We start from the raw sequence: 245,942 nt of genomic DNA, 5'->3' as shown, positions 1-245,942 counted from the left end.
TGGGGTTTGTACCCTACTCTGTGCTGATGCATGTAAAATAACCCCCAACCCAGATGGAGGTGATTTTTCTGTCATTTCTGAATATTTGTAACTGCTGTTAATATTTTCACAAGTAGAATCACAGAATATCCTCAGCCAGAAGGGACCCACAGGGACCATCCATACCAGCCTTTGCTGGGCTGTGTTCCCCTTGGCATGTGACAGTCCTGCTGAGGGGTGGCTGATCCAGCCCCGAAAGTTTGCTGGCATTTCTCTGGGCTCAGCACCTGGCACGGGCTGGCACCCTAAAGGGGTCCCTGGCACTGGCACCTGCCCAGTTCTGCCCTTGCTTCCTATGGAAAGGTGCCCTCCCTTCCCACGTGCTGTGCTAGTGCAGGCTGATGCTTTTCCTCCCGAGCACTCCAAATCCAGAAGCCCCGTCCTGATCCCAGTTTTCCCTCCTGGTCCCAGTTTTCCCTCCCATCCAGCACATCCCGTGATTCTCCTTGGCTTCTGTTCCTGGCTGCAGTGTGCTTCCTATAGGGAGGTACTGGGAAAATTCCCTCCACATCTGACCAAGCCAACAGTAGAGGGCAACAGAGGATGTATTGCCATCTATTTCCTCGTATTGCCTTGTATTTCCATGTATTTCCATGTATTGCCATGTATTTCCTTGCATTTCCTTGCACTTCCTTGCATTTCCTTGACTTTCCCACCTCTTACCCCTCTCTGGAACAAGACTGCTCTGGATACCAAGTGTTTTACCTCATCCTCGTTCCTTTCCTTTGGAAAGGGACTTTGGGAGGAGATTTTGGTGTCTTCAATTACTTTTTGAACGAGTGTGCAAGCCTCTTGTATATTTACCAAAATGAGGGATGTGTTACTCCTCTGCCTGCCACTGAAATCTGCACTTGGAAGTAGAATAAAATGCTGTTTCCAGTTAATTTAATGTCTGTCCCACCAGGCATTTCATGTAGCCCCTAAACTTTCCATGTTCCCCAGAACACCAAGCTTTAGTTCTAAGCTCGAGTCCCACAGCTGGATGGAGACTTGCCCTGTGAATTGTGAATATGGTCAGGCAAAGCTGGGCTTTCCCTGCTTTTTCCATCCAGATGTACATAAAAAATTAAAAAAGAAAGTGGATTCTGTGACTGTGCCTCATGTTCTGCTGCTTAGATGGTGTGAAAGATATACAAGGAATAAGAGACAATGCCTTTGTGGCCAGAGCACGTGGCTGGAGGCTCTAGAGATCAAAATTCAGTTCTTTTTTAGTCATAAGCTTCTTGCTAGACACCAGGTAAGTCACTTCATCTTCTGCAGCTCCACTTTCATTTCTGCATAAGGGGGTAAAAATAGCTGTTAGGGCAGCCTTTGCCTGTATTTCCTGTTTATGAAAGTCTCTTTCAGAGAGGGTGTTTTAATGGGCTTGTGCTGCACAAGCCTGGGCCTGAGAACGCTCACACTTATAAAATCCCTCATCTCCATCCATCCCACAAATCTCTTTTCCATCAGGTTGCATCCTGCTCGTGAATCTGAGGACCTGTTGGGGTTGTGTTCAGTTAAACAAAGCTTTTCTTATTTTCAGTGTATTTTGGCAGCAAAGCTCGATGTAGCTGTGGATGCTCTTCACGCCCAGTATGGCTTGAGCTGCCCCATGTCCTCGTACCTGTCAGCTCTGCTCACCTGTGCACAGCTGCAGGTGACAGGCACCAATGTCAGCTGTTGGTTGGCACGTCCCAGCATGGTGTGCTCCTAGGGAGGCCAGGTTGGGGCAGCAAAGACCTTGTTCCCCTTTTTCAAGGGGAAAATAGGGGAGCCGGTAGCTGCTCCCAAGGTGGGCAGCAGTGGCTGAATCAGATTAGATTCTGGTTTGCCAAAAGCCCCAAAATTTTCATGCTGGGGGAGCAGAGGCTGAGTTCCCTCCTGAGATGTTGAGGCCACGGCTGCACCCCTGAGAGGAATTTTGAAATCCTTTGGGGTTGGGTTCAGTTTGGGTTTTACGCAAGCACTGAGACACCAATCCCCTGTTCAAAGCCAGTGCTGCCTCAGCTCACTGAGCTCTGTTATCCCAACCTTCCTTCAGTGATTTCAGTCAGCAAAGTTTTCCACAGGTTTTTCTGGCACTCTTATCCCGGGTTTATCCACGTTCAGTAAGTGCTGAATCCCACCTGAGAAATGTTTCACAAGCAGATGAGTAACCAGCTAATGGATGATCCAGATATTTTTAGTGTGGAAAGCATGAAGAGCTTTCTATGACAGTGGGCTAAGGTACTGCTCATCAGGAGCCCATTCTCCCTGCCCCTGGGCCCTATGGGCTTCTAAGCTCTCCTCAATACTCCCATCAACTCATTTTCATTTTCTCATTTGATGGCCGAAAGCAGCATCAGCCAAGCTCTAATGAAGGGCAAGCAAAGCATTTCAGAGCAACAACTAAGCATCTCTCAAAGTGCTGCTGCAAGCCTGCTGCCTGGGGAATGTGAAGGACAAGCTGTTTTCCCACCCACGCCCGCGCCAGGGCCAGCTCAGACCGTGGGGAGCTGCTGGAATCCGTGTCCAGAGCCTGCCCAGCTGCCTTGTCCAGGCTCTGCAGCCAGGCTGTGTCCTGCACGCTGGGATTGCTCACTCCGAACACACTCTGGGGCAGCTGCTCCCAGAGCAAGGCGGTTTCACCTTGCTTTTCCCACCTGGAGCACTCTGTCCACTCTGGGACCCCACACACAAGGAAAACATGGATCTGTGGGGATCACTGCTCCCAGGGCTGGAGCCAGGCTGGGAGGGCTGGGGCTCTCCAGCCTGGAGAAGAGAAGGCTCCAAGGTCTCATTGGAGCCCCTCCCAGGGTATCCTACAGGGTATTGGGCTCATTGGAACAGGTTTTGAAGGAGAAAGCCCCACATCTTGTCTCCTCCAGGTTGTTCATGTCCACATACTTAGCCCTGAGAAAACCTGATGTGTTTTTTTGTGATAGAGACAAAGATAAGAAGTTGGCTTGACCAGAAGAAGCAGAAAAATAGAGGTTTTCCACTACCTTTCATTAAATTCATGTAAAATAAAGACATGGGCAGCTCTTGGGCAGTTGTCTGTGTGCTGCTCTGTTTGCTTCCTGTCCTTGTTCCCTGTCCCTGAAATCCAGTGGGAATGGTAAACAGAGACAAAACTTGTTCAAATCAAACAAATGCTCTGGGAAGGGCCATTTCCAAACACTGCTGTTCTCTCTTTGACGGGGAAAATGTGGAAGTTGCAATATCCTTCCCCATTGTTGGCCGGCTCTGTGTATCTGTTGATCTGCAGCAATAGGAAGCGAGGCAGAAAGACAGTTTGTATGTGGGCTGGAGACAGCTCCTGTGCTCTGTCTGAGCTGGAGCAGGGGGAGAAAACTGGCACCCCACGATGTGGGCAATGGTTGTTTAAACCCTGCACGCTGCAGAAGTTGGGGGATGAACCCCAAAGAAAGGACGAGTTTAGGAGCAGAGATTTCAGTGCCTGGAAGGTTATAAAGCCCATACCTGTCTGGAAATGGTCATGATTTGTTCCAGGGTAACATTTCAAAGATCCAGGCAGTGTCCTGCTCTATTGGGCTTTGCATTGTCCAACAATTCCAGCTGGGACTGATGAGCTGGGCAAGACAGGTTAGAAAGAGAAAGAAGTGGTTTTCCCAGCATCATCAGAAAATCAGGAGCAGAGCCCAGAGGTCCAGCTGATTCCCTGTGCAGCATCCCTGGAACAGCTGCCTCCTTGGCCCTGGCCACCCTGGAGGAGCAGGGCAGCCCGTGCCATGCCAGGAGCTCTGGGCTGGTGGGCTTGGGATGGTTTGTGCCCAAAGCATGAAAAGGATTTCTGAGGATGCTGAAACAGCTGCTTCTAAACTGCTGAGGCTGACTGAAAACCCCACCTCGGGTAATCCCTTCAAGTTAATTTGGTCTTTGTTCCTGCCCTGCAATTCAGGGATGAGCTGGCAGTGATGCTCTTGGCACTGGGCTCCCATCCCTGGCCAGCTCCACGAGCCATCCTGCCAGCAGAAAGCAGGAGGGACCAACCTGTCATTTTCTTCATGGCCATTGTGGTTTTGCCTAGAAAAATGTGCTGGTTCCTGAGCTGGTGACATTGAGGAATGAAGGCCTGAATTCTGCTTTTCCTGCTGCGCGTCAGAAATAGACCTGGAGAGACGATGACTCACCTGTAATTGAGAAAAACTGCGTGGCACCATTATGAGCTTCAACAGTTAAACCCCGATCCCAACCTGCCAGAAAGAACACACTGACAAAGCAGCAAAGGGCCAAGAGGCGCTGGGGACAGGATCCAGCAGCCGGGAATCCTTGGCTCTGTGGCTGCATCGTGTGTGAGGGGTGTGACACACCTGCCCCACAGGTACCCCGTGTGCTGTGGCAGTGACAGGGTCCCTGCCGGGGGAATGGGGCTGCAGGGGGTCGGGGAAGCTGTGTGGGGGCAGGAGAAGCCCCCAGAGCCCCCAGCCCCAGAGCCCCCAGCCCCAGAGCCCCCAGCCCCAGAGGCCGGCGCCAGCAGGGCGGGTGGCTCCTCCCGGCTGCGCCTTTCCCGTCCGGAGCAGAGATGATGTCAGGGTTGTCATGGCATCGGTAGCTATGGAACCGGGATCAGCATCGCTCAAAACCAGCTCGGGACACGGGCCTGGAGCCGCGGGGGGAACTCCCAACATCCGCACTGATCGGGGCTTTCCCTCTGAGCTGCTTCCTTTTCCTCCTTGCTGGTGTCCATGGGAGGGAGCAGGGATGGGGCTTGGCCTCCTCCTGTCCCACGGCAGCTCTGGGCGGCTCCTTCCGTGCATGAGGAAAGCGAGAGGTCAGCCCCATCCATTTTCACTTCCCTTTTCTTGCAGCAGCTCTGGATGTGCAACAGCAAAGAGCAAAACCAGCCAAACCTCACCCTCTGCTCTCAGCCACTGGCCCTGGTCTGAGAGCTCTCCCGGCTGCAGGGCCTCTGAGGGTCCCCAAAGGGTGACAGCCGCCCTTTCTGGGGGTCTGGACACAGAAGGGATTTATTTTAGGGTCAGTGCCCACAGCAGAGGTGAGCTGTGCAGCGTGGTGACCTCCCTGTGCTCTAGGCCATGGCATTGCCCTCCTGCCAACAGCCCAGCTGCTCACAGGGAGCCCTTGCCATTGCCTGGTGACACTGGCGTGCCATGGTGACCCGGGCAAGGACACCCCACCCCTGCTATCCCCAAAAGCAGCACCATGACCTAGGATGGTAATTCTTGGAACAGCACAGTGACCCTGGCAGTGGCAAGGTGTCCTGGCTGCTCCGTGGTGTCCCCAGCCATGGCACAGTGACACGGCCACAGCATGGCGACCGTGGCCACAGCACAGTGACACTGGCACAGCTGTGCCATGGTGGCAATGCCCTCAGCTGGGTGACAGTGCCTGTCTCACTGTCACAGTGCCCATGCCCACATCCCAGTGACAGTGCCTGTCCCACTGTCACAGTGCCCGTGCCCGCAGCTGGGTGACAGCGGCTGTCACAGTGTCACAGTGCCCACAGCTGGGTGACAGTGCCTGTCCCACTGTCACAGTGCCCGTGCCCACATCCCAGTGAGTGGCTGTCACAGTGTCACCTCTCCCATGCCCACAGCTCGGTGAGAGTGCCTGTCCCACTGGCACAGTGCCTGTGTCCACAGCCTGATGACAGTGCCTGTCACAGTGTCACAGTGCCCACAGCCCCATCCTGGTGACAGTGGCTGTCACAGCGTCACCTCTCCCGTGCCCACAGCTCAGTGACAGTGCCTGTCTCACTGTCACAGTGCCCACAGCCCCATCCCGGTGTCGGGGGCTCAGCTCGGGCTCTCAGCGCCGGGAGCGCGCCCCGCGCCGGCCGCGCGCACCTGCCCGTGCCCCTGTCCCCCCCCCTCACCCCACGGGTGGTTCCTCCCGCCGCCCGCACGCGGCGCTGCGGACGAGCCCACGAGGGAGGGGCGCGGGGGGGGCGGGCGGGCGCGCGGCCGGCGCGGGGCGCGCGCGGCGGGGCTCGGCTGGGCGCGGAGCGGGGGAAGATGGAAGGAGCGTCCTTCGGAGCGGGCCGGGCGGGGGCGGCCATCGACCCCGTGGATTTCCTCAAGCAGCCGCAGACCCTGCTCCGGGTCACCACCTGGGTAAGGCCGAACGGCCGCGGGAGCGCGGGGATGGGCAGCGGCGGTGCGGGGACAGCGCCCGGTGCGGGGACAGCGCCCGGTGCGGCGGGCAGTGCCCGGGTGATGGCAGTGCCCGGGTGATGGCAGTGCCTGGATGATGGCAGTCTCCGGGTGATGGGCACTGCCGGGGCCATGGGCAGCTCAGGTGCATCGCAGCCGGTGCATCGTTCCCGGTGCTTGGTGCGGCGCCGGTGTGGTGTCGCTGCCGGTGCTCGGTGAGCTGCCCGTGCCGGTACGGTGCCGGTGCGGCGGGCGCTGCCGGTGCCGGTTCTCGGTGCGCTGCCGGTGCCGCTGCCGGCGCTCGGTGCGCTCCCGGTGCCGGTTCTCGGTGCGCTGCCGGTGCCGCTCCCGGTGCCGCTGCCGGCGCTCGGTGCGCTCCCGGTGCCGGTGGCGGTGCCGGTGGCGGTGCCGGTGCGGCGGGCGCTGCCCGGCCCCGCGGGCACGGAGTTTCCCCGGGAACGGGGCCGGGATGCGCCGCTCCCCCGCTGCCGTGCGGTGCCGGAGGATGCGGCTCGGAGCCGCAGGCAGAGGACATTTTCCTGCCTTCCACGCTCCGTGCGTGCGTGTGTGTGACAGAAATCCGGGAGCCGGCCCTGCCCAGCTCCCCCGTGCTGCCCAGAGGATGTCGTGTTCGTTGGACGCTCCCATCTGTGAATTCCCGGTGTGAGCAGGAGGTGGAATGGGCAGTGCAGGGCTGAGGGAAGGCTGTGCTGGTCCCTGCCCAGGGTGCCCCCGGGGCCGTGGTGCCCCGATGCCCAGGGCTCAGCACAGCCCCCGATTTGCCTCCCCCAGCCTGGCTTTTGCTGAGATCTGCAGGTGTGCAGGGCCTTGGCAGGTCAGGAATGCCAGGTCCTTCCCAAAAACCCCGCTGTGGGAAGGATGTGCCATCTGCCCGGCTCTCACCTGGCTCCAGCGCTTGGCTGGGGGCTGTGGCTGAGCCTGGGGCTCGTCCTCGCCCATGTCACACCTGTGCTGGCCCTGTGTCACCGTGTCACCGAGGCAGGGGGCTCAGCAAGCCGTGCTGGGAGGTGCAGCCATGCCCAGCTGCCCCTGTTCCACCAGGCACCGAGGGGCTCTGCGGCCTGGGCTGCCCTGGGAGAGGCCCCAGCAGCAGCACATGAGCGATTCCAGCTGCAGTCACATGCTCAGAGCCGAACCACACGCTGCAGTGTGAGCCTGATGGGAGCTGCTGTCCTTCCCAGGCCTTGGAGGAGGCCCACAGCTCCACTGATGGGGGAAAACGGGGCCAGGGATGGATCTGGGGCATCCAGATCCATGGATGGGGTGTGGATCTTGGTGTGGGTCTTAGGGCATTTTGGGCAGGGTTGAGGCGCAGGGTAGAAGTTGTTTCCTAGAAGAAAACTTGGTCTGGATCCTCCTTGCTGGCAGTGCTGTAGGGTTTGGGTACAGTTAAATCAGTCTGGTGAGCTCAGCCCCCCCTAAAATCCTAAAATAAATGTGTCACCCTGCATCCAGAGGGCTCCCCGTCCTTGTTGGATGGAGGGGGTTGGACACTGCTGGGAAGCAGGACCAGAGTATGGAATGTAGGTACAAAATAAAAACCCCAGTTTAGGAGATATTCCTGTATATACTCAGTGGTTTATTGAGGGGTGAAGGACTGAATCCCATCACCACTTTCCTGGCTCTGTGCTCCCAGGAAATCAGTGACAAACGAGTGCTCACAGCCACAGAAATGCACCAGCTTAACTCCAAACAGGTGCAGGGCCAGCAGTGTGCACAAACTGGGATGAGCACGCTGCCATGCTGCCATCCCAGAAGCGTTTGCAGCGTTCAGAGCTGGCCAAAGCCCATGGAGCAAAAAGGGAGGTTTTGCCCTTTGCAGTGGGCTGGGGGAGGGTTTATCAGGGTCAGGGTTTATCCAGCCTGAGGGTTCAGAGCCCCAGTTTGGTGTCCCAGCCCAGTTTCCCGTGTGTAAAACCAGTTCAGCATCTGTGATCCTGCCCAGTGTGAGCTGGGGCTGCACTCTCAGCACAGCCCTGCTGCTGCTGTGCCCTGTGCCAGCCCAAACCCGTGCCAGCACAGAGAAACTGGGTGGGAGAGACACCCAAAGCTTTGCTGGGGTCCCTGCTGCCTTCCTGCCGCTGTCCTGGGCGGGTGGCAGCGCTGTGGCACGTGGTGGCACCGTGCTGGAGGCAGGGCAGGAGCTGGAGCCGATGCCCAGGTGCCATCCCTGATTGCCAGACCTTGCCAGGGCTCCCTGCCTGCCCTCCCAGGGGGACGAGCTGCACAGAGCAGCCACGGTGGGTGTTTGCTGGGCTCAGGGCAGCTTTGGGGTGGGATTTCTCACGTGGTTTTCCTTCCTGTGCCCCGGCGATGCAGCTCAGTGCCCTGGTTACCCTGAGCAGCAGGATCCCACAGCTGGATCCCACAGCCCTGCTCTGGGTGTGGGGTCAGCCTCTCCTGGGGAAGGAAGGGCTGCCAGCATGGGCTGGGTTAGGTGGGGGTGATGGAGAAACCCCACAGGATTGGGGCCAGCCCCAGTGCCCGAGGTGGGTGACCCCATCTGGTGTGGGTGATGGCCACTGCTGGGGCTTCCCAGCACCAAAGGAAGGTCCAGTTCTCTTTTCTGGAGCTCCAGAGGCTGCCTTGTGCTGGCAGACATGTGAGGGGCTGGCAGGTGAACAGTGACCAGCACAGAAATCCCCAAATGTCAGCGGTGCCCAAAGGGGATTCCTGCTTCTGCCTCCCCCTGAGAGAGCAATTCTGAGTATCTGAGGGGGAAAAACACCACTCCTGCCTCGAGCTGCGAAATCAAAAGCTGGAAAGAACCATTTAACAGTTCCTCATTCATCTGTTCCCTCTCTGTCTGATGCAGTTTGTCAGATGAAGATGTGATCGCTCTTGTGGTTTCCTTTTGAGACATTTTCTGCACAGCCAAACAGAGTCGATATTCACGAGGGCTGCCTGCAGAACCATGAGCTCCTGTCTCTGTCCCTGCCCGTGCCAGCCAGCCTTTCAAGTGGCCACTCAGCTCCCCAGGGCAACTGTTCGCTTAACACAGGCTTAGCTTTGCTTTTTAAAAGCACTTTTGGAAAATATTTTCAGCAATAAACTTTTTCGGTGATTCCTGTGATTCCATGCAGGGCAGCAGGAGAAGCTCAGTGCTGGGTCCCAACAGCGCATCCTCATCCTCCTGACTCACCCATCCCATCCCATCCCATCCCATCCCTTTATCCCATCCCATGGATCCCATTATCCCATCCCATCCCTTTATCCCATCCCATCCCATCCCATCCCTTTATCCCATCCCATCCCATCCCATCCCTTTATCCCATCCCATGGATCCCTTTATCCCATCCCATGGATCCCATTATCCCATCCCAGCCTCCCTGGGGCTCAGCAGAGGTGCAGGCGATGGGCTCTGGATGGTTCCTCAGGGGTTTCACTGACTCCTGAGCTCTCAGGGCTCTCAGGGAAGAGCCCCAAGGCTGCCCTGGCACTCCAGGAGCCCCAGCAGTGCTCAGAGCCATTACCATGATCTGAGCAGCCTCACACTCCAGTCCTGACCACTTTTCAGAAGGGTCATCAGATTTCTGCCTTAATTTTCTCTTTCTGCAGGCTGTGGATTAAAGGCAGAACTTAAACTCAACATTTTGGTAATGGAATTATGGGGGAGCTCTGCTGCATCTGAGCTTGGAATGGCTCTGAATTGTCATGCTCTGCCATCTCTGGTTTCAAGCCCTGCTGCTGTGCCATGTGCTCCGATTGCAGGGCGAGATTGGGAGCCTTGAATGAGTGCCGTGTCTCAGCCAGCATCCCTTACCACATCAGAAAAAGTAATTCAGGAAAAATCAGTCATGTGGCCATCAACAGACATCCTCCCAAGCTGGTTAGCCTGGTGGAGGTGGCCCTAAACCCATTACAGGCAGCATCAGCCCTTCTCTTGCTGTGGCAGAACCCATTCTCTTGGTGGCATCTCCATGGTGGGAGATCTGCAGGGCCTAAAGCTGAGCTTTGGTCTCACAGCCCCCAAAAATGGTGCAGACCAGTGCTGGAAACCCCTGTGAGGATAAACTGCAGGGGGAGCAGGGGCTGAGTGCCCCCCGTGCCAGGGGATCCGTGCCAGGGCATCTGTGCCAGGCCATCTGTGCCAGGGGATCCGTGCCAGGCCCGTGCACTGCCCAGGGCTTACAGGGAATTAGGGAAACACCCGCTGCTAAGCAGGATTTGGCCTCTGCTAATTTGACCTGAATTGTTTTCCTTTCCCATTTGGTGGGGACTCCTTCCCTCTGGGATGGGCAGGGAGCGGAGCAGGAGGGGTTTGGGGGACAGTGAGGGATCTCCAGGTGTTTGGGGGGCAGTGAGGGATCTCAGGAGGGGTTTGGGGGGCAGTGAGGGATCTCCAGGTGTTTGGGGGGCAGTGAGGGATCTCAGGAGGGGTTTGGGGGCAGTAAGGGATCTCCAGGTGTTTGGGGGCAGTGATGGATCTCAGGGGTTTGGGGGGCACTGAGGGATCTCAGGAGGTGTTTGGGGGGCACTGAGGGATCTCCAGAGCTTGGCCTGGCTCTCTGCACCGGTGGGAGATGAGCTCTGGGCTGTTCTCATGGATTCCATCTCCTCCATGCTGACAAGGATCTGTGTGTGTAACCAAAATCAGGCTCTGCAGTCTCCTGCCACCCCACACCTTCTGCTGGTGTTTTTTATAGGCCCCAAGTGCCGGAGCAGCTCGTGAGCAGTGGGAAATGCTCACCTTAAGATGGCTGACAGCTCCCACCGGAGCTCCCAGCTCCTGCTCCCCTGTGCCGATGCTGCTTGCTTCCCTTGCCTGCCTCTGCTCAGGCTGAGGGATCTCCTGAAGCACATGTTAGGGGATGGGCTGCACACAGCTGAAAGCAACAGGGAGAAAACTGTTTGTGTGCTGGGGTGCAGGCTGCTGGAGCTTCAGGGGGAATGGGGATCTGCAGAGCACAACCCCAGGAGAAAGGCAGGCAGGCTGGGCAGCAGCATCCTCCAGATGGCAAAATGGGCTGGAGGGAGGGCAGGCACAGCTCCAGCTCCATCCACACTGAGAGGTGTCTGCACCCGGGCACCCTGGGCTCCTTCTGATGGATCCAGCAGAATCCTGGAGCGGTTTGGGCTGGAAGGAGCCTTAAAGCCCATCCAGTGCCACCCCTGCCATGGCAGGGACACCTCCCACTGCCCAGCCTGGCCTTGGGCACTGCCAGGGATCCAGGGGCAGCCACAGCTGCTCTGGGCACCCTGTGCCAGGGCCTGCCCACCCTCTGAGCAGAGAGAGTGTCCCACTGTCCTGTGTCACTGTCCTGTGTCACTGTCCTATTGTCCTGTCCCACTGTCCCGTCCCAGTGTCCTGTCCCAATGTCTGTCCCATTTCCTGTCCCACTGTCCCACTGTTCTATCCCCCTGTCCTGTCCCACTGTCCTGTCCCATTGTCTGTCCCACTGCCCTGTGTCACAGAAATGCTGCCTGGCCTGCAGAGATGTCTCTTCTTGCTTAGAATCACACTTTTTAAACTTGCACCGGCTCAGCCACGAAAAGCAGAATTTGCTGCTGGTGGAGTTGGGTTGTTCAGATGGAAAATGAAGTGTCCTGTGAAGGCAAATCCTCTGAGATGCTGCTCAGGCCACCAAGCCTCGCTCACAGTGGAAAATCTGACCCTGTGTTTTCCCTTTCTGTCTCTGATGAGCTGCTTGGGGCTCTGAGCCGCTGTGGTTTGTGAAGGTGATGGGGAAATGCTCTTGTACTGTGGGAGCTTCAGAAAAAACACAGGGGGTTTATTTCCCTGCCCACATTTATTTCATCCACCCACGTTTTCCTAAAATAAAAGCACTTTTTCATCCAAACTTAGAAAGACAACACCAAATTTATTCTCATTAAAACGTTTCACCAGCACCAGTGGGTTTTTAAAGAAAAACCATAACATAACAATCCTGGGGTGAGGGAGAGGTAACCCATGGCAAGGCACGTTGTGACAGGAATATTCCAGGCAGTGCTGATGGTTTGAGCTCCTCTATCAAATGTGTGCACTTGGAATTTGTGGCTCCTTTGGCCTCCCAAGGAAAAGCTGCCTGTGCTGTGTTTTGTACATTAAAATGTGCTTGTGTCTCATGGTTTGAGCCACTTGGCTTGTCTGGCAGCAGGAAGGATGCTCTGCTTTCCAAAACCCTTTGGAACTGGAAATTAAGTGATAAAACATCATTTAAAATTTAAAAAAAATCACCATTGAGAGCCCCGGGTGTGCAAAGCTGGTGCAGGCACCCCACACCTGTGCTGGGCCATCCTGAATTGTGTTTATGGGATATTTATGGGAGCTCCCCCTCCTCACAGAGCTCTGGGCTGCAGCAGGTCCCCACAAGCCTGGAGCAGGCTGATAATCCTGGGGGGAATGAGTGGAGCCTCTCAGAGCAGCTGAGTTCAGGTTTGCTGCCCTGCCCCAGCAGTGATGGTGTGGAATCAGAGCTCCTCAATTATTCATGCTTTCCAGAATCACATTACTCCTTCCCAGGGCCTGCTCCATCCATGCTGCTGCTATTTCTGATGGTAAATAACAATTCTGCATTATTTATGAGCAGATTTTTACAACTGCCGATGTTACAGCTGCTGCCAAAGCCCTGGGAAAACGATTAGGGCTGTTTGTTGCTGTTTGTGCCTTACACACGGCCCCTCCTGGGTGAGGATGAGGAGGGTGGGGATGGTGGTGATGGGGAGGATGAGGATGGTGATGGTGGGGATGATGGTGATACGAGGATGAGGATGGTGGGGATGAAGGTGGTGACAATGATGGTGATGGTGATGATTATGATGAGGGTGATGATGGTCATGATGATGGGGATGAAGATGGTGATGATGATGATATGATGATGATGCTGCCATATTTTTAATAAATCACCAAGCGCTCCCCAAGCACAGCACCAGGAGGAGCAGGGTGCAGGTGCCACAGGGTGACGTGGGTGGCCCCTGAGGTGCCACAGGGTGACGTGGGTGGCCCCTGACTCGTGGCTGGAGCTCAGGACTGACCTGGGCCAGGGATGGGTGTGGGACAGGGCCCCAGGCCATGGCTGGACTCCCAGAGGAGGAAGAGGAGCAGATCTGTCCCAGTGCTATGTTAGAGGGTGGTTGGACCCTGGGGGAGGTTTGCCCACTGTGGGCTCTGCTCCATTCCCCCTGCTCTGTGACACAGCCACCCTGGGAGCTGCAGGAGGTGACACAGGTGACTGTGAGAGCCACCAGCTGGGCTTCACACAGTGTCACCTGTGTGACACTGGTGCTGGTTGTGCTGTCCCTGCAGGCACAGCCTCCTATCTCTGCCCTGCATGCCTGGGAGCAGCAGGGAGGCAGCAGCGCTGCTGGTGCTGGCAGGGATGAGATCAGAGGCTCCCAGTGTGAGGGAGATGTGCCACCTCCCCACACATGTCCCCTGTCCCCTCCAGCCGCCATCCAGCCCTTCCCTGGCTCAGCTGCTCAGCTGTCCCCTGTCCCTGGGGACACCAGGGGCTTTGTGGGGCCCAGAGAGCAGCACAGCACAGAGCCCCTGCAGGGATGTGGGTATCCTTTCCCTCCCCAGCGTGTCTGGAGAAGCAGGGCCTTGCCCCACTGTGCCCAGCAGGGCATTGGAAGGCAGGAGGAGGTTCCAGGATGGAACACCCAGGTGCAGCCTGGAGCCACCAACCAGAGCAGAGCCGGGATGTGTCTGACAAATGCCACGTTTGGGATGTGTCTGACAAATGCCACGTTTGGGATGTGTCTGACAAATGCCACGTTGCCATGGAGTCAGGGCTGGGATTTGAGGATGGGATTGTCACTGCTGTTGGGGAGCAGAGTTCAGTGCCAGCAGCCAGCTGTGCTCTGTGCCTGCTCCTGCAGATCTTCTCCATCGTGGTGTTCGGCTCCATCGTCAACGAGTGCTACGTGAACAAGGACAGCCAGCACCCCGAGCTGCTCTGCATCTTCAACGAGAATGAGAGTGCCTGCAGCTACGGCATCGCCGTGGGCGTCATCGCCTTCTTCGGCTGCATCTTCTTCTTCGTGCTGGACCTGCACTTCCAGCAGATCAGCAGCGTCAAGGACCGCAAACGGGCCGTGCTGCTGGACCTGGGCTTCTCAGGTACCCTGATCTGTCCTGCTTGGGTCTCCCTTCCCTTCCCTTCCCTTCCCTTCCCTTCCCTTCCCTTCCCTTCCCTTCCCTTCCCTTCCCTTCCCTTCCCTTCCCTTCCCTTCCCTTCCCTTCCCTTCCCTTCCCTTCCCTTCCCTTCCCTTCCCTTCCCTTCCCTTCCCTTCCCTTCCCTTCCCTTCCCTTCCCTTCCCTTCCCTTCCCTTCCCTTCCCGCTCCAAAGCTCATTTCCATGGTGCTGGAGCACCCAGCCCTTGTTAGATGAATTTTACAGCTCCTTCCTGAAATCCTGGATTCCAGCAGAAGGGGGATGTTGGGATCTATAAAATTAGAGGGTTTTGAGAAAGAAATCTCTCACCCTGGCAGCCTCTGCTCCCTGCCAGCCACGGGGCTGGCACTGCTCTCACACCCTGCCTCCTGTCCCTCTGTCCCTGCGGTGGATCCACCGGGAGGAGAAAGGAGAGAACCAGCCTGGAATCCTGGAATCCTGGAATGGTTTTTTGGGAGGGACATCAAAGCTCACCTTTAAAGGGACATGGGAAGGGACATTAAAGCTCCACCTTCCGCTAGACCAGGGTGCTCCAAAGCCAGTTAAACCCTTCCAATGTCCAATCCTCCCAGGGATCCAGGGGCAGCCAGAGCTGCTCTGGGCACCCTGTGCCTGTTCCACCCTCCCAGGGAAGAACTGATTCCTGAAATGCATCTGGGCAGTGTCTGGCTGGTGGCTCTGGGTGGCTCACAGCCTCAGGGCCACGCTGAAAGCAGCATTTGCAGCCTTCTCCTCCAGCTGCTGCTCCAGCTGTTCCCATGGACAGGGTGTGCAGGATTCCAGCCGCGATTAGGGTGGTAACACATCCCGGCTGTTTGCACTCCGTCTGCAGACCCCTAAATGCTCATTATCTCCTTAATTGATCATTATCTCCTTTAATTGATCATTATCTCCCGCGGTGCTTCCTGGCCCTCCTTTCCCGGGGTGCTGCAGGCAGAGGAGCTGGGGCTGCACATTCAGCCTCACCCACGGTGCCAGCTCAGCCCTCTCGGAGGGTTCTAAAATTCCTGTCCAAGCATCACCCGCACCTGGCTGCTGTTACTGGTTTATACTGGGAGGGACTGGGGGCTCAAAATGGGTTATGCTGGCTGCTGTTCTGGAGTGCTGGCCGTGTCCGACCCATCCCTGCCCTGGCAGCGCCCCCATCCCTGCCCGTGGCACTGGGGCCGTGCTGCTGCTGCTGCTGCCTAGGGCTGCCGGTCCCCGCAGCACAGAAGCTTCTGGAAGGCAGCAGGGCTGCCCAGCGCTCCTGCTGCAGGTGCTGGGGCTCCAGCATGGGCAGGGAAGGTCGGTGCTGCAGAGGCATTGGTGTGGCAGCTGCAGTTCCCAGCGCAGCCGTGCTGGCTCCGGGCTGGGCGTGATGTCATTTTAACCCCTGACAGCCCGGGGTGCCGCTGGGGACGCACGGTGGGCAGGGGAGCGGTGCCAGGGAGGACGAGCTGCGCTGGGTCCAGGGGTTCACACAGGAACAGCTTCCCCTCCACAAACCAGTGCCAGCTCCAGTGCCAGTCCCTTGTGCCAGCCCTCTGTCCCTGAGCCTGACCGGTGCCATCCCCGTGTCCTTGATGCCAGCCCCGTGTCCCCAGCCTTATTGCTGAGCCCAACCAGTGCCAGCCCCAGTGCCAGCTCTGTGTCCCCAGCCTTGTCCCTGACTACAACCAGTGCCAGCCCCATGTCCCTTGTGCCAGCCCTGTGTCCCAGAGCTTGTCCCTGAGCCTAAACAGTGCCAGCCCCATGTCCTTTATGCCAGCCCTGTGTCCCCAGCTCTGTCCCTGACTATAACCAGTGCCAGTCTCTTGTGCCACCCCCGTGTCCCAGCCCTGTCCCTGAGCCATCTCCTGCTGCTCCCACAGCGGGAATTATTAACCTTTGGGAGCTGCTCTTGTTTCACCTCAGGGTTTTTGACTCCCAAAGTTTCCCCAGTGTGATTCTGAGCAGTGGCTGAGGTACAAATGTAGGTTTTGGGGCTGGTTCCCATTGCAGGGAGGAGCTGCTGGCGAAGCCCCCCTGGAACAGCAGGAACAGAAAATATCCCTGAGTTACAGGGTGACCTTTGAGGAGAAAATCCCAGTAAATCTCTGCCCTTTAGTGCTGGCAAGCAGGCACCGTGCTGAAGGGAAGTGAAAATGCTCATGCAGAGATTTGGGTGGGTTTGGTGACAGGCTTGGCTGCATTTGGTGAAGGTTCTGTCATTTGGAAAAGGAAACCAAACCTTCACTCCCTGTGAGGGGAGGATTCCTTCCATGGCCAGAACTGGTGTTGGGAATTCCCAGGCCCAGCCATGCAGGAGGAGACAGGGAATGTGTCTGAAACTGCAGTGAGGGGCAAATTCTGAATTAAGGCCTTGAGCCCTGCACCCCCAGCACTTGGTGTGGATGCTCCCAGGCATTTTATGGCATGTTTAGGGAAAACTGGCAAGAGAAATGGGAATAAATGGGAATAAAGGGAGGTTTAAAGGAGAAATAAAGCCTGGCTGCTGACCCTGCTGTGTTGATGATCCTTGGGGGCTGCTGGGCAGCTCAGCACTCCCAACATCCATGTGTGCACTGACACCCAGAATCTGGGACATCAGCAATGATGGGGACCCTGAAAGCAGCACCATGGGAGGGTCCAGGTGCTGCAGAGCTGGAGCACACCCCTGCTGCTGGCCCTGTGTGCTCCTGGCTTTTCCTTGGCTGTGCCCTGAGCTGCTTGGCACTGGGCAGGGCTGGTGGCTGGGGATGGAATTAGGGCAGCTGCAGCCCTATCTTGCTCAGCCAGCTTTGCTTCCAGGCAGGAATAATCAAATAATCACCAGAGTGCTCCTGCTCAGCCCCACAGGCCCAGGGGGGTTCTCTGCAGGGATGAGCAGAGCTCTCACGTGTCCTGGAATCGCAGAATTACAGAATGGTTTGGGTTGGGAGGGGCATTAAAATCCATCTCATCCCACCCCTGCCATAGCAGGGACACCTCCCACTGTCCCAGGGACACCTCCCACTGCCCCAGGTGCTCCCAGCCCTGTCCAGCCTGGCTTGGGCACTGCCAGGGACGCAGGGGCAGCCACAGCTGCTCTGAGCCTCCCCACCCTCACAGGACAGAATTTCTCCTCCAGATCCAATATAAATCCACCCTCCCTTGTCCTGTTATTCAGTGCCCTTGTGCAAAGTCCCTCTCCAACGCGTCCGGGGGGGATGTGCTGTCCTAGGAATTCTTTCTGATAAAGAACTAGCGGCAAATGTCACACGAAATTCGTAAAAAATGAATATGTATGAACCTATTGTGAAATTGTATGCACATGTATCTGAGAGGGGGATAAAAAGGGACCTGAAGTCCCCAGAGGTACACGTCATTTTAGGTCATTTTAGGGGAACGATTCCCACACGCGTCCAGCGCTGTACTAAACATTCCAGCTTTACAACTTTCACAAAAGTTGTAGAGTTTTGATTATCTCCACCAAGCACGTGTTCCCCCGCAGGTTTCCTGGCCTTCCTGTGGTTTGTGGCCTTCTGCTTCCTGGCCAACCAGTGGCAGAGGACGACGCTGACGCGCGGCTTCGCGCAGGGCGCGGACGCGGCGCGGGCGGCCATCACCTTCTCCTTCTTCTCCATCATCATCTGGGTGAGGGGCTGGGGGGGCCACGGCAGAAATGAAACCTGCCCGAGGTGCTGGGGCGGGCTGGCTTTGCAGAAGTGATCCCTGGTGGGTGCAGAGGGGCTGCACTGGGGAGCCTGCACACGTGGAACTGGTGGTTTCCAACCTGGGGAGCTCGGCTCAGCCTCCTCTGCCTGGGGAACCCCAGGCTTCCCTTTCTCCCGGGGCTGGGAGGTTTTGTTCCTGTTGAAAACGTGTGGCCAGGCACGAGCTGCCTTCATTTCAGGGCCTCCTTGGAGGCAGGGAGTCTCCTGAGCAGATCTCTGCACTGAGCAGCTCCATGGGTGCCTGGGGGATTTGGGAGCTCTCAGCTCCTCCTGGGCCACACCAGCCTGTCCACCTGGAGAAGGGGCTTAGGAACCCCCCTTGATCCCATTTCCAGCTCCACCTGGGCAGGGGGACTCCAGCCAGAAGCTCACCTGGACCCCACATGCACCTCAGACAGAGCAATCCTAACTTTATACACATGACAGCAAGCCCTTGGCTGGCTACTAATACCTAGAGATGTTTGGTGTTTATCATAGCTAGACCCATGAGAACATCACTGAGGTTCTCACCAGCAGTCAAAAAACAACATGAAAGGCAGAACATAGGAAAACAGAATAAAGAAGAGAGAACATCACAATGGCACCTCAATGCATGGTGAACACCATAATTCTGGTTCAATCACCTGGGAGCCCTCTCAAAGACAAAGGGAAATCCCAGCATGTCTGGCATCAACCAGGAGAAATTGTAACAAACAAAGGTACCAAAGTCCTCAGGAATCTTATGTTCAAAATATCCATGAACAGTTTGGAAAAGGGCCGAACAGCAGTCTGGCAAAGATGAGGGTCAGCTATGAGGAAACACCAAAGGATCTCATAGAAGTCACTACAGAGCAGGAAAATGGCAGGTGAATTTCAGCGGAGATGTGTGCACCGGGGGGATCCCAGCCCAGAGCTGTGTGTGCAGAGGCAGGGATGGCTCTGGGTTATCCCCAGCTTCCCCAGGGCACAGAGCCCCGGGATGTGCCCTAATTCCACATTGCCTCCAAGGAACTGGGGCAAAGCCAGGGCAGGCTTTCCAGCACAAGCCCCGCTCCAGTTCTCCCCAGTTTAGCTGCTCCCTGCTTTGTGATTATCCCAATAAATCTCCTCTAATCCCAGCTCTTCCCCATCTCTGCCAGGGATGCTCCCCATCCCATCAGCATCTGCTCCCACCCTGGAGGGCCATGGGGACACTGCTGTCACCCTGTCCCATCCCGATGGTTGGGAAGCCATTCCCGGCCTCTGCAGGCGTTTTCAGCCTCCTCAGAACGTCATTTACAAACTAATTGAATTGTTAATGAGTCCTCCTGGAAGGAGAGGAGCTCGGGGCCCTCCCGGCTTTGCCGCCCACATCTCCCAACCTCAATTCCAGCAACCTGGAAAGGGGTGAAGGAGCCTCGGCAGAACTGACCTATTTTCCTGGGCTGGCTCTCGGCAGCTCCCCCTCCCCACAGCAGATGTGTTTATTTGGGCCAGCTGTGCCAGATGTGCACGGCCAGGGCCCCCCAGCCCGGGCAGAGCTCTGGGGGTCCCCCTGCCCCACAGAAACAGCTCTGGAGTGTTCCCGTGGGGTTTGGGGCTGGGGTGGCTCTGGGGTACAGCAAGGGTGGGGTGGCAGCATGTGGGGTGCTGCGTGGGCTCGGTGCTCTGCAGGGAATGGGCGATGTGGGGTGATGGGGATGCGGGATGCTGGGAGGATTTGGGGTGATGGGGGATGTGGGGTGCTGGGGGGATTAGGGATGATGGGGGAATGGGGTGATGGGGGAATGTGGGCTCTGGAGGGCTGTAGGGTCCCGGGGGGATTTGGGGTCCTGGTGGGATTTGAGGTCTTGTGGGTTTGGGGGGGTCCTTGGAGGACATGGGGTCCTGGGGAATGCGAGGTTCTGGGTTTGGGGAGCCCTGGGGTGACATGGGGTCCTGGTGGGATTTGAGGTCCTGGAGATTTGGGGACCCTGGGAGGACCTGGGGTCCTGGTGGGATGCGAGGTTTGGGGGATCCTGGGGGGACACGGGGTCCTGGGGTGATGCTGGTGAGACACGGGATGCTGGGGGGACACGGGGTCCTGGGGTGTGTTCTGGGGCGCAGTGGGGTCGCAGCCCTGCCCCGTGTGACGCTGTCCCTCTCTGTCCCTCTCCGTCCCTCTATCCCTCCCTGTCCCTCCCTGTCTCTCTCTGTCCCTCCCTGTCCCTCTGTCCCTCCGTCCGTGTGTCGCGGTGCCGCAGGTGGTGCTGGCGCTGCGGGCGCTGCAGCGGTACCGCCTGGGCACGGACATGTCGCTGTTCGCCACCGAGCAGTTCGGCGCCGAGCCCAGCGCCTCGTACCCCGGCTACCCGGGCGGCAGCGGCGTGGAGAGCTCCGAGACCTACCAGAGCCCGCCCTTCAGCGAGAGCTTAGAGGCCAACCCCAAAGGTTACCAAGTGCCAGCCTACTGAGGGGCCGCGGCGGGGCCGCCCCGCTGTCCCGCCCCGCTGTCCCCAGCCCCGTCCCCCTGCCGTGGCCGCTCAGTGCCGGGTCCCTTTATTAGCTCGTTGTGCAGTGAATTCTGTACAGTGGTATTGGTTCTTGTCTTACCTGTCCCAGGGTTTCTAAGAGCAGTGTTCCCTCTAAGCCGGGAGGAAGGAAGGTTGGTAGTGCACACCTGTGCGTGAGGAGGAGGAGGAAATGTCCCAAATGTCCCCTCCGAGCTCTGCTGGGAAAGCCCAGGATGCCTTTTCCTCTCAGCAAACAGCAGCTGAGGAATTCTTATCTCGTTCTTCCAGAGCTAACACAGAAGCCGTGGAGGGTGGGTAGAGCTGGCCCTGGCTGCTCCCAGTGTGGAGCTCCCAGCCCAGGTTCCAGGGAAGCGCCAAATCCACGGGGAAATCAGTGCTGTCTGTGTTGTTTCCTTTGTATATACTTGCTGTACAAAGCAAATATCCAAACAGGTGTTTCCCAACTTGGTTTAGAGGCACAGCAGGCCGGGGTTGGGGTCAGTATCCAGAGGGCTTCTATGCTTCAGCAGGTTCTGGTGGAGGATTTAAAAAGTTGCTGTTTGAAATGGAAACAAGCGGGAGCTGGTTGCTAACTGGGAATAGCCTGTGATCAGTGGGAATGTGGCACTTGGTGGTTCATTTCCTCGTGGGGGATTGGGAAATTCGTAAATTCCTAAGGAATTTTTGGTTGGCAGCGCTGTCGCATCCTCACCCTGGAGAGGTGAGGACCGAGATGAGGGGCTCAGACTCCACATCCAGGGCCATTAGGAGCAATATTGGACTTGTATTTTTATTCTGGGAGCAGCCACCATCTGCCAGCTGCAGCAGAACCCAGGTGGGGACACGTGTGTCACCCTGCAGCCTCCAGAAATGAGGGATTATTCAGGCAGGCACCTGGGAAGGCAGCACAGGCCATTGGAGTCCATCCACCCCGTGTGGGCTCACGCTGTGTTTGGTGTGGGGAGAGTCAGTGAAAAGCAGCCAGGAGGGAGGCTCAGGCTGGGGGATCAGCTGCAAAGAGCAAAGGAAAGGAGGGAATGTGTCAAACATCCATTGCCAGCTCTCCCTGCCCGTGTGGCAGCTGCTCCAGGCTGTGTCACCAAGGGCTGAAACCTGAATTCCCAGCCCGGGGGTGGCAGCTCCATCCCTGGGGGCTCCTCCAGAGCCACCACTGCCTTGAGACCTCGAGAGGAGCAAGAGCCACCCCTGTGCTGTCCCCTCCCTGCCACAGGGCCTGGTCACTGCCGTCCTGCTGCTGGGATCAGAGCGCTCATTAACGAGCAGCAGGTAAATGCACTAATTAACAGCCGGTCATGCCCAGGTCACTGCCCGTGGCGTTCCTTGCCTTGGCTCCAGGTCCTGGCTGTGCCCAGCCCCTCACAGGTGCCTGACCATGAACACCCAGCCCAGAGCAGCCTCAGCCTCGAGGGATTCCGGGATCTTTGTGGGTTTGTGGAGTCAGATTTGCTGGGAAAGAAAAGAAAATAAAAACCCCGAGGATTTTAATACAGGGTACGGTAGAACTGTAGCAATATTTTCCTTAGAGGGAACACTGAAACTTTAGCAGCACAAACAGTACTTGTGTTAATATTTTAGCAAAATTATAATCAATTTAAATGTTTAAATTGATTGTACGTGAGACAATGTTCGTTGGGTACAGTGTATTTTTTCTAACTATGATATAACCGTTGCAGAGTTTCCGTGTAACCGTACAGAGCTAAAGCTGTGTCTGCCTGCGGGACACGTCCCGTGTGCCCCCTGCTGAATATATCACGCTCTGAATGTCCCCCCAGGCCTGCATTGCCTTTCTTTGCCCCCACACGCACATCCCACCACGCTGTGGCCTCTGGAGCAGCAGCAGGGGCACGGGGATGGCACCAGCACCGCTCCTGGTGCTTCCCAAAGCTCGTTTCAGCTTCCCAGGGTTTCCTTTTCCTTGCTGTGCTGGGCAGGGCAGGAGGAAGGGCTGGGGGGCTTCTGGCAGCACAGGAGATGCTCCTGGATTAAAGCAGAGATGGAATAAATAACCCGATCCCTGGTTAAAGCAGAGATGGAATAAATAACCTGTCAGCCTCAGCACTCAACAGGCACCTGGAGGGAGGCGAGCCCTGCTCCTCTGCACCCACAGTGCCCGTGCCAGGCAGGGCAGGGTGGCACCTCTGCTGGGGTGGCACTGGGACAGGCAGGAGCCACAGCTGGAGCGTTTTTCCAGGGAATGGCACCGGGCTGGTGTCCCATGGGCTGTGCCAAGGCCGTGTCACCAGGCAGGATGGGACGGCCCCAAACTCCCTGACTGTGGTGGGAGCCTTCACCCAGTGTCCCCACAGTGTCCCCACAGTGTTGGGTGTCACCGTGCCCGGTGGCAGCCCTGGGTGTGCCCGTCAGGGTGTGCAGGGAGTGCTGTCACCAAACACACCCCAAAGGGGCTGTGGATGGAGAACCAGAGCCATGGCTGCAGTAACCCTGGGCTGCTGGGGGTTCAGGGATCTGGAACATCAATTTTCCTCTTTTCTCCTCTTTTTCTGCCAGCTGTGCAACAGCAGCACTCACCCCCTTGTAAGCACCCGGGCCACATCCTAGGAGGGTGCCAGGGCTGTCCCAGAATTGTCCCAAAAGCGCGCCAGGACTGTGCTGAGCGTGCCAGGGCTCTGCCATCCTCACAGGCTGTTTGTAGCCCTCTGTTCTCCCCAGAGCTCACAGAGGGCTCAGCTGTGCTCAGCCCAGCCCAAAAGCCTCTGCACGGTGTTAGCTCTAAATTTGGGTGTGAAGAGCAGAATTCCAGCGTTCTGCCCTTCCTGGAGCTGCACTCTGCCCCAGCCAGCCTCTTGCTCCAGGAGGCTCTGTCACAGCACCGCTGTTCCTCAGCACTGAGGTAACCCCATCGTGCACTGTGCATTCAGGCATATTAAAAGGTTTGGAGTTTTTGCCAACATTTCAAGCTGTTCCTAGCAAAGGTGGAAGCTTTGCTTTAGTGATGTTCAGTAAAAAACATCCTCCCCCTGCATTACCTGCTGTGTGTCAGGGGCTGGAGCGGAGCCTGAGAGCAAAGCCCTCCCTTTACAGGGCAGCATTTGGGATCTCACTGCTCTTGGGATGAGATTCCCACCAGTCCATGCCAAAACACCCAGTGGCCCCCAGCAGTGCTGTTTGTTCTCTGCCCATCAGGCCCTCCCAGGGCTGTCCTGTCCCTCCCTGGCACAGCGCTGGCTCCTGGCTCTGCCCTCTGTTCCCTGGGAATTGCCATCACTGTTCCATGCAATGGGAATTTCTCTCAATAAACACTGCCGTGCATTTCAGACCCCTCCCCAAGAGGTGGCTCTGGTCCCCCCGGTCCCATTCTCAGTCCCATTTTGTCCCCATGTCTGTCACAAGCCCCTCTCCCCCTCAGTGAGGCCCAGCCCTCGCTGCCTCAACTTGAAGCCCCAGTTCAGCTGCCTGGATTTTGTTGCAATACACTTCAAACCTCAGCTCCTTTCAGAGTTTTAATCTCCACAGCTCCCACCTGGGGGCTGCTGGTTCAGTTTCTTTGCCAATACCTCTGTCCGAGCAGACGCTTCCAGGAGTTGCAGTTGTCACTAACCTCTGTGCAGTGTAGTATAAAGTGGACTGTGTATGGAAATAAGTTTAAAATGTTTACAATTTTGTATATATTATATATATAAAAATATCTTTTGAGAGAACAATCTGTGATTCTGTATTTTCGGTGTCTGTGTAACCAACTGCAACTTATTTTCAATAAAGAGCTAAAAATGAATAGGAAAAAAAAAAAAGATTTGGTAATAACTTTATTGAATCAGGTCAGCACAAGGAACAAGGAAACTGCAACATCAGGCCCCAGAGATGCAGCAGCTCGAGGGAACTCCCAGCAGCACCTCCCAGGGAACTCAGAGCTGCTGATGGAGAAGGAACTGAAACCCAAGGGAAGACAAGATGCTCCTCCAGGGAAGACATTTCACTCCCTGAACTTTGCAAACCAAATGGGGACAGCTGCTGACTGGAAGTGGTGGCAGCACCCGGTTTCCTCAGGGACCAGGATCACCTCCAGGATCCTGAGTGAAGATCAGGGACTGCCAGGGGCTCGTGCACCCAAATCACCCTCCCCAGCCCCTTCTGGGCCAAACCCAACGTGCACAGGTGGTCACAACAGTCTTAAATATTCAAGAAAAGAAACCCAAAGCACTTTGCAGCCTGAGAGCAAGCAAAAATAACACATGTAAGGCAAGGAAGAGTGGCTGTGGGCAGGAGTAGCTCGTGGGTAATACTCTGAGCTCGATTCCATAGAAATGATGATGCTAGAAAAGCTGTGTTTTCATCACTACAAATTACATAACTTAATGTGAGCTTTGTTCCTACACTTCAGAAATAACTAAACCTGGATTTGGGAGAGAATCAGACACTGAACTACAGCCAGGGGGGACTCCTGGCACTCCATCAGCTCAGAGCTGCTGCTGGAGGAGTCACTTGACAGGAGGAAGAGATCACCCTCTTCCTCTGGGGTGGAATTTGGGGGTGCCAAGGAACAGGAGCAAAGCCAGCCCGGTGGTACCCAGGGAGGTGCAGGTGTCAGACTACTGTAAACAGATAAATGCACTTAAAGGCACTGCAGAAAACATGGTCAGTAATCAGCAGCATTTAATGTCCCAGGATGCTGTTGGGAGCTCCCACCAGTAATACATCCAAGAAATTAGAAACATGGCAGTCATTAAATAAAATTTCCGTGTGCTTTACGGAGAGTAAAGCCTTAATGCTGTTACTGTACATGCAGGGCTACAAAATCAGCTTCTTGAAAGAACTTTACAGAAAAAGTCAGAGGCAACTTCAAATCTTGCACAGATCGGCCCAATTCTCCAAGCAGCAGAACTGACTCTGCAGAAAGGGAAACTCTGCAGCCCAGTGTGTGCAGCTCCCCTGGTCACACAGCCCAGGGAGCAGCACTCTCTCTTGCACCTTTTACACCCCTGACTAGTGTGATCTTCACTGAAATAGCACAAAAAAAATCAGAATGTTATAAGGGAAGCCACCTCCATTCATTTCAGCGATCCATAAACTTCCCCCACCCCCAAACCAGAAAGAAACCCCCAAACCAGAAGCTTATTCCCCTAGTGAGTCCCCTGTCATTCTGCAGATCCAAAAGGATTCCCAGCTATTGCATGTTCCAGGAGGAAGGAGCCCTGCCTGTCCCCCTGCAGCTCAGCCTAACCCCAGCCCAGCTTTGGGAGCTCAGACAGAGGGTGGGGACGAGCTCTGGCACATTGCCCTGACCCCTGTGCCCAGGAGGGCTTCCCAAATCACCTGCTCCTCTCTGCCTCAAGGGCACCAGCCCCCAGCTACTGCCAAACCTCGTTCCAAAGTGCACAGCCACAGCCAGAGCCCGGCTGCTGGCCCTGGGCAGAGCTAACTGATGATCCTGCTGATTGCCTGCAGCGAGGGGAACTCCTCATCCTCCAGGTGCAAAGCTTTGTGGGTCACCACGTCCTGCTGGGTCAGCACCTGCCTGCACGTGGGGCAGATGCAGCAGTCGAGGTCGGCGGGGGAGTCCGTCTGCCAAACGTTCTTTTTGTTCTTTTTGGGTTTGTTGGAGCTTTGCTTCTCCTTGAGCCGGAAGTCGTTGTGGGCAGAGAGCAGTTCCTGCTGCTTGGCTGTGTCTGGCAGCAACACCAACAACTCCTTGAAAATCTTCTTGAAGTTTTCCCCCAGCAGCTCCCGGCAGCTTTTGTAATACTGAGCTGCAGAGATCAGCCCCTGCAGGGGACAGGGAAGGGCAAGAATCAGAGGAAAATGAGTATTTATCTATTAAAAATCCCACTGGAATTCAGAAAGGGAGGCTTTGGGAAGCCACTCACCTGCCTGAACTGCCCAGAATGAGTTTTAAATTTATTGAACTTGGACTCGTCGCTCTGAAGAAATTCTTTAATGGATTGTATGAGCTGGATGTTCCTCTGCTGGAAGTTCTCAGGTATCAAGTATGATCCATGACAGGATTTTGGCCTGTATTGGAAAAGACCAGAAGTGACCCTGACACTGGTTTGTGTCACACAAAGAGGTTCTGGGACATAAATCACAAGGCTGTTATGGTTTACAGCTGCACGTCCTTCCTCCACCCAGCTACACAAAAGCAGCACACAGCTGTCTTGTCAGGATAATAAAATATGGGATTTCCATATCAGATTCCAGCTTTACACAAACAGAATGTTTAAAATCCAAGTTTAACATGGCCCTGACGAGCTGCTCTGTGAGCTGGGTGCACTCAAAAGATCTGAGCAAAGACCTCACTATGAATAAACCAACAGATAATTCAGGTTCTGTATGAAACTGACACAAAGTTTTCCCTCCCCTTTTCCCAAAACCTCCTCTTTCTGTCCCAGAAGAAACCAGAGAGCAGATCCTGAAAGTCCAGAGCAGTGAAGGTCACCAGGAGAATAAACCTCAGCACCTTCCTGCTGGGACGCCCACAGAATTGATGAGAAGTACAGGAATATGTTGGAGCTGCAGATTCCCAAATAAATCCAGGATAGACCAAGGTCTGAGCAGCCAAAACATTGCGCAGGTTTGCAGTTCCTCAGACTTGTAACTACACAGAGCTGTTTTATGCAATTCTCCTGAATCCAACCCCCAGCACCCTGGGACTTCCCAATGGGAACCTCCCCTGGTTGATCCCTTAGAGTCACCCCCCGTGTGCTGTTTGAAGCCCTGTGACACCAGGGAGGTGTGAGGTGTCCCACAGCCCCTGGCAGGCCCCTGACTCACTCTTTCAGAGCTGTAGTGACGGGTTCAGAGATGGTGGAGGATGGGATGACAGCGAAGCCCGGGGGGGGTTTGCTGACAGGCACCGACAGGCCCGGAGGCGGAGGAGGGTTCTTCAACAGCACCACGGAGTTAAAGCCTGAGGGAAGCAGGGAGAGACAGGAATTAGAGCGCCCACAGACCCCTGGCTAAAACCCACACCAGAGCCTGACACACTCTGCAGAAGCACCAAGCAGAGTTTGCAGTGCAGACATCACTATATTGGAGAAAACCTAAAAAAAATCTTCAAGAAGCACTTGAGAGTGGCTGATGTTCCTCTACAGAGAAAGTGCTTTAATTATTCATTTACTTTCTCAATGGAAAATAATTTTGAAAGCCCACTCCAAGTCACAATGAGAAACACTTTTGCATTATTAAAGTGAACACAAACCACGGGAGGAGGCAGCAGACCCAGCCTGGCCTCTCCCAGCAGGGGCTGCACAAACAGCGGTGCTGGCGCCTCCCGAAGTGACCCCACTGCCATGAAAACCACTCCAGGTCACCTTTGTTCCTGTCTCCCTGCCTTCACAAGGTCGTGGCTAAAAGCACGGCAGGAAACCTCTGCCAGCACAGGAGGAAGTGAAGTGACAAGTGCCAGCAGCGACAGGACACAGCCAGATTCCCTTTGCCCGCAGCGGCTTCCAAGGCAGATCTTGGAGCACAGCACACGGATGTGTCAGCCTTGGGGACAGGGAAAAACCAGCTCTACATCCAGGAGCCACCCCCAGAGAGCAAACCCCTCCAGCTGTGGGGCAGAGGTGAGTCCCAGAGGACATTCCAGCCCCCCTGTGACACCTAGGCTGACTCTACCTGTCAGCTGGTGGCAGAACCACACAAGAGCCAGGAGCTTACACAACACATCCATGTGTTCTCTGGGCTCTCCCCAAGCAAAGCTGGCTGTGCTCAGCAGTGCTTCCCCATCCCTGGAAGTGTCCCAGGCCAGCCTGGAACAACCTACTCTAGTGTAAAGTGCCTCTGCCCACAGCAGGGAGTGGAATGAGATGATCTTTAAGATCCCTGCCACCCAAACCATTCCACGACTCTGAGCTTCATTCCCTGCTCACCTGGTGGTGGGGGCATCCTGGCTGATCCTGAGCTCCCAAGAGCTGGGAAGTCTTCCTGAGGTAAAGGGCATTTGTTAGTCCCTGGGGGCTTTTTAAGGCCGGGGGGCTCTTTGGGTGCAGCACAGCCAGCTGATGGTTTCTCCGAGTGCCCGTTGACAAGGGGGCCGTGGGCAGCAGGGAAGGCCCTGCAGGGCTGCTCGGCCTCCGGGGGCTTCTCTGTGCCTGGCCTGGGCAATGGTGGCTCCTGGGGCGGGCGTGGGGATGATGGGCTCTGCTTCTCAACCCCCATCTTCTTCTTCTTGCCCACTTTTGTAAAAGTTTGTGAGGTAGAAGCTGCCAGCAAGGATGAGACGTCGAACATGGTCGGGGTGTTGCGGATCTCCTGGGTGGTCAGGCCACCGCTGCCGTCCTCGTCGTCCGATTCACAGAGTTTATTGCTCTTCTTATTTCCTTTGGAGGTGTTCAAGGATGGTTTTTTGGCTGGCTGGTTGACACAGGGGTTGCACATGGCTTTGACTACGTTTTTACTGGAACCATTGTTCCACGCAGATGTGATGTGAGTTACTGTCCTATTGGTGGGCTTCACTTTGGACACCAGGGCTGGGAAATCCTCCTCCTGGAAGGCTGCTTTCCTGGCAGTGGCTGTGTACATCAGAGACAGCCCTGATGAGATGCTGGGAGCTGCAGAGGAGGACAAGCTTGGGAAATCTTCATCTTTAAGCTTAACCAGAGCTGGCTGGGCAGAGCTGTGGGGAAGGGAGAGGGTTGGAGTTACTGAGGCAGCAGAACCCCAAGGGACAGCACAAACCCACAGCTCTTCACACTCCCTCAGACTGTCACTTAGAGTGACACAACAGGAATTGGACCAGATGATCCTCAGGGGTCCCTTCCAGCTGAGGATATTCCATGGTTCTATTCCATGATTCTAAGATCAAGCCAGGAGCTGATGCTGCTCATGCTGGTGAGCAGCACAGAAACAGCTCCAGGCAGGAGGGGACGGGGCAGGGGAAACCTTGGAGGGATCAAATGATCTGGAAAATTATTTTCCCCAGATATGCAGAACACATCTATCAGCTTCTAAACGTGCTTTGTCCCTGCTACAGCCCTGCAGACTCACCCTGGGAGAGGTCCTGCAGCAGAGCCGATTGCTGGAAAGTCCTCCTGGCTGAGCACTCCGTTAGCAGCTGCTTCTTTTGGAACAGGGACAGAAAGAGCAAAGACATTGTTTTCAACCCAAACCCATTCATTCCAGAGCAGGGGCTATCAATGGCCATGACTGCAGCACCACCAAGGCCTATTTTCAGCAACTGGTGATGTCATTAACTGACATTCCAGAAGAACAATTTAAATCCATGCATCACTATTTCCTTCAATTAACTGTGCTGCCCATTATGTTGTGGCATTCAGGAAATCCATGATGCTTTAAATGAGTAAATCATGGCTAAGGCAGAACTTTCTGAGGGAACCTTCCAGACACTGAGATGCCCTGCAGCTGCAGGACCTGTCCAACACTCACCTGTGACATCATTTGAAGACTTTGGCACACGTTTGGAGCTGAGCACGTCGGGATCCCTCAAATCCTCCTTTCTCCCCCTGCTGCTGCTGCCTTCCTCCTTGTCCTCCACCCTCTTCTTCTCTTCCTGCCGTTTGGCTGCCACAGATGCTCTGACTGCTGCTGCAACATCCCTGTCTTCTTCTTCCCTGCAGGACAGGGCAGACTCACTTGGTCAAACAGCAAGGATCACAGAGCACTGCCTCGCTGCAGTGTCACCTCTGAGGTGCCAGCTCTGGTGACATCCCTGATCTTGTGCTGCCACCTGCTGAGAAACCCAAACCAGCCCCACCACTCCAATCCACCCTGGATTTCCAAGTTCCATGTGTGGGTATAACAATCCAGGCCAGAAGAAACCAGGCTGAACTGGGAGAGACAGTACCAGGGATGCAGGGGGCACCTGTCTCTCCCATTCATTTCCAAATGTATGGAATCATTCTTGGAGGCCACAGGAACTCCTTGAGGCATGGCTGGGCATGAACTCTCAACACATGCACAACCCACATGTGACACCAACAGAGGAGTGCTTTGGGATGGAGTTTTTTCCCCAGTGGAATCATCAGTAATGAACCAGCTGCCCGTCCAGCCAGAAAAAGAAGAAAATAAGATGTGCAGGATGTAAAATCATTCGGGTCTGGTGTGGATGAAGACACATAGAAATGAAAGTTTCATTTCAATACTTAACCCTCTTTCTTTTCCAAAGCACTCAGTCTGGCCACACAGAGATCTGTCAGTTCAATGAAAAGCATGGTCCTTAGAACAGGAATTTCATGACCACTCAGACCAAAAACTCCATTAAACCTGCACAGACTTGTCACCTACTTCAGAAAATCCTATTTAGAGAAGTTTGCATAAAAACAGCTGCTGGAATTAATTCAGGGTTCTGAGTTTATCTGACTCAAAAGTTGAGGGTTACATTGTTTGCTTCCTGAGCTGAAACCTCACACAAAATAACTCCATGATGACTGAGCACATAGCCAGGACACAGGCTTGGACTGGAAGCTGTCAGCTAAGGATTCACCACAGAGGCTTCCGAATTTTGTATCACTTCCTTCCTCCTAATCCACCAAAATACTGTGAATTGGTAAATAAAAGCCAAGACTAAACTGGAGTAAAACTCCCCACAAGGTTGTGCTACTCACCTCTTGTACCTCCAGCTGCCCCTCCTGTTCTGCTGGCTGCCTCGGCTGCTCAACCTGCTCGCCCTCCCTTGCCTGTTGAACCTGTCAACCTCCTCGTAGTCATCTCCACCTACAACACCTAAAACAGAGGGGAAGGATGATTACTCTCAGTTATTTCTCTAGTGTGGGCATCACACTGTGCCTGAAAAATGCAAAAACATATTGGTACAAATAAATTATCTTCATTTCTTTCTGATGACCAAGTCAGCAGTTCTAGAATTACCTGTCCTCATTAAACTCATACACAGGGAAAAAAATCCTATAACAATTCAGGAAGGGATGTCTGGATATCACTTGCTCCAGCCCTTTACTCAAAGCAAGGCCAGCTCTAAAACTACATCAGAGGGTTTTGTCTGGGCAAGTTCTGGTTATCCTCAAACTCTGCAACCTCTCAGCTGGAGAGACCTTCTCAAACTCTGCAACCTCTGAGGTTGGAGAGGCCTTCTCAAACTCTGCAACCCCTCAGGTTGGAGAGGCCTTCTCAAAGTCTACAAGCTCTTGGTCCTGTTCCAGGGCTTGTCTACCTTGTTTGGGAAGAATCTTCACACCTATGAAATATTCACCAGGCGTTCTTAGAGAATGAGACCCATAGATTGGTTTGGTTGGTGGAAGGACCTTAAAGAACATCTTGCTCCAGAGCAAGGACACCTTCCACCAGTCCAGGCTGCTCCAAGGCCTGTCCAGGGTGCTTCCAGGGCTGGAGCAGCCGCGGTGATGCCTGCCCACCCTGGTGGGGTGCCCATCCCTGCCCTGGGAGCTGGGCTGACCATCAGTCCTGCCCGTCCCTGCCCCTCAGCCCAGCTGACCGTCGGTCCTGCCCGTCCCAGCCCCTCAGCCCTGGCTGACCGTCGGTCCTGCCCGTCCCTGCCCATCCCTGCCCCTCAGCCCATCTGACCGTCGGTCCTGCCTGTCCCTGCCCCTCAGCCCAGCTGACCGTCAGTTCTGTCTGTCCCTGCCCCTCAGCCCATCTGACCGTCGGTCCTGCCTGTCCCTGCCCCTCAGCCCAGCTGACCGTCGGTCCTGCCTGTCCCTGCCCCTCAGCCCAGCTGACTGTCAGTCCTGTCTGTCCCTGCCCATCCCTGCCCCTCAGCCCAGCTGACCGTCGGTCCTGCCCGTCCCTACCCATCCCTGCCCCTCAGCCCAGCTGACCGTCGGTCCTGCCCGTCCCTGCCCGTCCCTGCCCCTCAGCCCAGCTGACCGTCAGTCCTGCCCGTCCCTGCCCCTCAGCCCGGCTGACCGTCGGTCCTGCGCGGGTGCCGGGGCGCGTAGGTGAACTGCAGGTCGATGTGGCGGTTCTGGCGCGCCTCGGCGCGGCTCTTGCTGTGGCAGGCGCTCTTGTGGGCCTTGTAGTCGATCTCGGTGCGGAAGGCGTGCGTGAACTGCTCCGTGCTGCAGCGGCCCTCCTCGCACAGGAAGTGCTTCTCCCTGAAGTGCTCCCGCAGGTACTCGTAGTCACTGCGGAGGGAAAGCACAGAGCTGAGCCTTCTCATTCTGACACAGTCATGCCTTCAGGTTGAGCTCTCCCACTTCCCAGATTCTTGGGAATTCCCTGCATTGGTACAGAACTCTGAACTCCACAGAAAGTGTCAGCAGTTCTCCTCACAGCTCAGGCACACAAAGCAATCCTTGTCCAGCCCCAGAACCAAGGACACCGAGAGCAGTCTGGAGGGTGGGACTGCACAACCTGAGCTGGAATTGGACAATGAACCCCAACATGGAAATGGACCAAAACTTATCAAAGTGTGAGAACTCCTGACCCATTGTCCATCTTGGGTGTAGCCACAGCCAGGCCCTTGCACTGCCCAAGGTGAATCCTTTGAGGCCTTTTAATAAATCCCTGCTTTATTCCTTTAGCTCTACCCAGCCTGTTCCAGGGAGACTCTCAAGGCATCAAGGGGAAGTGAGAACAAGCCCTGGTGGTTCATTTGTCCTTATCCCAGGGATGTTTTCCAGCTGACCCTGTTTCTGTATAGCCAACACATGATCCAGATGTTAACCCAAACCCACAGATGCCCAGCACATCCAGTTGTGCATACAACAAAAAAGTTACCTCTATTCCCCTTGCACACAAACCTTGGAGCAGCAGGACCAAGGAATCACAGAATTAAGGTTGGAAAAGGCCTTTAAGACCATCAGCCAGCACCACCACCATGTTCACCGCTAAGTTGTGTCCCCAGGTGCCACATTCACTTGGTTTTAAACATTTCCAGGGATGGAGACTCCACCATTTCCCTGGCTAATCTCTTCCAGTGCCTGACAACCCTTTCCATGAAGGAATTTTTCCCAATATCCAATCTAAACCTCCCCTGATGCAACTTAACACTTCCTCTCATCCTGTCCCGCATTAGAGGTAACACACCAGACAGCTGCTGTCAGGCTGCAAAATTAACTTTATTTAATGAAGAAAATTTTAAAGCATGAACTACACTCAAAGTGAATATTTTGGCTACTTATTTACAGAATTGCACCTAACCTGCTGCCACTCCTCCACTCTGCTTTCAAACACTACTTACCCCTAAATTCATAGCACACTCAAGGAATTCTACTTCATAATTTAAGCTAGAAAAGGGGAATTTAAGCCGGGAAAAGGACTCCTATCAGTAATGTTTGCTTGCCTGTAGTACTCCTGAGCCCCCTCAGAGTCACAGAAGTGGCAGAAGTAGTGGTCCCTGCGCAGGTGCTTGAGCAGCTCGTCGTTGTCCAGGTAGCGCTCGTCGCAGAACTTGCAGAGGGGGTGGCCCCGGTGGGAGGTGTCATCAGGGTCCCCATGGATCCGGTGCCGGGCCAGGTCCTTCCTGGAGTACCATTTCCTCTCGTAGGTGAAGATCTGGAGGGCAGGGATTGTGTTAATGCATTGGTATTTAGGGATTTGTATTTATAGATTTGTACTGTTTCCTATGGACACAGAACTAAACAGAACAAGCCAGGCTGTGTCCAACTTCTCCATCCGTAGAAGTGGAAGATTTGTTTCAAAAAGATGCAGTTTGACCACCAACACCTAAAATTTTTGGTGGACAGGAAGTAAAATTTAACTCATGGATTCAAATTAAATCTAACTTGCATTTCTCTGAACACTGGGAATGAATTTAATTCACTTTTTTCCCTTTGGAATCTTTTTATGCTGTAACAAATTTAAATTATAATCTCTGGAGTGGAAAAAGCCTAACTATGTATTTATCAACAAACAATATTTTGCATTCTCAAATTTAGAAACCCCAAGGGACCGGTTTTACCTTCCTCTCACAGTACCCACCCCAAATATCTGCACGCAGAGGATTCACTTCAGTGAACAACTCGTGTATCTTAAGCCAGCCCTCTGTCCCCACTGCCTTGTGAGCTGTTTTGGTAGGAAGGATTCTGGAGATGCCAAAAAGATCAACCCAGCCTTGAGAACAGAATATCCTTTATTTCTGGCCTAGATAAGGACTGGGAAATTGCTCTGGCAAAATGTTGGTTTGGCTTTGCCAAGGCTGATGGACTGAAGCTTTCATGAGTTTAGGAGTTTCTTTTGAGTGGGTATGAGTAAGATGGGACTTTTTTCTTTGAAATAAAAATCTCTACAGTATTCTGAAATTAAAAAGCAACAGTTTTAATGTTGTATGTGAGAGAAAATGGCAAACAAGTTCCCTCAGTGCTGAGGGAACCCTGGGCATGAAGCACCTCACCAGAGCTCAAAGGACACCAGAAACCAAAGGAAGTCCTGCCCTCGTTTCCCACTTCCCTTCAATCAGCTCCAGGAATTCCAAGACCACAGGAAAGACTCAGCTCAGTTCCCAAACTTATTAGGGTTCATTTAGGTCAACCTGTTCGCTCCTGGATCCCATCCCTTTTGGCAGCAAATTCCAGTTCACCTGGCACAAACCAACTGTGGCACCACCACCGTGGGGTTTAATTTAAAACCTGGAGAACCTCCAGGCCCTCTTCATTAATCAGTTTATGGAAGAAGAAAGGCTTAAAATAAAGCAACTGGCCTCAGTGCAGGAAGAGGGAACTTACATAAATCCTTGCTGTTCTGCCTTCCCACTTCCCAGGAACTCCTGGAGGTCATGGAGGGAAACTCCCTCCTTCCCACACATCCAAGCAGAGGCCCAGCTCACCTTTAGGTGTTTAACACAGAGTTTGCAGCAGAAGAGCTCGTGCTGCTTCCTCATGTGCTGTTCCAGATCTGCAAAGGTGTTGAAGGGCTTTGCATCCGGGCACAAGGGGCACTCGTGCTGCAGCAGCTTCCTGAGGGACGAGAGAGATTCCCAAAAATGACCCAACTCCCTCTCAGCACCCCCACACCTTCAGCAAAACACAAATGTTCCATCCCTGGCAGAAGGCTCCAGCTTTAAGGCTGCCCCTGCAATCTGCAGGGAGGGTTGTGACCTGCTTACTTCAAGAATTGCTTATTGCAAGAATTCTGCTGGATGGCAGGAACAGGATGGAACCAAACTACACCGAGGTTCCAACTGCTGGAGCAGAGCTGAGCAGCCATGAAGCAGGAACCACAGCAGAAACTCACTGCAAAACTGAGTAAACTGAAACAAACCCTTCCCCTGATGGGTCACATCCAATTCCAGTACACTTCCCACTGTCAGAAACTGAAGAATACAGTGGGGAGAGATAAATTGAAATTAAAGAATTGTATTAGGAAAGGAGGGGAAAAAAACCCATCCCAAAACCCCACCACACAGTGGCTCCCAGGAAGAGATGAGCACTGGTCTCACTGGGAGAACTCCCACTCCCTCATTCCCACAAGTATCAAGCCAAAACTGCAAATGTCCCAAAGTTACATTCTCAGCCCAAATCAGGGTGAAAATAATGCCCAATTCTCCAAGGAAAAAGCTCCGCTGTCTGTATGCATCTTTTACACTCTTCTTTCCATTATCTCAAGCCCTCCCAATTAGGATTGTTATGAAAAATATCTGTAGAACATGATGCTAATGCCACGTTTTTGTTCTGCACTGTTTTTTTCACTTCACCTTTTTTCCCTCCCATTCAGATTTAAGATCTTTGTGTGAAGACATTGTTACTCTTCATGCAATACTTGGCACACCTTGCTTTGGTTAGACCTTATTCAGCACAGCAGTAATTACAACAGTAATTAAGTCTTTATCAATTTCCACAGCAGCCACACAAGGAATGGGAAGGTTTTCAGCCATTCTGCTGCCGTTAAAGATGCCAAAAGGGATTTTTATCGAGAGAGCAAAGGCGTTGTGCTGGGGAATCCAACACTGCAGCCCCAGGAGCTGCTGAGTGCTCAGTGCCTGCTCCAGCTGTCACCTCGCCAAGCACACCTGCACAGGTGACTCAGAGCTGCCCAAATGCCAGGAGAGCAGAGCGGGGCACCCCGCCCTCCCGCAGGCACTTCCTGCCACGTCCCGTGCGCCACCACGTGCTGGGGACACCGCGGGGACATTCACCTGTACAGCGCGTACACCTCGGCATCCATGAAGTAAATGTCGTATTTCTTCTCATGCTGCAGCTGCTGCAGGGCAATGGAGGAGAAGGAGGGCAGCTTCCTCCCGAACACCACCTGTGGGAACAGCACCGGGGTGGGCATTGCAGCAGGCACGGCCTCGGGGAGCTGCCCACGCCCGCAGCCCTGTGCCAGCCCCAGCTGTCACCTCCCTCGGGCACTGTCCCCTGCTGCCAGCAGGGCCACGGGACATCTTATCAACCCGCCAGGGATTGGCGCAGCGTGGCCTGTGGAGTTTGAACGGGGTTAGGAAACGCTCCCGGTGTGTTTTGCTCGCACAGCTGTTCGCAGAGTAAATACCCCGCAGCAGCACAGCCCCTGCCACAGCCAATGCCCGCCAGGAGCCCTGCCCCCGGCTCCTCCCTGGGCATCGCACGGGCACCGGGAGTGTCCAGGTGACTCAGTGTCTAAGGCTGGCAGGGAAAAAGCACCGTTTCGTGTTCCCTTAACTCCCAGGAAAGCGAGGAGCTAAACACAGAGCACCTCCCGAATCACCTGTACCGCACACCCCTCTCAGGGCATCTCCTTGCTGCCAGCTGCCCCCCGGGCTCGGAGCACTGCAGCTCCCACTGCCAGCCCGGGAACTGCTGCTGGAGTCACCAGCCCCAGCCCAGACAGGCTGAGACATAGATACAGCAAGGAATTTCAGTTCTTACAGCAAAAGCTACATCAGAAATCTAGAAGTAGATTCCCAGAGCAGCTGTGGCTGCCCCTGGATCCCTGGCAGTGCCCAAGGCCAGGTTGGACACGGCTGGGAGCAGCCTGGGACAGTGAGAGGTGTCCCTGCCATGGCACTGGATGGGCTTTAGGTCCCTTGCATTCCAAACCATTCCAGGATTTTACGATTCCATGATCCCCCCTAAGAGCTGCAGCCTCCTGGAGCAGGGAGCAAAGGCTCCATTCTGTGCTGCCAGGGCGAGCCCCGCTGACTTCACACCATAAACATTCGCTCTAACTCCATTTTCTCCACGTTTTGTTTCCCACTGGCCCAGTCGGCGGCGGCACCCCCGGGAGCGGGGCACAGGGGGATAACCCGGGCGCTCCGTCCCCGTCGGTCCCACCCGGCCCATTCCCGGTGCGGCCCTGCCCGGAGCTGCCCCGCCCGGCCCGCGGGCCCCCCAGCCCCAGCCCCGGGCCCGGCCTCACCTGCCGCAGCTCCTCCCGGCACACGGCGCAGTACCGGACGCCGCAGAGCGCCCGCATTCGCACGGAGCAGCGGTAGCAGATGGGGTGCTCGCAGCGGCCCAGAGCCACCACGTCCAGCTCCCCGCAGCACAGCACACACGGCCCCTCCGCCGGGCCCGGCCCCGCGCCGGCCATGGCGGCCATGGCGGCCTCGGCCCCGCGCCGCCCCGCCCGCACCACTGAGCGCGGGCTAGAGCGCCGCCCCACCATAGAGACGCACGCTCACACAGCGCTCAGCGGCCATAGAGCTCCGCCCAGAGCGCCGCCGCGCTACCGGAACTGATTCCCCCCCCCAGGGCCACAGCGCCGCCATACTGATGTCACCGCGCGGTCCTCCAGCGGCCGGCCGTAGAGACGCAGCGCGGTGACCATAGAGATGCGCGGGGCGGAGCGGCCCCGGCTGCGCCGCTCTGGTTCCATCTCGGTGGTGGCTCTGAGACGGAGGAGGACCCCGGACGCGGTCGGCGGTCTCGGACGCGTTTGCGGTCTCGGGCACGTTTGCGGTCTGCAGCTCCTTCCTGGCTGTGGGGACATGGGGACTCGGACTCTGCACTTCAGTCTGAGGGACCCAGGGCCGCTCCTGCCACCTGTGGGAGTGGGGACATGAGGGACCCAAGGCTGCTCCTGGTATCTCAGTCTGTGGTGACGCGGGGCCCTGAGCCCATCCCCGTGCCCCGCTGCTGATGGATGTGGCATTTTCCCAGATCAAACGCCCCCTCTGGGGTGCCAGCAGATCCTCCATGGATTCATCCCATCGCCAGCTCCGCTGCTTGATTTCATTTTAAATTTTATAACCCAGCCATGCGTTTTCCCAAGTAAACCGGGGGCGACTGGGGAAATAAAAGCGTTAAAAACGTTCTTGGAGCACTGCAGACACTGGGGTTTGATATCCAGTACAGCAGGAACGCAAACGAGCTCAGTGTATGTAACACGAATAAATCTTTGTTTGCTGCGGGGGGTGAGTCCCACACACTTTCCCCTGTGCAGAGGCAGCCCAGGTGTGTAAAACGCCAATCACTTGTTTTTAGAATTTTAAAAGTTTAATAGTAATAAAATGGTTATAAAAATAGTAATATAATTAGAGTAATACAAATTTGGACAATTAGGATTAGGACAATATGAGACAATAAAAACAAAGAGTGACAGACAGTCCGGGTACCTTTTCTGGGCAGCACAAGCCCAAAAAAGGACCCACGTTAACAGAGGATTAACCCTTAAAAACAGCAGCCTATTGCATATTCATACACCTCATACATGATCCAAAACTGAAGGTGTTTCTGCTTAATGTCTACTTCCTCCCTTCATCTTGTAAATCAATTTTCTTGGCTACTCGAAGTCTGAGGAGGTAATAATTCTTTTCTTGAGATCTTGGTGTCTTGTTGCTGTTTTCTCTTTGAAGAATTTCTGTTATCCATTCCTTGAACTAGTTACAAAACGTATTTTTACATCACATAGTTTCTATTTTAATATTATGCTATAGCCTAAAAACTATACTTACCACACTACTTAAAAATATTAATACAGCGTTACTAAAAAATATTAATACAACATAACTTTCCAACATAACACATATAGTATTAATTTTAGTATTTGTGAAGAGCCAATCCGATAATATGCATTTCTCATAGATGGGAATTGCTGCTGCTTGGACAGGAGAGGGTGCTCCAGGAGCAGGGAAAAATGCTTCAACAGCAGCCATGTTCCTCTGGAAGTGGGGAAAAGGGAAAAAAAAAAAGAAAAATAAAGGATAGAAGCTTGTTTGGCGATAGCACAGAGGAACACACAGGAAGTTTTTTCAAAGGTTGCAGCCTCTCACCTCTTTTTCCCCACAGATCCCTGCTAAGTGACCAGCGTGGGATCACTGAGTCATAAAACCTTGGAATGCTTTGGGTTGGGAGGAACCTCAAAGCCCTCCCAGTGCCACCCCTGCCATGGCAGGGACACCTCCGACCGTCCCTGGGTGTTCTGTGCCCTGTCCAACCTTCCCAGGGATCCAGGGGCAGCCACAGCTTCCCTGGGAATTCCATCCCAGCCCCTTCACCATGATCACAGCCAGGAATTCCTTCCCATATCCATCTATCCCTGCCCTCTGGGATCCAGGGGCAGCCACAGGGAATTCCATCCCAGCCCCTTCACCACCCTCACAGCCAGGAATTCCTTCCCCATATCCATCTATCCCTGCCCTCTGGGATCCAGGGGCAGCCACAGCTTCCCTGGGAATTCCATCCCAGCCCCTTCACCACCCTCACAGCCAGAATTCCTTCCCCATATCCATCTATCCCTACCCTCTGGCAGTGGGAAGCCATTCCCCCTTGTCCTGTCACTCCATGATGAAATTCCTACTGAATTCCTAGGGTCTTCCTGGAAGGTCTGACTAGCACCTCTATGGTCCCTTTCTTTTCCCTGAATTCCTTGTCGTTTGAGTCAAAAAGTTGCTCTTCGTTTTCTTTGAGCCATAAACAATCATTTCAGGACAAAGCAACTCATCAAACAGATAATTAAAAAATCCCATGATGTTCACCAGCCTCGGTTAATGACATCTGTGCCATCAAATAAACTAAGTAATAGCTTTGTTAAGTGTTTGGGAGCAGATAATGAAGGATTTGAACGATTTGGATCGTTGGGTACAACAGGTAATATTTACTTTCTCCTAGAGAGCCCCATTTATCCCTCTCAACGTGGAGTGGGATAACACACGTCTTGCTAATCAAGGCTGAAGTGTGTTTGGGTGGGGCTGCGTGGAATAATTAGGAATGACTGGTGATGGTGGCTGTAATTACTCCAGGAAATGTTCCCCGAATTAATGACACTGTTGAAAATGTTTTTGTGCCCCAACTGCATCACCCAATTTTGGAGAGCAATTAGCATGAAATGAGCTGGAGGCTGCTGGCAGTGATGTGCTGCCCTGAGTGTCACTTGGCTGGGCAGTGACACCGTGGCTCGGGATCATAAACACACCTGGAAAGGGACATTACTCACTGCCAGGACAATGGGACAGGGACACTCAGCACGAGCTGGGACATTTCAGAGGCGGTGACATCACTTCCCACCAGCCCAGGAGCACCGAGGAGCTGATCCAGAGCCCTGATCCTGCACAGTGTGTCCACAGCAGGGTGGTTTGCCCCGAGGAGGGTGTGATGTTCCTGGTCCTGCCGTTCGCCAGGCAGGCAGCAGCTCCTCAGCTGGGGCATTTTCTGCTTTTGGGATGATATTTGTTATAATCAGTGGCTGGGGGGAAACCACTGAAGATTCCATGTCCCTTCATGGTGCAGGTGAACCTCCCCCAGCTCTGACAGCTCCTGCCAGGTCAGATCCCATCCTCAGCTCTCAGATCCAGGGAGCTCATTTGGCACAAAACCCATGTAAGGACATCATAGCATGGCCTGGGCTGGAAGGAACCTTACAGATCATCTGTGTTCCTTCCAGAGTTCCTTCTGGAGGCCAGATCCATCCCTGACCTGTACACCCTCCATGGGATGACCCATCCCAGCCCAGATCCTACTTGTGGCACGGTGCCGTTGCCAGAGTTGGGTGTCCTGAACTGCTGCCTCTTGCTCTTCCTCCACAGCATGGCAGGGAGCAGCTTGGAGCAGCTCTTCCATGGCACCACAGCCTCAGGCTGCACCAGGGAACCTTCAGGGATATTGGGAGAATTCCCTCATGGAACAGGCTGTGTTGGAATCCCCATCCCTGGCTGTGGCACGTGGGGACATGACTTTGTGGTGGCCTTGGCAGTGCTGGGAGCACGGTTGGACTCAGTGGTGTTGGAGCTCTGTTCCAGTCTCAGTGATTCTGTGATTCCATGGCTCCATATCCTGCTAACACAGCTCTGCTGCGACCATGGCTTTTCCAGCAGTTGGACACATCTTTCCACAGCTGTAAAATGCCAAAAAAACCCCTCTCTGTTCCATTTTGTCATCATCATACAAGATATTCCCACTCTCCTGGCATTCCCACCATCAGCAAGCAGCACAAAGAATTGCTAAAAAGCCAACACTGAAACCTTCAAACTTCACCAAATCCTGTTTCCAGCTCCTCACCCTTCTGGAGAGCCATCCTGCTGGTGCCTGTGAGTCATGTGTTGAGATTCATTTATTTTGTGGCGCAGAGAGGTTTTTATAAGCCTGTTTGAAAGGATTGAATCATTCTTTGCTGATGATTTAAAGATGCCGGTTTATTTCTCTGGTGATTGCAAATGAGAGTCAGATCTTAGCACTGAGTGTGACCCCAAAACATAAAGAAATAAAATTTTATAGAATTAACTTGGTTCTAAATATCTTAGTTGGTGCTTAGTTCAGTGTGTTGGCAGGCAGGTAATGTTTCCCTCCCAAGAAAAAGGGTTAATATTGACACTTGGGATAGTTGATTTCCATGCTTACTCACTAAATATCCCATAATAACTGCAGGGAAAGGCCTTCTCCAGTCATTTCATCAGCAATAAATACCCTTTGGAATAATTGATCAGTCTGGAGATGAGCACAACAAGCCCATTGCACTCAGCAGAGCCCCAGACCCAATATTTATTGTTCAGCTCTGAGATCCTGTCCAAGTGTAGAACCAAAGGTTGAGCCTTGGATTAATTTCCCATTCCCAGCCTGGTGCCGACACGGCTCATTTGTAGCCAAGGCTCTTAGTGCAGAACGGGGAAATTTGTCTTCATTTGATAAAGTTTCTGCTGAAAGTGATGATGTTCTCAGCGTTCTGTTTTAAGGAAAATGAGTCTCAGCCAGCCCCTGAGCAGTGGCTTCCCACAGGTACCTCACTGCATGGAATCCTGGCATGGTTTGGGGTGCAAGGGACCTTAAACCCATTCAGTCCAATCCCAGCACCTTCCACTGTCCCAGGCTGCTCCAAGCCCCATCCAGCCTGGCCTTGGACACTGCCAGGGACCCAGGGGCAGCCACAGCTGCTCTGGGCACCCTCCCCACGCTCTGAGTCAAGAATTCCTTCCCAAAATCCCATCTAACCCAGCCCTCTGGCAGGGGGAAGCCATTCCCTGTCCTGGCTCTCCAGGCCCTTGTCCAAAGCTGCACCAGGGGAGGTTCAGGTTGGATATTAGGGAAAATTTCTTCATGGAAGAAAGGTTGTCACACCCTGGCGGAGGCTGCCCAGGGCAGGGGTGGAGTCAGGGTCCCTGGGCTGCTCAGTAAATGTGTGGATGTGACACTTGGGGACACAGGGGTGAACGAGGAGGGGATGGACTGATGGCTGGACAAGGGGATCTTAGAGGACTTCTCCAACCTTAACCTGTGCAGATTTGCCTGAAGGCAGATTTATTCTCATCTACACCCCTCCGAGCCCTCTAGCCATCTCACACGTGTGTGCTGGAGAGCCTCAGCTAATTACAGTTCAGGAGAACAGGAGAGCTCTTGGGAGCGGTGTGCACTTTGGTTAGGAGATCTCAGGGCTGTCAAATGAAAGATTCATCTCCCAGCTCTTTCTCCTCACAGCAAACTCTGCAGAGCAGAGCCAAATGTACTCTGCACTTCACACATCTGGGTATTAACTCTCTGGTGGAGTTGGGAATTACTTCCAGGAGAAAGCCTGACTCGTGGACTGGAGGGAGCCGAGGGTCTGCTCACATTTCAGACATCAGCAGCCATGGCATCTTTCCTCCCTGCTCTTTTCCCTGCTTCTCTGAGTTTTTGTCTTTGCTGCTTTCCTGAGGCAGCACTGTCATCCCCCATGGTGGGGAATTTCTCGTCACGGTTCCTCCGTGGTGTTATTCACACCCAAACCACTCTGTGATGCTGCTGCTGCAGCCCTTGATGTGTTTGAAGACATCTTGTGCCAAGCGCGGGAGAGGCAAAATACAGGGCAGGATGGGTGATGGTGTCTCACAGTCCATCCTCTCACCCAGGAGGCCCCACCAGAGCTGGGCTCTCCAGCTGATGAGTCAGGCCAGGAGTGAAGGGTCACTCCTGCAGCTTGCAGGGTGATGGACAACTTCATTAAGCTGGAGGTGAGGACCCCTCGGTGGGTTTGGTGAGTCTGGACCTCTGTTTGGTTTTGGTCTCCCATCAGTGATTCAGTTATTCCCTCTCTGTACCTGGCTTTGAAGCAGAAATAATTCCACTGACTCACCTGGGGCTTAGCTATTGTCTGTAAAGGGCTTTGAAATCCTGAAGGATCAATGCCCTGAGAGTGTGGGTGATTGTGGTGTGAGCTCAGCACAGAATCCAAGAGAGGAAACCAATTCCCTTGGCTTGGAGCAGCAGCTCCGTGAAGCTCTGCACAAGCATCGCAAGCCTGTGGGGTTTTTTCCTTACCTTTGTGCTAATGGATCCATTGTTTCGTGTAAAGGTTTCTCCTGCTCCTGTTCTATCCTGTGTGACATTTACAGTACTCTTTGTTCCATTAGCAAAGTAATTTGAGATAGTTTATTATCCTTTGGAGACTTCACTGCCTTCTGTTTAACTTGCACGTGACTGGACCCTGAAGACAAAACCTCTTAAAATAGTGCGTGAGGCTAAAAATAGTGGGGAATAAGTTGCTTCTTAGGAGTCAAATAATTAATTTAGTGCACTTTAGCAAGATCTGCAACAGTAGGAAACACCCCTTGTTTCCTCTTTCTCTTCAGAGCCACCAAAGCCTGCTGCAGCTTTCTCAGGAGTCAAGGTGTGTTTTACCTCACAGCTTGAAGCCGTAATTTGTTTGTAGCAACTGCAGCTCCTTTATTTCAGCGGAACAGACAAATAGCATTTAATCACGTTCTGAATCACCGGGGGCAGGAATTGCTCCGTGATCCGAGTTTGTTACACAAGGACACACTCGAGATGTGAGAAAATGGCAAAGGTTGTTGTTGCTGGGGCTTTGTGGTGTGCTGCCAGCACAGCACCTGAGGCACAGGGGCTGTTTGGGTCCCCCTGGCTGAGTGCCTCATCCCAGCCCCACACAAACCCTGCTCTGATTGCCCTGGAGCTCAGCACTGGGATGGGTGCTGGAAAACACCAGGATTTACTGAGCACACGTGTGGGAATGTCCTTTTCTTGCCGTCAAGACTTTGCTCACTCCCAGGCTGAAGTAATGCAGGAGGCAGCAGGGATGTGAATGTGGGAAAGGAGGGGAAGTGCAGGAATTTGGGCAGGGCTGGGGAATCAGAGCAGCGACCTGGGCAGCAGGGTGTTCACACAAATGTGACAAAAATGTGACATTTCTGAGTGGGGCCTGCTGTCCCGGCTCGCTCAGCTGCTGAGCTTCCAGCCTTGTCTGGAAATCACCTCCTCACAGCAGCACTGGCTGTGCTCCACCTTGGGCACTGCCTGGCACTGCCTGGTATGGCATGGGCAGCAAAACTCATCCCTTCTCCAACCTCCAACTTCACTTTTGTGCCTCCAGCTGATTTCACAGCGGTGAAGCTGCTTTTGGCTGATTTGTGTCCATCTCTCCAAGGCCAGCCTGCACAGGAAGGCAGAGCTGGGCAGTGGCCAAGTGAAGGCCTTCGGATCAGCAGGCTCCAGGTTACTCAGGCCAAACTGCTGTTCCTTGGGTGGTCTTTGGCAATGTGCTGAATGCTGTGCCTCAGTTTCCCAGCCTGAAGGACAGGATGATCCCAATTAGCAGAGCTGGATGAGTTTGCAGAGTGCAGGAGGGCAGGCTCTGTTCCTCTTCATCTCAAGTGATGTCACCTCCATCCTCTGATACTCCCACAGGGACATGCTGGAGAGCCCAAATGGCCCAAAAATGTCATGAATAGAGCAGGCATTAATGCCCAAGAGTGCAGAGGCCCCATGGCAGGGCTGGCCTCTCCTATTGCTTTGTTTTCCTGCTCGCTGAGTTGCTAACCTTCCAATAAACACCAGAGTCATTATCATAAAAATGTGGAAAATGCTGTCATTAAACCCCACCGGTTTCGCTTTCAAGTGCCTCTTTCTGGGACATCAAATTCATTTAGCTCATTCTCCAAAGCCACAAATCCTGAGTGGCTGCAGTAATGTGTGTGGTGGGAGGTGAGAGCACAGCAGGAATGAAATCGGGTGGAGAGGCTCTTCTGAGAGCTGGGCTGCGTTTACTGCAGGGGTGAAGATGTGGTGCCTCCAGCTGCTCACCCCTCTCTCCCCTCACTGTGGGGTCCCTCTGGATGTTTTCCACAAGCCCCAGTTCGTGCTCTGGAGCTGTGGTGGAGATGGTGGGTGCAGTGCAGAAATTGGAGGTACCCTCTGGAGAACCTGAGCATCCAGCAGGATGGGGGTTGCAGCAGAGCCTTCCTCTTACAAAAAGAGGGATTTTGTTCCAAAATGAGAGAAGAAAACCTTAAATCCTTTCAGCAGCAGAGACATGTGGTAAATCCCTATGGTTAGGTTCCTCAGAGAAGCTGTGGCTGCCCCATCCCTGGAAGTGTTCAAGGTAAGGTTGGACAGGGCTTGGAGCAACCCAGGATGGTGGAAGGTGTCCCTGCCACAGCAGGGAGGGGACTGGATGGGCTTTAAGGTCACTTCCAACTCAAACCACTCCAGGATTCTGTGATTCAGTGATGATCCCATTCCCCTTCCCCTCAGCAAATGTGGAATGACATCATTAAAGGTTCATTGAGCACTGGGATGAACCCCAGCACTGGGAGCTGTGTCTGTGTGGTTGGGAAAATGTGATGCTGGAGCCAAAATCTGAGGGTTTAAATATGAACATAAAAATGGGATTTCCAAAAGGGCTTGGGGTCAGCTGGACCCTGCCCGAGGTCGATAAACACCTGCAGCTATGGAAATTACCCGAGAGGCTGAAATCTCTTATTCCTGTGAGTCTGTACAAGACTTCCATAGGAACCAGGACTTCTTCAAAAGTTTTTTATCTCCCAAAAATAAGCAGGATTTTGCTCCTCTGGGGGAGTTCCTGGCACAAGCCCACCCCAGAGCAGCTCGGTGCCATGTGCCCGCTGACGTGCTACGGTATTTGCAGAGCATCGACTTCTGTGAGGGGAAGAAGAATCCTAAAATTATCTTTACTTACTTAGAATATAAATAGCAGACAAATTGCTTATCAGCTGTTTCGTTGGAAAGATATTTAAAAATACTTGGGAGAGGAAACGTGCACTCTGCTGGAGATCCGGAGCCTTGCTGCATCCCAAGGCTCTCGGCCTTGCGGACAGAGCTGCTGGCTGTCAGCAGGGATCATTCCCGGGAGGAAAGAGTTCAGTTCATGGAGAGTTTATCAGGGTGACAAGTTACCCAAGTCACACCAAAAACACACAGAAAAGACACTTCAGGCAGATCTCTGGGAATGAGAAAATCTTCCTTTCCTGCCTGGGAAGGTTGAGCCCACGTTGGAGCGTGGCTGCAGTGAAACAGGAGCTGCTAAACCTGCCTTTGTTTGGGCACAGGGCAGGTGCAGGACGAGCCAAGAGGAGCATCAGGTGCTCCTGAATCGATCCTTCCCTCGTGGGGAGGAGGGAGTGTAATGGCTTTAGCTGGAGGGAGCAGAGCCCTGGAGGCAGCGTGTCCTGTGCCAGGTGACCGGGGATGCGCTGGGCTGCTCCGTGAGCTGGGCTGTACTGCTGCCATTCATTAATGGCTCCAGCAAACAGCAAAGTGCTGAGGCCTTCTAATGTCCAGAGCACTCAGGGGTGACCAAAATAGCCCATTCAGCCAGGATTGGCTCCCAGTGAGACGGGAGCAGCCACATCCTTACTGTAAACCTGGGCGCTTCCAAGAACTCAGGCCGTGCCTGGGTTGGACTCTGCTCTGGGTCATTACAGGAACGAGTTGTGCTCTGCACAGACGTAACTTCCAGCATCCTCTCACGAAAGGCTGGATCACCCTCCCACCGGCTGGGATTTGCATTCACTCCCAGCCTTCTCAGAAGAGGACAACCGAGAGGCTCCAGACTGACGCTGCCCATCCCACATGCCCTGATCCCTGCCGGGCCGAGGGGCTGGCTCCTACAGGAGCAGGATGTTGCTTGGCTCAGATCCCACACTCTGAGGGGTTCCCAGTGTGGTTCTGTCCCCAGTGTGAGCCTGGAAAAACGTTCCCCAGAGTGGAGGGGTGCAGAACACCAACAACTGCAGGCTGGGCTGTTAAAGTTTCCACTGGGGACTTGTGCTTGTTGGGTGGGAGAAGAGGAGGCTGGAGGGTGAAGGACTGGGGGATCCCAATGATGGGAAGCAGCCTGGATGGGATTCCTTTGGACTGTGTTAAAATGAAATCCACAAGGAGAAATTCCAACCTCTGCCCAGAGCAGCTGAGGCTGCCTCATCTCTGGAAGTATCCCAGGCCAGGTTGGACAGGGCTTGGAGCACGCTGAGTTACTGGAAGGTGTCCCTGCCCAGGGCAGGGAGTGGAATTGGATGGGCTTTAAGGTCCTTTCCAAACCAAACCATTCTGTAATTCTAAAATGCTGAGATTAAAATTAATCTTTGTGTGGCCTGAAAAAAACCCCAGAAATTATTTAGTCCTAGTTCAGCATATAAAGAACTTCCCTAATCAACAAGAGGAACTGGAATTGCTCTCTGCTGAGCATAAACTTGACCTGCTTGGTTTCATTAAGGAATCTGGAGGGGGGAATCAGCTGACTGCAAAGGCAGAATGGATGGTGATATCGTATTTAAGATCTGAGTGGCAGAAGAGGAGGGCAAGCAGCCTGGCAAACCCACTGCAAATGGCCCTGAGCACTTCACCGCAGGGACCACGAGGATGCTCACGGATGCTTGGGATGCTCCAGGCTCCGGGGGAATGCCCAGAGGATGCTCGAGGCCATGGGGACGGTGCTGAAGGCTACGGGGAGGCTGCTCACGGACGCTCGGGCTGCTCGGGGTTTCAGGGGGATGCTCAGAGGATGCTGGGGGCCATGGGGAGGATGAGAAGGCAACAAGGGGGATGCTCACGGGTCCGCGGGGTCCTGCGGGCTGCAGAGAGATGCTCGGGATGCTCGGAGGATACTCGGGGCCATGGGGAGGATGCTAAGGGGGATGTTAAATGGGGATGCTGACGGGTGCGCGGGATGCTGCGGGCTGCAGGGAGATGCTCGGGATGCTCAGAGGATGCCGGGGGCCATGGGGAGGATGCTAAGGGGGATGTTAAATGGGGATGCTGACGGGTGCGCGGGATGCTGCGGGCTGCAGAGAGATGCTCGGGATGCTCAGAGGATGCCGGGGGCCATGGGGAGGGTGCCGGCATCCCGGGGGGGGGCTCTGCCGGGGAGGGCGGCCGGGGGCTGCCGGGGCGGAGCCGCGGGGCCCCTCCCGACGGCGCTATAAACCGGCGGGGCGCGGGCGCGGGGCAGCCGTCGCTGGGGTGCCCGGGGCCGGGCACAGCCCTGCCCGCACCGTGCCCCGCGCCATGGCCAGGGGACAGCTGTCGGGGGGCGCCTGGGGGGCCCTGGTGCTGCTGGGGCTGATGCTGCCGGCCGCCCCGGCGGGCGCCTGGTACAAGCACGTCGCCAGCCCCCGGTACCACACGGTGGGTCGCGCCTCGGGGCTGCTCATGGGGGTCCGCCGCTCTCCCTACCTGTGGCGGCGGGAGCTGCCGGCCGAGCCCCCCCGGCACCCCTGGAGCCCCGCCGGGGACAGCCCCCCGGCAGCCCCGGGCCGTCCCGGCGGGGAGAGCCCCCCGGGCGCCGCCCCGGCCCCGCCGCCGCCGCCCGGCCCGGGGCGCCTCCTGCAGCGCCTGCTCCGGCGGGGATGGGGATGGGGCGGCCCCCGCCCGGCCCCCGCCCGGCCCCCGCCCGCGCCCCGCCAGCCTCAGGTAACGCCCGGGACACCGCGGGGATCCGGGGGATGCGGGGCGGTGGCCGGTCCGCGGTGCTGGGGATGCTCGAGGGGCGCACGGGATGGGAGCCCTGCGGTCACTCCGCGGTGCTGGGGATGCTCGAGGGGCGCACGGGATGGGAGCCCTGCGGTCACTCCGCGGTGCTGGGGATGCTCGAGGGGCGCACGGGATGGGAGCCCTGCGGTCACTCCGCGGTGCTGGGGATGCTCGAGGGGAGCACGGGATGGGGAATCCTGCGGTCACTCCGCGGTGCTCGGGATGCTCGAGGGGCGCGATCCACCCGCGGGATGGGGAGCCCTGCGGTCACTCCGGGACGCTCGAGGGGCGCACGGGATATGAAATCCTGCGGTCACTCCGCGGCTCCCGGGGTGCTGGGGGTCACCGGGTTGTGGGGAGTGTGGAGCCGTGCAGGGGTTTCAGCAGGAAATTGGGGTTCGAGGAAGCTTGGAGGGGTGTCACCAGGTAAGTGAGTGTTTGTAGGGGCTGTGCTTTGCCTTCAGGGCAGAAAAAGGTCTGGATGAGGTGTCCAAGGTCAGGTTGGACGGGGCTTGGAGGAACCTCGTGTAGTGGAAGTTGTCCTGCCCATGCAGGGGGCGGAATTGGGGGATCTTTAAGGTCCCTTCCAACCCAAACCATTCCAGGACTGTAGGATTTCTGTGTCCCCCATTAGGTGCATCACAAACCTGCACTCTGTGGGACCGAGCTGCCCGTGCCCGAGGGGTGTCCCTGGGGTATCCATGGGGTGTCCATGGGGTATCCATGGGGTATCCATCCATGGGGTGTCCCTGGGGTATCTATGGGGTGTCCATGGGGTATCCATGGGGCTGGGAGCCCGGTGATGCCGGGATGCTCCCAGCATGGCCTCCCCCTCTCAGGACCCTTCTCCTGCCCCTCGGGGCTCAGCCGGGCTGCGTGGGACTGCCTCGGGGCCGGCTCCAGCCTTTACATTTCTTTCCTCTTATGTAAAGCTGGAGCCAACATCCAGCTGAAATCCACCGAGGCTTTTAGCTGTTGGATCAGCCCCTGAAACATGTAGCTGTATTCCTCCCCCACTTCATTTTTTGGAGGAAATCTGGGATAAGAATCATTTTAGGAAGGCTCAGACAGGTCAGCCCAGCCCTGGATACGTTGTGCTGTCCTGGGCTCCACAGCTCTGACCTGGGTACACCCTTGATTAAATCCTTCTGATTTCCCAGCCAAATCCCCACTGGGAACCCTGTGGGCAGGTCCAAACCTGGAATTTGGTTCTGCGTGGGGTTTATCTGCGTGGGGTTTATCTGCGTGGGGTTGATCTGCATGCACGGTGGCAGAAAGGGAATCTGCAGGTCACATCTGAGCCTGTGGAGGAGGAGATTTAATGAATCTTGTGAATGGAGCTGTGCTTTAAGCACTGAAACGGGGTCCCACGTGGGGAGGGAGGTGGTGCTGGAGCTGGATACTCCAAAATAATCCAATTCCTCTTCTCCTTCCAGCTCTTCCCTCTTGAGGACCTGGCTCTGAGCCGCTGACAGAGTGGTGGAGATGCTTCCTGTGCCAGAGGAGCACTGGCTGCCCCAGCTGGGAGCTGCTCACCTGGCTGGCAGGGAAGGCTCTCCTCGCTGGATCTGCGGGCACTCTGACCTCTCTGAAACCACACAGACACTGACATCCCAAAACTCTGATTTCTCACAGCCGCTGCCCAGCTGCAGCGGTAAATCCATCTTGTCTCCAGGCCAGCCCTGCGCTATGAACTCGGGGAGAAAGAAACAGGGGAGATATTTATTTTTGTTTATTTTTTTTACATTTCTGTACTGGCTTGTTTGCAATCTTACAGAAACATGTACTGTTCGCTTCCTCGGAACCTGCCCTCATTAAAATGAGATGTGATCAAAGGAAACTTTGGCTTCCTGGTGCTCTTGCAGGGTCTTGGTGGGGATTTTTTGAGAGCAGAACCTGGTCCAGCTCTGCATGGGGCAGACACATCAGCAGTTGGGTCACTCCCAGATTTTTCTGGCATGATTTAACTCCTTGACACAATTTTTTCTGTAGTTTTACAGTAAATCTCTTACTGCCTGTTGAGGAGTCACTGCCAGGCCAAGTGCCAGCTCAGATGACAAAATTTTGGGATATTTCCTCAACTGGGCTGTACAAAGCTCTGTGAGCCCTCACTGCTCTGCTTGTGTTTTACGGTTTGATTTCTATATATTCCCACTGATGGAGATAAATGTCAATCCCCATTAAAACAGGGAGAAACCTCAGGGCTGGGCAGGAGAATGTGGGGAAGGGGCATTGGAGCGGGTGGCATCTGGGATTTAGGGAAAACTGAGGTTTAGGGGGCTGAGTCTGGCACTGCTGAGCTTTAACCTGCCAGCAGATTTTGCAGGAAATTTGACAAAAAGAAACATTTATTTCCACCACTTTTAGATGAACCCCCTGCTCCTGCCAAGGTTTGTGCTGCCTTTGGTTGGGGTCTGGAAGGAAAATCCCCTCCTGGGGCATGTCAATGCCAGGCCATACCCTCCCTGCCATGCTCCCCTCACCCCGGGGCTCTGTCACCCTTCACAGGCTCTCAGGGAGGATTTTGGGGCTGTAACCCATGAAGGATCATTCTCTCCCAGTTGTTTTCCCCACCAGTTTCTCCTCCATGTCCCCTCTCCTTCCCCCCTCCCACGATTTTCCAACTCCTGCCCTTGGATGCTGGAATGGGCCCGATGAGACACAATTGCTGCACTTGAATCCATCCTTGGCAGGAGCCAGCAGCCCCTGGAGTGGCCATGAGGCCAATTCCTCCAGGAAAAGAAGGGATAAAATGAGGCAGAACAGGTAAAGCTCTGCTTTGAACAGGAGGGTGCCCAGGAGGGTGAAGGGTGATGGGATTAGAGACCCTCATCTGTTGGCAGCAAACACTTGAACGTGCCACTTGCTGGAGCGAACCCATGAGACATTCAGCAAAGACCACAAACCCTTCACTCCTCACCTTGGAAAATCATTTTTCCTGTAGAGCTCGAGCTGATTCCCCACTGGGGCTGTAAAATCATTTCCTCTGTGCTGCTCTTTCTCTGGAGACATCTGGGCCTTCCCTGGGGGTCAATGAGCCAAATAAAAAGGAAGGAGGCTTAAAAAGGCATTTAATTACCCTCCCAGCTCAGGGCAGGACCCAGCCATCCCTAATGGATGTTAATCTGATCCTTTCACACGCTGATCCCGAGGGAGATCCCACATTCTTCCCCATCACATCCCCTCGCTCGGAGGGGCTGCGTGCCAAGATCCCATGGCTTGGGCCACAGGGACGCCCTGTCCAGGCCCCAGTGAATGCCCCAAAATGAAATGCAGCCACAGGGATGCCCAGGGGGAGTGCCAACATCTGGGATTTACAGCTGGGAGCAAAGTGAGGGGACAAAAGCTTTAGAGAGGAGCATGGAGAGGCCCAGAGCTGCAGCAGTGCATTGGCCCTGGCCCCATTCAGGGTCCTGGTCCTTCCCTGTTCCCCAGAGCAGCTGTGCAGGGACAACTGCAGCCAAGGAGGACAATTCCCAATGGCACTTTGGGATGGGGGTGCTCAGAATCATCCAGTGCCAGTGGCACCAACCATCCCTTCCCTCCCACCATGTCCTGGGGGCTGTGGGGAGGTGGACAGGAGGTGCCACCAGGAGTGCAGTGACAGCCGGTGCCTTCCCCAGGCCCTCTTGTGGTCACAGCAGCCACCATGGAGGTTGGGACCAGCCCTGCCACCACGTCCCCATCCCTGCACCCTTGCAGAGCAGGGAATTGCCCCCGCGGGTGCCACTTTGCCTGCGTGGCCCCAGCCAAGGCCACAGGTCCTGGAAGGGATGGATGTTCCGGCTCTCTGCTGTGCCCCTGCCCTGTGTGTGGATTTGGGCAGCCCAGGGATGAGGCTGCTCAGGGTGCCCATGCAGCACACCTGGGCTCTGGAGCTGTGCTGGGGAAGATGAGACAGGAAGGCCTTATAAATATGATTGTCTGACAAAAGATTTTGAGAATATAGAAACTATAAGCGAGATTGAAATGAAAGCAAGCTTTGAGATCCCTCAGTTACTGAACAACTGGAAAACAATGGTGTGGCCAGCTGAAGGTGATCCCCTTTTGATGGAACAACACCCTCTGCTTGCAGACAGGCCCAAGGGTCAGAGCAGACCCTACAGCTTGGCAGAAGGGGCCCAAAGAGGAGTTTGTAGGGTTTAAAATGTAACACAGTGTGGTAATGTAATGATTCTTACAGGCTGTATGTAAATGCTGTAGGATTTGTATATTGTACTAGATTGGTTAGTGAGAATTAGAATATTCAACACAGAAGAAGAGATATTGTATTGTAACAGGAACCTCACTCTCTTGCCCTTTTACTCTCTCACCCTGTCATCCTCTCTCCCCCTCTCTTCTCTCAGTCCTGCTCTGAGCTGTGGCTGGCAGCTCCCAGCAGGGCCCTGCACCCAGGCCCTGCGCAATAAACCCCAAATTCCACAACCTGGTTTCAGAGTTCTCTCGTCTCCATCCATCCCAACCATCCTACCCCCGTTGCTCCTACGGAGCTGGATGTGGCCCGGGTCCATGCCCAGGGCTGCCTTGGCCTTCCGTGGTCACAGAGGGCCTGGCAGTGCCCGCGGTGCCCGGTGCCAGCGGGCGCTCCGTCCCAGGCCCAGGGCGGTGAATCCCAGCGGCTGTGGCGGGCAGGAAGATGTCCCACCCCGAGCCGGGGCAGCTCCCTTTCCTTCCCGGCTCCCCGGCCTCTCCCAGGGGAGCAGCAGCAGCCAGGGGGGGTTTGGGAAGGGCAGAGGCCGGGCAGGAACCGGCGGGCCCGGGGGAGCTGCTGTGAGCTCACGCTGGGCTGGCCCGGGCACACACAATGGCCCCTGCGGGTACCAGGAGGAAGAAAACTCCCCAAGGAATTTCCTCCAGCGTCGGGCTTGCTCAGAAGCTGTTCCTCAGGGATGCAGGCCAGCACTGAGCACATCCCTGGCTCTGGATGGAAATCCCCTGCACAGAGCTGGCTGTCCTCATGGTCCCTGCAATGGCCCCAGACGGCCCTGTGGGCACCAGCCTCCTCAGGAGCCAGTCCCTCTGGAGTTCCATTATCCACGGGCCTTTCCCGTACCACCACACACATCCCAGCTCCTGCAGGGAAAGGCGTGTCCTGCCTGGCAGAGGCCGTGGGTGTCTGTCCCACGGGGACTCTGGGTGTGGGAGCAGCATCCCTGGAATCCCCAGGTGGAGGCTCAGGTGTGGCCAGCCCGGCTGGGCCCGTGGCCAGCTCATGCCTGCACAGCATCCAGCAGCACCAGCCCCACCAGCTCAGCTCAGCTCAGCTCAGCTCAGCACAGCTCAGTTCCCACAGCTCAGCTCCCACAGCTCTGCCACCTCCTGCACATAATAAAGGAGCTGCCAGCTTGTGCAAGATGGATCTCCCGGCTCTCAGCGGCGTGGCTGAACTTTCTGGACTTTCACAACCCACAAAACCAGTAATTAATCGTGCTAATGATCGGTTCTCCTTCTATCCCCATCAATCTAACCTGGGGAATGTTTACAGCTCAATAGTGCCACACACAGAGGCTCAGGGAAAATGAGATGGGGTTTTTTATGAGCTCTCCTCTCATTCCTGGTTCCTCGGGCAGCACAAATAAATCATCCCCTTTGAAATCGTCCCCTGGGAGCAGGCAGGCCCAGCAACCCCACGCTGAGTGATGGTGAAACAAGGGAGGAATGAGCACAGAGCATCCAGGCCAGTGGGAAATCCCAGGAGTTCATTTATTCCCAGTTAGAGCTGATCACTGCAGTGGCACGGGCTCTGCACTGCCAGCAGGGACCATCAGCACGAGGAGCAGCCCTGAGCTCCCTCCACAGCCAGCAGAAGGTGCTGGGAGTGCTGGAAGTGGAGCCTGCTGAGCTCCAGCTGTGGGGTGGAAAGCTGGAATGTGGATAAACACCAGCACTGAGGAGGAGGAGGAGGTTGAGCAGGAGGAAGAGCAGGAGCAGTGTCCAGCCCTGCCCTGGGCCAGCAAAGATCCCAGCCCTGAGCAGGATGAGCTCAAGGGAGTGACCAACATCCCGGGACATGGAAATGCCACCAGATCTGCCCAAAGCCACTCATGGAGCCATGAGTGAACCACAGGGCTCATGGCATCTCAGCAATGAGTGTGCAGAAGGACCCAAAGGCACCAGGAAAACCTCCCACCCCTCTGGAAGCTCTGGCACAGCCCAGCAGCTTCATCATCACCATCTTCCTCCTCAAAGAGCTCCTCAAACACCCTCCCACTGCCTCAGGGACAAACCTGACTGAACAGGCTTGGGGGGTCAGCTGAGGATTTCCAGTTTCTGAATGAGGATGGACTTTGTGGCTCCCCAAAATCCCCACTTGGAGCTGCCAGGGAGCCTGGAGGGTGACTCTGATTTCCGTAACTGGGAAAGTCTTCACCTGCATTTTAAATTAGTGTTGCAACAGCATCAGGCCTGAGGCAAAGGGAGCAGGACACAGGTGGGATTCTCTGTCACTGCTCAGCCACGTGCAGGGAGGGAATTGGAAGCAGATGTTGGCCAAAAAGAGCTCCAAACCCTTCCAAGCCACTGAGCTCACAGGTCCCTGGGCTGCCTCTGCCCCCAGTCTGGGCTTAGAGATCTGCCCAAATCAAAACACCCAGAAATTTAAATGGAAAACTTCTGCCTGAGCAGGATCTGCTGGATTTACCAAGGCTCTGCCATTCCAGGGTGCAGGAACCTGTCTGTGCTCTCTCATTGTGCTTTCAGTGAGACTTGGGAGGATGGGAAAAGGCAGGATGGGCAGAACCAAAGGGATTTTGTACCTTGTGAGGATGCACATTTGCACAATGTATTTTAATTTTCCTTCCAGCTCCTTCTCCATCAGCTGCAGGGAAAAAAGGCAGGATTTCCCTGAGATCCATGTTTGTGCCAAGGGATGCACAGGCTGTGTCCGAGGACAGGCAGGACAGCCCACAGGCTGTGTGCCAGGGGTACAACCACAGCTCCTAAAGCAGAGGGATCACAAAATAAATGTTTGATTTTAGGATCACAAGGTGCTCAGGCAAAGATCCAGTGCTGAGTCAGGGCTCTACCAAGTCCCCTACATTCTCTACAATAAACAGATGGGGTTTTTTGGGGGAAGGAATGCCTTTTGCAGACACTGAGGTTGAAAAAAATCAGTAAATCCAGAGCACACTTAAAAAAATGCTTGTACTTTAGAAAAGAGAGCTTTTTAAAAATTCAAATGGTTTTCCCCCTTTTCAAAATAATTTCCCTCTGTTTTATTATCTTTTTAAAGTTTTTCATGCTCCAAATGCTTTCAAAAAGATATTCAAAAGGGTTAAATATTCACTCTGACCACCCGAAAGATTTTCTCCCACCGTGTTTTTATTGCGCTGAATCAAAAGAAAAACTTTTTGGTTCAAATAAACTTGAAACAATTCCTTCTCCTCCCCCCTTCCCTCCAGCATTTTGGTTTAGCCAGTGAGTGGAAAAATCAATTATTCGCACTCCTCCAGCCCGATAAAAAGCTTCAGGACTCCACAAAGAGGCTCGAGGGAGCAGTTGTGTTGTACAGCAAATAAAACGGGCTCAGGCTCTCAGCTCTCCTGGGTCACCCGGGATCCTGCGCTGAGCTCGGCGCTGCTGCGGTGACACAGGCAGTGGAGAGGCAGAGCATTGTCACCGGGGGAACTAAAACATCCTCCTGGGGGGACATCACATCCTCCTGGGGGGACATCACATCCTCCTGGGGGGACATCACATCCTCATGGGGGGACATCAGATCCGGCTTTGGTGGGGACATCACATCTCCCTTGGTGGGACATCACATCCTCATGGGGGGACATCAGATCCTCCTTTGGGAACACCACATCCTCCTTCTGGTGGGACATCACATCCTCCGCCTGGTGGGACATCACATCTTCATGGTGGGACGCATGTCATCCTGGTGGGACATCACATTCTACTTTGGTGGGACATCACATCCAACTTTGGTAGGATATCACATCCTCCTGGTGAGACATCACACCCTTCTTTGGTGGGACATCAGATCCTCCTGGGGGGACATCACATCCAGCTTTGGTGGGACATCACGTCCAACTTTGGGGGGACATCAGATCCAGCTTTGGTGGGACATCACATTCTCATGGTGGGACACACACATCACATCTAGCTTTGGTGGGACATGAGATCCTCATGATGGGACATCACATCCAACTTTGGTGGGACATCACATTCTCCTTTGGTGGTTCATCAGATCCAGCTTTGGTGGGACATCACATTCTCGTGGCGGGACACACGTCATCCTAGTGGGACATCACATCCTCCTGGTGGGACCTCATGGCTGAGGTCCCTGAGGAGCTGAGGCTGCCCTGACCTGTCTGGAGCCAGGGCTGAGCCCGTTCCCACCCCACAGTGACAGACACCCCAAGGGACAGCCCCAGTGCCCCCAGCCAGCCCCTGCAGCTCCCAGAGCCACACTGCCTGCAGGGAATGAGGGGGGAAGGACTGGCATAATGGAGATAAATAATGCTGTGATGTTTCAAGATACAGTCTCCAAGCATGTTTTTGGTTCCAGGGTTTTTAAGGGTGAATTTATGCATAGCTGCAGTGGAAGTAGGATTTTTAAGCAAACTACACATTAAAAGTAAATCAATATTAATTTCTGGAGTCTTTTATTTCCAGCCTCCAGCTGGCTGCTGTGTTTGCTCAGCCCTGTAAAATCTGGTAGGAAAGCTGTTGAGGAAGGAGAAGCTGCAGAAGAAGGCCTGAGAACATGTGTCAAAGGAATGTGACACTCAGGGCCATCACTGTGACAGCTGCTCTGGGTCGTGTCCTCCTTGTAAAAGATTTCAAGGAAATGAAGCTGAGGAATGCAGAAAGGTGAAGATGGGGATCTCTGTGTTTCACTAAACAAACTCAGCCCAGGTGAAACCTGGGTGGCCTCCAAGGGTCAGCCCAGATGGAGCCGGAGCCTTTTCCCACCAGGAGTCATCGAATCCTGGAACGGTTTGGGTTGGAAAGGACCTTAAAGGACTTAAAGATCCGGTGCCACCCACCCAGTGCCACCCCTGCCCTGGGCAGGGACACCTTCCACTGTCCCAGGTTGCTCCAAGCCCCGTCCAACCTGGGGACACTTCCAGGGATCCAGGGGCAGCCACGGCTTCTGTGGGCACCTGTGCCACAGGGATCCACCAGATCGCCGCTGCTGGGAGGGTTTTGGCCTCGGGGCTCCATCAGCCGCTGGTGCCGGGGTCAGTGCCGGTTCCGGTGCCAATGCTGGTGCCGGGCATCCCCAATCCCGGGGCTCCATCAGCCGCTGGTGCCGGGGTCAGTGCCGGTTCCGCTGCTGGTGCCGATACCAGTGCTGGGCATCCCTAACCCCAGGGCTCCATCAGCTGCTGGTGTCGGTGCCGGTCCCGGTGTCGGTGCCGGTACCGGGCATCCCTAACTCCGGGGCTCCATCAGCTGCTGGTACCGGTGCCGGTGCCAGTCCCGGTGCCGATGCCGGTCCCGGTGTCGGTTCCAGCGCCGGTGCCGGTCCCGCCCCGTCCCTCGCTGCGGCTCCGCCCCGTCCCCTCCCGTCCCGCCGCCGTCCCCGCCCGCCGCGCTCCCGGTGCCGCGGGGCAGCCGCAGCATGGCCGAGCTGCGCATCGCCCCGGCCCCGAGCCCCGCCGCTGCCCCGCTCCCTCCGCCGGCCGCAGCCCCAGCCCCGGCCCCGGCCCCGGCGCCGGCCCCGGTCCCGATCCCGACCCGCCCCTCGGCGCCCGCCCCGAGCCGCCCATAAAAGCGGCCCCGCGCCCGCCCAGCTCCGCCGCCGCCGCCGCCGCTCCGCCGCCGGCCATGGCCAAGGACCAGCTGAAGCCGCGGCTGTGCCGAATGCTCAAGGGGGAGAGCGGCTACGGCTTCCACCTGCACGGCGAGAAGGGCAAGAGCGGCCAGTTCATCCGCAAAGTGGAGCCCGGCTCGCCCGCCGAGGCGGCGGGGCTGCGCGCCGGGGACCGCGTCGTGGAGGTGAACGGGCTCAACGTGGAGCAGGAGACGCATCACCAGGTGCGGCCCGGAGCGGGGGCACGGCCGGGGCACCCCGGGCCGAGCCGGGCTGTGCCCGCTCCAGCGGGGGTTTCACCCGAGATATCCCGAAATATCCCCGCCGGAGCATCCCCGGCCTGGCTGCGGTGGGGCGGCTGCGGCGGTGGGGCTGTTGCAGCTGTGGGTGGGTGTCCCGATGGGGTGGGTACCGCAGTGGGGTGGGTGTCCCGATGGGGTGGGTACCGCAGTGGGGTGGGTGCCCCGATGGGGTGGATGCCCCCCGAGATGCCAGGGCCGGGCTTTGCGTGGCCCGGGAGCCGCAGCTCCGTGCGGGGTCGCGGCGCCGGGCGCTGCAGTCGCGTCGAGGTGGGGAAGGCGAAGGAAGGTGTGTGTGGGGCTGGGCAGGGCTCTGCCGCGTTATGCAATCGGTGGTGGAAAGGAATGGGGAGACCCGGGCTTTATTTCCGGCTCTGCTGTGGGTTTTCTTGGCTGCTTTAGGCGAGCTGCGCCTGCCTGTGCAGCTCGGAGTGTAGGAAGATGCCTGAAAATCTCCAGATAGAGCTGTGCAGATGTTCAGTGGTTGGGCTGGCCAGGGAGCGATAGGGCTCGGAGGGGAGCCCTGGCTCTTTCTGACCACGCTGGGACCGGGCAGCTCCGAGGGTGCTGTTTCTGCTCCAACAGAAGCTGTTTGTTTCAGGCTCTGGCATTTTCTCCTTGTAAAACTGAAACTTACATTTGTCAAACAATTTAGTCTAAAAAAACCCAAGAAATGCGGAAAAAAGCAATGAGAACAAAAACAAACAAGCAGTGAGGTTCAAGCTGCTCCAGTCCTGCTGGACTCTTGGAGCCTGGCAGGGGCACAATTTGCCTCGTGGTTTGTGGGGCTCTGCAGGATTTGGTGTTTTAGTAACTTAAAACATCTGCTCAGCCCCGCTGCCAGCACTGCAGGGGACAGAAATGGGATGTGCCTGGACCCTGCAGAGTTTTGGGGGGCTCTGTGTCCCCAGACCTCACCCGAGGTGTGGATGTTGCTGTGCTGAAGGTGAAGCTGATCCTTCCAGGTGGCTCCAGTAAAGCCCCGTGTGCTCCTCTCCATGAGCCTGGTGGGGTTTGGTGGCGAACTGAGCTTGTTTTGATGCTCTGAGCCAGCCGTGTGAAAGTTGATGTTTGTCCTGAGAGCGGTTTCAAACCCCTTGAAGGAGGATCCCCATCTTTGATGTGGCTGGGCAGGAAGGAGGGCTGTGTTCCTGTGGTGCCTTGGAAGCCAGCAGAGCTCCCTGCTGGTGCTGGGCTGCTGGGGACGGGCGATAGCGGAGCCAGCTGCGCCTTTGAAACGTGCTGGGGCTTCCCAGTAGGTCAAGTGAAATGGGAGGGGGAAATTTCTCTTTCTTCCTTTTTTTTTTTTTTTTTGGTTGTTGTTTGTTTTTGTTGTTGCTGCTGGCGGCAGCATGGAGCGCTGGCACTGCCTGCTGCAGAGCAGTGATTGGAGCAGGGTGTCCCATCCAGGGTGTCCAGGAGCTCGGTGCCACTCTGGCTGCTGTGGCACTGGGATCTGTGACAGTGCCAGTGGTGGGAGACCTGCCTGCTCTGGGATCACCATTTTCCTGCCTCGATGCCACAAGAACCTCTTCATTCCCCCAAAGCACTGATGGGCCGTGGTGCGGGCGATGCCCTGGTGGGTCACACGATGGCTCTGAGCAGCCACTTCACTGTGGCCCTTCCTCTGCTCCTTGCCCAGCCTTGAACAAGTAACACTTCTCTGTGGCACAGGGGAGCCCGCAGCACACAAGGCCTCGCTGGTTGGGTGTAACTGTGTTTCCAGCTGAAGCTGGCAGCATTTTTGTCTTTGTTCTGTTTTTTTTTTTTTTCTTTGGCCATGCCCAAGGAGCGAAGGCAGTGCATGCTCTGTCTCAGGCTTGCATGCTGGGTTCCTCCGAACCGGGCAGAGCTGCAGCTCCTGGGCACAGAAAGGCTCCTGCTGCCCGGGGAGCCTGGCAGCATGGAGCAGGGCATGGGCACCTCTGTGGGAGCTGCTGGTGGCACCGTGAGTCCTTCCTGGGCGCTGCTGTTTGGCAAGGGTGGCGGGGCCGGCATTGCCGGGCTGGTGCTGCTGGCGCAGGGCTAAAGTCTGCCTGGGTGGGGCTGCGGAAATGGTGGGGCTGGCTCGGGTGCTCAGGAGGTCCCAGATGAGCAGGGCAGGCTGCATTGTCTCCAGAAGCTGCGGGACTCCAGCCTGGGAGCATGGCTCGCAAGCGGGTATGGCGCTGGGCAGGAGCTGCCTCCCACCTTTTTGCTCTGCCCCCAGGGACACCTGCTGCCTTGGGGGGCTCCTCGCAGCCCCTGCTGCCTTGGGGGGCTCCTCGCAGCCCCTTCTGCTCGTCCTGCTGGTAGGGAGGGGGCAAGGGGCTGCTCTGTGCTACTTTCCATCCCTGCTCAGCCCCCAGCGCTTGTGGGACCTTCACTCCATGGCTGCTGTTGCTGTTGGGGGGCTCGGCCATGGGGTGAGCCCAGCACTGCTCCATGCCAGCTTTGGACCCTTCTGCGGACCCTTGGAGTTTCTCTGCAGTCTGTGGGACCCCTGTGATCCCCTGTTCTGCCTGGAGAACCCGAACTGCAGGCTCTGGGGATGTCCCTGCAGGGCCAGCACCTTCCCCGTCCCCGTCTTTGCTGCCGTGCTTTGGCTGCTGCTGCTGCCAGGTCCCCTCTGGGAGAAGTGTCCCTGCACAGGCTCTGCTGGTGTCAGCAGCACTGTCTGATGGCAGATGTAAATGGATCTGAACGGGAGCAGATGGATTTTGTGGGCCTGGTGGATCAGCACCCTCCAGGCTGGTTCCAGGAGGGATCCTGGATCGCTGCTGTGCGGGTAGGGGCTGCAGTGGATGAGTTGGTTCAGCCCTGGCTGCAGCCTGTGCATTTCTTCCAGGCTGGTTTTTTTCTTGTTTGCAGATACCGGCTCTGTTGACCTTGAGTGGAGCTCGCGGGGAGTAAATAAATGCTGGTTAATTGCGTATTAGGCTCGTTTGTCGCTCTAACCTTGGCGTGTCTGGCTGCTGTGACCTAGATCAGAGCAGGAGCCCTGCAAGGAGCCCCGGGCTGCTTTTGGGGGTTCCCAGCATGTCTGGGGTGTTCAGGGCTGCCCCATGGCTGGGGATGGTGGCTGAGCAGCGCTTGGAGCAATGCCACCCCTCCTCCTCCTCGGGATGAAGGCCTGTGCAGGGAGGAGGTGCCCTGGCAGCTGCCAGCAGTGAGTCTGGAGCTGGTTTCCCTGTGGATGTTCTGGGTTTTCCCTGTTTCCATCCCGCTCTGGTGGGATTTAGCCCTGCCTGGCTGTGGGATCAGCTCCTCCTGGCTCTCTGCAGTGTCAGTGCCTGTCGGAGCCTCTGCCAGTCCCTGATCCTGCAAAGGAGCCGGGCACAGCAGGACAATGTCCCCATTCAGCCCTGCTGGAGCTGGATCCTGCCGGGGACGGGCTCATCTCCCGCTCCCAGCACTGGCTCCCCTCTTCTCTGCCGCTTCCCAGCACGGGCTGGGGATGGGTGCATGGATTGGGCTGTTTGCTTCCTAAATCTACCCCTAGCCTGCACAATGGTGTGGTGGGGACAGTCCAGCACCTGACTGCCCTCATTGGTGCTTGGAGCCTTCCTGTGCCCCCTGGCTCATGCCCTGCCCTGGGTATGGGAGTAGAAGGACACCCTGGATTGAGGAGATGAGGGCGTTTGCTTGGTGGGACGGAGGGTTGCTGATGCTCGAGGGGCAGTGCCAGCCTCTGGAAGCTCCTGACCGAGCAGGAGGCCATCCCAGGTGTCCGGGCAGGGTGATCCTGGCTGGCAGAGCTGCTGTATGGCTGCAGGACCTGGGCTGGAAGAGATCCCCGGGGATCTCCCAGAGCTGTGTCCTTGTCCTTTCTGCCCCATCACCTGTATCTGGGAGCACAGCCCTGTACCAAGAGCAGAGCTGCATTGCTCGGGGGGAGCTGATGGCCCTTGGGTGCCACCCCTGAACGTCCCCATGGCTCCATCTGAGCCGTCCCTGTCGTCCCCAGGTCGTGCAGCGCATCAAGGCCGTGGAGACGGAGACGCGGCTGCTGGTGGTGGACAAGGAGACGGACGAGTACCTGTGCAGCCTGCGGCTCACCTGCACCGAGGACATGGTGCACAACGGCATCGTGCTGGGCTCGGCAGTGCCCCCTGCCAAGGGCCTGCCCAGCGACAACGGCGAGCTCTGGAAGCCGCAGCTGGATCTGAGCGGGGGCGGCCTCCAGAGGCATTCCCACAGCTTCTCCTCCCACGGCAGCAGGAAGGTGAGGGGGCCTGTGGGGAGTGCATGGGACCCCTGGGATCTCCTTTCTCCTTGGGCACGGCTTGTCCCATCAGAGAAACCCTTCTGTGTGTGGGACTCGTCCTGGGGACCCCCAGTGTCCCTGTGGAATCTCTCACTCCAGGCAGTTTGGGGCTGTACATTCCCTTCCCTCCGGTGTCCCGAGGGTGTCTTGAGCTGCTGGGGGGCTCTGGGGGGCTGCCAGTCCTGGGGACAGTGACCCCACGGTGCCTCAGCCAAGGCTGGTGTCCCAGCCTGGGTCTCAGGCTGCCCAGAGCAGGGCTGTGGCCAAGCTGGAGCTCATGAATGAGCTTCTCTGCCTCCATTATTCGCCGGAGGGAGGGAACATCTGGGCTGAACGTGTTCGCAGCTTTTTGCTGAAATGGGAAGTTAATTGGCTCTTTTCAAGCGGCCTGGGTCTGGCCTGGGACTCGGCACTAAGTGCCTTTTATTGGTAAACTCCTTTCCAGAAGGGAAGGAATTCGGGGTGGAACAGGTCCAGTTTCCATGGCTGCGGGGCTGGAGCCGGCGCCGGCAGGAGCGGGGCTGATAGCGGGGCTGGCAGGAGCTGCTGGGTGCTCTGTGCCCTGCTCCACGGCCATCTGTGCCCTCCCGTCCCTGTCCCCTGTCCTGTCCTTGCTGCTCTGGGCTGCTCAACAGCCTCTGCAGCACGGAGCTGCTGGGATCCCCTCCTCCTCCTCCTCCTCCTCCTCCTCCTCTCTGGGGGCCCTGCAGGGGCTGCACTGCCCGCCTGGTCTCTGTCCCCTCGCACTGGGGATGAGTGCTGGCCCAGAGGTGGCCACTGGGCTGCCAGGAGGACATCCATGGGAAGGTTGGGAAGGTGCTGTGTCCTCAGGAACCCCCCCGTGCAGATAAGGGTGATGCTGGTGTGAGGCAGGAGAGGGGCTCCCACCCCTGGTGCTTCCCTCTGGAGCTGTTTGGAGCCTTGCAGAGAAGGCTCCCCCTTCCCTGGGCCAGCCCGGGAGGCTGGGCTTTATTTCCCTTTATTTTCCTTTATTCAGTGCCTGATTTGAAGCTGTGTGTGCGCGAGGGTGCTGCTGGCTGTGTTTCCCTGGGGCTGCAGCCCCCCGGGACAGGGACAGGAGCCATTCCCAGGGACAGGGTGGCTCTCACAGGGACATTTCCTGCCCCGTTCCCTGCGCTGGTCGTGCTCCAGCAGCGGGAGCTGACGGGAAGTCAGGCCGGGGAACAGGACGGTCCTTTCCGGCCTTTGGGCTGTGGCTCCTCCGAGGAGAGGGTGGGACAGGGAGAGCAGGGCTGGCAGGGGGAGGAGAGCCCCTGTTCCCCCCAGAGAGGCTGTTCCTGGGCACTCAGTGCTCGCTGTGCTGGACACAGGCCTGATATATGGGCTGGATACGGGGGAGCTGGCTCTAGGAGTGATTCCCCCCTTGTGGCGATGGGTTTGCTCCTGCTGAGCACCCTGGGGTGGTTTGTTCCTGCCCCAGCAGCTCTCAGGAGAGCTGGGCACTGCCAGCTGTGCTGCCAAGGTCGTTTCTCCATGCCAGAGCCGTGTGTGACTCTGGGGTGAGGCCAGGGGTGGCTGGAGCAGCAGGACCTGCATCCCGCTCCTGGGCCTTGCCATCCTGCTGGACTCAAGGTGGTGAAACCTGCCCCAGGCTCCTGCTCTGGCTGCTGTGTCCCCCTTGCCGGCTGCCAGAGCAGCAGAAGCGGTGCTGGACCCCGATTTCTGCCCTGCCCTGTGTACCTCCATGGGGCAGCTGGAGCCTGATCCTGACCCAGCAGCTCACAGGCACTGCAATGTGCAGCTCCTGGATACGGGAGATTGCTGCTGCTGCAGTGAGGCTGGGATACACCCAGGGATTGTTCCCCAGCCAGATTCAGGGCTTTTCTGAGCTTTCCTGGAGGTGTGCAGTGAAGGAGAGGAGGCAGCTCCTTCCCCCTGCAGACCCGTGGCCCCAAGCTGTCCCTGTGGGAGCTGGGGCTGCTGCTCCAGGGAGCTGCATTTTTGTCAGCAGCGTTTGTTTATAGAAAGCCTGGAGTTTTCCTGGATTTGAGGCTGGGGTTGTTCAGGGCAGCCTGAGGAGAGGAGCAGCTGAAACAGAACGAGGAGGGAAATCTGGTGGTGGTGATGGAGCAGGAGGGTGGGCACAGCCCTGCCACCCCCCAGAGCTGCCCTGGGTGTGGGGAGGTCACCGTGCACCCCGGCAGGGAGCTGTGCCCAGCACCTCGTGCTGCAGGAACCTCGGTGGTGCCATGAATAATTCAGCACGTATTTAAAATCCTGCCCGGGGAGCAGCTCGGCAGGGCTGGCAGCCAGCAGCTGTGCCCGTCACAGCCCTGCTGTCCCCAACACCGTGGCTGTGGTGGCACAGGGAGCCAGGGCTGCCCTGACCCGCAGCATTGTGCCCGTTCCTGTCTCTGCTGGGCTGGGGAGGCTTGTCCCACTCTGTCCCCTGGCAGGGCGCGTGTCCCCCATGCCAGGTTCCCAGGGCTCTGGCTGTGCCCTGCCTGGGGTGCACAGGTGGAGTTTGGGGGTCCCAGCGTGCCAGGGCTGCTCTGGGTGCTGGCTGTGAGCTGCTTTAATGGCAGAGGTGCCTTTGGGCCACGACAGGCTGTGATAAACCCCGGGGCTGGTGGTGTGTGAAAGGCAGGGGAGCTGCAGGGCTGCCAGCACCTCGCCTGGGTGCTGCTGCTCGTTCCAGAGGTGTCCTGGTGGCACCTTTGCAGGGCTGTGGCCCTGCTGTCCTATTCCTGCAGGGCACTGGGACCCCGTTATGGCCATTGGGGATGTCCTTGGGACTCGCTGCCTTCTCCAGGTGTGTTTGTAGGAGAAACAAGAACAGCAGCAAAGCCAGAGAGACGTTGGGGTGATGCAATTGCCTTCCTTCATGCTCTGGTCTGCAGGGGGTGGGTGTGAAAAGGGACCTTTACAATCCTTGTGAAGGATGAACTTCTCCAGGGTTTATCCTTTGGAGGACAGACCCACATCTTGGAGCTGCTGGATTCCAACCTGTTGAGTCTGGGGATTGAAATGGGAAGGAATTAGTGGCTGGTTGCTGATTGTGCTGTATTGGGGAGGGATGGGGCACCTTAGGGTCACTGCTGGCAGGAGCTGGGGGCAGCAGGATGGTGTCCCTGGGGTGACAGGGGGTGGTGGCAGCAGGATGGTGTCCCTGGGGTGACAGGGGGTGGGAGCAGCAGGATGGTGTCCCTGGGGTGACAGGGGGTGGTGGCAGCAGGATGGTGTCCCTGGGGTGACAAGGGGTGGTGGCAGGAGCTGGGGGCAGCAGGATGGTGTCCCTGGGGTGACAAGGGGTGGTGGCAGGAGCTGGGGGCAGCAGGATGGTGTCCCTGGGGTGACACAGGGGTTGGTGGCAGCTCCTGAGCCCCGCATGTGCCTGGGGACAGCTGTGCTGCTCTCTGAAGGACAAAGGACCAGGTGTGGGGTCAGTGCTGACCTCGAGGCAGTCAATATTTACCCTTCTCTCTGGGCCAGGAGTCAGAGCTTGTGTCTGTGGCAAACAAACCCCAGTGCTGTGATGTGTCCTGCCCCAGCTCTGTGAGGGGAATAACTCAGCACAGATGTCTTTGGAGCACTTTGCCAGCTCAGCTGAGGCCCAAAATTTAGGGCTTGTAGAATAACCACAGAGATGTAATAAAACCAAACATGAGCAGAAATGTCTGCAGCAATTATGCAATTTAAAAAAAAATAAATAAGTGGATGGTTTGAATTAAAGCGCTTCCCTGCAGCATCTTCCACTGCCCGCGGCAGGCTGGGCTCTGTGGGAGAGGTGGGAAGGATGGCACAGCTCAGCCCTGGCACAGCCCAGCCCTGGCACGGCCTGGTGAGGCTCCTGCTGGGCAGGGAGAGCTGTGGGGAGCCCTCTGTGTCCCAATGCATCCCTGCCCTTCCCACAGCAGCTGCTTTTGGGGATGCTGTGGGTCTGAGAGGGCAGAGATGAGGGGAAGCTGTGTTTGTGCCACCCTGGGGGCATCAGGGATGTGCCACTCTCGGGACTTTGCCCATTTTTGCTTTAAAAAAACACTTTGCAAAGCCAACTGTGCGCCTGCAGCGTGGAGCTGCCCCTGGCTGAGGACGTGGATGGGATGGATGAGGGAGGGAAGGTGCCTGGAGAGGCTCTGCCAGCCCCACAGTCCCTGCCATGGGCACCCCTGTGTCCCTGAGGGTTTGCCTTGGTGGGAGCTCAGCCAGATGGCACAGGGCTCCCTGTTTTTGGGATCTCCATCCCGAGCAGCAGCGGCAGCAGTCGGGCGGGGCTGTGGGGCCGCCCTGCTGACCCCGCTGCATTATTGATGTCCCCGGGCTGTGGCATCGCGTGTCACCGGCTGGGGGTGGGCTCGGGAGCGGCTCCAGCTCCGCAGCGGGGGCTGGGACACCTGGGGATGCTCGTCCTCGTCCCTGGGGATGCACATCCTCATCTTCATCCCTGGGACTGCCAGGGCCAGGCTGGACCCAACCTGGCATAATGGAGGTGTCTGAATGAGATGGACTGGGAGCTGCCTTCCTTTGTTAGGAAACTTAATCCACAAACACCCGAGGTTTGTGTCCAAAAAGGAGACAGAGGAGTCCTTTTACTTTACTTGAATGAAGGGAGAGGCCATGGGGCATTTCCCAGGATCTCCTGAGTTTTTGGAGGACTCAGCCTCCTTTTTATCCCAATTTCCAGCCACATTTCGCTTCTCTCTTTCCCCATTTCTTGAGAGGTTGAGACCTCCCAAAACGCCTGATACCAAAGATTTCCCTCTAATGTAGAACCCTCCCTTTTAATTTTTAGTTCTTACAGAATTAGGTGTTTTTCCCCATTGGCTGAGGTACTTGGGAGGTTCAGACTCCCCAATACACCTGATACTAAAGATTTCCCTCTAATGTAGAGCCCTCCCTTTTAATTTTTAATTCTTATGGAATTTAGGGGTTTTTCTTCCCCATTTCATCTTTCAGTGTCTAATGTCATTCATCAACAAACCGAAAGTTTATTTATAAAAGCAAATATCTTTTTCCATTCATCAATCAGTGGAATCCTTCCCATTGTTTCTTTTATCTCCCAGTGCTGGTTTTGTCCACCAGCAGACCCACAGCTGGTTTGTGAAGACAAATCCTCCCTTCCTCTCACCATCCCGGGATTCTGTGATGGTTTTGGGGTGCTGCTGCTGAGGGGGTCTGTGGGGTGGGGCAGCCCCGGCTCTGGTGCCTGTCCCTGTGCGCTGTCCCCCTTCCCTGTGGTGCAGGTTTTGGTGAGTTTGGGGCTGGCAGCGCAATTCCTGGAGCTGTGTTGGGATGAGCAGCGTGTGCTGGGCATCACTGCAGCACTCCAAGGAGGTGCTGGCAGAGATTTGAGCCCAATCCTGCTGGGAATGCTCTGACCAGGGTTAGTGTGGCAGGTCCCGTGTGCTGGGGCAGTGCTGGCAGGTTTTCCTCTTCTGGCCGTTGGTGTCAGAGCTGAAACACCTCCTGGGAATGGGGTGGGTGGTAATTACAGCTGTGGCTGCATGGAAATGGGAGCAGCTTCTTTGCTGCTCCTGCCCAGGGATTTGTTCTTGTTTTCTGCTCCTGCCCAGGGATTCATTCCCATTTTCTGCTCCTGCCCAGGGATTCATTCCCGTTTTCTGCTCCTGCCCAGGGATTCATTCCCGTTTTCTGCTCCTGCCGCAGGGGATGCGGCTGGAGGATCCCGGCAGGGCGAGCCCCGGCTCCCGCATCCTCCTGGTGCTGCGGGACGGGCATGGATGCCCAGAGCTTCCCTTTGCAGGGCTGGACAGGCACTCCCGCTCCAGCATGGCCCTGCAGAACGGGCTGGGGGCTGTTTCGGTGCTCTCCCCGCTCCAGGCTGCCCTGCACAGCGGGCCGGGGGCTATTTCTGTGCCGGGGCATTGCAGGAAGCCCCTCCCGGGGAGGAGAGCATCCACCCCGCAGCACGAACTTCCTCCCCGCGGTATTTTTAGCGAAACACAAAGCGGGCGGGAGGCAGATTAGCATCGGGAGGAGCCGTGCCCTGCCAAGAGCCTTTGTTCCCGGAGCCACGGGGGATGGTGGGGTCGCCCCGGGACCCCCCAGCTCCCGGGACAGGGGAGGATGCTGCCCCAGCCCGGAATGGGGATGCTCAGGGTGGTCCAGCCGGTGCTGATCCCTTCTGCATCCCCCAGTAATCAAAACCTTTCCCTCTGATATTGAGTGGGAGCTGCTGGAAGTGCAGCTCCATCCCTCCCCAGCCCCCTCGGCTCTCAGGATGGGCTCCAGCAGCTTTCCTTCAAACCCAGCCCCGCTCACCAGTGGGCTCCCGGCCAGCTGGGGACGGTTCTGTTCAATGGCAGAGCTATTAAATGGTTTAGAATAAATTAAAAAATCTTCTGGCAGCGGCGGGGCCTCGTGCGTGTGCCCTGGCAGCTGCACAGAGCCTCTGCTGTGCCTCTGCTCCATCCCTGGAGCTGCTCCAGCCTGCTCGGCCCTGGGGGCTCCACATGGCACAGGAAACCCTCAGACAATATCGGGCTTGGGCTGGGTTTTCTTTTGGATCCTCTGTTTATTCCTGAGAGCCGGTTGTGGAGAAGGGGATGATGTGCTGCTGGTTCCCAGCTGTTTGTGCAGGGCTGTCCCAGAGGGATAAATCGTCCCAGGGGTTTGGATATGGTCCTGGGGGATGCTGTGGCTGTGGGGGAGTCCCAGCTCCTCCTGCTCCCACCTGGGGCTGTGGGATTGCTGGTGGGCAGTGGAAACTGGGGGGGCAGAGGTGCCAGTGCTGCTGATTCCAGTGTGAGCCCCCAGGCTGGAGGGGGCCAAGGCTTCCACACACACCTGACTGCCTAAAGAGGTTCCAAAGAGCTCCCTTTAACCATTCCTTGGGTGCTCTCAGCCCTGGCAATGTGGCATCACCTCTGTGTGGGTCATTCCTGCCCTCCAGGCTGGGGGAATGATGCACCCAGCACTATGAATTGCTCAGGGTGCAGTGAAGGTCTGTTCTGAGCTGGTTTTGTCTCCCAGTCCTTTGCTCTGGATATGGAGATTTTACAGGCACTGCTGGTGGGGGACTCCAGGCTGGGATATGGGAGAGCAAAAATTAAACTTGCAATCAGTGGAGGCTTTCTGCAGATCCACAGGTCTCTATAAATAAGGAATTGAACCTCAAGCTGTTGACATAATTCTTTCTGGCAAGATCCATATTGTAATTTAATTTCATTACATTTTGCCTGGACTCCTGAATGTTTTGGTTCCATTGCTGTGCACGTTCAGACCACATCCAGACCTGGAGCTGGATTCTGTTGGCTCAGTGTCCCTCTTTTCCCACTAAAGCTTTGCAGGAGTTTGTTTCCAGGTACAATAAGCTGGTGTGGGATGTTTGTTTAGCGGTGAGCCTGTGAGAGCCAAATTTTGGTTGTTTTATGAGCACTGGGAAGGGGAGAAAGACAATTCCCTGCAGGTGCCAGTGCTGTGGAAGTGTGAGAGGCTGCTCAGTGGGCAGGGAGTTCTGGAATGGTTTCTGGAAGGGGCAGGTCAGTTAATCCACCCCCTTCCACCATCCCAGGGTGCTCCAAGCCCTGCCCAGCCTGGCCTTGGGCACTGCCAGGGGCAGCCACAGCTGTGCCAGGGCCTGCCCACCCTCACAGGGAACAATTCCCAATCTCCCATCCATCCCCGCCCTCTGGCACTGGGAGCCATTCCCTGGGTCCTGTCCCTCCATCCCTTGTCCCCTCTCCAGCTCTCCTGGAGCCCCTTCAGGCCCTGGGAGGGGCTCTGAGGTGTCTCTGGAGCCTTGTCCTCTCCAGGCTGCACAGTTTGGGCTGCCTGGCTGTGGTTCTTTCCCCTGGGAGGGTCTCCAGCCTGGCACTGAGCAGTCCCAGGGATGCTTGAGGGAGGAGCAGCAGTGCCTGGGTGCCCAGATGTGCGCCCAGATGTGCTCCAGGGCCTCTCCATCCCCGTGTGCTGGCAGTGGGGTCGCTGCCTGCCCAGGCAGAGCCTGCCCTGCTGCCCCTGGGCTGTTCTGTGATTAACCCCTCTCATGGCATTACAGGGGCTAATCCCCCTAAAGCCCCCAGCAGCACACAGGGGGCAGGGAGGGCTGATCCCCCTTGTCAGGCTGAGCTCCCAGCACCCCTGGGGACGTGGCCCTGGCACCTGGCTGAGCTGGCACTGCCTGGGCTGTGCCAGGGAATTCAATTCACTGCTGCTGGGCCCTGGGCAGGGGCTCTGCCCAGCCCTGGCACCTGCTCCTGCCCACCACACCAGCAGCCGAGGCCATCCCAGGTGAATCAGTTCACTCTGGCTGTTCATGGTTAGCAGGATTTAATTAAGACAGGCCCTAATTAGCTGTAAGCGGGTGAGCAGCCGGCTTTGCCTGGAAGGGCTCCCTGCCCCTGTTTGGCAGCTGGGCTGAGCCAGGGGGATGTGAGACCTTGCTTGGGGCTGGGCTGTGGGGATGAAGTCCCCTGGGAGGGGCTGGTGGGTTGTGCTGGGCACCCAAAGCCCTTTTTTGGGTTTGCCAGCACCGTTTTTGGGCTGTTCCCCCTTTCTGGGGGCTCTGTGTCCCCCTGGCACAGGCAGGGATGGCAGCGTGCCCAGCGCCCCAGCACTGGCCCTGGCACCCCCTGCAGCCCAGGCTTATCAGCAGGAGCAGCTGGTGCTGGCTCTGGGGTTATCTCAGAGATCCTCCCTGCCCCAGGAACCTGTGTGTGCTCTGCCCAGGGCTCCAGGGGCCAGCCCAGCCCTTATCTGCCCTGCCCTGCTCAGCTGGAGATAAGCTCAGCTCCCTGCCAAGGGGTATCCTCATCTTTAAGGAGCTTGGGTCAAAAAATGTCATTTTTGGAGCTTGGCAGAGGAGCCCTGATGGTCCTTGGTCCTGTCAGGTCCTGGGTTGATCCTGGGACCTGATCAGATGGGATCACTTGGGTTGATCCTGGGTTGATTGGAGTGTCCCAGCAGGGCTGGGGGATGCCTGGGGAGGTCATGGGAGGCTCAGCCCAGCAGATCCTGTGCAGGAGCTGTCATTTGGGGGTTTTTGGGACAGGGGAGCAGCTCAGTGTGGAGCTGAGGCTGGGAGCAAGGCCCCTCACCCCCCAATTCTGGAAAATGGCACCCTGGATGTTTGATTGCAGGGATTCTGAGCACAAAGGGCCCCTCTCACACTGGGTGACCCCAGGGGGGTGCCCTGAGCTGCCTTTGCTCTCTCTCACCAGGAATGCAGAGGATGTTTGGAGCCCTCCCCCTGCCCCATTTCCTGCAGCCAGCTGGGCTGCCCGGCCAAGACAAATATTGGGAGTAAACTCTTGAACTTCCCTGGCCCAGCACTCACAGAGCAGAGCCTGTTCTGGGGCAGGGGCCGGGCTGGGGGCGCACATGGGTCCCCCTGCCCCGTGCCCAGCGCACCCCTCACTGCCAGGGGGGCAGAGCAGGAGGGAAACCAGCCCCAGAGGGACAGCGGGATGGCTTGTGCCTCCTTTCCACCCTGCCTGTGCTTTGTGGGCTCTGCCAGGCTGAGTGCAGCACCCACGGCCTCTTCCTCTGGGCTCTGGGGGCTCCTGGGGGGACCAGGCTTTGTGTCCTTGCTGGAATGTGGTGCAGGACAGTTCTCCCCATTCTGTATGAGATGCCTGGCTAACAGCTGGCTTTCTGCAGGATTGCGCCCTGTCCCTAAAATTCAGCCTTCGGGGCAGGTCCTGGTGGGTTTGAGCAGAGGGTGCTGGCCCTGGTGGGGTTTGCTGTGAGGTCACCCCAGTGCCACAGCCCCGGCACGGGGAAAAGCAGCAGGACAGAGCCTGAGCAGCCTCAGTCTTTGGGAAAAAACCTTTCCTTTCCCAAAACCTCCCTGTCCCGGGGTTTTCCTGGGAGCCCAGAGCTGCAGGACTGGATTCCTGCTCTGACCCCGGGGCACTGCAGGACAGGAATGGGGCCAGCCTCCACCAGGGTTTGTGATTGCTCAAGGCCTGGCCTCCAAAACAGCTGGGGAGGCCAGAGGGGCTGGGCAGAGCCTGGAGGTGCCTGGTTCCAGCACAGACCTGGCTGAAAGCAGGGCTGGGCTGGGCTGGGAGCCGTGCCTGGCTCTGCCCTGTGCAGGGGGCTCTGGTTTGGGTGTGCCATTGAGGGGCACTGCTCTGGTTTGGGGTGTGCCATTGGGGTGGCAGGGCTCTGGTTTGGGGTGTCACAGAGGGGGACAGGAGCTCTGGTTTGGGATGTGCCATTGGGGTGGCAGGGCTCTGGTTTGGGGTGTGCCATTGGGGTGGCACTGCTCTGTTTGGGGTGTCACAGAGGGGATGGCACTGCTCTGTTTGGGGTGTCACAGAGGGGCTGGCACTGCTCTGTTTGGGGTGTGCCATTGGGGTGGCACTGCTCTGGTTTGAGGTGTCACAGAGGGGATGGCACTGCTCTGTTTGGGGTGTCACAGAGGGGATGGCACTGCTCTATTTAGGGTGTCACAGAGGGGATGGCACTGCTCTGTTTGGGGTGTCACAGAGGGGCTGGCACTGCTCTGTTTGGGGTGTCACAGAGGGGGTGGCAGGGCTCTGGTTTGAGGTGTCACAGAGGGGCTGGCACTGCTCCGTTTGGGGTGTCACAGAGGGGCTGGCACTGCTCTGTTTGGGGTGTGCCATTGGGGTGGCACTGCTCTGGTTTGAGGTGTCACAGAGGGGATGGCACTGCTCTGTTCGGGGTGTCACAGAGGGGATGGCACTGCTCTATTTAGGGTGTCACAGAGGGGATGGCACTGCTCTGTTCAGGGTGTCACAGGGTGGGACAGCAGCTCTGTGCTGCAGCACAGCCCCAGGGCAGGGAGGGAGGGAGGGAGCGCTGTGGGATTGGGGAATTTCGTTCCCAGCATCGTTCTCCATTCCCGTTGTGCAGACAGCCCCTCCTCTGGCCCGGGGGTTCATGCTGAGCGTGGGAAGGAGTTTTTCCCCTGCTCCAGCAGCTCCAGCCCTGCTTGCTGACCAAGGCTTTATTAATAATAAATCCAAGGATTTATTCCCATTTGCTCTTTCCCCTCCCACCCAGCAGAAAACAGATCCCTGTGGATCTGCTGAGATCCCTCTCAATGCAGGGCAGAGATTCCACATTTCTCCTCTTGGACAAAGTCCATCCTGCCAGGCCCCACATTTGTGCCCCGCATCAGCCTGGAGCTGCTCCCCGTGGAGCAGAGGAGCTCTGCGGTGCCCTGGCCGTGTGTTCCCTTGGCAGAGCCAGCTGGAAAAGCGTTCTGTGTCCATGCAGACACGTGCACGTGGCGCTTGCTGCCTCCTCCATCCTCCCTCCATCCCTCCCTGGGCTGGCCCAGCTGCTCCCTGCTCCAGCCAAGCCTCTGCTGCAGCTGCTGCAGCCCTGCCCGGGGCACAGCGTGGGTGCTCTGCTGCCTCAGCCTGCTCCTGCTCCAGCACAGGGGGGGAAAATGCTGATTCCCACAGCTGGGGCTGACACTGCCCAGGATGGGGACACATCCATCCCTGCTGGGGAATCAGCTGAGCCCTGTGGGTTTGCCAGGGGACAGGGACAGCTCCATCCCTGCTGTGCCATCAGGTGGACTCTGTGGGGCTGAGAGGGGACAGCTCCATCCCTGCTGCACCCTCTGAAACTGCCTGGCAGCTGTGGGGCTGCAGGGAATGGGGACAGGGACGTCCCTGCAGCTCCATCCCTGCCGCACCCTGTGGGGCTGGGCAGAGCCGGTGTCCCCACATCAAGGCTGTGCCCCTCGGGGGCCCTCCCTGGGGCTGTGCCCACGGGCACAGGAGGTGCCAGGCGGGAGTGGCCGTGCTGAGAGCCCCCTTTGTGCCCAGGGATTTCCCCAAAGCCGCGGGGATGTCGCAGAGGGGCAGATCCAGCTTAGCCCGGGGCACCGAGGGGAGGCTGAGCTGGGATTGCTCTGCCAGGAGGGGTCTGGAGAGGGGCCCTGTGGGGCTGGGAGGGCAGGGCTTTTCCCAGGGCTGGGCTGGCAGCGGTGCCCTGGCACAGCCTGGCAGTGCTGCCGCCATGGGCTGCACCTCCCCACCCTCCACATCCTCCACGTCCTTCCTGCCCCTGTTTTCTCCTGCCTGGCACTTCCCTGGGCTCGCGGGGCTCTGGCACAGCTCTGCCTCCCGCAGCACCTGGCAGTGAGCTGGGCACTGGGTGGGGGGCACAGGGAGCTGCAAACCTCCTCTTGCTGCTGCTCTGGTGGCACGGGGTGGGGAAGGGCCTCACTGACCTCTTGTGGTGACTTTTGCACCACCCTGGCACCCCCACTGTGCCCTCAGCTGTGCCCACAAGGGCTGCAAGGCTCAGGGAAGTGTCCAGGACCCTGCTGAGGCTGAGGATGGTGCCCACTGTGGGCATCGTCCTTCCCCTCCATGCAGGGAGCTGTGCTGTGAGTCTGGGTTTTCCATGGCATGGCTCATCATCCTCCTCCTCCTCTCAGGGACTGCCTAAAAAATCAGAGAAATCTCAGGAATATCCAAATTGCCAGGAATTATCCCAGGAATATCCAAATTATCCCAGGAATTATCCCGGGAATATCCGAATTAGCAGGAATTATCCCAGGAATACCCAAATTGCCCTATCAGCTGCAGCCTGGCCGTGTGTCCTGCTGAGGAGCCCAGGCTGGATGTGTTCCATTGCTAATTGGAGTCACTCCCTGCCATCCTCACCCGCTGCCTTTGTGCTGCCTGCTGGCTCAGGGCGTGTGGGATGCATCCAGAGGGAGGCAGGGAGGGATGGAGCATCCAGAGGGAGGCAGGGATGCATCCAGGGGGCACTGGGTGGGTGCTGGTGCAGCCCCTGGATGGGCAGGAGCAGAAAATGGGAATGAATCCCTGGGCAGGAGCACAAAATGGGAATGAATCCCTGGGCAGGAGCAGCAAATGGGAAGGAATCCCTGGGCAGGAGCACAAAATGGGAATGAATCCCCTGCGGCAGGAGCACAAAATGGGAATGAATCCCTGGGCAGGAGCAGAAAGTGGGAATGAATCCCTGGGCAGGAGCACAAAATGGGAATGAATCCCTGGGCAGGAGCAGAAAATGGGAATGAATCCCTGGGCAGGAGCACAAAATGGGAATGAATCCCTGGGCAGGAGCACAAAATGGGAATGAATCCCTGGGCAGGAGCAGAAAATGGGAATATTCCTGGCTGGTGCGCACCCCCTGCCTGGGGGTGTCTCTGGATGCTGGATCTGCCCATTCCCAGCCCTGGCCCTGCAGGAAGGGCAGGAACATCTGCTGGTGTTTGGTGGGGCTGGCGTCCCAGTCTCCCCTCCCCCCTCCGTTATTTATAGCATTTCACCAAACATCTGGAATTTGAGCCCGCTGAGACTGACTGCAGCTGGAGGAGGGGATGGGCGAGAGCGTGTGGCCAGCAGGAGGGAGGGCGAGATGGATGGAATGAGCCCTGAGCCCTCCCAGAAGTCCCATCTGGGGGTGGGGATGGACCCCAGGGCTCTGAGCAGTGCCCTCTGTCCCCTCAGGACGTCCCCAGCCCTGGTGGGTTCTGCAGTGAGGTTTGTTTTGGAGGGAGCAGAGGAGCCGTTCTGCCACTTTCTGACCCAAACCGCAGGGAAAGGAGAGGAAACGCCGCGGCTGCTGGCTGAAAGTGTGTCAACAATGTAAATGAGGCAGGAGTGCTCCTGCCTGGGCTCTCTGCAGCCCTGCCGAGCAGGGATGGAAAGGTTTGACCTGTCCTGGGTGATCCTGGAGTGCATCCAGGTGCTGCAGTGTGACCGTGCTCACGGGGGTCCCAGGGTGACGGGGGTTCAGAAGGCTGATTTATTATTGTATCATTTATGTTATATCAAAACTATACTGAAATAATAGAAGAAAGGATTTCATCAGAAGGCTGGCTAAGAATAGAAAAAGGAAGGAATGATAACAAAGGTTTGTGGCTCGGCTCTCTGTCCGAGCCAGCCGACTGTGATTGGCCATTAATTAGAAACAACCCCATGGGCCAATCCCAGATGCACCTGTTGCATCCCACAGCAGCAGATAATCAATGTTTGCATTTTGTTCCTGAGGCCTCTCAGCTCCCTAAAGAAAGGATTTTCCATAAAAGATGTCTGCGACAGTGCAGCTCCTGCAGGGGTGTTGGAGCTGTGGGCAGAGCCCCTGGGGTGGGCACAGGGAGCAGGGGAGGGGGTCCCAGGCAGGACTGAGCTGATTAGGAGCCCTGATCCTAATTCTTGTGATTATTGTGGCACACCAGGAGAGGAGCTTGGTGGAGTTCCAGCAAATCCCACTGCGGGCAGGAGCAGGGCTGGAGCTGCTGGGACACCCCAGGGACACCCTGCCCTGCCAGCCTGCAGGAGCCACCAGGACCCAGGGTGATGGTACCAGCCTGGCCTCGGCCTCTAGAGTAGCTCTGTGTGTGTCTGTGTCCCCCTCTTCCTCATCCTCTCCTGGAAGACCCGGTGTTCACACTGGCACTGGTGTGGAATTTTTTATTTTATTTTTTATTTATTTTATTTTTTATTTTATTTTTTTATTTTTTATTTTTTAATTTCATTTTATTTTTTATTTTATTTTTATTTTTTATTTTAATTTTTATTTTAATTATTTTATTTAATTTTATTATTTTATTTTATTTTTATTTTATTATTTTATTTTTTATTTTTTATTTATTTTTTATTTTAAATTTATTTTATTTTAAATTTATTTTATTTTATTATTTTATTTTTTATTTTATTTTTTATTTTTGATTTTATTTTTGTTTAGGAATAAACCCCTATTTTTTATTTTATTTTTATTAGGAATAAAGCCCCAAACCGTGGCTTTCAAAGCATTTTAGCCCTTTGTGGGGCAGAGGGGCTGAGGACAGTCGTGGCACCTGGCCACCAGTGTGGAGAGCCAGACCCTGGGTGTGGAGAGACCCTGGGTGCTCCTGCAGCTTTCTGGGCTGGCTCTGAAATGTCCATTTTATTTATTCCCGTCCCTGCCCAGGGTCAGGCTGGGCTGGTGTGAAGGTGCAGGTTGGTTTTTCCTTTGGGACAGTGGTGACACAGGGCTGTGGGGAGCAGGGACATCCCTGTGCTGGGCTGGCTCACAGTGGCACAGGAGGGTTCCTGGCACTGGGGTTTGTTGCTATAGGATCCAAAAGAAAATCAGTGTACGCTGCTGCTTTTGAGGTGAAGGAAAAGGGGAGTTTATTTTCTGACTTTAGCATTTATAGTTTTCTAAAAGTGACAGCGGATTGGAGGGTGACAATGACACCTCTCCAATGACACTGGTCCGACTAACAGTTTATCAACTTTCTCTTCTTCTATAAAGGAATGCAAAACAGTGAGTTATTTACAGAAAGTGTGTGAGAAAATTCTCTACACTTCAACATCAGAAGGCTGAGAAAATCTTAAAAATCCTTAAAATCTTGAAAGGGTGAGAGGTGTTGAGCTGGGAAGGGTTTTTGTAGGGCCAGGTGGATTTGGTTGGGTAACCAAAGCTTGGGGGCTGCTCTGCTGCCCCTCAAACCCAGGAGGGGAATTTGGCTCCTTTTGGGAGTGGATTCTGCTTTCCTGGAGGCTGCCACGTGCTAATTAATGATGTGGAACCCCTCGTTAATCAGGGCTGGTGACATTTGTGCAGGGGTGGCACAGAGCCAGGGCTGGGGCACCCAGGGGAGCCCCTGAGGGACCCCGGTTCCCATCAGCAGCGCTGAGAACTCCAAGGGGAAATCAAAAATCAGATGCTGCAAAGAGTTGCCGTGAGATTGTGAGAGCTGGCAACACCCAATCGGGTTTTTTGAATTTTTTTTCTGGAAGCGTTTCATTGTTATTTAATGTCTTGTTTGTGCTTTTTTAAATGGAGCGGCTTGAGCTGAGCTTCCGAAAGGTTTTCCTTGGAAAATGCAGCAGCTCCAGGGCTGGGTGTGAGTGCAGATCGCCATGCAGGGAGGATTTACCTGATTTACCTGCACAGACACCCCTGGGCATGGCACAGACAGGGATGGAGTGGGCCCTGCTTCAGGCACTCACTGGAAGGGCCTGGATTCCTGGAGAAAAATTCAAAAAATCTTCATTTTGCAGGGCTTTTTTTTTTGCAAAATCTTCATTTTGCAGGGTTTTTTTGGCAAGATCTTCATTTTGCAGGACTTTTTTTTTTTTGCGAAATCTTCATTTTGCAGGGCTTTTTTTTGGGCTAAATCTTCATTTTGCAGGGTTTTTTTGGGCAAAATCTTCATTTTGCATTTTTTTTGGCAAAATCTTCATTTTGCAGGATTTTTTTTTTTTTTTTGCAAAATCTTTATTTTGCAGAGTGGTTTTTTTTTTTTTTTTTGCAAAATCCTCGTTTTGCAGGGGGGTTTTTTTTGGCATAATCTTAATTTTGCAGGGGTTTTTTTGGTTGGTTTTTTTTTTTTTTTTTGTTTGGTTTGGGGTTTTTTGGGTTTTTTGTTTTTTTTTTTTTTTTTTTTTTTTTTGTTTGTTTGTTTGTTTTTGGCGTGTGGGCAATTTTTGGCTTTCTGAGACCAAGAAAACCCGGAGTCGAATTCAGTTTCTCTGCAGCTTGTGTCTGTAACTGGACCCCTTGCAGCACTGGCTGTGAGAGGGGCGCAGCCTCCCCCAGAGCCCCTCTCAGGCAGGACCCTGCGAAGCCCCCATGATAACCACACACCTCTTCCACAAAAACTCGGGTTTCACAGAGGCCAAATGCCCCGGGAAATGGGGAAATATGGAAATACCTCCCCAGAACACAGCCAGGGAAAGGAACACAAAAGGAAAATAAAGAGAGGAGCTGGCAGGAGAGGCTGTTCCAGAGCTGGGGGTGTGAGCAGGGGCTCAGCCCCTAATCCCAGAGAGGGGCTTTGCAGAGCTCAGCTCCAAAAGCTGTTTGCTCCAGCAGCCAAGGATTGCGTTAGCTGGGAGGTTTAAGAGCCCAGCAAAGCCCTGGATCATCTCTGCGGGTGGATAAGCAGTTTTCCCTGAGGATTTCTGCCCAGAACAGATGCTGAATTGGGATTATTTTTTTTTATATGTGTGTATTTAAAAATAAACGTCTTGGGTTCGTTCCAGTTAAGGGCCTTAAATTGAAGATTTTGCAGTGGGAGCAGCACAAGCCCACGCAGGACGTGGCACAAAGCAGCAGCTCCCAGCCTGGGGATCCTGCAGTGGAGCTGTTCCCTCCCTCTGGGGTTGGTTTAGTGAGTAATTTGATTTCACTGCTGATCCCTGGAGGAGGAGGAGGAGGGACTGACCCTGCCAGGGTGTCCCCAAGGGATCCCCACGCTGGGACAGCACCTCCAGCCCAGATTTTGGGGTGATTCTCAGTGATTTCTCTGTGTTTTCACACTGCTGCCGGAGCTCTGACCCTGCAGGGATGGAGCAGGAGGAAAATGGCATTAAAAGGTCCTTTTTGGACCCGAATAGGTGATGCCAGGTGGGTTTTGGTGATGCCAGCTGCACTTTGGTGACCCCAGAGGCGCTGCCCTCGTCCTGCACACAGAGCCCCGTGTGTCCTTTAAGGTCACTGCAGTTGAATCATTTCCTGTTTTCCTCAGAGCCTGAGGAGCTCCAGGCAGGCTGGAAATGTTTGCAGATAGGGTGAACTGCCTGCTCTGGGGCCATGGGAAAAGTGCATCAGGGTTCAGGGTGCACGGGGAGGGGATGGGGCTGCAGGGCTGCCCTGGTGTGAGCAGGCACAGGAGGGCCTTGGAGCCCCATCCTGGCTGGGCTGTCACTGAGACAATCCTTATTCCCCTTTATGAACCCATCTGGGGGTGAGATGCCAACGCCACCAGCTGGTTTTTAGTGAAGAACTCATTTGGTGAAGGAATCTCTGTAAAATTCAGGAGCAGTTTTGAGTGTGCCCCCGTGCCTGTGATGGGCACTGCTGGTGGTGACCCTCGTGTCAGAGCAGTTTCTGAGGAATTTGGTGGGTAAGGTGCCCCTCCTGTGCCAGAGGAAGGACACAATCCTGAGTGATGGGATCTGGGGAATTCTGCTCAAACAGGGAGATTGGATTTGGACGACTCTCAGTGGTTCCTTCCCTCCTGAGCCATCCTGTGTGCACAGGCTGCTCATTTTGCATCCCTGATTCTCCCTGGATGCTGGGCTTGGGCTGGTCCACATCTGGAGCCCTGGTCCACATCTGGAGCCCTGATCCACATCTGGCTGCCCCTGGACCCCTGGCAATGTCCCAGGCCAGGTTGGACAGGGACCTGGGACAGTGGGAGGTGTCCCTGCCATGGCAGGGGACTGAACATGGTGATCTTTTCCACTCCTTCTGGAATTCTGTGCAAATTCCATCCCCAGCACAGGGATCCCTGGTAGATCCCTCTGTGTGACCCCACTCTGTTCTCCTCTGTAAAACCCCTCCTTGAGGGGGTGAAGGAGTTGGGAGGTTTGGAGTTTCATGGTGCCTTTCAGCCAAGGGAGGAAGGAGGAGGAAATTGCTGCCTGGATTTTTAATTTGGAGGGAAAGGCTGGGAGAGATTTCCCTGGGAATGTGATCCCAGACCAATCCTCTCCGTGGGCAGGCAGGGAGCAGAGCTGCTCCTGCTGAGGAGGGTTAAAACTCATCCAGGGGGGAAGTTTTCCTTAAAGCCTGGGTGAAAATGAGCATGCTGGATCTCTGAGGTGCCTTTGGCAGGGATGTGGTGCCAGGAGCTGGAGCTGCTGGTGGGAATGTTGTGGGTCCTGAGGAGCTGCAGAAAACCAGGAGTTGTTTCTCCCTGACTGCCCTGAGGAGCCATAAAGCATTTTCCATGGCATGGGGAGAAGCACTGAGCTCCTCCTGTGCCCCTGTGCTGTTCATCCTGCCCAGCTCAGCCTTCCCCAGCTGCAGGGAGCTCTTGGATGTTGGGGTTCATCCCCTCCCAGCAAGGAGGGACTGGGATGGTGGCACCGGTGGGTGATGCTGGTGTCACCGAGACCAAGGGAGTGGCCCTGCCTTAAATACCTGACTGAGGTCAATCCCAGGTCTGGCCAAAGCACAGCTGGGCCTTGGTTCCTCCCTGCCCAGAGCCAGGGCTTGGCTGCTGCTGGGAGGGTCCCAGCCTATGGGTGGATGAATCTGAGCCACTCCTGCAGAAGGAAATGCATTTTTTGTTTTGTTTTCGTTTTTCTGGAGTGCTTTTGGACAATTGGGTTTCGAAAATAGACTCAATGAGAGGAAATCCATTTGTTAAGCTGTCCCCAGGCTGAGGACGGGGGGCAGATACGGCGCTTCCTCGGGGCTCTATTTACGGTCACATCTGCCTGGAGCCACCCCAAATCCATCCATTAACCCCTGTGCCCTGTCTCCCCTACCCTGTCCTCCATGAAGCAGGACCTGAACGGGCAGAAGGAGCTGTGCCCACGCCTGTGCCACCTGAAGAAAGGCCCCAATGGCTACGGCTTCAACCTGCACAGCGAGAAGTCGCGGCCGGGGCAGTTCATCCGCTCCGTGGATCCCGATTCCCCCGCGGCCAGGGCAGGGCTGCGGCCCCAGGACCGGCTGGTGGAGGTAACAGCGAGGGGGCAGCAGCAGGGTGGGACCCTGGGCGAGCTGGGACAGCCCCCAGCCCGTCACCTTCCCCAGCTGATCCCCCTGTCTTGCTCTGATTGGGGTGCCAGGGATGGCACGGCTCTGTGCTCGCTCCTCTCCTCCAAGTGGGAGCTCTGGGGAGGATTACAGAATAGAAATTTGGGGTTGTTCTTAGGCTGGAAAAGCCCTCCAAGACTGCTGAGTCCTGCCATCCCCCAGCTGTGTGTCCCCAAGGTGCTGTGCTGGCTCTGGCTGGCACAGGGAGGGTCGGGCAGGGGACAGTGGGCACAGGGCCAGGCTGGTGCTGCCCAGCTGAGCTGATGCCCTGCCAGGGAGTGCTTGGAAACATAGGGGAAGAGGCTTTGCAGAGATTTTAAGACACAAAATTATGGAAGATGGGGAAAAAGTGTTCTTGGAAGCATCTTGCTGGTTATCACGTGCTGGACAGCACTTCTTGCCAAGGCAGGGCTGGGAATTGCCCTCTCTTTGGCTTGTGTGTTGTGTTGTTCCTGGAGAAGGAGGTGCCCCCATCCACAGCTGCCTGTGTGGGCAGGCACAGCAGCCATCCCCCCTTTCCCCGTGGGAGCACATGGATATTCCCTGCTTGGGCTGAACCCCAAAACCACCCACAGGGACCTCACTGTGGCCTTCACAGCAGGAATGGGATTGGCACCCCTGCAAGAGTGTGAGCTGGGATAATCCTGCAGGCAGAGCTCTCTCCTGCTCTCCAGCCCCATGAGGAATTACTGCCCAGGCAGTGGGAGCTGTGCCTGTCCCCAGCAGCTGAAAGTTTAATGCTGGGACAGCGTGGGGCCGGGCACGGGTGGCACTCCGGGCTGGTGTCACATCCAGGGGTCCCGTTATTTATTGATGGGCTTGGCCCGGGGCCTGGCACACACAAAGCAGCTCGGGGTGAGCTCAGAAACCCGATCCCCTCCCTGCCTGCTCTTTGGGGCTGGGATAAATATTTGATGCCCCCAGCTCTGTGCCAGGGTGGGGGAGAGCAGCCCTGGCATGGATTGGGGTGAGCTGGAGTGGCAGGACAGGGATGGAGCAGGGCTGTGAGCTGGCAGCTGAGGCTGGCAGCGCCTGGCATGAGGGGCAGAGCCTGGAAGGGGTTGGAAGGGGTTTATTCTCACCCCAGCCTTGCAGCTGTGCCCTGGGGAGCAGGGGAGCCTGGTTCCCTGCAGAGGGGACCCCAAGTGTGGAGCCCAGGCTCTGCTCGTCCCTTTGGATGAGGAGCAGCTCTGGGTCATGCCGAGGCTGTCGGGCCCTTCCCGGTGGGACAAAGGGTGATTCATTCACCGAACAATGTCCTGAGTCACCATTGTCCCCTCCTGCAGGAACAATCAGGATCGGGTTCCCTGGAGGTCCTGGCTCTCACGCAGGGCAGGGCAGGGCAGGGCAGGGCAGGGCAGGGAGGGATGAATCCCTGCCCCAGGCACAGGGACTCGCCCATCAGGGGCACAGAAATCTCAGGTTTTTCCTCCAGAGCGCTGGAGGGTGGCACAGTGATGCCCCAGGACACGGGGGTGCCCCCAGCCCCCTGTGCCCACGGGGAGATTTGGGGCACATCCAAGGGAAAGGCTGGGCTTGGCAGCGCCAGAGGGGGCAGGCAGAGGGTTTTGGGGGCAGCCTGGGGTCTCTGGTTGCACACGGATGTGTTTGGGATGCAGCCAGAGGTGTGAGGTAACACAGAGGATGCTCTGGGGGGGTTTAGGAGAGGGAGAAGGGAAAAGCCTGTAGCCTCCCTGTCATCCCCACAGGAGGAGAGAAAGGAAAATGCCACAATGCCAGCAGGAGTAAAGAAAGGAATCCTTAGGGAAGGAGGGTTCTGGGAGGCAGGAGCAGCCCTGTGGGCCGGGTTTGGGCTGTGATGCCGTCCCTGCGCAGGTGAACGGGATAAACGTGGAGGGGCTGCGGCACTCGGAGGTGGTGTCCCACATCAAGGCCAGGGACAGCGAGGCCAGGCTGCTCGTGGTGGACCCCGAGACAGACGAGTACTTCAAGAAGCTGGGGGTGACCCCCACGGAGGAGCACAGCAAAGGTGAGACCTTCCCTTCCCTTGCCAGGGTGACTCACGGTGGGATCCCAGATCCCAGCACAGTCACATTTCCCTCCTGCCTCATCCCTCAGTGGTTTCCTGAGAACCACCCAGCTATTTATAAACTCTGAGAATACACCCTCCCCCTGCCAAAAAACACTCTGTGGCTTTTACACGGTGAATAATTAACTCTGGAACTCCGAGGCACTGAGGTGTGCTGGGCTTTGGGGTACTGGAGCGCGGGTACTTGCATGGATGTACCCAGCAAAAACTAACAGTAAGGGTAGGACTAAGTCTTTTGTCCTTGGGTGTGTGGACATCTTCAGTGTCATGATTTTTATCAGCTATGAGAACGTAAAATTTGGTGGGTTGATTATTGATCATCATCGCTGGGGGGACCCTTCAAAGCCAGGTTGGACAGGGCAGGGCTGTTCCAGTGCAAGGTGTCCCTGGGTGAGCTTTAAGCTCCCTTCCAACCCCAAGCACTCCACGATTCTGTGATTCTGTTGCTCTTTGCTCCAGTGAATGAGCCCAGGGGCACTGGAGAGTCCCTGTGCAGAGGGAAGGGCTCCACGCCGGCTGAGCAGGGCATGGCTGGGGCAGGAATCGTTCTCCTGGCTGGGGCAGGAATCGTTCTCCTGGCTGGGGCAGGAATCGTTCTCCTGGCTGCAGAAACCTGGCAGGGAAAGCTGCTCATCCCCTGCCCAGCCTGGCCGTGCCCTGCTCAATGCCCAGCTCTGTTTCCCAGTACAGCTGCTCCTTATCTGAGCCCCGGGATGCTCAATGGGCAGATTTGTCCCCAGAAATGGGTCAGGCACTGCTGGGGAGCCACAGGGTGTCAGATGCTGCAGGAGGAGCAGGACTGGCTGCTGGCACTGCCACAAAGGAGCCCTTGTTCCAGCAGGGCACAGGGGAGGGAGCCTGGGGGCTCCAGCATTCACAGGGAGCAGAGTTTGGCACCTGCCAGGTAACAAAGGGCTCTGGGAAATTCTGCTGTTTGCAGGGTGAGAGGAAATAATAATATATAATACATAATACATAATATATTATATATTATATATTATATATTATATATTATATATTATATATTATATATTATATATTATATATTATATATTATATATTATATTATTATTAACATTATTATTATTATTATCCTCTTGAACTGAGCTGCTTTGACCTCACACTGACACTTCCCAAGCCCTGCAGCTCACCCTGAGCACCTCAGCCTTTAACCAAATGAGAGGCTTTTAGATGAAGCATTTCTAGATGTGGCTAATTTGGTTTTGAAGTCCAATCCCACTTTTCTATTCCTTGTCATCTGAAGCTTTTTATTTAAATAATTTAAAATTTAGCTACTTATGATACCAGAGACATAAACAGCTGTGTGAGCTGACTCTTCTGATGCTCATTGCTCAGAGCTTATCCTGCTCTAAACACGAGTCCAGCATTCACTGCAATAAAATATTTAAGGATCCCAAAGCCACACAGAGGTTTTTGCACCAGCACACTCTCAAAAATCACAATTTAGGTTTATTTTTCTGCTTTGCCCCAGAAATTCCTGCAGTCTGCAGCGATGCAGCCCCCAGTCAGTCCCTAGGGAAAGCATCCATGCTTGACATGATTCAGTTATTAATCCTGTCCCAATTAACACATCTGTTAGTCTGGGACAGAGACACGGTAATGCCTGGGGCAGTGACTTGATCGTGGTGACTGGCAGCTTAAATGCATGAAATCGCCATTGTGTGGGCTATTGTTAGAGTAAATCATTGGAAGTGAGCAAAAAAAAAAAAAAAAAAAAAAAAATTAAATTCCAGAGTGCCTGGAGAGGGGATTGTGTGGCAGACACTGCTGTGGCAGCACCATCATGGGGATTTTGATGAAGGTTTTTGAGCTGGCTTTTAAGATTTTTGAATAAAGAATTTATGAAAAAAAAAAAACTAACGGTAAAAAAAGAGAAAAGGGCAGGATGGTGGCTCTATAAGGAGGTTACTTTTTCCTCCTCCTGGCAGGTGTTTTGATCAAAAGGGTGAAGTGGAGTGAATTCAGGGGATGTGGTTGTAGAAGGGCGCGGGAGGGGGGAAAGGCTTCTGTGTGGGCTGGGGAACAGCCCAGAGTGCAGGGACAGGGTGAGCTGGTGGCTGGGCAGGCAGGAAGGGGTGGGTGGGTGCCAGGTGCTGCTGCTCGGGGGGCTCACTGTGTGCTCTGTGTGTTTGCTGTGCCCAGGTGTGCCACCCCAGCCCATGACAAACGGATCTGCACAGACCCAGGTGAGTCCTCACCTGCCCCAGAGAGGGCAGGAGGGATCAGGGGCTGTCCCTGCTGATGCTCAGGTCCCCAGGGCTCGTTTAGCTCAGCCTTACTGCTGCCTGCTTTTAATTGCTGCCTGCTTTTAATTACTGCCCACTGCAGCTTCAATTCAGGGGTTGAACCGGGCCAGTTCCAGCCCCATTTAGTCCCAGGGGGAGAGGAGGAGGTGCAGTGTGCCAGTTCTGCTGGGGCTGGGGGGTTCCGTGGGGTTCCAGGGGCTGCCCTGTGTGCAGGGACCCCTCAGCAGCTCCATCCCATCCCCTCCCCTCCCCGGGGGTTTATTGTGTCCAGCTCTGCCTGGCTCACACCACACTGACATTTTCCTTTCCTCCAGCTGAACGGGGGATCCACATCTTCATCTCACAGCGACCTGCAGAGCCCTGGGAAGGAATCCGAGGTAAGAACCCCAAACCAGCACCTCCTGTCCCCTGCACACCTCGTGTCCCCTCCATCCCGCCCCACTGGGCTGTGCAGTGATGAGGTTCCAGTTTATCTCCCAGATTTGGGTTCATTGTACCCACCCAGGCTTTCCTCTCATCCCTCGCACTGGGGGGCTCCCTGGCAGCTCCTTGGGCACTGATTCCTGCTTGGATAGTTTGGGAGGTGAAGGGATGTCTGCAGGATTTGGGGTCTCAGCTAATTACACTGATGAGCCACAGCAAAGCTGGGAACCCATAAGGAACACAGCTGTGAGGCTCAAGAGCTGCTAGCAGGACAAAAGGCAGAATTGGCTTTATTTAATATTTTTAATTTATAATTTTTTTTTAGTTTGGAGCACAGAGAATTTATCACAGTGTTTAAATGAAGGGAGGAGTTGTTTTTGCTGCCAGGCTGGGCTGAAGGGGTTTCTGTGGTGTGGCTCAGCACTGGAAAGGGGCAAAACTTGTTGGGCAAGGTGAAGTGGCAACCAAAAGTCAACACAAGGCGTAGATTGGCATTCTCAGGCGTTAATAATTCAGCAGGTTTTTTTCCTGTTAAAATAAGAAGTGAGGATTTGCAGAGTGCTCAGAAATTTGTCTTCAGCACAATGTTCTGCTATAAATAGAGCAGAGCGTCCCTCCAGGTGCCCAGCAGCAATGTGCCAGCCCCAGGTGCTCAGGTGGCCTCTGAGCACCCAGAGCCTCTCGGGCAGCAGCTGTGCCAGGCGCCTGCAATCTGCCCCTGTCCCTGTGAATAATGCATGGCCTGCTGCAGTGCTGTGTCCTGGGAGACCCAGGCTGTGTCCTGTGCTCTGGGGAGCCTGTGTGTGTCCCCTGAGCCACCCTGGCTGTCACCGTGCTCACAGGGCTCTGAGCATTGGGGAAGAGATGAGGATCTGACCCCGTGTTTCAGAAGGCTGATTTATTATTTTATGATATATATTACATCAAAACTATACTAAAAGAATAGAAGATTTCATCAGAAGGCTGGCTAAGCTAAGAATAGAAAAGGAAGGAATGATAACACAGGCTTGTGGCTTGGCTCTCTGTCCAAGCCAGCTGACTGTGATTGGCCATTAATTAGAAACAACCCACATGAGACCAATCCCAGATGCACCTGTTGCATTCCACAGCAGCAGATAACCATTGTTTGCATTTTGTTCCTGAGGCCTCTCAGCTGCTCAGGAGGAGAAATCCTAAGGAGAGGATTTTCCATAAAAGATGTCTGCGACACCTCGGGCTGCTGCAGGGTCACTGCAGCCCCAGTCAGGGTCCCTGGGGTGGAGAGGGTGGAAAATGGGCTGTGCTGGTGCCCTCCTGCCATGGGGACACCCTGGGGCTGCTCAGGGCTGTCCTGGCTGTCCCTGGGGCTTTCCTGGGCTCGGTTTGGTTGGTTCAGCCCAGCAAGGCTGGCTCTGTTATTCAGAGAAAGTGAACCCCAGAAATATTCTTGGGAAGGTGTGCCTTGCTTTTGTCTGTGAGGAGAAATGTGGGGCTGCAGGTGTGGGGCACGGCTGGGGGGTTTGCAGTCCCAGGGATGCCCTGAGGGGCCGTGGGCACTGTGGCATGGGGCACAGCTGGGGGGTTTGCAGCCTTGGTGGTGCCCCGAGGGGCTGTGGGCACTGCAGTGCTGTGCCATGGGGTGATCCTGGGGGTTTGCAGCCTCAGTGGTGCCCCGAGGGGCCCTGGGCACTGCAGTGCCATGGCATGGGGCACAGCTGGTGATCCTGGGGGTTCCCAGCCTCTCTGGTGCCCCGAGGGGCCCTGGGCACTGCAGTGCCATGGCATGGGGCACAGCTGGTGATCCTGGGGGTTCCCAGCCTCCCTGGTGCCCCGAGGGGCCCTGGGCACAGCAGTGCCTGGCCGTGCTGGCAGCTGTGTCCCTTCCAGGACGGTGACACGGACAAGAAGGACCCGTTTGAGGAGAGTGGGCTGAGCCTGAGCCCCACAGCGGCCGAGGCCAAGGAGAAGGTGAGGGCCAAGCGAGTGAAGAAGCGAGCGCCGCAGATGGACTGGAACAAGAAACGGGAGATTTTCAGCAATTTCTGAGCCCTCCCTCCCGCCCAGCTCGGACCTTTCTGAGGTGCCTACACCTGTCCTTCGGTGTCCACGTGAGATGCTTTGTGCTCTGCTCTTCACTGGTTGCTTTTACAAGGCGTATTTTAAAGCCCTTTTTATTTTTATTTTTTATTATTATTATTGTTATTATTATTATTATTATTATTATTATTGTTACTCACCAGCGATTCTCATAAGAAAAATGTGACCAAAGCTCCTTTTCTTGCTTGCTCTGAGCCTGGCTCCGGCTGCCTGCCGTCCCTGTTCTATGAGAAAGGACTGGAAGAATTTTAACTCTTCTTTCTTACCTGCAGCATTTAGGCTTCTGTTACTTCTTTTTTTTGCTTTTTACGTGGGGTGTTTTGGCTTTGTGGGTGTCCCAGGCTGAGCCCCGTGGGATGCTCAGTGCCCCTGTGGAAGCATCTCATGGCTCCTGGTGGGGGTGCCAGGAACCCCCTCCCCAGCTCCCCAGCATCAGCTGCTCCCACCATGGGAAAATGGACTGTGGCTGGAAAGTGCTCGTTGGCTTTGCTGTTGAAGCAAAAATATTTGTTTTGTTGGGTTTTTTTTTTGTTGTTTTTTAATGAAGTCCATGTGTTTCCAGTTAGTTTAGGAGCCTCCCCCTCAGCAGCAGCTCCTGCCCAGGCAGTAAAAGCCCATTAAAAGCCCATTTTCATCCCAAGCATCTCTGCAGAGGGGAGAGGGTTTAAAAGCAAGCCCCAAACCCTGAGAGCACAGCTCTCCCCAGCTGCAGCCGTGGATGTGGCAGGAGAAGGAGGAGCAGCAGGGCCAGCCCTGCCCCACGGAGCACCAAGATGAGAACCACGAGATGCTACAAACCCCTCTGGACAGGCCTGGCAGTGGGGCTGAGCCCACATCTGCTGCCAGGAGGGAGCCCAGAGATGCAGCTGGGTTGGTGTCCCCAGCCTGGCAGTGTCACCGTGGGAAGGACACCCTCCAAAGGGATCCTCCACAGGACACCCTCCAAAGGAATCCTCCACAGGACACCCTCCAGAGCCCGGGGTGTCCCTGGGGCTGCAGGTGGAGCAGGCTCTGCAGTGATGGCGTGGGCAGCACCCCTGGCCTCCTCCAAACCCACTCTGGCCATTCAGAGTGTATCTAAAGCACTACAGATGAGTCCTTTGATCTCTTTATTGTTCCCTCTGGGTGTGTGGGTGAAGGTGGCCCAGCTGAGCTGAGGGAGCAGAGCTGGGTTACAGGGCAGGGGCTGCCCCACTGCTCCCCTGCCCCTGCAGGACCCCAGCCCTGCTCTGGGGAGGGACTGGGGGCACAGAGCCCCTGTTCCCAGCTGGGGTCAGTGATCAGTGGGTGAGGGCTGAGCACAGAGCTGTGCCCTGCCTCCCTCAGCCCCTCTGGGATGGAGCCCCTGGCTGGGCAGGGTGCTGTGGGTGTGGGAATGGCTGTGCACGGATTTCCCAAGGAATCCCCAAATTGTGGAGCTAAAGGTGCCTTATGCCATGCTCTGCTGTCCTCAGCAGGGGCTGGGGCTCAGCGCAGGGTGTTGGGCTGCCCTGGGCAGCAGCTGGTGCCCCTGGCCTTGTGCTGCTGGCAGGAGAGCGTGGAGAGCCTCAGGGGTGAAGGAGATGAGTTCTCTGTATGAAAGTGATCTTTGAGGATTGTCGATGGGCTGAACAGGTTGCAAATAATGGCTTTGGAGAGGAGCTGGTGCAGGTTTGGCTGTGGGTGACGAGACAGGACATGGGGGTGATGGGGATGTGGAGAGGCTGCCTCCCCTTGGGGCTCTGCCATTAGCCAGACACCTCTTCCCCATCCCACTTCAAGCTACCTGCTCTCTTTTTGACCCCCCAAAATACTGTTTTCTCTGTCTGGGTGATGTTTGGAAGGAGCCCCTCTTTCCCATGCTGTGCCCACATTGCCAAACCCCGGCAGTGCCCGGGCTGTGCAGGGCAGAGCAGCCCCAGGACACCCTGGTGCCCATCAGAGAGCACAGACCTGGTGTCAACGCCCCATTCCTCAGCCCAGACTGCTGGACTTGAGGGGAGAAAGGAAAAAAAAAAAACCTTGTGTAGTGTTGAATGTAGATCAAAAGAAATCAGGCGTGCAAATCCGTGTTGGTAAGATTGCAAATCTTAATCTGTCAGTGCAAGGAAACTGCTCCTGGTTGAAGCATTACTGCATTCCTGACATCTTGTTGTAGCTCGGTAGTAATTATTCAGTTCCTGTACATTTAACTTGGAAAAGAAAAATCAATAAAGTCTAAGGCTGGCAGCAGCATTGCAAACCCATATGTACGCTGTAATGTCAGTAAATAAACTTGGTTTGCCATGTACCCAGCACTTATCTGCTCCTTCCTCAGCTGCTCAGGGAGCCCTGGGCGGAACTGCAGCCCTCCAGCACATTGTAAACTTTGCTTCCTCTTCGGAGAGGAGCTGGAATTACCCTTTGAAGCTCCACAATGAAGTCAGCACTGCCCTTTCTTTGAAGAACAAAACGCTGGGGTGGTGCTGTCCCTGCCAGCTCCTGGGGACACAGCCTGGCTCCCGTGGCTGTGTGACCCTCGTGGCACACACAGAGTGGCACTGCTGATGCTGTGCATCACCCAGAACCCAGGGATTGCTCATCCAGCAGGGATTCCTCTGCTCCTGGCTTGGGAAGGCTCCAGCTGCACCTTGGGATCACCAAGGCTGGAAGAGATCTCCAGGGTCAAGTCCAACCTGTGCCCCATTCCCTGCCTTGTCCCCATCCCTACCCTTGTCCCCATCCCTACCCTTGTCCCCATCCCCAGAGCTCTGAGTGCACATCCAGCTCTGGACACCTCCAGGGATGGGAGCTCCACCACCACCCTCCTGTGCAGCCCCTTCCAGTGTTTAACAGCCTTTCCCATGAAGGAATTCCTGCTGCTGTGCACCCTGGATGTCCCCTGGCCCAGCTCCTGTCCTGTGGTAGGTCCTGTGGCAGGGCTGGGCAGGTTCTGCTCCCTGTTCTCAGCCTGGCGGGGTTGCCATGGCTCAGCCCTGCTCAGGTCACCCACGTTCTCCTCCCCTCAGCCAGTGCCACACAAATGCCAGCAAACTCGTGGGTGCAAAAAGCCCTCACCACCTTTATTAAACAGTATTTACAAGCAGCAGCAGCAGCTCCCTGAGGACAAAGCTTTTCCCTGCAGTGACTCAGAGTGGCACAGCTGGGCTGTGCTCAGCCATTCAGCCAGGCTGCAGCGTGCAGCTGCGTCCCAGCAGGATTGCTGCCTCTCCAAGCCCCTTTTCCCTCTGCAGAGCTGAGCCGTGGCCAGGGGCTGTTCCTGGAGCTGCTGAGCAGGCTCCTGTCCCTGCAGCCACACTGCCAGCCCTGTGCCAGGCCCAAGCAGCTCTGTGGCTCTGCCAAGGCTGGATGGTCCCTCAGGGTCTCTTGGCAGCAGGGCAGATGTCTTGGTTGAGGCACTGGCTGCAGCGAGGGCTCACAGGCAGGCAGGTCTGCTGCCCAAAGCCCACCAGGAGCCAGTTGATCTCCTTCCAGAGGTCCCTGCAGAGGGGGGACAAACAGCACCATTGCCATGCAGCTTGGAAGGGGTGAGAACAGCCTGTGGTGCTAATGGGATCCTTTTTCCCTTCTGCCTGTCCCTTCTGAAGGTGAGTCCCAACCCTGCCGGCCCTGCCAGATCCCTGCTGGAACAGCCCTCCCAACCCTTCCTGGTCCTGCTGGGCTGGGGGGAGCAGTGCCTGTGCTCAGGCACGTGCCAGGTGTGGGGCTGCCCCTCTGTGCCAGCTGTGTTTGATACTGAACAACAACCACCAGTGAGGCCAGCATCCAGCCCTGCTGCTCTGGCCACTGGGCTCAGCAAGGAACAGCGCCTGCCCTGGGTCATGGTAAACCTGGCAAGGCAAAAATGAGGGATCAAGAGCTGCACTGGTGGTGCCTGATCCATCTGATAACAACAGAGCCAGCACACAGGTGAGATATTGCTGCTGTGGCTTGGGCAGAGGGAAAACACTGCGAGCCTGAAAGGAGCAAGGAGCCAAAATGCAGCCCCAAGCAGGGCTGTGTGCAGACACGGGGCCTCACCTGGGCAGCCACTCCTCCAGTGCCACCCGAGTCTGCTCGGGGCTCTTGGTCTCCTTCTTCACCCACTGGAGCCTGTTGGAGATCCTGTGCACGTGGGTGTCCACAGCTGGGGAGGGAGAGCCAGAGTTCAGCTGGGGCAGGCACAGAGAGAGACAGAGCAGAGCCCCAGGTGTCTGTGACAGCCCCCAGGACAAGGGGACAGAGCAGAGCCCCAGGTGTCTGTCACAGCCCCCAGGCTGGCCCTGGGGCAGCAGAGCACCCAGCTGGGACAGAGCACAGGGCAGGGGGGGGCTCACTCCAAGAACAAACATTTTCTTCCCAGGCCTGCAGCCAAAAGCATTTGGGGTGGGTGTCTGTCTGTCCCTCCCCAGGCTCACACAGCCTCTCCCAAGGCTCCCCAGCCCCATGGAGCAGGCACAGGCCTGGCCCCTGCTCCCTCTGCACGTTCCCATCCTCCCAGAGTTTCAGCTGAGTTACGCAAACTGCGCTCTCTGCCCCTTCCTCTGCCCGCATGGAAAACACATTTCATAATACCCACCAGCAGAGAGGGCTTGGGAGGCTTAAAGCAGTGTTTATAATGTGCTTTGAGCTCAAAAGCTCTGCATGCAAAGTGTATTATTGTTAGATCAGCGGTGATAAACCTGTCTCTGGGGCTAATTGGGCAAAACCCAGGAAATCGCTGTAAACAGGAAGACTGAGCCTTGCCTCCCAAATCAAACCCGAGCACACAATTATTTGGAAAGCACTTGGCTGCTTTGGCTGCCTCTGGACTTCCCTCCCCCACAGCAGGAGAACGACAGACTCCAAGGGCTGCTGGATGCAGGGCAGGGGCCACAGCCTGTCCAGCTGATGGTCACCATTGGGGCTGCAGGCTCCAGCTCCCACCCAGCCGCTCCTCCTGCCTTTCCCAGGGCTCTCCCATCCTTCTGGAACACTCCTCTGTCCCCAGGGGCCCCAGGGCAGGACCTGCAGGTGATGGTCCAGCCCCATCTGGCACCAGCTCCCCAGGGCTGTGACTTCCCTTGGGGATGTCTGTTATCAGATGTGGGGAGGAACAGCAGCTGCTCACATCCTGCAGCTCCCTGGGTGAGTGCTGAGGGTCACATCACTCCCTTAGCCAGATACTGAACCAAAGGGGTGTTAGCAGGCTGCTGGGGCTGCAGTGCTGCCCCTCTGCCCGGGGATGGGCTGGGATTTAGGAGAGGGATGGGAGAAGCACAGGTTACCTATCCCAGCCACGCTGTCCCAGGCAATGTGCATGGCCAGATGGGCCATTTTGGGCCCAACTCCTGGCAGCTGCACCAGCTCCTCCACAGTGCTCGGGATGTCCCCTCCGTATTTCTGCTTCAGGATGGCCGTGGTCTGCTTGATGTACTTCACCTTGTTCTGCAAAGCCAAGGGGAGAGGCACGCAGTCCAAGCTGCCCTGCAACACAGGGAAAACAGACCCACAGCCCAGGAAAGCAACCATTCCTGAGTGTGTGTTACAGGTGAGGCCACACATGGGAGCTGTGGAGGAGACAGAGCCTCGGCTTCTACATGAAATGAAAATGCTGAGAGCTGGGAGCTCCAACCTCCTCCTGCACAGGCCCTGCAGCCAACAATCCCATCCTGCTGGCAATACAAAGTGCCAAAACTGGTGTCAAATCCAGCGTCTAGCCTGATTCCAGGGGAGAGAGGAGGGCATAGGGGCTCTGTGTCTGTGTGGCAATCCTGCACTCACCTGTCACTACAGGACATGAAATAATACAGTGTGGACACACTGCTCTTTTCAAGGCAAAAAGAGACTTAATTTTTGACTCTTAACATTTATAGACTTCTAAAAGTGATAGTGGATTGGAGGGTGAAAGTGCCACCTCTCCAATGACACTGGACAAATCAACAATCCATCAAATTTCTTCCATAAAAAAATAGAAAACAATACGTTATTTACATGAAATGTGAAAGAAAGTTCGTTACACGAATGTAACCATCAAAAAGCTTAGAAAACCCTAAAAGATCAGAACAGCACTGACCCTCCAGAAGCCCACGGGGTAGATGATGTGGCCCAGGCTCTCCTCATCCATCTGCAGCACGCTGTCCACGGTGAGGCCGCGCCGGCGCAGGCGCAGCATGGCAGCGCTCGTCACCTGGTCCTTGGTCTGGCTGGACAGCATCAGGGCCAGCAGCACCTGGTACCGCCTCACCTGGGGACACCGGGGACACAGGGGACACTGACACACCCTGGGGGGATCCAGCAGCTCTGCACCACCCTCAGGGCAGGGTGTGCTCCCACTCTTCAGCCCAGTCTGCCTCCAAGAGACTGGTAGGCTGCAACAGGAATAATCCATAACCAACAGGAATAATCCATAACCAACAGGAATAATCCATAACCAACAGGAATAATCCATAACCTTCTAATTCCACCACACAATAAAGGGAGAAAAGAAACACCTTCAAGCTCAGCTATCAGTACCTGTGAGAGGGCAGGGAGCAGCTCTGCCTGCTGGAATACTCCTAAGACAGTGCTGAGCCACAAAGGGCTGGACATAGCTTTCCCTGAGGATGGCATTCCCAGGAGAGCCACAGGATGCACAGGCACAAACAGCCAATGATTTTTCATGCAATGTCTGCTCTAAGCAGCTTTTGAAAATCCCAACCCTTTCCCAGCAGGCTGCAGTAGGAACTGGTGTCTGGCTCCAGTGAGCTCCTCAGGGAACCAAATCTGAACAACTGGGATGACAGAGACTGGGAGAAGGAGGACAAATCCCAGGAATTCCTCTGCTGCTGCCACGAAGGGTTTAGCCAGGCCATCACCTCCTATTTCCCAATTCTTTCTTCCCAGATGTGATTCCATCCCACCAGAGTGAGGAGGATGATGCAGCTAACCCACAATGACCCTGGATAACGTGGGACACAATTCTCGCTCCAGCTCTCCTGCAAAGTTTGCAAAACCAGGTGCACCAGGAAAAATCCCTGCATGTGTGGAAACAGGATAATGTCAGGGTACAGAGAAATGGTGTGAGGAGCCGAGGGTTACAACATCCACTTTTTCTTGGAAGCAGCAAGGCAGCTTCCCCAGGGAAGAGAAGCTATTTGCATGTGGTCCCACAGCTGCCAGCCCACGCGGCTGAGAGCGTGCGATGCTGCCTGGTCCGGGGTCACAACTCGTCCTTCTCCCCAGGGAGCAGCAAGGACAGCATTCCCTGTGCCAGGGCTGTCCAGCTGTGTCCTCCAGAGCCCTCCCTCAGAGCCCAGCACGTCCCACTGCTCCTCTGGATGATTCCCACTCCAGAGGCTCCTGCTGCTCCAAGCCCATGGGGTTGGATTAGTCAGTCTCCAGTCATTTCCAACCCTATCAATTCTGGGACTCTGTGATCCCCACATCCCCACTCCAGTGCCTCCCACTGCCCCTCCAAGCCTGCCCCACACATTCCTCTGCATTCCACAGCCACCTTGCTGGACACCTTCGCTGGACTCCTACAGAGATTTTTAAGGAAAATAAGAACATGGCTTCATGCCCTGCCAGCCTGCTCCATAAAGCAGCACTGCCCCTCACATTCATCACATCCTCTGGGACCAATCCCAGCCCTGATCCTGATCCAGTTTCTGTCCTGGAAACATCCCAAGTGGGACAGATCCAGGGGCAGCAGGAGGACGAGGGAGGCTGTATTCTCGTGTGCCTGCCAGAGCTGTCACCCATGGATGCTGTCACCCGTGGATGCTGTTCCCTGTGGGAATGCTGCTCCCTGTGGGAATGCTGTCACCCGTGGATGCTGCTCCCTGTGGGAATGCTGTCACCCATGGATGCTGTCCCCTGTGGGAATGCTGTCACCCGTGGATGCTGTTACCTGTGGATGCTGCTCCCTGCGGGAATGCTGTCACCCGTGGGAATGCTGTTCCCCATGCATGCTGCTTCTTGTGGGAATGCTGCTCCCTATGGGAATGCTGTTCCCTGTGGGAATGCTGTCACCCGTGGATGCTTTTCCCTGTGGGAATGCTGCTCCCTGTGGGAATGCTGTTCCCTGTGGATGCTGTTCCCTGTGGGAATGCTGTCACCCGTGGATGCTGTTCCCTGTGGGAATGCTGTTCCCTGTGGATGCTGTTCCCTGTGGGAATGCTGTCACCCATGGATGCTGTTCCCTGTGGGAATGCTGCTCCCTGTGGGAATGCTGTTCCCTGTGGGAATGCTGCTCCCTGTGGGAATGCTGCTCCCTGTGGGAATGCTGTCACCCGTGGATGCTGTTCCCTGTGGGAATGCTGCCCCCGTGGAATGCCTGGGTTACCTCTGGAGGCGCGCTGGTGTCGTAGCACCTGTGCACTCCCATCTCATCCACGGGAGCATCCCTGCCGCTCCTCATCTGGCGGATGCGCTGCAGCTGCTCCCGCCAGCGCGGCGGCTCCCAGCGCGGCTCGGCCCCCTCGCCCTGCCCTGCTTCATAGGCAATGGCCACGCTCTTCCTCCTCCTGCTCTGCCTCGGCACCGCGGGCGTGCCCCGGAGCTGGCTCCCTGCATGGATGGCAGAGATTCCAGGTTCAGGAGAGCTGCCTGCACAGAGCTTGGTGACAGCCCCATGTGCCACCAGTCGCCCAGGGGACCCTGAGCAGGGCGAGTTCCCTGCCCTGAGTCCCAACCCAAACACTGAGCATCCCCTGGCCCCAAGCAGAGCCAGCACAGCGTGAGGGAGGATGGAAGGACCTGTGAGACAAATGGCAACAGGTGACAGCAGTGGGGTCACATGTCACACCGTGGGGACAGTGTCCCAAACACAGGTGAGGCTGCTGGAGGTGCATCCCCAGCCCAAGACAACTACATCCCTCACTCCAAGGGGGACGTGACAAGGACACCCAGCCCCTGTCACAGCCATGCCGGGGCCTGGTGCAGCCCCAGCCACTCCCTGTATCCAGCACACCCCGATCCCCCCTTCCCGTACCAGCGATTCCCCCTCTCCCACACACCCCATGTCCCCAATCCCCTCTTCCCGTACCCCAGGAAGCCGTGATCCCTCCTTCATACTCTCCATTCCCTGTCCGTACACCCCATCCCCTATCCCCTGCCCGTACCCCCAGCCCCTACCTGTACCTCCATCCCCTATCCCGTATCCTATCCCCAGTCCCGTACCCCAATCTCCTGTCTCGTACCCCCATTCTCAGTCCCGTACCGCATCCCCTCCCCAGTACCCCATTCCCTGTCCCGCACCCTGATCTCCTGTCCCATACCCCATCCCTTATCTGTACCTCATCCCCTATCCCGTACACCATTCCCAGTCCCGTACCCCAGCCCCTGTCCCGTACGCCCATCCCCAGCCTGTACACCATCCCCTGTCCCGTACCCTGATCTCCTGTCCCATACCCCATCCCCTATCTGTACCCCCATCGCCTGCCCACACCCTGGTCCTCTGTCCGTACACACCATCCCCAGTCCCGTACCCCATCCCCTGCCCGTCCCCAGTCCCGTACCGCATCTCCTGCCCGTACCCCATTCCCAGGCCCCTACCCCATCCCCTGCCCGTCCCCTGTCCCGTACCCCGTCCCCTGTCCCGTACCCCATTCCCAGGCCCCTACCCCATCCCCTGCCCGTCCCCTGTCCCGTACCCCGTCCCCTGCCCGTACCCCATTCCCAGGCCCCTACCCCATCCCCTGCCCGTCCCCTGTCCCGTACCCCGTCCCCTGCCCGTACCCCATTCCCAGGCCCCTACCCCATCCCCTGCCCGTCCCCTGTCCCGTACCCCGTCCCCTGCCCGTACCCCATTCCCAGGCCCCTACCCCATCCCCTGCCCGTCCCCTGTCCCGTACCCCGTCCCCTGCCCGTACCCGCGCCGCCCCCGGCCGAGCGCAGCCGCCGCAGGCCGGGCCGGGCCGCGCTCATGGCGGCCCCGCGAACTACCGGGCCCGGGGCGCACCGCGGCTGCCGGAACGGGCGGGGCCAGCGCGGGGCGGGGCCGGCACCGGGCACCGGGCACCGGGCCCCGAGCGGAGCGGGCCGGGCCGGGCCGGGCCGGGCTCGGGGTGAGTGACGGGGGAGCCGGCCCCGGGAGGGGACCGCGCTTTGGGGGCCGCGCTGTGTCCCCGCTGCGTGTCCGGGGGCCGGGCTGTGACCCGCGGTGTGTTTGTTTGGGTATGGGACGTGACCCGCGGTGTGTTCGGGGGCTGGAGTGTGACCCCCGTTGTGTTTGTTGGGGTCTGGGCGTGACCCCCTTTGTGTTTGGGGTCTGGCATGTGACCCTCGGTCTGTTTGGGATCTGTAGTGTGGCCCCCGGTATGTGTGGGACGTGGAGTGTGACCCTCGTTGTGTTTGTTGGGGTCTGGGGTGTGACTCCCATTGTGTTCGGGGTCTGGGATGTGTCCCCCGTTGTGTGTCCCTAAGCGCTTATGGTATATCCTGGCTTGGGGTGGGTTGTGGCGTGTTTGGATTTGGGGTGGGATGTGGCGTGTCCCGGCTTGGGACGGGATGTGGCATGTTCGGGCTTGTTCAGGGGTCGTGGGGGACAATGTGCTATCGCCCGGAGTGGGTTAGGGTTGTGGGGGTCCCCAGGGAGGTGTACTCCAAGTGTCCCTGGGGGCAGAGGGCTGGGGGCTGCGTGTGTCCCCTGGTGACACTGGGCTGGGGTCCATGGTGTGTCCCCTGGTGACACTGGGCTGGGGTCTGTGCCGTGTCCCCTGGTCACACTGGGCTGGGTCCATGCCATGTGCCCCGGGATGCAGGGACAGGCTGTGTGGTGCATCCCCAGGAGCAGCAGGGATTGCTGTGCCAGGCTGTGGGAAGGCCATGGGATGTCCATGGGGCTCTGGGGTTGTACAGGGTGCTGTGCCCAGGGCCAGGGTCCCCAGGGGACAGTGGGTCGGGCAGGGAGAGGCAGTTTCTGCAGTTGTTGTTGTAATGCCATCCCTGTTCTTGCCCCATCTTTCCCTTGCCTGGCAGCACTTGGATGTTCCAGCACTCAGATTTGTGAGTCCTTCCTCACTTCCACATTGACAGCCCAGCACAGTGTGCTTGTCCTTTGCTTGGGGAACAAGTGTCCAGCTCACACCCTCCAAAAAGTGTGTGCACATGGACATGCTGCAGCAATCATCCTGTGTGCTGGGCTGGGTGTTCAGAGCTCCCAGTACAGGGTGTCCCAAAGGTCCCTGTTCCATGGGGGATGCAGGTGCTGAAGGCAGGAGCAGCACAAGCTCCTTGTGTTTCCTCAGTGTTGGGCTTCTCCCATGTTTGAAAAGGCTCGAGGCACCCAAGCTCTTTGAAGAAGCCTGGTGTGATGCTGTTATTGGGGTTTTCCTGCTGAAATATCCCTTACCAGAGCCCTGTTCTGTGTTTGCAGGGCCTCAGCGCTGGGCAGCCATGGCAAAGCCTCAGAGCAAGGATTCCGGGCTGAAGGAGAAGTTCAGGAACCTCCTGGGGCTGGGAACATCCCGGGGAAGCTCCAAGTCTTCAGAAGGCAAGCAGACAGAGTTCATCATCACTGCAGAAATACTCAAGGTGTGAGAACTGAGTGGAGTGAAGGTGGGGATAGTGCCTGGGGTGCCTCAGCTGAGGGGGTCCTGCTCCTTTCCTGTTTTTTTGGCACTCAGTTCCTCTCCATGATTCCCTCTCCTGATTCTCTAGTGAGCTGGATGTAGAACTCACCTACTTTGCAGCTCCAGCATTTGAGTTATTCCCTCTTTGAATGCTTTGGAGATATTTGTTGTGTTGGGTTACAGGCTATTTCCCTGACCCCTCAATTTTTTATGGTCTGAGCTTGATGAAGTTTCTGTGGTGGCAGTTTCCACAAGCTGGGAACTGTTTCTGTTTTATGGAAACCTTACAGTGCTGTGGAAATGAAAAATAAAATAATTGATTCCAGTAATTGGTACCACAAGTCTTTAAGCAGAATCGTTGGCACATGAGGAGGAAAATGCAAAAAAAAAGGGAGAAGGAGACCAGAATTCCTTCTCCCCTTGGAGAAATGGAAAAGTGTTTCTGGTAAGATAAACTGTTAGCTTATTTCTCCATTTCTTTCCAGGAACTGAGCATAGAGTGTGGATTGAGTAACAGGATACGAGCAATCAGTCAAATCTGTGAAGTGGCAAAAACCAAAAAAATTGAAGAGGTGAGTTCCAAAGTGTTCAGCCGCTCTCAGACTATCATAAGGGACTCCTGTTGTTTAGAAAGCTTTTTAGAATGGGTGATCCCAGAGGCTGCTTTGTGCTGTAAAAGGGAATTAGTCTGCCCAACACTCCAGCTCTGCAGCAGAGGGGATGAAGCTGTTGGGCTTCCTGCACCATCCTGGAAGGAGAATGCTGGGGATGTTCAGGACAGCTCATGGGAGATGATGTTTGGAGAGATTTCCTTATCTCCTGGCTTGTTAATAAGCATCCCCCACTTGGTTTTTAACTCATCTTGTAGCTGGGTGAAGGCTTCTGCACAAATATTCCCACTTGCATTGAGTGTGGAATGAGGAATTGCAGTTCCTGGGGTGTAGGGCTGGATTTGGGGTCTCCTGGGGTTGGTCTGAGTGTGTGACCAGGTGGGTGAGTGTCCCTCAGAGCAGAGAGCCCTGCACGTGGAACCCCTGGATCTTGGTCATGAATTGCCATCATTCATTGTGCCCTGCTGGCTGGAGCTCCTGGAGGAGCTGAGCTCCCCTGCCTCATGCTTTTGCCGTGGTTTTGGTGTTTGTTGTGCCCCCAGCACGCCGTGGAGGCCGTGTGGAAGGTGGTGGCTGACATGCTGCAGCCGGAGCGTCCCGCCGAGGCCAGGCACGCCGTGCTCCACCTGCTCAAGTCCATCGTCCAGGGACAGGTGACAGCAGCCCCACGGGGCAGGGGACACTGACCTGAACTGGGCTTTGTGCAGGGGGGAAAATGGGGGAAGCACCAGGGAGCTCTTCTCTACAAATGTTCATATTTGTCATTTTGGTTGCGTCTCATAAATGAGAAGAGGAAGCGTTTTAGTTTTAAGTCTTGGTTTGACCTCGCAGCAAAGCTTTTCATACAGCTCACAGAAAGCTGTTCTGGTTTGGGGTAACGCTCTTGAGAAAGAGGAAATACTTTGGGTTAAGTTCAGCATAATTCAGCAGATTTTATGTGGTCTTTGCCCAGACCTTCTAGTCCCAGTTTGCAGCTGGTTTTGATGTTTCAGGTATGCAAGGGGTTCTGTGTGAGACACTTCTAGCCTGGCCAAGTTCAGCACACAAGGAATTCTTCAGATTTCCCAACATGTTGCACAAACATGGGGCTGAATCAGCCCAAATTTGTCATTGTCAGTGTTCTGAGAAAGCAGGGGTGGGTGCTTATGAAGGGAGTAGGCATCGATTCAACAAAAAGCTGATTTAAAGCATGAAGGTTACTGAGGTGTACCTTGCTGATGTCCAGGCCTTAACCCCTTCCCTTTTTTCATTTCCAGGGTGAGAGGCTGGGCATCCTCAGAGCCCACTTTTTTAAGGTTATTAAGGATTACCCCTCCAATGAAGACGTGCACGAGCGGCTGGAAGTGTTCAAGGCTCTGACGGAGAACGGGCGCTACATCACCTACTTGGAGGAGGAGCTGGGTGAGCACTGTCCCAACTCCTCTTCAATCTGGGGGGCGAAATCCAGGCAGAGACACCCAGTGATAACACAAAAAGTAGTGGTGTCACTCCTGGGTAGAAGGTAACAGGGTTTTTTCCCTTTTTTAGCTGATTTTGTGCTACAGTGGATGGATGTTGGACTGACGTCTGAGTTCCTCCTGGTTCTGGTGAACCTGGTGAAATTCAATAGCTGCTACCTGGAAGACTACGTAGCTGACATGGTCCAGTAAGTTGGGTTTTTTAACCCCTACCTGCTTATTCCTGGTAAATTACAGAGAGAAAGTTACAGATCAATACACAGACAACTGGGATATTTTTGTCCCCATCTGGATCTGTTTCATCCTAGGTGATTTCTGACAAATATTTGATTTTCAGTTCTTGCGGTGTTCAGGTCTGTTTCAGCTTAACTAAATGTGCTTCTCCCGTTCCCATTCCATGGGGTGGGTCTGTTTGCATTGCTTAGTCTCACAAGGGTCTGTGCTGTTGCATTACCTGAGCTGCATTTAAGTCTCCCTTTGACTTTACAAAAGAGATTGCAGAGCTCAGTGTCCCTTGGGCTGTCACCACCATTGCCCCAGGAAGGGCAGTGAGGAGTTACATAGCATGGCAATTAACCTGACTGCTCTGGCTCTTTGTAATTTGCCTGAAATCATGTGGAGCAAACAATTATAATTAAATGTTCTTTCTTAACAGCAAGATCTGCCTCTTGTGCATTCAGACTTCATCATCTATGGACATAGAGGTCAGTGATCTGAGCTTCTTTTAGTACTGCAGAACTCTTTGAAGTTCTTTGTAACTTCTACAAACAAAATCAGATCATCAGACTCTGGGTTTATTCTCATCTTTCAAGAGAGCTGATGCAATATTATGTTATTTGTAAGCCAGTAAATCTCATACACCAATAATTTATTCCAAAGCAAACAGAGCATTAATCAATTTGATAAACGAATCGACAGTGCTTTTTAGAAAGGAAAAAACCCCCAAAATATCTTCATCCATTTTGACTTCCAGAAGATTTTCTGGGTGTGCCAGGTGTGGATTTGACCCAGCTGATTGACTTTTGTCTTTCCCAAAGATTTCCTTGCAAGTTCTGGATGCAGTTGTTTGCTACAACTGCCTGCCCTCGGAGAACCTGCCCGTGTTCATCATCACCCTGTGCCGCACCATCAACGTGAAGGAGCTCTGTGAGCCCTGCTGGAAGGTCAGGAACCCTGCTTGCTTTCATGAATTCACCCCTGGATGAGGTGCCAGACTGACCTGGGCACATTTGCCGCCAGTTTCAGCTTGGTTTGAAGAGTAATTAAAATTAAAACTTGTTGAAGTACTGAGGGATCAGCTTCTCGTTAGTGCAAGTTGTGTTATGTCCATGGGATTCTCCCCTGGTTTCAGCTGCTGTGGCAGGGAAAGGCAGGTCATGTTTACTCAGAAGCATGGCCATTTAATGCATGTTTAGGCACTGAGTGTTTGAACAGCTGGGGATTGAGGTGTTCTCTCTGCATTGCAGCTCATGCGCAACCTCCTGGGGACCCACCTGGGACACAGTGCCATCTACAACATGTGCAGGATCATGGAAGACAGGTAAGGGAGCAGCATCCTGAAATCCAGGGAACTCAGTAAGGGCCTGGTGAGATGGATGGGGAGTCACCAACCTCAGCGGGACGAGCTGAAGGTTCTGGTGCTTAGGAATAATTTCCCTTTCTAGTTATTCTGCTGAAGTGCTCATTTAGGGCATTTCTGAATTTAATTTCCCTCTGTTTAAAGTTGTGGTGAATGATTTGCTGCTTTTCATGTTTGTCCATTGCTGTGCAAGGCCCTGATGTGTAACAGCTGGGAATTCCTGTTGGGACAGGGCATATTCCTATTGACTTTGTATGCTGAAATAATTGTGGCATCTTGCCTCCCCCCTGTCCTTAGATCCTACATGGCAGATGCAGCCCTGCTGAGAGGAGCTGTGTTCTTTGTTGGGATGGCTCTGTGGGGGGCTCATCGCCTCAATTCCCTCAGGAACTCCCCCACTTCAGTGCTGCCTTCATTCCTCAAGGTAGGATGGGATGCTGGGGCAACTTCTGGATTACGTGGGAAAATTCAAACCAAAACCATGGGCCCCTACACCAAGGAGATCTTTGTAGGACTGGAGGACGAGAGGAAGAAATTTGGTGTGGGGTGAAGCAGTAAAACAAATAAAACAAGAGGATTTGTGTCTGTAGCTGAGGCCTTCTCCTTGCACATCTCTGGCCAGAAAAGCAAAGTCTGAATCCTTTCTAGCAAATACCTACATTGTGGGTACTTTACCTTAAAAAATAAAATACAAAGCAACAGCTTTCACTCTTCCCAGTGGGTGGTACAAAAAGTGAGGGAGGCTGTCTGCAGGGGCAGCCTTAGAGCTCTCAAAATTTCCTCATCTGGGTGCCTCAAGCAGGAATTACTGCCTTTAATCCCCTTGTCTGCCTGTAGGATGGGGCTGTGTGTGCCATCTGAGGCACAGCTGCTCGCAGGAGAGCAGAACTGCTTTGAGAAGGTGGTTCTGTGCTGTGTGTGCAGGGACCCAAATGGATTTATCTCAGGCCTCCAGGCTGATCCCCTAATTAACAAGGCTTGTTGCATTTGGGTGCAGAGGGTTTGAGGGCTCTGCTCCCCACCTGCTCACTGATGAAGGGCTTTGCTTGCAGGCCATGACCTGTCCCAACGCCGTCGTGTCCTACGAGATCGTTCTGTCCATCACACGCCTGATCAAGAAGTATGGCAAGGGGCTGCAGGCTGTCACCTGGGACATCCTGCTGGACATCATGGAGAGGCTGCTGCAGCAGCTGCAGGTGCGTGCTGGGCCTGCCTGCAGGTGCTTTCAGTGCCAGGGCTGTGCCGTAAATCCTTCTGCAAATTGATCTGTTTGTGCACTGGGGAAAGGGGAGCTGAGAAAGGCTTAGCCCGGTTCTCACTGCTGTGGTTCTCTGAGTTTTCTGTTTGTGTTTAAAATTAGCACTTTTTGGCAGGGTGGAACTCTTACAGGAATGGTTTTGTCTCTTTTCAGGTTCTGGAGAGCCAAGAACTGAAGTCCATTGTACACGATCTTCTGACCACAGTAGAGGAGCTCTGTGACCAGAATGATTTTCATGGCTCTGAAGAGAGATTTTTTGAGCTGGTGGAAAGATGTGCTGATCAGAGACCAGTAAGGCTTTATTATTGTCCTCCTTTTGGGTTTGTTCTGTTACAGCTGAAATTTGAGAGTCCTAAAATAGGAAATGGTCAGAAAACCCCAGCAAGGACTTCCATGAGCCTTATTCCATGGATGGGGATTGGGGAAATGGATTTATTATGTTTACTTATGCAATAAAAACATTGCTTGGTCTTTCCATGAAGGAATCTTCTGTGTTAAACCTGATAACATACAGAGCTCAGTCCATCCACCCTGCCAAAGATGGCTGGATCCACAACCTGCAGCTCCTAATGGAGAGATTCTTCAGGTAGGAAGTCATAACTTTGGGAACTTCTTAATTTAAGAAGCACTTTCAAGTGTTTCTTGCCACCTTGTCATGCTAGATAATTTTGTTTTCTGAAGTTCTAATGTTCTGAAGTTCTAAGTCAGTAAGTGGCTGCTGAGAAGTGTGGTAGTCCCAGGGCAGAGCACATGAAAGGACTTCTTTAATAGAAGAAAATCTTTCCACTGAGTTCTTTATGCTGCTTTTTTCTCCTTCTCTTTCATTCCATTCAATACTATTCCAATTAGCTTAGGCAGTTGTGTTCCACTCCACAGCACTTTGTAGTTCTGACACCAAACAAGATTTTCCTGTTAAGCATTAGGGTTGCATATGGTTATCCAGTATTCCAGTTATCTGGTTTTGAATTGGTGCTCCCTAAGGGATTCTGTGCTCTGAAACATCAACCCAGAGCAATAACAAACTTGTGTCTCCTCTGTGAAATGCTGCCAAAGAGCAGCTCTTCCTCAGTGCCATGTGTTTGCTTTTAAATTCGCTCACCAGAGCACTTGTTCTTCTGACATGTGCTTCCTAGTTTGGATTGGAAATGGGAAAGTGCAATTACAGGTCTGCAGAAGGAGTGAAAGCTGACCTGGGATTTGAATTTCCAATTGTTCTTGAATCTGATTTCAGGTGTAGAGACATTAACTCAGGGCTCAGCTGATCTCTCACAGTTACTGCTCCAACTCTGAAAAAGTTTCTTATTTTCCTTTAGTTTTACTTTTCCCCATTCCCTAAATACCAACAACTCTTATTTTATTAATTTTGGATTTGCTTTTCCTGTTTTAGGAACGAGAGCCGCAGTGCTGTTAGGATTAAGGTCCTGGATGTGCTGTCCTTTGTGCTGAGCATCAACAGACAGTTCTATGAGGTGTGTTTGCCTGGGGGCCAGGTGAGGTCTCAGGTGGTGGGAAAGCCTCTGGTAGAACATTGTACTGGGGGTTTCAGGTCCCCTCTGCCCGTGGGGAAGGCACAGCCCTGGGCTCTCAATCCCACACAGAGCTGTTTCTTTGGGATGCTTGTGAGGGGATTTGCCATTGTTTGTCCTTAGCTGGATACAGAAATGTGCAATTTGCAGTGGGAGCTGCAGGGTTCTGAGGACAAACCTTGTTGTGTCTTGGCTTCCCTGTTTTAAGGCTGTTAAATCCATGTCTGTTTTGTTTTGGAAGAATTGACAGTCGATGACAGAGTTTCAAAGCTGATTTAAAAGCTTTGTAAAAGGATGGGAACTGGACATATTGGGCAGTGACTGGTCTTGGTGCTTGCAGCTTAATTGCTGTCCAAGATGGAAACTCTGTGAGAGAGAAGTTGGGGATATCCAGGGATATCTTGATCTCCTCAGGATGTGCCCAGTGTCAGAGGGCAGGAAGGGGCAGAGATGCTCCTTGGGTTCCTTCAAGATTTGTGAAAACATGAAGCTGTTGGAGTTTCCTCTCTCTCTCAAAGAACAAAGGCCTAGAAATCCCTGTCTGTGTGAGCCTGGGCTGTCAGATCTCTAGGACAGACAACACCCAAAGCACTGAAAAGTTCAATAAAGTCACAAATATCTGGAGGGCTGGCAGACAGAAATAGCTGTGGGATGGAAGGGGAGGTGAAGGAATGAAGCAGTGGAGGAGCGAGCCTGCTGCCAGAATAGCTGAGTTCTTTTGTTTGCAATTGTTTCTCTAATGTGCTGAACATCTGACAGCTTGGGAGGGTCTGTCCTCTTGCAGGAGGAGCTGATAAACCTGGTGGTGATCTCCCAGCTGGCTCACATCCCAGAGGACAAAGACCACCAGGTCCGAAAATTGGCCACTCAGCTGCTGGTGGACCTGGCTGAAGGCTGCAACACTCACCACTTCAACAGCCTGCTGGACATCATTGAGAAGGTGAATTCAACCTCCAGGGCTGGCAGCTTTCCCAGCAGGGGTGACTTCCTGAGGCTCTGAGGCTTCCAGCATGGAAACAGAGAAAGGATGTGCTGCAGGTTTCAACCACGTGTTGCTTTTCTCTTTCAAAGGTGGCTGCACATTCTCTGTCATCTCCGTCTGAACTGGAAGAGAGGGACTTGCTGTCATATTCAGCTTCTCTGGAGGATGTCAAGACAGCAGTTCTTGGGCTCCTGATAATTCTTCAGGTAAATGCTGCAGAGCATTAAACACAGATTGTTCCTAATACTCTTCTGCAAGACTTGGCTTTTTAGATAACTCTTCTCCCACTCTAAATATTCTGACTTTTAACTATTTAATGTTTTAAGTCTTGTTTGGTGAGTGCTTTGATTTTGAGCGCTGTGAAACTGTTTGCTGAGTGTTGTATTTTCTTAACTCCCACTGCACAACCCAGCACATTTTCCTGTTTGGAGGGAGGATGTGGCCATAAATTAGCAGAAAGGAGGAGCTGATAACCTTGAATGGATTTAATAGATCTGTTGTGTTTGGGCAGCATGTCCTGGGCTGTGCTGAAGGGCAGGCTGTTCTCTGGAGCAGCTCTGGATCTTTGCAGATGTTCCTTCCAGAGCCATACAGCGAGGATGAAGCTTTTGCTGCATTTCTGCTGGAAGTGGCAGTGCAGCCCAGGGGTGTGACAGGGCTGTGTGTCTGTGTTTCTGTGCTGCAGACCAAGCTGTACAGTTTGCCCTCCAGCCACGCCACGCGCGTGTACGAGATGCTGATCCAGCACGTGCAGCGCCACTACAAGTTCTGCTACAGCCTGCCCGTGGCCAGCAGCATCAGGCTGCAGGTAGGAGCAGCCCCTGTGCCCCCAGAGCTGCACAACCCGCTGGGTTCCTGGGTAGAGGTGGGGACTGGGTGCTCTGGGGCTTGCAAGAAGTAGAATTAATGTTCCTTGGCTCACATGGGTGTAAATGCGATGTGATGCCAGCAGTGATGCCTCCTGCAGAACAAGCTGTGGCATCTCTTAAAAATCCTTCTGCACCAGGAAAAATATAATGTAGGGGTGGGAGAGTGTTGCAGTGGCTGAGGTTTGAGTGACTGCAGTGTGTTCCTTGTTGCAGGTGTTTGATTTCCTGCTGATGCTCCGAGCTGACTCCCTGCACCGCCTGGGCCTTGCCAACAAGGATGGAGCAGTGAGGTTCAGCCCCTACTGCCTCTGTGATTTTGTGTAGGTTTCTCATTGTGTTTAGCAAAAGAATCACATAGTGGTTTGGGTTGGGAGGGATCCTAGAGCTCATCCAGTGCCTCCCCTGCCATGGGCAGGGACACCTTCCACTGTCCCAGGCTGCTCCAAACCCCACCCAACCTGGCCTTGGACACTTCTTAATTTATTTTTATTTTTAAAATGTTGTTTTCCAAACTAAATTGTGTTTCCAGACTAAATTGTGTGCTGAGCTCAATGTTCCATCAGTAACAATCTGCAGTTTTTCTAAATCTTCCACATCCAAGACCAGTCTGTATTTACAGACTAGGATTGTCTGAACCAGTAAGGCATTGGTGAACTGTTCTTACAAATCACTTACCTGCAGAGCTCTCAATCTCAGACATGAAATTTAAGTTCCTGCTCACAAAGCTTCCCCCAAAAATGTGCAATTTTTTGCCTCATACCAGTTCCATGCTGAATTTGATTCAATGATTTGTACAAATCTGGCTAGTTTTAATTTTATGGCTTGTCTAAAGTTGTGTAACACACCCCAAAAGCTATCTTTCTAAATTAGATAGAAAAATCCTTTATTGATCAAATTGGCTGATTGCAGTGTGTCTGCTGAGCAATCCTGTGCTTTTTAAAATTGAAAATGCAGATTACATTGTTCAGTCTTTAACCTGACTCCCGAACAGGGTGGTGCTGTAGGTCACATGAATAAGCTGTAAAAATGACATGTATTTTTCTGTATTTTTCTCCCTTTCTGTGCTGCAGAGAGGCAGAGAAAAGGGCTTCTGAGAAAAAGCCCCCTGGCACCCTGTCCCCACCTTCAGGCAGCCCCAGTGTGCCTTCCCAGGGTGGCACCGTCCGGGTGGGACACCTGCCCTACTCCATGGTCTTTGGGGTCCTCCTGCAGTGTTTGAAGCAGGTATGTCCCCTCCTGGCATCCTTCTGTCCCCTCCTGGCATCCTTGTGTCCACTCCTGGCGTCTTTCTGTCCCCTCCTGGCACCAGCTGCCTGTCAAATTCCAGCCCAGAGATCTTAAATAAATCCTGTAAAGCAATTTCTGCTCCTCCTGCTCAAAATCTGGTGTGATTGTGCAGCTTCACAGCCACCAGTGGGAGCAGCAGTGCAGCTCTTCAGAAAATGAGCACAGCTTTCCCTGCACTGCTTCAGAGCAGGCAAGGGCAAAAGCTGAGCTTGTTAAACAAGATCCAAGAGGCCATCCTGCTTCTGAAAGGGCATTTGGAATTAAAACCTCTCCACTGCGAGTTTGTGAGGTGTTTTGAGGATTTGTGTATGTTTTATCAGCAATAAACTGTAAATAGGAATTGTTCCTGAGGGTGGCATTGGACACGGTTCTGTGCTGAGGGCTTGGCTTGCTCTGGGAGTTAATTGTTGCTGGTGCTTTGGAGAATTGGATTCTGGCTGTCAGATCTCAATATAATTCCTCTTCCAGTTTGTGGTGCCAATATTGCACCTCGAGCTGGGTGACAGACAGGGAGAAACTTGTGACTTCTTTTTCTGTATCAACCACGACAAGGCCTACATCTGCCTAGGAAATGACACATTGTCTGCAGTTTGATTGATCCTCCAAACTCAAGTGAAATCATGCAAAAATTTTCAAGCTTAACATTTCCTGTCTTTGCAGGAGACAGACTGGAAGGTGCTGAAGTTGGTTCTCAACAAATTACCCGAGTCCCTCCGCTATAAAGTGCTATTTTTAACTTCTCCTTGCAACATAGACCAGCTGGCCTCTGCACTGAGCTACATGGTAATGCCACTGAAGCACAGTCCCCAGCTCCTTGGCTTGCTTGGGAATTGCTTGGGGGGGATTTTTGAGTGTTTTTGTTTTTGTCTTCAGAATAATATTTTAAAGATTAGCAGGCTGGTTGTCAATCCTTACTCACCCTCTTGTTTATGAGGGTTGTTCTAGGTACAGAATAGGTAATAATTGTTTCTTTTAATGCATGTATATGGATATAGGTATACACAGGTCTTGGGGAGCTGTGGGCAGTGCCTTCTGCTGCCTTTCAGAGGGTGTTTTAGTGAGAGGTGCCCTGACTGGCTGTGTGATTTGTCAGCTCACAGACAAGAAGACCACGGACAGGCTCCACGGGACCCCCGAAGGCTTTTCCCGCACGGATCTGCACCTGGCTGTGGTCCCCGTGCTGACAGCACTGATATCTTACCACAACTACCTGGACAAAGCCAAGCAGGTGTGGGGACACGGGAGGCTGCAGGGAGGGCAGAGCCTGTACAGCATGGTTTAGCCTTGGAGCTGGTTAGGAGACAGGAGTGCAAGGTAACACTGCCTTTTGTTGGTGAAAAAACACTTTGGTGACTCCATGTAGGATTAACTGTGGGTTCACTCCTCACCTCTCCCCCCTCACAGGTCACTGAGTGATTCTACCCTCTTATAAACACAAAATTTCTGTTAAATCAGTAACTTTAAGTCTCAACTACCTACTTGATTTGAGTTCCCTGATAAGAGTTTGGCCTGGGGTATCTGCAGCGTTATTTAAAGCTCAGTGTTAGCACTTGGCTGTGTCACCCAGCCTTGCAGCAGGGGTACCTTGCAGCAGAGGTACCTTCAGGGTGTTCTGGGGTGCTGCCAGGAGTCAGGGGGTGCTGTCAGGGTGTTCTTTGGTGTGCTGAGTGTTTCCCTGCCCTGCCAGCGAGAGATCGTGTACTGCCTGGAGCACGGGCTCATCTACCGCTGTGCCAACCAGTGCGTGGTGGCACTGTCAGTCTGCAGCGTGGAGATGCCCGACATCATCATCAAGGCACTGCCCGTCCTCATTGTCAAACTCACCCACATTTCTGCCACGGCCAACATGGCAATCCCTCTGCTGGAATTTCTGTCAAGTAAGTCGTGATGTTCTTCTTTTCGGTGTCTGTAGTTGTGGATTCTGTGTGGAATGAGGGGATGTTGGTCATATGGAATGCACTGTGATGCCCTTGCTCAGGTTATAAATGTTGGATCACCTCATTTGTTACAAGTTTTCTGTATGAAGCTCTTGCTCTGAAGAGAGAAACACACTCTGTGTTGTGCAGCCATACAGAAATACCAGCTGCTTTCTTCTTGCATGATGTGATTTAACTTCCATGTCACTGATCATTCAGAAAAAACAAAAAATTTAGAAATTAAACTGAGTTAGGATGTTGAAGGGTTGTGTGGAAGGGCTGTGTTGAGGGCTCACCTGTGCTGGTTTTGCTGTTGGACTCTTGCAGCTCTGGCCAGGCTGCCTCACCTGTACCGGAACTTCGCGGCAGAGCAGTACGCCAGCGTCTTCGCCATCTCCCTGCCCTACACCAACCCCTCCAAGTAAGGCCACAGCAATGTGCTTCTGTCATCTGTGAAACTCAGAGCTTGGAAAGCCTTTTCTTGTAGTTCTTAGTTCAAGGTTATTCATAGGATATTGCTCATTCTGGTGTCACCAGGCTTTTCCTGAAGAAGGGATATTTCTGCCCTGTGAGGGTGGGGACGCCTTGGCACAGGTGCCCAGAGAAGCTGTGGCTGCCCCTGGGTCCCTGGAAATGTCCAAGGCCAGGCTGGACAGGGCTTGGAGCAACCTGGGACAGTGGAAGGTGGAACTGGATGATATCTAAGATCCCTTCCCACCCAAACCATTCTGTAATTTCCGTGATACAATTCTAGGTCATCATCACCTTGGACAAAAACCTGTTTTTCTTGAAGAGAATTTTTGAGGACTTTTTTTTCCTTTACACTCTGAGTAGGTGAAGGAGCAGTTCAGTGTGCCAGGCTGAGCAGGGCACACTGAGCTGGGGTGTCTCTGCTGCTGCAGGTTTAACCAGTACATCGTTTGCCTGGCCCACCACGTCATCGCCATGTGGTTCATCCGCTGCCGCCTGCCCTTCCGCAAGGACTTTGTCCCCTACATCACCAAGGTAATGGCACTGCTCAGCCCAGCAGCACTCAGGGGACCTGATCCAAACTGAGCTGAGATCTTTGAAGGTTCTCTTTGAAGCCTGCAGAATTCTGGTTTTCTTGTCAGCATCTCTGTGAGCTCTCGTGCTTTGAGCTGCAGATTTTGAGCTGCAGATTTTGGGCTGCAGATTTTGGGCTGCAGATTTTGGGCTGCAGATTTTGAGCTGCAGATTTTGAGCTGCAGATATTGAGTTGCAGATTTTGAGCTGCAGATTTTGAGCTGCAGATTTTGAGCCACACGTTGTTCATGTTGTCACCTCCTGTCCCTACACAGGGCCTGCGCTCCAACGTGCTCCTGTCCTTTGATGACACCCCAGAGAAGGACAGCTTCAGGGCTCGCAGCACCAGCCTCAATGAGAGGCCAAAGAGGTAAATTCTCTTGGAGCCCAGCAGGGTTTGGTGTTCTGCTCTGGTGCTCACGCCCTGCCCTGCGTGTCCCTGAGGGAGGCTGGGTACTGATCCCCGTCTGGCAGTGCAGTAAGCAAGCAAAGTAAACCTCTTTAGGTCAAAGACTAATGGGGTTGCTGAGAGGCTGGGATCCAGCCAGGCTGGCAGCCTGGTGGGGCAGCTGAGGCAGCACTGCCTGTCCTGCAGGCCTGTGCAGCCCTTTTGGTGCTCACTTCTGAAAATCAACACTTGTGTCAGGTTGGGATGTGTCAGTGCAGTGTTAGCAGAGATGAGAGAAGAGGGTGATACCAGAGATAACAGAATCCCATGTTCATGTGGATTGTGTGAGCTCCTTTTGATGATTGATCTGTAACGAGTCATTTTCAGATGATTGCCAGAGAAATGGTTGTGATCAACGACCTGGATAAATTAGAGAGCCAGTACTGTGTTTTTCCATGGTGTTCCCAGCCAGGTCAGTGCACCGGCTGGCACACAGCTGCTTTCTGTCCAATCCCTTTTTTATTTTTTGAATTTTTGAAGCCATCATGACAGTTTTAAGCAAAGCCTTCAGAAGTCAGAGCTGTTCTTGCCAGCAGTCATTCAAAGTAACATTTGCCAGGGGACAAAGATATTCCTTGGAAGGCATTCAGGATTTCTCCAGTGTCCTTTTACCTGCAGGGGTTACCTAAACTGGTTCACTTAACTTGCTTCAGTGTTGTGAGCAGTGAGCACATGGTGGCATCTGAGCCCTGGGGAAAGTGCCTCTACTTCAGCTGCAAGGCTGCAGCAGTCTTGCAATGCAGAAACACCATCCCTGCCCTACTGCTGCAGCTGTAAGCCTTGTGTTGTGTTTCATCTCTCCCATCTCCTCCTCTTTCATCCAGAAACTTGGAAGAGAAGGCTTTTGACACTCATCTCTCCAATTAGAATTCCAACTAATCTTTTTTTTTTTTTTTCTTATTTCCCCCTTAAAAAACCTGTTAAATTCTACCAGGTTGGAATACTACTGTCTCTAAAGGCTTTTGCTGGATCACTTTCCACAGAGATCTCTGCTGAGGAGTGTGGCTGTACTCAGGCAGTGCCCAAAGCACTGGAATGGCAGGATGCCACTGCCTCGGGGCCTGGCTGAGCATGGATTCTGGCCAGGGCACAGAGGAAAGGCCTGGAGCAGATTCCAGTTTCCTTCCTGAGAAGTTTCTGAGCTTGGTTTTCAGTCCTGAAGCCCAAAGAAGGTTTCCCAGCCATAGCTGAGGTGCTGGGTGTTCCAAGGGATAAGGATCCCAGCAGTTCCCAGGGCTGCTGGGTGTCTTGATGTTGGTGTAGGGGATGATGCCTGAACATGAGCCTGGGCTCTCTGCAGCAGTTGTGGCCAAAATTATCTGGGAAAGGTTGTTGGGAGAAGGACAAAGAAATTCTGATCCCTGCAGGTGGCAATCTGAGATGTAAGAACTCACTGAGATGAGGATGGCAGACAAATTGTGCTTAGAAAGAGCCAGAAGGGTTAAATTAGTGCCTGCATTTTATCCCTGGGGATGGGAGCTGCTGGACCAACTGTTCTGCCCAAATTAGCCCGAGCCTGGCGTGCATCTCAGTGACTAATTAAAGTGCCTCTTGGATCTTAATTGGATCTTAATTGCTGTCATCTCCCACGTGTTCCTGGCACTTGCCAGTGTGCACAGTAATTTCCTTTCTGTGCCAGCCCAGAGCCCAGGGGGTTCCCTGGAGCCCGGGCTGAGGCACAGGAGCATCCCCAGGGCTGTTTGCTGGCTCTGCAGTGTGGCAGGGTCTGGAACAGGGGCTCAGTGTCCCCAGGGCCTCGAGCTGGGCTAAAGGACACCTCTGGGAGGCCCTGGGTGTGCTGTGACTTGGGGGAGAGCTCAGCTTTGGGCCAGGCTTAGTGAGGACAGAGAAGGGTGTCATGGTCCCTGTCTCTTATTAAAAACTGCTGTGACCTAGTGCAGGTAAAGCATTTTAGGATCTGTGGAAGCCCTCAGGTATTGAGCCATGGTGAGTTGGGGCAACACAAGAGGGGGTTGAAGTGCACAAAACTCCTCAGCCTTGAGGAATTTGTGCCAGGGAGCCCTCAGGTGCCCTTGCCTTTGCTGAACAGCCCAGTATTCCAACTCTCATTTCAACCAGTTTTTTTCTTTTAACTTGTACTAATTTCATTTGTTTTGTAGCACATTTAAAATCTTGTTTTCAAAATGTGGTTTGTCTTTTTAAAGCTTTCAGCTCTGCTTGTTTGTATGTTTTAATTTTTGTTTCCCTTTTTTTTTTTTTTTGGCATTTGTTTTATTTTCCATCACCCTCCGGGATCCCCCAATATTGACCCTGTGACTGTGACCTTTCAACCTACATCCCTACAATGGTTTCCTCCCTTCTGTGACCTCTTTTGGGGCTTGGTGCTTCTCCACATAGTAGTTTAAGACTAGCCAAAAATGCAAAGCAAGGCTTGAATAACTCTCCTCCAGTGAAAGAGCTGAAAGAACCCTCTGCAGTTGATGCCTTCCGATCCCGCAGCATCAGTGTGTCTGAACATGTGGTCCGCAGGTAGAGGCACTTTGGATGGGGACAATCCAAGAGCAGCTGGGCCCTTGGAGGTTTTGCTGCCAGGGTGGGTGGAAGCAGGGTGGATTTGCATGTGGGATGCTTGCATGACTTGGTTATCCCATGAAAAGCTGGCCTCGGGCACAGGCGAGGGTTTTGGGAAAGCATCCTGAGGCTTCCCAAGGCCACGTCACACCCTGGGTGTCTGTGCTCACCTGGCCACGTTCTCTGGTGCTTTAGCAATCAAAGATTCTGTTTTCAAAGTAAAGGTAGTGAAGGGGAAAAAACCCCAAACAAACCCACACACAGAAAAAGGAAAAAGGTTGCATTCTGCACAAGTGAGAATCCTGGGTACAGCTCACTAAAACATGAGCCTCTCAAGCAGGGGTTTGACTCAGGAGAGGCTCTGGAAGCTCTGCAGAGTCATGGAGAGCCTTCCTTCCAGTCTAGTTCTGGCCTCAGTTTAGGATTTGTTCTTCTGAAGGAGCTGGTGAAGTCTCCTGGTCTCAGGAATGATGCCATGAAAAACCTGGATTTGTCTTTCCAGAGAGCAGTGAGGGCTGTGCTCAGCCCATATGAATTGTTGCTTTCACAGCTAAGGAAAACAAGATTTGATTTCAGAGATTGATTTGATTGACTGACAGGTTTTGATGGCAAGCATTGATCTGCTCCAATGAAAGATCTGAAATAATTGATGCCAGTTTTTAAAACATATTTCTGGATCACTTCTCTTGAGTGTTAAACTGCTGAACCTGAAGATTTGTACCTTAACCTGTAGGATTGCTGTCAGTGAAACTTGATTTGGTTTATTTTTTTTTATTTTTGGCTCTATGTAGTGTTTGGGGGAGAGAGGCTGAAGTGACTGAATTGCAATTCTAGTTCTGACACTTCATGTTATGGGAAAAATCTTTCCCTGGGAGGGTGAGGAAGCCTTGGCACAGGTGCCCAGAGCAGCTGTGGCTGCCCCTTGATCCCTGGCAGTGCCCAAGGCCAGGCTGGACAGGGCTTGGAGCCCCTGGGACAGTGAAGGTGTCCCTGCCATGGCAGAGGTGGCACTGCATGGGCTTTGAGGTCCCTTCCAACCCAAACCCTTCCAGGATTTTCTGATTTCCCCATTAATCATGAGGTGATTTTCTTCTCTTGCTTTTCCATGTAAAGGGTAGTAACAAAAAGTTCAGATAATTGCCCTTAATGAAGCCGAAGAAGTTGCCACGTGATAACAATTTTGGCTGTGCCTCAGCTTAGTTTGTATTACAATGGCATGAGGAATTGTCTTTATAAAATATTGCAGTCCAGCCTAAAACAGAAATGGTTTTAAACTGCTTTGCTGATTTGGCTGATTTGAAGGCAGACCTTCTCTCTATTCTTGTGCCAGTTTCCTGTTCAGAGTGCAATGTTTTTTCCTATTTCAAGTTAAATTAGGTTTTACGTAGCTATTGAATTTGGAGGGGAAAAAAACAATATACAGAAGAGATGCAACAGAGAAAACAGCAAAGCACAGGATTGTAAAGTGAAGTGTGGAGTGCCCCAGTTTCTGGCTCATGGGCAACCTGCTGCCTGGGAAGCTGGTGCTGGTCATGGGGTGCTTGCCCTCAGCATAGATTAGGAGCTCAAAGCTGCCACTCTCTCCTTGCTTGGTGCACTTGCCCATGGGCCACCAACGTCAGAGGGCGCTGGCACTGGGATCTCTCAGAGAAAACCCACTCGCTGCAAGGACAGCCTGGGAAGCACAGCACCAGGCTGACCCCAAAATCTGTTTCCCAAGGCCTGGGTGTGCTGGCTGGCACGTGCATGCACAACAGGGGCTGCATCCCACCGTCTGTGAGCATAGGGACGTGGTGCCATCTCATCGGGCACCTGGGGACTTTCTCTTCCAGCCGCATCCAAACCTCCATCACCAGCTCTAGCCTGGGCTCTGCAGATGAAAACTCCATGGCTCAGGCTGATGACAACTTGAAAAACCTGCACCTGGAGCTGACAGAGACGTGCCTGGACATGATGGCTCGATACGTCTTCTCCAACTTCACCGCTGTGCCCAAGAGGTCAGTCAGGGACACACGGGTGGGATTCAGGTTCATTTTTCACTTCATTGGTGGGAAAATGTTGGGATTGTGGCAGGCTCAGGCTCTGAAGCCTTTCCTCACTGATAAAATCTTGGCTAAAAAGGAGGAGATGAGGGAAGACTGGAGATGGGAAGGCTGTGGTGAGGTCTCAGAGCCCCTGAAGGGACTCCAGGAGAGCCAGAGAGGGACTGGGGCAAGGGGTGGAGGGACAGGACACAGGGAATGGGTTCGCACTGCCAGAGGGTAGGAATAGGTGGGATATTGGGAAGGAATTGTTCACTTTGAGGGTGGTGAGACCCTGGAATGGATTTCCCATAGGATGCCCCATTCTTATAAGTGTTCCAGGCTAGTTGAATAGGGTTTGGAGCAGCCTGGGATGGTGGAAAGTGTCCCTGCCATGGCGGGGGGTGTTACTGGGTGGACTTTAAGGTTCTTCCCAACCCAAACCATTCTGTGGTTCTGTCAAATCCACTGGAGCAGGGCTTTGCTCCCTGTCCTTGCAGGATAATCCCCGTGTGCTGCAGCAGCTCATCCATCATCCTGATGGATAACAGGGATGTGGGCAGCCAGGGGGGGTGGCACAAATGCTGTGTCAAGGAGAGCAGGCAGCACCTCCTGCATGGTTAATGGCACCAGCTCTGTTCTCTGCCTCCTGAGGAATCTTCATCCCAAATGTGCTTCCAGGTCTCCCGTGGGGGAGTTTCTGCTGGCTGGAGGAAGGACCAAGACCTGGCTGGTTGGTAACAAGCTGGTGACCATCACTACAAGTGTTGGAACAGGAACAAGGTCCCTGCTTGGCCTGGACTCTGGAGAATTCCAGAGCACCCCAGAATCAAGGTAGGTGTTGCTCCCATTTCTGGAAATCTCCACCTGACAAAGTCACCTAAACCACTGCTAAATCTTTGTAGCATAAGAGGAATGTTTTATTTGTCCAGCACGCCTGATTCCTCCCTCAACATCACCAGTATCTCCTTTCCTACAGCTCAGACCCTGTTTTGCAAGTGAGACAGACCAAGGAGGCTCCAGCCAAGCTGGAATCCCAGCCTGGGCAGCAGGTTTGCAGGAGCTCCCGCAACAGAGTCCGATCCATGTCGGGTGAGTTCCCATCCTGGGCTCTCTCCCTGCCACAGCTTGAAGGTCTGGGTGCCTCCTGTGTCTGAGCTAATTGGAGATTTGGAGCTGTCTGGTGTTTAATGAGGAGCAGGTAGCAGGAGCTGTTGGCTTCAGGTGTGGTGGGGCTCCTCCTGCTCCCCTCTCTTTGCAGGAGACCTTTGGTAATCACATAAACTGGTTTATAAAGAACACATGGAACATCAAATTCTCTTTGTGGTTTAGCCCCAGCTGGCTGCTGAGCCCCACCCAGGTGCTCACTTTGTCCCCTACAGGGAGATGGAGGAGAGAGTTGGAAGGGGAAAAGTAAGAAAATTTGTGAATTGAGAGAAGGGCAAGTTTAATAATTAAAATGAAATAGTAGTAACAATAATAATTGTAATGACAAGGGAAATAAAACCAGTATATTGTGTATGCAGCTGATAGAAGAGGTTAAAAGCCTCATTCCTGAGATACTTTTGGGGCTAACTAAGCATGTCTCTCCCTTGAACTGTGTCTGTCCTGCCAGGTGGTCATGCCTTACGTGTTGGTGCCTTAGACAGCTCAGCCTCCCACTTTCCCAGTGGCTCAACATCCCAAGGGACACAGGGCCCTGCTCCTGCTGCAGCCCGCCCAGACAAGGCCAGTCCTGCTCCACAGACTGCCCTGCAGAAGGAAAAGGCCAACTTGGCTGCCTACGTGCCCCTGCTGACCCAGGGCTGGGCAGAGATCCTGGTGCGCAGGCCCACAGGTGGGTACCTGAGTGTGGGCTGGATCCTGGGGAGAGACCAGAGCCTGGGGGAAGGAGAAAAATCCACATTTAGTTGTAAATGAATCTGTTTATGGCTTACTGCCTTTTGAAACTGTAGAACCATGGGATGGGTTCCATCCAGTGCCACCCCTGCCATGGCAGGGACACCGTCCACTGTCCCAGGGTGCTCCCAGCCCTGTCCAGCCTGGCCTGGGCACTGCCAGGGATGCAGGGGCAGCCACAAGTCTGGGCAGCTCAGTTGTGTTTGCTCTTAGGAAAGGAACAACAACCTGTTCAAGGTCAAAATGCTTGAACACCAATGTGTTCCACGAGATTAACAGGAATTGTCTGTTTCAAGTGAAAGCTGTTTCATGAGAAAATAACTGACCTGGTCTTAATTAGGACACCTGAGTGTTTTGGATGGCTTTGGGAATCTGCTGTAGCAGTGAGTTACCAGGGTGGGTTTTGAGGAGCTTGGGGTGAAGTGCAGAGCACTTGCAGTAGCAAATTAATTGAGTTATTCTGGTGAAGAACCCAGAACTTGCTCTGTTTGGATTTTTTACCTGCGTATTCCAGAACAATGTGAGCATTTCCAACAGGAGCTGGGAGAGCTGGAAGTACTGACCACTTCCTTGTGACTGTGTTCACAGGGGTCTATGTTAAGGATCTGACTCCATTTTTCAGAAGGCTTGATTTATTATTTTATTATATATATTACATTAAAACTATATTAAAAGAATAGAAGAAAAGGTTTCATCAGAAGGCTGGGTAAGCTAAGAATAGAAAGGAATGATAACAAAGGTTTGTGGCTCAGCTCTCTGTCTGAGCCAGCTGACTGTGATTGGCCATTAATTACAAATATCTAAGATGAGCTAATCAAAGGTCTACCTGTTGCATTCCACAGCAGCAGATAACCATTGTTTACATTTTGTTCCTGAGGCCTCCGGCTTCCCAGGAGGAAAAATCCTAAGGAAAGGATTTTCCATGAAAAGATGTCTGTGACACTTCCCCCCTTGTCTGGTGCAGGCAACACGAGCTGGCTGATGAGCCTGGAGAACCCGCTGAGCCCGTTCTCCTCAGACATCAACAACATGCCCCTGCAGGAGCTCTCCAACGCCCTGATGGCCGCAGAGCGCTTCAAGGAGCACCGGGAGACGGCTCTGTACAAATCCCTGTCCGTGCCCTCCTCCAGCCTGGCCACGGGCACGGCCAAGCCCTCGCTGCTGCAGCGCTCCAACACAGGTGGGGGCTGCGGGCAGGGCGGGCCAGCTCCGGGCTCTGCTGGGTCCCTGCGGGGCTGCCACAGCACCTGGGAGTGTCAGGGGGGCCAGCACTGAGAAAGGCAAGCGGTTCTTGTCCCTAGAAGGGAAAAATTCCCTTCCTCTTTGCTTCTGCTGGCGTGTGGGGGAGCAGGAGGCTGGGGAGTAACGGAGCTGCTCTGGAGGAGTCGCGTGGTTGGTGTGTTCCCCAAATGAAAATGAACAAAGTCATGGATCTGTTCCCTCTCCCACTTGTTTGGGGCTGATCTGGGCATCCCACTTGTGGATGGATCTTTCCATGCAGTGTTTCCATTTCCATTTGTCTTCAGTTTGGGAGTCTGTGTCGGGCACTTGGAGCTGCAGCTTCCTGGGGCATGGCCTGTCCCAGCCCTTGGCAGCCAGGAGGAGTGGGCTGCCTCTGGCTTTTACAGCAGAATGCAAATCCTCTTGGATTTACCCACCTCTGGAAAGGACTGTTCAGCCTGCAGTTGAACCACTTGAGTTTCATTTGCTGGCTTGATTTAACACAGTGGCCAAGGATTTTCACTCTATTTAATGTGGTGCTAGTTCCTCTTAAAAACTTGTTAATGTTGGGAGATTGGTGTTGACCAACAGCTGCAGTTTTTAAAGCTTTCTGCAGTCCCTGCTCGAGCTCTTACCAGTGATATCCAACACTGAGGCTCTGAGTACTGCAGGCACCATCAGAATTGAGCAGTGGTACCAGCAGACCAGGCTTTGCTGGGGAAAATGGGATGGATTGTCTGGAAATCTGGTTAAAATGCCAGTTTTCAGCTTTCTTTTAAGCAGGGCAGGGTGTGTTTTAGTGTTTTAGAACATGTAAACACAAAATTGGAGCCAAAATCAAATTATCACCTCTTACAAACAAACAAAAAAATTATTCTCCGTAAACACTTTTGTGACTCTAAAAATTTGTGGTATGTGGAGCTAAGTGGAGAGCTGAACCCATGCCACCTGAATGCCACTCCTGTGCCAGTCTTGGAGTCATTTGGGCCCCATCCTTGTTAACCAGACTTGCTGGAGCTGGCTGGGCAGTGACTGGAAGAAGTTTTGCAGTCCCACTGTCACATGCCTGTTCTGCCCCTTTAGAGGTTAAACCTCTGTGGGTCTCTACCCAGATTTTTCAGAGTCTTCTGTGGGTTTAAAAGTGACCTTGTGCAGGTCAGGAAGGGCTCAGCCTGGTTTCCTGTGTGTGCTGGGATATCAGGAAGGGATTTTCTGTTCTTAAACCTGACAAAATGCATTCTGCAAAGGGAGCAGTTGGAGCCTGCACTGTTGGATGTGTTTATTCCTCCTTATTCGTGTTGAGACCTCGTGCCCTTAAAGTATCCCTTTGGCATCTGGTGAGCTTATCCCAGCTTGTTCTTTCCTTTGTTTCATTTATTTATTTGTTTGTTTTAAACTAGGCTCTTGGTTACATTTTAAACTCTGTGCTTTTTAATTTTTTTATATTTTTTTCATATAGTCTCTCCTTCCTTTTGATGTAGCTGCTCACTTGATTTCCCTTTGCAGTGGCCTCTTTCTCTTCCATGTACCAGTCCAGTTGTCAAGGGAAGTTGCACAGGAGCATATCCTGGGCAGGTATATTTATATATCTTTAAGGAAAAAACCAACCAAACAGTATTGCCATAGAAGAACACCTCTGATTCATAGAAAATGTATCCCTCATTCCTCATTTTCCCCTTCCATGTCTCCTGTCTGTCCCCAGTCTCATCACTCTCAACAAATGGGATCTTGACTAGCATGAAGAAGTCCAAGCCAGATCCAACATTTGCAAGTGCAGACAGTTCCTCAAAGCAACTTTTAGCTGGGGTGGCTTGTGAGTCATGAGGCCAGTGTTAAATGACCTGTCAAAACGTGGCTGGGTTAATTAATCCTTCATTTGCAGCTTCATTTTCCAATTGGCTTTGTGTTGTGCCCAGTGGAAAAGCTCCCAGCTGTGAGGAGAGCAGCGTGTGCTGCAGGACAGGCTCCCCTTGGAGCTGCTCAGCCCACAGGGATCTGCCAGAATTGGGCACAGAAAGATAAAAGCAGCTGATAATATGTATAGATTTCATATATGGATAATGTTCAGCCAGCATGGAGCCTGGTTAAGAGCTTTTTAAATAAAAAAAGAAATATATTTCAGCAGAAAATCTGCTAAATTTTACCTTTCAGAAGCTCTACAATAACGTCAAATCTTTCTCCATTTCAGTAAAATTTATTTCATAATTAAATGAAGTGGAGATCAAATTACACACTTTATGAGCACAACACCTGCATTGCTTTGATAACCTGCAATGCTTTGTGATTTTAATTAGAGGGTTCAAATGTCTTTCTGCCTCTTTCCTTCACTGGAAAGCTCCCAGCAGAGCAGTGGGGTGTTCTGAGCTGCTGCTGGCTGCTGTCAGAGGCCTCTCAAAGCAACACAAAGCTGCTGCAGTTCAATATTTTTCTGTACTTCCCCCTGTTCCTGTTATTCTCTTCCCACCTAAGGAATAATTAGTGCTTGGGCTGTTTCAAAGCACCAGCAATCTTGGCAGTGGTGTAGGAGGGGAGCTTGGCAGCACTGGGTATCTGCAGGTGTGTTCTGGCTTGGACAGCTAACCAGATCAGCACGTTGTTTTGGTTCCTTTTGGTTTGTTTTGTATTTTTAGAAGGTTTGTGTGTGCAATGCTAACTCTTAATTGCTTCTTTGAAATAACTTTGGTCCTGCGAGCTGAAATCAATCCAGGAAAAGCTGCTTTAGTGATTTTTTTTTCTTTGTATATTTTTTTTTAATTTTGCTGATTTTCTTTATACTTTTTGTGTGTGCTAATTTTTTGGTTTTATTACTTTTATCGTTATTATTTTGGAAAACAAATCTTGGGCCTTTCAGATTGGTCTTCCAGTCCCTTGTGTGCATAATGGGAAGCCTCCTGTTCTCCAGCCTTTTCCTCAGGACAAAAAGCAAGGCCAGGAGGAGCCTTTGGTCAGACTCATCCCTGTGGTCAGTGCCTGGAGTAGATCCAAGGTTAAATCCTCCACGTAGGCAGGGCTTCCATGGAACTTTTTTGTCAGTGTGGTTCCACTCTCTGTGTGTGTGAGCAGATGCCACCGGTGCCCCTGTCACCCCTGCTCTCGTCCTTCCACACATGTTCAGGGCTGAATTGTTCTGCTTCTCCTGAGATGTTCTAGGAAAGCTGCCAAACTGCAAGGAAATGGCTCCTAGGAAAATTTCTGATCTCCTTGTAGGCCTCGAGGCTTGGGAGCGTTGCATTTCAGTACAAGGAAAGCTCCCTTTGAGAGCTGATGTCTCCAGTGAGCTTTTATCCCGTACTTTCCTACACCTCTGTAGTTCCTGTCTGTCCTGGTAACCCACGTCCAAGGTCCCGTTTCCTCATCCCATGCCCTGTTGTCCATCAGCAACAAATTGGAAAAAACAGCTGCGCTTCCTTGGCCCAAAAGGCAGGCTGTGAGGGAGAGGTGATTTATTCCCTGCAAAAAGGGCAGCCAGGAGCGAGTCTGACGTGCCAAGAGATGCCAGGGCACTCACTGGGCATGGCCTTCCGTTGAGATCCCTTAGGGAAAAGGCTGGTGCTTGAGAGGAGAGGAGAGGAGAGATGGGGGCCTGTCCCCGTGTCCCTCTCTCAGCTGCCGTGCCCGTGTCTCCCTAGAATCGGCCGTGGTGCTGGAGGAGGGCAGCCCGGGCATGGACATGGAGCTCAGGGAGGCCGAGTCCCCCGCCGAGTCCCCCGAGAGCGAGGACGCCGAGACCTCGTGTTCCGAGCACGTGCTGAGCGAGGAGAGGTTTGGAAAAGCGCAGGACTCGTACAGCAGGGTAAGGACAGGCCCAGGGTGAGACAGCCAGGGGGGGATTGGCCATGGGCTCCCTCATGGCGCCCTCAGGAACTGATCGCTGATGGCGCTGGGGGCGTTCAGGGGAAAATCCTCATTTATCAAGGACTCCCAAACACCTTTCCTTGGAAGTGTTGGTGTGCCTTGAGCCTTGCTGTTGTCATCTTTTATTCTGGCTGTCAGGAGAAGGAGGGAATCGGGCCCTGTGAGGGTGGGTGGGCAGGCCCTGGCACAGGTGCCCAGAGCAGCTGTGGCTGCCATGGATCCCTGGCAGTGCCCAAGGCCAGGTTGGACGTTGGGGCTTGGAGCAGCCATGGTGTGAAAAATGCCAATCACTTGTTTTTAAAATTTTAAAAGTTTAATAGTAGTAAAATGGTTGTAAAAATAGTAATACAATTAGAGTAATAATAATTTGGAGATTTTTAATTAGGAAAATATGAGGCAATAGAGACAAAGAGTTATGGACATCTGGGTACCTTTTTCTGGGCAGCACAAGCCCAAAAAAGGCTCCAGGTTAACAGAGGATTAACCCTTAAAAACAACAGCCTGTTGCATATTCATACACCTCATACATGATGCATAAATTCCATTCAAGTACAGGATTCTGTCTGGTCAGTGTCAGCTTCTTCCTCTAAATCCTAACAGTGCCTTCAAGGCGGGAAGAAGTTCGTTTCTTTTGAAAGAGGGCAATAAATTCTTTTTTGCTGAAAGATTGATATGTCCTGTGGCTGCTATCTCACTGCAAGTCCTTTCTTTTAAAAAAGTACTCTGCATAGCCTAGTTTCTATTTTAATATTTTGTTATAACCCAAAACTATATTTAACACACTATTTAAGAGAATCAATGCAGCATTACTTTCTAACACAACACGTATAATATTCAATTCAATATTTGCGAAATGCCAGTCATAAAATACGCATTTTTCAAAGAGCATTCAGGTCTATCCCAACGCAAACCGTTCGGGCGTTCTCTGATTGCATGAAAACTGTTAATATTTTCTCTCTTTTTTTTTTTTTTTTTGGTTTTTTTTTTTTTTTTTTTTTTTTTTTTTTTGTTTGTTTATTTTATTTTTTTTCCCCCCCAGTCCTCCTCCACGTCCAGCCAGGAGGAGAAGTCGCTGCGCTCGGAGGAGCTGTGTGAGGGCGGGATCCCCATCGGGCGTGAGGAGGGCCGCGCGCTGGAGGAGCTCTCCTTCCAGCCCTCACAGCCCCTCAGCAAGTCCAGCTCCTCGCCGGAGCTGCAGACGCTGCAGGAGGTGCTCAAGGACGCCAACGGGCGGGAGGTGCCGCGGAGGCTGAGCACGGAAGTGAAATCCAAATCCCAGTCGGGGAACCTGGAAGGGGAAGGCCTGGGCGGATGGCCGGGCCGGGCCGAGGACGGCCGGGCCGCCGGGCAGGGCGGCGGCACCGCGGGTGTCACCTCGCCCCGCTCGCCCTCGGGCCACCGGCCGCGGGGCTACACCATCTCCGACTCTGCCCCGTCCAGGAGGGGCAAGAGGATCGACAGAGACGCCTTCAAGGGCAGGGCAGCGGCGTCCAACACGGAGAAAGTCCCTGGGATAAACCCCAGGTGGGTGCAGAGCCCCTGATGCTCCATCACGGCTCCTTCGGGGGGCTGTACAGTATCCCATTAAATAATTAATCATTCAAATTCTCACCTCTTAAAATAAACAAATTATTCTCCATAAACACTTCTGTGACTAAAAATTTGTGGTATATGGAGCTAAGTAGCCCATGCCACCTGAATGCCACTCCTGTGCTAGTCTGAATAAAGCTCCTGCTTTATTCAGGAGCTGATACAGACCTGTTGAGCACACTACCATGAAATGAATTTAGGGATTAGGAGACAGAGCTCCAAAATGGTGAAAGAAATAGATGGGTAGTTTCCTCCTGTTCTTAATGTACTTAATTAGGGGCTGTGGTTTGACCATAGGTTACACAGAGTTAATTTTGCTGTGAATGATGTGGATTGCTAGTTTTGCATTTTGACAAATAGAATGTGCAAAATCCTAAGAAGAAAGAAAAGAAGGGTTGCAATAGAACCTGGGTATTGTTAGCTGTCCAGAATTGCATGATGAGACAATTTTCATCTGATTGAGGGCAGGTAAAATGCAAATGTCTGCACAATCATGTGTCTGAGAGCCTAGAAATGTCCCCAGAGCTGTGGAGGGCATTCCTGCTCCTCCATTCCCTGCCTTTGAGCAGGGAATTTGTGTGGCTGCTGCTGTTTGACGCAGCATTGTTCTTCTGACAGGGGTCTGTTGCAAACTGCAGGTAGTCCAGGCACTCAGAGTGTCTCTAAAAGATGAATAATACCCTGTTAGCATTTTAATTCCTCCCATTTTTTCTGCTGTACATAACGTTCTTACCTCCAACAGATCAAAACTGACATTATTTTTTATGGTAACAGACTTTTCCCTCCTTCTCTCCTCCAGCTTTGTGTTTTTACAGTTGTACCACTCCCCCTTCTTTGGTGATGAAAACAACAAACCCCTCTTGTTGCCAAATGAGGTAGGCAAGGAGTTGTATAAATCCTTAATTTTTTTAACCTCGTAATTTTCTTGGAATGCAGATGATAATTACAAATATCCAGCTCAGGTGCTGTAGTTTAAAGGTGTTTCCTACCAGCAGTGCCACAGGTGGGAGATCTCTGTATTGGGGTTGTGGAGGGGATTGTTTAAAGCTGGCAGAATGCTGGGATGGTTTTGGTTGGGAGGCACCTCTCAGGCTGCTCAGGTGGGGTCTCTGGTTTGGTTGCAGACGTTTGAGAGGTCGGTGCAGCTCCTGGATCAGATCCCATCCTATGACACACACAAGATTGCAGTGCTCTACGTTGGGGAGGGCCAGGTGAGTGTGTGTAGGGGTCTGGATCCTTGTGGGGTGTTAGGAACCACTCCAGCTGTGGGGTTTCCCTGCTCCAGCTGTGGGATGCGCCCTGCTCCTGCAGCAGCCTTCCTTTTCCTTAATTTCCTGTGCTAAAAATGAAACCCTTCTGTGGGGGCAGTCACCTGATCCCAGGAAGGGTCTCTGGTGCTGGTGCAGTGCTGCTGGCACTGAGTGTGACACGTGGCATGTCCCTGTGTCCCAGAGCAACAACGAGATCGCCATCCTGTCCAACGAGCACGGCTCCTACCGCTACACCGAGTTCCTCACGGGCCTGGGCAAGCTCATCGAGCTCAAGGACTGCCAGCCTGACAAGATCTACCTGGGTGGCCTGGACGTGTGTGGGGAGGATGGGCAGTTCACCTACTGCTGGCACGATGACATCATGCAAGGTGGGCTGGAGGGATGGTTTGTGTCTCCTCACCTTAACTGACCTGCATCCTCACTGTTCCTTCCCAGGAGAATGTGCTGGGCTCTGATCCCCTCCTGTTCTCTCTGGTAGCTCTGCAAGCCATGTGAGAAAGCTCAGGCCGAAACATACCTGCCTTACTGAACAAAAAAACATCACACCAGTTTATAATGGTCTGCTCTATAAAACACTGTGCTCTGTGAAAAGATCTGCTCTGTAAATCTGTGAAATTATCAGCTCTTTAAAGGCTGGCAGGGTTTGGTTTGCAGATTTAGCTGCTGTCCCCAGCTGCTGTAAAAGCTCTTCACTGAGGGTGGTGTCAGTTTTGCTGTGTTTCACTGAAGAGTATTTCAGAGCAGAGGGTGTCGCTGCAGTGTCACCCAGCTCCTGCAGCACCAAGCAGTGCAGAAATCATCCAGGATCCAGCAGGATATGGTGAACTTCCCAAATTTTTCAGCACAGCTCTTTGCTCATCACATGGAGTCCAGTTCCTCCTGGGGCTCTGCAGGGTCAGTTAGGGCAAGTTCTGGTTTAAGCTCTTTTGCCTCTTTCCTCCCTAACCAGGGTCTCCTCCCTGTGCTGCTGTGGTCCTTCCCACTGGCTGCTTCACTCCATGCTCCAGAGAGTGCTGGAGCATCCAGTGGGACTGGATTCAGCTGTCACAAACGGGGACAAACCTACTGAAGGAGCACAGTTTGTATTTTTATTATTGGCATGTAACCATTGCTGCTTTCCCAGCCCAGCCTAAGGATCTGTGTGTTCCCTCTCCAGCCATTTTCCACATTGCTACTCTGATGCCCACAAAGGATTTGGATAAATACCGCTGTGACAAGAAGAGGCACCTGGGGAATGATTTTGTTTCCATTGTTTACAACGATTCTGGAGAGGATTTCAAGCTGGGCACAATAAAGGTAGGGGATTTTCCTCGTGGGTGTGTTACAGCAGGAGCACAGGGTTGTACCCTCATGTGTGTGGGTGTTACCCTAAAAGCTGTGTGGGGATTATGGGGGGAGCTGTTGGCTGTGGTGGGTTCACTGCTGTGTGTTCATGGCATTCTCAAACCATGATGCTGCCAGGGAAATGTTTCTGACTGGTGCATTGGCTTCTCCTCAGGGGCAGTTCAATTTTGTGCATGTGATCATCACCCCCCTGGACTACGACTGTAACCTGGTGACGCTGCAGTGCCGGAAAGGTGGGAGTGAACCTCAGCCTTTGCTGTGCTGGGGGTTTGCGTTGTAAAAGTTAAAACTTCCAGGAGAAACTCTCTGGAACCAGTTTGCCCAGTTAGATCTGGGTTTGCCCTGCTCACGTACCCTCTCTGGATTGCTCATGCTGTGTTCAAGCCCAGGACCCAGTGCCAGCAGCAGAGCAGATCCCTCCCTCCAGCAGGTCTTTGGAATGCTGGAGGACATGGGGGGTTCAGCAGTGCTGGTGCAGGTGTTTTACCAAAGGTGTTTCTGGCCACACTTGGCTCATGTGAGAGCTCACAGGCTCTCCCCAAACCTTTATGGAGCAGCCAGGATTTGAGAGCCAGTTGTGTTAAACTGCAGAGCAGGTTCTGTTAGAGCGGGAGCTGTGGAGGTTGTGGGTACTTGGTTGATACAATTCCTCAGGTTTATTTGACTTAGATATTTAGTTACTGGCAACCTTTTGCTTCTTAACTGTCTTACAATATTTTTTTCTTATTCCTTTAAACTAAAGACATGGAGGGTCTGGTGGACACGAGTGTTGCCAAGATCATCTCTGACAAGAACCTGCCCTTTGTGGCCCGTCAGATGGCCCTGCATGCCAACGTGAGTACCCCCAGCTCCCTGAGCTTCTTGGCCCATCACCAGCTTCCAGGGAAACAGGCAGGGCCTGCTAAAGCAAAGAAACAACTTTTCCACTTGACCTTGAAGCCAGAGTTGGCACCTGAGCAGTCCTAACTCAGTGCTGATTGCAGTTGCTGTCAAACTGCTCTGAAAAATTTGATGAATTTTATTGTTGAGGTTACATTAATGTGGCTCCTCTCTTTCCCTGCTTCTCCCCACCCTTCCCATCCCAGATGGCTTCCCAGGTCCACCACAGCAGATCCAACCCCACGGACACCTACCCCTCCAAATGGATCGCGAGGCTGCGCCACATCAAGAGGCTGCGGCACCGGGTGAGTGCAGCTGCCCTGAGGGTGGGACTGGGCTGGACTGAGCCTCTGCCTGCAGCTGAGGCAGGTGAAACCAGCTGTCAGAGCTGGCAGAGTGACAGGGGGGCTGTGTGTACAGAGCTTAGAATCCAGCTGGTCATGGAATCACAGAGTTTGGGTTGGAAGGGACCTTAAGGATCATCCAGTTCAAGTGTGGCAATGTCAAACAGTTTCACTGGCAGTAAGGGCTTTGGGAAGCTTTATCCTGGAATCCCAGAATCACTGATATTGGAAAAGCCCTCCAAACCCATTGAGTCCAATGGATGTCCAATGCCCACCTTGTCCCCAGCCTAGAGATTGCCACCTCCAGGAATTCCTTGGGCACCTCCAGGGCTGAGGACTCCGAACCTCCCTGGGCAGCCCCTTCCAGTGCTTGACCACCCTTCCCATGGGGAAATTCCTCCTGGTGTCCCATACCTGGACACAGAGTGGCACTGCCACAGTGTCCTGGTAACCTGCCCTGCCCAGATGGAGATTTGGAAGAATTTTGGAGAGAATGGAGCTCACCTGCTCTCTGTTGCCTTTCAGCTCCGTGAAGAGACACAGTACCAGAGCCCTGGCCTTCCCCTGCAGCTGCACCCCTCTGCCCCCACAAAGCCCCCTCCCCAGATGCCCCAGGACCCCCCTCCCAGCTACGAGACGGGGCAGAGGAAGAGGCTGATCTCCTCCGTGGATGACTTCACTGAGTTTGTGTAGGGCCAGGCTCAGGGTGTCCCTGCAGGGACACTGGGGCCATGGAATTGTGTTCCCTGCCTGCTGATCCCTGCACCTGCATGGACACAGGGATTGGAGGCACAGCCTGGCTGCTCCTTGCATGTGGACTTGGCAGTGAACCTGCCAGGAGCTTTGAGTGCCCCTGAGGATGACACTGGATTCCCAGCAGAAGCTCCCAGAGGACCAACCCACTGTGTTTGGTTTGATTTGAGCTGTTTCAAAGCTTCTCTGCTGGGAAATTCCCTGCAGAACCTTTCCTTGGACTCCTTCCACAGCAGCTCCTGGTGGAAGCAGACAAAGGATGATCCTCTGCAGATCCTCATGTGAAGGTACAGGAATTGTGGCATTTTTGAGGACTTTATTGGGAATTAAATATGAAGTATTGAAAATCCAGTTGCTATTTCTGAGCACCCCAGAATCCCAGCTCCTCCCTGAATCTCAGGGCTGTCAACACTTGGACTCTTCAGGCTCTGACTCATTCTGCTGCCAGCTCTGGAAAGAGTTAATTTGCATTCTCTCTTGCTCAGAATGCTGCTTAAGTTCCCAAGATTTGTCTTCATTTTGGCCATCTGCAGAATTTCCCTGGCTGCAGGAATGCTGGGGTGTCTCACCCATCCCCATGCACCTGATAAATCCCTTTTTGACTGCTGCCAAGTCTTGGGCATCATCTCCCCACGAGTTTTGCCTCTTCCCTGACAGGGAGGCTCTCAGGGGAGGCTGAAGCAGCTCAGTTGGAGCTTCCAGGGCAGGTGGGCACAGCTGGAATGGGACTTGCAGCCCATCCTGAGGCAAGGAGGGCACCAGACACTACAGCACCCAACTGGGAGGCACCTCATAAGCTGGACTATACTGTGAGAACTTCATCTCCTGCTTGCTCCATGAGGGGGAAGCGTGGCTGTGGGAATGGCTGCCAGCAGGGAGATGAAGTGCAATGTGCACAAAGTGGGACTGTGAAGGGACAGGTGAGGGACAGAGGGACAGCCCTCACCTGTGCAGGTGTGTGGGAACACCAAGTGTCCGTTGTGTTTGAGTGTTTATGAGTCATACAGGAAATAAAATATTTGTCTGATCAGTGCGGTCTTGATATCCTGGGTAAGTTCCATATAAATCCTTCCTCCTATCGTGGTTTAGTTCCCAGCCTGGTTTGCTCATGGACCACCCCCTACCCCTCGCAGTGTTGGACACACGGATTCCTGGCTGTGTTCCAGTCCTGGACTGGGATATTCCCTTTGTGCTGGGGAGGGGACTCTGTCAGCTTTGTCCTTGTGCCACCCCCAGTACCACAGGTGAGCTCATTCATTAACACCAGCCCTGACAGGCTGGAGGATTTTAGGAAATGTCTTGTGCTGTGCAGGAGACCTTAATTAAAATTAAGCATGCAGAGAGAATGAGGGTGGGGTGGAGAGGAGCAGCTGGAGCAGGACAAAACCACCTGAGCCAGGTTTTAGCAGTCAAGTGTTTATTTGACTTTGTCATTTTGTAAGAAACATCCCCACAGTTACAAAATACACCATTTTTGTTTGCAGTGAAATGCTGACCAGACAGGCACTGTTGGCATTTTGGTCACAATCATTGTTCTTTTAAAAAAACAAAAATTAGAAAAAATAAGGCACTTACAGAAGTCCCTCCCTCTCCCTTGGAACGAATGGATGGGGGTCTCATTTTTCATTTAAGCAGCTCGATCCTGATACATCACTGTGAGATTCAAGGCAATAAATAAGACACCATCTCTCGGTGACTAGACACAAAAATATACATTCAGGGGGATTGATGGGCTTTGAGTCAAGGTTATTGCTGTGAGGGTGTAACTCCATGGCTGAATCCCCTTAGCTGGGACATGGAGGGGAGCCTGGGACCCTGCTGGAGCCGGCACAGGAGCTGCTGGAGCAGAAGTGAGAGTGCTGGAAGCTGTGGGTGCTGCCCACCACGCAGGGCTGGGCTTTTCCAGGGACTGTGGGGGCACAGCTGCTCCCCGTACTTCAGGGAAGTAGGGCAGTTGTCTGATCCCTTCCTGCTCCCCTGGCATCAGGAGGAGCACTTGGGAAAGGCACACACACCGAGTCACACCCACACACACACAGAGGGCAGGGAACAGGCACTTGGAACAAAAATCCAGATGGATTTGGGGAGCATCTTTGTTCCAGCTGCCCCTTAGCTCAGGAAGGGCTGCTCGGAAACATCTGGGACCTGCTGGCCCCTCCTGCTCCCAACCTCTTCTAATGAGGATACTCCGGCTGAGAACTGACCATCAGGAATTGAACTTTTTGGCTCTTCAAGACACTTCCAAGACCTGCTTGGTTTATTTGGGACGTTTCAATCACTGAATATTCCCACAGAGCCCGTGGGGTGGCTGAATCTACACCCCTGGTGCTCCATAGAGGTGAGACGGGCTGTGCCAGGGCAGGGCTGTGGGGAAAGGAGCTTTGGAGCTGGAGAGACTCCAGCGTGGGCTCTGGGGACATCCCAGCTCTCTGGGACACCTCACCACTGCTCCTCTTACTGCCTTGCTCTGGGAACATGGCACTGGCCCTGTCACCAAAAAGGAGTCATGGACATGAGCCTCGTGCTGTGCTGCCTGGGAAGGTAAAGGAACAAAAAACCCAAGGCAAATAGTGTTCTATCTGTGGCTTGAAAACCAGGGTTTTTTCTGAGCACAAAGCTGACCAGCACCTGGTCCCAGCCCTGGGCTCAGCCTCCTGCCTGCTGCAGGCACCTCCCTGTCCCACTCCTGCCTTCTGGGCCCCTCTCTGCCCTCTCTCCCCTTGTCCTGGTTACCAGGATTGCATTTCTCCCCTCTCTGCACTCCACTTCTCTGTGCTCCCTGCTCTCCAACACCTCCATGCTGACCGAGCACCACCTCATTTGTCTTCTCCTGCCCTCATCCCTCTGCAACCTTTCCACAACATCCGTCCTGCACAGCACCTGAGCTTTCCACAGGTAACTCAGACCTGTCCCAAAGGCACTTTAGAGCCGCCAGTGTCCCCTGCAGCCACCCTGACTCACACAGCCAGGGGAGCACAGGGACACTGGAATGAAATCTTCACAAGTATCCAACACAGCTGGGGGCTGGAGGGGAGGCTCAGGAGGGCATGGAGCAATGGAAGTGCTTTAGGAGCCCCCTCTCTCCACCTGGAAAAGTCTCCCTGCCCTGGGAAGGTGCTTCCAGGCCCACCAGCACCAGAGGCAGCTGAACCCAAGGCCCCTGCCCTGCAGCTCTGCCCCCTCATCCTTCCTTCCACCATCTCACTGTCCAAAGCATGGAGCAGGTTCTGGAACACACAGAGGAGCCCACTGGGGGCTCTTCCCCATCCACCTGTGGCCACTGCCCCGAGCCAGCCCAGGAGAGCACACACACCACACACACACAGACACCCAATCCTTATATACACGGGACATTCCCAGGAAGAAGCACTTAATACATCCTTTAAATAACTCTGACAATAGTGTTCTGTCTCCTATCTACATGTTTCAAACACGGTACCGATGCTATGAAAATATAGCAAACATACAAAAATATATACATTTAAAAACCAAACAAACCCCGTATAAATTACTTACAATAGCCATAAGGTGAAATGGGGCTAAGGAGGGCAAGGCAGCCCCTGGGGGGCTTCAGGCACCCCCAGGCTGAGATCTGGGGGGCCCCATGGCACAGGCCAGCTGTAGCCCAGCAGCTGTAGCCCAGCACATGGTGAATCCCAGCTGGCAGGGCTGAAGGGAGCCCAAAAAAACTCCCTCAGGGCTCCACCTGCCTCCTTTGTGCTCAGGGAAGGCGCTGGCACTGCTGCCCGAGCTGGGGCTGCGCTGCCCTCCTCCCTGCCCATTTCAGTTTATGATTTAAACAAACAAAATACTGCTTTTGTGATATATTATCCCATTCTTAGCTCGCACGTGTCACTGGTAGCCGAGGAAAGCCTTGTTTAAAGTGCTGGGCAGTACATAGGAACAAGTAAACCAAAAAAAAATACATATACTTAGGGCAATACATTCCTTGGGTTAGAGAAGCCAAGCAGCCAGCGGCGCCTGCACCCCGGGGCCACAGTGGGGGGACAGGGCAGGTGGGGACCTCAGTGACACCAGCACGTTGGGAACCCCACAATGGGAGTTTGGGAACCCCACACTCGGAGGTGGCTGAGGCAGCCCAGGGGTCTCTTGTCCCCAGCTCGCTGCAATGTCCTTTGTTTTAAATATTGGATTTCTTTAAATACAAATAATAGTACCAATTTCTGGAGGATAAAAGTAGCCAATACTGGAAATTAACTGCTCTGGGTGTAGATAGCATTTCTCTATATATCTATTTATGCTTAAAAAACAAGGAGGGTTAAATACCTTCTCGAAAGCTGTCGCTTTCCTCCACAGTGCGTCTGGTCGACAAAAATCCAAGACTTGGTTCAAACCTTCAAGGCCTGGGGCTCTCCTTTCCCTTTCCCACCTGGCACAGCCAGCAGGGAAGGGGGGGAGCTTTATCCCGTCCCCCTGTGCCCACCCCAGTCCCACCTGTGGCCGGTTGCAGCCGGGGCCGTTGAACACCCTGTGAGCCAGCAGGGACCTCCTGCACCTGCTCACGCCCCGGGGAAAGGCTCGGCCTTCTCCCCATCCATCTCTCCCCCTGGAACGCTCCCTGGGGCCGTTTCTGGAGGGCCGGTGGCCGTGCCAGCGGCGTGGCCGGAGCCCCCTGTGCCCGGCCGGCCCAGCCGCCGCGGCAGCTCCGGGCAGGCACAGCCCACCCAACAAAGCCCTGCCAGGGCATTGCTCCCGCACCCCGGTTACTTGACCGTGGGGTGCACCCGGTTCTTGGCCCGCAGGGGCCTTTTCCTCCTGGCCGTGCAGGGCTTGCCCGCCGTGCCCGCGGCCGCGCTGACCCCGCGGCTGGCCCGCAGCAGCCGCCCGGGCACGGGCACGGCCCCGGCACAGCGCGGCGACAGCGGCTCCGTGCCCGGCGCCTCCGGGGACGGGCCCTGCTCCGGGCCCCCCTCGGGCCCGCGGTGCCTCCTGCGGGCGCGGCGGCTGCGGGAGAACTCGAGCAGGTGCTCGATGCGGGACACGTCCTCCGTCACCTGGTTGACGCGGTCGAACTGCACCAGCAGCATCTCGAAGAGCGAGAGGAGCCGCTGGATGTCGGCGTCCACCTCCAGGCTGTCGCGGGCGCTCAGCACCAGGCTCAGCCCGTCCAGCTGGCTGGAGGACGTGGAGGTCCTGGAGCTGTCGGAGGCGGCGCTGGGAGTGGGGCCACGGAAGGACTTGGAGTCGCTGGAGTCTCGCGAGGGCAGCGGCTCCATCCCCTCGAACCTCACCTTGTGCCGGAACTGGGGGGGAGAGGAGAAAGGGCAGCGTTACGGCAGGAAGGGGGAACACTCCAAACAGCTCCAAGGCTGCTCCAGCCATTCCTGGTGTGACAGGCACGGGCTGGATCCCAGACAAAGCCACGTGGGACTGTGGGGCTGAGAATGGGCAGCTGATGCCTGTGCAGTTCCCATCTCTCTTGGGCCCCCAGGGGTGGCCACTGCTCCTACCCTTGCCTGCCAGAGAAACCCATCTGCAGGAAGGAGCCAGAGGCAGGAAAAGGCTAAGGATGGCGGGTGCTGCTCTGTGCCACCATGCCCCTTCTCCACAGAGCCCCCAGGCTGGCCTCACCTCCTTGGCTTTGCTGAAGCCCATCCACATCTTGAGCCTGCGCATGAACAGCTCGACCATCTCATAGTCCTGGGGCTCGAAGGCGGGCCGGTAGAGCTCGAAGTGCATCTCGCGGTAGCTGTGGATCAGCACCACCGCCAGCAGCCGCAGCACGACCCACGCCTCCAGCACCACGTAGGAGGTGCAGAAGAGGCAGCAGAGCCCCGAGGCCTCGGGCAGGCAGGGCCGCAGGCTGGCGCTGCCCCGCAGCAGGGCCAGCAGCAGCAGGAGGCTGCTGCCCACGCTGCGGAAGGACTCGGAGGAGGAGGAGAAGAGCTGTGGAGGGACAGAGGAGATGTGTGAGAAGGGAGCACAGCAAAGTGTTCTCCTGACCTTCAATATGCCCTCCCACCTGGGTCCTGAGGGGTGGCCCACAAATGGGCTGGGGCAGGGACAGCCCCTGGCCAAAGGTGCCAGCGGCAGGACGGGCACAGAGTGCCCAGGGGGCCCAGGGGCTTTGCTCATGTCATGCCAGGGAAAAGGGGCAGCAGGAGCACCAGCAACCCCTCTGTGAGGGAGGAGGACAGAGGTGCTTACCAGGAAGCCGAGCTGGGCGTAGGCCAGGAGGAGGAGGGCGAAGGCCACCCCTGCAGCCATCAGCTCCTTCACGGACTTCTGGAAGGTCTTCCCAAACACTGACCACTGCCGGACAAAGCGCAGCTGCTGGGCAGCCTGGGAGGGGAGAGGAGGCAGTTACAGACATACCCCCAGCCCAGGAAGGGTGAGAAACACGTGAGAAACCCAAACCCCAGCAGAGGGTTCCTTGCACAAACACCCCAGCCTGCAGGTTCCTTGCAGACAGAACCATCTGACTGAATTCCCCAAGGGAATCAAGGGCTCAGAGACTCAAAGTGCCCAGCACAGACACAAGTGGCCTCCCTGCCACCCCCTCCCCTGGCAGGGCTGTGCAGGGGTGACAAGCACAGCAGGGCCAAAGCACCCAGCACCCGGGTACGTGCAGCTCCCCCAGCCCGCTGTACCTGCACGGTCAGGAGGAAGAGGAGGGACGCGGCCAGGCTGCTGAAGACAGAGCTGAGGAAGGCCACCTGGTAGAAGTTGGTGAAGCCCCTGCGGTTGCTGAGGTACCTGAGCCACTGCTGGTCAGCCAGGGTAGCCTGGCTGAGGTGCACCAGCACCGTGCACGTGGTGAGCAGGATGAAGAGCCACTGGCTGTAGTTGCCCCACAGGGTGAAGTAGGCTCTGCCTTCCTTCTTGATGGCCAGACACTCTGACACCACGAAGTAAACTACAAACAGCATGAGGAACACCTGGAGGAAGAACAGAGAGGTCACCAGGAGAGGTGATAGAGACATGACCAGGAGAAGAGGAGTGGGGAAGGTAACAGGAGATGAGAGGACAAGCCCTGACTGCTGTACTGCACCCAGGACAGCAAAATCCCCCCAAACCAGGCCAAGTTCCACCACTGCATACCTGGGGCACCCCCTGCATCCTGCCCTGCCCTCCTCGCTCATCCAGCACCCCAATCCCTGCTGAAGGCCCCCAGTGCCCAGACCCAGTGGCCCTGTGGCAGGGTGGCAGCACCCAGGGGACGAGGGCTCTGCTGACACCCACCCAGGCAGGGTGACAGACGTGGGGACAGGCAGAGCAGCTCGAGCCCACAGTGCCCAGCTGGGTGAGGGTCCCCAGAGCCCCCCAGCAGAGGGCAGGGGGTGCAGGGGAGGCCCCACACTGACCATCATGAGCAGCTGCAGGGTGACCCCCGTGCTGAGGCGCAGCAGGGGGAAGGGGCTGATGGTGACAGCGGCGATGGCCTGGCCGGCGCCAGGGAACTCCAGGCGCAGGGTCAGGGCCACGTGCAGGTCCACGCTGGGGTTGTACTGCAGCAGCTCCACAAACACTGCCCGGCTCCTGCAGGGCACAGCACCAGCTCAGGGGCCACTCTTGGGGGGGACACGGGTCCTGTGGCCCTGTGACACCCCAGCAGCACTGCTGAGAGCCCAGGTGGCAGCAGGACACTCTCCCTGCCCTGCCTCACTCACATGTTGTCGATCCACGTGTGCTGCTGCAGGAACTCCAGCTGAGCCCGGCTCTCCTCCAGGGAAGGGCCCAGCTCCTGCACGTAGCCACTGCTGTCGTAGAAGGAGATGTAGCCCCAGTACCAGATCCTGCAGAGGAAGAGGAGCTGTGGGTGAGGCTGAAGGACACTGGCTGCTCTCCTGCGTGGCAGGCCAGGATGTGGTGTGCAGATGCAGACCCTGCCCCTCAGGATTTATTTCACAGGACAGATTACAGGGGTGCATTGATCCACCTCAGTGCTCCCAAGCCCAGAAGAGCCCCAAGCCCTGTGGTGGCCCACAGCTGCATGGAGATGATGGCTCTGGGGACAAACTAGAGAAGAAACCAAGTGTGATTTATGTCCTGCCCAGGGTGAAGGACAACCTGCTGTCACCCCTTGAGCAGAAATCTGGGCTGCTGGCTTCCCCTGCCCTGCCTGTGCCCTGGAAGGAGCAGAGTTGATCCCCCGTCCCTGGGCCCCAGAACAGCACAACGCAGCTGCTCAGGCCATTCAGAATTTCCGTGTCCATCCCCCCTTTGCCAGGCTCAGGGACTGAGGTGAGGGCTGGGAACAACTCAGGGCATTGTAAAGACCTTGGAGAGGTGTGCAAGGGTCCCTGGAGGAGGAGCAGGGCTGGGAGCAGGGCTGGCAGCAGACAGGGCAGCAGACAGGGCAGCCTTACCCTGCCAGGTCGGGCGCTGAGTGTGCCCACGCCGCCGTCCCGTTCCCGGCTGGGCTCTCCCAGCCCACACCATAGTCAGCAGTGGCAAAGCTGTGCTGGTCAGTGCAGCTCCTCTGGGCACTGCCCATGCCCTGCAGGATGTCCTGGGCACTCTGCTGGCACTCAGCTGCAATGAGACCACCCTGTGAGCCCAGCATGGAGCTCAGCTTCCCTCCCAACCCTTCCAAACCCATCCCCACCAGTGCCCCAGGGTGAGGGAATGGGCATGCACAAAGTCAGGGATTCAGGAAAGGATGGATATAAATAATAAAAATAGATGTCCAATTTAGGAGTCATGATACAGCCATGCCTCCAGGTCAGAGTGGATTAGCTGGGTACAAGTGGAGGAAAACAGAGACATCCCAACTGGCCTTGGGTAACCGGGGACCTGACCTCTGGATACATCACTGGCTTCAAACTGCCAGAGGGCAGGGTTAGATGGGATATTGGGAAGGAATCTTCCCTGGGAGGGTGGGCAGGCCTGGCACAGGGTGCCCAGAGCAGCTGTGGCTGCCCCTGGATCCCTGGCAGTGCCCAAGGCCAGGAAGTGTTAGGTGTCCCTGGATGGACTTTAAGGTCCCTCCCAGCCCAAACCATTCCATGATCCACTGTCCCAGTTCATGTGTGCAGAGCAGAACCACTGCCTGCCCAAGCTGTGCTCCTCCCTCAGCCCCACTGCACCCAGAGCTGTCCCTGCAGGACTGTCACCTGGCAGAGTGACAGCAGTGCCACCCTCCCTGCCCTGCCCTCCCTCCCTGGTACCTCCGTGCAGGCGCAGCTGCCGCAGCCGGGCCGTCCCCAGCGTGGTGCTGTGGCTCTCCTGGCCAGAGCCATTGTTGTACAGGTAAGGGAGGAACACCTGGGACATCCACACCCAGAACTGATCCGACCTGCAGGGGCAAGGTGTGACATTGCTGAGTCGAAGTTCCAGGGGCTTTAGGGCATGAACAAGCCACACTGATGTGCACTGAGAGCCCAGGGCTCTGCAGGGGCACAGCCTCAGCCCAGCGATCCCAGTGCCAGGCTAGGCTACTGGGAGCTCCCAGGGCTGTGGAAAATCAGCTGGGAATATTGATTCCAGTTAAACTCATGTGCAGAGTGAGGAAAGGCAGACTCTGGCCAAGATGCCATTTCTGGCTCTTGTGGCTGTAAATTCTGGAGACAGAGAAACTCTTGTGCTTTAGAGCAGCTCCAGAAAGATCAACATCAGCTCCCACAGCCCCTTCCCACTGGGGAAACCACTAAACCTCAGAGAAATGAAACCTCTCAATCCCCAGAGGCCCCTCTGCTCTCCAGGGGAGCAGCAGAACCACAGAGACAAACAGGAGCTGCTCACTGCTGCAGAGTGCCCAGCTCCCCATGGGCACCAAGGAACCTCCTAAGGGACAGAGTGTGGAGCACAAGCCCAGGAGCCGACCCCCCTGACCCCCCCAGGGGCCGGCAGCACCTCTTGATGAGCAGGAAGTCGTTGCTGCCCAGCTGCTGCTTGATGGAGCTCTGCAGGAGGAAGGCCCGGCTGGTGCGGGAGGCATCCCCGTAGTTGGTGAGCAGGACCACCAGCAAGAACATCATGTAGATGAGGAAATTCTGGGAAGCAAAGGGTAAAAATGGGATGGCATGGAAGGGCTGGATCCCCATCCTGCAGCAGAGCAGTGCTTTCAATGGCAATGCAACTGGATCAGACCCAGAGGCTGAGAAACTGAGGCTGGAGCTGGAGCCAAGCACTCAGAGCATCCCAGCATGACTGGGAGGGCCCACACTCAGATGTGTCTGAGCCCTGGGCACCAGGCAGCAGCAGATGTCCCACCTTGAGCATCCTGTGCAGCAGCTTGACCTTCCTGGCCTCCTCCTTGGCCTGGAAGAGGGCAAATCCCTGCGGGGGCCGGACCTTGCTGATCCTCTCGGACACGTGCTCCACGCAGGGCTGCTCCACCAAGGTGTCATCCTCCTCTGGGTGCAGCCTCTTGGCAACCAGGGAGAAATAGAGGGCTTCCAGCAGCACCTGGGGCACAGGGAGAGAGCTGAGCCTGCAGGGAGCTGGGCCACCAGCAGCAGCTCCCTTGGCACAGCCAGCACGGCACAGCTCCTACCCGAACCTGCAAAACCAAGTGCCACCAGCCCTGCCACCAGCCCTGCCACCAGCCCTGCCTCTGGTGTCCACATCCCACCCTTCCTGAGGGATGCAGGGATGGGAGAGACCATTCAGTGCCCACTCTGACCCCATTTCTTTGTGCAAGGCCTTGTCAGGCATTGGAAGGGGCTGTGGTGGATTCACCATGCCTGGAAGTGCTCAAAACCCACATGGATGTGGCACTTGGGGACATGGGTTAGTGGTGAACACGGGGGTGGTGCTTGAAGGCCCTGGTAACTTTAAAGGGCTTTTCAAACCTCATCAATTCCATGACTGCGATCAGCAGCTGGACAAGTTAATCCCACACTCAGGTCAGTGCACTCGTGCCACGCTCACCTTCAGGGGCTCCCAGACCAGGAACGATGCCAGAAAGCTGAATATCCCTGAGATGAGCCACATGAGGGCCACGCTGGAGGAGAAGCCCACCCCGATCCACACGGAGACGCCCGCGGCGGCGGCCAGGAGCAGGAGGCTGATGCCATGAGCCAGCAGGGAGCACCAGGGAGGGAGCAGGCGCTTCCTGAACGTCTGCTCTGCAACTGGGGGCAGCAGGAGGAGCAGGGAGAGCGGTGTGAGCATCACTGCGAAGGGCCCGTGGGCACAGGAGGGGCTGGGCTCAGCGCTCATCCCAGCACAGAGCTGCCACCAGCCCGGGAGGGTTTGGAGGGACCAGCCCACGCATTCTGCAGGGAGCAGAGCAGAGCTCCCCAGGGACACCGCAGGCACTGGCACAGCACGGTGCTGGCCCAGGCCTCACTGAGATCCAGGCTCCAAGAGAAGCTGACAGGAGCAGTGATATCCCAGGCAGGGAGCAGCCCTTCCCAAGGCTCTTTTTGTGTTTTATTTCCCATTTACCCCACAGAGCTGTAGTGCGGAATGGGCCCTGTCCCCTCACACCCCAGGGCACACCCTGGTACCTGTCCAGGTGGACTTGGCTGATCTGCTCACTTCCCTGGCAGGAGGTGCCACGCTCTGCCCTTTGTCGTTCAGCCTCTGCATCATGACAGCCTCCACCTTCTCCCCAAACACGCTGGACCTGCCAGGCACAGGGGGAACTGCTGAGAGCTGTGTCTCTGCTGGCCCTGTGCTGAGCAGGCTGGCACCAGGGGGGCTGAATGCCAGCGCCAGCACCAGGGCTGGGACATCACACACGTCCCAGGGCACAAACACTGCTGTGCGTCTCATGGACAGGGCCTGACTGTCCCTCCCCGCCCCTGGCTGGCCACTCTGCAGTGCCTGGGGGCTGCCAGCCCTGGGGGTGCTGGTCAGGGTGCCCAGCAGGGTATCCTGGGCTTGGTAACACTACAGGGATTTGGGGAGAATTCCCTTCTCCCTCCCATCAGTGCCACGAAGGGAGCCCTCATCCCAGCACTGTGCCCAACACTGCTGGAGACACAGCTGTGGCCTTAGGGGAGGCTCCAGGTGGCTCCTGGAAGGGTGGCAGTGAGTTGTGGCTGTGGGGGCTGCAGGAGCCATGGCCAGCAGGGACAGAGTGACCCGTGAGAGCATCCCAAAGGCAGCTCAGCTCAGCCCCCATGTGGCTCTGCTCCCCAGACACTCACAGGCCTGAGATCAGATCTGTTTCTGCCCTCATGTACGGCCCCAGGTCCTGGGAGATGCCGCTGGCTCCATCTGCCAGGATCTGGCGGATCAGATCCTCATCTGGGAAGAGAGAGCACAGACAGGGTTTAGCTCAGTCCCCAGCACCACCCCAGGGCATGGCTCAGCACCTGCTGGAGCTGGGGACGAGGAAGAGGAGGAGGAGGGTCACAGCCATGTCCTTCCCCCAGGACAGCCCTCCCCTGCTCCCTGTCCTCCAGCTCCTGTCCATCCCAGCTCGCCCACAGAGCTGGGCAGACAGAGCTGCTTCAGAAGGCCAAGTTCTCATCCACAGCCTCAGGGCCACCCTGTGGCTTTGAAACCAGTGAGGCAGTGCTGGCTGCTCGCAGCATTCCCATGGGTACACACCTCTCCTGGCTCCCACTCTGCTGCCCAGTAGGATTTCTGTTTTTCCAGACTAAAAGCAGACACAACCCTCTGCCCTGCCCTCTGGGGTGCAGCCAGTGCTGATGCAGCAGCTCTGCCCGGGCCAGGGGCTCACCTGAGGCTGAGAAGTAGCGGGGCTGGCCCTGGTGGTGGATGCCCAGGGACAGGGTGTCCTCCTCGGGGGCCAGGGGCGCCTCCAGCCCCAGGTGGCGGCTGGCCCGGCCTCTCTTCAGCCTCTGGATGGTGTTGCCCATGATGGAGGGGTCACTCAGCAGGTCTGGCCAGCTGAGCAGGGCCTCGCTGGAGGGCCAGGGCACCAGGCTGTGGGGAAATGGGAATGGGAACAGTCAGGAATGAGGGGAGCAGAGGAAAGGAACCTGGTGGGACTGCAGAAACAGCTGTGGGAGCCAAGCCCAACCCAGCCCAGCAAAGCACAGACTGGAGCCCTGCTTGCTCCATCTCCAGAAACCCACTCACCTCTTGGAGTCCTCCAGGAACAGATCTGTTTTGGTTTGCTCAGAGAAGGCCTGTGGGGAACAGGAAGGTTTCAGGAGCAGGACACAGGTGTGTGCCTGGTCAAAGCAGTGGCTGGGAACACCAGGGGTCACTGAGCTGCTCCTAGCCCTCCAGGAGCCCGCCCAGCTGCGGGGAGGGAAGCACTCACCTCTGCCTGGAGCCCGGGGAAGGTGGGGAAGGAGCTGTCAAGGATTGAGGAGTCCAGGTAGTTGTCGATCTCCAGGGACTGCTGGTCTGAGTGGGTCACGGTGTGGCTGATGGAGACCTGCAGGGCACACAGGGGGCACAGAGGTGACACTGCCACTGAGACCAGCCACATGCCATCTCCTCTGCCCCCCAGACACCTGCAACCACACGTGCCACAGCCAGGGCCACCCAGGCTGTCCCAGCTACAAGCCCCGAGTCTGAGAGCTTTCCCTGTGCGCTCTCAGCAGCATCAGCCCCATGAGCTGCTCACCAGCCCCCAAGCAGCTGGCTGCAATACTTAATGGGGCTGCTAATTGTGCTTAACTAGTCGGTAAATAAATCCCCAGCTAATTCCTGCCCAGCTGAGCTTTGCCCAGGGCAGGCATCAGAGAGGCTCCACTGAGCAGCTCCTGGCTCCTGCCTCGGGCATTTGGGTGCCTAAACAGCTTCTAAAATCTGTCTTTTGGTGCCTGGGCACTGACAGAGGCCAGCAGTGATCTGAGCTCAGGGGACAGAGGCCAGGGAAGGGTCTGGCCCTGGAGCAGCACAACCAGGCAAGTGCAGAGCTCAGCTGGAGGAGAAAGGCCCCAGGAAAGGCAGAATTCAACCTGGTGCCTCCCACCCACCTGAGCAGCCTGCAGCCATCCCCCCTCCTTACCTTGCCACGAGCCATCCGGAACAGAAAGAGAATGACCAGGTAGAGAGGGTACACCACCACGCTGGACACCAGGCCCACAGCCACCGTGTCCACACTGACAGGGAGCAGGCTGGACACGGCCACGTTGCTGCAGGGAGGGAGCACAGACAGGGTCAGCAGCAGCCCTGGGGCTGCCCGGCAAGCAAACAGCAGACAACAGTGCACAACCAGGAATTCCAGATGTGCACAGAAGGAAACGGGCCTGGAAACCAAAATCAGGCTGGTTTGGGTCATCCATCATCCATGTCCTGGTCCCAGAGTGCTCAGAATGGAGAGGGCACACCCAAGCAAGGAAGCTCTTCCCAGCAGATGGAAAATGTGTCCTGCCCCAAGGGGACAGGCAGGGTGGGACTGGCTGGGGACACACCTGAGATGGACACTGCCCACCACGCAATGCACACACCTGAGATGGACACTGCCCACCACGCAATGCACACCCCTGAGGTGGACACTGCCCACCACACCCTGCACACACCTGAGATGGACACTGCCCACCACACCCTGCACACACCTGAGGTGGACACTGCCCACCACACCCTGCACACACCTGAGGTGGACACTGCCCACCACGCAATGCACACACCTGAGATGGACACTGCCCACCACGCCGTACCACACGGCGTTGGCGCAGAGGAAGAGGAAGATGAGGAGGCAGCAGCAGGTGGCCCTCTGGACGCGGGTGAAGCGGGAGCGGGGCGGGCGGTCCCACAGGGACAGCCACACGTGCTTCTCAAAGAAGCCACGCTGCAGCTCCGCCACGAAGATCCGCCAGAAGCTCCTCAGCTCGCTCTCACCTGGGGACAGAGGGACACGCTCAGGGTGGCTGAGCTGGCCACATCCATCCCAGAAGCTCCAGAGTACCCACACTCCATCCACAGGGCTCCAGGTCTGAGGATGAGGGGCTGGAAAAGCTGCCCAGCAGAAAAGGATCTGGGGGTGATGGGCTGAACATGAGCTCAGCTGTGTCCAGGTGGGCAAGAGGCCAATGGCACCTGGCTCGCACCCCAGGGCAGTGCCTGTCCCTCGTGCAGGGCATTGCTGAGGAACCTCCAGTCCCAGGGTCAGTTCTGGGAACCTCACAAGAGGAAAGACCTGGAGGGGCTGGAGCATGTGCAGAGCTGGGGAAGGGGCTGGAGCACCAGGAACAGCTGAGGGAGCTGGAAAGGGGCTCAGCCTGGAGAAAAGGAGGGGCCCAGGCAGCAGGGGTGAGATGAAGCCAGGGTGTGTGGGGCACTCACTGGCAGCAAACACCTCCCTCTCCACCAGGCCATCGTTGTCCTCGCTCTCCACTGACAGCCAGTCGTTCACCAGAAAGAAATAGCTCTTGCTGCTCTGCAGGTCCCGCACGATGACGTGCTGCAGGTACCACGAGGGGCTCAGGCCTGAATGGGGGCACACAAAGGAAATACTGCATGGCACACATTCCCTGAGTAAGCCCGTGAAGCTATAAGCACTGTCACAGGGACAGTGACATGACTATCATTGGTGGGCACCGCACAGCACCCACGAGGGAAGCGTGGCACAGCCACCTCACGCTCACCCTGAGGTGACATTTATGGTCACAGTGCACAGCACAGTGCATCCTCTGTGCCTGGGGTGGCACCTGGCCAGTCAGTGAGGAGTCCCCCCAGAGTGTGCCCCCAGTCCAGGGGCCAGCTCCCCCAGTGCAGGCCCCTCCGTGTCCAACCTTTGTTGTCGTGCCAGATGCGGATGCGGCAGACGCTGCCCAGGCTGCGCTCCGTGGCGATCTGGAACACGTCCAGGCTGTTGCGGTGGAAGGCGTTGTCCCCATCCAGGTGTCTGTGGCCACTCTTGTTGTCCACCCCGTAGAGGGCGATGCCCACGTGGGCCGTGGTACCTGCAGGGAAGGAAGGCGCTCCCTCAGGGAAGCCCACCCGAGGTGCAGCTGCTCCCCAGCCCTGCCTGTGACAGCTCTATCTACAAACCAGACCCTGAAGGGAAGCTAAACTTGGTGCCTGCCTGCTGTTGGGAAGGATTCAGAACAAAGTGATGGGTCCTGGAGGACAGCAAAAGGAGCCGTGCAAAGGGCCAGCTGGGCAGGAGAGGGTCAGAAGTGAGGAACAACCTCTGCCTCTGCAACCACAGCCCAGTCAAGGAGGACAGGATGGGGGGATTTCTCTCCTGGGTGGTTCCTTCCAGCAGCAATTGCTTGTCCCACCACAATGGCCAGTGGTGGAGCAGCCTGGGCTAGTGGAAGGTGTCCCATGTGAGGAGTTTGGAACCAGAAGGTTTTTGAGGAACCTTCCAACCCAAACCATTCTCTTGACCTGCCCCATCATCACACAATAAACCCTGGGAATGCTGTGGGGAGCCCTGGCCTGAAGCTGCAGCTCTCGGTCCTGCAGGGAGTGTGACGTGCTGAGATGGGATCTCAGGTGAGCTACAGGTGTCCCTTTGGGAAGCAGACACAGGAGCAGGCTGTGGGCTCACCTGAGCCTCTGCCCCAGCCCGTTTTCACCAGGATCTCGTATTTGTACATCCCGTTCTTGCCGCAGAAGGGGATCACCCCCACGCGGTGCAGGTCGATCATGTCCAGCTTGTGCACGATCAGCGCGGCCACCGAGTAGGTGACAAAGCACACGGCGCACGTCAGCAGCACGATGTAGTTCAGCCCTGGGCCTGGAGCCTGCACAAGAGAGAAGTGTTGAAAGGCCAGCCCAGGAGGATCCCGTTCCCATTCCCATTCCCTGCCTCCTTCCTGGCCATGGCCCCACTCACAGCCGCGGCCCCGCAGCTGCCAGGAGCTCCCTGCTCCTGCTCACGTCACAGGGACACAGCCAGGCAGGGCTGGATGCCCCTGGGAAGCAGGGAGCAGCTGGCAGGTGCAGCTCCCTGGGATCAAACAGTGCTGGGTGACAGCTGGGAGGAACCTTTGGCATCTCCCCAGGATGGGAGCACAGCGTGAGGTGTCCAGGCCGGGGACTAAAGCCATCTGCAAAGGTCTGTTTCCAGCCAGGATTCCCAACCAGGGGACACAGCTTCTCCTGAGCTGTGCCCATCTGCACCTCCCAAAGGCTCCCAGATGCCTGTGCTGGTGCCAGCTTGGACGTGAAACCAACAGGAGCCTATGGCTTTGCTCCAGGTGACAACAACCTGTCCTATGTGTGACAGCACTGCACTGCCTCTGCTTTGCTGTACTCACGGGAAAGATGAACTGGACAGAGTTTGGGGGCACAAACAGGCTGGCCCCAAAGGCTGTGAGGTGCTGGGTCAAGCACACGGCCTGGTCTGGCCTGGTCTCCTCCAGGGGGACAATTCCTTCTGTCTTCCAGCGCTTCTCCTGCTCGCTGAAGTACTGGCACAGGGACGTGTACAGCCCCAGGGTCACCTCCACTGCCGACCAGCTGAAGTGGTTGGTGATGTTCAGGTAGTATTTCTGGATGGGGTCATCCGTTCTGGGGAAAGGAAAGAGCAAGGAGATTACTCCCCTGCCTCCTGAAGGGACACCAGCCCCATTCTGGTGGAGGTGTGACCACATAAAGCTTCCAGCCACAGGGGCAGGGATGCACTCAGAGAGGAGGAAAAGCCCAGTGAACGTGGTGTAATTCACACCCTTTGGCTGTGCAGGTACTCAGGGGCTCCACAGACCACCTGAGCACCCCTCACACGCATCCACAGCACAGCCTGAGGCTGACAGGGAGGCTGCTCCCACCTGGGTGAGGTGAAGAAGGTGTAGAGCTTGTGGTCACTTCCAGCCAGGGCGTCCAGGCTGATTCTCTTGGAGGCAGAGCAGTTGTGCTCGTTGGGCTCGGGCTCGTGATGGAGATAGGCCATGATGAAGGGCTCGGGCTCACTGGCCAGGTAATGCTCTGTGGGGAGGGGAAGGAACAGAAAGGGTGTTTCTGGCAGGCTCAGCCACAGGTCTGGGGCTCAGGGAAGAAGGAATGTAGAGAGCTGTGGGAGATGGTATTCCAGACTGTGCTCCCTCAGTGTGCACCTCAGGGGATCCCTGAGCACTGGGTACCACTGGGCCTGCACCCCAATGCCTTCCAGGGCTAATGTGGCTCAGCAGAAGGGCTGGGAAAAGCAAAAGGCTTCTCAGGGCCAGAACCCACGAGCAAGGATGACACTGGGCATGGAGATTTTCCAGGACACCAGAACCTCGACCATGCAGAGTGAAACGTGCTGCTGGCACCCAGCATCCTTCCCACACTGGTTATCCCTCACACCCAGCCCTCCCCTCCCTCAGGAAGGACCAACAAAGAGATGGATTTGTCTGCCCTACCATTGAGGACTCTGTAGGTGAGCTGAAAGTGCAGTCCTGCTTCCCTGTTGTTGCTCTCCATGATCACAATCAGGTTCACGGACGATCTTGCCTCGATGACCTCAGTGCCAGCCACGAGATTGTCGGGCTCTGTGCTGTTTGAGACCATCACAGTGATGGCTTTCTCAGAGTCCAGGCTCCCGATGGGGATCTGCACCCCGTTGTGTGTCTGGAACTCCATGGAGGCCACCTTGGTGGACACGGTGTAGTTGCTGATGTAGCCAAAGGGGAAGGGATTGGAGTCCACCTGGAACATGACTTGGATGACATCCGTCAGGTTGGAAAGGGTGGAGTTGAAGGCCTGGGGGATGGAGAACTGGCAGTTTGGTGTGTTTTCGTAGCACAGCAGGTTAAAGGGGTCAGACCTCTTGCCTGTGGCCTTAATTTCTCCTCCCACCAGCTCGAGGGGCTCTTCGTTCAGCACCCGGGATTTCATCAGGATCCGCATCAGGCTGGAGGACAGGTTGTAGGCTTTGGGAGCCAGCAGCAAATTGTGGGAATCAGCCAGCAGCTCCTGGGGCTTGGATTCTTGTGAAACTGTATTGACAAGGTGGATCAGGTCACCTGCCAGGAGAGACATGAAGAGGAGGTGGTAAATGGCCTGGATAACTGCTACAGTCAGAAGCCCTGACACCTTTCCAAAGCAATCAGACAAGGCTTTCCTTGCTGTCTTCTCACTGTTCCTCTGCACATGACCTTCCTCACTGGAGTGTTCATAGCCCAGAGCTAAAAGCAAAGCTGTCAGCAGCTCCTGCAGCCTCTCTAATCTACCAGGTTTGGTGAGGAATACTTAATCACCACACGCTTGATTTCCCTCCTGTGTAATGAAGAGAACCACAGCTCAGGAAAGAGGGAGGGAATGGATAAAACAAACATATGTTCCCAAGCTTCTTCACTATAAAGTGCACAACGCTCAGAAGGGAGTGCAGAGGTAACCAGGGGTGCAGAGAAGGTGTCTCTGCTTCCCCCAGGTCACCCAGGTGGGAATTTCCACACAGTGCTCCCAGATGCCCCAGTGAGGTCTGACAGCCTCCTTGGACTCCAACCAGGAAGACAGGCATCTGGAAGCCATAGCTGTTACTCATTGTTTACTAAAAAGAGAATCCCCTGGAGTATTAGTGAGCTTATTAGGAGTATTAGTGGGTTATATTAACAACTGTCAGATGGAAATGTCCACAGAGCAGCTGCCAAAGCCAGGACAGCCCTGGGAAAAGCGCAGGGAGCAGAGAGGGCTGGGATGCCACACTCCAAATGGCAGATGCCACTTCCTAAAAATCTGTGCCAAAGCCCAGATGGCAGAGGAGGGAGCCTGAGAGCTCCCTCAGGCTGCTCCTACCCTGTCCCTGTCCCCACCAGAGGCCAAGGCTCACCTGTGATGTTGAGGATGTTGTCGGCAATGCCGGTCGGGGTCACCGTGCCCTGCGTGGTCTCCCCCTGCAGAATGGTCATCATGGTCTCCAGCTTGTTCAGGGTCCTTGTCAGGCACGACTTGCACACCAGCTCCTTGCTCACCACCTGCAAAGGGACCAGGGTGTGACAGGGCAGGAGCAGCCCAGGGAAGGGAGTGGCTCTGCCCTCAGGAGAGCTTTCCCTCTGGGCAGGGGCCAGCAGAGGCTGCCCTCTCACACTGACACTGTCAGCAACCTGTTGGTGGTCCCAAGACTCTTCCACCTGCCCCCCACGACACTCCAAAGTGCCAGTGTACAGGCAGGCAGAGGATGCTTTTCGGTTGGGAAGAGGAATAAAGGGAGGAAATTGCTGCCCAGAGAAGCTTTGGCTGCTCCATCCCTGGAAATGTTCAAGGCCAGGTTGGACAGGGCTTGGAGCACCCTGATCCTTCCAACCCAAGCCACTGCAGGATTCTGTGATTCTAAATTCATGTTTTCCCTGGTGTGCACACCTCCTCTCTGGGACCACACACAGCAACCAAGCAGGAGGAGCTGCATGGGATTCCTCCATCCCCTCCACGACCTCCAGTGGAAGCAGGATTTAGCCACAACCAAATCCATTTCAGTGTCCAAATCCTCCTGAAGGCTGTGGGAGGAATCCTGCCACTCAGGCATGATGGATGTCCCTCCCTCTGCTCCCAGATGTGTCCAAGAAACAGAATGTTCCAGCCATGGCCTGGAGCTCCCTGCACTCTCCAGGGCTGGATGGGAGGGACTGAGGAACACATGGAAGCTGTTACAACCCCCTTCCTCGCTCTTATTCATCTTTTTTCTTTTAATCATCACAGGATTCAGCCGTGATTCACCATATGTTTTGGTGAAGAATCAAAACAGCATCTGCAGGTCTTGAATTCCCCCTTTTCTGCTTTATTTGTAAGCTCTGAGAAGCCAGGACAGGCTGTGTGAATTGGAGTCAGGAATCAGGGAGGTGGGGATGACACTGGGTTATGGGGAGGAACCACCCAAGGGCAGCTCCTACTCAGGGAGGAGAAATAACCAAAAAGTCCAAGATTCCTTTTTTATCCCTCCAGGAGAAACTAATTCTGATTTTTCTTCTCCCTTGTAGGTAAAATCAAGAATGTACCAGCCCTGATGGACACTTGTGCAGGAATGTGTGAGCTCCACTTGTCCCAGCCACCTGGGAATTTCTGGAGTTCTGTTTTCCTAAGCTTTTCATTCCAGCCCAGAGCACAGAGTAATGCTGGAATGTCAGCTTTCCCCGTGGAATAAAAATTCTATTTCTAGCCCTAAGCTCCCACAGCAAAACCAAGTCACGAGGCAGGAGGAGGTGGGAGAGGCAGAAACAAACTGCTCCAGCACAGAATGGGATGTGCTCAACCCCAAACCCGGGCACCCACAGAAAGAAGGGATTTATGAGGTTTGCAGGCTCAGAAGTGGGGAGGGAGCAGCTCAGGACTCTCTGTTCAGAAGAAATTCTGTATTTCTTCTGAAATATAGAGTCAGATTCACGTCTCTTCCCTCATCCTAAGACCCCTGTGACCACCGTCACAGTACCGGGCAGTGACACCTGTCCCTGTGTGTGTGGGCAGAGCCAGGTGAGCACAGCAGCCCTGAGGAGCTGCAGCAGAGGTGGGGTGGCCGTACCGTGCACTGGGCCAGGGCAGCTGAGATCTGCTGGATGTCATCCACCGTGTTGACCTTGAGCGCGTTGAGCGTCTCCGTGATGGTGTTGCGGGTCCAGGTGCGCAGCTCCAGCTCCTGCCCAGCCTCGGGCTCCAGCAGCTCCGACCGCTCGTACTGGGGGTGGAAACAGCAGCAGGAGGTGAGCAGGGAGGAGAGGATATAACACAGTGAGTGCTGGGGAAGATGGAACAGGAAAGCCTTATCAATATGATTGCCTGGCAAAAGATTTTGAGAATATGGAAACTATAAGTGAGATTGAAATGAAAGCAAGCCTTGAGATACCTCAGTTACTGAACAACTGGAAAACAATGGTGTGGCCAGCTGAAGGTAATCCCCTTTTGATGGAACAACACCCTCTGCTTGCAGACAGGCCCAAGGGTCAGAGCAGACCCTACAGCTTGGCAGAAGGGGCCCAAAGAGGAGTTTTTAGGGTTTAAAATGTAACACAGTGTGGTAATGTAGTGATTCTTACAGGCTGTATGTAAATGCTGTAGGATTTGTATATTGTACTAGATTGGTTAGTGAGAATGACAACATTCAGCACAGAAGATTTATTGTATTGGAACGGGAACTTCACGCTCTTACCCCTTTTACTCCCTTATGCTTTTGCTCTCTTACCTTCTCATCCTCTCTCCCCCTCTCTTCTCTGGGCCTGCTCTGAGATGTGGCAGCTCCCAGCAGGGCCCTGCACCCAGGCCCTGTGCAATAAACCCCAAATCCCAGCAGGGCCCTGCACCCAGGCCCTTTGCCATAAACCCCAAATCCCAGCAGGGCCCTGCACCCAGGCCCTTTGCCATAAACCCCAAATCCCAGCAGGGCCCTGCACCCAGGCCCTTTGCAATAAACCCCAAATTCCACGACCTGGCTGCAGAGATCTCTCATCTCCATCCGTCCCAACCATCCTACCCCCCGATGCTCCTGCAGTGAGGAGTGGTTTCAGAGGCTGCTGAGCTGAGCTGGAGTCGCCTGTTCCCTGCACTCCACATCTCCTGCCTCTGCTTCTCCCCAAAGGGATCTATCTAACGAGCTGGTTTTCCAGCAGAACTTCCTCACTATCACTTCTGCTCTCCAAGCAATTATCTGAACAGCCTGGCACTCAGCAGCTCACTAGAACCTGCAGTGCAGTCCTTATCCAGCTAAGCAGGGTGCCTGTGCCCAGGGGGACCATCCCTGCCTGGCTTCCAGGTGTACTGCAGCCTCTTCCTGGGCAGGGAAACAGGAATATAGCCCCGAATTCCTGCCCTGCCTATAGAGATCGTTGTACAAAACCTGGCCCAAAAATTCTCCTGGTGATTGCAAAGATCTCTGGAGGCCCCTCTTGGGCAGAACGAGCTGTGTTACCTCATTTAAGATGGTGATGAGGGCCAGGGAGTACTCGATGACCTGCTGAGGGTCCCCTTGTTTCACCAAGCCCTGGAGCACGGTGTCAGTCTGGTTGTAGAGCCAGTGGGAGAGGCTGGGGAAGCCCTCGGGGAGGCCGATTTCCATGGAGCTGCAGGGAAAGAGGATCTGGGTGAAGTGCAGGCTGGGCTGGGAAGGGACAGGAGGGGAGGCAGGGGGGTGACCCACAAAGGCAGCACTGCTGCTGCTGCTGCCCTGGTGCCCCATCTGCATGAGAAACACCATGGACCTGCAGCCTGGCTCCTGTCTGACCCAGCCCTGGGACTGCATGACCCCAGGAGTCTTTCCCACTTAACAATTCCATGAATCTATGAAAGCAGTGCGAAAACCTCCCTGTCAAGAAATGATCCACAAAGATTTTCTGTGTGCACTTCTGCTGAGCCTCCCCTCCCTCTCCTGCCAACAGCCTCTTCCAGGAGGCCACCCCTTTGTCACAGACATCTTTTATGAAAAATCCTTTCCTTAGGATTCTTCCTCCTGAGAAGCTGAGAAGCCTCAGGAACAAAATGTAAACAATGGTTATCTGCTGCTGTGGAATGCAAAAGGTGGATCTTTGGCTCATGTGGTTGTTTCTAATTAATGGCCAACCACATTGAGCTAGCTCGGACAGAGAGACCGAGCCACAAGCCTTTGTTATCATTCTTTCTTTTTCTATTCTTAGCTAGCCTTCTGATGAAATCTTTTCTTCTATGCTTTTAGTATAGATTTAATATAATATATATCATAAAATAATAAATCAAGCCTTCTGACACATCAGAAGAGAAGTCAGATCCTCGTCTCTTCCCTCATCCTCAGACCCCTGTGATCACTGTCACAACCCTTCACCCAGGACAGGGATCCCCTTCACCTGGGACGGGGGATCTGAGGTCGGGCACGGGCTGAGGGCCAGCCCAGCCCGCCCAGCCGTCCCTTACCGGTTGACGGCCACCACGGTGGCTCCCAGCTGGTCCTGCACCAGCACGGCCACGGACACCTGGAAGCCGCTCTCGTGGAAGCCGGGGGGCAGGAAGGCGCCGTGCTCGGCGCGGCTGCCCTTGTACACGCACAGCTCCTGCCAGTGCCCGGGCCGGCGGCGCGACGCCAGCAGCGTGAACACCAGCGGGGCCTGCGCGTCCTCCGTGTCCCGCCAGCCTGCGGGGGAAACCGGGGAGCTGTGACAGGGCCTGGGGAGCTGCAGGCACTGCCCCTGCCCCGCCAGCCTGCAGGGAACACAGGGAGCTGTGACAGGGACCTGGGGAGCTGCAGGCACTGCCCCAGAGGAGCTGGCACTGCCCCTGCTCCTGCTCCTGCTTCTGCTCCTGCTCCTGCCCATGCCCCTGCTCCTGTTCCTACTCCTGTCCTTGCTCCTGCCCCTGCCCTGCTCCTGCTCCTGCCCCTGTCCCAGCTCCTGCCTCTCACAGCTTGAAGGGTCCCATCCTGCTCAGCCCCGCAGCACAAACAGGGTTTGGAGCGACCCAGACCGGCACTGCCACTGCGTCTGTCACTTCAGCTTAAAAACAATCACTAAGAGCTGAAATCCCCACCATTCCAAGGAGGAACTGATTCCAGGGTTATTCTGGATAGCTCAAAACACACCAAAGTTAGAACCCCAAACCCTGAACACGTTTCTGCTGCTCCCCCAGTCTGGTGCCCAGCCCTTGGAGGCAGCAGGGCTCATCCCCTCCCAGCGTGGCTTCCCGGCACTGTGCACAAACAGCTCTAATCTCCACCACGGATCATTTGGGGAAATCTGGTTTCCAGAGGCACTTAGTCCTTGGCCCAAGGCTACGGGACATCGGCCAGGCCACTTTTCCAACGCCGGGCTCGCTGCTGCTGTCTCTGCAGCTGGTTGGGAAGGTGGCTCTGGTGGGAACATCCAGCCCACACAGCAGAGACAGCCCCACTGCTTCATCTTCTGACTCTTCCCACATACTGTGACTCAGTTTTGGGCACCATCTTCATTCTCCTGCACTGAAATACCCAGTCCCTTCCACAAGAACTGGCCTGGCCTGGATACCATCATTCACTTACGTGGGTTAGGAATTTTTAAACTGCCTGCCTGCTCTGGGGAGCTCCACAATTGGGGCACACAAAGCTGCTCATGGTCCAAACCACTGCTGAGCCCAGCCCTGGCCAGCAGCACCCCGGGGCAGCAGTTTGGGGTGAAGGGAACCTCTGTGGCAGGGGCAGGCGGTGCTGAGGAGCAGGGGCTCTCACCTGCACACTCGAAGTGCACCTTGGTCTCCAGCGCCCGCAGGGGCCCCTCGGGGGACAGGCGGCAGGAGCCCCCCACGGGGGGCTGGTTGGGCAGCAGGTCGATGGAGGCAAAGCCCTCCTCCCCCGTGGTGAGGTCTGTGATGTGCAGGGTGAAGGTGTAGCCCTCGCCATCCCGCAGGGCTCCTGGCCTCAGCACCAGATTCATGCCCGTGTCGCCGGTGGAAGTGGTTGTTCTGTCCAGGATGAGGGACTTGTTCTTGAAGCTGTGAGCTGCCCACCTCTGCAGGGGGAAAGACACCAGAGGTTCGGTTTGAAGCTCAAGTCATGTCCTTAAAATGTTTTCAGATTGAGTCTTTTATAAAAAGTAACAGATTTCTAGTGGGAGCGTCTGCCAAATTTGCAGTTGATAATTCAGCTTTAGTCTTGTGTGCTACAGCAACAAGAACTGGAACCTTTCCAAAATGTCTGGTGGGAATATTTCCACTGTGAGATCTACTTTAGTTTCTGGAATTACATCACCCTCCAACAGAATATTTCATAATACAGAGTACAAAACACAGGAAATAAATGAAGGGCTGGTGGAGTCTCCACGGGATACCGTGTTTTATGTGCTTCAAGCTGAACGTGGCCTGGGTGGTTACTGTTAATAGCACAAACCTACAATTGTGATAACAGGAGAAACAGTGAGATAACCAAGCAGAAAATGCCAAGCAAGGACATGCTGGGCTTTCTGGGAGCAACAGGACTTCCAGTTCTGAGACTGCTTCACTCCACAGGCTGCAGGGGAAGCTGGAATTAGAGGAGGGCACAAGAGGGGAGACTGAACCACCTTTGCTTGAACCATCAGAATAACGGGCAAAATGCCAATCAGCAGGGAGAAAAACTACTTTACAGATCTCTTATAGGAAAAAAAAAGTGGCTTTTGTGTGGAAAGACCTGGTCACTCATGGCTTTGGCTTAGAATGACTCCACAAGGACTCAGCCAGGCCCACCTGCTGCTGCCTGTGGCCAGAGATTGCTTCCCCTCCTTGTCTCCACAGCAATTTAGGTCCAGGACCTCACTTCTCTTTCCCTCTCCACCTCTGCCTACCCCTTCTCCCAGAGCCCCCAGAGGTGAAGCAAAGCCTTGTGACTTTACCCCAAGCTTGGAGTCGTTGTGACAGTTCTGGCAGGTGCCCTCCAGGTACACGTAGGAGCTCTTGCTGACCTCGTAGACAGACTGAGCCTTGCAGGAAACGCACTCCAGGGACACAATGGGGACTCCTCCCCTCTTGATGAACACCTGGGAAGGCAAGAGGCTCCATCAGAAGGTCTGACACCAAAGCACACACACCTAACAGGTAAGGACACACCCCAGCACCTGGTGCTGCAGGGACGAATTGCTCTGCACCAGCCCAGTCTGTGCTAAGGAACAGCAGGAAGGGATTCCCAAAGGATCTGGGGTCAGATTTAAGCTGCATCTCCGCTCTCACACTGCCCAGTTCCATGAGTGGTTTGCCAGGGCCACCCAACACCAAGTTGGGCCGATCTAGGTTATTCTGGATTTATTTATTTACACTTTTAAACAACATAAATGACTTCTGAAATGGCCCTCTGGTCCCTGGTGCTGAATTCCCAGCAAACCCTGCTTGTGCTGCCAGGTGGGGATGGAAGGACCACCTTTTCCAGGGAGCAGCACGTTGTTCCAGGCTTCCAGCTGGAATCCGACTGCACATCTCCAGACATCCACCACACCTTCCTGGCAGAGCACTCGAGGAGCTCCAGAGGCACCGGTGGCTCAGACACAACAGCAGCTGAACTCTGACTCCTGCGCTCTGTCTAAATTCTTTTAATCCCTGAGGAAATGGGCTTGTCCAGCACTGGACTGAGCCCTCTGCCCTGGCATAATGAGTGTTATGAATTCAAAGACAGTAATGAAGACCTTGTTTAACATGGCAGACCCTTAAAAGGGGATGAATATTCCCCAGCCCTGCGCTGGAGCCCTGCTCATCCCGCCAGTATCTGCACATTTCCTGCGACACTGGGAGCGTTGTTTTGTGCTCCTGCATGGAAACCAGATAGTACGGAATGTCCTTGAAAGACTATCAATTTCATTTTTTTCTTTTCATCCCGCAGCTCTGGTTTCAAACCCGGGCTGTAAGAGTTTCCACTTCCAGCCTGAGTCCATCTCCAGTTGCCAACTGCACCACGATGGATGTTCCCGACAGAACTGAGCGGGTGAGCTCAGCCCTGGGATTTGTGGGACACAAACAACGTGCCCTGAAAAAACCCTCCCCTAAAAGAGCTTGGAAGGTGAGAAGAGAGGAATTATTGACAGTAAAACTGAGCCCTGGCTCTTAGGAAGCTCTCTGGGTAAAATGAGGGCAGAGCCTGTAGCATGTGAAGAGCTGGGAATGCTGAAGAGTGGGATAGGAAGTTTCCTTTGTCTATAGAAATTTCCTTGGGAAAGGGACTAATTCTTCCCTGTGAGGGTGGGCAGGCCCTGGCACAGGTGCCCAGAGCAGCTGTGGCGGCCCCTGGATCCCTGACAGTGTCCAAGACCAGGCTGGACAGGGCTTGGAGCACCCTGAGACAGTGGAAAGTGTCCCTGCCATGGCAATGGGTGATCTTTAGGGTCCTTCCACCCCAACCATCCCAGACTCTGTGCCTCAAAGGTGGCTGTCCCACACAGAGAAGGTGACAGCTGACTGTGGTACGTACCGTTTGGTTGGTGGCCTCGGGACTCATCCCTTCCTTCCTGACGGTGAGGTCGAATGTGTACTCCACATCTGCCTCTAATAGAGCTTTGGAAATTGTGACAATTCCTTCCTTGGCACTGAAATTCAGAGAGCACCCTGCAGCCGAGCTCTGCTTGCAAGGAGAAAAGAACTTTCAAACCCTCCTTGGTAAGGGTGCACATCGGGTTAGTCCACAGCCAAAACATTCAGGTCCACACAGAGTCACTGTCACAGACCTTGCTGTGCAGTGCCACCACTAGGGTGGGAGAAACAGGGCGTGTGTGGACAATAAAACACATTATCCTACTCTTCAGGTTAGTAAACAGTAGTTGGAATACTCCTGTATTTCATCTGAGTTTCACATTTGTAGTTTACAGCAATTAATTCTTCATTAAATACCTTACAAACATTGCCAAGCAACACAAAAAGCTCACATTAAACCAAAAAGTCCAACCCCCACACACTTCACATTTGAGACAAAGATAGAAAACATGACATTGTACAAGCAAAAGAGTTCCACATTCAATCAAAAATGCTGCTGAGGTGGATTCCCATGGGGATTTGCCAGGCAGGTCTCCCTTGCCCTTCCATCAGTGCAGGGTCAGATCACTGCAGCACGAGGACAGTGACCTGCTAGTGACCACAAGCTATGGTCACTCAACCTCTCCAAAGTCTAACTTTGTCCCCTGATGGCATTAGAGACATTTAACTGTTAATGGGAGAGGAACCAGAGCCCTGAGCTCCCAGGCTGCATCAGCAGCTCCGTAACACTCTCAGTGCACAGAAACAGCATCAGTGACAGCGGGGACCAGAGGAAAATGCCATGGAAGCAGCAATGCCCATGTCTCCCTCTCAGAGCCAGCCCTTCTGCCCTGCCCAGGGGCACTGCACTGCACCACACCTCACACCAATTTCTGTATCATCATCCTGAGCTGGGAACTGAAGGTTTGCAACCCTCCTGCCAGAGCAGCTCTGTTAGAGATGCTCACAAAAGCTTCCCGCGACACCATTTCACCCCAGACATGTTTGTGGAGGAGCTGGAGCTCCTAAATGGTCACTGTGGCTGGGCAAGGCTGCTCTTACCTTGGAGGAGGATGTGCAGGACCACTCATACAACAAGGGGGTCTGTTCCCCATCATCCAGGTTCGGGTCGTAGGATTTCTCCCCATCCAGGATTAAGTCCTGGGTGTTGGACCATACACGGTACGAGCCCCCATCAATGATTGGGACCAGCTTGCTCGGGATCACAGTCACGTTGGCAAAGATGCTTTTGGACAGCGGGGTGTCTCCAAAGGAGACAATAAACATGAAGCAGTAGTTCCCAACTTCCAGGCCGAGCTTTGGGATGACCAGCTGGGGCCTGTTCACGTCGACGTTGGGCAGCCGGATCCTGCTGGAGTCATCCAGGTTCATGCAGCTGGGTGCTCGGTAGATCTCCCACAGGTGCTCTGTCTGGTACTTGAAGCACCCTCGGAGGTCAATCTGTGCCTCCAGGTAGTTCCTCTGGGATCTCTTCATAACCACCTGTGGTGGCAGGGCCAGCTCCACCTCAGGCTCCTCGCACTCCAGGACTTTGACGGTGACAGTGAGCTGGGCTATGAAGAAGCTGATGAGATTGGTGGCATTCACCTCCACCAGGTAATCCCCAGGGCTCAGGTAGGAATAGTTGGCCACTGCAACCCTGGTGGTTTGAGTAGAAGAGCCATCCCCAAAGCTCCACAAGAACTCAACGCTCCTGCTGCTGGGCAGCACCACGGCTTCAAACAGCGCCGTCCTGTTGACAAAGGCATTGGTGGCACTGAGGGACACCTGCACTATGGGGTCCTGCACCTGGATGGTTCTGGTGATGTTGACACTTCCCAGATCATTGAAGGCAGTGAGGTGGATCTCCAGCAGCCCTGCAGCTTCTGGAGCATAGGACACTCTGTCTCCTGACGCAGCAACCACGGAGCGGCCTCGCTCCTTCCACAGGCAGAACTGCCAGGAGAAGGACACGCGGGAGCCGCTGCCCACGCGGGCACTGAAGCTCTTCTCCGTGCCCGTGGCAATGCCCTCCTCGCAGCAGTTCAGCAGCCTGACGCCCTGGATGGGCTCCAGGACAGAGATGAGCACCTGGGCGTGGGCGATGCTGATCTGGTTCTGCACGGTCACGGTCACCAGGTAATCGCCACTCTTGGTGAACTCGTGGCTGTACCTGGAGCTGTTGAGCACCACAGAGTAGTCGCCACTAATGCTCACCAGGTAGTTCACAGAGGTACCTGACAGCATCCTGATCTCAAAGGTGACCTGCTCTCCTGGCTCCACCACCTTCTTGCTGGCGACGACTTCCAGACCTTGAATCCTGTCCAGCACGGAGATGTTCCTGCTGGCCAGAGCCCAGCTGATGTCGTTGGAGGCATTCAGGTGGACCGTGTACCACCCCGCCGTGGGGAAGGCGACTGCCACGGACTGGCCACTCAGTGTGCCATTTGGCACCTCCCACAGCCAGGTCACTTCAGTGCCCCTCTGCAGCTCCCCCTCAAACACCACCGTGGAGCCTGAGGAGACATACCTACAGTCCAGCTCTGCTGTCCCTATACTCAGCCCCTCGATGGCCTCCTCCACACACACAGAAACAGTGGCATTGGTTGAATTCAGCTTGTTTTCTGCTCCCACAATGACCTCAATCATCCCAGGGCTTTGGAAGGAGTGTATAATAAAGGGTTCAGAGGTGACAGGAGAGGAGCCATCCTCCAGGTACCACACGTACATGACGCCAGTGCCACTGGTTATGGTGGCACTGATGTTCACAGAGGCATTAACAGCAGCTGGGTTGGGGAAGGCATAGGGCTTTAGGACACCGAGGCTTTCAATGAACTCCAGTGTCCTGTTAGCAGTGGCACAGCCCAGCATGTTGGTGGCCTTCAGGTAGACAGTGTAGTTCCCAGCTTCCAGGATGCTCAAGGGGAAGGTTTTCCCAGTGAAGTTCTGCACAGCACTGCCATCCCTTTGGACCACCCAGCTGTAGGAGATGTTTGTGCCCTCTCTCACCACGGCCTGCAAATGCAGTGTTTTGTTGGTTGGGAAATACAAGTCCTCCACCAGGTCGGTGCTGGCCACCTGCAGGCCCTCAATCTGCTCCAGGACGCAGACAAAGATGCTGTCCTGCAGTGAGCTGATCTTGTTCTCGGCCGTGACAATGACGTTGAAGGTGCCCACAGAGCGGAAGGTGTAGGAAATGGTGGAGGAGCCCTGGATGGGAGTACAGCGGTCACAGAGGATCCACGAGTAGCGGATGGCAGTGCCAGCCACCAGGGTGGCCACAAAGCTCACCGAGCCATTCAGTGGCACCACCGTCCTGCTGGCATTCACGGTCAGGCCAAAGAGCCGCCGCTTCACCGTGACATCAATGGTGGTCTCGTTGGAGCTCACGTCGTTCTGCCCCATCACTGTAATGCTGTAGCGCCCTGTGCTGTTGTAGGAGTGGGTGGCCACCTGCCCAGGCTGGACAGTGCCATCCCCAAAGTCCCAGCAGTAACTCACTTTGGTTCCATTCATGCTGGCAGAGAACAGGTAGATCTGGTTCAGCTCCAGAACATCCGTCCCGTTATACTCAATCTTTGCTACCCCAACCGGCTCCTGGACCTCCACAAAGGCCGTGTCATTGTTGAAAGAGACATTGTTGGAGACGGTCACTGTGACCAGGAAGACCCCTGTGCTCTTGTAGGTGTAGGTCACCTCAGTGCCACTGGACCTGGTGGACTCGTTGTTGCCGAAATCCCAGCGGTAGCGGTACTGGTAGGGAGGCACAGCACTGACCTGGAAGGAGGTCTCTTCCCTGAGCCTCACAAAGCGTTTGGAGGGCAGGAGGGTGACGTTGAGGATCTCTGGCTCCACACAGACACTGGTGAAGTAGTTAGCCTTGTTAAAGCTGCTGGAGAGGGTCAGGGTGAGCAGGAACGTCCCACTCCGGGTGAAGTTGTGCATCACCACAGGGTCCCCGCTGACTGTGACATTGGAGGAGCCATCCCCAAAAGTCCAGTCAAAGATGTACTCCTCAGGATTTCCCGTCACGTAGGCGGTGAGCTGCACGTCGGGGTGCTCCAGGATGCAAGAAGTAGGCTCTATTTTGAGTATTTCCAGGACAAATATCCGGACAGGAACCGCCTGGGAGACGGAGTTCACAGGATTCACGGCTGTCACGTTCACGGTGCAGTTGATGTCCTTTATGTACACGTGTTCCACCACTGGCACCTGACTCCTCAGCACTGTCCCGTCGCCCATGTCGAATATCCAAGTGATGCTGTCCCCAGTGTGCACGGAGGCGTTGACGGTGACAGGTGCCCCCTGCTCTGCAGCCTCGTCAGCAGAAACACGCAGCCCCGTTATCTCCTCGAACACCTGGTAGCACTCCACGGTGCCCACGCTGCTCACGGTGTTGTTGGCTGTCACGGTGACGTTGTACACCCCTCGGCGGGGGTAGCTGTGGGCGGCTGTGGGCTGGGGCTCTGTGAGCAGCGAGGAGCTGTCCCCAAAGTCCCAGGTGTACACCACGCCGTACGGGGACGGCAGGGTGGTGGCTCGGAAGGTGACCGGCCGGCCCACCACCAGAACATCCTGCTCTGCCTCCACCTGCACGGCAACCAGGGGGCTGTGAACCTGCACTGCGCTCAGGTGGGTGAGGTTCTCGTACTGGTTGGACACAACAACCATCAGGGCGTATTCTCCTGCGTTGGGAGAGAGCAGAACGAGGGCAGGGTGAGGACATGCCTGACAACAGTGCTGTCATGGGGTGGGGAGTGTGACAGGGGCTGCAGGGGACACTCTGCTCCTGTGCTGTGCACACTCTGGGCTGTCCTGCTCCAGCCCACGACCAGCAGGAATTACACCAGGTCGTGTGTATGGGGACCAGCATCAAGAAAGGAACCAGTCCAACAGGTAGAGATAAAAGATTTTCTTACTGCTCACCCACAGAACTGACCCCTCCTGCTGCCCACCCATCCCACCAGCCTGGGGGTTGCCTGCCCCTCATCCTTCTGCTGAGACTGCCCAAAAAGGGGCTGAGTGTGGTGGACCTGCTGCTTACAGCATGGCCAAACTTCCCTGGGAAACAGGGTTAGAGAGGATGGCAACTGCTGGAGACACTGAGTCACTCTGGCTGTCTGCTCAGGAATCAGGCAATGATTTACAAGCCCTGAGTGTTTTGGAAGTGTCTTGTACACACCCCTCAGACCAAAAATGCCTGAGCCCCTTCTTCCCCAAAGAGCCTTGCTGAGCATACCTGGGTCTTGGTAGATGTGTGAAACGTTGTGCTCAATGACAACCTCATGGACACTGGGATCAGGAACAAGGAAAGACTTGTTGTAGGGAGGTTTGAACAGGTATGTCTCCTGGACACCATCTCCAAAATCCCACCTGGAAAAACAAGCAAACCACGTTACACTGCACAACAGGAGAATCCAAGAAATCCCAGAGCAATCCTGGCTTGTCTTTCAGGTCAGGACTGGGTTGTCCAAAAAAACCACAGGAAACAGAATGCCAAGTACCAAGCAGCTGTGCTGAGAGGAGGAGGAGGAGGAGGAAGAACCCAAATTAAAGCAGTGTCGTAACACTTTAAATGGAAACGATTTCAGCCTGAATTACAGGTGTGTGACTGACCCCCACTCACAGAGATTTCACATAACTAAACAGCAGCTGAGAGGGACCAGCTGGCCCTGGGAAGAGAAACTGTGCAGGAAAGGTTAGATGTGCACAGAAGGATCCTAATTTTGGGCAAGCAGCACAGGACTCACAGGAACAGAGCCTCCACAGCCGAGTCCACGTGAACGCGGGCGCTGAACTCCACGCTGCTGTTCTGGGGCACCACGGGCAGGGCCCCCACCACGGTCAGGTTCCTCATCCTGTTCATCATCTCCACCGTCACGTTGTAGTTGACTGTGAAGTTGCTGACATGGTTGGAGGCGGTGAGCTGGGGAGGACAAGGGACAAAGAACGGGTTTGGGGTCCCCTTGCTGCCCTCAGAGTGGGGTTTGCTAGATTGAAGTGAGCAGGTCAGGGCAGAGAGAGTGGCCACGTATTCAGCTCTACAGCCAGTCTGAGGAAGGGCTGGTGCTACAGCAAGAGGACAAGGAGAGGAGCTTCTCATCCTTTGCCTCTGAACGTGCCAGCTGCCCCTTTGCCTGCTCCAATGTGCCCTGCAGCTCCAGCTGCTGAGCACAGGCACCTGCTGCCACCAAGGGGACAGGAGCCACCCAATTTCCTCAGGAGAGTGGCAGAAAATGGCTTCAAGCACAGAGCAGGGAGGGGAGAGGCTCATAAAACCAAGCACAGCAAGGGCAGCTCCAGGATCCTGGTGTGGTGGGCACAGAGAGGGACAGAGGCTGGGCAAAGGAGGGAAAGAGACACAAGAAGAGACATGACAGAAATAGAGCAGAATCCTCATGGTTTTCTAGGCATGTAACACCGACAGAGCAGCCTCACCTTCTCACCTGCAGCAGGACTGAGCTGGTTTGAGTGGCTCAAACCCACTGGGACAGACCTCCTACCCCAGCAGGGAGGAGCAGCCCGTGCCTGGGCTGCTGTGGATGTGCTGCACTGAACCCAGAGCCCCCCAGGCCAACAGCACCTTGGCAGCTCTGCAGGTGAAAGCAGCCCAGGCCCTCAGCACAGTGCTGCACCCAGCAAATTAGTGCTGCCCTCAGCAAATTAGTGCTGCACCCAGCAAATTAGTGCAAGCATGGCCTCAGGGCTGGGCTGGTGTCTGTTCAGGAGGCCAAGGGACACCCTGAGAGCAGACCCAGCACCTTGCACCAGAGCAGGGCAGGACACACAAAGTGCTGGCCAGAGCTCAGCTCCTGCCCCACAACACACAGCTCCCCTGGCCCAGGCTCTGCTCCCTCCTTCAGGGGCCGTGGCAAAGCCAGCACTGCAGTCTGCACCAGGAGAAACAGAGCAGGACAGAGAACACAGCAGCTCGTGGGAGAAGCTCTGGCCTGCCTATGGAAGTCTCATGATGCACCCTGCCTCTGCCAGGCTCTGAATCCAGATTTCCTGCCTGCCAGAGCAGGGGCTCCCTGCTCATTCCTGCTGGGGAAACACAGACACTCCATGAACAGAAAGGGGAACTTGGAGAAAAGAGGAGAAAGCACAGAGGAGGAGCACAGCACAGCAATGTAGGAGTACAAGAAACTATTTGCATTTGCAAGAGCAGCTCCATGAGAAACAGCAAATGAGCACAGTGAAAACCTCAATTCAACTCTGCCTTCTCTCCCTGCTGCTTTTCCTGAGGAGTTTGTGGGATGGGATGGAAAGCCAGGGGTGAAATGGTGTCATGGGAAAGGCCTTGGCTTACCGAGAGCTTGTACACAGCTGGGCTTTGGTAGATAACGTTGAAGACAACATTGTAAAAAGTGAAAGATGGCTTATCATCTACTGTCCATCGGAAAGTCACATCTGAGCCAGCCTCCATCACAGGGATGTAGCTCTGAAAGGCACGAGAACATTTCACACTAGTGCAAGAGAAAAGCATGCCCAGCACTTCCCAGAGACCTCCAGCTGAACTGGAGAGGGAGCAGAGCCAGACTGGGAGGCTCCCACAGCTGAAGTGCCCTCAGGGCATGGCACAGAGGTGACAGATCATCTGTGGCTCTGCTGCTGATGGAGAAATGCAGACCCTGACTCCATTAATCCCCAGCAGAGCTGGGAGCAGACCCCACACTCCCTGCTCCCACAGCCCAGCACTCTGCTCTTGTGATCAGGTCCCTGTTGCTGACTAAAAAACCTTCTAAAATCTCTGCAGAAAGAGTCTGGCTTTAGCTACACCTGTAAGCTGAGCCTCTGACCCTCGTCCAGGGATGGTGCCTGACCCAAGGACTGAAGGGGCTGGACGGGGCAGGTCCCTCCTCACTCCAGCAGTGCCTCCTGAGCAGCCTGTGGCAGCAGGAAGGGTGAGACCAAGAGGTGCAGGCACAGCATCTGCCAGAAGCAGCCAGAGCTTGTACAGAGCATTTGGGGCAGTTACTGAGCAGCTTCCCAGGCTGTAGCTCTGGGGATGGGGGACTGGAAAAAAAAAGACTGCAAACTCCAAGACTTGGAGGGGTGGAACATCTCTACAGCTTCAGCCAGCTGCTGTAAGGATTAAGCAGAGCAAATCTGAACACCTCAAGGAACAACTATCTGGACAAGGCAAAACAAAGTAGGCACTGGCCTCTCCTAAGGTCCCTAGTGTCCCGGGGCACTGGACAGGCAGTGACCCCTCTCAGGAGGCCCTGCCTTGCCTCAGGGGCTCCAGGGGGACAGGTGAGCTGAGCTGCCCTCCTGCTGGACAGCACCAGTGCAGGTGCCACATGCTGTGCCTGCAGCAGCGCCCGGCCTGGCAGCTTAGCAGCAAGCAGTGCCCCCTGCCCCGAGGCAAACACACCCTGGCAGCTCCAGGGGAGAATAAACCCCCCAGGGGAGGGACAAACACCCCAGGGGAGGGACAAACGCCCCCAGGGCAGGGAAGGGTCCAGAGCAGCAGCAAACCAGCACTCACCACCCTCGTGTTCAGCAGCACTCTGCTCTCGGGGTCGGGGGTGGCCCTCAGCCCGCGGATGGGCTCCTCCACCTTGACGGTGACCGTGATGTTCTGCGAGCTCACGGCGTTCTCTGCCACCAGCACGTGGGTGCTGAGGCCCTCGCCGAGGCCGCCCAGCTGCAGCACAGCAAACCAGGTGTCGTTGTTCTCCCTGGCGCAGAGCGCGGCCACGGCCGCGGGGCAGGTGGCCACGAAGGGCACGCTGCTGCGGCTGTCCCCCAGGCAGCTGGCCGTGGCGTTGGTCCCCGAGGACAGCCTGAGCAGCAGCCAGGTGTGGTTGGTGGGCAGGTACACCCTGGAGCCCTGCGGGGCCGGGTGCAGCACGCGCAGGCCGGACACGCGCGAGGCCACGCGGAAGGAGCAGGACAGGTTGGCACGGAAGAGCCCGTTGTCCACGCTGGCACGGAGCCTGTAGTGCCCGGGCTGCTCCAGCCCCGCGTTCCCGGGGCTCAGCACCGGCACCAGCTGCTCCTCAGCGTAGCGCACACGCACGGAGCATGCCGCGCTGCCAGCCCTGGGGGCACCCATGGGGCTGGGGGACGGCCCCAGGGCCCACCCCGAGGAGTTCCTGCTGGCCACGGAGCTGGCACTGCGCTGGCACTGCAGGAACGAGCCCGGGGCTGCGCTGTGCCGGATGCTGAAAACGTCCCCAGGCCTGACAAAGATGTTCTCATTGCTGAATGGGACCTGCAGAGAGAGAGGAGAGGGTTTGGGTTAATGGCTCACGTTAAGAGCAGTCAGCAGCCAGCTCCTGCCCGGGCACAGTGCTGGGTTTCCTGCCAGGTGGGACCAACAGAAAAGGTGCAGATCCCAACATAGCACAGGGAAACCTGTCACCATCCAACCCTCCTTGGCCTCTCTGAATCAAATGTGCCTGCAGGGAAATCAGCTTTATGCTCCATCTCCACTGTGCTAATGCCATGGGAATAGCCTGTAGAATCTGCACAGCCTTGACATGGAAACATTGAATGGTTTGGATGGGAAGGGACCTCAAAACCCATCCTAGACCTCAAAACCCATCCTGTTCCACCCCCTGAATAGGCAGGGACACCCTCCAGCACCCCAGGCACAGCAGGGCACTGCAGGGAGCCCACAGCCCCTGTGCCAATGGGCACATTCTTTCAATCCAATGGACTCGGATTGAGTGGCTCCATCTGCCACAGGGGAACAACCCAAACTCACCCAAACCCCCAGGAGAAACCTGCCTCACCCACCCACTGGTCCCAGCAGTAACCACTGACCTGGTACTGGGAAGAGGGCCCAGCTGGCACCATAAAGAGGAACTCCTTGACCAGCTGATAGCTGGGCTGGCTGGTGTTGGGCTGCAGGGATCCAGGGGCAGGGCTGCTGCCAAAGGAGCTGTTGGCACACTCGGTCCCATTGCAGCAGCTGTTGTGGGATGAGCACAGGTTTGTCAAAGGACACCACTGGAAACCAGGAGGACACTCCAGCAGGGTCCAGTTCCCATCATCCTGAGCACTGGGGAATGGTTCTGTGGCATTGTTTTCCTCCTGGTAGTCTGGAAGAAGTGAAAGAGAAATCAGTGATAGCCGCTCTGGTGAGTAACACTACTAATGCACTCCTCTCCTCATAATTCACCCTTTTTTCCATTTTGGTGATGGCTCCACTCTTAGCAAAAGCTGCAACTGCAGCACATCCTGCTGCTACATAAATGTCCTCTTTTACTGGAAAAATCCACCAAGATCATTAAACCCAAAGTTGTCTCTTTTCCAATGAGAACGTACCAATTTGCAATCTGAAAGGATCAGTGCTACAGCGAAAGCCGGTCCAAGTGAAAGCAAGAGCTGGCCTTGACATTGAAAACACATTAAGCAACTTTTCTGAAGTTAATGTTTCTATGTCAAAGTATCAGCCTGTCAGTGTCAGAAAAGATCCTTTAGTAACCAGCCAACCCCACGGCTACAACAAACATTCTGCTGCAGAATTAATTGTTGCCAAAACTGTGACTGTTGAGCTGTTGTACAAGGAATAAAAGGCTTTTTAGATTATCTCATCCATCAGGAAGAAATGGGCTCAGGAAAATGTTCTTCCTTGTTAACCCGTGGGGCCAGATGGACCAGAACACATTCCCCATTTGACATGTGTCTTCACAAAGCAAAAAGTACAGCTCAGAAGATTAATGAGCTTCTCCACATGGTCCTCACACTCTCCTCATGCATGGAGAGAGGTTTCTCCCTGTTATTTTCTCCAGGATAACCACTGCCCCAAGGCTGTGGGTCCCACACTTCGATCTCCTCCAGAAACAGAACCAAACTTCTGAGACTTTAGGGGTCAGAGGAGCAGAGGGGCCACAAGGCCAGCCCAAATTTGATGGTGTAACCTCCACCAGCCCCACAGGAGCTGAGGAGCATCCTCACCTTCTCCATCCAGCAGTCTGTGCAGCTGGAACCTCACTTGGACGGGCTGGTGCAGCTCCTGTGCCGCGAACTCCAGGGCAGTGAGGAAGCCGTGGTGCCTGAAGGGCAGCTCTGGGAACTCCAGCACCTGCAGAACACGCACAGCTCTCACCTGCCCGCGCCCCCAGGGCTCCCCGGGCAGCCCAGGAGGAGCAGAGCCCCCTCACCTCCTCAGCCTGCCACGGCTCTGCTGCCACGGCCTCGCTCACGTTCCTCAGGGCCTCCCGTGGGGCCAGCGCGGCGTCCCCCTCAAAGAAGTTCTCGGCGTTCAGGAGAACTCCTGTTTGCAAAGGAGATTTGGGACAAAGCTGTGAGGCTCAGCAGGGCCTGAGGCCATTCCCTCCACCCTGTCAAGCTGCAGAGGGCTTGGACCACTCAGCAGAGCAGCAGCTCCATAATCCTGTACCCTCCTTCTCCTTACAGGTATCTTGATTTCTCTCTCATCCAGCACAAATAACGTTTTCACTTGCAGCGTTCAGCAATTTTGACTTCTAGGAACTGTGCAAGTAATTCTCCCTTCCAATAACTCATTATTTGCCTGGAATTTCTGAGCACCAGGTGCACCTTCTCATCCTCCCTGTGCCCCTGCACTTCTTGGGCAATGTGGCCACAACCAACTGCTTTCCAAACACTGCTGGCTCTCTGGGGACTGGCCAGCTGCTGCTGCCCCTCTGGCCATGGCTTTTCCTTCTTAAATAAACCTTCTCCCCTGTTTCATGTCCATCCTACTTCTCTTTCTTACTTGTGTGGAAGATTTGGAAAGCTGAATAACCACAAACCTCCACAGCACATCACAGCTCACCTAATCAACTTCTGAGCCACCCCAACATCTCCCAAAATACACAATGGGGGACACCAAGCCACCAAGGCAGCAGCACGGCCTCAGATCCTGGCAGCAGCAGAGATTGCTTAAGTAAGAGCGAGAAGCTATTTCCAATGCTTTGCCTCAGAACTTTGCTCCCCTCTCTGCTTCTGCTCATGGCAAAGACTGGAGCAAGCCAAACTCTTCCTTTTGGAACTTTGCTCCCCTGTCTCCTTCTGCTCATGGCAAAGATGGGAGTAAGCCAAACTCTTCATTTTGGGCTGAAGTTGAGTTTCCAGAAGTTGGGTTTGGGACTATTGCTGCAAGTCACACTCGCTTTGTGGTGATGCTCTGGAGGAGCCTCTCCGCGCACCCCTCTTTATCCTTCTTTATCCCTCTATATCCCCCTTTTTCCCTCTTTTTGCACGCCAGAGGCAGGGAGGGGAGCCCTGGCCAGCCCTGGGGGCAGCAGCAGAGCCCACCTGGTGGCTTGTACTCGCAGACATAGCTGTGCTTGGCCATGCACAGGTCGGTGTTGCACTGGCCCGTGGGGCCCATGCGCACGCAGTGGTCGGCGTTGGAGGGATGGGGCTCTCCAGGCAGCCAGTTCTGACAGCTCTCCAGATTGAATCCTTCCCCTCTCTGCTGTGCTCCAGGGCTTGCAAAATCATTGAATCCGATCCAGACATCCAGGCTCCTGCAAAAAAGGAAAAAAAAAAAAAAAAGAGAGAAGGGGGAGGGTGGATTTCAGGAAATCATGAGTATTAGAAAGAGCTGGGACAGCTGCCATCTATGGTTCTCTCTAAAAATATTAACAAAATAACGGCAGCTCCATCGGGGTGCCATGGGCTGTGTTTCATGGAGCCTTTTAATTACTGAAGGGTTTCAGTATATCCACTGTACTAGCAGGACCTCAGGAACTGCCCCTCTGCTGCACAGCATTACTCTCCTCCAGCCTTCCCCAAGAGCCTGATGAGGGTGGGCAGGTCCTGGCACAGGTGCCCAGAGCAGCTGTGGATGCCCCTGCATCCCTGGAAGCGTCCAAGGCCAGGTTGGACAGGGCCTGGAACAAGCTGGGACAGTGGGAGGTGTCCCTGCCCATGGAAAGGGGTGGAACTGGATGAGTTTTAAGATCCCTCCCAACCCAAACCATTCCATGATTCCATGGCTCAGGTTGACTTGCTCTCTGTCAGCAAATGTCCCTGCCAGACTCTGCCCTGAGTCACCACCCCAGAGGGATGATGTGGTCACACAGAGCTGCCTGGGACAGCTGAATCCCTCAGGACATTTGTGCTTTTCCTGTGCACACCTGGGGGATTCACCACCAGCCCATTCTCCCCTGCAGGTGGGGCTGGCCCCAGTTGAAGATTAAAGCTCAGCAGGTCTAGGAGCTCTCCTGGATGCAGCTCCTGGGCATTATGAGCTCCTCAGGCACCATGGAAAGCAGCAGGCAGAGGGGACAAGCAGAGCTGGAGCACTGCAGGCAGCTGAACCCCTCACACACTGCCAGGCTCCTTTAGACATGAAATGTCCCTGCCCCATCTGGAAACTGGCTCAATCCCAGCACAGACCCAGTGGAAAGTGCTGAAAGGTCTCTCATGGCCACAAAGAGCCTGGAGAGCCGTTTCTAATCTCAGCCAGCAGAAAGGGAAGCATTTGTTCCATATTAACTCCTATTAACTTCTCCATATTAACACCCTGCGCCCTCCCGAGCTCTCAGCTCCTCCACGCTCCCTCCTGCAGGTGGAAATCAATCCAGCCCTGCCCCTGCCTGCCCCAGAGTGCTCCCAGGGTGGTACCAAGGCAGACTGGGGAGATAACTGGTGCTAACTGGTGCCTCTCCACCCCCAGGCTCAGGCCAGATGAAATGATTCATGAGGTCATGCTGAAAAACTATGACAAAAATAACTTGTTCCATGAATCAGTAGTTTTCACTGCAAATGAGATTAAAAAATAAATAAGGGCTGTGTTCTGCTCCTGAACCACTGGCAGGGAATGAGGGAGAGCAGGGTAGGAAACTGCCTGCCTGCTGCCATCAGGAAAACTCAGCGGAGATTTTCCTCTTCTAATTCCAGCTATGATCTAACTGCAAGTCATTAGGAAAAAAAGAAAAATAAAATCAAAAAGTAAGAAAGAAAGGAATAACTAAAAGACAAGCTGCTGGCTGGCTCCCACTCTGCCCCACTGCCCAGCCCATTGCACTGCAGGGGAAACAGGAGGACTCTGAATAATCTTTCTATAAAGCAAGATGTGAGCTCTCCTCTGCCTGTGGGGAAGGACTGAGCTGCCCTGCTGGGGCAGGAGGAGCAGAACAAGCCTGGGGAGGCTTGGGAGGGCTCTCAGTGCTGCCCAGAGAGTGGGGTGCCCTGCATGGTCCCATCCTCTGCTTCTGCAGGCAGGGAGGGACCAGCCCAGCACATGGGGAGGGCAGTCCACTCCAGCAGCAAGGCAGAGGAGACCTGCCCAGTGCCCTAAAAGAGGGAAACAGTCTCCTGCTTCTGCCATCTTCCCATCAGAAACTGTGGAAGAAGCTGCATGTTCCAAAAGCCTGCAGCTCGGCCCATTCGCCTTTTATCAGCAGGGAAATCACATCCTGGAGCTGCCTCCCCCATGTTTATCTGCATGGATTAATAAAATAAACACATGGGCTGGAGGGGGCTGGGGAGCAGAGGCTGTGGGGCAGCAGCTGGGGAACAGCCTGGTGGTTCCAGCAGCTCCACACGCGATTGCTGCACATCCCAGGGGCCACGGCCAGGTCATTGTCACATCCCAGCTCATGCCACATCCCAGCAGCCATGGCCAGCTCAATGTGACATCCGAGCTCCTTGTCACATCCCAGCAGCCATGGCCAGCTCCCTGCCACATCCCATGGCCAGCTCCTCACCCACTGAGGGACAGGCTCCCTCCCCAGAGCAGAGAACACGTCTGCAATGTGAGTTTGCAGCCCCGTGTGAGGGAACAGGGCAGGGGCACAGTTTGGGAAGAAGGAGCTGCCAGCCCTGGAGCCGGAGCGCTCACAGCCCACGTCACACGCAGCTGCTGCGCTCCATGTGCTTTCTGGGATGTGTTTGTGAGGAGCCCATCTCGCACAGCTGCAGCTGGGAGCGCTGACAAGGGCTGTGAGAGCTCTGCTGGTTGTGCTCCCTCCCCCGGAATGGCTGGCTGGAGAAAGGGCGCTCCGAGGGGTGGGTTTAATCACAGGCTGACACTTGCAGCACTCCCTGTTTATAAAGGCCAGTGCTGAGGTGGAACAGATGCTGCTGGAGAGGAGCACTGCTGCTTCCCAGGGCGAGACACAGAAGGGGAAAGGGTCTGGGCTTTGGCTGCAGCCGTGTCTAAGGGCACAGCATCCCTTTTCACATTTCAGAGGCACCCACAGGCACAAACACAGGGCACACAAAGCCCTCCAATCCCTCAATTCCCAGCTGTGATTCTTCCCATTCCTCTTCTTCCCTCCAGAGCCTTTAAGAAAAGAATCCAAGTCCAGAAGGGCTCGAGCTCTGCTCATTCCCCCTCTGTGTTCAGCAGCCTCACCCCCTCCATCTCCTCATACCCAGACCCCTCTGCCCTCAGGAAGCCAAACCCCGTGCCCAGGTGATGCCAGCCCTTGCCCTGCTCACTCACCTGATGACATGAGCAACCAGGAAGCTCTGGATGTCGGGGCTGCTGACAAAGGCCAGGTCCCCGTCGCCCAGCTCCTGGCAGTGCCGCTGCGCCTCCAGCCACTCCGCCTTCTCCACCACCAGCTGGTAGCAGTGGTTGTTCCCCGGGAAAACCAGCCCCTCAGGGGGGCACATGGGGTGAACTGCTGCAGAAAGGACACAGGGGTGATGTCCTCTCTGTGGGCCACGCAGCAATGGAATGTGCCAGCCCTGGAGCCAACACATCCCACCACTGCTGTTAAAGCACAGAACACAGCTCAGCCAGGGACACAGCACACCCAGAGGAGCCAGCCCTCACTGGGACTGCAGGCAGAGGGGACCCAGGAGGCAGTGCCACTGTTCCAGACTGCAAGGCAGGATTCTGTCACCATCTGTATGGCAGATTATCTTTGGTCAAGTGGGCAGTTTGCCTTATCTCTCTGAGTGACCACATTCACACCTCCCTCGGGAGGGGACATAGCTGATAACAGCTATTGAATGTCACTGCATGGCTGATAAGAACTACAGCATCCCACTGGGAGATGTGAGCCCAGAGGGAAGAGCCAAGCATTGCTACCCAGATATAATCCAGAGGTTTTGGGACACCAGCACGCCTTTCTCCATGGGATTCCACAGAGGAACAGCAGCTGCCTCTTCTCCCACTGGATCTTCAGAGGAAGAATCCATCCTTCCCTACAGGATCCTTGCTCCAACAGAACCAGCCCTGACACTGCAGGAGGGCTGAGCCACAATTCCAATGGGACTGCCACCAACACCCTGACCCACAGGGTGTCAGGTTGGGTTCTGACTCTGGCAGTGTTGTTCTAGGGTACTGCACTGTTTATTTTATCCTTTTATTTTCTTCCCTATTAAAGAACTGTTATTTCCTGCTCCCATATCTTTGCCTGAGAGCCCCTTAATTTAAAATTCATAGCAATTCAGAAAGGTGGGGAGGGATTCCATTTTCCATTTCAGGGGAGGCTCCTGCCTTCCTTAGCAGCCTCCTGTCTTTCCAAACCAAGACAGCCACCTGCCCCAGCCCCCCAGGAGCCCTGCTCACCCCTGGCCAGCTCTCCAGGCCCCGCAGTGATCCCGTAGAGCACAGCCAGCCCCGTGCCTCCTCTGTTGCGGATCCGGATGTCCAGGCTCTCGTTGGCCACCACCAGGGAAGGACACAGCAGCTCCAGCTGCTGGGGTGGAGCCACCACCTCCACCTCTGCCTGCTCCTGCAGGAGCCTGGAGCCCAGCAGGAGCGTGGCAGTGACGTTGTAGCGGCCGGGTAAGGCGTAGCTGTGCGCGGCTGAGTGCGCAGTGGTGTTGAGAACCTCGCTGCGGTCCCCAAAGTCCCACAGTAAAGTGCTGGCAGCGATGGGAATACTGACATTGAGGAGCACGGGCTGCTGCAGGCTGTAGCGGGGCTGCAGGCCCGTGAGAGACACAGGCAGCTGGGCCTGGAAGGGCGAGGGGACGAGCGAGGGGCCACCACAGCCCTGCCCAGACACATGCTCAGTGCAAAACGGCAAACAGCCGGAGGAAGAGTTCGTTCCGTGGGCAGTTCCACACAAACACTGCCCCTGGGGGCTGAAAGCCCCGTACTCCTGGTCCTGGGAGTAACACAGGGCACTGCAGGTCTCCTCAGTGAGGTTCCCAGGGTGCACAGACGTGAAGAGGATGACAAGCTCAGCTTCTTCGGTGTAGTTTCCTGTCAGGCACGTGATGTACTGAGCTCCTGCAGGACAGAACAGAAGATCCTCTTGCAAAACAGACTCTGGGATGCCATGGATTGGTGAGACCCTCCAAGAGAACCACCCCACACTCCTGGGAATGGAATTCTCCTGCTCAGCTCCTACTCTAAGTGTTTCCTTTTTGAGACTTGCCTGGGAAGTGTTTAATCCCCCAGCAACAGTTTCCAAACTCTTTATGCTAATTAGTGATGACAGAAATAACAAGCCAGTCACACAGATTTATGGAGCAGCAGCACTCAGTAAATAAAACGGGGCTTTGGAGAGCCTGACACTCCCATGGGACATGGAGCCACTGAGTCTGGCACTCAGAGGAGCCCACAGGACTTGTTTCCAAGTGAGACCATGACAAAAGGATGTCCTTTGGTGGCTTGGTCAGTGCAGAACGTTTCACCATGTGCTGCCTGGGACCTCCAGCAGCAAACCCAAAACCAAACACCCTTGGGCAGTGGCACAGTGGGGAGACACTGATGGACCCTCCACCAGACACCTTCCTCCATGGGGAGAGCCAACAATCTCCCTCCTTTCAGGAAAATGTGGAACTGCAGAGGAGGCAATGCCAGGCCCAGGGATGCCCATGGGAAGGATGCACGGGAACAACACGAGCTGGGACAGGGAGCAGGGACACACATGGACACAGAGCCAGTCCCAGAGGAACAGCTCAGTCCCCTGGCCTGCAGGGCTGGGACATTTCCCTGCCACAAACACCCAGGCAGGGCCTCTCTCTCCCTCGCCCTCTGCCCACGTGGCCCGGCCACGTCTGCGCTGCTGTTGCTACAACATCTCCCCCAAACATCCCAACAGCTCCAGCCCCTGTGATCCTCCCAGATCAAACCCATCCAGCTGTCCAGCTTCCTCCACGGCCTTCCTGCAAATGCTGAGCCACTTCTCCTCAGAGCAGTCCCCGGAGAGGAGCACGGCACGGGAGCTGCTCTGATTCCACCACCAGCCTGGCCATTCCTCATCCCCTGCCGGTCACTGAGAGCTGGCAGGGGCTGGCAGGCTGTCCCAGCCTACTCCCATTACACTGAATTACCCAGAAGGCAGCCTCACATTATTGTTTCCACACTGGCTTGAAGAAGTGCAAGAGGGAACAACTAATTATCAAGAGCAGCAACAGCGCCAAGTGTTTTTCCCTTTGATAATTCCTGCAAGATGCTGCAAGCTTTGCTGGGGGAAGAGGAATGATCACCACCTGGATTTCGGTCCTGGGGAACACCGTGCCTCAGCAGGCAGCCCAGCTGGCTCCCACCAGCCTCAGCTGGGTCCTTCAGCCTCGGCCCTGCATCCTCCTGCCACACAGCTCTGGGTCCTCATCCCTGCATCCTCCTGTCACACAGCCCCAAATTAAAGGAGATGCCTGCTGCCTGCCACAGGGAGCCCTTGCTCTCCCTCCCTCTCTCTTATTCTGGAATAACCGAGCATCCAGGCAGGATTAGTTTCTTTAAGGCTATCCATTTCCCAGAGAATCACTGCCTGACATTTCTCCTGGCCAAGCAGTCAGTAAAATGCCCCTGGAGCAGTGGCTGTAGGTCAGGGCAGTGTTCATTCCTTCCCAAAGTGGAGCCCTGCCAGTTCAGCCTGTCCCAGGTGCCATCACCTCCCATGAGGTTCCAGTGCTGGGGGTCAGCCTGTTCAAACCCTGGACAATGACAGCCTGGGGCTGCAGGTCACAGAGCCACTCCTGTGGTGTCTGCTCTGTGCTCAGGGCCAAGCTCAGCCCTGCTGTGGCTGCCCTGGTCCTTGGGGCACAGCCTGTGTGACCGACACCTGATTCATTAGATCAGATCTGGTCACTGAAGGTGTGAGGAGGCCCCAGGTGCCCCCGAGCCCCCCAGTCCCACTGAGCCAGCCCCATCCCAGCCCCTCCTTACCACAGGAGGCATTGAGGACCAGCACATCGAACAGGGACAGGTTGGCCACCTCGGGGGGGTGGGCACATCTCGTGTCTGATGCCTCAAGGACTCTCACTCTCCTGTCTTCCAGCCAGCGGGGCAGCCAGGACAGCTTGCAGTCACAAACAAATGGATTCCAACTTAAGTTTCTGTCAGAGGGAGATCAGAACAAGTTAGGGATTAATGTGACATGTGCTAAGCCTTAATTACAGCAGTGTGCCGAGCCCTCCCTGCTCCCATCTGTGCCACTCCACTGAAAGGCTTTGGAATAACTGGGAGAGGAGTTAATGAATAGGGAATCAAGCAATAATTAACGTGATTTTTCTAGAGGCTAGAATTAGGCAAGTACTCCAAGTACTTTTTTAACTCTACAAATAATTGTTGCAATTAGAAGCAAATGACAGACACAATCATATATCTAAAAAAATCTGCCATGCAAGAGCCCCAGGGTATGAGAGCAGCCTCTCCTGCTCAGGGAGACTATTTACAGCCCCATTAAAAAAATAGCTAAGAGAATAAAATTCATCTGTCAAAAAAAGAAATGCAAAGTCAATGATAATCTTTCCATGTGGCAGCTCAATGAAAAGAGGGAAACTTTAATTGCAGCTAAGCTTGATCCAAGTTAGAGCCTCTGGCTCTCAGCTGTGAGCAGGACAGAGCTGGAGCTGTGTGTGCAGCTGATGCCAGCAGGGGTTGAAAGCAGCACCCTGGGGCTGAAAGCAGCACTGTGCCACCAGGCTGAGCAGGGACAGCTCCCTGGGACTCAGCCCTGGGGTCTGTGTCCTTCCAGAGCCACTGGGGAGCCAAAGTGCAAAGCTGAGGATGCCCCTTGTGTCCTGTCCTCAGGGACAGCGTGGGGCTGAGCTTTTCTCTCTCTTGCCAGGAGGGCTTGCACAGGGTTAATCCTAATCCTGGGGTTAATCCTAGTCCTGGCTCATCCAGAGGCAGAACTGCCACTTGTGCTGTGACTTCAGGGATCCCTCCCAGAGATGTGTGGCTTCCTCTCACCTCCCTTCACTTAGCATCAAAAGACCTCAATTAAACAACAAAACTCAAATCACTTAAGGACAACCTCCTAAGTGACTTGGACAGCCCAGTCAGGACCTACCATGCTGCAGGAACCACTGGGTGCTCCAGGCCCAAGGTGTGACCACGCCAGCAGGACAGTGTGCCCATGGGCAGAGACAAGAACCTCAGCAGAGCTGGTGTGGGAGAGGAGCCAGGAAGAGAAGAAGGCAGCAGCAGAGGTTGGAGATACCAGGAGACAGAGGCAGAGGCAAGGAGGAGGTCAGGACTGGAGGACAACAGGACCCAACAGCTTGGGAAAAGAACTGGAGACACCCCAAAAGCAGCTGCTGGGGTGGGCACCTGCCCAATATCTTTCCAAGCCAGCACAGCCCACACCACAGCAGGAAAGGAAGGGATGTTTCAAGGAAAGGTCTAAGTAAAGAACTGGGAAACAAAGGAGATGAACTTACATTTCACTTAAATTAAATAAATTATCAAATATTCCATCTTCTAATGTAGAAATCTGGTTGTGGCTTATATCTCTGTAAAAGAGAGAAAAGTTCATCATGTTACAAGCAATTTCCTCATCAGTGCAGCTTTTCCCCGTGAGGGTGGGCAGGCCCTGGCACAGGGTGCCCAGAGCAGCTGTGGCTGCCCCTGGATCCCTGGCACTGCCCAAGGCCAGCCTGGATGGGGCTTGGAGCACCCTGGGATAGTGGAAGTTGAACTTTAAGGGCTTTAAGGTCCCTTCCAGTACCAAGAGACATCTTGTGAGAATTCTCCTTCTCTGGCCTTGAGCTCCTCTCCATCCAGCAGCGCAGAGGGTCAAACCCTGCCCAGCTCCAAATGCCAATAATTCCCAAATCCCTGGAGTGAGCAGCTCAAGGCCTCGGGGAAGGAGCCCATGGACAGGGGCACGTGGGGCTGGGGAGATGAGGTGGAGCAAGAACAAAGCGAACCAGTGCAACACGAGCCAGACCCAGCTCAGCCGTGCTGGGGGGCACTGGGGGGACTGGGGGGAACAGCAAGTACTTACAGCTTTGCCAGAGAAGTCAGGCTTCTGAATAGCTCAACATCTAAACCACTGATCCTGCTATTGGAAAGATTCCTAGGGAAAGAAAAAAAGAAAAATCCATTTTCAGCCTTCGTTCAAGCCCGTTTTGTCACACCTCCACGAGCAGACCTCAGAAGAGCCTCTCTCCAAACCCCAGCCAGAATCCTGACTGGAAACGGGATGTGTTCAAGGCAGAGCATTTTTCCCAGCCAAAGAAAACACCTTTCCCAAAACCATAAAGCATTTGCTGCTCACATAACCTGTAAAGAGAGACCAGGAGCCTCAGGATGTGCCCCCAGTCTGCAGCACACCTGGAGCAGTTACACCATGCCACACGTGGTACCGAATGTGATGCATCCTCTCAAAAGACATTCAAGTCTAATCTATGCTCAAAGAAGTCATTAAGAAGTACTTTAGACTCAAGCAGTAATTAACTCAGAGACAAATTTATTATGAACTTCCAAGTGTGTTTCTCGTGCCAAAACCCTGATCAGTAATTACACAATTGATGCGTCAACTGCGTTTTAAGCAACTTTTTGTCTCTCTTTGGAAAAGCTTAAAATGGAAGAAAAAGCAGCAATAAAGAATATTTTCCATTTGAAATCAGGACAGACTGTCATTCTAAAAGAACACTGCTTAAAAAATCTCCCAGTAACACCAAGAGCCTTCAGCTCATCCAAACCAATGTCCCTGTCCAGCCCAGCTCTCTCCTCACCCATCATCTTCCTCCCCACATTTAAAAGTCACTCACAGAAATGAAAGTTTCGCTCATCATCTCCACTTGTTCCCAATAAGCATCACCATTCGTTTTCAGAAAAACTCCTTTGGCCTAAACTTCCTTTCAGCAGCACCAAAACCCTTCCTCCAAGCCCATGAATGGTTCTGACCCTTCATGGATTCCTGGCTGAGCTCCCCGGCGAGCACAGGGCTGGACACACTTTGCCATCTCCTTCCTCACCTTTTTCCTACAAACACCTCCTCTCGCTTCTCCTGGCTGTCTCAGCTGTTATTCCTACCCCTTAATCAATTATTTCTTGGTTTGATCTGACATTTAAACTTCATTTATCCAAATGAAAAGAATTCTGCCAAACTGGCAGGAAAATGACGTGCGATTCCAGGAAACTGGGGATAAGTGACAGGGATGGATGGCTCTTTGAAAGGTTTATTTTCCCTGGTTTTGCTGTCTGGGACTTATTTGCCAAGCTGAGGCTGGATTCAGAGGAGTTCACCAGCAACTCCAATACAGAAGCCCAAGAAATGTGCAAAACACCAGCTCAGTAAATACATTAGAAAAGGACATTAATAGAAATATTAGATTATGCCAGTGATTGGAGCACAGAGCACCCCTGGCTGAGCCCCACTCTGCACAGGGACAGCAAAGCCACCCCAAACCTGCTTCCAGCTCCCACTGAAGATGACACAGAGACAGCTGGGACTGGACCCAGGTGCTCCAGCCAGGACAGACCCTCCTTGGGGACACCTCAGCTCCATCTCCCCTGAGCATTTCTGTACCCTGAACCCCTCTGGCCCTGCTGCACCCATGTGGGGAAGGACCCGATCCCAACAGCCACCCTACAGGGAGAGCAGTGCAAATACTCCCCTTCTCCTCTGAAATACCTGGAAATCACCCATTTGGTTTTCAGGCAGCACCTCAAGTCCAAGGAAAAGAAATGGGAGTTCCAGCTCAGATGCCTTCCTGCTCCTCGCCCAGACAAGCAAAACCTCCAAAATAAACCATTTAGCTGCTGCAAAAACAGGGCTCTGCCATGTCCCAGAGCCTCCTCCAAGGTGCTCCTTGGCTGCAGGGGAGTGTGGGGCAAGGGGAGCTGGGGAAGGTGCCAGACACTGGGATCCTGTTTGGGGAGGCAGCACTGCTGTGGCTCACAGCTGGAGAGGGCTCCTGTGCCTTGCTGTCCTTTATCTGCTGATAAAGGAGATGTCAGATGGCATCCTGCACATCCTCCATTCCCTGCTGGCATCAGGTGTGGTGAGCTGATCAGTGATGATCGGTGATGAGCTGATCAGTGATGATCGGTGATGAGCTGAGCTCATCACCCCAGACCTGCACTGCCCCTTCCCAGGGCAGGTAACGCTCCTCAAACCTTTGCCTTCAGAGCTGACAGCCCCAATCTGCTCAACCTTCAGGGCAAACAGCCCCCTCCAACACCTGCAACTTTTCCAGGTTCCTGGGTGGTTGCTGAGGAAAAACAGTTTTGTGTCTATTTTAGCCCTGCCTGTCACTTGATTTTCATCTCCAGTAAGTTTTACCAACATTTTCTTCAAGACCACTCTGAGCCAGAGCCCAGCGTGCAGAGATCTCCCAGGGGAGAGCTGGGCTCAGCTCCATTGGCTGAACCCCTGGAGGCTGCAATTAACCCAAACCCTGACATTCTGTCACTCCAGCTCAGGTGCTGCCCAGGGATCCCCAGCTCCTGTCTCCAGATCCTGCTGAGCCCCATCCAGGCCAGGCTGGCACCCCCTGGTACCCACAAACCAGGGCACCTCCTTGCTGTTTCCTTGCCCTCACGATGCCATGAGGAACTGCTATAAACCCCCTCAGTTTTCATCTCCCTGACCTGCTGGGTACAGAGGGAAGCAGAGCTGCTGTGGCAGCACAGCTGGGAGGATGTGGAATGGTGGTGGAGCCACCTCCAGCCAGGAGCTGCCCTCTCCCCCTGCTCCCTCTGCACCAGGCATGGAAAATGATCCATCATTGCCTCCCTGGCATGGCAGAGGTGCCTGGCCTGCAGAGAAAAACACAAACCAGGAAACCCTGAGCAATGAAAGGCAAGGCAAGGCTGTGGGACGCAGCTCCCAAACTGCCACGACTGTGTTTTCCCAGCCCACTGCCAGGCCAGAGGAAATTCAGAGCAGGTTCAAGGCAGAGCTGGAGCCAGCAGCAAACAAGGCTCTCCATTGACATTCCCTGCACACACAGCCTGACGCCCCCCTCACGAGGAGAGGGAAAAATGTCCTTTCCTGTGGCTTGGGGGGCTTGGGGAACACGCTGCGCCTCCTGGAAAGGGCAGCCACGAGTCACAGCTGCTCAAATGGAGCCATGCAATGTCACTCTGTGGGACATGGGGCACCAGAACTCACCAAGCCACAGCACAGGGCACAAACTGTGTCACTGAGAGCTCCCCACACTGCCACGCTCCACTCCCAGCCCAGCTAAGGCAGAGATTCAAACGCTCTGGAAAAGGGAGGTGCTTTAGTGAGGAAGGTGAAGCTTTGGGAAATAAGGGAATATTCAGTAATGAGGGCGTCAGCCTGAGCCTTGGGAGCCTTCAGCTCCATCCCAGCCCTGCCAGGACTCGCTGTGTGATGCCGGTGCATCCCTGAGCTGTCACAGCCACACAGAGAGGGTGAGGGTGGATCCAGCACACACAGCACCAGCCAGACTGCTGCCCATGGAATTGGGGAATTCTGGGGGAAAAGCCCCAAGAACTGGCTCCTTTCTCAGCTGCTGCAGTGCCAATGGAAGAGGGAGGGAATGAGAGGACTGAGGGCAGCAGGAGGGCTCAGTGGCACCCCTCCATCCCTCAGTGACGCCCAGCAGCCCCTCAGTGCCAGCCCAGGGGCTGTGGCCAGGCTGGGTCTGGGCACTGCTGTTTGCTCCCTCCTTCCACGGAACACAGAATGCTCAGCAGAGCACGGGCGGCCCCGCTGCCAAGGCTGATGTCATGCTCTCATTATGTCATTTGTGGGCTCTGCCTCCATCTCACCAAAAGGGAGGGAGGCAGAGGCAGGGCAGAGCTTCCCCAGCCCCTCTGGTGCAGGGAGCCCTGCCAGAACAGTAATGGGAAAAGCATCCAGAGACGGAGAACGTCTGAGTGAGAGGAGCCCATGGCTGGGGCAGAGCAGGGAGAGCAGCCCCAGGGCTGAGAGCTCAGCAGGGCCAAGGCTCCAGGTCTGAGAGACACTGAGGCAAAGTGGAAAATTTTCCAGGGTAGAAATCCATTTTGATTTAGGTGAAATGTACATTTTTGAGTTAAGTCTGTAGTTTGAAACATAGCTATGTAGCCTGACTGCAAGGCCTAGGCTCAGGGATTCAGTGAAGGACAGAGATAAGGGGAGAGAGACAGAGACTGCTGTGACAGCAGGTCAACCTGACCCAGGAATTCTTTCTGATAAAGAAGAACTAGCGGCAAATGTCACCTGAAATTCGTAAAAATGAATATGTATGAACCTACTGTGAAACTGTATGCATGTGTATCTGAGAGGGGGATAAAAAGGGACCTGAAGCCCCCAGAGGTACACACGTCTTTTAAGGAGAGCAATCTCCGCATGCGTCTGGCACTGCAATAATAAACATACCGGCTTTACAACTTTCACAAAGTTGTGGAGTTTTTGGCTATATCTCCACAAAACATCGCCAGCAGGGCTGAGGCTCCTGAGGGGCAGCAAAGCCCCAGAGGGCACAGGGAACACAGCTCCCAGCACTGCTCCCATTTCTTACCCCACCATGCAGCTGTGGCTGCCCCTGCATCCCTGCAGTGCCCAGGCCAGGCTGGGGCACCCTGGCACAGTGGGAGGTGTCCCTGCCATGGCAGGGCTAGCACTGGGTGGGCTCTGAGGTCCCTCTGAACCCAAACCACTGCAGGATCCTGCGACAAGCCAGGCCGCCACTGTTCCACACCCTGTGAGCAGTGAGAACAAGGACAGGGACACGTGGGATGGCTGGTGAGGCACAGCAAAGCCCAGAGCTTCCAGAGCCTTCCATGGCCTGCCAGATCTGCCCAGAGATGCCCTGCAGAGCCCCAGGGCCGCCTCCAGGTTTCCATGGCAAGCACTTGCCTGTCTGCAGGAACAAAAGGCAGCACAGAGCTGATCCTGCCTGACACACAGAACAGACTTTCCAGAAAAGAGCAGGAAAAACTCTGTGTGCTTTTGCCTGCCCGAGCCAGGAAAAATTACAGGTTTTTGCTGATCAGATTCCTTTTTTCCCTTCGTCTTTTGGCTTGCACCTCTCCAAGGAAGCACTGCAGAGGCAGCAGCACTGGTGTGCAGAGGTGATGAGAGAGATTATTTCCACAAATGGCTCTGGAAATCTGGAAAACCAGGGATTTTCCTGTGTGCTGGGCACAGGGAGCAATGCTGTGCTCCTGCAGTAGGGACAGGGACACCCTCACACCTCTCCTGCACCAGGAGCTCTCTGCTTTTCAACACAGGCGGGAGGGAAATGGCACATGGAGATATTCACCCACAGTTACTGGTTTCATGCTGAAACGGGTTTTCCAAGGCAAAAGGATTCCAGGTCCACCACACATCACCCCAAGAGCTGCAGCCCAGCACTGTCACAGACATCTTTTCATGAAAAATCCTTTCCTGAGGGTTTTTCCTCCTGACAAGCTGAGAGGCCTCAGGAACAAAATGTAAACATTGATTATCTGCTGCTGTGGAATGCAACAGGTGCATCTGGGATTGGCCCGTGTTGGTTTGTTTGTAATTAATGGCCAATCACAGTCAGCTGGCTCGGACTGTCTCGGACAGAGCCTTTGTTATCATTCTTTCTGATTCTATGGTTTTCTGATGAAACCTTTTCTTCTATTCTTTTACTATAGTTTTAATGTAATATGTATCATAAAATAATCAATCAGCCTTCTGAAACATGGAGTCAGATCCTCATCTCTTCCCTCATCCAAAACCCCTGTGAACACGGTCACACATCACCAAGAGGGGCCTTTCCCTCCTCTCCCCAAGGCTGTCACAGCACCAGGACAATTTATTTGTGCATTTTGAATTTACGAGTTTCAAACGCTGGCCCAAGTCCTCGGCTCTCTCTAAGGAATTTGCCCCAAAAAACTTTTTCGCAAGAATTCATCTAAAAATGGAATGGTTTTCTCCCTACAGCAAAATCCTGATTGCTGATAGGAAATGCGAGGCGAGATGAGCATCTCTGCCATGTTCTGCTCACCCTGTGCTCTCCTGAAGAGAGCAGACCCTCCCAATGCCCCCTCTCAGGGCAGGAGCAGAGCCAGGGGTCTCTCCAGCTCCTGCAGGACCACGAGCAGGTCACTCCATCACCGTGAGCAGGGCATGAAGCAACGCTGCTCCCTCAGCTCACAGCCCTGCCTCACCCTGCTCCAGCCTCTCCCTGAGCACCAGCACAACAAAAACCCTTGGATCTGCAGGAATAAACCAAGGCTGGGGCCTCAGGCTCTTCACAGCTCAGGAAAGGGGCTGTGAGAGCCTGACACAGCCAGGGCATCCCCAGCACAGCCAGGGTGTCCCAGACATGACCAGAGCATCGCAATCACAGCTATGGCACCACTGCCAGGGTGTCCCAGCCTTGGCCAGGGCGTCCCAGCCACAGCCAGGGCATCCCAGCCACAGCCAGGGCATGCCAATCACACTCAGAACACCCTCACAATAGCCAGGGCACCCCTGTCATGGTCAGGGCGTCCCAGCCATGGATGGAGCATTCCCAGCACGGCCAGGCAGCCCCAGCAGGGTCAGCAGAAGGGCTCCCTGCAGGTGGGAGCTGTCTGCAGAGCAGCTGTGCTCCAGGAGCAGCTCTTCAGAGCCCTGCGGGCAGCAGCTCCCCGCAGACCTTCCCAAATAAGGCTGTGGAGCCTGGATGGAGCCTGGAACACAGGGATGTGTGGCCTCAGGCAGGACGTCAGGCTCTGGCAGCGCTGTCCTGCAGCCATGGCACCCTGTGCTCCATCCCTCTCCCTGCCCGGGGCGATCCCAAAGCCAGGACCTGCAGCTCAGCTCCTTCCAAGTCATCCCCACCCTGAGCTGATCCACGCCTGCATCCCCAACACCCAAACACAGAGCCAAAGGTGAGGGGGGCACTGGGGCATCAGCAGCTCAGCTCCTTCCAAGTCATCCTCACCCTGAGCTGAGCCATCCCTGCCTCCCCAACAGTCAAACAAGGGAGCCAAAGGCAAGAGGGGCACTGGGGCATCACCAGGAGAGCTTGGGGAGGCCAGGAAGGGGACAGGGAGGGGGATACAGGGATGGCACCAACCTGAGAGGTCCCTGCCACTCTCTGAGCCACCAGGAGCTGGCACTGCCTGGGCTGGCACCAGCCCTGCTCCTGCCCTCTCTGCCCAGGGCTGACCTCAGGTGGCACAAAGCAAGGAGAGAGCTCTGCACAGCCAGCCCTGTGCCAGCAGGGCCAGGAGGGGAAGAGCAGAGAGCTCCAGAACCCAAACACTGCAATCAAGCCGCTGTCCGCAATTAGCGCCGCACGCAAACGAGCTGTCTGCAGCTCCAGCCAGGGAAATGTCAGCCCTGCAAACACTCATCTGCCTCATGGAAACTCTGCAGAGCAACCAGAGATGTGATAAACCCAACTATCTTCCCAGCACACGTGGCACAGCTCGAGCAGATGCTACTGCAGCCCAAAGCCAAGTGCTTTCCATGCAGGTCACACTTCTTCCCCCAAAATTCATCTGTGCCCTGTGTGCCAGCTCACAGCAACCCCAGTGCCCAGCTCTGCCCTCCTGAGAACCCAGCACGTCTCCAAATCAGCCTTTGGGAGCCCAGGAACATCTGATTTCACCATAAAAAGGGAGCCCTCTGGAAGCTGTAATTTAGGGATTACACAGCTGAGCCACTCAGTGCTTCATCTTCCTTACACAAAGTGAAGAGTTTTCAATAAATGTTTAGGTATTGCTGATATTAACTCACCACTGGGACAGGGAATGGCGTAGATAATTTTTGCATCCTGGTTTTTTATGACTCAATTTGTATTTCTTTTGTAAGTGAGGCTTTTCTATTGGAATAATTCCTTTTCCTTGGACAGCTCTCCTCTAGGGATGTGAGAAACAGTAAAACCCCAATTCTATCCAGCCCTAGCACTGTAAATTCTGCAGTGCACAGGAAAGGAGCCACAGGCAGGGCTCACAGGATGCAGAGGGCTGGGGATGATGCTGGACTGGTCACAGGGATGTGACACTGAGCTGGAGCCAGGGGACATGGAGAACTCCAGGAACCTTCTCCAAAGCACACATCCCATCTGCAAACACTGCTAAAGTCTGAATGCTTCCTTGGAAACCCCCTGGGGTATCTGTGTTTTGTACCCCAAAAGGAACAGGGGAGCAATTTGGGCATCACTGATACAGAATGAGATTCACAAACCAGGCTTGACCCTCCAAAACCCAGGGAGACCTGCAAAACCCTTCCTGCCACTTCTGAGCTGGGCTCAGAGCACAACCCAGCTGAGGGAATGTGAGACTGATAAGGCAGCCTCAGATCAAAAGGCATTTCTTCAAACAGCTGGGAAATAACTCTGCCATTCCTCACACAGAGCAGTCAGTGGTTGTCAGGCACCAGCAGCACAAACAAAGGGAAAACAAAGCACAGGCAGCAAAACACAGCCCTCACAGGGATCAGGGATTCTGGAATGGTTTAGGTGGGAAGGGACCTTCAGGATTACCCAGTTCCACCTCCTGCACCTTCCACCAGCCCAGGGTGCTCCAAGCCCTGGAGCTCAGAAAGGATTGAGGCTTTAGGAGAAACAGCAGCAAAGCCTCTCATGGCAGGTACAGCAGACACACATCCAGAAACACAGGAATGTCTCATGAAACACAGAGAAACAGCAGCAAATGTTGTTTTACCAACAACATTTCATTTAAGAGGCTCCCCATTTCAGGCTCTCACCAACATCCTTCAGCTCCAGCATGGGATGTTCCCTAAACACTGATGGGGAAAAGGACAAGAAGGAAAACCCACTGAGGTCCTGGCAGAGCACTGTGAGCAAAGGAAACCAACTCTGAGCAGGGTTTTGCAGCACAGCCTGTGCTGGAGAGCTGATGAGCCTCCTGATTTATTTTCTTCCTCCCAGAGGGAAAACTCACGGATTTGGGGCCGTCAGATTAGTGCTTGATATGTTTAAAAATAGCCCAAAGTAAACTCTGGTGCTGCTGTGTGAGGCTGAGCACAGCCCTGGGTTCACAGCCACTGCCTGCGACAGAAAACCCCCAGAGCAGCAGGGCTGGGAGCAAAAAAAGCAAAAAGTGCAGCACGTTCAGACCCCAACCACAGCCACAGCACAGCCCAGGGGTGCTTTCCACCCATGGCTCATCCCAACAGCTCAAATATTGCAAATCATCGGGTTCCACACAGGTTCCACACTCCTGTTCCTGCCCAAGCCCCAGCAGGCACCCCCAGCCTTCCAGAGGATGCTCCCATCCCACATAAACACTGAGAATCACTGGAAGGTTTGGGCTGCAGCAAACTGATCTCGTGGGAAGTGTCCCTCCCCATGGCAGGGGGCTGGAACTGGATGGCCTGGAGGTGTTTTCCAACCCAAACAATCCTTTGGGTCAAGTCTGTCCTTCTATGAAACATCCTGGAGCCAATGTTTAATCCCTTTAACATCTGTAGTGTTGCCTTTTTTCATTCCAATGTCACAAATACATGTGACATTGAGTCAAAACTCAAAAACTTGACTCAGAATTCAAATTCTGACTTCTTGCAGAAATCAGATGTGTATTACATCAACGTCAGCATCTTCTGCTCCTCCATCTGCAAAGTTACTTAAAAGGAAGAGGTTTGGGAGATCTTTTTTCCATAAGTGGATTTTCCACATTGACTGCCACTAATTACACTGTGCCCTTTAATTTTTAGCTGATGCCATGCTAGGCACAGCATTGTTTCTCCCTGGGACAGAAAATCAGGACATTGGGCTAATGAGTGTTTGTACCATCCCATTTACCTTCTGTTAACACTGGCACCATGTTTGTTTTGATCCAGTCCCTGGGAATCTCCCTGAGGCCCTAAAATCCATTAAAAGTGAGCCTTAATAGCCCAGAGGACTCTTCAGCCAGATCTTTTAAAATTCTTGGATGCAAAATCTCTGAACTTGCTGGTTTAAGAAGGTCTAACATTAATAGCAGCTGTTTAACATCCTCCCCGGTTACTGTTGGAGTGGAAAGTGTTTCATCATCCTCATATGATACAAATACATCACCTGGCTTTTTCCCAAATAGAAAACAGAAATATTTACTGAGCAGTGCTGCCTTTTCTGTATCTTCATTGATAACTTGACCATGCTCATCTATTAACAGACCAGTATCATCTATCTCCTTTAATTCCCAATATAATTGAAAAACTCTTTACTCTTCCCAACTTTGCTGGACAGAGACTTTGCTTTAAGATTCTTTTGCTTATCAGTGTTCAATGGGCCTGAGCTGAGCCCATGCTCATCACAACCAACATTTCTCTTTTCTATCTTGTTTATCTATTTTCTCTAAGAGCTTCCACTGCTTATTCAGGCTCTCACAATGCCAGAGGCAGAGTTTTGAGCATCCACAGCTTCTCTGGGCAATATGTGCCCTGGAAGTGTTCCAGCACCCTCACAGGAAGAATTTCTCCCCAGAATCCCACCTAACCCTCCCTGTGCTGGTGTGAAGCCATTCCCCTTGTCCTGGCCCTCCCACGTCCCTCTGCAGCTTTCCCTGTGTCCATCACTGACCCTTTAAGGGCTCCTCTTTAAGGACCTGATGCCCCAATGCTTTGTTCTCCCCTTCTTTGCACTGAAGATGATAAGGAAAGAGAAAATTAGAGAAGTAAAAAATATTAATGCTCTGCTGTATCATCCTATTAAAAGAGGACCAGCCCTACCACATATCCCTCAGGGATGGTTACAGCCTTAATTTGAAGCTCCTTAATTTGAAGCTGTTCCATAAAAAGCAATTTTCAGCCTTCTCCGCTCTCCATGCAATCTATTTTTTTGTGCAATTAAACCCCATCTTCCCATTTTCTCTAATTCTGGCACATCCACAGCAGCTGCTTTGTCCTTGACATGCACAACCCTTGAATACCTGTGGGAGGTTAATGATGGAACCCCAGAATGGTTTGGGTTGGAAGGGACCTTAAAGCCCATCCAGCTCCAATCCCAACGCCTTCCCCACTATCCCAGGGTGCTCCAAGCCTTGTGCAACCTAACCTTGGACACTGCCAAGGATGGGCAACCTGTGCCAGGGTCTCACCACCCTCTGAGTCAAGGATTTATTCCCAATATCCCACCTAACCCTGCCCTGTTCCAGTTCAGAACCAACAGAACCCAGAATGGTTTGGGTTGGAAGCGACCACATCATCCCAAACCACCTCATCTGCACCCAGCCAGCCACAGCTTGCACAACCCCTCCAGAAGTCAGGAATCTGTGGGACCGTGTAGGACCCTCCGAGAGACCCCTCTGTGACCACCCCAGCCCAGAACCTCCCTGGGCTCCAGCAGAGCCTGGGTTTCCATGCCCAGGGCCGGGCACCTCCATGGGCGCTGTGTGTGCGAGTGTTTGTTTGGGATTTTGTGAATAGGGCTGCTCAGCACGCTGAGTCCTCCCCGCAGGGCTGATGTGTTAGAGCCCATTGGCTCCCTATTCCCCGAAGGAAACATCTGCACATTCCAGACACATTCTGTAACGGGAGTGAAACCCATCCTTGAAGTGAAATTTTACAGCCTCCACAGCGCAAAGTAACGATCGCTGGCAAGGGCCAGTGGAAAAGTCATGTTTAAAATATTATTACAGGGAAGCGGCTGCCAGAGCCTCAAATTAATCACTTGAACGTGTCTCTGGTGCGTTATGTAACGCTGGGCCAGCTCCTGCCTGGAGCTCTGCTCTGGCCACATCCCTCTGTCCATCCTGCTCTGGCCACTTCCCACTGTCCAGCTCTGCTCCAGCCACATCCCTCTGTCCAGTTCTGGTCCAGTCCCATCCCACTGTCCAGCTCTGCTCTGGCCACATCCCCCTGTCCATCCTGCTCTGATCAGATCCCTCTGTCCAGCTCCCCTGCCCTCCCCCAGAGCCAGGACAGAGCCAGGCTCCCACTGCTGACATCCCCTTGGGGACCACATTTCTTCCAGGTGACCAACCTTTTCTTGTGCTAAGGGAAATCCCAGGAGAGACAAGACCAGGGGTGTTTCTCCATCCCCTCTGAAAAGCAGCAATTTGTCACAGCAGCAAGAGGAGCTGCTTCCCACTGTGGCCCTACAGGCTTGCTGGTTAAACTGGTTTGCTGGTTAAACTGGTTTGTGGTGGCCCACCTGGCGTGGCCACGGGGCAGGTGACAGAACAGGGACGGTGTCCCCTCCTCGTGCAGTGATCACTAGCTGGCAGGATGCAAATGTGATAACAATGCAACTGATGCACAAAATAAAATTTTAAAAAGCCTCTGAAGGAAAGCAGGAGCACCAAGAGCAGTGGATGCAGAGCCAGCTCCAGGGGAGGGAGGAAGGAAAGGCACCAGGGAGAATCCTGCAGGCCCTCAGGAGGGATGTTCCCCCCCCAGAAACAAGCACAGAACTCTCTGCCCACCAGGCTGAAGGCACCACACATGAGGCAGAAACGTTGCAGGTGAGGATGTCTCCATCTCTGCTGTTCCAGCCCTTCCAGGTGCAAGCCATGCCCAATTCCAGGGGCAGGGAGGTGCTCTGGTGACAGGTAGCTCTGAGTCCTGGGTGGTCTCTGTGCAGAAGTCCCTCCTGAAGCTTGAGGTAACAGCGTTTCCAGGAATCCAAGGGAGAAAGGGCTTCCAAGTTTAGCTGTAAACATCTCTCTAGCACAAAGGCTCCATAACTCAAAGTCAGGCCCACAAATCCCTACTGGAACAGAAACACTCGAGGAATTCCTTAAGCAGCAGCTCTGGTGGATGCTCAGGGCTGTAAATCAGAGGGCAGGGCAGAGCCCAGAGCCAGGGACAGACAGAGCACAGGGACCTGGCCTGGAGATGCCACAGGACAGGCTTCCCCTAATCCCTGATTCGAGCTCCCCCAGCCTTTTTCAAACGTGGTTGTTTGGGTTGGAGGGCTCTGCTCTCAATGTTTTTGCAGCATGTTCAGTATAGAACCTTAAATATCTTCCTTCTGAAAACAAAACCCAATTAGAACCCAATATAGAGCTGCTGGTTCCCGTACAAAAGCCATTTGCATGTTTCTGGCATTAATAACGTGTGTGGTTGGGCTGCTTCCTTTCAGCATTAGGAAGTCTTCTGTGATGCAGTCAGAATATTTCTGCTTCAAGAACGCTGATGTTCAGAGGCCCAGGGTAGGTACAGAGGAAAGGAGCAGCTTGCCTGGGCCTCAGCTGCCCCTCTAGAGATCTTCAGAACAGGTCTGGGAGACAGAAAACCATTTGATCCCTGTAAAGCTCACAGAATCCTGGAATGGCTTGGGTGGGAAAGGAACTCAAAGCCCATCCAATTCCACCCCCTGCCATGGCAGGGACACGTTCCACTAACCCAGAGTGCTCCAAGCACCATCCAGCCTGGCCTTGGGCACTTCCACACCTTCACAGGGAGGAATTTCACCCCAATATCCCACCTAAATCTGCTCCTCAGAGTGCTCTAAAGTCAGAGCACGTGCAGGTGATGCACATTTCTGGTTCTCTCTCAGCTGGAGTGTCCCAGGCCAGGCTGGATGGGGCCTGACCAACCTGCTCTAGTGGAAGGTGTCCCTCAATGAGATGGTCTTTAAGGTCCAGCCCAAAGCACTCCATTGTTCTGTGATTTTTCTCTGAGGAATCAGAGGAAGGATAATTCCATTCACTTCAGACTGCAATCCTGTCAGGGATCTGTCAAAGGGAGGATCACCACAGTGCCTGTTCCCTTCTCTCACAGCACCAACGCCTCTAATCCTTTTATAAGAACATCAGTATGGGGAATAAACTGTCTAGAGGGGAAAAAAGAGAAAGGTCTTGCAACTCTGCTAATCTCCTTAATGATTTAATACCTGCAAATACTGCTGGGAGGGATCCCTTTCCTGATCCCATTAAACACTGCTGTACAGAACACCTCACACACTCCAGTCTGTCAGCTCCAGGGACGTCTGCCCTGGTGGGTCTCTCGTGGTTCATGTGCCCTTTCTTGGTGAGTTTTTCACTGTGTGATGTGTGGAGACTTTAGGTATTGGACTTATCTATAGCAGTAAACACCTGGAGTTCAGGTGAATCAACCCAGGGCCTGTGCTGGGGAACTTTGGACATTTTTCCTACAGTAAAACAGATTGATTTTGTTGTTGTTGTTTCGATTCATGCTGGTTAAAACAGAAGCCCAAGGCTGATGCTTCACTTCAGGCTCAGGTAACTGTCTTGGACCGTGCCAGTTTAACGATTAAATCCCAAATCACTCTTCCCTATTCTGCAGAAAGCCACCAGGGTGATTGTGCAAGAGGCTGTTCACGGCACACACAAACCACCAGCAAATCTGCTTTGTTTAAAAGGGAAAGAAGAGCAAGGAAACACCGAGGCAAGGCCAAGACAAACAGAATGGCACAGACAGGGTGCCCCGAGGAGCCAGGGCACGCAGAGTGCTCTGTGCCCTGCTCCCAGCCCTGCAGGGATTCCAGAGCAGGATGGGATCGGCAGGACACCAAAGCCTGCTCCCTCCTCAGCTCCACACACACGCTGCAAGCTCTGGGTAAACATCCCTGGCAAACTTTGGCCACCACAGCAGCGTCCAGAAGGATGACACTCATAAATCAGCAGGAGGAGAATCTGCCCTCTCTCTCAGCCCCAGCACTGAGGATTTGCAGCAGACACTGAGTTAAGCTGCATCTCTGGTCTGATGCTAAACCACCTTCTTGCCAAGGCTAAAAATTGCTGCATGGCGTGATCACAAACCGAGGCAGAAGAGAGAAATAATAAATTTCATTCCCATATAATAACAACAAGCTAGGTTTCCATAGCACCCCTCTTCCTGTCAGATCCAAGAGGACATTGCTGCCTTGGCTCTGTGCACAGGGGTTGTGTAACCCACACAGGCACAAGGACTGAACCTCCACGGTGCTGCCGATCCATGGGCTGCTCTGCAGGGACACCTTCCACTGCACCAGGTGCTCAGAGCCCCATTCCACCCGGCCTTGGACACCTCCAGGGGTGGGAAGAGAGAAGGAAAGGCACCAGAAGCAAGGTCACCACCTTTTGTCCATGCTCAGCCTGGGCTGGAACTGCAGAAAGGGCTCTGTGCTCCGGATGGTGCTCCCATGTAACACAAAAAGGCAAATCATAGAATCACCACGCTTAGACCTCTAAGTCACCACTCAGAGGCCTGAGCATGGATTTCACATCTTTTTATCACATTCAGAATCATCAGACATTAAAACATTTTTGTGAAGCAACCTGGAGCCCCAGCTCCTACATTCAGCCGAATTTGAGCAAATAAGAATTTGCATTTGTTTCTTGTGTGCTGGGCTGCTTTTTTTTAATTTCCTGCTGTGTGAAACAGGAGGAGCAATAAAATCCAACCCTTGGAAACAAATGACAACTGTTTAATGGAGTAAAAAGAAATCCCAACACCATCCTGGGCTGTTTATGCCACAGCTACTCCACGCACAGCTGCGCACACAGGTACAAGAACGGGCTCCAAGTCCAGACTTCCTCACTTTTATGGGTTTAAATTGGATCCCACTCAGTGTTTAAGGCCATTGTTGAGCTGCTAACACATTCTGCAGCATGACTAACACCAACTGGGTTATTTTTCACTCACATGTGACAAATTCCTGTACCTGGTCCCATGGTACGTGGCTCTACATCACTCATCCTTACCCCAAAAACAATTAGAAAATACACTCAGTTTTGTCCTAAAAGAAGTGGTGGGTTCCCTTGTCTCCTGGAATCATGACAAAAATTATAATCTCTATTTTTTCCTTCCCTTCTATTTTGTTGGAATCTATTATTGCTCTGTATCTCCTCAGTGAGACACAGATGCTCCCAGGTGTCTCCTACATGGGAGCCACAAAAGGCATCAGCATTGGGCCTTCTTTTGTTTCATTTTAATCTCAAGATTTATGAGAGGTAATTGACTCATGTTTGGGCTGCCAGAGCTGGACTTTTGTAAGAAATTGCATCCTTGCTATTTTATTAATTAAGATACCTTCTCTCACTTTTGTCTGAGTTGTTGGGGATTGACTACTGTGAGAAAAATACAGATATTTCCTGGGTGTCAGGCAGTGAAAGTGCAGACACTTCCTCCTCCAGGGCCTGGCCCAGGCACCCAAAGAGAAAGGTGAAAATATATCAAATATATCAAATATCCCAGCACTGCTCAGATCATCCAAGCGTCTCCTCTCAGAGGGGAACTCCACCCTCAGCACAAGGCAAGAAATCCTGCACACACCAGGGCTACTGTGAGCTGCTAAGTGTGGTTTTGCTCCACATAGCCCCATTTCCTTTCCAGCAGCAGCACCAGAAAAAACACTGAGGAGAGAGCTTGTAGCCGAGGAATTCAGTGGATGATTAACTCCATCCTACCTATTAACCACTGCCTCCTTTCCCTCCTGGCAGCCCCAGAGCTGGGCAGCAGAGCTGGGCCAGCACCTGATCCCCCTGAGTGCTGCGCAGGGTCTCAGGTGATGTGCTGGCTCTGCCTCTGAGCTGCAACCCGTAAGGGCACTAATGATTAATCCAGAACCCCAGCACGGGCCCAGGATGGAACCTAGGTCCCCTTGTGCCACCAAACGGTCCCCTCTGGCTCCCCTTGTGCCACCAAATGGTCCCCCTGAGTGCTGTGCAGGGTCTCAGGTGATGTGCTGGCTCTGGCTCTCAGCTACAACCCATTAAGGGCACTAATGACTAATCCAGAACCCCGGCACGGGCCCAGGATGGAACCTTGTGCCACCAAACGGGTGCTGCTGCCTGCAGGTGACCACAGAGGGACCTGCAGGGACACGGGAGCAGGGCCAGCTCCTCACAGGGATGCAGGGAGCAGCTGCTGCTACTCCCCCTCCACACCAATCCACACCTCAGCCGTGCTGTGCCCTCCTTGGGGCCAGGATGGGACGGGGGATGCAGCTCCAGCACCCTGAGGATGCTCCAGGGCCAGCTGGGTCCATGAGCAGCCCCAGCCCATCACCTCACAGCACAGGACCCCACATCACAGCGGCCCCACGTGCCAGCCCACGTGTTTGTCACACGCTGTGCACCTCAGCAGAGGCAGGGCTGGGACACAAACTGCCTGTGTGACCCCAGGCACCTCCCCTGCCCTGGCCATGGGGCTCCTGCAGCCTCACCCGGCTGGAGAACAGGAAGGGGAGGCTCAGGGTGGACAGCAGCAGGAGTTTCCTCATTAAAGGGCTGACAGGCAGTGGAAGGGGCTGCCCAGGGAGGTGGTGGGGTCACCATCCCCAGAGGTCTCCAAGGAAAGGCTGAGGACATGATTTGTGGTGGCCTTGGGGGAATGGTTGGACCCAGGGATCTTGGAGGGTTTTTCCAGCCTTAACAATTCTGTTATTCCATGACTCTCCTGCCACACAGCCTGTGAGGCAGCCAGAATTAGGACTCCAAGAAGTGCACAGGTGGGTTTGCAGGCAGGAGGAGGATGGGAGCCCTCCCTGCCATCCCAAACTCCATGGGAACACTGAAATGCAGCCACACTCCCCTCAGGAGCTGCTCCCTGCACTGCACACAGCTCTGACCCCCCAGCTGGGGCTTGATGGCTCTGTTTGGGAAACTGATGGCTCTGCCCTGAACAAAAAGTACAACTTGGGCAGAAAACTAATCTTTGCTTCTTTTCCAGATGCCTTAAAAGCAAAATTGATGTTCTCCAGCCATGGGAACACAGTAGGACCCTGCTGCTCCAGGACCTGCCACTGGGGATGCTCCCCCAGCACAAGGCTGTGCTTGGTGCAGAGGATGAGGAGGAAGAGGCTGAAGGCCAAGCAGGGGTGGGAAGGCAGGACCAAGGGTCCCAGTGATCCTGTTAAAGTGAGCCCACATCTCCATTTTGGTGCCCTGATGCTCACCTTGCTCAGGCTGGAGATTCACCTTCCCAAGAGCTGCTGGGGATGTTTCACTGGAGGATGAGCAGAGCACCAGGCAAGCAGGAATGACAAAGCCAGGGCAGCCAAGCACTGAAGCACTCCAGGAGCACCAATTCCCATCAACAACCAGGGCAATACTCAGTGGAGCCTCAGCCCACGGCTCAGTCAGGAGAGGGATGCAGAGGAACCCTGAGAGCCCAGCCCGCAGCAGCAGCAGGGTCAGGCTGCAAACAAAAGCAGGAATCCTGCTCCAGCCCTTAGACAACACTGCCCCCAGTAGCTCGGCTCCCTGCCAAGCCAAGGTATGCACTGAGCACCCAGGGCACACACAGGAGCCCCCACGGCTGCTGCAGGGCAAGCAGGAGAGGGAACAGCAGCTCCAGGAGCTGCTCCGGGGAACGGGGGAACTGTGCTCAGTGTGCACAGGGAGCTGAAGGGGCTGATCAGAGCACCCACCTGTGAGAGGAGCATCCATCCTCAAAGGGGGAGCGGGCACAGGTTGGACTCACTGAGATCAGAGGTGTTTCCAACCTAAATGACCCCGGGATTCTGTGAAAAGATCCTCTGATGATTCTGGAATGTCCTTCCCAAGCAGCCAGAGCGGAGCTAGCTCAGGGGAAGCTGTGGGTCCTGCAGGAATGGGTGTTGGGAGAGGAATTCCCAAACTCTCCTGTGTTGGGAGAGGAATTCCCAAACTCTCCCATGTTGGGAGAGGAATTCCCAAACTCTCCCATGTTGGGAGAGGAATTCCCAAACTCTCCCATGTTGGGAGAGGAATTCCCAAATTCTCCCAGCTCCCTCTGAAGTGATAGGCTCAAGCTAAAGACCTGGATGTGCCTGGCTAATCCACAGGAACACAGAGCACAACAGTGGGCTCTGCTGGCTTGCTTGAGAGATCTGATGGCCAGCTGTAATTAACCCTTTAACTGCTGCAAAGACACTGATCCAGAGGGAAATGTTCCCACTGGCTGCACAGCACAGGGCACTACACACAAAGCGCAGCAAACCCAAGTTAATGCCACTTAAATCTGTGGCTGTGGCAGATGCAATCTGTGCATGTAACCAGAAATTCAACTCCCCAAGGCCAGTGGCACTGCTACCTTGCCAGGTCACTGTGCTGCAGGCACTGGGAAGGCACAGAGCTCTCCAAGGAATGGTTCAGATCTTTCCAGGGAATGGTTCAGAGCTTCCCAAGCAATGGTTAATTACTGGATGCAGGGAGGGACAGGAGGGAGCACACAGAGGGCTCTGGAGCTCGGGGTCTGGCTGCTGGGCTACTGAAGTTATTGTGTTGTACAAAACCCAGATCCAGGAGCCAGGGATGCTCCTGGCAGTCCCTGCAGAAAGTAGGGTGTGTCCTCCCTCTCAATTAAACCTTGGCAATTGTCTTGTGTCAGCGCAGCAGAACCTCGAGTGCCACCCAGACAGCTCCAGCTTTGTCTCCAGGGCGCTGGTTGATCTGTGCTGTGCCCTGCACAGCTCTCCTGCACACAGAAGCAGCTTTCCTTTAATTTTCCTTCAATAAAGCCCTTCCTCACTGCTGAAGGAACACAACCCACCACAGATACCAGCTACAGTGAATTTTCTTAACACAACCCAGAGACCAACAAAGCCTAACCCTTGGCTTCTTCCAGCTTTTGTTTTCCCACCTCAGTTTTGTCTACAGTAATTTTTTTAAGACTTCTGATCCAGCCTTTGCACCGATCCATGCAATCAGGGGTGGCACAGCTCAGCCTATAAAGCCACTGACTTCATGTTTTCCCTCTGCAGGAGTAAAAATGTTCCCACACTCCAATAGGAACCTTTGCTCTGCACAGATTTAATTCATTACTTATGAATCTCTGGCCAACGCCACTTTCCTCATGGCAGTGGCTCTCTGTTTGCAGTTGTGTCCAGAGGCTGGCAGGACAGGGAATCTCCTTTTTGCTGTGTAGTGAAGGAGCTCAGAAGGGATCCTGACTAATGGCTCCACCAACTCTTGCTTGTGTTAGCAGTCCTGTTCCAGAAAATCACCCAGGTAGCAGCAGCAGGCTGTCCTGCACAACTGCTGCACAGAGCATGGCTGGGAGCCAGGATATTTTCCAATGGAAACTCTTCTCCCAGGGAATCACTCTGCAGCATATTTCAGATGAGAGCTGTGTTTGGCTTTAGGGAATGGGAGAATATTTCATTTCAGCTGTGAGGGCAGCTCTGGGACACAGATCCCTGCGGAGTCACTGTGCATCACTGGGGAGGCTGGGATGGCAGCAGCTCTGCCAGCCTCAAAGGCAAGTGCCCATGCTCCAAGCTGATGCTTTTGCAGGATTGCCTGGACCAGGTCTCAGGTAAGAGCTGCCCTTTTGCTATGCCTGAACCAATCCAGGAGACCCCAGAGCTGGTACAGCAATAGGAAACATGGAAGGTGCCACTTGATTGCTCTTTCCCTATCCAAACTCCTCCTTTGCAAGCTCACTCTTTCCACAAAGCTCTCCAAACCTTTTTTTTTTTCATCTGGGGAGGGGTGAAACCCAACTCTGCTGAGTACCACACTGCCTGCACAGGCTCTGCCAGAGCTCAGAGCCTTTCACCAGGTCCCCTGTGCCAGGATGGGCATCCTGCTCCTGGAAATGTGGCATTTGGGAGCACCGGCAGCAGAGGCAGGAATGAACAGCTGGATTTTTCCAAACCACACGTGCAAAGGCTGCATTCAAGCCCTAACACACACACCCAGCCAGCTGCGAGGCGAGCGGGTGAGCACAGAGGTACAAAAATACAAAAAATACCAAAATACCAAAAGAGGCACTTCTGGAGTGCCTCTTCAAGCAGCATTTTTGTGCTACAAAAATACACATACAAAAAAAAAAAAGAAAAAGAAAAAGAAAAAGATCACGGTTTTTTGGGGGTTTTTTTTGCAGGTCCCAAAGGGATCCACGCGCTCCCAGCACGGTTTTAGGGACGAAGGGATCACCCCCAGCTCACCACCCTGGGGCTGTCACTGCAGGAACGTCCCAGGACAGCACACAGACGCTGTCACCAACCTGCCCCAAACCCAAAGCCGCAGCTCCAGCCCGGCCTCACTCCATCCCTGGCCGAGGCGTGGTTTGAGAGAGAAACGCTCAGCTCGGGCCAACACGGCCCGGCCGGGCTCCGCTTTCCCAGGCTTAGCTGTTCCGCAGGGCTCAGCCCGCACCCCGGGCCCGCTCCGCGGAGCGCCACTCCCACGGCTCGGCCGGGAACCGCTTAACCCGTTCCAGCAGGAACAGCACCCGTTCCAGGAGCCCTTAACCCGTTCCAGCCGGAACAGAACCCGTTCCAGCCAGGAACAGCACCCGTTCCAGGAGCCCTTAACCCGTTCCAGCCGGAACAGAACCCGTTCCAGCCAGGAACAGAACCCGTTCCAGGAGCCCCTTAACCCGTTCCAGCAGGAACAGCACCCGTTCCAGGAGCCCCTTAACCCATTCCAGCCAGGACAGAACCCGTTCCAGGAGCCCCTTAACCCATGCCAGGAGGAACAGAACCCATTCCAGCAGGAGCAGAACCCATTCCAGCAGGAACGGAATTCCCCGGCAGCCCAGTTAACCCATTCCAGCAGGAGCAGAGCCCATTCCAGGAGCCCACTTAACCCATTCCAACAGGAACAGAACTCATTCCAGCAGGAACAGAACCCCGAGCAGCCCACTTAACCCATTCCAACAGGAACAGAAACCCATTCCAGCAGGAACAGAACCCCGAGCAGCCCAGTTAACCCATTCCAGGAGGAACAGAACCCATTCCAGCAGGAGCAGAATACCTGAGCAGCCCAGTTAACCCATTCCAGGAGGAACAGAACCCATTCCAGCAGGAACAGAACCCATTCCAAGAGCCCCTTAACCCATTCCAGGAGCCCACTTAACCCATTCCAGCAGAAACAGAACCCATTCCAGCAGCCCAGTTAACCCATTTCAGCAGGAACAGAGCCCATTCCCAGCAGCCCGTTTAACTCATTCCCAGGAGACCAATTAACCCATTCCAAAAGGAACAGAACCCCGAGCAGCCTGCTTAACCCATTCCAGGAGGATCAGAACCCATTCCCACCAGGACCAGAGACCATTCCCAGCAGGAGCAGAACCCCCAAGCCCTGTCCCAGGGCTCCACAGCATCCCTGCCAATCCCCCAGGCCAGGGGCAGGACAGAGAGGAGCCACTGCCTGTCCCTGCAGGGAAAACTCTCCCTTGCCTCTGGATGCTGGTGCTGTCCCTGCCAGAGGAGCCCGGAGCAGCCACAGGGATCCTGAGGGAGCCAGGGCTGAGGGGCTGCCAGGGATGTTGCAATGGAGCTGGGAAGAGGCCATGGCTGGGGATCTGCAAGCACCACAGAACCAGGGGATCACCCAATGCTCTGGGCTGGGAGGGACCTCAAAGCCATCCAGTGCCACCCCTGCCATGGCAGGGACACCTTCCACTGCCCCAGGGCACTTCAAGCCCTGTCCAACACGGCCTGGGTAATTTCCAGCTTCTCCAGGCAACCTCACAAGGAACAATTTCCTCCCAATATCCCGTCCAACCATTCCCTCTGGCAGTGTGAAACCATTCCCCCCTGTCCTGGCACTCCATGCCCTCGTCACAAGTCCCTCTCCAGCTCTCCTGGAGCTCTCTGAAGGACCAGGAGCTCTGTCCAAGGAGGTGAGCACAGGCTCTGGGAAGGCTACAAACCCACCCTGGATATGTCCCTTCCAAACCAGGGTTAGACCCTCTGACTCCATCACAGACACACAAACTGCATGATACAGAGCCCAGAGTGCTTCTCCACACAAGGAGCTGTCTGCACAGGCTGGCGCAAAATGAGCTGCCAGCTGTCACCAGGAGAAACAAGGCCATGGTGTGGTGGCCAGGGACAATTTTGGATGAATAGGAACAAGCTGGTGGAGTCATGGCTCGGATCCAGACCCCGTGTCACTCCAGGCTGCCCTGCTGGAACAAGCTGCTGCAGGCTGGGGCTGCTGGGACAGCCAGCACAGCCCATGGTCCCCCAGAGCATCTGCCAGCACTGCTGCAGTGAGAAATGGGGATCCCCCCAGCTCCCAGAGGCACCCACGGCCTGCAGGAACGGCAGGGCCACGCTCCAGCACCCAGCAATGCCGTAGGTGGGAGATCTGCTACCACAGAGTGAATGAACATCCAGTCCTGTCACAACCCAGCCCATCACACTGCCTCAGCACGGGCTGCTAATTGAATTCAACATGACAGCAGGTTAAACACAGTCACACAGGACCATATGCCACGTCTGAAACTTCTCTGCCGAGCTCAGCTCAGAGAGGTTCCTCCAAGGCCTGATGCCAGGAAGGAGAGGAGATTTACCTGCTCCTAACCTGAGGGCAACTATTTTGCTGTTAATGCAGCAGAAACAGCTGGCTGAGGAATTGGTTTAATTATGTGTTTTGCTTATCTGCACATCATCAAAAAGGATGTGATCTTTCAAGGGAAAGGGAAGAGCTGGAAAGCTGAGGAAGTTCAGCCTGCAGAGGAGAAGGCTGCACGGAGAGCTCACAGCACCTTCCAGTATCTAAAGGGCCACAGGGAGGCCAGAGAGGGACCTGTAGTGACAGGACAGGTGGGAATGGGTTCACACCAAAGAGGAAAAACTGAGGTTTGATATATGGAAAAAATTCCTCCTTGTGAGGGTGGGCAGGCCCTGGCACAGGGTGCCCAGAGCAGCTGTGGCTGCCCCTGGATCCCTGGAAATGCCCAAGGCCAGGCTGGACATTGGGGCTTGGAGCAACGTGGTCCAAAGGAAGGTATCCCTTCCAACAGCAGAGGAGTGAAGGAGATGCTCTTTAAGGTCCTTTCCCACCCCAACTGTTTCAGGATTCTGTGATTCTATGACAAAATCTCTTTATTGGTCACGGTTCCTATAAATACACTGCAAATGCTACAGCTTGCATGTTTCTGATGCTCTTCCTGATGACAGCTATCCTTTAAATAAACGTGAATGGCAGCAATCACATGAGTTTTGCTTTTTGTGCCCTTTGCAAAGCAAAAAAACTAACATTATGTTTCAATTGACATTTTTAGTTTTGGCAAACAGAGATGCCAACTTCGCTTCAGCGTCTACGTAAAGAGCAGGGATTCGATATGGAAAACAGGCTCATTCTTTACTGCAAAGGAAGGCAGAGAAATGAGGGCTGGACAGGTCTGGTGGGACACCACCACCCTCTTTTGGGGCAGGGCAGTGACCTTCAGCACAGCTCATCTGTGCGGCTGAAGGGGAGCGTGGCCGGCAGCTCCGCAGCCACCGCGGCTTTCCAGCCTTGGAGCCACATTTCAGCAAGGGCTGGAGAGACGGGAGGGATGGCGGGGAGGGAGAAGAGGCTGGTTTGATGTGGGGGGAGAAAAGGGTGGGCTGGTGAGCAGCAGCAGCCATTCCTCTGAACAGCAACAGCACCGTGAGCACAGCCGGGAGCGGAGCTGCCAACTTTCCACTGGGGAAGAGACGGGAAATTTTCCCTCTGAGCCTGACAGAGACTGCCTAAAATCCTGCTGTTGGCCGTGGAGGGACTAACTCACAAGTGCTGTGTCCCCCAAAATCCATTCTATTGCCCACACTGCTCCATGCATTTTCCTCACATCAAGAGCAAGATGCAGGCAGCTCCCAGCCCGCTCCACCCTGGCACTGGAATGCACGGCTTTGCTCCCGAGCTGTCCTTCTTCCCCTGCTCACTTTGCTACTCACTTACTACAACTCAGACAAATGTTTGGGGACATGTGGAGTAAATAAAACACAAAATCAAGCTGAACTGCAACAATCAATCAAAGGACAACAAAGCTTGGAGGAACGGGGAAAGGATGACGCCGAGCCGCGTTGTGGAAACCACAGCGTGGAAAACATGGCATGACAAGAGATAAAACAAGGAATCCCATTAAAACGGGATAAAAGGCAGAGAAGCACTAACAAACCATATGAGTTCTACCTTCTGAGTGAGTGGTTTTCTTTCAAATCCACTCTTTGTGAGAGCAGAATGAAAGCAGTTGAGTGAGACATAGAGAGACCTGCCGGGGGCTTGCCAGCAGGAGAAGAGCAGGAGCAGCCCTCACTTTCACTCCAACCAGGAAAAGGCAACACACAGAAAGAGACCACCAGGAAACTTCAAAATGTCAGGAAACACAGGGAAAAATCAGTGTAAACAGTGCACAGGAAAAAAACCACACCAGGTGTCAGAGGAAACCCAGAGAGTTCCACCAGCACTAGTCCTGCCTCATGGGGCTCCAAGAGGTTTAATTACAGTTCTTTAACACGTGGGGGTTTGTCACTTCTGGGGTTTGCAGGCTTGGCTACACCACACTACAGATCACAAAACTGAGACATGTTGATGCTGCTCGGGATTATTCAATTGCAACTTTTGCCACAGAGCAGGAGCGCCTTCAAATCCGCCTCTCCGGTGGATGCCTGTTCTTCCTGAGCTGGACATTTCTCTTAATACACTCTGAAACACCACTAAGAAAAAGTTTTCATTTTTAAAAAGTTTCTCAGTGGTGGGAGCAGCACTGAGAGTTCTCTGGAGCTTTAGGAAGGAGCACAATAAACAGCCCAGCCCTCTCTAACAGCGGAGCCCGTTCTGCTCCGACACCACCCCAGAATCGCCTCCTTGTTCACACTCACACTATAGAACGAGCTGCTCATGGGGCTGGTCCCTTCCACAGGCTGAAAGAATCTCGCTGGCAAAATATTTATCTAGCACCTCATTTGGGCCTTTTTCCCCTTTCCAAAATCTCTCACAAAAGAGAAACGCAGCCTTGTTTTCGCTGGGATATGGCTCCCTACAAGAATGACATTCCAGGCTGTCTCCGTTTTTTCTAGGAACGGCAGTAGAGCTATTTTGCTTTTGTGGCCTGGACATTACTGTACAGACACTCCACTGCCTGTGGGTTTACCTGAATTAGATTTTAATTTAAACTGGAAATTTTTGTCCCCTCATGGCTTTTGAAGACACCCCAAGCCTTGAAAAGGCTTTTCCTGCCTCATGTAATAATATCAAAATCTACCAATCGCTGCTGACCCTTGAAATTTAAAATTCCAGACTGCAGGTTCCTGAATCACAGGATCTGTTTATTTTAAGGTTTATTTAGGTGAAGTCACCGGCTGGGCAGTGCAACCCCAGGGCTCACTGCCAAATCCACAAAAAACCCCACTGGGTTTTGGATGGGAGTTCTGATCCCCACTTCTGCAGGAGCCTGGCAACAGCAGAGCTCCTCTGATCCCAGCTTCTCCTTCTCACCTATCCACAAACACTACTCCATCCTAATGAGGGGAAAATAAAGGAAGTTTCCACTCTCATCCTTTTAGATCGAGATTCTAATTTCCACTTCAAACCCGCCACGACACCGAAGAGGTGTCAGAAGAAATCAGTATTTGCAAGGGAAAGTCGGAAAGCCTCGATGAGATTTATTTCCACTCCAGGAACGAAATAAGCGATGAAAGCTCAAGAAACAGCTCAGGCTCAAATAAACGTGAACAAAATCCAGTAGCGCTGAGAGCAGAGCACTTGAACAGAGATGGATCAGAGCATTCCTGGGATGCAGGAGCTCAGAAGTGCAAACTCTGCCACTCCAAGCCTCGCTCCCCCAGTCCAGATCCGCGTGTTGCGCACTGCGGATTATTTGGGAAAACAGCCCTTGCTCCTGGTTCCAGGCAGACTTTGCGTTACACTTCAAGAACCTGACTGTGGCCATGGGAAGGGGCCAATATCCCCGCTCGCTCTGCCTGGAGACCGCTTCCAGCGAGGTATGTGCTGTCTGCGAGCAGCAGAGCCCATTTCCTTAGTGATTCCTTGGATGGGACACTTCCCCGTGCTCCTGGTAACAGCGCGGCCGCGGTTGGCATTGATTTCCTCAAGGCTGCCCCGTCTAAAACGTCAGAATACAAGAGGAATTCATTTCCTAGGCCTCCCTGCCACAGCCAGAAATTCGGAATCGCAGTTGCTGAGCGCTGCTGCGAGCAAATGGCTGGGAATTCTGGCGTTGGGAATTTTCAGAACTCGGCCTTCCTAAAGGCTGCTTTCATTCCAGAATAATTAATTTTTTAAAAAGGGGTTGTTGAGATATTAAAAAATAATTTTTCCTCTAATGAGAGAATATATAAACGTTATTTATCTGTCGGTGTTCAACAAGGGGAATGTGAAATTATTAGGAAAAACCACTTGCATAACCTCATGGAGCCATGAGCAGAGTCCCAACAGAAATCAATCTGTAAACTCTTCATGGTTTTAACAAGAGTGGGTGCACCTGCATTCTCTGCCATCGCCAGGAGGCCAAACAGTGCAGTAAACCTGAAAGAAACCCACTTCAGCCCAGCCCTCAGAACAGGACCAGCACACATTTCCAGCCAGCACACACACAGTGATGAGCTGCCTGACAGGGATGACTCCACAGCCTGAATTCCAAACTCGAGCTCTGTGCCCTACACAAACACTTCTGCAATCAGAACACGGTGCCACAAACACCATCCATCGCTCTGGAGCACTTCCCCTTCCCATGGCTTTGTTCACCTGCAAGAGCTTTACGTCCCACTTCCATCTGTCACTGCACAATACCCAAAACATTCTGGGAGCTTTTACAACTCAGCGCCTCTGAACAACAATAACATAGTCTCAAACACTTACTACCAACATTAATAACCACAGAAACACTTTGTAATAGCCCCAAATCCTCAAAAAGCCGAGTGAAGGACTGATCATCACAGCCTTCAGGAGGCTGCTCCACAGTGAGCAGCGAGCAGCCTGGGGAGCTGCAGAGCCCCATCTCAAAGCAACAACAGATAACAGAAATCCAGAACCTCCTTAATAAAAACCAGTCTTTTCCAGTTAGGGACTTTCTGCAACAAACAATGGCTGGTTTGTTTGCAGAAGTCTAAATATATCTAGCAAGAAAAGAGCTGGAAAACACCTTGGCTGCTGGATTTAGAGATGTGCACGTTTTCCTGAAGTCAATCCAGACACAGCCTGCGAAACCTACAATGTATGTTTACTGTGGTACTCCACAACCTCTGCAGTATCTCTGTGTTGACACTAAAAGTGGAAGCTTAGCTAAGAATATCCAAATAGAGAAGCAGACCCTTCAAGCAGCGAAATACCACCAGAAATTAGTTCATGTGAGATCTGTGCACCACACCAGGCCCCACGTCATCTTTCTTATATGAATCACTCGATGCTTTTGTCTCGTCAAGAACTGAAAAGCTGCTCCCTATGGAAAACCAAACTTTTCCCCTGCGTCTGTTTCTTGCGTCAGGCAGCGAGCTGATTTCAGTGACAGAGCACATGGACCATTGCAGTGCCACTCACGAACGCGCCTCACTGACCTACCCACAACAACCAGACACGAACACATCTGTCATCCCAGCCACGGAGAAAGGCTTGTTACGTGTGAGCTGCGTCTTTCGGGGTGGCTTTAAAACGCGTGTAACCCCCCAATTTATTCAAACACTCGCTCCCGCACACCCTCCTCCCGTTATTCCCCAAGAACTTCCCGAACACGAACCCCCCCAACCCAAACTGCCCGCACGGAATCCCCCGAACCAAACTCCCGAACACGGAGCCTCCCGAACCAAACTCCCCACGTGGAACCCCCCAAACCAAACTCCGGCTCGGAGCCCCCTAACCAAACTCCCGAACATGGAACCTCCCGAACCAAACTCCGACACAGAACCCCCCAAACCAAACTCCGGCATGGAACCAAACTCCGGCTCGGAGCCCCCCGAACCAAACTCCCTGCACAGAACCCCCCGAACCAAACTGCCGACCACCGAACTCCCCGCACGGAACCCCGCAAACCAAACTCCCGACCACCGAACTCCCCGCTCCGTACACCCGGCAGGCCACGCGGTTGCCCACGTCCCGGCGCGGGCCTATCCCCAGCTCCCCGGCCGTGCCCGGTACTCACAGCGCGGTGGCGGCGGGGGGCACGGCGGCCCCCGGGCTCTCCCCGACGCGGGCCGAGCAGTTGAGGGCGCAGGCGGGCGCGGCGCAGGCACAGCCCGGGGCGCAGGGCCGGCAGGCGGGGGCCGGGGTCGCGGCGAGCCCCCCGCACAGCAGCGAGCAGAGCAGGCACCAGCCCGGCAGCGGCAGCCGCGGGGCGCCATGTTTGCGCGGTGCTCCGGCGGCTCCATTTCCCAAAGGCATCTCTCCCTACGGGCATGGCATGGCCCCGGCGCGCCGCCGCCGCCCCGGCCGCCCGCCCCGCCGCGCTCCGCCGCCGCCTCAGCGCCCGCCCGCCATGGCCCGGCCCGCTGGGGCCCCGCTCGCCGCGCTGACAGCCCCGGCCCGGCCCGGCGCCGCTCGGCTCTGCCGCTGCTGCTCCGCCCGGCCGCGGCCGCCCCCGCTCCGCCTCCCGGCCGGCGGAAACACGGCGCCGCTCCAGCCCGGGCCGCCCCCGCTCCGGCCCGGACCGCGGGCACCGCGCGGCTCCCGGGGCACCGGGACTGCGAGCGGGGCCGGCAGCAGGAGGGTCCCCTGGGAAAGGGGTGTCCCGGGGGGCAGGCGGGATCTGGGGGACCGGGGTGTCCTGGGAACAGCGGGATCCCGTGGGGAAGGGGTGTCCTTGAACAGGGGGATCCCGTGGGGAAGGGGTGTCCTGAGGGCAGGGGGATCCCGTGGGGAAGGGGTGTCCCAGGAACGGGGGATCCCGTGGGGAAGGGGTGTCCTGAGGGCAGGGGGATGGCGCGGGACAAAGCTGTTCCGGGAGAACGGGGATCCCGGGGAACATGAGCATCCCCGGGAACAAAGGGTTATCCCCGTGGGGGCAGCCCAGACAGCGGGCAGGGCACAGAATGCGGCGGGGAATTGTGTCCCAGTGCCCGGGCACACAGGGCGGTGTGCCCACCTGAGCCCTCCCTAGGCTGTGCTGTGGGATGCAGTAGGGGCTGCAAGGTGTGTGTCACACCCCCAGGTAACACAGCAGGTAACTCGGGTGCCTCGGAGAGAGAGGAAGAACGAGGCAGGTACTTTGCAGTGCTTTTTTTTTTTTTTTTTTTTTTTTAGCATCAAACACAACAAATCTGTCAGGTTTCAATGTCACTTTCACCCTGCAATGGCCCCGGGCACTGACTGTTCCTCAGACCTGGTGAGATCAATCCATCATCCCACAACATCTCCCAGGGAACTGAAATGTTTCTGATTTGAAAATATAACTAAAATAAAATCTCCATTCAACCAAAGGAAGCCTCATTGCAGAGGGCATCTCCCCAAACCCAGCCCCACTTGGAGAGGGTGGAACAGCAGTGACAGCTGATTATTGCACCCTGATTTGTTGGTGTTTCACCTGTTTACTCAGGACAGAGAAGGGTTAGCCAGGGAGATGGTTTGGGTTTGAATCATGTAGGATTTTTGAAGGCATTTGAGATTTTGGGTATATGGGATTCTCTAGGGAACAAGGGACTGACCCTTCAGCACTGCAGTGCATCTACTGTGGGCTGTGAATCCCACCCAGGATCATTTAAGTTGGAAAAGACTCCAACTCTGGCTCTGCCCTGTGGGATTGACCCAGGATGGTCCTGATCCAACAGAATCCATCAGCACCTGCGTGGTTTTAGCTTTGGGATCGCCCTGCTGAGGCTCTGGCTTCCTGTATGCAAACTCTGAACAAACCTGAAATGCAAAGCCTGACAGCATCCAGCCCCCCTCCTTGGCATGGTGCTTAACGTATGTGAGAATTTGCTTTCCAAAAACATTTTGTGCCTTGAATGTTGGGCTTGAAATGTACTTGAAAGACACATCATCCCTTGCATGATGTATTGTGCCCAAAATAGCTCCATGGTTACTATTTCCTCATGTGAGTACGATATATTTATTTCCGCTCCCTCAATTGTAAATTGCTTTTTGTAGGGTTCTTTTCCCTTTCTTTTGTACTGATGCCCATATTCTTTCAGATAACAGCAAGGAGAAAATATCCTGTGTGTGGATTGTAATCAGTAGATTAGCTGGCTAATGGAATCCAGCTGATGGAATGAAGTTAAGGGCTCTCCCCCAAAAGCCAGGGCTGCCAAGCAGTAATGAGGGCAGCGAGCAAGGAAATACTTGAGTGAGTGTGCAAGGAGAGAGAAAACCTTGACACAGCAGCGAGAAAATCATTTGTTCACATCAAATCACGATTTTTCATCTTGGAGGAAAGTCTTGCCGCTGAGCTGGGATGGGTTTTAAGACAGCAGCTGGGGAAAATGATGGAAGTGGAAAATGCACTCTGGGCTTGGGAGGCTGGGAAGGGCTCGTGGTGGGGAAGGGATTCTGCTGGATCCTCCCCCTGGCGGGAACAGGAGAGTTTCCCAACACTGTTTGCTTGAAGCAGAATCCAAACCCCAGTGAGGAGGCTGCTCATTCTGCCCGTCCTGCATGCAGGCACCCAGCACATCCCAGACACACCGTGCTCAGCAAAACGTGACAGAGCTGTGGCCGACCAGGAATGCCCCTGCTGCCTCCAGATGCCAAAACCACTGCAGATGGCTTTGGACAGCCCTGGAGCCCTGTGGCACCCCCTCTCCAGCACAGGAAACACAGGGAAAAACTCCTACAGCGCCAGGTGCAGGTCCATGAGCAGCCACGCAGGCACCTTCTTGTCCAGGTGTGTTCATTGCCCATGGAGGGGAAACTCTGCACAGCTGGAAATTGCATCGGAGCCAGGACAGGGAGCCTTCTGCCCCCACTAGCACCCATCCACTGTACCTCGTGGAGGTGCCAATACCCATGAGAGCTGCAGGATGCACCAGCTTCTTTATTTTTGAGCCTGTTTTGTAACAAAAAATCAAAAACAGTTGTTACAGTATGTGTTAGCCAAGTCAGCTGAATTAAGCTAACATTTTATTTATAAACTATTTTCTTAAATACATTTTAGTGTATTTTCTCTTCCACCCTACCAGTTCCTTGAGAAACATAATCACTCTGATCAGTAGGAGTCGGAAAAGACCAACCATTGAGGAGTTGGAGTCCAACCATTCCCCTGCCGAGCCCAACGCTAACCCGTGTCCCCAGTGCCACATCCGTGGATTTGTCACATCCCCGGGGATGGGGCAGTGACACCCCCCGAGTGACCCCCACAGGGACCATCTCCGTCACCCAGTCCTGACTCCTTCATATTCCTTCTCCTTTTCCCGTCTCGCTGCTCCAGTGTTCCCCCGATGGCAGCAGCAGCCCCGGCAGCTCCCGGTGCCGGTGCCGGTCCGCGGGCCCCGGGCGCCCTCTAGCACCGCGTCCCGGATAGAGACCGGGAACGGGCCCGGAACGAGCCCGGGACCGCGGAATCACAGAATCCCGTGGGTCCGAAAAGCCCTCTGAGACCAGCCAGTCCAGCTGCTCCCCCAGCAGAGCCAACGCCACCTCTAACGCGTGTCCCCAAGTGCCATCTCTAACATGTGCCCCCAGTGCCACCTCTAACCCGTGTCCCCAAGTGCCACCTCTAACGTGTGCCCCCAGTGCCACCTCTAACCCGTGTCCCCAAGTGCCACCTCTAACGTGTGTCCCCAAGTGCCACCTCTAACATGTGCCCCCAGTGCCGACTCTAACCCGTGTCCCCAAGTGCCACATCCACATTTTAAAGGACAAAGGGATTTTAAAGGACAAGGGGAGCGGCTTCCCGCTGACAGAGAGCGAGGAGAGATCAGGAATTAGGAACCGATTGCTCTTCAGAGCTCTGAGTGCCTGAAGTGCCTGCCTGCGGCTGCCCGTGCTGCTCGCGCACTGTCATTTTGAAATAAAAACTAATTGCCCGAGCTCACCGGATTTTTGCTAAGAGGAAATGTCCGGCCTTCCTTGGGAAACAGTAACAACAGCCTTGAACTCGGAGCTCCACAGTCATGGTCATCACCCAGATTGTTAATTACCCGGAGTGGCTCACACTCAGGTTGGGAATGTCACCTCAGGTTGGGAATGTCACCTCAGGTGCGCCAGAGCAGAAAGACAAAAGCTGCTGGAGCCCACCCGTGTCTCATCAGCCATCTGCCGCCAATTAGCGCTGATGAACGTCTGGGCACGCTGCGGGCACTCATTTGCGTGTGCCCAGCTCCTCCCTGGCTGGCTCAGGAGCCGGCTTTGCCCTTCCCTCCCCGGGATGTGCCCACAGCACAGCAGTCACACATCCATCTCCATCCCTGGGTCCCTCGGGAGCCTCTCCCCAGCTGGCCCTAGAGGGTGACTCGTTCTCCAGAGCTTTCCGAGCCTCTGCACATTTCCGTGCTGCTCATTAGCACTGTTTATTGTTTTACAAGGGCCCAGAGCACTGCTCACATCCCAGGGCTGGCCCGTGGGAGCTCTTGGGCTCCGTGGTGCCAAACTAATTTCCAAAGATGAGGGTTTTCAGGGATTTGTTTGTTCCAGCTCCTTGGGCTGTGCTGTGATGGCTCCAGGCAGTGCCAGGCTCGGTGCCACTGGCTGCTGTGAATCGCTGTGGGATGGAAATGGCCAAGTGTGCAGGGATAACCGAGGCACCTGTGACATTTACACCCTTGCTTTGAAACCACAACCACAGCCTAGCCCTTCCCTGGCTCAGGATGTGTTTGTGTACAGCTACAAAATACCTCAGATATTTCCAAGCTGACATATTATACTCCTAAAATATTTGATGCCGCTGAGGCACATCAGAAAAGCATCTAAAATATACAAAATAGCCTGGAAATATCTCATATTAGGGAGGCTGGCACTTGCCCTGCCCTCCCTCTGTTCCAAAGGCCTTTTGAACATCCAACCCTTCATCCTGCCTCAAAGTCCTCGTGGGTGACTGCCCTGCACTGGTCCCTCTGCTCCTGAAGCCTTGGCTCGTGTCAGTCCTGGCACAAGGAAAACTCATGGCCTGGCCTCAGCCCAGTGCCAGCTGTTAGGACCTGGCACAGCCACCTATTTATGCATGGGAGGGGGCAGTGGGGGCCAGGGCAGCCCCAAAGTTCCTTAGGGATGCCCATGGGGCCATGGCAGGCATTAGAGAAAAGCTCTGCTCCAGAGGAGGGCACTGAGCTCCCATCCATCCTCCTGCTGCCAGTGTGGGTCCTCCTCTAGAACACTGTTGGGTTGGCATTTTCATTGCCTTGGAGAGGGAGAAGGGGCTAAAGGGGCACTTTGGTGGGGGAAGGAGGGGGCTCAGGCTCTCCACATGCTGAAAGCTCCATCTCTGCCCAGCTCCACGGTGTCCAAACCCTCCTGAGGAGCTGGATGCTGCTCTTATGGATTTGAACACCAAGAAATGAAGAGTTAGGAAAAGGCTGGGCTCTCCAAACCTCCCCAGGGAAAACATGACAGGGGCTGGAGGGAGCCACAGGTGGGAGCTGCCCCTCAGGATGGGCCCGAGGAGTGAAGGAGCCGCAGATGGAACCAGAGGGGCTCTGAAGAGGAGAGGTGGAAAATGAAATATCCAGACAAAGGAAAGGGGCTGCGATTGTAAGATTGGGCTTGGCAGCATAAGAAAGGGAAGAGACAAAAGCAGTCTCCGAGCAAAACGCTGGAATTTAACTTTCACAGCTGCAGAAGGAAAACAATGACTTCCCACACAAAACTCACTGATGGGCTGCGCTGATGAGGAGATGGCTGAGGAATTTCAATTAAAAGCCAGCGACACTGACAAAGGGATGAGATTGAAGCGTTCAGAGGTGAGTGAGCGATGGGAGGGAGAACAATGACTGGCGAGGGAGGGAACGGTGCCTGCTCGGGGCTGCGTGGGCTGCGCCCTTCCCAAGGCAGCAGAGTCCGTGCCCGCCCTGCCAGGGGCTGGGATCCAACTCCAGCTGTGCCCTGCCAGGGGCTGGGATCCAGCTCCAGATGTGCCCTGGCGGGGGCTGGGATCCAGCTCCAGATGTGCCCTGGCAGGGGCTGGGATCCAGCTCCAGATGTGCCCTGGCGGGGGCTGGGATCCTGCTCCAGATGTGCTCTGCCAGGGGCTGGGATCCTGCTCCAGCTGTGCCCTGCCAGGGGCTGGGATCCAGCTCCAGCTGTGCCCTGCCGGGGGCTGGGATCCTGCTCCAGCTGTGCCCTGCCAGGGGCTGGGATCCTGCTCCAGATGTGCCCTGCCGGGGGCTGGGATCCTGCTCCAGCTGGACACTCTCCAGCTCCTCCATGTCATGGAAGGTCCCAAAATTGCCCCCAGGATTTGAGGCAAAGCTTCACCAGCACCTGCAGCGACAGAGAAGCCCCCAAGGCCTGGCTGGTGGCACTGCAGCAGGTGACAGCAGAGGCACCACGAGCAGCACATGGGAAGAGCCTGCAGCATCCCCCCTGCACTCACCATGCAAGGAAGATGAATATCTCCCAAGCTGGCACAGCTGACATGGTGCCTGGTGGGAAAAGCTCGTCCTTGCAGGCTGCCTGCTGGAGCAGCTCTGCTCCCTCTGAGCTGGCACCAGGACCTGGCACCGGGAGGGCAGCAGGATGGGCAGGCTGCTGGGACAGGCAGGGATGGATGGATGGATGGATGGATGGATGGATGGATGGATGGATGGATGGATGGATGGATAGAGCCTGGCCAGGCCCAGGGCATGGAGCAGCCAAGGCTGGGGAGTGTGGGGGCAGCCGTGGCACGAGCCAGCTTTGGATCAGCCCTGAGCAGCAGCAGGAGGCAGGGAGGGAAGGGAAGGGAGGGAGGAAAGGCCTCACACCGAAATATCTCCCTGGCTCTGAGCACGGCACGGAACTTCTGGCACACTGAGCCCTGCCAGGTTCCGTGCCAAAGCAAACAGGCAGATTGGGAGCCCTGAGGCGCAGTGTTTGTGCAGAGCAGCTGGGCAGAGCACAGCACCGAGCCCCGGGTGGGCTCCTGGTGTCTCCAGCCCTGTGCGCAGCTCTGCTCCCTGGCTGAGCCAAGGGCAGGTGCCATCCCCGCGGCTGCTGGCACAGGTGGCACTGGTGGCACCATCTGCCTCTCCGTGCTCGCATCGGTGCAGCAGCACAAGGGCCCTCTTGGGCTGACCACGGTGACGGGGACAAGCTGTTTTTCTGCCTCTAAGAACAAATTTACATATATGTAGATGGCTCGGAGCGCCGGCCCCGCTCCGAGCCGCGCCAGATGCCGCAGCCCCGCTTCCCCTAAGGCAGCCGTATCTCCAGGCGCCTGTTGTTCCATTACGCTATTTTTAGCAAACATATCCCCCTTAGTTCAGCTGCCGTTATCTGATTAGTTCCTGTAACTATCTGAGGAGCAACATCTCCAGGCGTGACTGCGGTTCCGAGCAGGCTGGCTCTGTGCACACGCCTTTCCTCCAGGAGGGGAACCTGCCGGGGATGCTCCTCCTGCCGCGGGGCTCCGAGCTCTGCCGGGCTCAATTTGGGGCTGGGGGCAGCGGGAGCAGCCCGGGGGCAGCCGGGGAGGGCACGGCCCTGGCACAGACGGGGTTACTTGGAGCGCTGCCGCCGATGGGGAGCCGCGTCCTCTCCTCCGGCGTTGCCCCGGTGCGGCGGCGATGAACAGCTGGCTTTGTTTGCTCCGGAGATTTCCATCAGCCTCGCCCGGGGATGGCAGCCGGGCAAAGTCCTGGCGTGCCCCGGAGGTGCCAGGGCAGGGTGTACCCCCTCCACCCGGCGGGTTGTGCCAGGAAAAGCGGCACCACGGCCGCGGCTCAGGGACCGGTGGAAAACCTGCAGCCCGCAGATGGTTCCAGCACTGCACTTTGTTCCCGGGCCTCGGCCTCTATTGACTGCAGCTGTCCTGGAAAATCAGATTATAGTGCAGAACCGTGGCATGCAGTCTGCTCTGCCGAGGCAGCTCTTCCATCTCCCGGCTGGATCCCGGGATGCAGGGAGTGGGATGATGCGCCTCCACCGTGACAGCTTTTCCTCCAGCCTCAGCTGTGTCGGAGGAGCGCTGCAGACCCGGAGCTCCTCAGCATTCATCCCCTGGAGCCTGTGACAGCCGTGCCCGTGCCCAAGACTCGGGTGGCAGCAGGGGATGTCACCCTGGAGCCGTGTACGGGAGCTCCTAACCTGGCCCATCTCCCTCGTCCATGGTTAAATCCATCAGAACCCTGCTGCCCGCTCCTCCTCCTCCCCACGGGGTGCTCCAGGGATTAACCATAAATGCTCCCAGAGGGAAAATCCCGTCCATGCCCACAGTGAGAATGACCCTTCAGCACCACCACAGTTATCAGCCGAGCTCTGCTGCTGGCCCCGGGCTCTCTGGGACGCTGATCCCTGCCCTGTCAGCTGTCACTCCCTGTGCCAGCGCTGCCACTGACTCCATCTTCACCATGTGCCTGCCTGGCTTCTCCTGGCAGGGATTTACTCCTGGCTCCCGCTTCCCTGTGCCTATCCAGGCCTCCCTTCCCAGCCAGGCTGCGCCTGTCCCGGCCCCCATTCCCAACCAGGCTGTGCCGGTGCTGCCGAACATGTCAGGCAGCCGACGGCATTGATTGCAGCCGGGAGACCGCCCGTGCCTCAGACGGCATTCGGGAGCAGAGAGAGAAACCAGTTGCTGAGACACACTGGGGGAACCCGGGTTCCCGATCCCGCAGCCCACGCTCCATCCCCCCGTGGTCTGGACGCCGTTCCACCCTTGCACCCCCGAGGGATGCTGCCGGTGGCTGAGGGTCTGCCCGAGTGACCTTCCCACACGGTGCCGGCAAACCGAGAGGGACGGACCGGCTGCGGGACGGACCCTAAACCGGGCTGTGGGACGGACCCTAAACCGGGCTGCGGGACGGACCCTAAACCGGGCTGTGGGACGGACCCTAAACCGGGCTGTGGGACGGACCCTAAACCGGGCTGTGGGACGGACCCCAATCCGAGCTGCGGAGCTGCACCCCCGCCCCACTGCGCACCCCGCCCGCGGGGCTGCCGTGTGCGGCGTGGGGCACCCCACGCTGCTCCCCGGGGTGCGGGTGCCACCCTCCATTCGCCGTTCCCTTCGCTCCTGCAGACCCACCCGAGGCAGCTCCCGGTGCCCCCACGGTAACGCGCCTCTGGGCCGGGGCGTGCAGGGGCACCACGGGGAGCGGGCATCGCGGGGAGCGGTGGCCCCGTCCTCGCCTCCCTTCACGCAAAAACAAACCCCCTCGCACCCCGTTCTCGCCGTGCCCGCTCCCCCCGGTGCCCCCCGGTGCCCCCCGGTGCCCCCGCTCCCCCCGTTCCTCCCGGTGCCGGCGCTGCGGGGCGCGGAGGGGCGGGGCCATCGCTCAGACCACGCCCCCTCCCACTCTCCGCGCTCTCCCATTGGCGGAGGGGCGGCGCGGGGCGGGGCCGGGCGGGGCGGCGGCGGCGGCTCCCGCGCCCCCCCAGCGCCCGGCGCGGCCGCGGCGCCGGCCCCGGGATGTCGCGCAAGAAGGCGGCTCGCAGCAAGGGCGGCGGTGCCGCGCCCTCCGCCGCGCTGCCCCCCGCCGGACAGGGCTCCGGCCGCGCCGCCGCCGCCCCCCGGGGCAGCTCCGCCAACGCCGCCGCCGCCGCCGCCGCCGAGCTGCCCCGCAACGGCGGCGCGGCGGCGGCCGGGCGGCCCTCGCTGAGCAGCAGCGGGGAGTTCTACGACCTCGCCTTCAAGGTGCGGGAGCGGAGAGGGCAGCGGGGAGGGTTGTGGGAGTGCGGGGTCAGGCGGGTGCGGGGCCGGGGGTGGCGTCGCCGAAGTTCCCGGGGGCCAGGACCGGGCGGGCATCCCTGCATCCGTGCATCGCTGCATCCCTTCATCCCTGCATCCCCTTCTCCCTTCATCCCTGCTTGCCTGCATCCCTGCATCCCTGCTTTCCCCTCTCCCTGCCCTCATCCCGCCCTCCGCTGCCGCCCGGTCGGGGTCTCGCTCGGCGGGGGCTGCGCCCGCAGAGCCCCCGGAGCGGGGCTGGGGCTGCGGGACTTGTGCAAGTGACGGCCAAAGGCTGCTCCGGGGAGTTGCCGTAAGCCCCCGATCCTGTGAACCTACAGGAAAGCGGGGCTGTGAGCACGGTGATGGTGGCACCCCCGAGGGGCACCGAATGTGCTCCGGCTGCCGCTCAGATGTCCCCAGCCTGCCGGGCTCGGTGGCTTCTCCTCGCTGCTCAGAGCCTGGCGAGCGATATATCACCCTCACAGCGCAAATGAATCTGCTTCCTCCCCACCTCTCCCCTGAGACCTGATGGAAACCCAGCTCGGAGCCCATTTGATTATTTTCGGGCTCACACAGCGATTTTGGGGCTCATTTAGTGATTTGGGCTGGGGGCAGGACTCGGTGAACCCCCCGTGTGTTTGTGACGTGACCTCCGTGCCGAGCCCGGGGCACCGAGCCTGGAGAGAGCGGCTTTGCTGGGGCAGGTCCTGCCCGGTGTGGTGGGGAGAGCTTGTGCCTGTGGTGTTGTGGTTTGGGGGTTTGGGATGTGGGCTTGGAGGTGTTCAGGTTTGGGGTGTGGGGATGGAGGTGTTCGGGTTTGGGGTTGAAGGTGTTCAGGTTTGGGGTGTGGGGTTGGAGAGGGACATTCCAGAAATGTGCTTGTTTGCTTTGGTAGGTGCTTGGTCCTGATACAGCTGCATTAATGGTTCAACAGCTTCCCTAAAATGGAGCCACCTCTGTGTTTGCACTGGTCCTTGGCTCCTGGAGCTCACCCCTGCCTGCCCAGGCTGGGGCTTTCCCTAGGGATGGTCCCCATGGCACAGGGATGAGCCAAATGTGTCTCAGATAAGCCCAAACACGCCGGGTACAGAAAGCATCTGCTGATGGTCTGGCTGGTTTTCACCCAGTGGCAGACAGAAATTGCTTTGTGTCCAGTAAAAGCCTGGTTTATTAAACTTTCTCCTTCCCTTCCCCTCTCCTGAGGCTCCCAATCTGTGCCAAGTCCTGGGCACAGGGCTGGCTCCTGGCCCTGGGAGCTCTCTGTGCCCGATGAGGCTTTGGTGCTGCTGAGTGGGGAGAAGCTGCTGTTGAGAGTCACCGATTACAAAAAGATGTCTGGAAAATTTTTTAAAAAATCAATATTTTGTACTAAAATGACTTTTTTCCTCCCTTCCCTTGGCTTCACACTGGTACCCCTGTGGGCTCTGGCTGCCCTCACCCAGCTCAGTGCCTGGTGCTCCTGTGGGACACCAGTGTGGGGCTCTGCTGGGGCTGTGGGGCACCGTGGGCACATCCTGCCCTCCTTGGCAGTGCCAAAGTGAGCTGCACCCGGGGCTGCTGCCGCCTCTGCACAGGGCTGGTGGCATTTGCCACCTCTGGCAGCCCTGGGAGGGTTGGGTGTGACCCGGGGCAGTCCCTGCCATAAAGCCATTTAAATCCTGTCACGGGTTAATGGCTCCTGGAAGGCTGATGGCAGAGGGAAGGAGCCTGGGGTTTTGGGGAGCTGCATTTGGAAGCAGCCTCAGCTCTGCTGTGGTTGCTTTGTGGCAAGGACCTGCTTGCCCTGTCTGTGCCCAGGGCAGCTGCTGGGTGGGGAAACTGAGGCAGGTGGGGAAACTGAGGGAGGCGGCACCGGGAGCTGCTCCCTTGGCATCCACGGGGGGCTGGCAGGGTGGCCGCGGGCATGTGTGGGTGCCACTGAAGCGAGGGCAGAGTGCTGGAGCTGGCACTCATGGCTGGGGACCCCCAAGGGCAGTGTCACCCTCCTGGGGTGCCCCACATGGGGTGGGCTGTTCTGTGGGGGGCAGCTCTTGGTTTCCAGGGGCTTTGTGCCCCCATGAAGGACCTGTTAAGTGCCTGTCAGGGCAGGGGAAGGTGTCTCCAGTTTGGTGACACGGTGCAGGGCCTGAATAATCCCCTCGTGTGCCTTCCCCACGCTCCCCTGGCTCTGAGGACATCGCTCTTGGACGTGCTTCTTCCCCCCGTGCACCGCTGCCCAGTGCTGTGATGGGGCAGGGTGATGGCTGTGTTGGGGTGCCTTCCCAGCCCTGCAGCCTCACAGCCATCCCTCCCTCCCTGCAGGTGATGCTGGTGGGGGACTCGGGGGTGGGCAAGACCTGCCTGCTGGTGCGCTTCAAGGACGGCGCCTTCCTGGCCGGCAGCTTCATCTCCACCGTGGGCATCGACTTCAGGGTGAGTGGAGGGGCCCGTGAGGGTCTGGCAGGTGGGTGGTGGGACGTGCAGGGGGGTAACAAGCACTGAACCTCTGCAGCTGTGTCAGCTCCAGCAGCAGCAGCTGCTTTGTTACGGCTTTGCCAGGGATGGGGCAGCCTCTCCTCTGCTCAGGATCCTGGGGATAATTCCTGTAACAACTGAGGCCTGACATCTGCCATGGAAATATTTCCCTAAGGCAGTTCCAGTGGGTTTTAACAGTTGTTTGTGTTTTTTTCTTGGAACAGCAGAACCAAAACTGATAAAAAGCAGAGTGTCCTGGAAGAATCCCCTGAGCACAGCTCTGGGGTGCTGCTGTGGGGCTGTGCTGTGCTGAGGGGTCTCTGAGGTCTCTGCTTGGTTGGGAGCAATGGGAGCATCTCCTGATGCCAGGAGAGCCATGTGGGCAGTGGTTGGAGCTGTGCAGCTCCAGTGAGGACAACGGGGACTGCTCCACACAGGGAATAAGAAGAATTCTTATGGGGGAAGAAAGGGGATCACATCACAATTCCTGCAGTGCCCCAGTGTGCCAGGGCATCCCTTGCCAGGCAGGAGCATCTGAGTGCGCACCAGGGCCCCTGTAACCTTCCCTTGGCCGTGTTCCCTGTCAGTCCCGTGCTGGGGGGGCTGCCTGGGCTCTCTGTGGCTCCCTCAGCCCTGTCCAAGGGGATCCCCCCCCGTGGGGTGGGACAGCAGAGCCCCAGCAACGGTGACTTGGCAGAGGTGGCACCAAAGAGCCTTTCCAGCAGCTGTGCAGGGCACGAGGCAGGGCTGGCACCAAAGCAGCGCGCCTGGCTTGCCAGGATCTGCCGCTCCCTGGCCCTCACCAGTCCCCCAACCATCTGCTACCCCCAAAGTGTGAGCCTGTCACCTCCTGGGCTGTCTGGGCAGTGCTGCTCTCCCTGCCCTGCTCCCGGCTGTGCCATCTCTCTCTCTGATGGATTTGGCTCCATTTGGGGGCTCTGCTGTGAGGAGCTGCTGGTGATGCCACCACACACCAGCGTTGTGCCTTCCCAGCTGCCTTTTCCCAGCAGGATCTCAGATCTTGGCTTTTATGGGAGATGAGTGTCTCCTGTAACCTGCTGCTTGCCTGGGGTGTGGGTAATAACCCTGTGGAAGGGTGAAGGACAGCTCAGAAAGCTTTGAAGGAAGGCATGGGCCATGCCTGGCGAGGCTGGGGGTGCTGCAGGTGAAATGGGTGAATTGGGGTCTGTAATTGCATACAGAGGTAATTACACAGTGTTCAGGTGTCCTTCAAATAAAAGGGTTTTATTACTGATCGAAGTGATTGATACAGAGGGCAGCCATAAAACCCTGTGACTTATTGATTAGAGTGCTGAAATGACTGTTACTGAGGAGCAATCAAATTAGGGTTAATTTACTTCTCTAATAGAGCTGCTAGAGCTCCGTGTCTCTGAAATGGGCAGATTATACAGTGGGGGAGATCATGCGGATGCCCTAAAACTCATTATTATCGTCCTTGCAAGGCATTCATAATTTTGGGGGGACATGGAAATAGTTTTTTGATGTGCCTCTGCATTCCCAGCAGGATAATCCTGTTTGGTAATTGTGGGCACCGTGATGCAGGTGATGCTCTGGGGTGGCAACACCGGAGGCTTCTGCTGGGTTTAATTTGTGTCTTTTTAATCACAGAACTGCCACATCCCAGCTCCTTCTCCCTGCAGCCCCGAGTTTGGCAGGGTTTGTGGCTGCAGCACTGAGGTGGTGGCAGTGGGAAGGTGTCACTGGGGCTCTCTGTGTTCTCTTGGCCCCTGTGCAGGGTGCTGAGCGAGCTCAGGGGGTTATTGGGGGTTTTTGGCAGGGTTTTTGACAGGGATTGTGGCACTCTCCGAGCGTGGCTGGCACCAGGGAGCTCCCCAAGGCCAGCGTGTGTGCCAGCTGTGCTCCTGCGCACGCCCGGCCTTGCCGGGCCCTGCCACGTCCCTGGGGCCATCCTGGCTCAGCACAGCACGGGCACGGAGCTGCCCAGCTCCCCACACTGCCCTGGGCACCATCTGCACTGTTCTGATGCCACCTGGTCCCTGCCATTGCTCTGGGGCACCCCAGGCCAGCCCAGCTCCCTCCTCTCCCATCCTCTGCTCCCACTGGGCTCTGGGATCATTGCTGGTGTTCAAGGATGGCACCCAGAGCTGTGGCTAATGGCTTACACAGGCCAGAGCCAGTGTAAATGAATAGAAATCCATTTCAAATGAATCTGGCATTCCTATTCCTAATGGCCCCTGAGGTTTGTTCCCTCCCACTGTTTTATGTGAGGGAGAGCCTCCCGCGACCGACGTGTTTGTTTATTATCATCGCTTAAACAAAGAGGGATGCTGATCTGAATGTGTTTGGAAAACAAAGCACTGATGCTGGGGAAATAAAGATGATTGCAATATTAACAAAGGCATCAAAATGGCACCTGTTGGCTTTGAGCTTTGGAGGTGCTGCGTCCTCAGTGTTCTGTTCCAGGAAAATGTGGTTTGCTGGGGGAGCATCCTTAGCTCCTGGGGGTGATTCCAGCCTTCCCAGTTCAGATGGGACAGGGCCAGGCTGAGGGTGCAGCGATGGGTGGGTGCCGTGGAGGCAGAGCCCTGGGCAAGGGGACCTGCTCTGGCAGGGCTTTGGCTGAGCAGGAACCTCTGTCTGAGGAGAAACCTCTGCCTGAGCAGAAACCTCTGAGCAGAAACCCCTGTCTGAGGAGAAACCTCTGAGCAGAAACCCCTGTCTGAGGAGAAAGCTCTGTCTGAGCAGGAACCTCTGAGCAGAAACCCCTGTCTGAGGAGAAACCTCTGAGCAGAAACCCCTGTCTGAGGAGAAAGCTCTGTATGAGCAGGAACCTCTGAGCAGAAACCCCTGTCTGAGGAGAAAGCTCTGTCTGAGGAGAAAGCTCTGTATGAGCAGAAACCCCTGTCTGAGGAGAAAGCTCTGTATGAGCAGGAACCTCTGAGCAGAAACCCCTGTCTGAGGAGAACGCTCTGTCTGAGCAGGAACCCCTGTCTGAGGAGAAAGCTCTGTCTGAGCAGGAACCTCTAAGCAGGTACCTCTGTCTGAGGAGAAAGCTCTGTCTGAGGAGAAAGCTCTGTATGAGCAGAAACCCCTGTCTGAGCTCCCGAGCTGTCCCCCAGGCTGGGGGACAAACCCCTCTCTGCCTTCAGCATCTGGATCACAGGTGACACCCTCAAGGTGTCGTTGCCAGATAATGAGGGGGTCAATTACTGCCCCCCATGAGCTGTGCCATGGCACCGGGGAATCCTGGCAGGTTTCTCCCCACAGATCCCCGCAGGTGAGGGCACAGCAGCTCGGGGCAGGCTGTGGGTGCTCTCCTGGCTTCGCGCACTGGGGCTCCAGGGAGAAGCGGCTCCTGGAAAGGAGCAGGTGTGGTGCTCAGGGGTGTGAATCCCGATTTTCTCAGTGCCACGGCGGGAGCTGCCTCTCCTTGTGATTTTGGCAACGCTTCAGAAACCTCGACAGAAACTCAAGCTGTGCAGCCGGGGGGACTCGAGTCCTGCGGTGACAGCTGAGTGATGGGAGTGTCGCCAAAGTGAGGAGCCAAGGGGCCACCTGAAACCCCCCGTGTCCCTGTCCCCAGTGACACCCGGGCTCTGGGGGGCTGCCCCATCCTCGCAGCCCCGAGCTCTGCAGGCTGGGCAAGGGAAGAGTTTTGTGCTAATTGGACCTGAAAGGAGAAGAACATAAAAGAAACAAATTAAGGACGCACTCTTCTCCCTGGGAAGAGGTGCTAATGAGCTCCTTTGCGTTCGCAGGGGTGATGGTTCCTGTGTTAATCAGGGGATGAAACCGCTGGGAAGGTTTTTGGTGGGGTTCAGAGCAGGGTGGGCTGCTCTCGGTGCTGTCCCGGGTGTGCAGGGGTGTCAGTGCTGTGCAGCACAGCAGCACCGTCCTGGCCCCTGGGCACATCTCCAGCTGCCAGGGCAGGCGGTGGCACAGGGCACAGGGGACATTCCCTTTGAAGGCCCAGCTTTGATGTGCACAGGTTCTCAGGGCTTTGGGGGGTTCAGCTGCTGCCCAGCCCCCTCGGGAGGCTCCGTGCTCTGCCCCAGCCTTGGCTGTGCCGTGGTTAACGTGGGAGTGCTCTCAATAAAATAAAACAAAACCTGTCCCGGTGGCCCTGAGCTCTGAGGACTCCTGATTACACCCAGCCCTGTGCGGCTCAGGGCTGGAATCAGCGGTGCTAATGTGTTTTTTTTGGGTTTTTTTGGTTTTTTTTTTTGTTTTTTTTTTTTTTTTTTTTTTTTTTAATATGGGAGGTTTGTGGCATCTCTGGTTGTTTTTTTTGTTTTTTGTTGTGTTTGTGTGTGCCCCTTCCATGGGCTGCCCTCTGCTCCTGCAGCGAGCTGAGCTTTGATGAGCTGAGCTTTGCAGGAGGATGGGAATATTTTCCCCAGCTCTGTGGGGTGTGCAGAGGAGCAGTGACCACGGTTTGGGTCCACCCAGACTGGTCCTGGGGGTGCTGGGAGAGTGCTGTGGGTGCCTTGAGCATCTGCTGGTCCCCAGTGGGCACCCAAATCCCTGCCCTTGGGGCATGCTCTGCTCCCCAGCAGGTGCCCAAATCCCTGCACACATCCCTGCCCCATCTCTGCCCAAATCCCTGCCCCATCCCTGCCCCATCCCTGCCCCATCCCTGCCCACATCCCTGCCCAAATCCCTGCCCAAATCCCTGCCCACATCCCTGCCCCATCCCTGCCCCATCCCTGCCCACATCCCTGCCCACATCCCTGCCCACATCCCTGCCCACATCCTTGCCCAAATCCCTGCCCAAATCCCTGCCCAAATCCCTGCCCCATCCCTGCCCCATCCCTGCCCAAATCCCTGCCCCATCCCTGCCCCATCCCTGCCCAAATCCCTGCCCAAATCCCTGCCCCATCCCTGCCCACATCCCTGCCCAAATCCCTGCCCAAATCCCTGCCCCATCCCTGCCCAAATCCCTGCCCCATCCCTGCCCCATCCCTGCCCCATCCCTGCCCCATCCCTGCCCAAATCCCTGCCCAAATCCCTGCCCACATCCCTGCCCAAATCCCTGCCCACATCCCTGCCCAAATCCCTGCCCCATCCCTGCCCCATCCCTGCCCAATCCCTGCCCCATCCCTGCCCAAATCCCTGCCCACATCCCTGCCCAAATCCCTGCCCACATCCCTGCCCCATCCCTGCCCCATCCCTGCCCCATCCCTGCCCCATCCCTGCCCCATCCCTGCCCTCCCAGCCTTTGGAGGGCTGGAGCAGCCTGGAGCCTCCTGGAAGCCCGGGCTGGCTTTTATCTCAGCGCTTGGCACGGAGCATTAGCAGGGCTCATTTTCTGGTGGATCAATCTGGAAAAAGTGGGAGGGGAGCTGCTTAGGCCAGAAGAAAGAAATGGAAATAAATTAATTTCAATGTCTTTCTGTGCAAAATGAGCCCTGGATGTTGGAGGGAGGGAACAGGGCAGAGTGTTTGGGGTGGGTTTGGGTTGGTCTCCAGGGCTGGAGCTCTGCAGGGAAGAGTTTTTTCTTTTCCTGGGAGAAACATCTTGGTGCTGCCAAGTTGTTTGGATCAAATTCCCTTCATGGGGCCATACCAGTGGGAACAGAGGTGCAACCAGGATGGGGAAGGTGGGGCAGGAGCAGGCAGGGGATGCCTGTGCTCCCACCTTGAGTATTCCCGTGGCAAATGCTTGGAACTGGATGCCCTTTGAGGTCCCTTCCAACCCAAACCATTCCATGTTTCTGTGTGTTCCCAGCAGCTCTTTGTCTGAAAATCAGTTTGCTCTGCAGCTCCTATTGCTGGATGAATTTTAATAGCAGCCAGTAGCTGATTTCATATTTTTGCATTTCTCACTGTGTGGAGAGCTGGGCTCATTTTGCCCAGAGCAGATTTCCATCCCCGTGAGTGCTCAAGGACGAGCTGGATGGGGTTTGGAGCAGTCTGCTCTGGTGGAAGGTGTTGGACCTGGATGCTCTTTGAGATCCAACCCAAACCATTCCAGGAGTGTCTGATGGTTCCTGCCATGCTTCCCACCTTCTGCCTGGTTCCAGGGTATGGATATGGTGCTGCCACCCTGCTTGGGGACCAGCTGTGCCCAAATGCAGCACGGGGAGGCAGATCCTGGCAGGTTTGTGCCCCTTGTGTGTGGCTCTGAGGGTGCTGCTCCCACACAGCTGCTGGTGCCCATTCCCCACTCCCAGGACGGGCTCTCAGGGCAGTAAATGCCCATTTCCCTGGGAACCCAGCCCTGCTTTCCTTGCAGGGCTGGCAGAGGGACACTCAGAGTTCTGCAGCCTGTCGTTGCATGCAGGGCTCAGTTGCCAGGGGATGCTGCTGGTGCCCGCGGTGCCCGTGCCCGCTGCTGGCAGCTCCCGGGGTTCATCCATCCTCCTGTGCCTCCTGCTCCTGGAAAATAAACCCATAACCCGCCCCAGCTCTGCAGCACAGCAGGGAGATGCAAACCCTGTGTGCAGGCGGGGATCCCAGGCACAAGGGACTCCAATCCTGCCCCGGGGAAGGCACAGAGAGGAGATGAATGCCTTCAAAGCAAAAAGTGCCTGAGCAGCTGGGGTGGCAGCCAGCCCCAGAGCCTGCTGAAGAAAACTCTTCCCCAGCTTAATCCTCTTTGCAGCATGGTGGGAAGGTGCCTCCTCCGCCTCCTTGGTGTCAGAAATACCACCCAGAATAGTTTGGGTGTGGAATTTTTGATCCATCCCAGCTGCCAGGATGGTGCTGGGCATGTGGGGTTTGCAGGATGCTTCTGGAAGGGCACCAGTGTGTCCAGGCCCCTGCAGCCCTGGTGCTCGGTGTGCTCCTGGTGCCTGTTGGTAGCCGGTGTCCCTGTGGCTCTGTCCTGGCCTGGGCTGGGTGGAGTGATGGATTTCATCAGCTCAGGGGCAGAGAGAGGGCCTGGGCTGCTCAGGAGCTGCAGTGCAGGACACAGGCAAGGAAAACACAAACCTGGGAGCTGCTGGTGCAAGGAGGGAGCTCGTAAAGGTGCTCACACAACCTGCCTCTGTATCCTCCTGGCCAGAGCTGTGTGGGAGCCCAGAACCCCTGCAGAGGATGGGAACCATGGGGAACTCTGTCACAGACATTTGTATGAAATATCCTTTCCTTGGGGTTTTTCCTCCTGAGAAGCCAAGAGGCCTCAGGAACAAAATGCAAACAATGGTTATCTGCTGCTGTGGAATGCAACAGGTGCATCTGGGATTGGTCTCATGTGGTTGTTTGTAATTAATGGCCAATCACAGTCAGCTGGCTCAGACAGAGAGCCCGAGCTACAAACCTTTGTTACCATTCTTTGCTATTCTATTCTTAGCCAGCCTTCTGATGAAACCTTGTCTTCTATTCTTTCAGTACAGTTTTAATGTAATATATATCATAAAATAATCAATCAGGCTTCTGAAACACGGAGTCAGATCCTCATCTCTTCCCTCATCCAAGAACCCCTGTGAGCACGGTCACAAAACTCAGCTGGGAAATTCAATTCCCAGCCCTGCACGGTGTGTCTGGGTCAGATCCCTGCCCTGCTCCAGCCCTGCAGGGTCCTGTGCAGCAGCAGCTCGGGCTGGGAGGGCTGTGGGCACACGGCTGGGCTGTGCTGGCTCCTGCCTGGCTGCTGCCAGGTGGGGAATTGGCTCTGGAGGGGCCAATTTGGGCACTGGAGCATCCCCTGCCATGGCCCCGAGCCAGGCTGGATCCTCTGCCGGTGCCAGGCCTGACAGGGAGCGTTTCAAACTCTCTAAAACGTTCAAATGGGGCCAGAGCAAGCCTAAATGCTTTCAATATTTAATGGAATACATTTGGCTTAATTTCACTTTCATCTTTTATTTGTGATAAAATATTGAACTCAGCTGTGCAGAACTGGGTTGTTCTTTGAAAGCAGAGGGAAGGCGCCCAGGAAAGGGGGCACGGGTGGGGTTTGGGTGTCTCTGACCCCCCCTCTGCCCCTGGGATGGGCATTTGGGGCGTCCCTGCCCTGTGGCTCAGCTCCTGTGCTCCCCTTGGGCCCTTGCTGCCTCTGTGCTGAGCTGCTGCCTCGTTTTGTTAATTAATTATCGCTCCCAGCAGGGTTTGGGTTATTCCAGGGTGGATGTTGATATCTGTGTGGGGAAGGGTGAGGTGCCAGTCCTGGGTTTGGCACTGCTGCAGTGGCAGGAGCTGGCTCTGGCTGAGCTCACCAGCTGTTCTCTGTGTGTTGTTCTTCCCTGAAAAGCACCTTTCCCTTTTTCCCTTTTTCCCTTTTCCCTTTTCCCTTTTCCCCAAAGAGCCCCTTCCCTGAGACCTGGGCCACGGGGTCAGTCCTATCCATGGGTGATGGTGGCACTGAGCATCACCAAGCTCAAAGGCAAGGCAGTAATTGAATATGCCAAAGCTTGGAACAGTGAGCACCAGCAGAGCACCCTCCTTGGGAAAAACTGGGAAAAAAAAATGGGGAAAAAAATGGGAAAAAATTGGGAAAAACTGAGAAAAAGCAGCCCCATAAGAGCTGTGTTTGAGATGGAGGGAGCTGCAGTTGGTGTGTCCCTGTCCTTGGATGGTGGTGGGGCACACAGTTCCTGTGGCAATGGGAGATTGAGGGCTTTGCCTGCAGAGCCTTTGGAAGCAGAACAGTTTGTGGTTGGCACCAGGGGCAGCTCCTGGCTCCATCCCAGGGTGCTGGAGCTGCCCTGGCCCAGGGGCCCAGAGGAGCCCTGCAGCTCACAGGTCTTTATTTGTCTCCCAGGGACACCGAGCATTTTTATTGTGCCTCAGCGCCCAGTCACTGCCCTGGGGCACTGGTGAATCTCTCGGAAACAGCAGCAAATAATTCATCTTTATGCCTCCCCTGGGAAAAAGTGTTTCTCCCTGATCACAACTAATGTGAGTTGGGAGCTCGTGGTGCTTCAGCTTCACAGGGTGATGTCCCCTGCCCTGGGCTGTGGCTGTCCCAGGGTGCTGTGGGGGTCTCAGTGGTGCCTCTGAGCCTGAGGAAGGTGCTGGTGAGGCTGGGCTGGGTCAGTTCTACCCACAGGAGGTCAGCAGGCAGGAAGGGCCATCTCCTAGGGACCACAAAACCATTGGCACATCTCTGAGGTGTGACTGGTCCTGCTGGGAACACCTGCACGGGGTTTGTTCCATTTTGTGTGGGGATTTTCCATTTTGTTTATGGAAAGTAGGGGTCAGATTCCACAAAGCCATGGCACCCACGGAGCCATGGCACCCACAAAGCCATGGCACCACCTCGCCAGCCCTGGTGCCATCTGCCTGTGTCTCGGGCTGTTTTCCCCCCGCCTGCCAAGGCTCGCTGTTCCAGGCTCGGTGACACGCGGGGGAAATGGAGCCTTTGGCTTTTCCAGCTTTGCCTGTGCAGCATCACCACGGCAACGATGCCAGCCAAGGCTGTGTGCCATTAACGCTGTTACTGGGGGAGAGCCCTGGCTGTGATGTGTGCTGGGCTGGGGAGGGGCTGCGGGTCCTGCCCCACCTGTGCCAGGCTCAGGAGGAGCTGCGGGTCCTGCCCCACCTGTGCCAGGCTGGGGAGGGGCTGCGGGTCCTGCCCCACCTGTGCCAGGCTCGGGAGGGGCTGCGGGTCCTGCCCCACCTGTGCCAGGCTGGTGGGATGTGAGCCCCCGTGCCCATGGGGTGCCCTCCCTGCCCAGAGCCGTGCCCAGCCAGTGCTGAGGAGCTGGGGGGGGGTCCTGCTCTGCGGGGCTGCTCCCCAGACCCCTTTGCACTGGGGTGACACGTCCAGGTGGCCTCTGGCAGGGCCGGGTGGCTCTGGGGCTCAGCCCTTCATTGACTGCACCTATCAATGTGCGTGAATTAATGGCAGAAGCGCTCACAGTGCCCAAAATAACTTGGTTCCCAAGCAAGCGTTAATGCCTGGCAGATGTGATGTGTTTTCCCTCCTGGGTAACACGCGTGGGGTCAGAGTGTTCCTGCCGTGCTGGGCGTGCTGGGGGAGCACAGCAGCTCTGGGAGGGCTGATTCCCCAGGGACCAGCCCCATAGATCAGTGCAGAGCTGGGAATCCTCCCACGGGGACCTGGCTGCTCCAGCTGCAGCCCCTGGCTGAGCCTGGCCTTCCCAAACGTGCGACAAAAAAAGAAAAAAATCAACGTGTTTTGGTTCAGTGTTGTTTGTGAAGGGTTGGCAGTGTTGGAGCAGCTTCCCAGGAGTGTGATCTGCACTGCCCAGAGCCCCAGCACCCACGGTGAGGGATCTGGGCTGCTTTGCCTCCCTGGGTGATTTCCCAGCACAGCCCTGGCTTGCAGCTCCAGAGCCCCACATGGGGACAGCGAATGTGGGGCTGGATTGGCCAGGCTGGTTGGGCTGCCTGGGGTGGTTGTGGTGTGGAAGGGATGAGCTGAGTGTGCTGCAGTTCCTCAGCACCTCTGCATCACCCGGGGCTCTCAGTGGTGCCCAGACCCGGGGGAGAGCCTGCTCCAGCAGAGCAGAAAATGGGAGAGCTGGGACTGCTGCCAGGCAGGAGGAAAAGCTCTGCAAAGATCAAAGCTCTGAGTGCACGGTGCCTGTGCTGTGCCTTCTGCCTCGTGCCACCTGTGGGGCACCCGAGTGGCCGCCCTGGCGCTGGCACAGGAGTGTGGGCAGGGCTCTGCCTGCTCAGCCCCCGTGTCCCCATCTCTGTCCCCGTGTCCCCAACTCAGCCTCATGTTCCCAGCTTTGTCCCCCTCTCTCCAGTTCTGTCCCGTGTCCCCAGCTCTGTCCCAGGGCCATTTCAGGATTCTCCTTGCATAAGGTGGCCAGGCAGCACCATGGGTGAGGAGGGTCCTGCCCTGCACAGGGGGCTGGGACCTGCTGCACTCCAGCCCTGACTGTCCCTATTGCCACTGCACCGGCTGTCCCTATTGTCACTGCACTCCAGCCCTGACTGTCCCTATTGCCACTGCACCGGCTGTCCCTATTGTCACTGCACTCCAGCCCTGACTGTCCCTATTGCCACTGCACTGGCTGTCCCTATTGTCACTGCACTCCAGCCCTGACTGTCCCTATTGCCACTGCACTGGCTGTCCCTATTGTCACTGCACTCCAGCCCTGACTGTCCCTATTGCCACTGCACTGGCTGTCCCTATTGTCACTTCACCCTGCAGAGAGGGGCTGTGGGACCAGGGGCACTGGGACCTGATGGGAGCCAGCCCTGGAGGCTGACTGCACTCGTACAGACATAGAAAATCTCAGCAGAGCTGTTAGTCCCTCTCTTTTCCTTGAATGCTTCGAAGAATCTGGGCTCAGGTTTGCTGCTCAGCACTTTTTGGGAGCTGTCTGCCTTGGCTGTGGGTGAAGGATGGCAGTGTTTGGGATGAAAAGCTGCAGATTCCTTTGTCAGGTCTTTGGGGATTTCATCTCCTTCAGGGATGAGAAGTGCTGTTTAATAATGCTGTTTGCAGTGCTGTCTGCAGGCGCTGCTGTGCTGCTGCTGGGTGCTGACAGAGTGTTTGCTGCTGCATGTGCAGCCCTGCTTTTCCTTTAATTGGATCGTGGAGTCTTCTCAGAAACTTCAGGGGAGTTTTGAGCCCAGGGCTGGCTGCAGTCACCGAGGCAGATCCTGGAACTGTTTAGGTTTGAAGAGACCTTTAAGGTCAGACAAGTGCTGCTAGGCTTTATTTCTCCCCAGATAAACGACTCCCTGCCTAACAGGACCTGATGAGCCATTTTTCATCTCTGTGCCACTGACAGGGCCGTGTTTGCTGCAGATGAGAAATGATAGAGCAATAAATGCTCCATGGAGATCCCTGCTCAGCTTTGCAGCGTGCCATGGCCTTGATGAGCAAAACGAAGATAAATATGTCGAGTGCCACGTTCCTTATTCCCAGCATTGGCACAGACCTGCCTGAGCCATCTCTGCCCCCTTTGTTCCCAAGGCTTCCTGGCTTAGAAATAAGCAGAGATATTTTTTTAAAAAATCCCTTATTTTATAAAGAATGGGAGAAAGAGATGGAGGGGGTGAGTGGTGCAGGGCAGGGTGGTGGGGGAGCTGTGCAGACCATCCAGGGTGGGGAGGATCCATCCCTGTGCTGGAGCTGCAGGTTTGGGCTCAGTTCCCTGCTGGCTGCTGCTTTCTGGTGCTCTGGTCCCCAGGATGGCTGCAGCAAATCCTGCCCTGAGGAATTTTGGGGGTGTTTCTGTCTGGCTGCCTTGGGTGGGGCTCAGGCTCACTCCCACTCTCAAAGCCTCACACAGCCCCATCTCCATCCTGCTGGGATGAGCCTGAGTGTCAGAGCTCAGTGCATCCCTCTGGGTGTCCAGAGTTGCCCAGGACCCCGTTGTGGGGATGAGAGCACCTGGGGATTTGATTGTGACCCCTGGAGCAAGTTACCAGCTTTGTATGAGGACCTGAAAGTCACAGAAGTTTAAATAGTATAATAACAAAATAATCACAGGGTGAAAATGTAGATTTTGGGATTTTTGGTACGGGGGTTATGGGGGCAAAATGGAAGAAACTGGGCATGTCTTCTTCTTCTTCTTCTTCTTCTTCTTCTTCTTCTTCTTCTGCAGTGCTGGTGGCACTTTGGGATTGGTTTAGAGCAGAAGTGCACTGTCTAACACAGGTGATAGGCATTGGGAATTAAATGTAAATATGTTATACGTAGTTTGCTGTATAAAAGGACAACACAGAGTGCCTGTGGCTGCCCTGCTGAGCAGATCTCAGCTGGGCAGAGAGAAAATTTTATATATAATAATTAATAAACAACCTCAAGACTGAAAAGTAAAGAGTCCAGACTCGTTCTTCAGCTGTGTGGGCTGAAGCAGAGACGCCCTGCACATCTGGGGCAGCAATTATCAACCAAAAGCCGAGACCTGAGCAGCCCCGTTGGGCTTGAGAGCACCAAACCTCATCTGCCTGAGCCTCCCTCAAGGATCCTTTCCTGGATCACCCCAGACTTTGCTGTTCCATGGGCTGGCAGGGAGCACAGCCCTCGCGCGGGACCGTGAATGCTGCAGGCAATGCTGGGAAGCAGAGCAGGGCTGGATTTAGAGCGTATCATCCTAAGCAGATCCTCTTACCTCTAATCTGTCCCTAAGACAGGATTCTCTTCTTGCCAGAAACCCCTTTTATTTGCAGACTGATGTGACTAGAAGATGATAAGTCAGTAAATGTTCAGCGTGCCTGCTCCAACGAGGGCCTGGGCTCTTATCTGGGCAGGGCTGGCAGCCAGGGAGATGGTAATTGGGATTTAATGCAGCGAGCAGGCTCTGCACAAGGGCTGGTGCTGCTCACATCCCTCTCTGGGCGCTGTGGGGACCCAGCTGGGCACCGGGGCTGGGGGGCACCCATGTAGGGCCAGGCTTGGGGCTGCTCCAGGCTGGATGTGGCAGAGGGGACAGGAGAGGTGACACGTCCAAGGGGCTGTGGGGCGGCTCTGGGGCCAGGCCTTGGCTTCTCCAGGCTGGATGAGGCAGGGGGGACAGGAGGGGTGACACCTCCACGGGGCTGTGCCTGGAGAGATGCTGAGCCACCAGGAACAGCTCCCTGGCCGGCAAAACCAACCTCAGGGTTTTAACGAGCAGATTTAATGCAGTGTCCTGCTGTTTTGGGCAGATTTCCATATCGATCCCTGATCTATTTTTGCAGCCGCCGTTGGAGGTGGTTATTTGTGTGTCTGCTCTATCACAGCTCAGCCCATTTCCTCCTGGCACAGAGTGTTTGTGCTTGCAGGGGCTCCCTGGGCTTTGCCAGGGGGGAATTTGGCTCCTGGTGTGGCCTTGGCGTGGGGCTGGGGTGCTCCAGTGTCACAGACACGTTTTATGGAAAATCCTTTTCTCGGGATTGTTCCTGCTGAGAAGCTGAGAGGCCTCAGGAACAAAATGCAAACAATGGTTATCTGCTGCTGTGGAATGCAACAGGTGCATCTGGGATTGGTCTCATGTGGTTGTTTGTAATTAATGGCCAATCACAGTCAGCTGGCTCAGACTCTGTCCGAGCCACAAACCTTTGTTATCATTCCTTCTTTCTATTCTTTCTATTCTTAGCCAGCCTTCTGATGAAATCCTTTCTTCTATTCTTTTAGTATAGTTTTAATGTAATATATATCTTACAATAATCAATCAGCCTTGTGAACCATGGAGTCAGAGCCTCGTCCCTTGCCTCCCCTCCCACCCCGTGAACACGGTCACCCTGCAGCCCCCCTGCAGCCACTCCTGCACTCCGGATCTCTCCTGGCTCCCTGCAATAAAGGACAGCCCAATCTGTCCCTCGCTCCCAGCTGGCCTGGCCCGCTGACACCACAACCTAATGACATTTCTGGGTGGCTGCACTGTCAGTCGCACAGCTCATTAGTGGTGCTAATTAACTCTGTGCTGCCCCAGCTCCCGTGCCTGCTTTGATCTATAGTCACTAATGCCATTTATCCCCGTTCTGACAGGAATTTACCCCCCCTCGGCTGCAGGAGATGCCTCCAAGGCCCAATAACAACATTAGAGGGGCTCCTTTCCCGTGGTAAAAGTGGGGTGCACTGCTGGGCAGCACCACAGCAGCCAGCACAGTCACAGGAGCCAGGGTAGGGGTCCCCGGGCTGGAGCCTGAGTGCTGCCCCTGAGCACTCCCCATTTGTGCACTTAATTGCAGAGCAGATTGACCCGTGTATCCAATTTAACTTTAAAGGCTTTAATTAATGAGTCCATGCGCGTGAGAGCTGCGAGAGGCCGGGCTGTGGGTGGTGCTGAGCCTGGGCTGTGCTGCAGCTTCAGTGCCAGGGGCTCGGGCACTGGGGACGTGCCAGCCGCTCCTGCTGGGGCTCACGGGCACTGTGGGGCCCTGTGATGGCATCTGCCCATCCTGGGGCACTGTGATGGCATCTGCCCGTCCTATGGGTGCCCTGTGATGGCATCTGCCCATCCTGTGGGGGCACTGTGATGGCATCTGCCCATCCTATGGGTGCCCTGTGATGGCATCTGCCCATCCTGTGGGTGCCCTGTGATGGCATCTGCCCATCCTGTGGATGCCCTGTGATGGCATCTGCACATCCTATGGGCACTGTGGGACCCTGTGATGGCATCTGCCCATCCTGTGGATGCCCTGTGATGGCATCTGCACATCCTGTGGGCACCCGTGATGGCATCTGCCCATCCTGTGGGTGCCGTGTGATGGCATCTGCCCGTCCTATGGGCACTGTGGGACCCTGTGATGGCATCTGCCCATCCTGTGGGACCCTGTGATGGCATCTGCCCGTCCTATGGGCACTGTGGGCACCCGTGATGGCATCTGCCCATCCTGTGGGTGCCCTGTGACCCAGGCTGTGGCTTTGCCCAGGGCTGGCAGTGCTGGCTCTGTGTGGCAGCACTGTCTGTGCACGTCTCAGCAGCAGCACAGTTTCACCGCACTGCCTTCCCCTCCCTCCCTTGTGCTGCTCACTCGTGGCTGAGGACGGTGCCAGGGCTGCAGCCAGAGGGGCCTCGCTGTGTGATAACGCTGCTCCTAATTGAGGACCATCTGCACTTGGTAATTTAATTTTTCCTGCATCTGCAAGGTTCCAACTCTGTTTATCTGATGTTCTGATGATTATTTAACTTCAGTGCATCGTGTTTGTCCACCCTGGGCACTGCAGGCATTCCACTGCTGCCCCTGCTAGATGAGATTTCAGAAATATTTGCACTGCCTCGGGAAAAAGGACACAAAACTGAAATTGGGAAGGGTGAGAGCAGAGCTGAGGTGCAGGGGTGGTTTTGCTGCCCAAATTGTGGCAGGAGGCTGCTGGGAGCTCTGACAAACAGTGAGATGAGCAGGAGCCCTGAGCAGCACAGCCCTCCCTCCCAGCAGGGCTGGCAGCACATTTCACATCCCAGTGCCTTGACACACCACAGCTTTTGTCTTTGGATGCTTAGCAGGAGCTCAGCCCCCAGCTGTGCCTTGGAAGGGCTGACAGGAGGGAATTGAGGCATCTCCTTAAAAAAAAAATAAAAATTGGAGGCTGGAAAGTCACTTAGCTGTGGTGTGGGGAGACCTGGGCATCTGGTTCATCTGAACTTCTTGGACACTTCCAGGGACGGAGCAGCCACAACTTCCTTGGGATGAGGCAGGGATACCAGCACCAGTGATGCTCTGGCTGTGTCTGCTGCCTTCAGGAGCCCTTCTACAGCTTCTCACCCTGGAACCCTGCTCTGTTCCACGCCCAATCCTCAGAAAATCAATTTTTCCCCCAGCAGCACCTGGATCCCTGTGCGGAGTTTAATTAGGCCTAAGCATTTACCTCCCTAAATTATAGGTCAGCAATAATTAGTGTGACTGCTGTTGCTGCTGGCTCCGTGTTAATTAACTCCTGAAGGGGAGGTCAGAGCATGTGGGGCATCTCTGGAGCTTCAGCCCTTTTGGCTGCTCCCCAGGTGCTTCAAGGTGGCTTTGGCCTGGGTGATGCATGCTCAGGGCTGGGGCCATGGTGTCTGTCCTGGCACCCGTGGTGTCCTGCCAGCCTTTGGGCACGGCCACGCTGGGGGCACGGCCACGTCCCCGGGCACAGCCACACTGCTGGGAGCTGGAGGTGCTGAGTGTGGCCATGGGGATGTGACACTCATTGTGTCCTTGTCCTTGTCACCATCCATCACACCAAGTGTCCTCATGCCAAGAGCTGGGGCCGATGGTGGAACACAGAGCCTTTGCCTTCCTCTGCAGTCCCTGGCAGGGTCCCTGGCAGGTGCTATTGGCAGCTGGGAATGGTGTTTGGAGTGGCACTGTGCTGGTGCAGAGCCTGTGGGATGCATGAACCTGCAGGATGAACCTGCGGGTCCTGCACCTGCACAGAGGAGCATGGAGGGTTTTGGAGAGCAAGGTGAGCTCAGAGAGTGGATCTCCTGCAGAGCATAAACCTGCCCCTGCATAAAGCTCAGCTGTGGCTCAGGTTAGGACAGGGCTGTTCCCCATCCTCTGGGACGAGGTGGAAGTGCAGCTCAGCACTGTTTGTGGTTCTGCCCTGGGGATGGCTCTGTCCCTGCCCACCTGGGAGCCCTAGCCAGACGCACCAAGGTCCAGGGAGCGCTTTGTGGCAGTGGGAACGCTGGGTTTGAGGCGCTTCAGGAGCCCTGGTGTCACATCCTGGGGAGGCTCAGCTCCACATGTGGGGAGCCCTAAACCCCCGGCCGGCTCCCCGAGCCCCAGCTTTTCCCTGAGTCCCTCCCTGCTCCCCCACCCCAGTCCCTGGTGCCTATTTTTACAGCTCCTGGGCTGTGAATCACTTCTCTCCCCCATCTCAGTCGCTGCCTTTGAAGGTATTTATAACCCTGGGCCGTCTCCCTGCGCTGCCTGAGCAGAGGAGGATTCGGCGCTCCGGCTCCGCCTGCCCTCTCCTCCTCTCCACATCCTCGTGGAGACGTGCAGGAGATGAGATGCTCCCTCTGTCCTCCTTGAAACTATCAATGAAGAGCCTCCCCAGGCCCTGAAGGGGTGTGGAATGTGCGGGGACAGGGCTTGGCATGGATCCCTGGGGGTCTGGTGGCACTGGAGTGGCTGGTGGCGTGCCCAGTGCCAGGGTGTGTGTGAGCCAGCAGAGCCCAGCTGGGGTCACAGCAGCCTTGGCCATCCCATGCCGTGGGAGATGGGAGATGGGAGATGGGAGCATCCCAAAGCAGCTCCAGAGCAATTAGAGGAAATGGGATTTAAATGATCAGCAGAGCAGCCACCAGCTGCCTCGTCCCACTGCTGTGCTGTTCCCTGCCCGTGGTCCCAGCACATCCCACTGATCGCTGTGCTAATTTCTGTGGATCTGGCAAGCAAATTAATCTCTTCTCTGCTCCTTCCCCTGGGACCCTCGTCTGTAGGCTTGCATTCCTTTCATGTTTGGAGAGGCTGGTGCAGATTGCAGGGATGGTGGCTGCTCTGGGACATGGTCAGGATCCATCTCCTGCCCTCCCTGTCTGGCACAGCCACCCTCAGGGGCTCCCACACAGCTCCCAGCTCTGCCAGGGCATCCTTCCACACAAAATATCCCCTTGGCTTTGGGGAAAACCCATTGTGGAGGCACACTTCCCCCTCTGCTCCTTGGTTCCACCTTTCCTGAAACCAAGCAAAACAGGAGGGGAAAACATCCTAAGAGAGAAACCAGGAGAAGAACAGGTCCAAGAGGCAGGAGCAGGAATTATTTTTAATTTGCTGGCTGTGTGTGAAGTGGTTTTCTCTGTCTTTTGAAGACTATTAAAGTGGGATGCTGGTGCTCATTAATTTATGGGCAGCAGTCTCCAGCCTGAGCTGGGTGTGGCATTGCCAGGGTTTAGGTACCCAAATAGATGCAACTTTTGCTGATGCAGGGAGAGATCCTCTGGCTGGGCCCTGGTGAAAATGGCTCTGCAGGTGCTGGGACCAGTGGATGGGGGTTTAAGAAGCAGGAGAGGGGATCAGCCCGAGGGTTTGGGGGAACACTGGCTGGGATGGGGGCTGGCTGTGTCTCCCTTGGCATCGTGCAGCTGCACTCACCCCTCACCACCCTCTCCATTCTCTTTCAGAACAAGGTGCTGACGGTGGATGGGGTGAAGGTGAAGCTGCAGGTATGTCCCCATGTCCCTGGAAACATGTCCCTTGCTGCCCTGGGAGTTCAGAGATGGCCAAAGCACCTCAGAGGACAAAGCAGAGGAGCATCCCCAAAATGGGGCCCCACCTCTATCCTTTGTGCTCGTGTCTCCTGCCCTGGGTCAGCCTTACAGACCCTTCTGGCTGCTCTGGCAGGAGCCTGCACAGGGCTGGGGCTGTTCGGGCCACAGTGATGCCATCCCAGCCCTGCAGCCAGAGCTGCTCCAGCCCCCTTAGTTCCTCTGAGCCCTTTGCCTGCAGCTCGGTAACACAGATCCCCCAGGCAGCAGCGTGCTCTCTGCAAACCTCCTGCTGCATTAAGGACTGATAAATCACATTAGCAGCTCCCCATGCATCCATCTGCTCCATGGATTTTCCAATTAATGGCCGTGTTGGGAGCCCTTGGCCACGCCGTGTCCCCACACCGAGGAGCGGGAAGGCGCTGCCTCCGTATTTATTGCTCTGCTCATTTTTCCTATTGATATCCCCGGGAGCAAAAGCTGGAGAAGCTTCCTGGGGTTGCACCATTCTGTTTGGGCTGGTTTGGGTGGGTTCTGCTCAGGTCTGATCCCTCTGCTCCCGTCTGCCCTCCAGATCTGGGACACGGCCGGGCAGGAGCGCTTCCGCAGCGTCACCCACGCCTACTACCGGGATGCGCACGGTAAGCACGGCCACCCTGCTCCTGCTCTGGGTAAGCACGGCCACCTCTGCTCCAGCTCTGGGTAAGCACGGCCACCTCTGATCCTGCTCTGGGTAAGCACGGCCACCCTGCTCCTGCTCTGGGTAAGCACGGCCACCCTGCTCCTGCTCTGGGTAAGCACGGCCACCCTGCTCCTGCTCTGGGTAAGCACGGCCACCTCTGATCCTGCTCTGGGTAAGCACGGCCACCTCTGATCCTGCTCTGGGTAAGCACGGCCACCCTGCTCCTGCTCTGGGTAAGCACGGCCACCTCTGCTCCAGCTCTGGGTAAGCACGGCCACCTCTGCTCCTGGGGATCCTGCTCTGGGTAAGCACGGCCACCCTGCTCCTGGGGAGCTCCTGGGGAGCCCCTGCTCCTGCTCTGGGTAAGCACGGCCACCTCTGATCCTGCTCTGGGTAAGCACGGCCACCTCTGCCCCTGGGGATCCAGCTCTGGGTAAGCACGGCCACCTCTGATCCTGGGGAGCTCCTGGGGAGCCCCTGCTCCTGCTCTGGGTAAGCACGGCCACCTCTGCCCCTGGGGATCCTGCTCTGGGTAAGCACGGCCACCTCTGCTCCTTGGGAGCCCGTCCTCAAGCTGCCCCTGCCAGGTGAGGCCAGGTAAGCCAGGAATCACTGGAGTGTTTTCCATGGGAAGCAGCGACCATGGATGGAGCAGGCTCTGCTGTCGCAGACACATTTTATGAAAAATCCTTTCCTCAGGATTTTTTCTCCTGAGAAGCCGAGAGGCCTCAGGAACAAAATGCAAACAGTGCTTATCTGCTGCTATGGAATGCAACAGGTGCATCTGGGATTGGTCTCATGTAGTTGTTTGTAATTAATGGCCAATCACAGCCAGCTGTATCGGACTGTCTGGCCAGTCACAAGATTTTATTATCATTCCTTTTCCTTTGCTTGCAAGCTTTCTGATGAAATCCTTTCTTCTATTCTTTTAGTGTAGTTTTAATATAATATATATAATAAAACAATAATTCAGCCTTCTGAAACATGGAGTCAGATCGTTGTCTCTTCCCTCATCCTAGGACCCCTGTGAACACCACCACAGTGCCAACACCAGCAGTGTGAGGTGTTGCTGTGCTGGATTTGTGTGTTCTGCGTCTCACAGGGCCCTCATGGCCAGGGGGCTGTGTGCTCCGTGGGCTGGGTTTGGCACAGGCACTAACGGGCTGTCCCTCTCTCCACAGCCCTGCTCCTGCTCTACGATGTCACCAACAAAGCCTCCTTTGACAACATCCAGGTACAGCAGCAGCCTGGGCCCTCCTGCTGTCCCCCTCGTGTCACTGGCTGGGTTGTGGTTGGCTGTGGGTTTGCTCAGGAGCTGTGTGCTGCTGGTGGGAGCTGTGGTCACTTGCAGCAGGGCTCTGGTCACTTCTGAGCACCTGCAAGGACAGGCAGGGGACGGGCAGAGAAAGTGTTCCCTTTCTCAGCACATAAAGGGTGATAGATTCACTGCCCCAGCACTGGAGACAGCAGGCAGCTGCTCACACCACGGGGCCAGGGATTACAGGGAATTAGAGCAGGTTTGATTGGATTAGGCTGGATTAGAGGGCAGGGAAGGCACCCCACGGCTCAGGGAGGCAGGTTCGGGTGCCTGCTGGGAGCAGTGCGACTGGCACGGGGCAGCACGTGCAGGACATGGGCATGGGACACATCCTGGGGTCAGAGGCTGATGTTACCCTGGGAAATGGGATCTGCTAGCAGCCAAAGTGGGGTGCTGGGCTTGCTTGGCCAAGTGGGTACCCCAGGGTTCAGGGGAACCCCAGATACCTTCTTGTTGACAGGGATCATCCAGGGAACATCCCTGGCATTGCCTGCGATGGCAGCCCTGCCTCCTGGAGGTGTCCATGGCAGCACTGGGGCAGCTCCCCATCCCTCCCGTTCCTCTGCTCCTTCTGGAGCCATTGCCAACCCCTTTCTCTGGCTGTGTCCCTCCAGGCTTGGCTGACAGAGATCCATGAATATGCACAGCAAGATGTGGTCCTCATGTTACTGGGAAACAAGGTGAGCCTGGCCCCAGGGCTTTGCAGAGCCTCCTGTTCCTCCCACGGGCAGGGGAGCCTGGCAGGGCATGAGGGGACAGGGAGATACACACTGGTGACCTTCCCAATCACCACAAACTGCTCTTGGCCATTCCTGCTGCAGGTGGATTCAGCCCAGGACAGAGTGGTGAAAAGGGAAGATGGAGAGAAGCTTGCCAAGGTAGGTGAGGTACCTGAGGATGTCCCTGAGGATGTGTACAGGAAATGGTCACCTGGAGACCAGTCTGACCCAAAGTACACCTGGGAACACTTAGCTTTTTTTTCCCTTGTCATGCTCTCCCCTTTCTCCTCATCTGTTCTTCCTTTAAGTTTCTACTAACACCTCGTTTGCCCTCAAGAATCACTCCCTGAGAGCCCTGGGAACACCCCTGGTGGCACCCTGACAGGGCTGTGTCTCATCCCACAGGAGTATGGAGTGCCCTTCATGGAGACCAGCGCCAAGAGCGGCCTCAATGTGGAATTAGCGTTCACAGCCATCGCCAAGTAAGTGAGCAGAGCAGAGGCCTTGCCCTCCAACCCTCCAAAGAAGCTTTAGCAGCGTCCAAGCCACGCTGAGATCAACTGAGCTGGGCAGGGCAGCTTGGAATCTTGGGATAGTTTGGGTTGGAAGGGACCGTAAAGGCCATTCAGTTCCATCCCGCCATGGCAGGGACATCTTCCACCATCCCAGGTTGCTCCAAGCCCTGTTCAGTCTGGCTTTGGACACTTCCAGGGATCCAGGGACAGCCACAGCTGCTCTGGGCAACCTGTGCCAGGGCCTTGCTATTCCTTCCCAACATCCCATCTACCCCCACCCTGCCAGGGAAAAGCCATTCCCTGTGTCCTCTCACTCCACACCCTTGCCCAAACTCCCTCTCTGGCTCCTTCCAGACAAAACCCTCTCCCTGCCAGAAGCAGCAGTAACATCTCTCCCCTTCCCCAGGGAGCTGAAGCACAGGTCCATGAAGCTGCCCAACGAGCCCAAATTCAAGCTGCACGACTACGTGAAGAAGGAAGTGCGAGGCTCTGGGTGCTGCAGGTCCTAACGTGTGTTTGTACAGACTCAGGCCCGTGGGCAGTGTGTGCATGTCCGTCTGTCGTGTCTGTGTCTGCCCCACGGCCAGCTGAGAGCAGGGCACGGAGCAGCAGCAGAAGCTCTCTGGGATTCTGCAGCCCCCGCATCCATCGGCTCCGGCTCCCCTGGCCAGCGTCCCTGCCCTGCTCACAGGTGGGAGGAGGGGGTTTGGAAGGGGCTGGGGTCTCCCTCTGTGCCTGCTCTGTGAGGCTGCTCTAACCCTGGGGAGAGCCAGGCTGTGCTGCAGGGGAACCAACGCCTTCTCCCCACCTAGGAGGAAAAAAGTCCTGATTATTTTCTGGGTAGGAGAACGTCCTGAATTCCCTTTTCTCTCCCTGTGTACCTGGAATCCAGCTGAGAGCCCTGGCCTGGGGCGTGCAGGAAGGATGTTTGAAGGCAGCCGTTCCTGTAGGTGCTTTCTCCTGTCTGTTCATCCCTGTGAGGTGGGACAGTTCCCACAGTGAGGGATTCTCTGCTCCCTGCGAAGGCAGAGCTTGGCTGTCTGAGTGAGCTCCTGCACACCTGGCTGTGTACAGAGATTTCTGAATGTTCATTCCTCTGGGAAAGGCTCTGCTCCTCCTCCTTCCGCCCTTCCTGGTACTTTGAGAAGAATCCTAATGTATTGCAGCTTATTCTAAATACCTTCCTGTAAGTGTGATGGTGTTTTCAGACTGCAACAACGCTTTGATATCTTCAAAGTTCTCTTGGGCAGCTCTTTCTTTTCACCGCGGAGAGCTGGGGGGAAGCTGCAGGCAGTGATTTTACAGGCTGCAGATTCCTGCCAGCTCTCTTCAAGGGCCTCCTCACCCCTTTGGTCTGTGTCAGGCTTTTGGCTGTTTTTTTGTCAAGCTGCACTTCTCAGTACAAATCTGAATCTGGATGAAGTGTTTGGCCTTTGGCAATTCCTCCCTTTGAAAACTCCACGCACACATCAGCAGGTGCCCGCTGCGGCTCCTCCACATGGAGCATAATAAATCACGCATCCTTTGCCCTCCAGCCAGCACCAGCCCCCAGCTGCTGACTCAGATACCCCTGCCCCTCATTTCGCCCGGATTTTGGCTCCAGCACTGCCTTCCTGATGGGCACAAGGAGCCTCTGCGGCTCCCACGTGCTCCGAGCTCCGCTCCTCAGGGAGCTACGGCAACACGAGCAGCTACAGCTTCACACGGTGAAAAAGGATCTTAAAATGAACCAGCTTTCTTCCCTAAATAGTACTTTAGGGGAGAGACAATTCTTAAAGTTGTCCGATTTAGATTTCAAACTCACCTGTGGAAAACCCGTTTGTGCAGGAATGTTTGCATTCCCAGCAAACCCTGCTGCCAGTCCTGCAGGAGCAGCCAGGTGATGGAGGGGCTGTCGGGGCCCCCTCACCCCAGTGATTTGGTTTTGTGTGGGGCAGGACCAGCCTGGCAGCTCCATGGCTCTTTCCTCATCCTGCCCGTGGAGCAGCAGCAGCCCCATCCCGAGGCGACAAGGACCGTCCCTAAAATTTGGGATTCCCAATGGATTAGGATTGCTATTGCTAGGTCCCCACCTTCCCTCTCCCTCAGACTGGCATCTGTCTGGGTTGCAGCTGCTCACTTCTTGCTCAGTGTGGTCTAAAACCAAGAAAAACCCCATAAAATGAGGAAGATTTAAATGTTTCCCTTTAGAGCACTTCCTGTGGGGAACAGACTCTGCTCCAGCAGAGCTCTCACAGCCCTGGTTGTGGTTTAGACCCAAACTTGGGGCAGGCTCGGCCCCTCTCCCAGTGCGGGACTGGTTTCCAGTGCCTGCACACTGGGCTGGCCCCAAGCTCCTCCTCACTTGGGATCCTGCTTGGGATTTTCCACGGGCCTTTGCTGCCACCACGCGGAACCGCTCAGCGCAGCGTTAATTATTCCCGTTAATTGCTCAGAGCACCCAGCCACGCGCGAGGGCTCGGCCTCACCTGCAACATCCCATTTCTGCTGGCTCTTGTTTACAGCTTTCGGTTCATTCCTGTTAATAAAATTTTTTAATAATCTCCATGGCCACAGCGGTGTTTTCATTGTCTAAACAGCACTGTCAAGTCGTTTAAATATTTCAGCTCAGCCTTGAAACCATCTGGATCCACACGGTAGAACCAGGGTATGACACAGTTTCAACTGGATTTTCGGTAATTTCTCCCCAGAAAGGGCTGAACAGCCCTGGCACAGCTGCCAGGGGCACTGCTGTAGTCCCCATGCAACCGAAGTGACTTCAAGACTCCAATTTGGAGTGAGGCTGAGAAAAATCCGTCAAATTTTAACCCACTCC

At 55.1% G+C, this 245,942-nt stretch overlaps 8 protein-coding genes across 11 annotated transcripts; 5 read left to right on the top strand and 3 right to left on the bottom strand.

The window, feature by feature from the left end:
* The first annotated feature begins 5,978 nt into the window (after positions 1-5,978).
* On the top strand, positions 5,979-22,027 carry SYNGR3 (synaptogyrin 3). Its single transcript, XM_059484084.1, has 4 exons — positions 5,979-6,098; positions 13,980-14,220; positions 17,730-17,872; positions 20,154-22,027. Exons 1-4 carry the CDS (start codon positions 6,000-6,002, stop codon positions 20,361-20,363), a joined length of 693 nt encoding a protein of 230 aa, XP_059340067.1. The 5' UTR covers positions 5,979-5,999; the 3' UTR covers positions 20,364-22,027.
* Positions 22,028-24,174: 2,147 nt separating this feature from the next.
* On the bottom strand, positions 24,175-37,838 carry ZNF598 (zinc finger protein 598, E3 ubiquitin ligase). 2 transcript variants are annotated; one of them, XM_059484082.1, is made up of 12 exons: positions 37,590-37,838; positions 36,388-36,500; positions 35,080-35,209; positions 33,598-33,809; positions 32,220-32,437; positions 30,944-31,061; positions 29,766-29,950; positions 29,367-29,439; positions 28,250-28,995; positions 27,150-27,285; positions 26,246-26,390; positions 24,175-26,144 (listed from the first exon to the last, which is right to left on the bottom strand). In XM_059484082.1, exons 1-12 carry the CDS (start codon positions 37,836-37,838, stop codon positions 25,797-25,799), a joined length of 2,673 nt encoding a protein of 890 aa, XP_059340065.1. In that variant the 3' UTR covers positions 24,175-25,796. The 2 variants fall into 2 exon arrangements, with proteins under 2 accessions (XP_059340065.1, XP_059340066.1); XM_059484083.1 differs by having other exon boundaries at positions 29,367-29,436; positions 37,590-37,789.
* Positions 37,839-48,898: 11,060 nt separating this feature from the next.
* NPW (neuropeptide W) lies at positions 48,899-50,835 on the top strand. The gene is made up of 2 exons (XM_059484650.1): positions 48,899-49,303; positions 50,800-50,835. Exons 1-2 carry the CDS (start codon positions 48,899-48,901, stop codon positions 50,833-50,835), a joined length of 441 nt encoding a protein of 146 aa, XP_059340633.1.
* Positions 50,836-58,988: 8,153 nt separating this feature from the next.
* On the top strand, positions 58,989-92,181 carry NHERF2 (NHERF family PDZ scaffold protein 2). Of its 3 annotated transcripts, none has more exons than XM_059484802.1 (7): positions 58,989-59,350; positions 63,372-63,629; positions 82,842-83,018; positions 84,933-85,086; positions 87,310-87,353; positions 87,728-87,790; positions 89,703-92,181. In XM_059484802.1, exons 1-7 carry the CDS (start codon positions 59,141-59,143, stop codon positions 89,859-89,861), a joined length of 1,065 nt encoding a protein of 354 aa, XP_059340785.1. In that variant the 5' UTR covers positions 58,989-59,140; the 3' UTR covers positions 89,862-92,181. The 3 variants fall into 3 exon arrangements, with proteins under 3 accessions (XP_059340785.1, XP_059340787.1, XP_059340786.1); XM_059484804.1 differs by lacking the exon at positions 58,989-59,350 and adding an exon at positions 61,556-61,585; XM_059484803.1 differs by lacking the exon at positions 58,989-59,350 and adding an exon at positions 61,556-61,585 and having other exon boundaries at positions 82,839-83,018.
* Positions 92,182-92,946: 765 nt separating this feature from the next.
* Positions 92,947-99,773, bottom strand: NTHL1 (nth like DNA glycosylase 1). Its single transcript, XM_059484832.1, has 6 exons — positions 99,704-99,773; positions 98,176-98,399; positions 95,926-96,096; positions 95,138-95,297; positions 93,912-94,017; positions 92,947-93,371 (listed from the first exon to the last, which is right to left on the bottom strand). Exons 1-6 carry the CDS (start codon positions 99,756-99,758, stop codon positions 93,248-93,250), a joined length of 840 nt encoding a protein of 279 aa, XP_059340815.1. The 5' UTR covers positions 99,759-99,773; the 3' UTR covers positions 92,947-93,247.
* Positions 99,774-99,836: 63 nt separating this feature from the next.
* Positions 99,837-133,120, top strand: TSC2 (TSC complex subunit 2). The gene is made up of 42 exons (XM_059484831.1): positions 99,837-99,898; positions 101,209-101,366; positions 101,890-101,976; positions 102,558-102,668; positions 103,272-103,416; positions 103,543-103,660; positions 104,128-104,176; positions 104,510-104,635; positions 104,939-105,012; positions 105,349-105,475; positions 106,104-106,247; positions 106,463-106,600; positions 106,792-106,895; positions 107,697-107,778; positions 108,620-108,775; positions 108,907-109,023; positions 109,503-109,625; positions 109,900-110,006; positions 110,757-110,910; positions 111,634-111,756; positions 112,067-112,201; positions 112,661-112,850; positions 113,217-113,310; positions 113,792-113,894; positions 114,209-114,303; positions 116,740-116,871; positions 118,746-118,910; positions 119,616-119,768; positions 119,914-120,026; positions 120,550-120,771; positions 121,798-122,013; positions 123,561-123,629; positions 125,684-125,847; positions 126,949-127,433; positions 128,299-128,374; positions 128,624-128,710; positions 128,952-129,138; positions 129,927-130,066; positions 130,269-130,347; positions 130,857-130,948; positions 131,200-131,298; positions 131,863-133,120. The coding sequence occupies exons 2-42, from the start codon at positions 101,229-101,231 to the stop codon at positions 132,028-132,030; spliced, it is 5,487 nt and encodes a 1,828-aa protein (XP_059340814.1). The 5' UTR covers positions 99,837-99,898; positions 101,209-101,228; the 3' UTR covers positions 132,031-133,120.
* A 370-nt stretch (positions 133,121-133,490) lies between these two features.
* On the bottom strand, positions 133,491-209,617 carry PKD1 (polycystin 1, transient receptor potential channel interacting). The gene is made up of 46 exons (XM_059484102.1): positions 209,379-209,617; positions 180,762-180,833; positions 180,196-180,267; positions 178,697-178,866; positions 176,141-176,809; positions 175,064-175,247; positions 171,922-172,136; positions 170,805-170,917; positions 170,599-170,725; positions 169,462-169,739; positions 168,179-168,907; positions 166,997-167,128; positions 165,438-165,613; positions 164,927-165,060; positions 160,750-164,372; positions 159,650-159,796; positions 158,088-158,231; positions 156,950-157,229; positions 155,668-155,884; positions 154,694-154,844; positions 153,314-153,466; positions 151,631-151,775; positions 150,222-150,824; positions 149,649-149,805; positions 149,139-149,391; positions 148,427-148,622; positions 147,663-147,833; positions 147,214-147,357; positions 146,559-146,769; positions 145,937-146,063; positions 145,241-145,357; positions 145,054-145,103; positions 144,692-144,897; positions 144,153-144,252; positions 143,508-143,626; positions 142,927-143,129; positions 142,267-142,461; positions 141,907-142,046; positions 141,222-141,349; positions 140,421-140,586; positions 139,722-139,847; positions 139,416-139,590; positions 138,702-138,989; positions 138,259-138,393; positions 137,683-137,997; positions 133,491-137,354 (listed from the first exon to the last, which is right to left on the bottom strand). Exons 1-46 carry the CDS (start codon positions 209,615-209,617, stop codon positions 136,815-136,817), a joined length of 13,035 nt encoding a protein of 4,344 aa, XP_059340085.1. The 3' UTR covers positions 133,491-136,814.
* Positions 209,618-218,705: 9,088 nt separating this feature from the next.
* RAB26 (RAB26, member RAS oncogene family) lies at positions 218,706-244,363 on the top strand. Its single transcript, XM_059484743.1, has 9 exons — positions 218,706-218,930; positions 221,268-221,378; positions 239,810-239,851; positions 240,468-240,534; positions 241,757-241,809; positions 242,508-242,573; positions 242,715-242,771; positions 243,018-243,094; positions 243,534-244,363. The coding sequence occupies exons 1-9, from the start codon at positions 218,706-218,708 to the stop codon at positions 243,634-243,636; spliced, it is 801 nt and encodes a 266-aa protein (XP_059340726.1). The 3' UTR covers positions 243,637-244,363.
* Positions 244,364-245,942: the final 1,579 nt, after the last annotated feature.

The sequence above is a fragment of the Ammospiza nelsoni genome, chromosome 17, assembly GCF_027579445.1.
Source record: "Ammospiza nelsoni isolate bAmmNel1 chromosome 17, bAmmNel1.pri, whole genome shotgun sequence".
In the NCBI taxonomy this organism is placed as follows: Eukaryota; Metazoa; Chordata; class Aves; order Passeriformes; family Passerellidae; genus Ammospiza; species Ammospiza nelsoni.
Note: the sequence above shows the minus strand (reverse complement) of the source record. Positions and strands in the feature narration are given on the sequence as shown.

Bases quoted from the DNA above. Each gene is read 5' to 3' on its own strand.
- ZNF598 (XM_059484082.1), bottom strand. From the start codon at position 37,838: ATGGTGGGGCGGCGCTCTAGCCCGCGCTCAGTGGTGCGGGCGGGGCGG. The intron at 29,440-29,765 runs GTGAGTGTTGGA...CTGTTCCAAAAG, and splicing joins GTCTTCAAATGATGTCACAG to AAGCAGCTGCTAACGGAGTG. The intron at 26,145-26,245 runs GTGAGTGGCTTC...TGTCCCCTGCAG, and splicing joins ATTCTGGGCAGTTCAGGCAG to GGGCTGATCTCTGCAGCTCA.
- SYNGR3 (XM_059484084.1), top strand. From the start codon at position 6,000: ATGGAAGGAGCGTCCTTCGGAGCGGGCCGGGCGGGGGCGGCCATCGAC. The intron at 14,221-17,729 runs GTACCCTGATCT...GTTCCCCCGCAG, and splicing joins GCTGGACCTGGGCTTCTCAG to GTTTCCTGGCCTTCCTGTGG. The intron at 17,873-20,153 runs GTGAGGGGCTGG...GCGGTGCCGCAG, and splicing joins TCTTCTCCATCATCATCTGG to GTGGTGCTGGCGCTGCGGGC.
- NPW (XM_059484650.1), top strand. From the start codon at position 48,899: ATGGCCAGGGGACAGCTGTCGGGGGGCGCCTGGGGGGCCCTGGTGCTG. The intron at 49,304-50,799 runs GTAACGCCCGGG...TTCTCCTTCCAG, and splicing joins CCGCGCCCCGCCAGCCTCAG to CTCTTCCCTCTTGAGGACCT.
- NHERF2 (XM_059484802.1), top strand. From the start codon at position 59,141: ATGGCCAAGGACCAGCTGAAGCCGCGGCTGTGCCGAATGCTCAAGGGG. The intron at 59,351-63,371 runs GTGCGGCCCGGA...TGTCGTCCCCAG, and splicing joins AGCAGGAGACGCATCACCAG to GTCGTGCAGCGCATCAAGGC. The intron at 63,630-82,841 runs GTGAGGGGGCCT...TCCATGAAGCAG, and splicing joins CCTCCCACGGCAGCAGGAAG to GACCTGAACGGGCAGAAGGA.
- RAB26 (XM_059484743.1), top strand. From the start codon at position 218,706: ATGTCGCGCAAGAAGGCGGCTCGCAGCAAGGGCGGCGGTGCCGCGCCC. The intron at 239,852-240,467 runs GTATGTCCCCAT...TCTGCCCTCCAG, and splicing joins GGGTGAAGGTGAAGCTGCAG to ATCTGGGACACGGCCGGGCA. The intron at 242,574-242,714 runs GTGAGCCTGGCC...TTCCTGCTGCAG, and splicing joins TCATGTTACTGGGAAACAAG to GTGGATTCAGCCCAGGACAG.
- TSC2 (XM_059484831.1), top strand. From the start codon at position 101,229: ATGGCAAAGCCTCAGAGCAAGGATTCCGGGCTGAAGGAGAAGTTCAGG. The intron at 112,202-112,660 runs GTGTGGGGACAC...CTGCCCTGCCAG, and splicing joins ACCTGGACAAAGCCAAGCAG to CGAGAGATCGTGTACTGCCT. The intron at 129,139-129,926 runs GTGGGCTGGAGG...TTCCCTCTCCAG, and splicing joins GCACGATGACATCATGCAAG to CCATTTTCCACATTGCTACT.
- PKD1 (XM_059484102.1), bottom strand. From the start codon at position 209,617: ATGCCTTTGGGAAATGGAGCCGCCGGAGCACCGCGCAAACATGGCGCC. The intron at 170,726-170,804 runs GTGAGGGGGCTC...CGTGTTCTGCAG, and splicing joins AGCCGTGGCAGGCTGAGGAG to GTGCTGGAGTTCCCAGAGCT. The intron at 148,623-149,138 runs GTGAGTACAGCA...TCTCTTGTGCAG, and splicing joins CTGTCCAGTTCATCTTTCCC to GCTCCAGGCCCAGGGCTGAA.
- NTHL1 (XM_059484832.1), bottom strand. From the start codon at position 99,758: ATGAGCGCGGCCCGGCCCGGCCTGCGGCGGCTGCGCTCGGCCGGGGGC. The intron at 98,400-99,703 runs GTACGGGCAGGG...CCATCCATGCAG, and splicing joins CTCGGCCGGGGGCGGCGCGG to GGAGCCAGCTCCGGGGCACG. The intron at 96,097-98,175 runs GTAACCCAGGCA...CGGTGTCCCCAG, and splicing joins ACACCAGCGCGCCTCCAGAG to GTGAGGCGGTACCAGGTGCT.